Source organism: Microchirus variegatus (assembly GCF_963457635.1).
Source record: "Microchirus variegatus genome assembly, chromosome: 23".
NCBI lineage: Eukaryota > Metazoa > Chordata > Actinopteri > Pleuronectiformes > Soleidae > Microchirus > Microchirus variegatus.
The window spans coordinates 2592353-2867584 of NC_139824.1; the positions used below are offsets into that span (position 1 = coordinate 2592353).

The window sequence follows — 275232 nt, forward strand, 5'->3', positions numbered from 1 at the left end:
TTCGTCTCTCCTTAAAGAGAGACATAACAACTGCTACTTAAAAAGTTTTGGGCACATATCCAGTTAATAAGGATAGATTAATTTGATTCAATATAGAGCTGTTAATTAAAGGAAAAACATCCTTAAACAGTTTCGTGGGGATGGGCTCTAACTAATAGGTTGATGGTTTAGATGATGAAACTAATGACGTTAACTCAGGGAGATTTATAGGGAAGAAACTGTCTAACTGTACACCTGGTGCTTCTAAAGGTATTGTGCTCAAAGTTGAGTCAGTACAACTATCAGGGAGGAGAAGGGTCGTCTCTCTCCCGACCCTTCAAAAATAGCTGCGGTGAAGGAATGGCCAACCTCGACTACCCGGAAGCAATTACAACGCTTCCTCGGGTTTGCTAACTTTTACCGTCGCTTTATCAAGAACTATAGTCGCATTGCTGAACCCTTAACAAAACTCACATCTCCCAAACAGACTTTCCTCTGGTCCGAGGCACTCGAAGCAGCATTCCAACAACTAAAGGAGATGTTCACCACGGCCCCTATCCTGCTTCACCCCAACCCCGAACTACAGTTCGTCGTCGAGGTCGATGCGTCCGACACTGGAGTGGGGGCGGTTTTCTCCCAATGGGACCCCAGCGACCAGAAGCTTCCCCCCTGCGCTTTCTTCAGCCGCCGTCTCTCCCCCGCCGAGAAGTACTACGACGTGGGGAACAAGGAGCTTCTGGCCGTCGTCCTCGCTTTACAGGAATGGCAACATTGGTTGGAGGGAACCGCCCAACCCTTCATTGTGTGGACAGATCACAAGAACCCGGCGTATCTTCAGGATGCCAAAAGACTAAACTCTCGGCAAACTAGATGGGCCCTCTTCCTGGGTCGTTTCAGTTTTGCTCTGACCTTCCGTCCTGGTACCCGCAACGTCAAACCCAACGCTCTCTCTCGTCTTTACTCACCTGATCCTCCGAACCAGGAACCTGAACCCATCCTGCCTTCCTCCTGTATCCTGGGCGCAGCAGCCTGGCCCATAGAGACCAGAGTCCGCACAGCCCAGCAGACCGAACCCGATCCTGGAGGTTGTCCCCCAACCGATTGTTTGTTCCCCGAGGCCATGCGTTCGGAGGTCCTACAGTGGGGGCACTCGTCGAAACTCGCGTGTCATCCTGGAACCCCCACAAACTCATTCATCAAACAGCGGTTCTGGTGGCCCTCCATGAATCACGACTCGGCTACCTTCGTCTCTGCATGCCCCGTCTGCGCTCGGGGTAAATCATCTAACCGTCCACCTGCCGGACTCCTGAACCCCCTTTCCATCCCTCATCGCTCCTGGTCCCACATCGCTGTCAATTTCGTCACTGGTCTCCCCCCTTCCGATGGCAACACCACAGTCGCACAGGTACGCACATCCTTATTAAAAGTCTCTCAAATGTCGTAAAAATAGGCAAACTGTCACAGAATCCCGGCACCTGACTACCAACCAGGCCAACAGGTTTGTCTGTCCACCAAGGACATTCCCCTCCAGGTGGAGTCTCGGAAGCTGGCACCTCGCTACATCGGTCCCTTCCCCATCGACAAGCTCATCAACGCCACCTCTGTTCGCCTGAAACTACCTTGATCCCTAAACATCCATCCCACATTTCACATCTCTCTACTCAAGCCAGTGGTGGAGTCGGAACTGGCAGCGTCAGTCTGTTGTTTCTACTCAGCCGGTAAAGAGTTTCGAGTAGCAAGGTTGCTACTCGAAACTCTTTACCGGCTGAGTAGAAACTCTTTGACTCCAAGCTGATACTTACCCTGCACTCCTGCAGGTCACCACGTCTCCTGCCGTTCGAGATTCACGGAGCTCCAGTGGATTCCACCATCTTCCAGGATCACGTCCGCCTTCCGTCTTCTCGTCTGGTGTCTCCTCCATAGACGATTTCTCCATAGGAGAGAAACGTAACAATTGTAATTCATTATTGTACAATTAAATGTGAGTAAATCGGTTTAGAGAGGGCTTTGGGGAAAAATGTTTACGTTTTCAAAATCGATACTATAAGTTAAAAAGATCAAGGGTGTGACTAAGGCAATGAGTTGGTTTATTCACATGTTGAATAAAACCAATTGAATTAAATGCATAGCTAAGACTATCGTGGTCAACATCTACATGGATGTTGAAATCCCCTACAATTATGATTTTATCTGTCTTATCTGTACTAACTCAGATAAGAATTATCTGAATAAGGTGCAGGTGAACGATAAAATGTGACGATCATAATTGGTTTCTGTGTTTTCCAACTAAGATGAGATAGGTTAAGAATAAGGCACTCAAAAGATAAATAACCTAGTTTGGGGTTGATTCATTAATTATTGTTATTATTATTATTATTAGTCTCGTAAATGGCTGCTACTCCTCCTCCTCGCTTCTGGGAAAATGGATGGGTAATAAACTTTCACAGGTTTCCGGTGGATGTGTGTGCAAGCCGAATGGATGGTGAGGGTACGGCGGTTGGGACAACTTCACACAAGTTTGCAGCTGGCACAGCGGCACGTAGCCTATCCAACGGACAGACTGAAAGGATGAACCAGGAAATGGAGACTGCCTTGCGCTGCATTGCATCCCAGAACCCATCCACCTGGTCCAAGCAGCTTCTATGGGTAGAATATGCTCACAATACCCTCCTAAGCGCTGCTACGGGGCTTTCTCCTTTTCAGTGCTCTCGGGGGTACCAACCTCAATTGTTCCCTGAGCAGGAGTGAGAAGCAAGCGTCCCGTCTGTCCAAGCATTCTGCTGTTGTCGCCGGATGAATGTGGGGTCATTCCTCATTAGTAAAGTCATTAACCCTGCTGCTACATCCCACATTCCATGTCTCCTGACCAGCCTGGTGGGACGTCAAGAGCCGCCCCTAGAAGGGGGGTTTCTGTCACAACTTCGACTAAAATATAATATTTTCATTGTCTGTTTTATTGTGATCACTAACTCTCATATCATTCCAGACCCTGCCACTCCCTCCTCCTGCTGCTCCCAGTCACCTGACCTGCCCCACACCCCTCACTCGCCTGCTCCTCATCAGCTAACTCTGCACTCATATATACCGGCCCATTTCCCTCTGCTCTCTGCCAGATTGTCTAGTGTGCGCCCTAGTAATCCAGCATTGTATATTCTGCTCTTGAGATTGCCTGAACCTGCTTTTGACTTGTGGACCTTCCTTTTTGCCTGTCCCATTAGTTTTTTTTTCCACGCGGACTGACTTCCTGGTTTGAACTCTATCTTTTGATTAAATACTGCTTTTGCACCAGAACTGCTCTGTATCTGCGTTTTGTGTCATGCTATTGGGTTCTTGCCTGCCATTTTGTGGAAACCTGACAGTGTGTTCCAAATATCAGGGGTTTTTCTCCTGCAGGTGGCTGAGCTGTAGATCCTGAGATTTACGTTGGTAGTGACCGGGATGAACAGGATGAGAAATTAACATATTGAAGGGACAGCTCAGGTTGAATGATTTAGAAAATAAGGTGAAAGAGTCACGGTTGAGATGGTTTGGTCACGCACAGAGGAGGGACATTGAATATATTGGATGTTGAAGATGGAGCCGCCGGCACAGAGAAGGTTCATAGATATTGGTGCAACAGAAGAGGACAAAGGGGAGAGGGTCCGCTGTGGCGACGCCTAAAGGGAGAGGCCAAAAGAAGAGGAAGAAGAAGCAGGAAACTTGTTAACGTGTGATGGATATACTCTACTCTATAATGTTTGACATTTCACACAATAAATAATAATTAATAGTGAGCAGCAGATTTAAGAAATAAAGAAAAGTGTTAAAGCCACTCTTCTTCTCATCTGATTGGATTTGTGTTGGAAACCAGCGAGTTTCAATCTCGCTGTCGGTACAATCAACAGTTGCTCTACTTTTTTCCACAGCAGTAATGAACACCTCAAGATTGTGTTCTCTGGAGATGTTGAGGTGTGTGTGTGTGTTTGGGTGGTGCATCGAAGCAAACCCCATCCAGCTGCAGCCTCCTCTTCCCTCCCCATCTTTCTGTCCTTCAGTCCCTCTTCCTCTCCTTTTTCTCTGTCCTAGGTGGTGTCGCTACTGAACATGAGTAATGATGTTGTCATCTCAGTAAGTCTCCATTTATCAATGTCAGATGGGGGGGAGCAGGGGAGTGTGTGTGTGGTGATGGTGGGTGGGTGCTACAGAGTGCTGAGGACAAACAAGGCACCTACAGAGAGGGGAATGGTAAAAGATGCAGCAAGAAAGAGGAGAAGGAAAGGATGACAACAAAGGGAGATAAGGAAAGGGGTATGGCTAAGAGAGAGATTGAGGAGGAGTGAGTTTGAGAAAGATAAATTATAGCCAAAAGGTCTCAGCCCTGTGTGTGTTCTGTCCAGTGACGTGCAGTCAGGGGAGGCAATCTTGAAAAGAAGAAAGGGTTAATCCATCCATCCATCCATTATCTACCGCTTTATCTTCCACCAGAGGGTCGCGGGGGGTGCTGTGCCTATCTCAGCTGACATTGGGCAATAGGCGGGGTACACCCTGGACAGTTCGCCAGTCCATCACAGGGACACATATAGAGACAAACAACCATTCACTCACACACACTCACACCTATGGTCAATTTAGAGTGACCAATTCACCTAATCCCCATATTGCATGTTTTTGGACTGTGGGAGGAAGCCGGAGAACCCGGAGAAAACCCACGCACACACGGGGAGAACATGCAAACTCCTTGCAGAAAGACCCTTGTTCCGAAGTTGTTCCAAACGGGGCTCGACCCCAGGAACCCGGGTCTTCTTGCTGCAAAGGCAAGAGTGCTAACCACTACACCAACCGTGGGCCCGAAAGGGTTAATTATAAAATAAAATAAATATTAATATATATCAGCTGGTATAACCCCTTTTCCATCCGAATCCACAATTAAAATTGTTTTTTTCAATTAAGTATTGCAAAATTTCCGTATGTCCCATTCAAATACAGGGAGCAGACGCGTGGTGAGGCAGCACCTTGCTGTGCCTCTCAGTAGATCATGTAATCCCTCACAAACTACGTGATGCTATAAGTCTTTCGCTAAACCTCTGTATATTCGCAAATAAAATGATTTCAAAGTCTCTAATTATATGCGCTGTCTTTCCACAGTCATAATAATGTATGAAATGTATTTCTGTAACGTGTTTAGGCTCGCAGATTAATCATAAAACCTCAGTGAAAATTCACTGGGTGAGGCAAACAGTACGCCTGACTCATGGCAGAGGGCGCTTGTGAGCCCTCAGATTCTTGGGCTACCGCCGCCATGAGCCACTACAATCAACTTCTTAGCTCTTTTTTTATATTGCATTTACAATCCGCCTTATCAAAAAATGTGCAAATCAAGACTTCAAAACAGGAGGTAATAACAAAAGGAAGACCAACACTGGAGCTTAGAGGATTACTTCAGACCATGGGAAAGAACATTACCCCATCTTTTCAAACTGAGTGGTACACCCGAAAAAAAAAACTGTCTGTGTGGATGTTCTATGAGCAACGTGAACCTGTTACCTGCTCTTCTTCTGTGCAGCGACGTGCACCTGTCAACTGAGTTACAGAGATATCCTTGGATAATGATTACGTGACTTACAATATATACAGAGAATGCTAGAGTCTGTAGGGGCCCTAAGCAAAAATTCCCAGGGGGCCCTTCCAACCAGTGTTCATCACCATTATGTTATAAATAATCTGACACCAACAAAAAATGTATGAGTTCAAAATATTTTTTTTTTCGAAATGAATGAAATAACATGGAAAAACCTTGTAATTAAAAAGTATGTGAAAATATAAATGTTAAGAACAATAAAATACTGTAAGCTTTTAAAAAACTATAAAAACTTAGTAAAAAAATACATTACACTGTAAAGAACCCACATTATAAAACAATATAAATATATAGAACAATAAAATACTATAAATAACTGAACAAAAACATATATAAACTGAGTAAAAAAGATATGCATTACACTGTTAATAATCCTCTTCATTTTCCAACTTGCAGAACGATAACTTCACACAGGTTAACGTGAGGTGGGGCCCCTTTAGGGAGGTTTCCTACTGAGATGTGTGAAAGAAATTTCATTGGAGTCATCGGTGTTGGTTAAATCGTGTCTTTACTTCATGCATGAAGGAGAGAATCTGTCACCAAAGCTGGTCTAAATGTTCTCTGAAGTTGGTTCAGAGAGCTCAAACATATATACAGTCACATCAAAGCAAGTTACAACAAGACAACCCACTTTCTTTATGACCCACACATGTCATCCTGTGCCCCTCATGCCGACCCCTGCTTTTACAATCCATTGTTTGTTCACAGCTTGACTTTTGGTTAATTGTTATCTTTAACAACATCAGAAAGCCTTACACTAAACCCCCCACGGGAATAGAAAAACTATCTATTTCCCACATTCCTCTCTTTTGACACCAAGTGTCAACTCAATTTATTTGGGAAATCACATAGTTTTATCAACTAACTCTTTACTATGACTATACTCTGCAAACATGTGAGTCTAGGTTAAATTTGGATTTTCAGAATATAACAAAGGAAGAAGAAAAAAAATAACAACAATAAAAAACAAAACAAAACATAAAAGAAAAGAAAATAAAAACAAAAAAAAACAATTCTATTCATACCATTTCTTCATCTGAATCACTTTCACTATATGGGTTCCCTGGGGCCCATTCTGACATGTCATGACACAAATTTGATTCGCAGTCCTTACTTGGTTCACAAGATACTTTTACATACAATGGTGTTCTGTCACCTCCCAATACTCCCCCTATCCACCTGTATACAAAAGCTCGCATACAAGTGAGTGCACAAGTACAACAGCAAAGGGTTATACCAAACATAATTACCACAGGAATACACACATGAACAATCATTGCACCCCATGGACCAAATAGCTCAGTTAACCATTTGTTAAAACTAAAACCTGCTGATTCAGAAGGACCAAATGAGTCACGGATCTTCTCCAATGCTGTAATCACACTAGTAATATTATCTGAGTTATCAGGGATTACTGTAACACACGAGTCACCTGTTAAATTTAAAGTCAGACAAAGACCTCCAGTTTTTGCCAGAATATAATCAAGCGCCATTTCGTGTTTTAACAGAGTTAACCTATGGGATTTGTCATTTGCAGCTAAATATTGGAAACCTTTTATAGTCTCATTAGCAAAACCAGACATTGAATATGTAATATTATCAATATGATCAGCTAGAAACGTGACACCATACCAAGGCAGTAATCCGATGCCCCATTTTTCTCCCAATGAAATACGCCAATGATATGATGAAAGGGTGGAAAACTGTGCCATTTCTCTTTTATGAACGTGCATAGGGTTTGAATTTTGATTTAGAGTTATTGGGAGTATTGCTAAATTAGCAATAGTCAAATTAACAAAATAACAACACCCAGACCAATCTGGTGGTAAAAACAAAAATGCCTCATTTCCACAAAGCCAATAAAAATTTCCTATAGGAGGTATACCTTTATATGCAGGAGCATGAAGAGATTCATTAACTATCACAGTTTCTTTATTTCTAAATGTTATTTTAATGGGACCAGATTTAAATTGATGTTTCTTTTTAAAACTAATGACAGGGTTTGAACAATGTGAAACTCCCATGAACTGACCTGTACCATTTGAACATAAACAAATAGAATGTGAAAGACGTGTGCTCTTGTTAGGAATTTCAGTTGGTTCTGCATGCGTGGAATTTGAAGGGAAAGGTTGTGGAAGCATGTTATCACAAAACCAATCTACACAAGATAGATACATTTTCGCTTGATATGTCGTATGGTTATAGAGATTTTTCGTCGCTGTATACCATCCATGGTGAGAAAATTTACACACTTCCCGACTTGTATTGTCCATGTGGGGACAATCAGCATAATATTGTACTAAACTAATGACAGGATCTAAACAAGGACAGTGTTTTACCTCCAGCTGGAACAAAGAATGCCAGTTTGCTGGAGGACTCTGAACAATTAGTACTGTAGTGTTTGAGCCATACACCTTATTTTTTATCCATCCGATGAAAGAATACCAACTATTTTTTTGGTTAGAATTATCCAGTAATTCATTTGCATTGAAATTCCATGGTTTCCAATCAGTCTGTTCAAAAAGTTGTCTCTTTTTTCGGATGAGTTTCTCTATGGTCGTGAGTTTTTTATCTATGTCCTGATTTTGCATTGGTGACACACCCATGCCGCTTCTGCCCTCAGTGTCTTTGTGCTTTCTTAATGTTGACAGTCTGTCTTCATTCCTCGGAGGAGGAATAGGTGTCAAAGTATCAGTATAAATGACAGGCCCTTGGACTCCAAGGATTGTGGTAATAACCGCAATGGAGAAAACTGCAAACAAGGCTTTGCAGCATACTCCTCGGTTAATTTGTTGTTGCTCTGTTGGATGAGGCATCTCCGGGGAAGGGTTTGCAATGGGCTCCATGGATCCAGGTATCCCTCTCAGCTATTCGGACAGCAGTTGGAGTTGTCAGCAGCACCTGGAATGGTCCTAACCACCGGGGTTGATGCCAGCTCTTCCTTCTGAGATCCTTAACCACTATCCAGTCTCCAGGCCGGATGTTATGTAGTTCAGCTACTGCAGGATCAGGAAGGGCTGCTTTCACCTTCGGAAAGATAAGCTTGAGAACATGGTTAAGTGCACAACAATATCTTAACATGTCATCATCCATTCCTAACAGAGTAAGCCTGTTTTGAGGGTAAGGAGTATTTGTCATCCGCATAGGACGCCCAGTAAGAATCTCATAAGGAGATAATCCAGTTGTCTTATGTGGACGCCCTCTCATGAACATGAGAGCAAGGGGTAGAACCTCAACCCATGGCAACTGTGTTTCAGCCATTAATTTAGTTAATTTTGTCTTCAGGGTCTGATTAGCTCTTTCTACCGCACCTCCACTGGCTGGATGATAAGCACAATGTGTTTTTAAGTTTATCTGAAGGCTTTCTGATAGACTTTGAATGACACTATTCACAAAATGAGAACCATTGTCACTAGTCAATTTGGAAGGCAAACCCCAACGTGGTATTATTTCCTTTAAGAGTGATTTTGCCACGGAAACAGCCGTTGCATGCCTACATGGGAAACATTCAATCCATTTTGAAAACATGTCAACAATTACAAGGCAATACTTGTACCCCTTGCATGGAGTGAGCTCAATAAAGTCCATCATCAAATGTTCAAAAGGCCCTTCAGGTTTTGGATGTGCTGATACAGACATTTGCACACCTCTGCCAACATTATTTGTAGCACAAATCAAACATTTTTTACAAAAGTTTTCAGCAAATGTTGAAAACCCTGGCGCATACCATAGTCTATTTACAATATCTAACATCCCTCCTTTTGACGCATGGTCAGGACCATGAGTCAATTTAGCCAAAAAAGGGAATATAGATTTTGGAAGAACTGGAAGACCGTTTATGTCTACCCAGACTTCAGATGGGAGTTTTTTGCACCCTTTTTTCTTCCAGAATGCTTTCTCCCCAGCATCAGCTCCTGTTTGAAGCAAAGAGACATCATTGAGGGAAAAAAGATCATCCTGGACAGTTAGGGGCATTTGCAAAATTGGGGATGCAGGAGCAAGAGCAGCTTCTTTAGCAGCTGCATCCGCTTTTGCATTTCCCTGTGACACTGGGTCGTTAGAACCAGTGTGGGCTCTACATTTGCATACTGCTACAGAAACAGGGAGGAGTAATGCAGACAAGAGATTAATGATTAGTGGTCTGTGAGCAATAGGTTTTCCTGTTGAAGTGAAGAAACCACGGTTTTTCCACAGGGTGTGAAAGTTATGGCATACATTGAAAGCATATTGTGAATCCGTGTATACTGTAATATTCTGTCCTGCTCCTAGAATGAAAGCACGGGTTAATGCAAATAACTCTGCTGCCTGAGCAGACAGGTTATTCGGCAGTCTGGCACTTTCAATGATGACTTGTTCACTACATACAGCATAGGAAACACAAGATGAACCATCAGCTGGCTTTCTCATGGCACAACCATCTACAAAGAAAACAGAATCAGCGTTAGACAGCGGTGTATCAAACAATGCATCCCGTGGTTTTGATACAATGTCAACCACTTCTAAACAAGAATGTGGTTCTCCATCTTCAGCTGTAGGAAGCAGAGTTGCAGGGTTAAGAACAGTACATCGTTTCAAAACGACATGTGACATAGTTAGTAAGACATTCTGCCAATGCAGAAGTCGTGCTGGAGTCAAATGAGCTGTTTTAGCCTGTAGGATTAGAGAATGAACAGCATGTGGAACATGAACAGTCAAAGGACACATAGCCACAATGTCAGCTGTGGCCAAAACTGCTTCTGTAGCGGCAGCTACAGCCCTAAGACATGTTACCATTGCTCTTTCTGTAGTGGAGAGGTGCTTTGAATAGTACCCAATTGGTCGTTGTTTGTCACCATGGGACTGGGTGAGAACTGCTGCCATAAATCCATTACATTCAGAAACAAAGAGATTAAAGGATTTGGTCGGGTCTGGAAGTCCTAAACAAGGTGAGGTAGATAAAGCTTGTTTCAAGTCAGTAAAAGCTGTCTCTGCCTCAGTAGTCCAAGTCAACAAGTCAGTCATGGCCAAATGTTTTCCCCCATGTGTGATGTCATACATGGGTTGGGAGATCTCCGCAAAATTTCTAATCCATGGACGACAATAACCTGATAAGCCCAAAAAGGTCATCATCTGTTTTTTTGTTCGTGGTTTTGGAACATCCAAGATTGCTTGAATGCGTTCAGGACCCAATTTACGACCTTCCGGAGTGATTATATGGCCTAGATACCTCACTGATTGTGAGATAAGCTGCAGCTTGTCTTTTGTGTCTAGTAGAGACACTGTGTCCTGTCTACAATCCTCCTTTGTGGGTGAACACACAAGGAGGTCATCAACATACTGTACAAGTGTACTTCCACATGGTGGTTGCCAATGCGACAGGTTTTCTGCTACAGTCATTGCAAACAAAGTAGGACTAGAGGAAAAATCCTGTGGCATTCGCGTCCAAGTATATCGTTTACCATTGAAAGTAAAAGCAAACCAGAACTGTGACTCAGGGTGAACAGGGATACTGAAATATGCATTAGCCAAGTCTATTACAGAAAACCAACAAGAATCCGATGGAACCTGTGACATTAGTGTTGTAACATTTGGCACAGTTGGGGCTGGGTGTTGTACAGCATCATTAATGGCTCTTAAATCCTGAACTGGTCTCCACCCCCCATTTGGTTTTTTTACAGGCAGGATGGGGGAGTTACATGGTGAATGAGGACATTCCACAATGGCACCTTGTTTTATGAGTGACTGAATGACAGGATCTATGCCTTCGACAGATTCTGGACTTAGTGGATATTGTCTTTTGCATGGTCTGAAAACAGATTTTGGTTGAACAGTAACAGGAATTGCACCTTTTATATTTCCAAAATCAAATTTACTTTTAGCCCATAATTTGTCAGGTACTGTTGAAAGCAATGCTTCCTCTTCAGTAGTTAATGTCATCAGTGTAACCCCATGTGTGTATGTGTGAATCTTTCGATTAACTGCTACTTTAATGTTTATAGGATAAGATGTGATTTCCATTGATGGGGAGTAACAACTACCATTTGAAATGGGTTGCCAGTCTGACACCTGTAAAGCTGCCTTAACCCAAGGTCCCATTTCTGTCCATGCAACATCTGATTTTTTTGTCAGTGGAATGTGAGGGACAGACCCAGGTATTGTAAACAAGGTAAATTGAGATTCAGACAGATTTACTGATGCAGCTGCAAACTCTAAACCCACAAAGACTGTATCTATACCTATTACATCATTATCCTCTACCATATTCCAGGTATCCTCATAAGTGTAATCTTTAGTTTTTTGTGAGAAATGTGAAACACACTGCAACTGCTCAGGTATCTCTGTAATTTGTGGTATCATGGACAATAGTTTATCTATATCCCTAAAATTTAGAAGGTCCCAAGAATATTGATAATCACTTCCAGGAATACACACAGGATATAGACCAGCTGTAGCACATGTTACTTTGATTCCGGTAGAATTACAATGTACATCAATGCCTAGAACACACATCAGGTCGCGTGCTAACAAATTGACAGGATATACATCAGAGATAAGGAATTGATGTTCACCTCTGTAATCTCCAAAATTTACAGTCAGTGGCTCAGACAATGGCTCAAAACCTGGAACCCCTGAAGCTCCTATTGTCTTTAGGAATTTACTTGTTTTGGGTATCTCAGGGAGTAATTTAGATTGGATTACAGAGACCTGTGCTCCTGAGTCTACAAGGAATGTCACATTAATACCATGTACATTTAAGATCAATGTAGGGGGTGTTCTAGAGTCTCGTGTTAAGTGTACATATTGTTGATATGTGACAACTGGTTTGTCACTATCCTCAGTAGTGGCTACTCGTGTGTGTGTGTCTATGTGTTGAATGCTCTGACCTGCCTCCACTGTCTCCAGTCATGGTCGCGCTCCCTGTAGCCCCGGAAACTGCACAGAGAGACCTTTTGGTGGTGCGTGTGGCCATGATTCCTTTGGACTTTGTCCTTCTCGCTGGTTGGATTCAGTTGTAGGACAGTCATATGAAAGATGTCCATAGCCTTCACAATTGTAACACCGCACCTTGTTTTGGCCTTGGCTCTTGAATTGCTTCTGGTAGTCCTGGCGTTGACCTTGTGTGCGTCTACCTCTGTTGTGGGGTTGGCGAGGCTGCCATTTCTTTTCAGGATTCTGTGCCCCACCCTGCTGGTAATACATCAATTGAGCAATCTGAAGTTTTCTTGTCTGTTGAGAGTCAACATCTACCTTATTTCGTTCAGCGTGCAGAACGTGTATCCAGACATTCGCTATGGTCCCAGCTTCCCACCCGACACATGAGGACATGACACGATCCTTAAGGCTAGGGTGGAGGCCATTAACCAAAGCTGTCTTCAGCAAGTCACCGTATGCCTCGTTGTCTGCGTCAATGCCGGAGTGAGCTGCGAAAACAGATTCCATGCGAGTGCGGTAGTCAACTGCTAACTCACCCTCCTTTTGTTTCGTGTTGTGAATCTCAGGCCAACACACTCTTAAGGGGAAAGCAGCACGCACAGCTTCAGCCAGGTTGGCCATCATCTCATTGAATAGCCCAGTTCCAGCATTTGGGGATGTCGACCAGTTGGCCGGTCGGATGTTGGCCCATCTGAGTTTGAAACACCTACGACACATAGCTTCTACCTCCTGCAGAGTTGGATTATACATGGTTAACAGCTGGTTCATTGCTGTTACCCATTTCTCACCTCCAGTCTTTTGTGGATCTGGCAGTTCTCCTGCAATCTCCTTCAGTTCATCTGGTTGCCATGGCCTGTAAATCAACACTTCTGGATCCCAGTACTCCTGTTCTTCCTCATCCATTGGCCGTGGCTGTGGATTTGGGAACGTCAGCATAGGCATCTGGTGCATGCTTCCTTTGTTCCCGTGGCCCCGAAGCCAGTAATCGAAGGAAGCTGCTAATGGAGAGGTGACATTTCTGGGAGAAGCAGTGTTAACTGGTTTATTCTTAACCTTAGTCTGTTTGTTTTTACTCGTAGGTGTTGGAAGAGTTGACAAATCAGGGTACAGCTCTGGCTTCTCCTCCTCCTTCCATTCAGAGTCCTTTTGGGCATGTTTATCTGTAGGTGATCGTCCTGCTGTTTGTGTCTCTGAAGGGGGAGGGGGTGCAGACAGGGGTGCGACATATGGAGGAGGCAAATTCAATTCTCTAGCCCTACGTTTCTGTTTTTCCTTCTTTTTATCACCTTCTTCTTCCTTCTCCTGACTTAACATTAATCCTGCAACAGATTTTGCTTCTTTCAAAGCAGCTTCTCTTTCCCATTTCTCAAACGCTTGCCAATCTATTTTCTTCCTTACTTTCTTACCCTTCCTTTCTTCTAACAACACTCTACACCTTTTCAAACAATCAGTACTTAATGTGCCTATTATAGGAAATACTTCCTCAGTTAAGTGGTGCCAAAGTGGAACATCTTCAACAACACTTTTACCCCATTTCTCTGCCATCAATTTAGAAGGACCCATAAGAGGATCAGAGACTGACTTGAGTTTTCCCGTTTTGTTCCCCATGTTGTCTATTATTTCACTTGAACGGATGTGCTTTTCACTTTCAATGGGCTTATTTTTCACTCAAACTGTTTTCACACACCCTGATCTTTCCATACGAATATGGTTGGATCTTATCAAACATACACTAACTTTGGATAACTTTTTCAGCCAGATGGTTTGTACGACACATTCGTTCCGAGCAACGCACCCTCGTAATATCCACAGAGGATATTAAGACACTGAATAAGTTGTCACAAAGTTTATATTTATTATTACATTCACACGCCCATTTTATTATAGTGGGGAATTTTTATAATCATGCAACTACTATTGCAGTTCAAACGTTTTTCTTTTTCTTTTCTTTTTTTTTTTTTTTTCTTATTATTTTTCTTATTATTTTTATCTGGATCCCTTTTTTTTTTCTTTTTCTCAAAGCTTAAGCTAGTCTCAATACCACAAAGGAATTACATGAGACGGTCCCGATTACCACAAAGGAATTACACCAGACCAAATATTCATACCACAAAGGAATTATAGAATATATCGACATTCATACCACAAAGGAATTATAGAACATCCGGACAGCTACCACAAAGGAATTACGACTGTCCACCTAGGTTTTAACAAGATTTAAAAAACACCGTACTCACTTTTAAATAGATGGAGCGTCCGCTGGTCAGCACCCGAACCTAACTTCAGGCGGAATTCCTGTCCTCCTTGGTGGAGCGGAAATTTCCTTACCGGTATTAACCTTCAGTCAGAACTCAGGCCCTGAGCAGTAGAACGTCCATCCCATCCTCGTCGCCAAAATGTGAAAGAAATTTCATTGGAGTCATCGGTGTTGGTTAAATCGTGTCTTTACTTCATGCATGAAGGAGAGAATCTGTCACCAAAGCTGGTCTAAATGTTCTCTGAAGTTGGTTCAGAGAGCTCAAACATATATACAGTCACATCAAAGCAAGTTACAACAAGACAACCCACTTTCTTTATGACCCACACATGTCATCCTGTGCCCCTCATGCCGACCCCTGCTTTTACAATCCATTGTTTGTTCACAGCTTGACTTTTGGTTAATTGTTATCTTTAACAACATCAGAAAGCCTTACACTAAACCCCCCACGGGAATAGAAAAACTATCTATTTCCCACAGATGTCATTGCAAATCCCCCCTTGTTTTTAAAGGGGGACGGGGATGCTGCTGGGGATTTTTTCTCTCGCCTAAAAAATATAGCATTTTAAAGTAAATATACAGTAGGAGCTTAAAAACACATGGAGGTCATGTAACAACATGTGGACATGAGCTGTCTAATGCTGCTGAAATGAAGCAGAGTGAAATTATAGAGGTTTTAGTAAAGAGATAAGTCTAGGTGTTCTCTCTTTTGGCACAGTTCGGCACCATCTGTGCCATTGATATTTCTTAGGTACCAAATTATTAAAACCCATTTAATTTGGAATTCTGGTTATGGCGGCTTGCTGAGTTGACGCGTGTAAGACTGCTCTGCTACTCAACCCTTCAAATCCTTTCTAAAAGCTTAATTCTAGGCGTCATTCGGCCTCACTGCAACATCAGGACTCAAGAAAATACCGATGAGTCAAAGGAGGACAAATCGCGGCCGGACACAACAAACCGACCTGACTAATACCACAACTTCCGCTGCCGATGGCAAGCTCACCGCTAACAAAGTGACCATGGAAGCTTGCGTTAGTGCTGGCCCCGCTGCTGGCGTTAGCCCCGAGAAACTGTCACGATCCACATTCGCACCACAGACCTGTTGTTATTGTTTTGTTCGTTGCCACTCTGTGTTCTCCTCTCTCTCTCTCTCCACCCTGCAGGGGGCGTGGCTGACCTAGTTTCCCTGATGACACCAGAATGACTTCCACCTGCGCAGCTCCAGCCCAGCTGCTCCTGATCAGCGATCACGTGGGCTTATAAGGCGGAGCTTCGCGTCTTCTGGTGTCAGATCCATGTTTTCGCTCGCTTGGTAACTTCTCGTTCTTTGCTGCTAGAAATCCTGACTTTTTGTTGGTACTTACCTCACGTCCTTGTTCAGGTCACCACGTCTCCTGCCGAGAGAGGATCACAGAGTTGTCCCGCGGATTCCATTCCACCCCGGAATCGCTTCCTCCTGTTCCTCTCCACTTCCGTCATCGTCTCCACGCCAGCATCGCCTCATCGCTCTTCTCCGATCTTCGTGTGCTTCCCGACTCCACTCTTCGTCACCACGAGTGAGTCCGTTCCTTGGAGGAACAGTTACGAACTGTGTTGCCACGAAGAGTCGTTGAGGACGCCGACGTTGCGGTTGCTGGACATTCAGTCTGTTATAGTCTCTGTCCCCGTTGTCACGTTAGCTTACATAGCGCGTGTTGTTGTTTGTTATCTATATATATATATATATCTATAATTATATCTATATTTTATATCTAGATTGTTATTGTTATATATATATATATATATATTATATTCATATCACGTATACTGCTGTTCGGCTATTGTTGTCATCGTATATATACATATTTATTATTATATTAATAAATACTGTTTAATCGATACTTGGTTGTCTGCTCTGCATTCGGGTCCACGCCTAAGTCCTCGGCTTCCCCTTTAAAGGGAGAAGCGTAACAGTTGGATCTGACCAACCATGGACCCGGCAGACAGAGACCAGGTTATGCAGGCGCTCGCCGTACACGGCGAAGCTATCCGTCGGCATGAGGGATTGCTCACCGACGTAGCCTCCGCTCTCCGGGAGCTAGCTGCTAGCGTTAGGCCGCCCGGTGCCCTCCTCTCTCGCCGCCGCTCCCGTTCCAGCTCTTGTCACTTCGCCAGTAGCTCCTACCACACTAACGAGTCGCAAACCGTTTGTCCCAACACCCGAACGTTTTTCAGGGGAACTAAACAAGTGCGCTAGTTTCGTGTTCCAGTGTTCGCTAGTGTTCGACTTGCAGCCTGCTACTTACCCTACTAGCCATGCTAAAATAGCTTTCGTCGTCAACTTATTGACGGGTCGTGCTGCTCAGTGGGCCTCCACATTTTCTTCCCGTCATTTCTCCAGTCGGGGCATCATAGGGGGGTTACTTTCGGGACATTCGCGACAGAGCTAACCCGGGTATTTGACCATAACTTTCAAAACTGCGATATTGCTAATCAGCTACTGTCCCTTACCCAAGGGAGATCGTCGGCCGCTGATTTCGCAGTCAGTTTTCGCATCCTAGCTGTAGAGAGTGGTTGGGGGGATTCAGCATTACGGGCAATATGCCGACGGGAAAAGCTAGCTACACGAGATGTCGCACCCAGCCTAGATTCATTAATGGATTTAGCCATTCGATTAGACGGCAGACTCAAGGAGCGAAACCGTGACAGGCGAATGAAGCTAACCACCCGAGGTTCTTCGCTGACCCCATCACCAGCAGTCCCCTCTCTTCCTTTGAGTTCGGCTGATCTTCCTGGTCATTCGGAGCCCATGCAGCTGGGCCGCACTCGCCTTTCGACGACGGCGAGACAGCGTCGGAGACAGATGGGAGCCTGCCTATACTGTGGACAGATGGATCACCTCATCGCCGCCTGTACACTTCGCCCAAAAGCCTAGACTCACCAGCTCATGCAGGAGTGCTGGTGAGTCGGACCATCTCCAGTCCTGCACCCACCCGTGTATCATTAAAGGCCCAACTTCGCTGGGGCCAGGAGAACATTGCCACTACTTGTTTGGTGGATTCCGGAGCTGATGAAAGCTTCATAGACACTGAGTTCGCTGTACAGACCGGCATCCCGACGACACCATTGACCCAGCCTAAGACTATTTCTGACCTCAATGGCAAATTATTGGCCGAGGTAACTCACCGTACCGTTCCTCTTACTCTGACCTTGTCCGGAAACCACGTTGAAGAGGTCCAGCTCTTCCTCATCCCTGCATCCTCGGTGTCGGTGGTTCTGGGACTTCCCTGGCTGTCCCTCCACAACCCGTCGTTCGACTGGTCCTCTGGTCGTCTCTCCGGTTGGAGCGTCTCCTGTCACTCCCGATGTCTTCGTTCCGCTCAACCATCCTCGACCAGACCACCCAGGGAACCGCCTACACCCCCAGATCTCTCCAACGTTCCCGAGGTGTATCACGACCTAGCAGAGGCCTTCTCAAAGGACCGAGCCCTCTCCCTACCTCCGCACCGACCCTATGACTGCTGCATCGACCTCCTACCTGGCGCCAACCTCCCGTCAAGGAGGCTGTACAACCTCTCCCGCACCGAGCGTCAGAGTATGGAGGACTACATAAACCAGTCGCTCGCAGCAGGTCTCATCCGACCATCATCTTCTCCAGTGGGGGCAGGCTTCTTCTTCGTAGAGAAGAAGGACGGGTCCCTCCGTCCTTGTATTGACTACCGAGGATTGAATGACATCACAGTCAAGAACCGGTACGCCCTCCCTCTCCTAGATGCCGCCTTCAACCCCCTCAGCAAAGCCAAGGTGTTCTCCAAGTTGGACCTACGCAACGCCTATCACCTGGTTCGAATCAGAGAGGGGGACGAATGGAAGACGGCCTTCAACACACCCAGTGGACATTTCGAGTATTTGGTGATGCCATTTGGCCTCACCAACGCTCCTGCGGTGTTCCAACACCTCGTCAACGACATTCTGCGTGACATGCTGGATAAGTTCCTCTTCGTTTATCTGGACGATATCCTGATTTTCTCGGAGACGGAGGAGGAACACGTCCAGCATGTCCGCCTCGTTCTCCAGCGGCTGCTGGAGAACAAGCTATTCGTAAAGGCAGAAAAGTGTAGTTTCCACTCACAGTCAGTTCCCTTTTTGGGGTTCATCGTCGAACAAGGTAGTCTCGCTCCTGATCCCTCAAAAATTGCAGCAGTAAAAGACTGGCCCACACCCACATCTAGGAAACAACTACAACGTTTCCTAGGATTTGCAAATTTTTACAGACGTTTTATACGTAATTATAGCCGCATTGCTGAACCTCTAACTAACCTCTAACTTCCTCTTTGATGAGGGACAAATGATAGCATGGTTTCCCATCACTGTTCTGGAGGCAAGGAGGGGAAATTAGGGAAACATTTCTTGACAAAATTGCGAGTCTGAAAATAGCAAAACAGATGAGTAACAGGGAGGCCATAGCGAGATGACAAATTGGCAAAACTATCAAAGACACCATCTACATACAAATGGTTGAATTGTGTAATACCCTTGTCAAACCACACAGAAAATGTCGAGTCCGAGAGTGATGGAGGAAATAAATGATTGTTATTTAAAGGACCTGAGGAAGATACAGCTACAAATTTAAAATGCCGTCTAAATTGATACCAGATCTTGAGTGTGTTAAGAACCACCTGATTATCAGTATATACAGAGGGTTTTATAGGTAAAGAGGAGTAAAGTAGAGCAGGAATAGAAGATCCTCGACAGGATGATAACTCCAAATTACACCAAGAGGAGTCAGGAGATGTCAACCAGTAGCAAAGTTTATGGATGTGAGCAGCCCAATAGTAAGCTAGAAAATGAGGTAATGCAAGTCCCCCACTAAGTTTGCATCTCTGCAGTAAGGTTTTATGAATCCTAGGAGATTTCCCACCCCAAATAAAAGAACAAATTATCTTATCCAATGAGTCAAAAAAATGTTTGAGCAGAAAAAGAGGAATTGACTGGAATAAAAATAGAAATTTTGGTAAAATATTTAAGGCTAGATAAAGAGCTAGTCACGTTAATACCCAAGTATTTAAACCCTGATGAACTAAACTAAAAAGGTAAATCTGACTGTTGAAGATGACAAGCTGCAGTATTAATTACAAAACACTCACTTTTCCCTAAATTTAGTTTATAATCTGAAAAGGTGCAGAAGTTCTCCAGAATACTTAAAACAGCAGGGATAGAAAGTGTAGGATCTGTTATATACAATAACAAATCATCCGCATATAACAATCTCCTTAGTCTATTTTAATCCCAATTTGTCTATTGATATTCCCAAATGGAGATTTAAAACAAAATGGTTGGCAGATACTGGCTTTGTTACTTTCTTAGATAAACAGATTAAATATTGTTTTGAAACAAATACGATAGAAACTTCAGGGAGTATAAGGTGGGAAGGGTTCAAAGCTTTTATTAGGGGACAAATAATTAACATTACTAGCTCTAAAGCAAAGAAACCTACAAGAAGACAAAATCATTAGAAGCAGAAATAAAGAAATAAGAGGATGAATACTACCAGTTAGGTTCTCAAGATGCCCATCAAAGATTACTAATTAAGGGATTAAGGGAAAACCTAGAACTTTAAGGGTAGGACCCGAATGCAGAACAGGACACAGGTAAGTATATATATATATATATATAGATATATACATATATCTATATATATACACACGCGCTAGCAAGCGAGAATGTGAGATAGTGACAGTGAAAGAACAGACAGCAGCAGGGCCAAATCCTCGGAGACTCCTTCGTGGCAACAAAGTTCGTATGTCGTTCCCGAGGAACAGACTCACTCGAGATGTTTGGTGAGATTGGTCCGATTGTCCACGAGGGTCGAGGAGAGGCAGGGCTGCTTCGTCGGGGTGGAAGGGACGAACGCAGCAGAGAGGAACAGGAGGAAGAGATTCCAGAGGTGGTTGGAAATCCGCGGAAACTCCGTGTTCTTCTCTCGGCAGGAGACGTGGTGACCTGGAGACGGAAGTTGAGGTAAGTACGTGGCGAGTCAAAGTTTCTAATAGCGAGGTAGTGAAGCAGAAACAATAACAAACAAAAGGAAGCCATGAAATGTGGATCGTGACAATGTCTACAACAAGAACCATATCAAGCTTATTACGGCTTAAACAGACATTTTATTATCAGGGAGAAAAGCCTGGCAAAGTGCTGGTATGGCGCATCAAACAACTCCAAAATGAAAGACTTATAACCTCGTTACAAAACGATAATGACGAAGATATTGTCGATCCTATTGAAATAAACGAAAGCTTCAAAACATTTTATGAAAAGCTTTATAGCTCAGAAATAAGTCCCAATCCATCTGAAATGAATCATTTCCTGGACAACATTCACATTCCCAAGATTTCAGAAGTAATTAAAGAAGAATTGGAAAAAGATATAACTTTAGTGGAACTATCTATGGCTATTGACAGTATCAAAGGAGGGAAAATCCCTGGGCCAGATGGGATACCTATATAAAATGTTTAACTGATACCAGCATTATTAGAAGTGTTTAAGGAATCTGTTACGAATCCCGTTCAGGGGAAACAAAGATGTTTTACAGAGGACCTGAATGCAGACAGGACAAGGCAAGTGTGTAAAGAAACAGTGTTTATTTAGCCTGAGTTACAGGAAGCTAGCGAGCAAGTAAGTATTGACAACGGGAGGGAACGTGAATAGCTAGCAGGAGGGGGAAGGGAAATGTCAGCCTTTCCACAGGGGCAACAGTTCATCAGATGGGGGTTCCAAGGAACGAACTCACTCGAGATGGAGAGACGAGGAGAACAGGAATCCAGCTGAGGAGGTTGCGGGTGGAATGGCGGAGGTTTCCGCTGACGAGGAGGTGACGCCGTGAGGAGACAAGAGGAGGAAGTGATTCCGGAGGTAGGTAGAATCCACTGGTGTCTTCTCGGCCACAGGAGACGTGGTGACCTAGGTGGAACAAGTCGGGAGTATTTCTTCAAGAGTCAAGTTTCTAGCAGGAGAGCGCTCATTACTTTATCGCCAAAACCGGGCAAACCGAATAACATATGTGAAAACTTTAGACCCATTAGCCTTCTAAATGTGGATTAAACATTTTTGAGTAAAATAATAGCCAGAAGACTGGAGAAAATAATTCTGAATATTATTGACAAAGATCAAAATGGTTTTGTACAAGGCTTCCATAATGTTAGGAGAATTCTAAATATATTATTTGAAGAAAGAGGAGCAGCAGATACAGCATTACTGTCACTAGACGCTGAGAAAGCTTTTGACAGAGTGGAATGGCTCTATTTATTTGAAATCCTCACACGTTATGGCTTTGGAGAACATTTTAGTAAATGGATAAAACTACTGTACACAGAACCATATGCTGAAATCATGACTAACCGTAATATATTCAAAACTATTATGATACGAAGAGGATGTAGACAAGGGGATCCCCTATCCCCCTTGCTGTTCATTATGACTATAGAGCCATTGGCAATAGCGGTAAGAAAAACACCAAAATATAACGGGTACATCAATTGGACAACGAGAAAATCGTCTGGCTCTATTCGCGGATGACATGATAATATTTCTTAAAAAGATAGAAAAATCCATTCCTGAATTATTAGAACTCCTTGATGTATTTGGAAAAATCTCAGGATATAAATTAAACAAATCAAAATCAATACATCAATACTGTTCTTAAATCAATTGGAAAATAAAAGTCCTCCTAAAATGGCTACACAGTTTAAAACGGTGGATTGTTTTATGTATCTAGGCATTCAAATTGTCCCACAACTTAAATATATTGTAGCCAGTAATTACGAACCATTACTGCAAGAAATTTCAAAGCTGCTGGAAAGGTGGACACCCATAACAATGTCACTAATAGGAAAAATAAACGCCCTAAAAATGAATATAATGCCCAAACTATTGTATCTGTTTCAAAATCTTCCACTTCCTCCTCCAAGTAACCTGTTCACTCAACTTAAAAGATTGTTTATTCGATTCTTGTGGTTCCTGGACATGACTGTCACAACTGTACTTGCCTTATGACAGAGGGGGACTCAAATGTCCCAATCCCCTCTGGTACTATTGGGCAGCTCAATTAAGAACACTGATGTTTTACTTTACAGAAAGAGATGCCCCTCCCTGGAAGGAAATGGAGGAACTCCAGCTAAGTCTACCCCTCCCAGTATATCTATACTCAGCAAGAACAAAAATTCTTAAAAAGAATACAAAAAGCCCTATTGTAAAACATATGATTGTAGTTTGGCATCAAGTTAAAAAATATCTGAGAGAAATGACCTCTCTCTCTGTTTTCAGCCCGATATGGGGAAATGACTCCTTCCCTCCAGGTAAAACAGATGGGGGATTTAAATCTTGGGCTACTAAGGGCCTGGGGAAAATATGAATGTGAATTGTTTAGGGAGTAGTTTAATTTCCAAAATTTATGGAGGCCTAGTAGACGGAAGTACAGAAACGTCTGCAAGACGGCTGGAGGCATGGAGAGTGGATCTACAGGAGGCAATCCCAATCGAAAAGTGGCACAATCGAGAACTACTAACACGCGCCTGAAATTACTATATTTACTACAATACAACTGGTTGATGCGAACGTATATCACTCCAGAAAAACTTAACAGATATAACAGCGCTATACCTGATGTTTGTATTCAATGTGAGAAGGATAAATAAAAATTGTGTATTCAAAATATTTTACAGATTCAAATACCCTTGGTCCCACAGTTGTTTATATTGGGTCTATATCCGGATAATTTGAAGATTAAGAAATATCAACGGAAATGGAAATACTTGAGAGGGTGGGGGTGGGGGTAGACATGTTTGTTCAAGACATGTAATTGTATTCCATTGCATTTCTTTGTTATGTTGTGAAAACAATAAAAAGAATGTTGGCAAACAAAACCCATCTAATTTTATTTACATGCCACAACAGGTCTAAAAAGTACTTGTTTTGAAAAAAATCTAAAAAAAAACTATGATAACTCGCTGTAAATCGATGCTCCCTGTGTGGTGCGTAATAACAACTCTGTGACTCTGCAGCGTCTTCAGTTACTCAGTGCCATAGCTCTGGCTTACCTTGGTCAATTAGGGTGATTGACAGCTCGTTTTAAACCTCTAAACCGGTAAAATCAAATGCGTGTGAATCACTTCATTACTGAGTCAAAAGGACATAAATGCATATGACACATTTGTGCGACATTCGTCTTTCTCTAATCAGAACGATCTAATGTTGCTCTGTAATGATCAATCAGACCGGGATTTGTCCCCAAAGCATGCTGGAAAGTGTAGTTCTTCATTAGAAGCGGTTTTGTTCTGGTGGAAATAACTTGTTTTGATAAACGGCAAAGGTAAGACAACATTTCTGCTTGTATTTCTTGAAAGTCAGTTGTTGTTTTGCTCTTATTTTGGGGCTGGATCCGTGAATCTTGGTCATAGAGTGATACAAATGGTACCGCTGGAATCTGTGGGTTCTCCGCTGTCCAGCCGACACATGCTTTCTTTGTTTACATCATCACGCTGATGCTCCAGTGCCGCTTTTTAATGTGTGCGTTCCTCCTGGTTTGATCCGTATAACAATGGTTTATATGAGCTTTTAGCTGAGTTTCTGACCTTTCTGTGGGTATGCAGCATGTCTGTGTTTGTTAAAGTTAGACATGGTTTTATGACGATTTTGTCGCTGCGTCTGACACTGCCCCCGGTACAGGGGGCAACCGTGAAGAAAAGGTTAAAAGCAGGACAATAAAAGATTAGCAATATACAGCCTCCGAAATTAGATGTGGGCGCAGCTGAAAGCCTTGTGACGCTCACAAACCAAACATTTTAGCTCTATCATCTACCGTTCATGAAATATGAGTTTATATATAAGTTTAAAAGGTTGTTTTCTCTGTTTCTCAGAGGTTTTCGACAGTTAACAACAGGTTTGTGTGTGTGTAAGAGAAAGAGGAGGGGGGAGTCTCTCTCTGTATTGAATTGTTATTCTTTAAAACAAAACTTTGACAAACAACTCCTCCCACAGTTTTAACAAAACCCCCACACATCCTATATCCAAGCGTGCAGTTTCCTGGCCGTACTGCTTATTACTCGGCCTGGCGGTGGCGCCAGCGGATGCGAGGTCCCGCTCAATGCTGCTCGCAGCTTTAATTTAGCATTGTTATGCATCGTAATAATTACTTCATTCATGTTAGCTTGTTACCTGAGGCCAAAAATTAACCTAATGTTAACTGATGGTGCTTAACTGAAGTGAACACTGCAAATTCTTGCTTCTTATATCATTTGCTCGTTCCAGTCACTCCGTCTTCACTCTGATGGCTTGCGACCGAAGACATCTTAGGTTTGCCTTGAAAGGGGTGCAACTTGACGGTATCCAGTAAAACTTCAGGCTTTTATCTTGTTTGTTAAAACAATTTGTGCAACCGACAACACTACAAGACATGTTGTTGTTCACCTGCTCACAATAGCGCAGTAGAGAGAAAGAGAGAAGGTGAGGCGCGCATGACGTAGACTGCCAAGGGGTGTTTAAAGGAGTTATATTATACCCTATTTCTCCAAGTTAACCTAGTTCCCTCGTGTCCTAATGAACATGTCTGTGACATAAGGATGAAGCACCACAGCAGATCAATCACCCTGCCAAAACAGCTCTGTTCAGAACACTGGAATGTGTTTCCACATTTGGAAAAGTGATCATTTGCAGGCTCTAGTAGGCACATTGCCTTCATATATAACATGTATACACTGGACAGATAAATCCTCTGAGGCTGGAAGTTTGTGCTGCACTTTGGAGCCAAGAATAGAACTTTTCGGGGACTTCACGGACTTCCGGTTTTCTGATAATGTTGCCCTTGGCAGCACTCTCGCGTGTTTTACGGACAAAGCGGAGATACGCAATTCCAGGAATTTAGCGCATTGTGACGTCCCAGTGAGCGTGGAGGTCAACATCGTGTGTTTCATCTCCTGTACTTAGACTGAGGAGAACCACAATAACATAAGGGAGTCATCTCTTTTCACACTTTGCCGACTGATAGGACCTTCAGTGTCCCAAATATATATATATATATATATATATATATATATATATATATATATATATATGTTTAACAACTCCAGCATTGACAAATAGCACTGTTAAATGAGAATCTTTTACAGGACACAGGAAAGAAAAACACCCCAGGCATAAATACCCGAAAATATAAATAAAATATAAGATAAAATATGCATACACATACATACATATACACACACACACACACACACACACATACATACATGTTTATAGGGCTCTTGGTTGTTTACAAACATTGCGCATGCGCACGCAGCATGATTGCAGAAGGGCAGCAGCGTTTAAGTAGCAGTGTTTTCATGAAGTTAGTCGGATCATGTTCGATTTTCAGACGGCATAAAAAAAGGAGATGTTTTCCTCATACTACGCCAGATTGTATCCGGTAAAACTTCAGGCTTTTGTCTTGTTTGTTAAAACGATTAGTGCAACCGACAACACAATAAGACTTGTTGTTGTGTTGCTCACAATAGTGCTTTCTGCAACCCACATGCGCAGTAGAGAGAAGGTGCCGCGAGTGTGACGTAGGCCAAGGGGTCCCCCCCCCCCCCCCCAACTTTAGAGCCTTGCCCTCCGCAGCTGCCCCCCTAACTTTTGTGTTGTAAAAACTTTACTTGTAAAACATCTGCGACTATGTCCACAAGCTTTTTTCAAAGTAGTGAAACAAACAATAAATTGACCAAAAGTCTATAATTGTAAATCTTTGGCCCCTGACTCACTTAGCTACGGCCCTGCATCAAACATGCAGTGCACACAGTCTGGCTCACACACAGCGAGTCTGCTGCGGTGGCTCTGCATCCCTGCACAGAATGAAGCGACTGCACTGCCCCCCAACTGAAGGTGAAGTCATTTTCCCCAGGTGAAGTTTAAACACACCAATTTAACTTAAAGTTACATTTATAATGAATGTAATCTAAGGTGATTCAGCATCAGCGATAAATAGGGGTGGGCGATACTGCAAATTTTGGTATCCATCCGATACCGATCCAATACCAGTCAGTATCGGCAATACCGACACAATACCGATACTTACGACGCTCCTTTCACTGCTGCTCCGTCCTATCGTTTGGATTATTAATTTGTTGGTTATTAGTTGATAGTAATTCTTCCAGGACAGTTTATAAGTAAAATACTTTAAAACAGTGCACACAATTGTCACTTGAACACATTAAAACCAATGATCTCCCTTCAGTGCACTCAATCAATCAATCAATCAATCAATCAATCAATCAATCTTTATTTGTATAGCCCACAGTTTACAAAACACTGAAGTATCGATATTATTACGCTGGTATTGATCAATTTCAGTACCAACGTTAAATCGATATATCAATTTTTTGGGATCGATCCGCCCACCACTTGTGATAACATCGCGGCCATTAATTAAATGTGAAATTGCTCGCTTGTGATTTGTAAGAGTGTTTTGCTCTTTGATTAGTTTTGATTTTAGTAAAGACAACAACAGCTTCATACAATATATCAAAACCTGTCATGTTTTAATCCATATCATTTACACAGGGTCGCAGTTTTGCGGGCGTTTCGTCACAGTACACTACACAGTTGTAGCTTGATGGATCATATTGATTTGATATGAGCAGTCGACCTGCTATAAAAGCACTTACTGTCACCTATCACAGCAATGAGTTAAACCAGGTGACATCGGACATCCTTTACCTTTCTAAAAGTGGGAAAATAACACATACAATAGCATTAAGTAGTCTAAACAAACCTGTTTAGTGTAATCTTCTGATTTTAGATCTCTTATATGTATTAGCTACATGGCCCTACAGTGTAGTGACACAAGGATAACCAGAGCTTCTCACGTCTTGACTATTGCAGACAAGAGTAGCTGGAGAGAGCAGAACAATGAAAAGGAAAGCAAAAAGTGGGGATATCGAAAGGGTTTTTAGTAAGAAAAGTGCACAGCAGAAAGAGAAGGAGGGAAATGAAGGAGAAGGTAGTGAACTGGAGAGACCAGGAGGCTCAAAGCAGAAGAAGACCACAGAAGGAGATAAAGAAATCAGTGAAGGAGAAGAGGATGTGAGGGATGAAGAAGAGGAGGCTGCTGCTGATTCACAAAGTGAGACAGAGGCAGGGAGTGACAGGGAGGAAGAGGCTCCTCAGCCTTTTTTATTATTTTTGATTATTGCACTTTTTATTTTATATTTTAATTTTGTTATTAATACTTTTACTTTTTAAGAGATGCACTGGGTTTGTTCCTGTTGTTCATGATAAAACAAAAATAAAAATAAAGTGCGGTTTATTAAATATTCGTTCTCTCCGCTCCAAAACTATTAATTATAAATGAATGAATAAACAAACTAGGATTTTAACTTGCTCTGCTTAACAGAAACATGGCTTCAAGTTAATGATTACATATCTATAAACGAAGCAACGCCCCCTTCCCACACTAATGTCCAAACACCTAGAGCATTGGTTCTTAAAGTGCGGCCCGGGGGCCAATGGCGGCCTACAGAAACATTTCTGGCGGCTCGTGGTGAATTACGGTTGATAGTTTTAATCCAGGAGCTACTAAGCTTGTTAAATGTTTATTGGACATTACTGGATACAGACCAATAAGTGTAAACAAAAATTAAGTATTTACCTGGTTTCTATATGGTGAATTTTAGTGTATTATTGGGTTTACTTAACGCTAAACTGTAGAACTGCAATTTGGTCATTAAAATTAGTACAAATGGGATTTCTTTCTGGTTTTTTTTCCTTTGGCGGCCCTCTGTCCAATGTTGGGTTCCTAAATTGGCCCTCAGGTATCAACACTTTGAGAACCCCTGGGTTAAAGGATCGGACTTGTCTGGTTCAAGTCCTATTTAAGACAGACAGATCAAGACAGATTTCAATTTGTTAGTGTAAACGAGGAATCCTCCATATTCACTAAGGTTAACTACGGAGTTCCTCATGGTTCCGTGCTCGGCCCAATTCTTTTTACCCTGTACATGCTGCCATTAGGCAACATTATCAGGAAAGACAACATAGATTTCCATTGTCCAGGCTCCCTGCAGTCTCAGATGATGGTGCGCATGTTGACGAGGACAAGGCCTGTTTTTGAGAATGGAATAAGTAAGTGCGGGTCACTAAGGTGCTTCGGCCGCTGTCTGTGGTGCTCAAAGGCTGGTTTGCAGGATGTGCTCAGTTACTTGTAACGTTAGCCTACATGGTGACAACAGCAGTTCGAGTGGCTATGCGTGTCCAAGCGTGCGTGTGTGCGTGCAGTGCGAACGAGCTTGCGCTAATGTTTAGGTTGGGGGTGGGGGGCACAACACAAGCGCTACACAAATGAAGACGACATCTCACCCAGCCAAGATCCTGCACTCTGGTGGACACCTAACAAGCGCAGGTTCAAAAACCTGAGCCGTCTGGTGACACACCTGCACCGCGTTTTTTTCTTCTTTTTTTGTCCCTCATTTGTATTATCGCTGCTTTGATGGTCAATATTGGACATTACAGCCATGTTGTTGAGCCTAAAATGAAGTAGTACAATGTAGAATAGTTTTCGACTCCGCACTGCTGCTGTAAAAAAAGAAATTTAGAAAAAATGTAAAAAATTAAATAAAAACTCGACACGTGGACCTCGACAATCGACTCCCAAAATGTCCTGTAATTTCCATCCCTACTGTTCACGAATGTAAACAATGCCCCCATTACTGCTGGCAAAGTTCTCTGTTACAAAGAGCAGAAAAGGTAACAGAAGAACAAGGAGAAGTGCAGCCAAACTCAGTCCAACCATAGTCACAATTGTTATGAACAGGCTGTGATTGATCCGAAAAATGGGAGGAATTTACCAACAATAAAAGAAAAGTTTACAAAAAACGACGGGAGCTGCTGCTACAGGCTGACACCTGGAACGCACCAGACTGGTAACACAAACGACCCACTTTTAAAAATATTTTTACTTCTAAAACTCCAGTGCATTTTCAGAAAAGGACATTTGATACTTGAGTACAGTTAATGTCATATACTGTAAAGTGTACAGAGTGATTGATTGATTGAATCACGATGGTGAAATTGGCATCCAGATTTGAGGCATCCAGGTCAGCAGTTCAAGGGGAAACTTAAGGCTTCCCTTAGTAATTTAACTTAAAAGTAACTAATAACTCAATAACTAATAACTTAAACATTACTAATATAGTCGAACTGTCCTATGTCAGCTGAGATAGGCGGTAGATAATGGATGGATTGTAGCTGTAGAAAGATTGTAATTGTTCATCCTCTCAACATTATACACTCACTGGTAACTTCATCAGGTAAACCTGTTTAACTGCTCGTTGTTAATATATTACTTGTAATTCATGTTTTTTGTACTTCACATTTTGTAATTTCTGGAAGTTTAATTGTGGTGACTGTACGAATAAATGAATCCATTCAACGACAAGAACTTTAATTTAATATGATCAGCGAGAACATTCTGTCTTTATTGTATCTTTTTGAAAAACAAACAAACAAAACGTCTTTTGTAACTCTCTTTTGTTAACATTTCAGAATTCTGTACAGGATAAAAAGAAATAAGCACTGCTTAAGAACAGAGTTAAATCTTAAACTAGAAAAAACAATTATGAAAAAAAAAAAATCCAAAAAAAGATAGGAGGTTTACAATACAATTTAGTAGTAAGACATTGTCTGAAGTGCAATGGCATAGCTCAGATGGGTTAAAAGTGAAAACAAAAAACTTCCAAATAAAAATACTTCTCTATTTTTCCAACAAACAGTACATTTTTACAGAGTAGAGACTGTATTATCTGATGTATTTAAACTTGTAAAAACATATTTACAAATAGCCATTATCTTTTATATAGTTTTTCTCATAATCACATATATATCAGCACCAGTAAAAAAAAAATTGAACAAACAAAAATAAAACAAAGAACATCAACAACAACTTTTGTTAAAACATTGTCTACAGACTTGGTCCCGGTACATAATGATATTTGGAGGAAGCGTCCTCTCTTCCTGAAGGAGTTTCAAACCGTATCACAAACTATCACTCTGAAGTCCTTAACTCTGAAGTCCTTAACTCTGAAGTTTGTTTTCTACTTTGTTTCTTCTTGTCTGGAGTGGTTAACCTCTGGAATTCCCACTGCCTCCATTTCACTTTAACAATTCACGCTTGCTCCTCCTGCAGCGGTATCAAAGTTTTGGAGGTATGAGCCGAGGAGCTTTTTCGCTTTTTCCTGTGCAAGGAAGGCTCAAACAATCCAGACACTGACACAGGGTTTCATTTATTTTCACCACTCTCCCCTGATAGAAACGTTGGAATGCTACAACCTGTACATATGTGTGCCCTTGACCTTCCACTCCACAGTGAGTTGGAGCTGTTCCACTCCCTCTTACATGACAAAAACCAAAGTACAGAACCTCATTCACAGTGGCTACCGAACGCAGCAACACATACGGGACAAAGGTGGTCAAAGATCGTTTTTAAAGGGTTGGATTATACGCGGCGACAACCAGGAGAGCATATGCGTTGATGGTGAGGAGATAGTTTACAGAGAAGAAGGCTTTTTGGTTTGTTGATTACAGCATCATCCTCCAACCTTTCACTCCCATGAGCTAAATACAAAGTAATGCACGTAGAGACTCACTTTCATTCACCTTTTAACCAGGATTACAGTTAAAAACATTTAGAGAAGTAAGGTGTTTTCATACCAATGACTACTGTATTAAAAAAAGTTGATTTATTACTCAACCATGAGGGCAAAGGAGTGGACAGTGTAAAAAGCAAGCACTTTTAATCATGGGGAGACGCTGACTTCAGTGGAAGCACAAACTGTTTGATGCTAACTGGCTCCACTCTTCCAACTGATCAGCTGTTTCCAAGTTTGTCTACTTTATAAATCTAATTTGCAGTGGTTAATTTTCCTTGTAAAGCGCCAGAAGGTGAACACTTTTTTGTATTTCTTTACAGTAATGTTAAAGTATGCACAGTTAGATTGGAGTGAGGGTGTTTCATAGCTGCAGTATAAAAGAGAGAGAAGCCTTGATGTAAAAGCAGGGCTAAGAGTGACCGACAACCAGCTGCATCACGATGGAAGAGAAAGGCTGGGGTGTGATCGGAGGACAAACCTATGAAAAAAAAAGACACAAACTAAAAAGACGGCTAGTTTCAGCTGTTCTTTTTTACCGTTTTAATTGACAGAGACGCAGCCAGCATCAATGTTAGAGACAAAACAAACACAAAATAATGTGTGGGCTTTTTGTCACTAAAAAGATAAAAGTCACTTGTGGTGCTTGAATACATTCAGTGCTGAGCGAATCATTCTGCTTTGTGTCAGCCTGATGCATGTGATGTGGTTTGTGCCACACAGGCAGAGAGGGTTTAATGTAATATTAGCTGCGTAAGCATCTGCACATCTGCTCATCCTCCCAGACTGGTGTTTGCTTATCTATTTGTTGGTTGAGTGCTGTGTGTGTATGTGTGAGCTTTTTTGAGTCAAAATACTTCCTCTACGTGGATAGCCATCATCCACATCCACACTCAGGAAATGAAACCTCCCCACTTTAAAAAGACAAAAAAACATATGACACCCAGGTCGGTTGCCTTGCAAAAGCACTAGAGGGCAGAGTGTGCTTGTCTGGCACAATCGAGGAAAGTCATATGTTCTGTTGTGATGTTCACAATTTAAACAGAGAAGGGAGTGTTAGTAGTGAGGAACAAGTCTCCGGAGAGAGGGTGGGAAAACAGGAGGAGAAAGGGTGAGAGGATGAGATCAAGTAGATTTGTGTGTGTGTGTGTGTGTATGGGGGGCACAAATCTAAGGAAGCAAATGGGAGTGTTGAGAGTGCTTTCTACTAACTTCTCACACAGTTGAGAGATCTGAGCAGCTCTGAGCTGGGTGGCACAAACACAAACACATTTCACACTTTAAAACACTGAAACATTAGATAGAAATTATTCCACGGAGGAAAAAGGGGAAACTAAGGAAACACACCTCTTAATCTCTATACTGGTTTTTCATTAATATGCACAAGACGAGATGATCGCGACCTCAATCACACACACTCACACACACACTCGGACAAAAAATATAACACAACAACTCATTAATAACTGTGTCCATGTTTTAAAAAACAAAAACATGCCAGTCCATGTCGTGTGGTCTTCTCTGTTTTACTAAACATTAGTCCGACTCTAATGTTTAGTTCATCCAGTCAAAACTCTTCTCAGGTTTCCATCTTGGCTATTGGCTCGGGAAAAACTCCTCCATCCAACCATCACTTGAGTCCAGCTCTGCCCCCGACCCATCGCCCAATCCGAAGGGTCCACCACCTGAGGGCCCGCCCCCATATCCATAAGATGACATGTCCTGATTTGCTGTCCTCTGGTAGCCTTGCGGCTGACCTCCGACACCAACTCCTCCTGGTCCATAAGGTCCACCTCCTCCTCCCCCTGCCCCAATTCCTGGTCCCCCAGGACCTGGAACAAAACTCCCCATCCCAGTCATCCCCTGGCCCATCACCCCCTGGTTCATTCCCTGGTTTATGACCATGGGCCGGGGCTGGTTGGTCCTAGATTGAGCGCCCATGTGAGGCCCCATCATTGGGCCACCCATACCTGCAGCCGGGTTTCCCCCCCTGGGGTCCATCCCCTGGCTCATCCCCTGTCCCGGGCCCTGAAAGTGTTGCTTGGCCATACGCGGGGGTTGTCCCGGCTGTATCCCATAACTCTGAGCTGAGCCAAACCCCACCATTTCTCCTCCCCCGCCTCCTGTAGTCCTTCCAACTCCTCCTGCCATGGCCTGCAGACTCTGTCCTTGCTGCTGCGGCCAGCTGCCCGCCCCTATTCCCCCACCACCTCCCCCAGCCCCCAGCATACTTTGCAGTCTCTGTGCCTGGGCTTTGGCATTTGGAGGGCCTTTGAGGGGTTGCTGGGCCATGGAGTTCATTAACATCCCCTGTCCCCCATACCCTCCAGCACCACCACCTCCGGGGCCTCCGGGCATACCTGCTACCCCAGGACCTGCACCTGCCTGCCGTGGAGGCCCTCCGGTGGGGTTGTGCTGTGGTGGAAGACCCATGGAGGCTTGGACACTTTGGCTCTGGTGCTGCTGCTGCTGCTGGTGGATCATTTGGTTCATGGAGGGGTTGAGACCATACAAAGAACCCTGGTTCGACCCCTGGTTGCCATAGGGTATACCCATGTCAGTTTGCGGTCCTACAGAGCCCCCCTGGCCCTGAACAGAACTCATCTGGACCATCTGCTGCTGGTTCTGCTGTTGCTGTTGTAGGAGTCGGGCAGCCCGGATGTTCTGGAGAGCCTGGCTCCTGGATGCTAGATCCTGAGGAGGGCCTATGAGGAGAGATTGAGAGGAATTATACCAAGAGAACATAGACAACTAAGTTAGGTGGGAATTATAGTGATGGAGGATGAGAAGATGAGACTGAAGAGACAAGAAAGAATATATCAAACTTGGTACTCTAGGAGTTTTCTGAAGGGGGAGAAGAAGAGGAGAAAGAATAAGAAGACTCAAGTGCAGAGATCCATGTGACAGTGTGTCTCAGTTTCAGCAGTTATTCTGACAGGAGTGCACTTGCAGTATCAACAGCAAACCAACTCGTCCACTGGGTCAAAAAGAGCAACTGGCGGGAAAAAATACTGTATTAATATAAATCTACAATTATCACTATACTGCAGGAGAATGTGTGAAGCAATGTCCCTGGACTAGGATTCTGCCATAATTTACCCTGAGAACACAGCCCTCATTCCAGATACACTAAAATCACCTCTTGATATGTATCACTGCTGTATTCAGTCAGTGGTGAGACAAAGATTTAGATTCTGTGACAAAGTGTGTACTAATGTATGTAAAATGCCTCCATAAAATAAATCTTAACATGCTAAAGCCTTTTTTTTTCTATTAGTGTCTCAGCTGAGGAGGCCTGCCAACATGGAGTTGGCTCTAGGTCCTTTTAATAAACCCACTTCTGGGATCTACCCAGTAAATCCTCAGCTCACAGCTCAGACTGTAACTGAGGAGTGAGAGCATAGATGATAACATGCTACAGAATCGTACAGTAAGTAGGTAGAAGAGCTGGAGCCACACATACTCAGTGTGTGCCTGTAACAAGTGTGTGCCTGTCTTAAAAGGGAGGCGTGATACATCTGTCATATTTGTACCGATATTTCTTGCATTTCTTATTCACACAATGTCAAAGTCGGCACGGCACACACTGGTGTCACCTGCCAAGTTTGAAGCTTGTCAAGTGAACCATTCAGCAGTGATTAACATACAGACAGACATTTATTGATAAATATGAATGACAACAATGATTATGAGTAAATTGTAAGGCTGTCCAACCATCCATTTTCTTTCTAAATTGCGATTAATCGTAGAAGTGCAACAGTTCTTAGAAAATAATCACATTTCCTTTTAAAAATCACGTTAAAAATTGCATATATTTGCAATTCCCACCACTTTTAAGGTCTATATTAACAATGTAAAGCAGCTTTTATCAGTCCTGATTGGGAATCAAATTAATGCAAATAAAGTTACTCCATGAACTTGAATTTTACATTCTTATTCATTCGAACAAAAAGAAGTGCAACGACCAGTTCAGTTGTCAGCTCTGTTTCACACAGGTTGTGTATAATAATGTTGGGCAGATGAATAAACCAGGCTGTAGTGTTTACATAATATAGATAATATAATAAACAGCCTGAATTATATCTATATCTATCTATTATATGGTATTAAGTTGTAAAAGCCATCAGCTGTTTTTCACTGTAACACCGACTGATTGCCCCTCCCACTCTTTCTCTCCCTCTCTTGATGTAAGTGAGCAGCTCTGACACACTTGTGTCTTTCCAGGCTCTACTTGATTAACGTGATTAAAAAACACATTAAGTACGGCCTTTAATTATTCAAGATTTTCACATTAGTGCTGACAGCCCTAATATGTTCTAAATTACAGGTGAAGCGACCACAGTCTCTGCAGGAACTCACAGGTGAACAGTATCTAGGCCAGAGATTGGTGCTGTAGCCTCCTCTTCCTCTTCCTCTTCCCACAATCTCCCAGACAGTTTTTCTGATGACTATAAAAGGCTTCTCTTCCTCTCTCTGTGTGTGTTTTTCCTTCTACCTACCAGTCTATCTTTCTATTACTCTTGTTGCCAGACACCCCCACCCAACACTCTCACTCCCACTTCCCTTCTTGCCTCCTCTCATCCATCTCTCTGACTTCACTGGAACTCTGGGGGATCCAGGACAGACAAGTTGCCTTGGTAACAGGCAGAGCAGGTCTCTTTCTTTTTCCCTTTTTTCTCCAGGGAGACACAGAGAAAGAGAGAGACTGAAGAGCCAACTGATGTGTCTGACAGAGACAGACAGACAGAAAGGATGACTTTTGGTTTCAAGGTGATGTTCTGTCAGTGCCGCTGTTTACATACATGTTTGTGAGTCTATCTCTCTGTGAATATGGCAGAATGAACTACAACATGTGTGAAATGTTTTCTATATGTCTTTGGCACGCTACCATTGACACCATACTTAGTGCAGCCTGAGACACATATGTGCCTGAGCTGTTTTTGTCCAACAATATTGACTTACCAAAAAAATCTATTTTCTAATGTGGTCGTCAATAAAATGCTGAAAAATTTATGCCAGGTCTTGCCTCCTTTAATTAAAAATCAATTGAGGCGCTGACCATGCTTGTGCTTTTGCATACATTTTCCTTATCGTTGCACAGATGGAATTAATGCATGCGTTTGTGTCTCTCACCTTGGTATTGATTGACTTGAGGGTATGGATTTCTCTGGCCCTGGCCCATCTGTCTAGGGAGGTGCTGCTGCTGTTGGAGCTACACAGACACACACACACACACACACACACACAGGAAATAAATATAAGAAAATTATTATTTAAACATAAATATGTCCACATGTGGGTCACACGGATATCAGCGGATAAAGTGTGAAATGTAAACCCTGGACAGGTCGCCAGGCCATTGCAGGACCGACAAATAGAAAGGAACAAACGTTCACCATCACAGTGATCAATCTATGACCTATGATCAATCTGATGGTTCTCAAACTGTGGCACACAAGTTTCCTCTGGTGGTACTTAGAGGAAAATCAGAAATAGTGTTCTACTGTATATACCAGGTTACGTGATCAGAGTGGAGCTGAGGAATTCTGATCAGAGTGTGAAGAAAATGAAACAAATAATATAATAATAATACCTTATTTCTCACTCCATCTTAATCAAATTTCACCACACCAGTGTGTGAGGAAGAGGAGGATGATGAGAGAGCAAATTGTGTTTTTGAGTCTGTAGCTGACTTTGCTTTATCTATTTACACATTGTATTTTAAATTGGTGATAATGTCTGAGAGATCAATATTTTCTCAGGTGGTACTCCATTGGAACCATTTTTATATCTCTGCCAAAACCTCTGCAGGATCCGTGGAAAAAATGCGGAGAACCCAGAGAAAACCCACACACACAGGGGAGAATGTGCTCAAACTGTGATTCAAACTGGCAAGCTTCTTGCTGTGAGACAACAGAGCGAGCCACTACACCCCTGTGCGGCCATATTGAGTACAGTAATTAGATTACATTTCCAGAGCCCAACATCTTAAGGTGACACAGATGTTTATGTGGAGTAAAGAGTCATCAGGAGATCACATATTCCTCATCAGCTCTTCATTTATTACAATTCAAATTAGAAATGTCAAAGACTCCTGTTTTGTATGAAGCATTTTCTTTTCTTATTGCTTTACACTGCACAAATGCTCATGACCCCTCTACCTCCTGACCCACAGCTGCCTGGCTCAGCAGTGTTTATGCAGTGTGCAGGTGAGGACAGTGTGAGTGATAATGTAAAGTAAAACCCATCATATCTGTACACACGCTGTGGGGTTTACACAGTTTATCACTCTAAAGGTCAGTTTTCTTTCTAGTGAAGAAAGCTTTTGCTGATTTGTGCTGAATTAACTGTGAATGAAAAGATGCACTGAAGACATGACACGTGCAGCCCTGGCTCATGTTCTCGTTCAATGTTCCGATATAAAACCAAAGGCAGCCTTAATGACTGTGTTGCAGCTGCAGGAAATGGGAACATGTTTAGTCAGTCATTAATAAGCAGTGCAGGTGCAGGTCTTTGCCGCACATGAAAAGCAGTGACAGAGGACAAAGTTGTGCTTGATTAAACAGAAGCTATGATATCCATTTAACAACATACACTTAACATCAGCAGGATGTGTCCTTTCACTCACACACACACATGCACGCACGCACGCACAGACTAACATGCATGACATACATGAAAAGCAAGTAGTGAAAGAGGCTGGTAGAGAGTAATTATACATGAAACTAAACAGTAACGAAGAAGAGAGGATGGGGATGCAGAGATAAAAATACACACTTAAGTTTGGACAAACAATGTTCATACACACAAATGACAAAATAATGAGTGTCACGTGGGTCATGCACATGGGCCTTCCTGCGTTTAAACAGCCTTCCTGTGTTTTAAGACTTAGAAAAAACCTCACCTGCTCAGCCAGTAGTTGCTGCTGCTGCTGTTGCCTCTGTTCTCTAAAGAGCTGCTGCTTCTGCTGCTCCATCATGTGCATCTGCACTCTTTTCTCTTGCTCCATCGCCATCATCTGCTTCATCATGGCCGCCTGCTGCTGATTGCCAACGTAACCCGGAGGCGGCCCCGACCCCTGGTTGGGGCCCACCCCGGAGGCCACACCCCCTCCAGGGTGAGGGGGAGGGATGGCGCCAGGCGGCCGTGACATTCCCACCACACCTTGCTCCTGTAAGACAGAGAAGAAGGAGACCATTTGTCAAGTGGACTGTTGAATCATCCAGTGTTTCCTAAACTTTCTACATGTAGCTCCACATTTTAAAGACCAAAACCATAATAGAATTCTCACTAATGCCGTCAGGGAGATGCTACCTGCAACCTCTGAGCAAAACAACCTCCTACACAAAATCATTTGTTCTATCAGCTAATAAGTTTTTGGTCAGAAATTTAAATATTTTCTGGGGTTTACTGACAATATTTACTTTTTTATTTTTTGACATGATTGTTCTTGATCACTGTCACACTTTGACACTCTGCAGCTTGTGTTTGCACAACACACTGGTTGTTTACCTTTGTGGATGTATGTATTGTAAATGTGTATGTGGTCGATGGACTTTATAGAATAAAACAAACCCATAAACAATGTGAGAGTCATGATTTAATGTGTGGGTGTGGACCTCAGAGGATGACCATGGCACCTTTAAGTTTAGGAATGGCTGAACTAATACAATGAAAGTTCATAAAAACATTTGAGAATAGTAACCCTGGGCCACAAAATGGATGGATGGATGGAATAGTAACAGCTGTAAGCTAATATTATTTCCAAACTGAACCTGCCATAAATTGTTTCAACAGGAAGTAGTCTGTAGTCTGTAGTCTGTACTTCGCAAATGCATGGAACAAATCGGATAATGACACAACAAGACTGCCTATCGCATCCACTGTGCTCTTTACATCGCCATCTCATGTAGTGGAGGAGGACAAACTTGATTCAGTAAATCGATTCCACACTCATGCTTGTATCCTGGGTCAAGGACAATCTTCCAACTGTAGTTGAGGGGGAATCGACACAGTGAAATATTGTGATGGCTTGCATGGTGATATTATATCACATTAAATCAATACTTTGTGTCTCAAATTTTGAGACACAAAGTATTGATTTTTTAAAAATGTTTAAGTTGACCTTATATTTATTTTTTTTAAACTGGTGTTCCAGATAAAAGCGAGGCTTTTTGTGCATGAGCACAGCGTTTCAGTCCATTAGCCAAGTGCTCACTCTCACTAGAGCTGTTGTGAGAATATATCGCATTGTGACTTAAATAATCATTATAACATGATGTCTCATTGATGCCAATTCCCACAACTACCGAGTGATGTCTCCAGGTGTGTTTAAAGTTTGAAGTATAATACTGCAGTAAAGCATTATGTTGTACACAAGCACACAAAGACACACAGTGCAGGTATCTGTAAATGAGAGTGAAGAGCAGGATAAAGACTAGCCAGCCTCAAGATTCAGCACATCGAGTCACACTGAATCCTCCCAATAGAGCTTTGATGGCTCCTCACTGCATACATTATCTCCTCATTAGCATATAAAGAGCACTTCCTGCTCTACTCAGCCTTATGCTAATCTCTAATAGGGTGAAATGTCCAGCCCTGGCCAATGGCAGAGTAGCATTTATGAATCCATTAAGGCTCAGACAGCTGGACAAGAGTGGACACTGTTTAGGGAATGAGAGTGAAAGGGCCTGAGAGGAGAAGAACGGATGATTCACACCAGGACATTGTTGCTCATAAAATAAAAGCTACTACCACACACGACCGCACAGACACAATAACAATTTTTTTTTTTTTTTTTTTTTAACTGCAGCGAAACAACCAAACTGCACAAGCAGGATTACAAATGTGATTGGTAGAGTTGGCATTAGTCTGCAACAAACCACTGTACTCAATATGTTTTGAAAGAGCCAAAGCCTCATAATCCGTATTGAGGCTCTGCTTTTCTTAGAAAAGAGTTAGGTGGAGATAAACCTTATATATTAGAGCAAAAGAAAACCCAGTGGAGCAAAACAGAATTGGATGCTTAAGACTGGCTCAGCAGACAGCCAGACCAGACTGATTGATGTGCAAAGCTACGTGTCTCATCTCTGGCTGGCATGAAGAGGAGAGGTGCAGTGTCAGGATATGACCAACGGGTGGCAGTGGTGGTCTTTAAGCACATGTGTGAAGTACTCTGTGTGTGTGTGTGTGTGTCTCTCTCTCTCTCTCTCAATGGCTTCCTCTTAGCAGATGGCTCAATCATGACGGTTATGATCTACAATCTCTCCCGCTCACTCTCCCTCTCTTTTTCTTCCTTTCCCCCTAAACACCCCATCATCAAACTCCTTCCTTCACTTTTTCTCTGCTGGTTTTCCATCTGTAGATATTTGTTTTGGGGGGTATGTGTGTGGTTGTCCAGACACATACATAAGAGGAGGAGGAAAAGTCTTGAAGAATTAAAGATTTAGGTGAAAGTATATACAGTATGTATATACGTATATACATATATATGTATATATGGAAAAAAGAGCAGCATATAAGGGTGCAAGAGCAAGTGCATTAGCAGTTGTATCAGTATTATTTCATTAGTGCTTCACTGAAGTGTAGCTAATATACAATGAACTCAATGTCATGTAAGCTCACTGTGTAGAAAGCAGGTATCCTCTTTAGGGGGAAAACACAAATTAAATTAGAGGAAGAGGAAAAAAAAGAAAGAAGCATGTGTGTCAGAAAGTACAAAATAGTAGGTCAAAAAAGAGAGAGAACACAACAACATGAAGAGGAAACAGCCAAAAGAGGAGGTGAAAAGGGTGTGACTGGAGAGAGGAGAGGAAGTACCCTGGCAACAGTTGCTGTGGCGAGGAGCAGATGGCGCTTGGAAGAGCAGCTATGGTCACCATGCCACTCAGACCCCAGCAAAAGTTTGTAGATAAACTTACATACAATATATAAAAAGACACATATGCCTTTGTTTCTCACTGTCTGACATGAAATCAGACTAAACTGTGTCAGGTCTGTTACAATTACCCAAATTATTTCCATTTGTTAAATGCCAGAATAATGAGAAAAGGGATTTTTTTTTGACAATTTTTTATTACTTTCTTTAAAGTCAGAAGTTTACATACGCTAAGATTACTATGTCTGTAACAATTTGGGAAAGCCCAGATGATGATGTCATGTCTTTGGAAGCTTGTGATAGGTTAAATGACAACATTTGAGTTAAATAGGCACACCTGTGGATGTATTTTAAGGCACACCTGAAACACACCGCTTCTTTGTGTAACGTCAAGGAAAAGTCAAAAGAAATCAGCCAATGAAGAGAATTGTGGACTTGCACAAGCCTGGTTCATCCTTGGGTGCAATTTCCAAATGCTTGAAGGTGCCTCGTTCATCTGATCAAACAATTATACGCAAGTATAAACACCATGGGAATGTTCAGCCATCATACTACTCAGGAAGGAGATGCGTTCTGTGTCCCAGAGATGAACGTGCTTTGGTCTGAAATGTGCATATCAACCCAAGAACAAAAGCAATAGACCTTGTGAAGATGTTGACTGAAGCTAGAAAGAGTGTGTCATTATCCACAGTGAACGAGTACTGTACTGACATGGGCTGAAAGGCCACTCTCCCAGGAAGAGGCCATTACTCCAAAAGAAATATAAAAAAGCCAGATTACAGTTTGCAAATGCACAAAAGGACAAATACCTTAATTTTTGGAGACATGTCCTGGAGATGTCCTGTGGTCTGACAAAACTAAAATGGAACTGTTTGGCTATAATGACCATTGTTAGATTTGGAGGAAAAAGGGGAAGCTTGCAAGCCTGAGAACACCTCAACTGTGAAATATGAGGGTGGCAGCATCATGTATCATGTGGTGGGGTTGTTTTTCTACAGGAGGGACTGGTGCACTTCACAAAATAGATGGCATCATGAGGAAAGAACATTATATGGCAGTGGTCACTAACAGGCAGGCCGTCCTATACGGACCTGGACCTACTGTGAATAAATTATTTAAGTATTTTAAATGTTCTATTTTGACCGGCTCAGCTTCTCTAGACTTTACGGTACTGGTTGAGCGAATCAGGAAATCCACTGACCAATTACATTCGAGTTAAGCCATCCCACATGACGGCACTAAAAGCCAATCAAATCTGTGCATCCCGCTAAATGTTGTGACCCTGAATATGGACAGATGAAGGCAGTGAGGAGCGAGTGATAGATGGGGAGAAAAGTGAGTGATACAGTGAGAGAAGAGTGGGCCAGAGAAAAATAATTAGAGAGGACCTAGACCGGAAGTTCCAATTAACGCTGTTTTTTAAGTCGAAACAAACAGTTCAGCCAGAACGCTGTGTTTTATTGTAATCTCGGGCTCAGCGAGATCTCCCTTCTGGTTACATAAACAGCAGTTCTCCTGAACAGCAGATCGTCCTGCTCCGGGCACTAGTCCGGGTACATCCTGTTACATACATTGAACCGCAGAAGAAGAATAACGTCCATTGTGGTGGTGTTTCACGAGCGACAGTGTCTTCTGACTCCGGGTCAAAGTCATAAAAGGGACTGCGGCCGGGGAGTCGTGAAGAAGCTATTTTTAAACATTGTTAAAAAACGGTTTTAAATAATGAGTAGCAGTGCATCCACTGTTCCAGAGGGGGGAGCTGCACTTCTGACAGCTGGTGTGCAAATTATGTCACTTCCGGGTATTGGTCAAACATAGTTGGGAAGGCTCTACGCTGGCTGGCCAATCACAACACACGCTGTCTTCTGGGTGTGAGATTTCAGTGTGAAACACCACGGATGAGGACAGCGTCAGTAAGGAGAGATTTCTATTGGCTCGTTTACAGCAACTAGGAGGTTTTTGACCATAAAAACAATTTAACGTATGTAAGTAGACCTCCATAACTAACATTTATGTGCACAGAGGTGGAGAGTAACGAAATACATATACATATATACAAGTACATACAAGTACAATTTAAAATCAGGATTTTGTATTTTACTTGAGTACATATTGATTCAAGTATTGTACTTGATAGTTACTTTATAAATCCTATCCGTTACTGAGTAAAAAATAAAAATGCAGCACAATGAAGACCTACAGGGGGTAAATATACACCAGAACCAGACGAATGATGAAGTGATTATCACCAGCACTGGCGCGTGAACATAGAGGGCCAGCGCCAAAAGTGACGTCATATCCGGGTGCGTGAGCTCCAAAATAGTCTTGGATTTCTGACCCCTTGTCCTATTTCTACTACCCTCACACCCCACGCAAAGAACATTTATTTTACTTAGGACGCTTTCACACCAACAGCAGTTGGTGCGCACCAAACGATCCATTCGAACCAAAAACTCTAGTTCGTTTTTCGTTTTCGTTGGTGTGAAAGCATCTATCGCACTCGGGTCCGCACCAAATCAAGCAGACCGAGACCGCTAAAAAAGAGGTGGTCTCGGTTCGCTTGACTCCGCACCAAATGTCAGACTCTGGTGCGCTCCCTCTGGTGAGAACGCGAACTCGGGTCCAAACCATATTCTGCAGTAAATGCCATGGACATAGCCTACCTTGTAGGTCTTTGGAGCAATCTTCGTCACATTCATGAAAATAGCGCGTCGCCTCTGCCTGAAATGATGCGCAATACGTCTTCGCAGACTCCAGTGCATCAGCTGATTGTTCTCCAGACGCAGCCGCGACTCATTCTCAAATTGGATATTTTGCCAAAAATGGCCAATACAGAGAATATAATAAACGAAGATCAGAGCAAGTAGCAATGTGCGAACGTGTTGCTCCATAGTGAGTCAAAATTGTCGCTTTTCTACCGAAAGATATAAACACGTTGATGAAACGTCAATCGGGCCAATTTTGGTTCGTTTGCTGGTGTGAAAGCGGACCACACTGGAGTCATATGTTACATAATAACAATTGTATTGCCTGGTGCGGATCAAATAATCGAACTAGTGGTGTGAAAGCGCCCTAAAAGTACATTTCAAATGAACTACTTTTTACTTCTACTTGAGTACATTTTCAGATGACTACTTTTACTTCTACTTGAGTAATATTTCAAAAAAGTATTGGTACTTTAACTTGAGTACAATATTTTAGTACTTTTTCCATCTCTGTATGTGCAACAGGACCACTCTATTTGAGCTTTAACATGGTGCTCTCTAAGAGGAGAAAAGTGGACAGCGAACACAGCTTTCAACCCAGAATGGACAGACTCATTCATGTTCATTTTTCCCCCTGGAAGAACAAAACTGTTCTGTCTCATATTCTCAGAGATCGTGGCACTTGTCAAAAGTGGCAACGTGAAACGTCACTATGAGACCAAACACACCCGGAATAATCCGAACTTAGGTCACAAAAAATAAGCACTCTCAGAGCCCAATATGAGCAATCACGTTCACTGTCCAGTGTTAAGATGTGTTGAGATCTGCTTAAAATTAGCGGAGACTTTTAAAACGAAAAAAGTGAAACTCAAGCTGCTATAGTTTATTTCTCAAAACTTAAGTAATTATTTTATTTATTTTAAGATGATTATTAAAATATTTATTTTCACCATTTTATTTTTATATGCAGCCCTTCTTTCCTTTAAGATAGAAGAAAATGATACATATGTTCAGTGTTACATCTATATCAGGGGTCACCAACGTGGTGCCCACGGGCACCTGGTAGCCCGCAGGCAGCCAATACGGTGCCCGCGGGCTCACTTCACTTCACCTCACTTGCATGTATCCATATGATCACTCAGTAAAATATCTTTGATATTGTTTATAAAAACTGGTAATCGTTAGGAGTAAGCACTGGAATGAATGTGTATGCAGTTGAATGCAAAATATTAATCATTTAAATGGTAAACAAACAAAAAAATATTATATGGTAGCCCTCCATATTATTTTTTACCCTTAAGGTAGCTCTCTGTCTCAAAAAGGTTGGTGACCCCTGATCTATATAATTGTATAAAAGTGACTATAAATATTGTCGAAATGTTTTTGAATTGACAGTCACTTGTTGATTACATGCAGACTACTAGGCTACTTCAGTATATATCCCACTACTAAATAATAACATAAGTTAGACATTATGATGCTCTGGACCTTTGCTTAAGGAAATTTTCTCTAAGTGGACCATATGGAAATACTGAAGCAACCTCTCAAGAAATCAGCCAGGAAGTTAAAGCTTGGGCGCAAATGGGTCTTCCAAAAGAACATTGACCCGAAGCATACGACCAAACTGGTTACAAAGTGGCTTAAGGATAACAAAGTCAATGTTTTGGAGTGGCCATCACAAAGCCCTGATCTCAATCCTATTGAAAATGTATGGGCAAAGCTGAAAATGCATGTGCAAGCAAGGCGGCCTACAAACTTGGCTCAGAGACACCAGTTCTGTCAGGAGAAATGGGCCAAAATTCCTGCAAACTATTGTGACCAAATACTAATGAAATGTATGTAAACATCTGACTTTCAAGAAAGTAATAAAAAATGGTCTAAAAAATTATCTCAAGAGGCAAAGGAGAAGAGAGAGAGAGAGAGAGAGAGAGAGAGAGAGAGAGAGAGAGAGAGAGAGAGAGAGAGAGAGAGAGAGAGAGAGAGAGAGAGAGAGAGAAAGAGAGAGAGAGAGAGAGAGAGAGAGAGAGAGAGAGAGAGAGAGAGAGAGAGAGTATCAGTGGCTGTCAGCGTTATTGTGTTAGAAAGCCATGGAGAGCCCAGGTGATTACATTACATGTGAAGTGAGCGGAAATGTGCGTGTGTACTTAAGGAAGGGAGAGACTGTCCATTTCAGTCTTGGGTCTCATGGACCAGTGTGTTCATTGATGTAATTGTATAAAATTAGGAGATATATCATTATTTCTCAATCACTTTATTGGAACACATCCAGAAAATACGGGAAACATGTATCACAAAAAAGCTTCTTCAAGTTAAAGTGTCAACTTCCAACTGAATCTTGAGCTTGATGCAGTGTCTGTCTATGAGTGTGAAATGTGAAAGGTGTCTGGTTGATGCAAATGACCCGAATGCTGGCACATATACTGATCATGAAATCAGAATTTTCTTGTATTGAATTATTCATTCATTCATTCATTCATCCATTCATGTCACTTGTTTAAATTATTTAATATGTTTATTAATAAAAAACAAACACTCGACAGCCGCTTAGTTCACTAATGCCTTGGGCCAGGCCCTGTGTTTATGCAAGAAAAAGGTCCTAAAGAGGCAAACACACACATTTGTTTTTATTTTTATATGTAATATTTAGTATTCTTCCTGTTTATTCACAATAATAAATATGATTTTCAGTGCAACAGCCTTTGTCGTGACAAAAAAAATCCTATTTTTTTGAATTTTTCCTATGTTTTTGCTTGCCACTACGATGAAAAAATGTTTGTGGGTTCAATGATGATTATGGTTTGTTGTCAAAAATAAAGAGACAAAAAAAAGGCAACGTGATTTAAGAATCCTTTTAATATTATGCTGCGCTGCACTGACAGCGTTTGCCATCGTTCCTGCCATGCACTGTCAAATTTAAAACCTTGGCTCTCCCCTCACTACCTGAGGAGGGAGGAGCGCACAAATTAACAAGCACAACAAATACATTAGATATACCAACAAAAATGCTATAGGGGTGCAACGGATCACAAAACTCACTCTGGTTCGGATCGTGTCACGGTTTCTGAGTCATGGATCGGATGATTTTTCGAAAGGCAAAGATATCAAGACAAATATAACTTTGCTTTCAGTTTCTTTTGTTTAGTTTTTTTAATGTGTCCACACAATAAAATAAATATTTAAGCCAAGATGTCCATCCAATGCTTAAATAAAATCTTAAAAAATGTAAAAAAATAAGATAAAGTGCAAAATTAGATATTAATCCTGCTTCTTTAAAACATAGAGAGTAAATTAAAATAAAACTTGTGTCCACAACATCAAAAAGCAAAGCAGGTTTCTGGCATTATCTGTGGTGACTGGGATGTTGCTTTTGGGCCTCTCCAGGCAGCTTCTATGCTGCTACTGCTCCTGTCAGTACCTGCGCCGGTGTTACTCTGGTAGAGGGGGCGTGTCTGCAGCACGTCACAGCCACGTAGCTTTCCGTGGCTCTGGAGTTTCCACCTGTTTGCGGTTAGGGCAACAGAGGATGCCTCCGGTAATTCTTTTACATAAAGATCGGGGACGATCTTCATAGTGAAGCGGGTGTGGGAGGGTATTTCATACTGTGGCTCAAGCACCTTTATCATATTGTTAAAGCCTTTGTTCTCCACAACGTAGTATGGCCTCATATGTGCAGCTATAAACACCCCAATAGCGTCAGTAATGGCTTTGGCCCGGTCTGAGTCTGCGGGAAAGGGCTGCTTAAATGGCGCGGGGAGAAGTTGTTGCTGAGCGTCCTTTTTTTTGCTCCCCACCATGCTGTCACAATTGTTTTCATAGACTGTAGACGATAGAAAGAGATTAAAAATGTGGCTTTCACATGAACATATAATAACCGGTGTTTTCAACCAGTCACTGCATTTCAGACTAAAACACAGCCAATACGCGGTTCGTGTGCATGCCGAACCGTGGGGGGTGAGCCGTACGGATCACGGATCAGCTGTGATCCGTTGCACCGCTATCATCCTATATGATCAGAATGTTAAACTTTAATGCGGCTCCTACAGCCTTTAAAACCATGAAATGTTATCACTTTTTGAAACCCATTTTTATATCTTAGTGAGGACATAATAGACATTCCCGAGCCCCTTACCCTACCTTAACTATCACAACTAAGTGCCTAACCTTAACCCTTAAACCCTAAAGCCAGGTTTTAACCCTGAAAAGGCTCTTTAAAGACAAACATTTTGTCTGGTCCCCACACACACATCAACCCTACCTTACCCACAACCTCTCCCTTCTTCTATCTCTCTACCACTCACACATAGACTTACTCACTTACACAGTTTCTCCCATAAGAGGGTTATATTTAAACTGCTGGAGAGGAGACTTGCTCCCCACAGAGGTCTGTTTAATCTCTAACATCTCTCTGCTCTAAACCCTAACTGGCCTATTTCTGAATCTTCTCCATCCACTCACACACAGTCACACACACACATAGTCTAACACAAAGAAAATTCCCCTTACAGTCACAGAGACAATCGTCTGGGTTAAACAGGGTTTCTTGGGATCATCATTTAACCATTACTGAACCAAAGTGATTCTGCACTGCGTTGCGATAAAATCGATAATCGATATGCAGCAGCAGATCAATCCATCCATCATCTACCGCTTCATCCTGCACCGGAGGGTGGTGGTGTACAGCACCGGATCTGTGCCTATCTCAGCTGATGTAGGGCCATAGGCTGGGTACACCATGGACAATTCGCCAGTCCATCACAGGGCCACATATAGAGACAAACAACCATTCACTCACACTCTCACACCTACTGTCAATTTAGAGTGACCAATTCACCTAATCCCCAAATCTGCATGTTTTGGGACTGTGGGAGGAAGCCGGAGAAAACCGGAGAAAACCCATACACGGGGAGAACATGCAGCAGCAGCGGATACATTTAGGAAAAATGAATCCCTGCAGCATGGATGCTGTTCAGAGCATGGATGTATAATATGAACTGGATAGAGCACCGTCCCCTCTGCCTTGAAGACAATGTTTACATTGTGGCCACTGTGGGTACTGCAACAGAAAACCCCATGGAGCCCAAAAGCAATTTTCTCATTGACCGCAATAGTAAAAGAGACGCCTGTAAAAGTGTCCACAGGACTTACTTTCAGTTTCTGTTTCAGCTAAATAGCAGAATTCAAAACAGAAATGCTTGTTCTTTTGAACCTTTGACCACTACTGTTCCCATGAGCAATTATCAGCTTCCTGTTTTATCCCATCAGGAATGCGGCCAGTGTAACTGAAATTAAAATGTAGTGGTATGGATGTTGTGTTTGTTTCTCCTTCCTTACTTCAACATGTATCTACCCCGGCTTCAACACCTCCTGAAAACCCAAATGACCTTGATGACCGCCTGAGCTCAGGCAATCATGTGGACACATATGGATGAAAGAAAGCTCCTACATTGAAGACTGTCCCTGTGTTACATTTGAACATTTGACACCTATAGTGATGGAGGCCACACAGTGGTGCACGTGGCCAGCACTGTCCTGGTCCGGGCCTTTCTGTGTGTGGGGGGTTTCTCCAGGTTCCTTGGTGTCCTCCCACATGTCCAAAAGCATGCAGAAGTTACGTAGACACTCTAAATTGCCTGTGGGTGTGAGTGAATGGTTGTTTGTCTCCATATGTTGACCCTGCAATGATTGTGGCCCCACCATTCGCCAAAGACAAAAGATGTATGGATGAATATCTAGTAATACAAACTGTACTTTTTATGTGCCTCTTATCTCTTACACACTTCATTATGAAGGTCTTGGACAACCTGAAATTCACAGACGTCACCTGTAACCTGGCTCCTGCTGGACGATACCAGCTGTCAATCAAAGAGGGGTCCACTCATACCTGTATTTGCTGTGCTTCATCATCTCTTTTACTCTAAATAGGAAGTGAATAAGAGCTGAGACGAGATCATTAACTCCTGACGTTCTTTTTGCAACCAGCAAGGACTAATTCCTGAGCTTCACTGATCAAATTCAATGACAACGTCCATTTTGTTTTTGAGGATTTGACGAATCTCGAATGACTGATTACAAGTTTTTTGAGAGCCACTTAAGTCACAGTTCCACAAAAGTTGCCTCCTGAACAGCATTAGCATTAGTGAGGAGGATAAATGGCGACAGACGGCACAATATGACGAGCAGTGAGAGGACAGAAGATGAGAGTAAATCATCCTTATGAAAACAAGCAAATAAGCAGAGGAAGAGGAAGAAGAAGAGGAGGAGGAGGGAAGCATGAGTGGAGCAAAGGGATGAGATCACTGGTGTCCGGGGAGGGATTGTGGCGAGCACAGACAAGTGTACCACCCTGAGAGGGACCAGGTGCTACAGTAAATCACCCTGGAAACGGTAGTCATGGAGACCTTAAAGACACAAGTGCAGACACTCGCATGCCAGGGAAAGAAAGAGAGAGAAAGAGAGAGAAAAGAAGAGACGCCTGTGGCAGAGAGTTTGCAATGTAAATGTATGTATTCTAAAAGAAAGGAAAAAGGAAGGGGAGAAAAGTGAATGATGGAGAGAAAATGGAGAGAAAGAGTCAGATGTGTTTATATATAATCTAATCATGGCTGAGAATGATGAGCGTGAGTGACAACCTCAGAGTGAGTTTCTCTTCCCTCGCAGCCTCCCCATTACTCTCTCATGAGCACTTTACATCATAGCCTCCCTTTTTTACTGCCGTGTGTGTGCACGCGCACACTGAGGTGTGTATTGAGGGCAATATACAAAGCTTTCACGTAGAAGAGGAAATAAACAGAGAGAGTAAGGAAATCAAACACAGAGGAGAGAGAGTGTGTGAGGTTATCACATTCCGGTTCCTTTCAGAGAGCATTCCCAACTAGAGGCTTTGAATTATTCACAGCTGCGATCAGAGCTATTACACGGCTGTTAACAGAGGTAAAGATATGTTCTCCACATCCATCCATCCCTCCTTTCATCTCCCTCCCTCTGGTTTGGACAGTAAACCACCTCTTCTTCACTTTCCTCCTGCCTCACCTCTCACTCTGTGGTCTAGTCTTTCATTTTGTGCCTGCTCAAATTATCCCTCCATCCCTTCTTCACCTCATTCAATCTCTCTCCGCTGTTCATTCATCTCCATTTCTCTCCCCGTGTTGCTTATGACACATCCGGCCACTCCTCTGACTCATGCCTCTCTTCCTCCCTCCTTTCCCATCCACCTTCTGACTCCATCCATCTTTCCCCTTTCATTCCTTCCTTCTTTGTGCCCTTCGAGGGCTGTTCCTTCCTCATTTCTCCCCCACAGCTCCCTTTGCTCTCCACCTCCGTGCTTTCATTTGTTTTTCTACCTGATTCACATTAGTTTTTTCTGCATCCACATTCATCCATCTTTATTCTGGCTGTTGCTCATTTCACGTCTGGATCCATCTTTGCTTCAGCAGCTATTACTCTGCCTTCCCCCTCCCTTATTTCAACGTTTACCCCATACACCCCCCCCCCCATCCATTTTCTTCGACACCATCTTTACAGAATGGCCGCACAACCTCCACCTCTCTTTGTCTCCCCCTCCATCCACCTCTTTAAATCTATCTCTGCCTCTGTCATAGCCCCCTCATTATGCTTTCTCCTCCTCTGCACTCCCTCCCTCTCCTCTCCAGAGGAGCCATTAGATGCTGCTGTAGGGCTATCACTCTTTTCCTCGCTCCCTCTCTTTTTCCTTTTTCTATCTGCTGTAGTCTCAGTGCAATAGCCCCCCCCCACCCCATTCCCTCCTCAGTCTCTCCATCTTCCTGTGTTCCTTGAGGCACTCTTCAGGCACTTTCTTTCCTCTTCACATCATCTCATCTCACTACCTTCCTGCTCCATCCTCTTCTCCCTCCCGCCATCTTGATTTCTCCACCCCTTCAGCTTCCCTCCTCCATCTTTCTCTCCATCATACCATATTCAAGTAATCTAGTGTATCTGCTGGAACATGGACCAGCTGCTTCACATTAACTCCTCTATGCAAGCACCTATGCTGGGATGAATCCGGTCGAAATGATATCTAATGATTATTTTCTCATTTCAGTGTTTGGTGTTTAAAATGTCAGAAAACAGAAAAAAGTAGAGTTCTCATGCATGAAGGACAAAAGGTGACACTGCTATAGTCCATATTTGAATAGGAGACAGATCATTCATTGGGTGGCAGTTTGTACATTGGTAAAATAAAGTGTGTAATGTTAAAGAGGTTTTACTTTCTAATACAGTATGTACATTATATTGTATAATATCCAGTGGTATTATTCACTGAATATTCAAATATCCTAAACTGCAGCGGGAGAGATGGTGAAAGTGATTCAGGGCTCACAGTGTGTAGAGCTAATGGGAGTAGCTAATGAGATGCATTCAAAGACCGCAGTAAATGTCATCACTTCTGTAAACACAAATTAAGTGTATTTATTGTTGCTGACATTTTGGTGGACTTTTATTTTTAAACAAACACTGGCTGAATTTTGTCAGATTACTTGCAATACTATGTATGTCTTTTTAACCACTGCTGCAATTTTTTAGCCCTTGAGGAATACATGTCTCAACTGAACTGAACTGAAGCCTACTAACTAAATGCTTGCTGCCACTTTGTGCTAAAAGGTGCATCACAAATTAGTTTGTCATTTGAGCAGATATATTTATTTTTATAAATGCAATCACTTGTTTTGTATTTTTTTTAAGTATTACGAATAGTCATATCAGCTGATTGACTTAATACCGATGTGCCCATCCCAATAATTAACTCTTAAGTAAGTTTGTATTAGCATCCAACTACTAAAATAATAATTGTTTGGTTTTTCAACAGGTGAGTGAACAGAAGAACCAGAGATACTTCCACACACCTTCCAGTTTAGGGGTGTGAATCACAGGTTAGCTCACGATACAATACACAATACATGGTCATTTATATAATAACGCACTGCATCAACTCCAAAAAAGAAGAAGAAGAACACATTTACGTCATCCGTAATAACCTATCAGTTAGTTATAAGATGATACTCATACAAATACCACAACCACGGACATATTCAGCTGACAGTTACCACCTTATTGAAAAGTAAACGATAGCAAACGATCGCTTGTTCGCACCGGCCGGCTATTGACAAAAGATCGTAAAATAAAAATAAATGTTACGCAACAATGACGTCAGTAATCCATAATATGGGTCTAAACTAAGATAATACAATGGTTTTCATAATTTTTATATCTCTATTAACAAAGAAAATACTTCACTACTACTACATTTGTATCGCACTCGTTTTGCTGCTTTCTGCGCCATCTTTGTTCTGTCAAAACACGCAATGCATTCTGGGTAGCCCTTGCTCCCAATGGTGGTCTCGGAAAATCTCAATATTGAGGGCGATACAGCCCTTAACTCGCCCCTAAACTGAATTTTTCTGAGAATCGGGACAGCACTTGCACTAGAGGGAGCGCATTTTTGAGATTGAGGGTTAAGATTGCGGGTTAAGCAAGAAATTGGAATTCACCCTAAGTCTAAAAAGCTTAGTATTTGGGCGTATTTTCTGCAAGAAAGAAAAGTAAAGGTTGATACCATGCTCACATACTAGGGGTGGGAATCACAGGATACCTCATGATACAATACAATATCATGAGGTATTGTATCATAGTCCATGATACCAATAATTTCTTGAAACAATAATTCTGTGATAATCTTTCCATTGAACGTGGAAGGAGCATATCCTACTATAGCTTCCTCCACCATTATCCTGCTGTAAACTTCCTCTTCAGCCAGGTAACTTCTGCCCAAGTTTCCCTCATTCATTTGGGCAGCACCACCATGAGGAGACATGAAGTAGTGACATCTGACATCCGAAGAGGGCATGGAGGCCAAGTCATGATCATAGAAGCGGTGGCTACCGGCTAACTCGTGTCTTGACCCGTTTATTGATGTTTGGTTATTGATTTTAGGAATAGTCCAGGCGAACCCCAGACACTTGGTTACACCATGAACATAACATGTTACAGCAAGGAAATCTGACGCGTAAAATTGAGGGCATTACTCTAATTTTTTAAAATGTAAAGTAACGTAAATATAACACCCTCTATTTAACGAAGCTAAAATGCACTAGCTAGAACCCTGGTATAACGCACTTCTGGGCAGAATATTCTGTTTTTATGGTTTGAGTTTCAATTATCACCAGTGACTGTACTGTAGAATTGCACTGTGTGTGTTCATATTAAATAATAGAGCATTCATCCAACTACTTTAGGGTCAATCTTTAACATGAGCGTTAATTTTTTTTCAATGATGCACCAGATTAGACAGATCTAGTATTTAGTATAATTAGTTCTGTTTCATAACCAAGCGAAATTAGTATGAAAACTGTAATATCTCTGTAACAACACAACACTACTTCCTCTTTACTACGGTATATGACTATTTGAGGGATAAAACTTAATGTTCGAATCTTTAAAAATTACACTGTGTCACTGAAATTTCTCTCACTAAAATGTCCAGAACCCAAATCATGTATATTCAGGTACTAAACTAAATAATCACATAAGCTGAAACAATTAGTTACAATAAGACCTGCTTTGATTAGCTAATAAATCAAGTTTGTTGTAGAAAAACACATTTTGAACATACTGCAGCTGTCAATGAAAAAAGGAAAAGGGGAAATATCTGTTGTGTAGCTTCTTAAATGTGATTAATTACTGGTAATTCATTGATTGAAATGTATTTCCTGGACAAAGTTTAACCAATGATGTGACAAGAGGCAGCAAATGATATTACATTTTAAGAATTACATTTTTTATTATTCTCACAGCATTAAAACCACAGACTTATTAACAAAGAAACAGACATTTAACTATGAAGCTGTGGTTGTTGTTTTAGAGCATGCTGTAAGCCTTGTACAGCTGCTACAGAGCTCTGGCTGGTTTATTCCCTCTGGAGAAGGAATATAATGATGCATAAATCAAATTTTCTTATCCACTTATTGTATTAGAAGCAAACATTCACAAATCAGCCGGAGCGCACACACAAAATCTCTATCTATAGAGCACAACCTAACCTTACTTCCTTTTGTCTTACACTGTTTGCTGCCTCTCTATACATTACACCTTCAGCTATCGCCATCGCCCCCAACGCTGCCCACTTTTGTATGCCATTAATCTCTCTCCTCCTCCTTTACCTCAGCTCTCCCTCTCGAATGCAAGACAGACAGAGCAGGGGGGAGAGGAAGAGATACAGAGATGTAGAGAAAGAGAATGACCATTATCTAAGCCAGCATCTCCAATAATTCCACTGCAGCCTATTATCCACAGTAGAGCCAAATTGGCCTTTGGTAATATGATGAAATCTGCCATAAAAAGTAGAAATGGGACTTAAAAGCGCTGGAGTGTAAAAAAACCTCCATTTCTCAGCTGCTTTATCACATTATTGCATTCTACTCATATCCCCTCTGTCTGCCTCCCTCCCACATCCACTGCATTACTCTGTCATTTCTCTATTTTCCTTGTTTGTCTCTTTCTCTCTGCTTGTTTGGTGATACCCCTCCTTCTGTCTCTCTCTCTCTAAGACGTTGCAACTCAATGAAGTGTTTGTCTTGGACTCTTGGACGCGCAGCTAAAATGATAACACACATGCAGACTAGGGATGCAACGGTAGTTTTCCCACAGTTCGGTATGCATCACGGTTTTTGGGCCACGGTAATGGTACTGTTTCGATATCTTAATATAAAACTACTCAGACTAACAAAGGCAATATTGCACTGTAAAAATAATTAAAAGCACAGATGAAATCAAACCACAAACTGTATTTCAATAATAGTGCACTATCAGATCATATTAAACAGCAAACATGAAACCACACAAATTAAACGTAAAGTTTAGTGCTATCCAATACAAATAAACACAATTTTAACCCACTCACAGAAACTACAACTACAAATACACCATGCTGCTCCAAGTGAAAGAGACGAGTGATGACGTAAATGAGAAGCTTGCTCAGAGTCGCGCTGTAGCTGAATGTGGAGCCAACTTCAGCGTGATGATTGTAATGCTTTCACACCGTGGTTTGTTTGCTGACTGTCCTTTTGTAATTCTCATCGTATTTTGTGCACAATCCAAAATAATCCCAAATTTAAACGAAGACAGTGCCGCTTCAAACTCGTGAATGCATGAGCAGCCCATGGCACTGAGCAGGGGTGGACGGTGTATAGGGACGATTTGGGCGACGCCCTCCCAACTAGGAGGAGAAAGATAATTTTTTTTCCTCAGCAATTCCAAAGATCCTTAGTACTAATATTCCAGATTCAAGTCACGTTTTATGGTTCCACCTCTTCTGGGGCGATTTGATAGACGTGGAGAATCGCACGAAAATGCTCGCATTGACTCTCATGTTAAAAAAGTTTTTTCGAAAAACATACCCTCCAATGCATTTTTAATGAGGATTTATGTGTATGCACTAACATGCTTACGTCATATGTAAATTGAGCAAAGAGAGGAGGGGATAACTTCTCTTCACCTCATGTCTCTCGATAAGTTGTTTGTCTCTCTGATAGCGGTTCTCTGAGCGAAGCGAAGCGTTTTAAAAATACACGGAGGATTGTGCTCGTTTAATCGGTCCCAGCACAAACTGATAAGTACATGTAGTTTGACCAGTGCCACGGAGTTCACGCTTTCATACGTGTTAGCTGTTTATGGCTCGTAGCAGCGGACAGCAGTCATTTGAAGCTACGTTCGTTAGCTTGTTTGTTGCTAACATTGTTGATGTTTGTATCGCTCAGTGTTTAACTGCAGGTTAAACTTCATGCAAATCAGACACTCGGACTGTTTTCAGTAAGAGAGTATTGTAAGATGCATTTATCAACACATCTAAAGATCACATTCTGCACTTTCCTTTACACTTAATGAATAATTTGACTGCATTGATCTTGTCATACTGTATGTACATTAGATTCATGTAAATAATATTTGTTTATCAAGTTGCCATCTAGTGGACACAAGAAGGACTGTTAATCATCTAACAACAAATTGATACTGTCTTGCTTTATGCACTTATTAAATGGGTCACCTTAATCATTATCTAAAAAAAAAAGCACATTTTTCTTCAGGAGCCGCCACTGGCACTGAGTGCAGTGCTGCGCTCATGTCTCCGCTCCTGAGTGGATCTAATCGCACGGCTATACAAAGTTTTGATCTCGTTTTGTGACGGGCTGAAACGTACCGAAATACCGTTGTTTGCCGCTGGGTATTGAATCAAACAGGGCGTACTGAACGGTTCGGTAAAATACCGAATACCGTTGCATCCCGAATGCAGACACATAATACGTTTCTATGCACAGTTAAATCTTAGCTTGGCTACGATGTTTAACTGGACCTTTTTTCTTGTCCCAGTTAACAAGCATCTACACTTGTCAGGACAGGAGGGAGCTGGTTAATTGAAAAGGGGGGTTATTACAACAATTGTGGGGTCAATGATTGTGAGTTATCTTTTGAGTGAATGGATTATGTCATCCTCCACTACACTGGGTGGTGATATCCAATCCAATCCAATCCAATCCAATCCAATCCAATCCAATCCAATCCAATCCAATCCAGCTTTGTGCTGTTGAAATAAATAAAATAAATAAAACATACAAACAGCAACTGAAAAAGTTCTGTCCCCTCTGAGCTCCCGTTTAGATTTGGGTGACTGTAGGAGCAGCTGATCAGCTGACCTCAGAGACTGGGCAGGAGTGTAAGGCCGAAGCAGCTCAGAGAGGTAAGGCGGGGCAAGACCATTTAAGGATTTAAAAACAAATAAAATAATTTTAAAATGAACTCTAATATGACTGGCTGAATTGTCCAGGGTGTACCCCCCCATCGCCCTATGTCAGCTGAGACAAGCACAGCACCCCCTGTGACCCCCCAGTGGAGGATAAAGTGGTAGATAATGATTAAAAGAGTCAGTAAGACTTAAAAAGTCTTTCACCAGAGGCTTTTCAGCACACATGGATATTAAAATCACTAATAATAAGGACAAGATCATAGTTTGGAACGATTCCGGCCAAAAGTTCAGAGAAGTCATTTAAAAAGTCCTTACATTTATAGTCATTCTTTTAAACAGCTACTGTTCCTCCTCCTCGGCCCGACGTCTGCGGGGAATTAAAATATTCACAACCAGCCGGTAAAAGTTCTGAAAGAACGCTGGACTCATCAACATCCAGCCATCTCTCTGTCACGCAGAGTAAATCCAGATCATGGGAGATGAAGAAATGTTTGTTTGCCAGTGATCTAGCATTTACCAGGCCAGGGATTGGGACCTGTAGTGCATCGGTCCGGGTATCCCGGCACATCGGCTTCAGGTTGTGGGGATTCACCCCGTGCTGGCGGAGTCGCTGAGAGCAGGGGCGGCGGAACCCCTCATTAAAGCCAGTCGCCGGTATCAGACAGGCTGATCTGATACCGGGATCCATGTAACGCCGGGACACAACCAAACGACGAAAAGATCTACAATCAAATCCAGACACGGTAGAAGAGCACGCCAGGCAGACCTTCAGCTTTACCAGCCATTATTTTTTTCAACAATTATTTATTTTGCACAATAAATAAAATGTATAGATACATCTGCTGCAACATGAGTATGAAAAACATTATGTTTAAAAGGTTCTTCATGTTGGGTTTAATGTGCAGTGCCAGTCAGTCAGCATACGGGCCTAACATATCAGTATTAAGAGGTTCCAGAGGGGGAGCTGCGCTTCTGAGAGCTGATGTGCTAATTACTTCACTTCCAGTTACCTGGCCAACCACAAGACAGTTGGGAAAGGTCTCGTTGGCTGGCCAATCGGATATATTTAGGTCTGAAACAGCGCAGCTGATGATAGCTTCAGTAAGGAGAGATTTCGATCAGCTCGTTTGCATCAACTACGAAAGTAGTCTCAGACACGCTGCCCACGGGACGATATTGTCAGGGAAAAATATTATTCGGCCTTCTCTAAAGTTATCAGTTCCATTCCTAAGCACAAGCCTAAACAATTCAGGTAGCCTGCCACAACTATCTAATCACAGAGCAGCCTTGGTGCACTGGCTCCAGTCTGTTGTCTACAGAATTCATCTCTACATATATTCGCTGAGCCTAACCGGACTGGGGCAGATGACTGACACTAATGCGCAGTCCTCCTCAAGGGCAGCTCAATGTAACACCTTTAAATATCCTAACTCTGGGACTCACAGGCAGACTGACAGAGGATTCCCAACTGTTAACATACTTGTTTATGTTCAGCATTGTCTCAGTTCTCCTCAGATCTGAGTTTCTTCCAAATAAAGCTTTTCAACTAAACTCATCTCTGACTCAAGGATACTCCATCTTTTAGCCAGCAGGACGCCCTTAAGACGCCCTATTTTTTTCCTCCCGTTTCCCTTGGTAACCACCGAAACGATGTTGTGATGACGCACGCAAAAACTGCGGCCAGCACGTGCCTGTTCCAACAAGATGTGAGTACATGGTGGAACAGCACCTACTAAATGCTGGAAAGTCTCTTTGCGCAAAAGCGAACTTGGCTGCAAACAGCGCAGATTATGAACTCTGAAATCCTGAAATCCAATTCAGTGATTTTGACCAGTATCAAACTGATAATGATATTCAATATCGAATCGGTTCATCCCTATTTGTGTAAGTCTGGTTTTAGTTGGACTAATAAAATAATTATATTTTGTAGTGTCACTTAAACACACTAAAAAACACAGACACACAGACACGCAAAAGGAAGATAGAAAGCTACTTCCAGTCAGTAGTGTGCCACAAATAAGGACATGATAACAATTTGTAGTTATTGCTAACAGCTGCTAGTGTTGTCGAGTGAGTGACTGAGAGAGAGAGAGATTACAAGGATGGTCCATTCCCCACCCCTTCCTTTTCTTTCCTCCCATCCTCCACTGCATTGTCCCAAAGGAGGTGGAGAGGTGATGTATAGACCTTCTCCTGATTGCACGACTCAGCAGAACAGATGGACACAGAGAGAAAGACAGAGGTGTACGGTGGTCGAGTGAACAAAAAAAGACTATGTGATAGGGTGTGTGTGTGTGTGTGTGTGTGTGTGTGTGTGTAGTTGTGCAAATGCAGGTACATCAATCCGAGAGCTAATGTGCTGTTTCAACAATCTCTCACCCTGGTATCCATGAACGAACATCCTCCACGTGAACACCTTGATTCAATCTGAAGCACAGACTGACTCTAAAAAGGAATATAGCCTTGTTTTGAAGTCTCAATAATTGAGCATGATGACAGAAAAAGCTATTTTAAATGGAAAATGTAGTAGTATGGATGTAGCATAAAGCTGTGTTCCAATAACATCAGAACACACACAAAAGGGGTTTTGTGTGTGTGTGTGTGTGTGTGTGTGAGAGAGAGTGTGTGTATGTTCATATAGATGGATGGATGTATAGATGGACTAGGAAAAAACGCAGAAGAATCAAACTGTGGCTGTACTTCAACAAAGACAGACACCGACACAGATCTCACTTCTGCTATGTAAGTGGACTCGTTAGCATTTTAAGATAGCGATCTTTATGCTAAAGTATTAGCATAAACGTTAGCAGACTTCATCGTCGCAAAAACAACAAACATATGGATTATTTAGTGGCCGAAAGACAGATGATGACGTGACGCCAGCACCCCGAACCTCTTATTAACCTTCTTGTCTTACATTTGCTGTTTATCAAAACAAGTTACTTCCACTGGAACAAAACTGCTTCTAATGAAGAACTACACTTCCCTAATGAAGAACTACACTTCCCAGCATGCTTTGGGAACAAATCCTGGTCTGATTGGTCATTTACTTTGTATTTTTCAACAGTATTATTTTGTTACAGAAAAGAGAGAAATCTTTGGTTATTTATTTATTTATGTTCAAATCTGTACACAGTGTTCCAAAATATTGTTATTAAATGTTACATTAAGTTGTTATATAAGTAAATGTTGTTTAAATAAAATGTTTTTTAAATAAAAAAAAAATCGTGGAATGTATCGAATCGTGGATAAAAAAATCGTGATACGAATCGAATCGTGAGTTTGTGTATCGTTACAGCCCTAATATATAAATATATATAGTTTTTCATTTTTATGAAACAACAAAAACAGATGATGAAAATATGACTAGAAGTGTAAGGACAAGAAATGATTACAGAATAAGCCACCCCCCTTCCTATATATTTTTCAAATTCCAAATCTTAAGAGGATATTATGTCCAGTTTTTAATGTATTGTATATGTATTGTTCTGTGTAGCAGTGTAGCTCACAACAATAGTATCTGTGCTCATACAGAGAGGTGTGGTTTCACTGACAGCTTAGACCAGGAGGGAGTTGTGCTATGTAAATGTGATGATTCTGTCTCTTTGCTCTCAGAAGGTGTACATCTTTGAGGCTGAATTTCTCCCTAAAGAAGTTTGAGGAGTGCCTACATTCAAATGGCCACATCTTCTTCAAATATTATCCAATTAATTTAAATTTTATAAATCATTGGTTGTTTGGATAAGAAATTTCAGTTAAATATATCATATAGGAGACAAACACAGTGATATTTGAGAAGTTAGACAAAGTTTATATGATTTACAGAAAGTGTGCAAGAATTATTTAAACAAAATAAGGCATGTGCATAAGTTTAGGCACCACAAAAGAAACATGTTGTGCATCCTCCTTTTGCAGAAATAACAGCCTCTAAACGCTTCCTCTATCTTCCAATTAGAGTCTGGATTCTGGCGGAATGTATTTTGGACCATTCTTCTTCAAAAAACATCTCCAGTTCCGTCAGGTTTGATGGTTTCCGAGCATGGACAGTCTGCTTTAAATCACACCACACATTTTCAATAATATTCAGGTCTGTGGACTGAGATGGTCATTCCAGAACATTGTATTTGTTCCTCTGCATGAATGCCTTAGTAAATTTTGAGCAGTGTTTAGGGTCGTTGTCTTGTTGAAAGATCCAGCCCCGACACAACTTCAACTTTGTCACTGATTCCTGGACATTGTTCTCCAGAATCTGCTGATATTGAGTGGAATCCATGTGACCCTCAACTTTAACAAGATTCCCAGTCCCTGCACTGGCCACACAGCCCCACAGCATGATGGAACCACCACCAAATTTTACTGTAGGTACCAAGTGTTTTTCTTGAAATGCTGTGTTCTTTTTCCACCATGCATAACACCCTTGTTTTGCCCAAATAACTCTATTTTAGTTTCATCAGTCCACAGCACCTTATTCCAAAATGAAGCTGGTTTGTCCCAATATGCTTTAGCATACCTCAAGTGACTGTGTTTGTGGCTTTTTTCTGCATTACTCTTCCATACAGCATCTCCTTGTGTAAAGTGCGCTGAATAGTTGAACGATGCACAGTGACACCATCTGCAGCAAGATAATGTTGTAGGTCTTTGGAGCTGGTCTGTGGGTTGACTGTGACCGTTCTCACCATCCTTCACCTCTGCTTATCTGAGATTTTCTTGTTCTGCCACTTTGGGCCTTAACTAGAACTGTGCCTGTGGTCTTCCAATTCCTCACAATGTTCCTCACAGTTGAAACTGAGAGCTTAAATCTCTGAGATAGCTTTCTGTATCCTTCCCCTAAACCATGATGTTGAACAATCATTGTTTTCAGGTCATTTGAGAGTTGTTTTGAGGCTCCCATGTTGCCACTCTTCAGAGAAGATGCAAAGAGAAGAAACACTTACAATTGACCTCCTTAAATACTTTTTTTCATGATTGGATTCACCTGTGTATGGAGGTCAAAGGTCACTGAGGTTACCAAACCAATTTTGAGTTCCAATAATTAGTACTAAATGTATTGAAATCGATAAAATGACAATTTTAAAATTAAATACATTTATGCACATGCCTAATTTTGTTTAAATAATTCTTGCACACTTTCAGTAAATCATATAAACTTTATTTCACTTCTCAATTATCACTGTGTTTGTCTCCTTTATGATAGGAGATACTGACATTTCTTACCCAAACGACCAATGATTTATAAAGAAAAATCATGAAAATTTACAGGGGTGCCCAAACTTTTGCATATCACTGTATATGTGGCCCTGTGATAGACTGGCAAACTGTCCAGAGTGTGACCCTGCCGATCGCCCTATGTCAGCTGAGGTTGGCACAGTGCCCCAATGCGATCCTCAAGTGGTAGAAAATAGATGGATATACCAAACATCTCACAGTAGTTTAACTTATCTTTCACTCTGTTGCTTTTTCTTGTCAGAGTGCACCCAACAATGACATCAAATTATCACCTCTTGCTATGAAGTTGGTCATGACCATAGACTATACAGTTTCAAAATAAAATAAACTTTAACTTTGATTACTGATCAATCAGTTTTTGACAAAGGATGTTCACAGACGTCACCTGCAACCAGGCTCAATCAGCTGTCTATCGATGTAAACCATGACATATACCCTACAGTGGTCATTATGTCTTATGTCCATGCAGAATTTTGCAACGCAGTAAGAGAATGATTAGGAATGATGCAGACACAGAACTACTTATCAACAAGTGTTGGCTCTGTAAACTCTTCTGCTTCTTTTACAGTCACGTGAACGTGGCAGTGCGAGTCTCACAGTCTGTTGCCATGTATCCATCATGGTAAGGTTTTTGTTTGGAATGGTAAAGTCCTGGGTCAGGCTTGCGTTTCGACATGAGAACAGTATCTTTACTTAGTAGGCAGGGTGTGGGCTGACCCTAGCTAGCTAACCCTAACCCTGACACAACAATGGAGGACATCCAGCAGCTCTTTTTTTCCTGTTCAGTTTGTGGCTGTTCGTCTTAATGTGACGTCAAGCTTTGAGAATAATGAGAATAAACTGCGAACATTGAAATAAAATTCAGTCGCCCAATTAGCTGGAATGGACATACAGCAGCAACAAAACAGACATGTCACGTTTACGTGCATGAGACACGTGATAGCACCAAACCAGGAAGTCCAGGTAGATTAAAACCAATCCACATGACGATCGGCATACTCCAGCCCTATCATTTGGAATGAAATGTGTTTACAAATGGGCTATATCAGATCAGAATTTTCAGATTAGCATGTTTCCATGACATATTTTATCAGCTTTTATTTCAATTACTTGTGTCCATGCCAACATGGACTACTGTGGATCAGCTGACAGGGCGGTGTCAGGCTCTGGTAGAGAAGCTGCTAAGCCGGACTAAACTGGAGCACTCTCCACACAAAACTGAGCCATAAAGAGCCAATTACCTCAATGTGACCACAGGCCCTTCGGCCGCCACCTTATCATTTCTACAAAACAAGAGCAATCGAGGAGCAGTTAAGTGGGAGGGAGCGGAGTGATGGGTGGGTTGAGGAATGACACGAGGAGGGATGGAACGAAAAGCTGTAGCTGTAGCTCTCCAAAGAAGATGAAGAGAAACAGCCACAAGAGGGAAGGAAGGAGGAAGGGAGGGAGGGATGTAGGGAAGAATATGTAGAGGAAATCGTTTTTGAAAGAGCACACTGTCGATCCAAACCAAGTGGGAGAATGTGTAAACAAACACTGGATATAGGGACAAACAGGAGTAAAAGAGAGAAGAGAAGAGAGGGAGGAGAAGATAGAAGTGTACAAAATACCGGTCCGCGGGTCCTTTGGTACTGGGCCGCACAGAAAGAATAAATAACTTACATTATTTCGGTTTTATTTATTATCGGGGTCTGACCAATGTTTTATTTTGAAAAATGACCGGACTCCCACTGTTACATCCGTCTATGACTGACTCTTGACGCATCCGAGGGAGATCACAGAGATTTCTCTCAGAAAAGAAGTCACCGCTGGCAGCACATTTCAGTGACAAGGAGTGAGTCGCAAAACTCGCTTACTTGTTTGAAGTATTCAGCCTACACACCTACACAAAAATAAGTAAATGAACTAATGGCCAAGATCGCAGACCTCACTCACTCGTAGTGTGAGTGAGGTCCGCCCACCCGCACTCTCTGCGCATACTGATTTTGATGAACAACAAACAAATTCTGAGTGCTGATCAATAGTTTTGTGCAAGTAATTTAAGGTCCAGACTCTTGTCCCAAACATGACATCCTTCATTCAGTGATTGAAACAAATATCAACATTAATGAAACGTTTACATGCAGTGCGCGCCCATCGCAAAGCTGTTTTGTGTATCTTATTTTGAAGGTTTAAGCCATAGCGAGCAGAGAGCGTTAGGGGGCCGGTCCGTGAAAATATTTTCTGACATTAAACTGGTCCGTGGAGCAAAAAAGGTTTGGGGACCGCTGTACTAAATGACTGATTTCTCAGCCTCTGTCGCAGATAGGAACAATTCAAAAAGTATTTGAGAGCTTACACCTGTGACTTTCCTGGGAAATTGAGTTTATTTAGAAACACTCTTTTTTAGAGAGATTTTTTGTAGAGTGAATAAATATTTTCAGTTAAAAAACAGTAAGAAAATAAAGTAATATCAACTTGCGTCAGTGCCTTGATTTAGTCCTGATGGAGTGTGAAGAACAAGAACATCATGTAATGACTGTAACAGTCTGCTTCACATGTGACGGTGATAGTGCTTACATCGCTGTGGCATCTGCAGATAAATCCACTGTCACCCCTGGGGTCCGTTTCACAAAGCAGGTTTAGTGAAAACTCTGAGTCTGTTAACCCTGAAATGAGGGAAACTCTGAGTTTTGCGTTTCACAAAGGGAGGTAAGTCAAACCAGAGAAAGAGGAGTAACTCTAGCCTGTTTCACAGAGAGAGGTAACTTAACCTCTCGGTCAGTTACCATGGTAACATGCTCTATGAGCCCTCTGCGTCTACATTAGAAGTTATATTAGGTGGCGACTATTTTCACTACTATGTCCTTTTGACAGTGATCCCGTGGATGAAGGAGCAGCATTACTGTGCAGAGAATTAAATATTCGTCGGGAGATGATTATCAGACCGCGCATAGATGTTCTTACATTTCAAGATACTTTTCTTTTTGAGCGGAACTGTTTCACGTCACAGTCAATCATTTACATTCACAACCTAATCCGTCCTTACATTTACAACATTATCAACAGAAGTCATGCTCTGACATCATCAACATTTTTTTAACAAATGGGATTTTTTTTATACGTCAGAGATGCAGAGCAAACTAACTCAAATCAGCTGTTCTGAAACCGAAAACTCAGAGTTTCCTTTCTCAGAGTAAATCAACTCAGAGTTCAGGGTTAGACTCAGAGTTTGTTGAACCTGCTTTGTGAAACGGACCCCAGGTGTGCGGTTGAAAACACTCCATCGATTCCGGTGGTAATTTTCCGTCTTCCGTCACTTTCAAAACCTTCAAACTCATCGTCGTTATCGCCGACCTCGTCGTCTTCAAACATAATTATGTCTTAACCATAAATCACGGTCAATTGGTTCAGCGTGTTCAAAGTTATCAGCAATGATGTCATCGAAGCCTAGAAACTCCTCAAAATCACTGCCCTCAGAAATCTATTCGCTGTCAAAGTCCGCCATACTTGCTCGAAGAAATTTCAAAGCAATGTCATGAAGAACCCTTATACCCCCCGAAAATTGACGTATCTGCTTTCCCGGCGTCAATGGGTTAACTCAGCAACAACAACAACAGCAAGATAGAACTCAATAGAGAAGGTGTGGGTGGGAAACACTAAACGGGGAAGAGAGAAGACAGACGTAGAGGGGAAAAAGCCACGGTGAGACATAGACGCCTAGAAGAGACTCATCTAAGGATTCAGAGATAGACATGGACATTTAGAGTGAAAGAAGGTAAAAGAAAGTAAAATTGTGCCTGTAACTCAGAAGGTGTTGACTGTTGACAGCAGAAAACTGAGGAGAGGTGGGAAAAGAGGGAAGAGGTGATGGGAGGGCGGTGGGAATTAAGTGACAAGAAGAAAACCGTATTATTCTTTGATTCTTTATCAACAAGCTCTGCAAGTCACCAGACTTTTACCAAAGGATTCACACTACACCGATGGACCAGAAGGGAGGGAGGGAGGAGGAAGACAGGGAAGGAGGGTGAGGTGAGAGAGGGAAAAGAGAAGTGGAGGTGTAAAGGAGAAAAGGTGGATGTACAGCGAGGGATGGAAGAGGAGAGTGAAGGAAGGAGGAGGTGGCACTCCATCAAGTGTGTGTGTATGAGTGAGAGAGAAGAAAAGAGAGAGCAGAAACACCTGGGGACAAAGGTTTAGTCATGCAATGAGCAGCTTTTGGATAAACTAACAAATAAAAAATCCTAATTTAGGTTTTTATCATTGCAGATACTGCACATGTCAGTGCAGTTATTGATTATTAAGATTCGATCAGTCAAATGTGATTTTTCGCCTGCAAGTGGGTTTGCAGAAGTGATAAAATTTACCACGGTCTTTGAATGCATCTTGAAGTTGCTCCTCTGAGCGCTAGATGACGTGAATCCTGCATTACTTTCACTAGCTCTCATGTGCTGGAGACAAATAATCACGTTTAATATATATATATATACGTTTAATTTATTGATGATGATTTTCTCAAAATAAGAAAAAAATGTTTTGGAAACATTATGGACCGTAGCTTTAAAAATAAACATGAATTCTGAGAGTCATTAAAAACCTCCATCTCCTGTTGATTATTTATAGTTTCCAACCTACTTCTATGAATGAATGAATGAATGAATCTTTTAAAAGGTAGTATATGCATGACCTCATATGTGTTTATGTCACAGTGATAGATTGGAGCGAAAACACAAACACGCGTCCATAAATAATTTTCAGAGACCTTTTTTAACATTAAACATACAGTACATACAAATGCAATATTTTATAATAATTGTATTTTAATTGTCACAATTATCGTTACAAAAGTGGTAATATAACCAAATATAAGCCACACAGGCTCCCTTTTCACATCCGGAATCAGATATTATTATAACATAATAGGAAGATAGTGCATGTATCTGTCTGTCACGGCTTGGTTGAGAACCCCGGACTCCTTACCAGCTGAGCTAACAGGGATGAAATGGGCCGATTTTCTCTCCCAGTTTGTCCCTGCCGATAAATAATACATTATAAAACTGAAGCTGTGGGCAGGACTTTGGACATGTCTGAGATAAATGCTTGTTCCCGCCTGCCTCTACACTGCTGCTGTATACACAAACACTCTCTCAGTTAGGTCTCATAGTATTGCTTGAAAGAGCTTGTTTTCAGATGGAAGCTGCACACTTTTTTGAACATTGTTAAATTGACCAAACAGTTGCAGAATAATATAATCAAAAACAAATAATGATCACTAAAATTTACGCACTGCAGCTTTAACTTGATGTAATGGTGTGTTTCCACTGTCTCGCCTCGGCTCGGCAAGGCACTGTTAAGTTGCGTTTCCATGGGCATAGTACCAGGTACTTTTTTTGTGATCACAGGAAGAGACGTCCCGCAAGAGTCAAGCCGAACAATGCCGAACTGTAGATCAGTTAAAAGTACTTAAAAATTTGGGCTAATCTCCAAACACATGTCTAAAATCTCAATATTTAACATAGGAGTCTGGTGTATTTAGCGACAGCACTGCTGATCATGAGCGGCATCACAAACCCTGCCGCTCTATTTCAGTCCAGTGTCTGTGCTCTGGTCATGGAGGAAGGACTGAACAACTATTTTTAATTAACTGATTCTAATGTTTCAGTTATACTGAAAACAACTGCTTTACATGTCAGTAGTCACTCGTTTGTGTGTGTGTGACGCATGTAAAACAAAGTCAATGACTGCGGTTTCATGCAGCCATGCAGTGATGACTCCGTCCATGTTGAGTAGGTACTTTTTTTGTAGTGGAAAACCAACTTAAACCGTGCCGTGGAGAGGCGAGCCAGGATCATAGTGGAAAAGGGCTACAAGTGTGTTGTTCATGGTAATACAGGTATAAATGTGTTGGTGCTGTGTGTTGACATATACTGATTGATATCAACTCAGCTTGTTTGGTAAGTTTCTGTTACTTCAGTATTAACAAATGAAGGATAAGAAACCCTACAAAAAGTCACAAAATAACATATGAACGCAATAATGGCAGTAACAGACTTCAGTTTCCTGTTTAAAAAACAGTGAAACACACTGGTGACAAGGGATGCACCGAAAGCCCCCTTTGAGCAGTTGACTAAAGAAATCAGCTCATCTGATGACATTATTCCCTTAATTGCAGCACTAAAGTGTCTTCTACACAAAGAGGCTACTAAGAGACGGAACACAGAGTGAAAAAAATGAAAAGTGCGCTGTCTGTTGACACGTTTTACTAAGATCTACTCGGATCCCCTGTGCTTTGCTTGGAGACGGAGAAGCACACAGCACAGGAGTGGTGCACTGAAAAAAAAGGCTTGCCTGTTTGCACCAGATGAGGAGCATTCAGCCTTGTTGTCTATCTTCGATGACATTCTCCTCAATATTTTCATAGTTTCTTTATTGATTATACTTGGAAGCATGAATATTAATCTATACAATTGCAATGCCTTGACTTTAGTGAGGTAAGTACAAACAGTCCCGACCATTACACCAACAGGGACTTCAAAAGCATATACAGTATTTTTATATGGAGTTGGTCCTTTTTTCAAGATTTTGAGAAATGTTTGAGAAGTGTTTCTTTGGGAATTTGTGTCCATTCATTCTGCAGAACATTTATGAGGTCAGACACTGATGTTGGGCGAGAAGGGCTGGCTAACAATCTCAGTTCCAGTTCATCCCAAAGGTGCTCAGTGGATTTGAGGGTAGGACTCTGTGCAGGACAGTCAAGTTCTTCTCCTGTTGCCACAATGTTGGAAACATAGCATTGTCCAAAATGGCTTGGTATGCTAAATCATTTATTTTCCTTCATTGGTATAAGGGGGCCTAACCCAAATACGGATTGAAACACCTGAATTCAATACTTAACTAGTGTGGCCATTGGTTGAGCATTGGTTTTATTTCACAGTGCAACAAAAATTACACAAACATGGTGAGTGACCTTTATGGGAATTGAGCTTACAGGATCAGTTCAGAGAACACATTCAAGGAACCTCGTTCCATCTTCTCTGCAAATACTTGCACACATCATCAACTAAAGGTTCTGCTGTTGCCACCTTGTGGTAACCTTATTAAAATAAAGGTAAACCTTAATATTTGGCATGTGGTTTTTAAAAAATGCAGAACTGTAATACAAAATGTGTTCCTGGTGTTCAACCTCAGTATGAGAACAACTAGATTTACATACTGTGTTATGTATGTACTGCATTATATTCATATGTGTGTGTGTAAGTGAGGATAAATATCACATAGGAGGTAAGTGTGTTAGTGCTGATGCTCATTTGTAGTTCCTGTGTTTTATTCAGGCAGTGATGTTCGCCACACGCCAGGAACACGGCACTTGAGAAAGCATTAGTTCACTGATCTCATGCACACACACACACACACACACACACACACACACACACACTGCACAGTTAATGGTTACTGGTAGATCCAACCCTGAGTGAAGGGGCAAAATGAAAGAGAGGGGTTAAGTCACTGAGTATGGAGGGATTTAGACCTCAAACAGTGAGAGGAAAAAAAGAAAGAGAGAGAGAGAGTGGGGAGGTAAAGTGTGCAGTGAATGACTCACTGAGCATGTAAGTGTTTAACTGTGTCGTACTGGTGTTGGTAAGTGATAGAGAAATCTACAGGGACCAACAGTGAACGTAAAGCTGCCAGTGCATCAGTCAGTAACATCTCTCTTCCTCTTTATTTCACTTCATCTCTGCTTGTCTCTGCTCCTCAGGACACAGAGGAGAGAAGAGAAGAACACGCTGTGGAAGAAAAATGAAAAATTCCCCCTTTTTATTCCTCCTCTCCTCTCACTTTGCATCCTTCCTTCTATCCTGTGGCACAAAAGTATGCTTCTATAAACAGATGAGATATCCCACATTATTGACCCACTGAGTGTATTGATATGTTCTACATTACCTTGTGTCCATGTGTGTGTGTTTTTTTTGTCCTGGGACTCTAACGTTATGCCTCCACTTTCTGCTGCAGAGAAATCAATAAAAAACGCATCACTTCCACTGCGAAAAGCCAATGATGGGCTGCGTTTGTGTGTCCAAGTTTTGAACGTTTATACGGGCTTGTTAGTGGACATACTGATCACCCATTTAAAACAACGGGAATTACAGGAGGGATCACTGCTGTGCTGATAAAACATGCCCGTTTCCCCTCCCTTTCTACATACACCACCCTCACTCGTGACTTTGTCTTCCAAAGCTGGAGGTTTTCATTGGCGCTGGCTAATGACGACTGAAGTCGATTAATGCGCCAGGTTCTGCCTGAGAGACTCCCTGTGAGATTCTTATCGGCCAATAAAAAAAAATATCGCCGTTAATATTCTCAAAGTTGGGTTGGGAGCTGGGTCTATGAATACCTAGCTGCTTGCACAAAACTTTTGATCAGCACTCAGCATTTGTTTGCACATTGTGTATGTGAAATATGTTTAAACATAAATAAACTGCATTTACATGTAGTTATGTCTCGTCATATTAGTTTGTCCTGTTATTGACGTCATGCTGTCATCACCTGACAGTCTGGCTGATTGAAAGCCCCCAGATGCAGCGGATGCAACGCACCGCAGATGCGCGATGCAAATACTATGCGAATATATTCGAATATCTGTGTTTTTTTAGAGGGAATATGTAAATATAATTTTTGAGCAATTTTGACAGCCCGAGTAAGCATGACTTGGAATATCAAGAATGCATGAAGTTAAGGTCGGCACCTTCCACATCAGAAGGTAACACGGGGTATTGTTATAAAAGATGTTGATTTGCACAGTAAAAGTTCTGTATTTTGACTGTAATTGTCTTTGCATTCTGATTCCTCACTCCACTCAAACTCCAGGTGAGTCTCAAGAGAGAACTCTGGCTATTTCAGTCTCATCTGCTCTGCAAATAGGGAGACAAGGAGGAGCAGGAAAAGAGGATCAGGAGGGGAGAAGGAAGAGCGGAAACCAAAGTTCTAAATTTAGCCTGATGCGACATTCCAGAGAAGAATAATACCGCTTCCTCTTGGTGCTGCTGTTGCTGCTGGAGCAGATGTGTGGCGTATGCAGAGACGCTGAGGATTTCAGGGGTTTAACAGGCCCTCAACCATGTGCCATAAAAAAGTTTTGAGAAAAGGATTCCAATGAGGAATCCTCTTTGGTTAAAGGGAAACAATGTAGCAGTGTGAGAAACATTTGAATGCTGAAGAATGTGGGAGTCTTTGAAGCGAGAGTAGGCCTACACCGGGAAAAACTATCATGTGACTTTCTGTTCATCCTCATATCCCTGACCTTCTGCAGATGGAGGGGGGGGGGGTGAAAACATACCCCCCCCCTGTGCTGCATGATCACATGAGCACAAACACACACGAGAAATTAGTTGAGATGAATGTTGTGTGTTCCTGTATTTGTGAGGACCTTTGCTGGCATAAAAACTGACCTTGTCAAGACTAGTAGTCCTCATGGAGACAAGAGCCTCATTTCCAGTTAGGTTTAGGGCTAAGAAAAAGAATGGAAGTCAATGCAGTGTCCCAAGAAGAATAGCCATGCAAACCTGTGTGTGTGCTCCTGTTTGGTTTGGACTCATGTCTCACATGACAACACACACACACACACACGCGCGCGCAGTTGAATACGTGTTACTGTATCAACGCAGCTCATGTAGGTGTGATCAAGCGGAGCGACACTGGAATTTTGAGGAGTGATGTTGACAACAACTTAAGCTGCTAAATAATTATACGTTGGTTGATATTAAGTACAGAGTATATTTATGTGACAAATAGGGATGCACCGAATTGAAAATTGTAGGCTGAAACCAGAAAAAACGACATAAAACTGAGGGAAATGATTATGCCAATTCTGTACCATTGTTTTGTTAATCTAATTTTGTCGTTATGACTGGGACTGTGTGTACTTAGCGCACTAAAGTCAAGGCGATAGATATATATTAATATTCATGCTTCAAAGAATCATTTAAGTATCTCTGAAAATATTTAGGAGGATCTCATCAAATATATCAGACAATGAGGTTGCATGCCCACACAGCAGCGCACCACTCCTGCGCTGTGCACTTCTCCCACTCGAAGCGGGCTCTCCGTATCCAACACAGAATTGATCATATCTCTACTCACTGCTTTATCCCCACATGCAAGTAATGATCTTAATGACGAGGATCGAACAGAGCCACCACACAAGACACAACATGCATGCAGTGGAATCCCGGGGTCAGTCGAGTTCAGTGTGCAACTCAATAATTTATTTTATTTCTATGTATATTATGTATTTTACTTTTATTGACTTTACAAGGCAAACTAACTCCTAGCTTGGTCCTCACACCATATGTGAGCCTGGTTTCAACTGTCTAATTTCAAGTTGAGCCACTCCTGCATCTTGAATAACTATGTGACTACAAAGTGATAATTACTGTGAGAAAAGATGGCCGACCCAACAAAAAATTAGACCTTGGAACAGACTGGAATTATCCACTCAGAGCAATTCTATTAAAGCATTTTAACTGAGCCGGAGTGGCTGACAGAATGATAAATCAGCCTTGTGTGGTGTTAACTACTGAGCAGAGTATGAGAAGGTAGGAAGAAAAGAGAGAGTGATGGAGAGAGAGGATGATTCAAAGATCGAGTAAAGGGGAGGGCAGGTTTGTGCTGTTTCAGCAGGAACTGTTTGTGCTATTACAGACTGGGTTGAAATGACAGAGGCAGGCATTAACAATCAGGAACTCCAAAACATCCCAATCAGACCACGGCTCAGCTTGAGTGATTCCTCTGCTCTGCTTGGTGACAGTGGCACAGATAGCAGACATGATTTAGGGTTTGGTGAAGACTTGACAGGATATGCAGTGGTGACCTTTGAAGTCACAAGCAGACGTAGACAACAACCCCACCCCAATGTTCTTCCCCTCTTTTACTCTGCTTTCTCTCAGAGGTGGGGTGAAGGCCCACCCACAACTAGGTCAAACCAAGATTTACTTCCCTCAATTGGACGAGACAGCTGTCTGTCAGAGGGAGGCAAGGGAGAAAGACGGAGATGACAAGTGGAAACATGGGAGAGATGGAGGGCTGCAGTGGGCAAGGTCACGTTACTATGGAGATTTTACAGCGGTGTGACGTTGAAGGCAACTGTTGTGACTATCTGGTACGTGTGCTCATCAAGGTCTACAGTCCAGAGTGTGAAAGGCAGGGAGAAGGAAAAAGAGGGAAAGTGATAGATGGAAAATAAGACAGATATAGTCTTTGCTATGACAGTGATGGAGAGAGAGCTGAGAACGTGTGTGTTCTGCAGCCCTCCTCTGCCAAATTACAGAGTGACGTAGTGTTATCATTTCTCTGATACAAGCTCTGCCACAAGAGGAGGAGGACGAAGAAGAGAAGGAGGAGGAAGGGAGGGAGAGGACAGAAAGGGGGAGGGGTGATGAGTCTCATTGCTGGAAAAATGGCCTGATAGCCAAGAAAAAGGCAGAAAGGGAGGGAGGGAGAGCGAAATAGAGAGGGCGGGAGGGAGAGGGAGAAAAGGGTGAGCAGGGATAGAGACATAGTGCCACACAAAGGAATAGAACAGACACAAAGAAAGAGAGGCAGGCAGAGGAAAATGAGAGCAAGGGAAAAAAAGGGAAGTAGAAAGAAGTGATGGATGGATGGATGGATACATAGATAGATTTCATGAGGTGGTCTAAGTGTCTGGTGGGTCACAGAAAGGGTGTGTGTGTGTGTGTGTGTGTGTGTGTGTGTGTGTGTGTGTGTGTGTGTGTGTGTGTGTGTGTGTGCGTGTGCGTGTGTGTGTGTGTGTGTGTGTATGTGTGTATGTGTGTGTGTTCTGTTCATGCATCTACGAGCATCCACGAGCAAGCAACATTTACAAAGAGGCAGCTGTTCCATTAGCTACTGCCATTGTGTCTAATTACATCCTGGTCTCCTTAGACACACACTTGCACTCTTACACACAGACATGCACACGCACGCACGCACAGACACACACACACATAAACACACAGCATATGTGCATATAAATACACATTCGCTGCCTCTCCAGCCAACCAAGAAATCCCTAACATGCCCACTAACAGGGAAAAGAACGTGGAGCAACAGAGCCACAGTGTGTGTGTGTGTGTGTGTGTGTGTGTGTGTGTGTGTGTGTGTTAATCACAGTGTCAGGCACACTCCCTTACAACCCCACCCCCCTCAACACAAGAGCAGGAGACAGAGAAATGACACCTAAGATCCAAGTGTGTTTGCTAGCCTTTTTCTCTCTCACACACGCACACACACACACCTCCCCCTGTCTTTGAGGAGAAGAGGATCTGAGGCTTTGTGAAATACCAAACATACCAGAGAAGCCACATGAGAGAAAAAGCTTTTGAGGAGCCTCAAAAGACGCGCGCACACACACACACACACACGCACACACACACACACACACACACACACACACACACACACACACACACACACACACACACACACACACACACACACACACACACACACACACACACACACACACACACACACACAATAAAAACAAACTCAGTACACAACATCAACCTCACATGTTCACAAACACTTCCTGTCTTAATCAGCTCAGTGTTGTAGCATTTGGATAAGAGTTGATCCTAAAGCTCCTTGACAATATTGAGACAGGAGCGCTTATATTGTGTTAAAGCAGACACGGTGAACCTGCTGTCTGCACAAAACACCAGCACAAGGAAAATCTCAGCGGGAGTACAGAGCCAACCAAACACAAGCTCAGTTTTTATCAAATAGTGAAGCCAGTTTATGTCAAAACTGACTCAAAAATGGCTCTTTCTTCCACCATATGTTGAGCACATTATCTCACCCTTCACGTGCACGTAACCTTCTCTCTACTCCGCATGTGGGTTGCAGAAAGCACTATTGTGAGCAACACAACAACATGTCTTATTGTGCTGTCGGTTGCACTAATCATTTTAACAAACAAGACAAAAGCCTGAGGTTTTACCGGATACCGTCAAGTTGCAGCCCTTTCAAGGCAAACCGGAGACGTCTTTGGTTGCACAACATCAGGAGAAGCGACTGGAACAAACAAATGACAAAAGAAGCAAGAATTTGCCGTGCTCGCTTCATATCAGGTAACGTCACGTCAATTTTTGGCCACAGACAAGCTAACATGAATGAAGTAATTATTACTATGCATAACAATGTTAAAAAAACAATGTTTGAGAGCAACAAGGTAAATAAACCTAAGTTTAAGTCAAACTACCATAGCTTAGAAGCTAATGTACTCTGGTCCTGATTACATTGTAATCATGTAATAGTATGTCCTGGACATGCTTGTCATTAACATACTCAGACTCAGAGTGTCGATCAGGTACGAGTGGATATCGGGCCACTGCAGACGAGGCTACTTCGCCTCGTCATTAATCCACTCACAGGGGCCTAAAGCATATGGGTCATCAAGCTGTATCCCATTCACCAAAGTTAATTTTCAAGCATAACTTGCTCTATCACTAGGCGACAAGCTGGTGTAGTACGAGGAAAACTTTTTTTTTTAGCCTTCTGAATTTGTACATGAGAGCCGGCTAACTTCACGACAACACTGCTACTTAAACGCTGAGTGCTGCCCTTCTGCACCCGCGCTGCACGTGCATCCGCAATGTTTGTAAACAACAAAGAGCCCTATATGTAAGACAGGTATGATGTTAAGGCATGAAATGATCATGTGTGATCAGACTGCGTTTATGTTTTGGTATTTTGTGGAAGTGGGTGGTCCACTGACCCATCCACGTCCACTTCCTCATAAGGAAGACAAGTCCCCATAATGTGAATGTGTAAACAGATTTAGATCCCCACAACATTAGTAATACCTGTACACACATTCATCCTCTCTCATTCTAAGGAGGAGAAGGGGGAGGAGTTTGCCTTCTAAATGAGGGCACATTGTCCATTACAGCTTATTAGTTTCCCAACTCACTATTCATTTTCGATGTGATGCCCTGTGGCCTCTCCCTGTCATGATATCAGGAAACATTGGCAGGAAGCAGAAATCACCCACTCTGTGGACAAAGACATTATGGCTATGTCAAGCAAAGCAAACACAACATGTGAGGAGATGCCCTCCCTCCCTCCCTCCCTCCCTCACCATCTCCCACACCTAACGACAGGCATGAGCTTGGGGAAAGAGTCACACATTCACACTCACTCGCACAGTCCTCATCCCCATTTCCATCCCAACCTTGATTTATGAGCTCAAGCTGGGAGATTGCTTTCCACAGCAGAAAGAGAAATATATACCAGCCCGCCTTTTTAAAAGACATACACACATGCGCGCACACACCCACATAATGTCATAAACCAATGCCTGACGTCCATGTCAAGGTGAAATGGAGCAGTAAAACAAATAGAACTGCTAGTGGCAAACCACTCGTCCAGCAAGCAGTGACTCTAGGATAACTGTCTCTCTCTCGCTCACTCGCTCACTCACTCACTCACTCACTCACTCACCAACTGCCATTCTCCTTAGGACATTGCATTTACTTCCATTCTTTCAGCCTAAACAAAGTGTTATCCCTAAACTTAAACCACAACTCGTAAATGCCTAACCTTAATCCAACCACAATTCCAGTTCCTCTGAAATGAGGTTCTGCCTCATAAGGACCAGGTTTTGGTGGAACGCAAACTTTACAAGCAACAGTTTGCTTTACACAGCTCTACTACAAACATGGCATATCATTTATAAACGGTAAGGTTGCTTCGTCCGTTTTGAGTATGAACATATCAGAATTATTAGCATATTTCAATGTTTTAGTCTAATAATCTTTGATTGGTTTTATAACTGCAGGCGCACCTGCCCGCAAAAGCAGCAGCGTCCAGCGGTCTGTTTGTGTCTCAGCCGCGAAGCTGAGCTCCTATGTTCAGACTCGCTCTGTATTCCTCAACAGTTATTGTGCTGATATTACTAGTTGACATAGTACATTATTTTCAGATATCACGGGCTATGGTGTTGCGCAGATGAACGTAATGCAAAACGCTGTCAGAGCCGTCAGACTGTTGAACTCCAGCCGCAGCTGCGGCTCTTTTCAAATTAAAATAGCTGCACTCGCAAAGCACCCCCCCTCCCGATTAGTTGATTTTTAGTCAAAATTTCAGGGCTTTAGTTGACCAAGAGTTTCTTGACCAAGAGTTGAAAACAGCCCTAGTAACTACACTACTTTACTTGACTATAGTGACGTGCTTTTCTGCGTTACCCATGCCGTGTTTTCCTGTGTGTAAAGTCACTTAAAGTTTAAGTGATGTGTGTGCATGCGTGTTGCTTGTGTGTGTGCTTGCCTGGGCACTGTTGTCATGGAGATTGATTTGAGTGACGTAGCTGCTGGTGGTGCGAAGGAGTGAAATCGAGATGGATATGCAGACGACGGAGAACAGGCTTTTAGTCAGCAGGGCGTCCGTACTGAACTCTACTGTACTGAAAATAATAAGAAATTAGAAGCCCTACTTTTAGGCCCTATTTTTTCCTCCCATTTTCCCCAGTAACCACCAAAACGATGTTGTGATGACGCATGCAAAAACTGCAGCCAGCACGTGCCTGTCTGTACCCGCTTAGAGTCTGTCCAAGATCTGTTTGGAACACCAATAAAATGATTCCAACAAGATGTGAGCACACGGTGGAACAGCACCTATTAAATGCTGGAAAGTCTCTTTGCGCAAAAGTGACACTTGGCTGCAGCGCAGAGCAGATTATGAACTCCTCGCGACAGAACTCTCTTCTCTCTCTCTCTTTGAGAATTAACTAAAGAGATCAGCTCATCTGATGCATCTGTTATTCCCTTAATTACAGCGCTAAAGGTTTTCGACACAAAGATTGAGACCGGAGTGAAAACAATGAAAAGTGCCCTCTTGAGAATCTGTCAACACGTTTTACTAAGATCTACTCGGATCTCCTGTATTTCATCACGACGGTACTTGATCCTCGTCATAAAGATCATTATGTATGTGTCATATGGATGGGGATAAAACCGCGCAAAGAGAAATTATCCACTCTGCTTTGAATCATAGGTGGCCCACCACGGCCAAAGAGGTCTGCCCAGCGCAAAACAAGTTCAAAATTAGGGATTTAAATTTTTTTTCACAATTGTTCATCTTCAAGTTCGTAAGAAGCCACTACATGCTTCAAATCACAGTATTGTGGGTCTTAAAACCATAAACTTTTTTTTTTGTGTTTGAATTAAGGTTGTTTTATCGCTGTGAATCGATTCCTAGTTTGGGTGTGGCGATATCACATTCCAGAGCTTTTGTTGTTTTTTCGGCCAATCAGCTGACGGTCACGGAGAATACACATGGCTAATTAATATGCACAGAGCCGCGCTGGCTCTGTGCATATTAACTGTGTGTGTGTGTGTGTGTGTGTGTGTGTGTGTGTGTGTGTGTGTGTGTGTGTGTGTGTGTGTGAGAGAGAGAGAGAGAGAGCGAGAGAGAGAAAGAGTTCACCATTGAATGAAGATAGGGAATAAGACAAGTCAAGGAAAACCAGAGAATAACTGTACTTCTTAACAAAGGCACAGATGTCAACCCTGCTATGTGAGTGGACTCGTTAGCATTTTAAGCTAGTGATCTTTATGCTAACATGTTAGCAGAGTTCATCGTCACAAAAACAACAAAAAGATGGATTATTCAGTGGCCGAAAGAAAGCAGGACAGACACAGTAGTTGTCTGAGATGATGACGTGACGCCAGCACCGCTCTATCTTCTTATAGGGTGAGTTCATGAACGTCGTTAATCTACGTAACGTTAGTGTTCAGTCACATACAGGGACGTTTTTTCTTTTAATAATCCACAGTGCGTTTCAGAACGCTATGTGGCTGCATTGTTATTAAATAGCTCCAGGGCCAGCACAAACATGTGCTTGAATCATGTGTAAATGACACAGCTTTGTGTATTATTTATTATTATATTAGTATTTGTGTAAGTATTGACTGTGATTTAGCCACTACTTGAGAGTTAGCTCATTCAGTAACAGACTGATCCATCCACACTACACCACAGAGCCACTTCAATGTATTTCATTAGTGTCTGCGGTGGCAAGGCAGTTTGATTTGATATTAGAAATATGTGTCTATCTTTGATCCTTCTCTCTTAAGTATATTTTGTTTTTTATGAAACAACAAAAACAGTTGATGGAAATACAGTGGTATGCAAAAGTTTGGGCACCCCTGTAAATTTTCATGATTTTCCTTTATAAATCATTGGTTGTTTGGATAAGAAATTTCAGTTATTCAATATATCATATAGGAGACCACCAGTGATATTTGAGAAGTGAAATAAAGTTTATATGATTCACAGAAAGTCTATCAGTAGATTCTGGAGAACAATGTCCAGGAATCTAGGGCTGTAATCAACCAAAGAAACTATTGGTCGACTAAAGCCCTGAAATTTCGACTACAAATCGACTAATCGATGTTTCTGTCAACTAGTAACATCAGCACAATAACTGTTGAGGAATACAGGGCCAGACTGAACACAGGAGCTCAGCTTCACGGCTGAGACACAAATAGACCGCGGGACGCTGCTGCTGTTGTGGGCAGGTGCGTCTGCAGTTATAAAACCAATCAACGATTATTAGACTAAAACATTGAAATATGCTAATAATTCTGATATGTTCATACTCAAAACGGACGGAGCAACCTGAGCTTAGCATTTTTAAACGATATGTTATGTTTGTAGTAGGCCTGTCACGATAACAAATTTTGCTGGACGATAAATTGTCTCAGAAATTTTTGCGATAATCGATAATATTGTTGTTCTGAGATAATTATCATCTAATACAATGATAATGGTATAATAATGCAGGTACACCTATTCAAAGAGAAATAAACTTTTATTTTTTAAAGAATATTTAACACTAGAACACAATAAATTAAATTATTGCAAAAGCAATAAATAAAATGGGTTAGCTGCACTCTGCTGTGGTAGGCTATGCCAGGAGTCCCGCCTCCCCACACACGATGCGACTGACAAGTGACTGACATGAGGGTTCACTCATCGTTACTCTGGCTTTACACGGCAACGCTCCAGGGTGAAACTGACAAAATATTTTATCAGATGTGCCTTTCGTTTAGACGGCGACGGCGTTTTTGGGGCTTAAAAACGCAAAAAAATGAACCCACCCTCCAGAGTGGAAATCTTAAAAACGCTCCGCTGTCGCGTTCCCGTCTAAAGGGTTGAAAACGCAAAAGTGTTTTCTGAGCTGCTCAAGCTGCCACGACGCTGGCTATCCTCCTGTACGCTGACGTCAGATCCATGTGCAGTACAGACAAACAACAACAAACATGTGGATTAGAATCCATCAGTCGCTCATCCAAGTTGCCTTAGCTGCTCTGATACATATCGAGGAGTCATTTCAGAAATTACGCAGAGTCAATGTTTTGATTTTCGACTGTGGGCTACTCAGCGCTACTAGAGAGAAGTAGAAGGAAGTTTCAGCGCATGCGCGCGCTCCTGGTGTTATTGTATGGCAGTGCTTCACAGCGCCACCTAGCCACCTGGCATGCATACTACATCAAATTTCACACACTTTAGGACCCGAGAGAGAGAGGGAGAGATAGAGAGACAGGGAAAACAAAAAAGCATGCAAATGGCATTTATCGCGGCCAGAAAAATTATCGCGATAATTTTAATTATCGTGCGATTAATTGATTTATTGAATATCGCGACAGGCCTAGTTTGTACTAGAGCTGTGAAAAGCAAACTGTTGCTTCCAAAGTTTGCATTCCACTTTTTTACTGTCATCTACTTTTGAAAAATGCTGCCACACTGCTGATGTGTTTGGCATGGATGCGACAGGAGGACTGACTGTAGCCTCAAATGAAAAGCTCAAAATTCACGTCTAATTAACGGCAACACTAATCTGTGTCGCTCATGAGCCACAGAGTGACAACAACCCACTGGGCTGGACTAAACCAAAATAGTGGAAAACAAGGGGGGTGTTCTCTGAAGACAGGCTGTTACCTGTGAAACATGGGTGCCCTAAAACACCCCCATTAGCACTTGGTACTTTCCTCCTAATGAAATTCACCATAAAAAATAATAATAATAATAAGAAAAATTAGTTGACCGATCACAATTTTGGTCGAGCCAGAGCGTGTCGACCAATTAGTTGACCAGTCGACTTTGACTTTACAGCCCTACAGGAATCAGTGACAAAGTTGAAGTTGTGCCAGGCTGTATCCTTCAACAAGACAATGACCCTAAACGCTGCTCAAAATCTACTAAGGCACGATATTATGTCCAGTTTTTTTTTATATATTGTATATGTATTGTTCTGTGTAGCAGTGTAGCTCACAACAATAGCATCTGTGCTCATACAGAGAGGTGTGGTTTCACTTACAGCTTAGACCAGGAGGGGGTTGTTCTTTGTAAATGTGAACTGTTGTTAATAAAGATTGGATTTTTTTTTTGAGTACTTGCGGTCTAGCCTCACCCAGATCCTAACTCATGCACACTATCACTATCACTAAACAGCAAACATTCAACCACACAAATTAAATATAAATAAACTTTAGCGCTATCCAATAAAAAAGAGACTGTATCCAACAAACTACAAATACACCATGCTGCTCAAAGTGAAAGAGAGAGGTGATGACGACGTAAATGAGAGGCTTGCACTGGGTGGCGCTGTAGAGCACGTGTCTGTTGAATAATAACTTCACTGCGCACCAACAGATCCTTGCACACCGTGGTTTTTCATTTATTTTCTCATTCTCATCGTAGTCAACGCTGAATCCTAAATGATCTCACACAGCAGACTTAAACGAAGATGGTGCTTCAAACTTCCTTTTTTCAGAGTCTTGTTCACTCACCATTGTTACGCATAGTGCTGATTGGCTCTGAAGGCGGGATGAGCAGAGCTGCACTCTCTGCTCCAGAGTGATCTAATCACGCAGCATTGTGTATTTTAATACATTTTGACGGGCTGAAACGTACCGAAATACCTTTGTTTGTCGTTCCGTATTGAACCGAACAGGGTGTACCGAACGGTTTGGTAAAATGCTGAATACGGTAGCATCCCTATATATGTATATATATATATATATATATATATATATATTAAAATCTCGCTGCAGCCAGGAGAGAGCCAGGTTGGGCTTGGATGCTGGACTCTAAATAACTGTATCATCAGCATAAAAATGAAACTAAATTGTTGCTTAGCAAACATTTGATCTGTTGTTGTAGGTGTTTGGCTGCCTATGTTTAATCAACATTTCTGTTTGTTTGCCAAAGTATGTAGAACATTGTTTACTTATCATATTTAACTGGAATATATGATTACTTTTGTCTGCTCAACAACACAACTGACCTCTCTTTATTTAAAGATCTGGTGTGAATACCTTTTATTCAGTTATTGTTTATCTCAGAGATAAAAATGTATCCAAACGTACTTCTCTTTCTTGGATTTTCTCCAGGAAATGTGTCTGAAGGTGGCGCTATTGTCTGCTCAGTTATCCCATGCATAAAGCTGTTTTTGATGAAATGGTATGAAGTTAGTGAATACTGTGTTAAATCAGTGAGAACAGTGGGAAGCAGAAAAACATGTATTTATTTATCCACAAATGTTGCATATCATTACTTCAACCAACTACGCATCTGAAATCATGTGCACGTCGCAGCAAAAAGAAGAAAAACAGCACATAAAATGACTTACGTGAGCAGAGCTCTGTCCTGCAGAGCCCAAATAATTAATCAAACTGTATAAACTGTGTGGGTGCGTATGAATGAGCAGGAGCCACAGAGCCACAAGGAGTGTGGGAATAAAGATGGAGGGGAAAAAAGGAACGAGATGGAGAGAGGTAGCTTTGCCCAAACCATCAATCACCTCCTTGGGGTTCAAGTTTATTTGGCTTCATTTTTCGTTAAAACACACAGAACACGGGAGAGTAGGCAGGGGATGGAGAGCAGAAATGGAGGAAGACAGAGGGCGGAAGCAGCATGGGGGGAAGAGGAGAGAAGAGAAGGTGGGCTTAAATTATGGTGGGAGGAAGTACATGGGAGTGAGAGGATGGAAGGGAAGGGAGAAAATGAGCTGTGAGGACACAAAAAAGAGGCACATAATGGCTTGAAAATGCCTAGAAACAGCTGCTCATTTCCAACACCACAAAATAAATCTTGAGAAAGAGACATGATTATCAAAAGTGTGGGCACGTGTGATTGACAGCTGGTATTGTCCCATCGGTGCCGAGTTGCCGGTTAACTTCACGGCGCAAAACGTCAACATGGTTCTGACCAAAACCCAATTCTGGAGACTTCAAAATGAACTTTCAGGGAGTTCTAATGGGTGATCTCATGCTCCATTGGCATTTGCTTGAGACATGTTTAGACTCTATTGAGAGACCTCTGTCTCCATGTGGTCAACCACTTTTTTGAGCTCTACTTCTATACACTATATGGAGTTGGTCACCCTTTTGCAGCTATAACAGCATCCACACTTCTTGAAATGACTTTCCTCAAGATTTTGAAGTGTTTCTTTGGGAATTTGTGTCCATTCATTCTAAAGAGCATTTATGACGTCAGGCACTGATGTTGGACAAGATGACCTGGCACACAATCTGTTCTAGTTCATCACAAAGGTGCTCCATGGGGTTGAGGTAAGGGTTCTGTGCGGGCCAGTCAAGTTCTTCCACATCAAACTCAAAGTCAAACCTTTATATTTCTTGCTTTGTGTACTGGGACACAGTCATGTTGGAATAGAAAAGGGTCTTCCTCAATATGTCTTGGTATGATGAAGCGTTAAGATTGTCCTTCATTGGAGATAAGGGGTCTAAAGCCCAAAGCCTGACTGAAACACCTGAATTCACAACTGTGGCCAAACACTTTTGTCACCTGTTGCTCTCAAGCATGACAAGGTCTTTTTATTTTAGCATTTCAACTTCTGCCTTTTAAAAGCACATGAACACGTCTTCCCCATGTTTTCATCATCCAGCCCTGCTTTTTCTAATGCACTGCCCTGTGAACAAATGACTCATAGTTCCTGTGCCACTCACTAAACTCATTCATTCCTTCTGCTTGATCTTTTTTTCCCCTACAAACTAAGGTTTCTTCTTCTCTAAACCACATGGAGATGCTGATGCAATTGGCATCGGCCATAGAAAAAAAACCAAATTGGTCGATGTCTAGCAAAATGCCTTCTTTCAACTCATCAGTGTTTTCCAGCTGAACTTTTATGTCACAGAGAAAAAAAAACTTTAGCTGGCAGCTAGTTGGTACTAGCTACCATGTCGAGCACCATTTCATGTTTTTCTACGATCCATTAAAGTCAAATTATGTAATTCTTTAAGCTGATGGACGATAAATTCAGTCTCCTTTTGACGTCATGTAAACAAACTGAGTGATAGACGCGAGGGGAGGGCTGACATGCAAATGTGAGTGTACAACTGCCGGAGTGTATCATGGAAGAGTGGTGAGTGGTGTTAATAGTTAATGTGTATGTGCTGGTTAGCATCTGACCGAGCAGATGGGGAGGATGGGGTGCATTTTGGGGACAAGGGCAGGGTCACATCTGCGTCTTCCCCTTGTGGTCATCTTTGCGCATGCATATTATGTATGTGTGCGACACTTGGCATCATGGCCACATTTATAGCCAACAACCCAAACAAGGTGATTAGCAAGAAGGGGGGACAAACACAGTAATACTGGAAATTAATGGACGGACCTCATACTCTAATAGCCAACTGTTTCCTATCTCTCTCTCTGTCTATTTTGTATTAACAAATACAATTCGTGCAACATTGATAGAGGGCTGTCATACAATCTGTAGCTCAACCTTATCTCAAATTTATCACCAAACCAAGTAAAACCTGCTTGGACAGAGAGAGAGAGTGAGAAAGGCTGTAGTGTGTCCATGCACACCTCACTCACTCACTCACTCACTCACTCACTAACTAACTAGCACTGCCTACTAGGGGTGGGGTAAAAAATAGATTCACATAGGAATCTATTCATCAACGATTCTGAATCGATTCATAAACTTCAAAAATCGATTACATTTTTTTTTTTTTACTTTCTATCTTGAAAAAACACTCAAAACACCAGTTTGTGTTATTTGTGTACAGTTTATTTTTTGTAACTTCTGGGAGAAAAAGGCAGCTAGTCTAAGCTTTTACTTTAAGTTATGTTTTTGTTTGTTTTGAATGAATAAATGTTAAGTTTTGTCTTAAGTTTGCCTTTGTGTGATCACATTGTCACATTATCTCATACAAATCTCATAACTAATTTTTTTGATGCCAATATTTGCCTCAACACACTATGCATTGTATCAATTTTTGAATCGAGAATCGTATGAATCGAATCGTGACCCTAAGAATCGGAATCGAATCGTGAGCCACCCAAAGATTCACATTCCTACTGCCTACCCTAGTCTTGGAACTGCCATTGGTCTGCAAGGTGCTGTGGGTAATGGTTGCCATGGAAACCGGCAGGCGAGTAAGGCAGCCAAATTTTAAGCTAGCATGAGGGGCGTGTGTGTCTGCAGATTGTTTGTGAGTGTGTTTATAAGGGGTAGAGCAACCAACCATGCTTTTATGTTTCTGTGTGTGTGTGTGTGTGGGTGTGTGTGTGCGTGCGTGAGGTGCTGGCGGGGTGACAGCAGTCTGTTTAGTATGCAGCCTTCTGACTGCATCTCCCTTCCACTCTCCCTTTGGTCCACAGACACAGCATAAGAATGATCTCTCTCTCTATCTCTCACACACAGGGGCTGCTCTCCTGTGCCTACAGAGTCACTGTGTCATGAATGGTTACCAGTGATGTCCGCAGGACTGCAATGTAGATAAAGTTGAAATTAGAGCAGGGGTATGCAATTATTTTCACCAAGGGGCCACATGAGAAACATGAAGTATTGTTAATTGTATCTCTTTAAAAAAAAAAACACCTGTAAATTGTATTACTTTGGTGTAAATTGGGCAGCATACAAACACAGGGGTCGTACTTATGTTCCCCTGTTTTATTTTATTATTTTTCAACAACAATAACTCAGAAAAGTGCACTCTTGCTACACAAGTTAGTTTATAAACTTGTTCAATCTTTTCACGGCATTCGGTGTACAGTGAAACGAACCAAACCTTTGGTTCATGTATTCCCCTCCTCTCCTGAGGTGGCATTGCATCAAGAAGTAGACGTCAAGACCAACAATGGCCAAGAAAACTCGCTCATCTATTGGTTAATGCTGTCTAGCAGTTACAATATATTTTTGTGTGACCATATTTCTATCACAGATTTTACCTCGTTGTCACTCCATGTCTGACCATGAGCCATTTCTCCCGGCTATCCTTCTACATGAACCTATGTTTTGGTTGTGTTTACCCACAATGCTCAGTGTTGTACCCACAATGCCCTGTGTTGTAGTCTGTTTTTCTGCATTTGGTTCACTTGAAGCGAAAGAGACCTATGTTTTTAGGCAGACCAGAGGTCTCTTCTTTGGTGGTAGTTCAGTTGCGCATTCACACCTCTCCAAATCTCAGATAAGCAGAGGTGAAGGATGGTGAGAACAATCACAGTCAACCCACAGACCAGCTCCAAAGACCTACAACATCATCTTGCTGCAGATGGTGTCACTGTGCATCGTTCTATTCAGCACACTTTACACAAGGAGATGCTGTATGGAAGAGTAATGCAGAAAAATACTTTTCTCTGCACCCGCCACAAACAGAGTCGCTTGAGGTATGCTAAAGCACATTTGGAATGAGGTACTGTGGACTGATGAAACTAAAATAGGGTTATTTGGGCAAAACAAGGGGTGTTATGCATGGTGGAAAAAGAACATAGCATTCCAAGAAAAACACTTGCTACCTACAGTAAAATTTGGTGGCGGTTCCATCACGCTGTGGGGCTGTGGTGTGATTTAAAGTGGGATGTCCATGCTCAGAAACCATCAAACCTGACTGAACTAGAGTTGTTTTGTAAAGAAGAATGGTCCAAAATACCTTCCACCAGAATCCAGACTCTAATTGGAAGCTATAGGAAGTGTTTAGAGCGGTGACGTGCAGTGCCTACCCTAGGTGAAATTTTGTTAAAATTAGTTCAAGTTTAAATGTACGTCAAAAAGCACATCGCTACGCTGCCTATTGACGTTACTGTACTATGTTTGTGCTGCATTTACGTTCGCATTGCTTTCGTGAATTGTCAACACACCGTCACGTGTGCAGCAATTTAGCGGGAGGTGTAATGATGGCTCTACAAGAGAGGCTTAAACATTTCTTAAGGCTGGCACTTGATGAAAAACGGAAGCTTTTATCAGAGGGAGACCCACGACTGAGCTACAGGACCTTCTCCAAAGGAAGGGACAGGAAATTTTTTTTTTTTTCAAAGGGAGTGGTATAAGAAAAAGGACAGAGCAACTGTAAACTCTGTAGACTGTAAACTGAAGGTCAAGACTTTTCTAACTGTCTTTTTTTGCTCTAAAAAGCACAATCAATTATTTATTTTCTATTTTCTTTATGCAAACTGGATTATTTTTGTATTGATTATTGCAGCCTCGTATGTGAACAAAATGTGTTTATATGTATGTTTATAATTTTTTACATGGGTTAAAACACTCACGTTTAAGTCCCTTCAGCATAAAAATGTGCCCATAAAAGTTCCTGCTATAAAAATAGTATAAATAATTATTATAAATAAATTATAAATAAATATTTATATTATATTTAACCCTTAAAAGCCACACTTTTAAAAACTTTGTGCCAAATTCATTCAGACTTTTAAAATATCAACCATTATTTTAGTATTTGAGAATAATTTATTATGAGTGTTTGCAATATGTGTAAAGTAGATGCAGTGTTCACTTTGAGTGTTATACTTTGTCATGTGTTGTTTTTTATTGTACCTGTGCAGGCATTATTATTATCATGTACAATCGAGTCCAAGACAAATCTTCCCACGGGGACAATAAAAGCATATTATTGTATTGTATTGTATTATTAGTAACACCAGACGATAAAAAAATGTCCACAAATACAAACTGAACGACTGATTTACTATGAAACAAATATGACAAACCTGCAATTAACTATAACAATTAGAAGTCATCTTGTAATCTTGTAATTGGAATTGTTGAGGTTACTTGAACATTATTACACACTAAGAAATCAAAGTACGAGACTGTACCTAAAAAAAATGACAACATCAGAGCTGACATGCTAACACAACCACAAAAAACACACAAAAAAGCAAATCAGACTGAAAATGATGTCTCATCATCTGTTTCAATATTAATATCTATCACTTCCTGTACACTTTTCAAAATAAAAGCACTCCTGTCACCTGATTTGCAAATAGATACACACAGCTGCGTGTTACTCCTGCTAAAACGAGCTAAAACACGACCATTTATATAAACGGAGCTAGAATTTCTGCTACAATTAATTTGGAGTGGTGTTAGTTAATTTCAGTTTAGTGTCTTGTCTTCTGTTATACTTTCAGAGAGCACACACTCAGAAATGCTTCTCAAAACTAAAGATGGCCACATCATGAACCTGGAAACAGAGCTGTTGTGGAGTTATCCATTCCTGAAACATATTCAGAACCAACAGATATGCTGTAAAGTCCTGGCATTCAGTTGAGGACAGAGGAGCATTTAGAGGATTTTTAAAGTATATTATTTATGTAATTTCTGTAAAAACAGCAGCAGCTCTACAGATACAGACTCCCTGTTCCTTGTTTATTAAGCTTAAACATGAGGTTCATAGGCAATTAATGTTAATCTCTCTCTCTCTCTCCCTTGATGGGTGTGGAATGAGGCATCAGCTGAGTAAATGTGTTTTTTGTTTATATGTGTGCATGTGTGAGGGAGCTGATGTCATGACTCATGGGGTTGTTAGCACCAGGGTTGGCTACTCTGTGCCCTGCAGTAGGTGTGCGACATTGTGACAGGGCAGTACAGGGCAGTACAGTACAGGGCAGTGCAGCAACGCGCACATGCTTTTCACTTTTCACATACACATGGAAACATACAGACATACAGCATGTCAGGCATTGTCTGATAGCTGAGGGTATCTATTTGTTCTGCTCAGGGACATGAGCCGTGATCTCACAATTATTCTGTGTCTCACACGCACGCCCGCACGCACGCACGCACACACGCACACGCACACACACACACACACACACACACACACACACACACACACACACACACACACACACACACACACACACACACACACACACACACACACACACACACACACACACACACACACACACACACACAGCCCCACATCATCCGTCAAACACAGACACTTCAACATCTTCCACAGACTCATGCACATGCTTCTGCTCCCCCACTTGCTGGTTCCACTGAGACATCCACCACACTGGTGACGGTATCCGCGACAACAGGCATAAATTAGCGTCATGGTGATATGCAAAGCTCAGGAGCAACAATTAAAGCTTGACTAACGAGCTTCTGAGGAGAGAGGGCTGAAGTTTCCCCTGAGCAGCTGCTAACTGGATTAGCCTACACACAGTCTGAGAGAAACAGAGAGAGGGGAGAAGGGAGAGAAGTAGTGAGAGAGCGATGATCAAGCACCGCCTGTTAGATTTACAACACACAGACAGACAGAGACAAGCAGACAGACAGACAGGCAGAGCTGAAGCTACACACTATCACTTCACCCAAACACTAATAGCATTACTGAGCTAGTCTCAAGGGACATTAGCCCAGGATCCCGCCATCTTTAAGGACAAATAATAATCCAAACAAATGGAATGACATAATATACATAAATGTTAAGGTCATAACCGATACGACACCTATTTCTGCTCTTTGATAATCACCTTCAGATACAGGGAGCTCAAAGAGCCCAGCTAAGTCTCTGCAATCTCAGCGACCAATTACCCTAAGAAAACACAAAGTGTGAAATAATGAAAGGTGTTCTGTAAATACCGCACTTCTTCTAACCACACGGCTAACAGTGTTTCAAGGGCAGAAAATATGGTTAAATATCATCGAATCCATGACATCTCTGTGTGTTCGCTGCAGTGACAGGACACATAAACAAAAGCAGTGATAGTGATGATGAAGGTGTTGCCAGCTGTTACTCCTATGCTTGTGTCGCTGTGCTGACACTTTTAAAAAGGCCTAATTAATAATGGTGATAAAACAGTGCTTTAGTAAAGAAGCAGCATGGGTGATTGTTGTTCATCATGTCTGGACCAAGTGACTAAAGATTGTTTTAAATGTCACTCAGTTTAGCAGCTTGCAATCAAATCAAGTCATGATTAAAGCTGCAGTGTGTAACTTTGAGCAGTTTTTTCTTATTTTTCTATTATTCTGGTTCTCATGAACTGAACTAATGTTTTTTTTATCAGTAAAATTATTTTATCTAGGTTTGCACTCTTGTCTGTGCAGCACATGAATGCTGCCAGACAACATGAGCTCTTAACACTTCTATCCAATCCAATCCAATGCAACTTTATTTATAAAGCACTTAAAAAAACAGCTGAAACAAAGTGCTGTACATCAGCACTATATTGACTTATTTCACAATGGTTTTAATGTAAAATACATTTGTTTATATATAAAATGGCCATTATACCATTCTAAAACTACCTAACTCGACTCTTGGTTTGGTATCAGGCGCGTTGTTTTCTGCTCACTGACTCATCTTCTACCACTTTATCCTCCACATGACATGTACATCCTGGAGACATATAGAGACAACCATTCTCTCTCACACCCCTACGGGCGATGGTAGCTCAGTATTAGGGGGAGTTGTCTTTCAACTTGAAGGTTGTGGGTTTGGTTCCCAGCTCTGGCATGCCGATATGTCCTTGGGCAAGACAATTAATTCGTCGGCAGACACCAGAAACAGGAAGGTCTGCACTGTGTTGACAGACTACGGGGTATTTTTGCAGACAGCAGCCATGTTTGCTCACTGTAATGCTCTTGCTGATTTTGTGGTGGGTTTGATTCCCTATTATTCCTAATGGAAAGCAAAACATTTTTTTGGGGGGGATGAGTGGGTGGAGTCCTCCGTTTGTGTCACCATTAGATGTCACGATTTCTTACACACCTGGAGCTTTTAAAAAAATCACAAATGTGCGAAATCCCCCATGACTACTACCACACACACACACACAGGTCATCTAAATGTTTTTTTTTTAGACTCACATCGTAAAAAGTAAAACTTATTTTTCCCAGTCTGTAATACAGTCATTCTGTTAAATGTTTGACTCCAGATGACCACAATCAATCACACTGACATGACAACATCATCAGACATGTTCAACGAGACACTGTACAAATGTGTTTCTAAGAACTGCATTATGGTTAAATTCATTGGCGTAGCCACGGGTGTACCAGGGTGTGCCGGTGCCACCCACTGAGGCAGCTGGCACACCCAAAAGAAATTGCCGTCAGAAGACACCTGCACCTGGCAACCTACAAGTTGCTCTGTGGAGCGTCTGTTTTCAGTTGTAAACAGGATTAAATCTACCAGCAGAGCTACAATGCTCACAGCGAGACTGAAGAGCGTTTGAAAAAGACCTTGCGGAGAAACTCAGATGAAATAAAAAATGCGCTTAAGGCCAAGCCGTGTCACCCTTTAAATTGAGTGTGCACAGGTAAGCAGCAATGTCGTTGTGTCCTTTACTCTGCTGCAAGCCCAATATTTGTGTTCAGATGTTTAAATAGTTTTGTTGATCATGCGTAATGTGGATATGTTATGGCTCTATGAGAGTGCATGAGTATGCGCATAAGTGTGTTATATTTCACTATGGACTTCATCTCATTGGACACGCAATGTCTGTGTGTATGTTTTTGCTGTGTTTTTTTTTGAGAACACAAAGTGTGCTTTTTCTATTACTTTGTTCTTGATTTATTTGAGAGGATGTCACGTGTGAATGTTTAGACTTGCTGTGAACTACTGTTGACTATTACTGATAGAACGCACAACGGGTGGATATGTTTTGTGTTATTGACAGGAGGTGTGTTTTCACAGGACATTAGTTGGTTTGTCTGTCTGTCTGTCTGTTAGCAAGATAACTCGAAAAGTCGCGGACAGATTTGACTGAAATTTTCAGACGATCTCACTGGTTACAACTCTTATTGTCTGACCCAGGCGCTGGCAGGGTGTATTTTGTAGGCAATGAGCTGCCTTGGCGGAGGTCTATGCTCTCTGAGTCCTTCTAGTTGAAGTTGTATTTGAGAGAGATACATTGCTCAGCGTAAATGAGTACACCCCCTTCGAAAAGTACCATTTTAAACAATATCTCAATGCACAGAAAAACTATTTCCAAAATGTTGACAAGACTAAGTTTTATATAACATCTGTTTAGTCCATAACATGAAAGTAAGGTTAATAATATAACTTACAGAACAAAATGTTCAGTTTTACTCAAATACAGGTGATGCAAAAATTAGTACACCCCACTGAAAGTCTCTGGAGCAAGGCTAAACTTTAGACTACAAATGTCTAATTTAACAATAATGAACCACAGGTTAGTCTAATTATTCATTACAGAGGATGACTATAAAAGGGTGTAGAAGACCCCTTCCCATTTTCCCATTTCATGTTGTTAGCAATGGCACCACATGGAAGAGAAATGTCTCAAGACCTGAGAAAGAAAATAATTTCTTTACAACACAAAGGTGAAGGCTACAAGTCAATCAGAATACTGTAGCAAAAGTGGTCCGAAAACGTAAAAATGAGGGGACTGCAACCATCTCACAGAGACGTCCATGCTGTCCACGAAAGTTAAGACCTCGACAAGAGCATCTTCTGATGAGAAAGAAAATTTAAAGAGAATCGACATGCAAGTTCAAGGCAGTTATCCAAGGAAGTAGAAAGCCAAACTGGGGTGACTATTTCCCGTGACACAATACGGCCTACACTGCAGAGGGATGGCATGCATGGGTGCTGTCCCAGACAGAAGCCTCTCCTAAAGCGCCAGGCACAAAAAAAGCCCGCCTAGAGTTTGCCAGGGCCCTTTCTGTGAAAGATGAAGACTACTGGGACTCATGGCATCATGAATTCACAGATGTATTGTTCTATACTGAAAGAAAAGATGCTACCATCACTCCATGCCCTTGGTCGTTGAGTGATTCAGTGGCCAAGTATGTCTCCTGATCTGAACCAAATTGAACACCATTGGGAATTCTGAAGTTGGGGATCGCTCTCCATCCAGCATCCATTCTCGAAAAGAGATCATTCTTGAAGAATGAATTTGTTCATTCCATGCCTAGAAGACTTGGTGCTGTCATTAAAAATCATGGAGGCCATAAACTTATACATATTCAACATTTTGGAATTTGTTTTTGTGTTCATTGAGATACTGTTTAAAATGGTACTTTTCAAAAGGGGTGTACTCATTTACGCTGAGCACTGTACATTCTTTTAAATGTTTGTGGAGTTGTAACACTCTGTTGAAAATAAATTTGGCTCACCCAGTATTTGCTGGTGCACACCCAATGTCTTTTTTCTGGCTACGCCAGTGGTTAAATTCATCTACATCCCATAAATATTAATGTGAAGATCATCTGAGCCCATTTACACTCTAATAAATGATCACGATGACCTTAAATATATAAACAGTGTCCATTGATTGCTTTTCTATGTTTTACAGATTTGCTGTTAGTTGAGACCCATGTGACGACACACTAAAATAAACCTACTTACTAATTAGAGTACAGAGTATCATATATTTCAGATCCATTATGCATTACTCTTTTATTTGCATCTAAAAATGAACGTCGGGGGACTTTCTCTTTAATATGCTGCATTCTCACTCTACAATAAATATTTCTTTTTCCAAGATTTGACTTTCTTCACATCCCTCTCTTCTCTTCTCAGTCTCCAGTTCTCATCTGCTCACTCAAATAAATCCAGCCTCCTCGTCCTCCCACCGCCCCCTAAATCTATGAAACACACACAAACACACATGTGCAAGAACTCACACTCATGCACACAAACACACAGCCCTCCAGGCAGGAGCCACAACGGCCCCATATTAATAAATCTGCTCCTTTATTGGTGCTGAGGGTCTCTGGCAGAGCAAGAGAGCGAGAGAGAGAGAGGTGGAGGGAGGAGAGGGGGAGGAAGGAGGAGGAGCAGAACAGGAGATGCAGAGATCACCAGAAGGGAGGAGGACAGGGAGGAGGAGGTGGCCGACTGTAGTCATATCACAAGGGAGGCAGAGTGAGAGAGAGAGAGACGGAAAGATAAAGAGAGAAGGAGACAACATTGACATGTACGTCATCAACACACAAACACACTCTTTATTGACGACAGCACAATGGCACTGAAATAATAAGTGGCGCAAGACAAGAGGCACACAACTTGTGTGTTTGCATGTGTGTGGTTATTTATTGTGGTACTGTCCACCCACACCTCCTTAACGTCCTCTGTGCAGTGGATTATTAAGGACACCTGACACCTGGCTGAGCCACTGGAGTGTTCAAAGTGGGCTGCACTGGTCTGTGGGCTCGGAAAACAAACTGCCTGGGGTGGGCTTTTGGTAATGACAACAGCTAGCTTGGCTTAGTGGTCCAATCTCAGCCATCAGTCAGCTGTGACAGATTGGGGATATGAGCAAAGGAGCCATTTAGCTTTGGTGTTTGGTGTGGTGTGTGAGTGTGTGCCTTGAGGAAAAGGAGGAGGAGTGAGGGCTATCAGTGCTGCTAGTGTTGCAGAGGCATCAATACATTCTCGACAGGCCATTTTTCTTTGCGTACTCCAAGCCCTGGTTTGTTGCTGGCAACTACCACCATTTTACACCTTCCCTGGCTACACCTTTGGAAGATTTTATCAAACCACAATCCACATTCTGTAATTTCTCCCAGACATGTTTGAATGAACTTTGCTTCTATTATTATTTCTTAAACCACTGCCGGTGGGCATTCTGTGTGTAAAAATGGAGCTTAAGTTATCTGTAAATCTTAAAGAAAACCCCCAGTGTTTCATAGCTCCTCAAGGATCGAAGAGGTATAACTGCAGGGCGTTTTGTTCTCCTCCCAAGGTTATGAGGTTGAGTGTTCAATAACAGCACCTCACTTTGAACATGATGCTCATCTCTACAGTACCTGCTCTCGTGTTTTCATGTGAAGACTGATCCTTGAATTACTCAACATGAAGGAAACCTTTCTTTAGGGCCAATGCAGAGCCAACTGTTTTCACACTAAAACTGCACCAGTTCAACAAAACTTAGCATAGCCCAAGTTAACGTCAAGTTATTCCCTTACCTGTCCATGAGGCTGCATGGCGCTGTAGGGCATGTTCTGGTTCAGCACCTTCTGCTTCATCAGTAACATCCTCTTTTGCTCCTCGCTCAGGTGGGCCGTCTGTCCGGGGATTGGGCCCTGGGTTTGGCCTGGTCCCGCCCCCTGGCCCGCGCCTCCTCCACCACCCATGTAAGGAGGCATCATGGGGTTCTTAACCTGATTGTTTCCTGCCATGGGCGGAGTCATCCTCTGGCCTATGTGATCCACCCCGCTGCCGCTGAAGTGACTGAGTGGTTTGGTGTTGTTGTAGGACAACATGGCTGCCGTTTGCTGCTGTTGTTTGGACAGCGTGCTCTGGTTGATGCTGTTTGGCTGCTGCTGTCCCATCATGCCCATGTGGTTGTGAGGGAGGTAGTTGCTCATGGGGGCTTTGGGTCCATTGTTTGGGGCCATCCCAGCCACTATAGGACCCTGTGGTGTGTTAAAGGCTTGCGGTGGGTACATCATAGGGCTGTTGGGTTTATCTTGGTTAAAGGGACCAGAGTTATATGGACTGGTTGGAGCGCCTGCAGGAGACCAGTTAGCCGCTTGTTGCTGCTGCTGCTGTTTCTGCTGCAGCAGTTTAGCACGTTGCTGAGCCATTGCTTTCAGCTGCTCTGCTGGAGAAAGTTCTGGCGTCACTGGCCCTACAGGCTGACCTCCAGGGGCAACCCCCGCTGCTCCTTGACCCGTTCCTGACTGACTGACCCCTGGACCTGGGTTCATCATGTATCCATTCCCAGGCCTGGAGACAGTTTGTGTTTGGGCCTGGGTTGGGGTCTGAGGGGAACGAGCCACACAGTTGTGCAAGGGTGAACCTGATGCCATGGCAACGGCTGGAGACTGCTGCAAAGGTTGCTGTGGAGGTGTTCCATTGGCAGTGGTGGCAAACTGAGGACCTGAGGAAGAAGGTCGAACCTGAGAAGAGAAGTCCAAATACAAAAGTCCCATGACAATTATGTTAGGACTATCAACCTATAGTTTAAGGTCCAATGTATAACATTTAGGGGGGGTTTATTAGCAGAAACACAACATTTTATCCATAAGTATGTTTGTTAAAGTGTATGTTAAAGCTATACTTACCTTTCTTGCATTTTTACACTTTTCTTTGTAATCTCAAATTGCTCCTAATAAGCGTATGGCACTCTAAAACGTAAGATAAACCCACCAGGTTTTGAAACTCATCATTATTTAATTCTCATATTATTATGATAAAAGTATGACCAATTAAATTATTCGAACCAAATAAAATAATTGGCCGAGCTTCCTGTCTGTCATCTGTCGCGCACCTCGCCGATCACTGTCAAAGCTTGCGAGTCACGTGCATCTCTGACAGAGCAGAAATCTGCCAACTTTTTGTGGTGTTTGGAGACTCTCACTTGAAAGCATGTATCACTCTGCAGTTACTGAGCTCAACAAGCAGCGTTAGTTGCCGGGATCACGTCCCAAAGCACAGTAACCTCTGCAGTCCCAGCCTATAGTCAGAGCAGAGCGAATGTCCTTCGCACTCTGTGTCCAGGCTGCTAATGAATCACGCATGCGCATAGCTACTGCCGTTCCGCCCTGGAGGGTGGGACTTTGAGGGAGGCGGAGTTGTTCATGTTCAAATTTTTACTAAGTGCTGTGAGACATGCAAGAAAGGTAGTATAGCTTTAACTTTGAAATAATAAAAAAAATGTGTGATTTCATTGCCGTATGATGCATTTCCACTAGCTTGCCTTGCCTTGCCTCGGCACGGCACAGTTAAGTTGAGTTTCCACTAGCATAGTACCTGGTACCAGGTACTTTTTTTTAGTATCTATTCTGACAAGGTTCCAAGTGGTGTATGGAATGAAATATGTGCCACCAGAAACAGAATTTGAATCGTTTATATTTGAATTTGAATCGCTAAACTTGAATAATTGCATTAAAAAACTGAATTTGAATCACATAATTTGAATTTGTATTGTTTAATTTGAATTATTGCATGGAAAAACTGAATCTGAATAGTATCATTTGAAATTGAATTATTTAAATTCAACACTCCATATGTTTTTGCATTCAGTTCTCACGATTCAAATTCAGTTCTCAAAATTCAGATTCAGTTCTCAAAATTCAGATTCAAATTACTGCGACATACATCCGGTTAGTTCAAGGATGAAGGAAGAGCAATCGAGCGCAGATACAGGATCTGCCGGCTTGGCGTTGTTAACAGCTGCCACGAACGGCTTCCTTAACCACTGGCTGCAGCTCTATCCTACCGGTAATTTGCGTTAGTTTGTTTACTTGACTGGGTTTGTTTATGTGCTACTGGTTAGCAGATGAGAGGCTGACAAACTCTCATCTCATCTCTCATTGCTAAGTTAACGTTAGCCTACATTTACGCTACCTTAGCTGAAGCAGCCGGATAGATCTGAGTTTGTCAGCCTCTCATCTGCTAACCAATAGCACATAAACAAACCCAGTCAAGTAAACAAACTAACGTAAAGTGAAACTTACCGGTAGGATAGAGCTACAGCCAGTGGTTCATGAAGCCGTTCGTGGCAGCTCTTGTAGTTTGAAATCAAGACGAACACATTATTAATTAATTCATCTGTTAACCTTTCCTGCTTTATCTCCTGATGGCACACACATGACAGGCTGTTTTTGCTGAAGAGAATTGGGCTTTATTAGCTGATTGCACAGTAACATTCAACACGCTCACTATCTGCTCCGGTCACCGTCACTATTCATTCACCGGCACACATGTAAACAAAAACCCGACTTCCGCTCACGGGCTAGCGCCACGCCTCGGCTGCGCGCACGCACTCACTGACTCACTCGCCTTGTCCCAAAGCTGTCTGGTTACACATTAGAGTTAAGGCTCATCCCACAACATATCTCTTCTATTGGAACAGCAGCGGAACTTCAGTGTTGTACTGTTTGAATGGCGGGTGGCAGTGTTAAGCTTCATTAAGGGTCGCGGGGGTGCTGTGCCAATCTCAGCTGACATTCAAAGTTAAAATAAATAAAACATTCATACTACAGAGACTTTCAAACTATCAGGTCAAAACGTTTACATTAGAAAAGAAAGTAACGCGTCAACAACAAATCTATCGATCACACCAAATATCTAATGACGGAGCCGTCTGAGCCAGAGGATCGTTTCAACAGGGCAGGCCCAGATAAGGCTGCTCTGTGCCGGGCACTGCACGCACCGAGTGTCCACTGAGGCGGAGCCGATCACAAAGTCGCTGCCAAACTATAAATAGATCACATCTTAATACACAAACCACATTTTTGAATTCCAAATCAAATCAAATTATATTAAAACCGCGTTCTGGGACACAGAAAAATATTTATTTCAGGTTTGTTTTCTCTGCTGCTGTGTTCTGGCGAAATCCAAAGCGATTATCCTGTATCTGTGCTCGATTGCTCTTCCTTCATCCTTGAACTAACCGGATGTATGTCGCAGTAATTTGAATCTGAATTGTGAGAACTAAATTTGAATCGTGAGAACTGAATGCAAAGACACATGGAGTGTTGAATTTGAATAATTCAATTTCAAATGATACTATTCAGATTCTGTTTTTTAATGCAATTATTCAAGTTTAGCGATTCAAATTCAAATATAAACGATTCAAATTCAGTTTCTGGTGGCACATATTTCATTCCATAGCGGTGCCCTCACAGGAAGAGACGTCACAAGAATTAAGCCGAACATTGCAGAACTGTAGATCAGTTAAGACTTAAAGGACTCATATACCCTATTTCTAGAAGTTAACCTAGTTCCATGCTTTGGTCAAAATAAATAATAATAATAATGAAGCACGATAGCAGTTCAATCACCCTGCCTAGACAGTCCTGTTCAGAACGGTCGTTTTTGAGTGCCTGTCTCTTTAAATGCAAATGAGACACAGGAAACTATGTCAGCGTCACTGAGGCTCTGGTAGCTAACAGCAGTTAGCATTTGGAAAAGCGACCCTTTGCTGTCTCTAGTCGGCACATTGCCGTCATATATAAAATGTATCCACTGGACAAATCCTCTGAGGCTGGAAGTTTGTGTAGAACTTTTGGACTTTGAACTTTTGGCTTCACTGTGCAGCCAAGAATAGAACACCTTGTGGACTTCCGTTCTTCCTGCCCTCGCCTGCACTCAACATCGCATGTTTTATTTCCTGTACTTAGACTGAGGCAGACTACAAAAACATGACTGAGTCATCTTTTTCACACTTACTACTCATAGGGCCTCCAGAGTCCCAAATATCAGTATCAAAATAATTAAAATGTTGATTTTGCATAATATGTCCCCTTTAACAATCCTAAAAATGTGGGTTAATCTCCAACAATTACAAGGAAAATGTTTAAAATCTCAATATTTAACAGTGGAGTCTGGTCTATTTAGCGACAACACTGCTGACCACGAGTGTTGAGCGGCATCACAAACCCTGCCGCTGTATTTCATGGCAGTTTCATGTAGCTGTGCAGTGATGACTCTGCCCACGTTGAGTAGGTACAATTTTTGTAGTGGAAAACCAACCCGAACCATGCCGTGTCGTGGCCAAACGAGTCCAGGTGAGCTGGGACCATGGTGGAAAAGGGCCATTAGAATAAGCCTTTTTATAGGCTTTCGTGGGAAGGGCCTTTCTTAAGAAGGAGGCCGCCATCTTACCCCGGGTTTCCACTGGGAGCATTACAGCAGCGGAACGTCAGCGGCGCGGTTTTGCTTCGTCCTCTACCCGGCGTCAATCCCCACCAGGCGCGTTACGGCAACGTATGGTGCCTTGGGAGCCAGCGGTATTCACGGAAGATCACACTATGATCCTGAATGGACGCGAGATCCCGTGATAGACTGTGTGTATGAATGAAACAACAACACAGCTTCTTTCATTCTCCGACATGGAAGAACTGTTGATCTGGTGTCATAAACGATTTTATGTTTCCCCACTTCAACTATCAGTCTTACATTATGACTCTCCGAGACGCGCTGATTAATTGACGGTTGACCTGGTAGCACCAGTTACGATGTAATGTTGATGTGAAGATGCGATAGGCTATATGACCTGCGTATTGTGTTTTATTTTGAAAGTGGGGTGGAAGTGTTTTACTCTGATTCTGTGTCGGACTTGCTGACTGGTGAGCTCTGCTCTGTTGAGCTTAACACGACTCGGCAGCAGCAACGGCAAAAAATAGAACTGCTATCTATCGATAGCGCTGCGGTGCGGCGAGCCGCTTCTGGGACGCTGCTGAGACGTTCCGCTGCTGTAACGCTTCCGGAGGAAATCCACCTTTATGCTACCATGTTCCTACAGAAACCCAAAGAGAGCTTTTTGCACTTAAGAAGAACAACAACATCCTTTTTGTCATTAATCTGTTGATTATTTTCTCATTTAATCAAGTACTTGTTGTTTCTGACAAAATGTTAGAAAATGTGGAAAAATGCTTTTTTGCCAAATATGTCGTTTCCCACACCTCAAAAAGATGATGTCCTCTAATGTCTTATTTTGTTAACAAATCAGAATAAATCAGATTTAATGATTTCTTTGTTATATGGAGCAAAGTAACCACAAAATGTTCACATTTAAGAAGCTGAAAACTCCTTAATTAGCAAAAAAGCATCCAAACCAATCAAATCCATGATCAAAATAGTGGATAATTGATTAATAATTGATAAATGGGTTAATCGTTGCAGACCTAAACAAAAAAACAAACAAATAAAAAAACAGAAGAAAGAAGAAGAAAGGGGAATTTCTTGTCAACACCTAGAATCCTTCCTGAGTAAAGTTGGTTTATGAACTGTTGCCGTTTCAACATGTTGACACAGAGATACTATGTCAAAACTAAACACACTGTAGCTCCAGCTTCAAAGGACAACTCAGAAACATTATATGTGAGTGATCTTAGAGCAGGAATAAGTGTGAGCAAAGATACAGAATCTCATGTTGACCTAATTATCACTGACCTGTGGTGAGCCTATGGGAACCTGTGGACCTCCCTGTGGCGGCTGAGGAGGAGGAGGAGGCAAGGCTGCTGTTGGCGCCGTTCCACCTCCAGGTGTCGTCATATTCCCAGCTGCTTCCTGCGGACCTGGTGTCTGATTGTTGGCCGGTCTGCCAAACTCTGCTTCCTTCTTGTCCTCAAAGTCCTCGTTGAAGAGGTCGTGCATGTCATCCTCTGGCACAGTGTTGGCGAGCTCATCGATCAGCTCCTGCCACTCCTGGTCATTAAGGTTGATGTCAGAGAACAGTTTGTTTTGATTGGACAGGGACTGGGGATCGGAGGACTCCATTCCGCCTCCATCATCCAGTGGCTCCTGTTTTAGGTCTTTGAGGAGGCCGAAGCTGTCCTCCAGGTCCAAAGAGCCGTTGAGTTTCATATCTGGCAGGTGGCTGCCACCGTTCTTCCCCAGCTCATCTGACGCCCGACCCATGTGGTTGCCGTTACTGTTTGTAGTGTTATTTCCAGTGGAAGTGTTGGGTCCGCCAAGTAAAGGCTTAATGTCCATTTGATGATGCAGAGGAGAGATGGGTGGTACACTGTTACTTGTGTTATTAGGGAGACCTGTTAGCGAATCCAAACCACCAGCACCCTCCTTCCGTACCCGTTTGGTGGTCGGTGAGTAGCTGCCTCCATCGCAGATGCCGTTCTGATCTCCATTGAGGGGTGATCGTGCGCTGTCAAGTTTCCTCTTTACCGTCTCCTGAAGCTGGAACAAATAAGGAAAAAAAGATTAAATCTAGAGGGGCACCATAGACAGGAAAAGATACCAGTATTAAGACATTTTTATGGTCTGGACTTTTTCTTCGTTTTATGTGGTCTTCAAATAAGAAAGGCAGAGTGATTTTGAAAATGAAAATCATTCATTCATAAAATAGATCATTTGTATTTAATGTTATTGGTTCAAAGAATGTCAGGCTCAGGCTGAATGGTGGGCCCCCACACATTTTCACATTACCAAATCTGGCACTCTTTGCAAACAGTTTGGACACCCCTGGTTTAGGGGAAGGATACAGAAAGCTATGTCAGAGATTAAAGCTCTCAGTTTCAACTGTGAGGAACTTGTGAGGAATGTGAAGACCACAGGCACAGTTCTAGTTAAGGCCTGAAGTGGCAGACCAAGAAAAATCTCAGATAAGCAGAGGTGAAGGATGGTGAGTACAGTCACAGTCAACCCACAGACCAGCTCCAAAGACCTACAACATCATCTTGCTGCAGATGGTGTCACTGTGCATCGTTCAACTATTCAGTGCACTTTACACAAGGAGATGCTGTATGGAAGAGTAATGCAGAAAAAGCCTTTTCTCTGCACCCGCCACATAGTCACTTAAGGTATGCTAAAGCACATTTATTCATTTTGGAATAAGGTGCTGTGGACTGATGAAACTAAAGCGGGCTGTCCATGCTCAGAAACCATCAAACCCGACTGAACTGGAGATGTTTTGTAAAGAAGAATGGTCCAAAATACCTTCAGCCAGAATCCGAACTCTAATTGGAAGCTATAGGAAGCGTTTAGAGGCTGTTATGTCTGCAAAAGGAGGATGCACAACATTTTTCTTTTGTGGTGCCTAAACCTATGCACTTGCCTAATTTTGATTAAATAATTCTTGCACACTTTCTGTCAATCATATAAACTTTATTTCACTGTGTTTCTCGCCTATATGATATATTTAACTGATATTTCTTATCCAAACGACCAATGATTTATAAAGGAAATTCATGAACATTTATAGGGGTGCCCAAACTTTTGCACACCACTGTAATGATTACCCCACTGAGCTCCTACACAGAGACTGCACACATGTGTATGTGTGCAGGAGTAACAAGAGACATTGAAGCAGCACAGCGAGTTCAGCCGTCCCAGTGAGATGGACTCCTGGTTTAGGAAGTATGAAAATGTAAAAAGAGCAATTCATACTATCTCTTCTCCTTCATCTAACTCACTCTTAGCCTTAGCCTAGCTGCCTCCATCCTGGCACAGACTGCATAACAACAGGGTGCTAATGAATGCTGGCTGGCAGTAAATTACTATGGGTGGGAGAGGAGAGGAGTTATGGAGGGACAGCAAACAGAATCTGAGAGGTAAGGCAAACAATGGGAGGGAACAAACCAAGACCACAGTAATGTACAATTCTCTATATCTAACATCACAAAAACATGTCTTATTCAACAGAACCATAATTATACTTCTATCATGATAAAGTATGAAGTGTGTAGAGCAGGGGTCTCAAACTCAAATGACCCAGAATATGCCATCATGATATTGCAACAACAGTATTAGTGACACTATTTCACAGCCATTTTTATTGCTTTTATTTATTTTATTGTCTTTATATGTATGAATTTTATATATATATATATATATATATATATATATATATATATATATATATATATATACATATACAGTATATATACATATATTTATATACGTATACAGTTTATTTTATTTATATATATATAATTTCATTTTCATCATAAATATTTGTATATATTATATAAAACATTTATGATGCAAAATGAAAACAAACAGTAATGACTCATGACTTCTTTGAATTGATTTGAGGGTGGCCCCCAAATTTGAGACTGCTGGTCATATAGATATTTGTTAGGGCTGGACAATAATGGCAAACATAATAATCATGATTATTTTGATTGATATTGAAATAATTATTAATAAATAAAATTATTAATTGATTTCAAAACTTGAGTATTTATTGAAGCACCAAAACTCAACATGCAAAAAACACTAATAACACAAGCCTGGGTAGCACTGGACACCCTGTAGAAGATTCTCTGAAGATTCACGAGTGAGTGACGGCGTCTGCGAACGACTTCACAAGTGATTCACAGAACGTGGCAGTTCCACTCCCGGCCGCCACGCTCGCTGCTGAACTCAACTGAACTAAGAAAGGAACAAATCAGTTCATGAAGTGATCCCAGTCAGTTCGTTCACTCAAAAGATCAGTTTAAAATCACTTTTGGGTGCAGATTGTTATAAAAGATCGTTTTTGCGAGAAGCCACGGGTATGAGGTTAACAACGTTAACATTAATTACCTCTCATGGCGTCCAATGTTGGGAGTAACGGCGTTATTTTTTCAGTAACGGAGTAATCTAATTAATTACTTTCCCTATCGTTGCAACCACTGTGCGAGATACAGGGGGGTCTGGGGGGGTTAGACCCCCCTGATTAACACTCGAGACCCCCTGAAAGCCTCAAATGCAACATTTGAGCGGGGTCTAAACTAGGGCTGGACGATAAATTTAATTTTATTCATGATTTTGATTTTGGCTTCTCACGATCATAAAAAGATTAGAATCGAAGAAAAACGATTAATGCGCCGCACGGCGTGGCGTGTATGTAAATTCCTATGCTACAAAAACACCTTGAATGCACCAGTGTTACGTGCAGATGCAGCTAGCGAGTGACGTGTGTGGATCAATAATATGAGGAGTGAACGATTGATAACATGGCAGAAAGGCTACAAAGGTAGGAAAATATCAGTTAACTGGAAACATTTCGGCTTCAATTTGACGGACGTCGAGCAAAAGTAAATTGTTTGCAAAGTTTCTTGCGCCGTTGTGTCTGCTCCTCAAGGCAACACGACCAACTTATCCAGTCGCTTAAAGTTCAGTCATAAAGTGGTCTATGACCAGGCGATAAAGCTCGTCAGTCAGCGCCAACACAGTCCTCTATTAAGGACACTCTTTACAATGCCGTCCCATATCCCACCACGTCCACAGACATCAAGGGATAACGGAGGCTATTAGTGTGTTTTGCATGTTGTAAATTTTTGCAAATTGTGCAGCAGTGCAAGTAGATTGGTTATTGTTTGTTTTTATTGTTACTTGAGTTACTATAATTTGAATGAATGAAGCACAGCGGTGCTTTCTGACAGTCACACATCAGCTGCAGTGAGAGAGCAGAGGTGGAGATGATTAATGACAACACCATTGCAAATGTGATGATGATTGGCTGGGTGGATGGTTGCCCTGCTCGCGCTGTCTCACTGTACACTTTAAGACCAGTCAGGGAAACATAGCGTTTTCAAAGTACCGACACTACTTCTTGCTTACTGAGGTCAAGAATGTGTATGTAACAACCACCCCAAGCCCAGATGCAGTTAGCCTGAGCTCCAGCGGCTTGTGTTTCGGCCGAGCTGAACATGCTGATTGTAAGGTATGTTGTTGAAAACATGCTACCCCTGTCCACTGTGGAGTCATTCAGAGTAGTGGTGGGCGGATCGATCCAAAAACATCCAAAACAGCTGTGGTGGCACTGACTGACGAGCTTTATCGCCTGGTCATAGACGACTTCATGGCTGAACTTTAAGTGATTATGTTGGTGGTGTTGCCTTGAGGAGCAGACACGACACAGCGGGAAACATTGCCATTAGGCAACATCATTAGGAAACACAAAATTATAATATATATTATATATAATTATAATATTTTTATGATCGCGAGAAGCCAAAATCAAAATCATGATAAAAATTCAATTCAAGTCCAGCCATAATGAATGTGTGTGTGTATCTGCTGTTTTAAATCAGTAGCTGCTCCAGTCTGCAGCTTTTTTCTCTCCCTCTTGCACCGCTCTTCGCCACACTTGCATTCAACTTTGATATCAAGTGGGGGACCACACAATATCTTCCCCATGTGTCTGAGACTACTGATGTAGAGTAAGAAGTAACACAGTTAGTTAGTGGCGAATCATAGACTAAAATGTGGATGTGGTCTTCTGGTGTTTTTGATGAGAACTCCATGATAAAGTGCTGTATATGTATGTGAAAACATCATGACAGTCAAAATGGAAGTTAACATTTCTGTGGGTGACATCACTTGCAGTTGCCACTTGGAGGAATTGGCTTAGTTTTAATAGGAATAATTAAAGTGTGATGGGGAAAAAAAAAAACATTCTGTGCATTTTAATCATCGCTCAATCTCAATTTTACTCTCAACTCCTGTTAATTTCAATCCCAAATTAATTATGTGGAGAAAAAGCAAATGCTGTTGAGATGACAGATGGGAAGAAGGAACCTCATAAATGATAAAAAGGTTTCCAAGGTATAGAATGTCCTTCCACAAATCTATTAGGCTCACCTCAAAAAAAAATAGGGATATACATTCACTTTATTAAAAATATATGAGGAATATTATGTGTGTATTCATGTGAGGACAATTTAATAATATAGTACACACAGTATATGAAGATGCATTTAGTAAATGTAAAAAGAAAAAAAATATACTATTTTGAAAAATAATTATTGTTTCAGTGATTCTTACCCTGAAGTGTCAAGTGTGCTATTTATGCTCAAAAGCACAGAATTTATCCAAAAACCTACTTTGTTAGGAGCAGTTTAAGTTGCATACAGACTACACATCTACATTTCAAACAGCTCTGCATGTGAAAAATATTCAACTATTGGCACTAGTTATAGACTGCGTGTGTGTGTGTGTGTGTGTGTGTGTGTGTGTGTGTGTAAACACACGCTTGGCTCTTTGTTATTCATATGGAACAATAGACAAAATATATTCACACTGTATTCTGACCCTGAGATTTTTTTGATTTTTTACTTTCTTGGTTTAGTGGTTTTGTGTGTGTAGTGAGGAGAGGGGATGTCATTCAGGTTGACTTTTCCCTCTGTGCTTCACTATGATTGACACCCAGACTAATTACTAAATATTATTTATAATGGCTGCCAAAAATACAGTCTACGTATATATGTGTGTGTGTTGAACTCTAATGCTGGTGTAGCAATTACAAGAACAACTGTGAAAAACACAGGAAAAACACCCATCTCCACTGTCACGACACAGCTTCATCAAGTGCAATAAGCAATTCTCCTGCAATCAATGGGTTTCAATAATTCAGGTGTACTGTATGCAGGCTTCTCTCTCTCTCTCTCTCTCTCTCTCTCTCTCTCTCTCTCTCTCTCTCTCTCTCTCTCTCTCTCTCTCTCTCTCTCTCTCTCTCTCTCTCTCTCTCTCTCTCTCTCTCTCTCTCTCTCTCTCTCTCTCTCTCTCTCTCTCTCTCTGTGTGTGTGTATCTGTATTGTCTTTTCTGGCATTTACTGACCTTGTCAGGACCAGTAGTCCATATAGACATATGGAGAACAAAACCTGGTCCTGAAGAGGCAGAAACTCATTTCTCAGGAACTGGTTTAAGGCTATGATTTGAGTTGTGGTTAAGTTTAGGGTTCGGAATACAGCCTCAGGGGGACACAAGCCAGTGTCTTTTTGAGCTGGTCCAAAGCCCCTTTTACACGGCATCCGGTGTAAAACTTGTGCCAAAACCAAAATATGTGAATCGAACCTACGACTTTCCTACCGGATCGGTCGAGGCCCGGGTTAACAACGACCACCATTGGTGACGATAACCTACAGGGTAACAGTGGGAATTGGGCTACTGTTGGTCAAAGTCGAAGGAGGAGAGGAGGAAGGCGTGTTCAGAAGCAGAGAGAGAAGAGGAAAGGCAAGAGGCTGGGACTGAGAGTAGGAACTTTGAATAGTGGGACGATGGCAGGAAAAGCTAGAGAGTTGGTTGACATGATGCAGAGACGAAAGGTGGATATACTGTGTGTCCAGGAAACGGTGGAAAGGTAGCAAAGCAAGAAGCTATTGGGTTTTAAGTTGTATTACTATGGTATTGATAGGAAGAGAAATGGAGTAGGGGTTATCCAAAAGGAGGAGTTTGTTAGGCATGTCCTGGAGGTGAAAAGAGTATCAGATAGACTGATGAGTCTGAAGCTAGAAATTGAAGGTGTGATGCTAAATGTTGTTAGTGGCTATGCCCCACAGGTGGGATGTGAGTTGGAGGAGAAGGAAACATTCTGGCATGAGGTAGATGAAGTGATGCAGAATATCCCCAGAGGTGAGAGAGTGGTAATTGGTGCAGACTTCAATGGACATGTTAGTGCAGAAATAGAGGTGATGAAGAAGTGATGGGCAGGTTTGGTATCCAGGACAGGAACACAGAGGGACAGATGGTGGTAGACTTTGCAGGATGGAAGGATGGAAATGGCTGTAGTGAACACTTTTTTCCAGACGAGGCAGGAGCAACGTAACTTATAAGAGTGGAGGTAGGAGCACACAGGTAGACTACATCTTGTATAGATGATAATAATGTGAAGGAGATCAGTGCAAATTAGTGGTGGATGAGAGTGTATCCAGACAGCATAGGATAGTGGTTTGTAGGATGATTCTGGTGACAAGGAAGGTGTAGAGAACAAAAGCAGAGCAGAGGACAAAGTGGTGGAAGCTGAAAAGAGTGTTGTATGGTTTTCAGGGAGGAGCTGAGAAAGACTCTGGGTGATCAGGGAGAGCTTCTAGATGACTGGTCAACTACAGCTTATCCAAAGAGACAGACAGGTAGGAGAGCACTTGGTGTGTCGTCTGGAAAGAAAGTAGATAAGGAGACTTGGTGGTGGAATGGGGAAGTGCAGGAGTAAATAAAGAGAGAGAGGTTAGCAAAGAAAAAGTGGGACACTGAGGAGACTGAAGAGAGCAGACAGGAGTGCAGGGAGATGCAGCACAAGGTAAAGGTAGAGGTGGCAAAGGCCAAACAAAGGGTGTATGATGACTTGTATTCTAGGTTGGAAAGTAAGGAGGGAGAGAATGATTTATACAGGTTGGCAAAACAGAGAGACAGAAATGGGAAAGACGTCCAGCAGGTTTGGGTGATTAAGGACATAGAGGGACATGTGTTGACAGGTGACACAGAAGTAATGGGAAGATGGAAAGAGTACTTTGAAGAGCTAATGAATGAGGAAAATGAAAGAGAGCAAAGGGTAGAAGAGGTGACTATTGTGGACCATGAAGTAGCAGAGATTAGTAAAGGTGAAATGAGGAGGGCATTGAAGAGGATGAAAAATGGAAAGACAGTTGGTCCTGATGCTATACCTGTGGAAGTATGGAAGTGTCTCGGAGAGGCAGCAGTCAAGTTTCTGGTTAGATTATTCAACAGGATCTTAAAGTGAGAGGATGCTTGAGGAATGGAGAAGAAGTGTGATGGTGCCCATTTTTAAGAATAAGGGAGATGCTCAGAATTGCAGTAACTATAGGCATAAAGTTGATGAGCCGAACAATGAAGTTATGGGAAAGAGTAGTGAAAACTAGACTGAGAGCAGAAGTCTGAAGCAACAGTGTGGTTCCATAATAATGCTGGTAGAGAAATACTGGTCAGAGGGAGCTGCATTGTGGATTTGTAGAGCTAGAAAAAGTATCAGCAGGTTGCAGAGAGAGGAAATAATATTTCAAAACTCTGTCCTGCTCTCTTTCGGCCACTGAATAATCCATCTTTTTGTTGTTTTTGTGACGATGAAGTAACACGTTAGCATAAAGATCACTAGCTTTAACAGTTTAATTTCGCACTGCACACAATCAATAACTGCTGGAAAGTTCCACACACTCTCTCTTCCTCCCTCCCTCTCTCTGTGCGTGCATATTAATTAGCCATGTGTATTCTCCGTGATCGTCAGCTGATTGGCCGAAAAAACAACAAAAGCTCTGGAATGTGAGATCACCACACCCAAACTAGGAGTGATTCACAGCGATAAAACAACGTTAATTCAAACACAAAGATTATGGTTTTAAGACCCACAATACTGTGATTTAAAGCATGTAGTGGCTTCTTACAAACTTCAAGTTGAACGATTTTGAGAATCCCTCATTTAGAAAAAAAAAACTTTTTTCATGTTTTACTCGTTTTGCGCTGGGCCGACTTGCGCCCTCTTTGTCCGTGGCGGGTCACATATGGTACTGTATGAGGAAGTCTGGAGCATGGATGTATTATATGAACTGGATAGAGCACCTCCACTTTGCTTCCGTTCATTCCTATGAAGCTGCTCACCCAGCGCATATGCCAAAAAAGTTTTTGACTTCCGTGTTTATTTCCGGGTTATGGGGCCCATAGAGCATGCGCAGTTGTGTCACTACCATAATGTCTCTTGGCTATGTGAACGAGCCACCCGCGTTGTCGACTTCCTCGGCACGTACATGAACAGCGAAAGGCAGAGTACGCTAATGACGTGAGCTAGTGGACTTCATGAATACCGACGTCACGTTAACTTCGGCTTTAAACAATGGATTTGTAAATAAATGCAAAATTAAGTGAAGTGACCGCAGGTCTCAGTGCATCACACGGTCACAGCTCCACAGTCCACACCGTCATCAGTGTCACTGTGATAAAGTGCAGCATGTCAGTCTCGTCTCCTCAATGAATCCACACAGCAGCTCGTTAATACATCGATAATACGTTTGAAAATAAATGCTAATGAGCGACGAATAAATAACTAAAACCTGCTTTGTCATAATATTTTAAAAATTTAAACGAAATCCCCTCATTGTCTTCATTTATTCACATTTCTCATAAAGTTTTCATGTCGTACGGTTCACTGACAGCAGCGCTGTTCCCGAGACGCCACATGACCGCGCTTTGCTGTGCTCGTACACAGCTGTGACGTCACTCTGAGAAATAAGATTTGTCTGGGCTTTTTATGGCCTTTAGGAATGTTTTTCAAACATGAAACTCCATGAATTAAAAATATAGAATATAAAGATTTATAAAAGCCTGTGTCCATGTCTCGAGGTGTCCTGTGGACACTTTTACACGCATCTCTTTTACTATTGCGGTCAATGGGAAAATTGCTTTTTGGGCCCAATGGGATTTTTTTGTTGCAGTACCCACAGTGGCCACCATGCAAAAAATTGTCTTCAAGGCAGAGGGGGCGGAGCTCTATCCAGTTCATATTATACATCCATGGTCTGGAGTGGCAGAGAAGTATGTTAGACTAGTGCAGGACATGTAAATGTGACACAGTGGTGAGGTGTGTTGTGGGTGTGATAGGGAAGTTCAAAGTGGAGGTGGAACTACATCAGGGATCAGGTCTGAGCCCCTTCTTGTTTGCACTGGTGATGGACAGGCTGACAGATGAGGTTAGACAGGAAAATCCATGGACTATGACGTTTGCAGATGACATTGTGATCTGTAGTGAGAGGAGAGACCAGGTGGAGGAAAAGCTCAAGAGGTGGAGATATGCTATAGAAAGGAGAGGAATGAAGGTTAGTCGCAGCAAGACAAAATACGTGTGTGAATGAGAGGAACCCAAGTGGTAAAATAGTATTAACCAGAATGAAAGCAAAGGTAAATAAGCGATGCTGTATGGTCTAGAGCAGACCTGGGCATTCTATGGCCCGCAGGCCACATACAGCACTTTGGGTATCCCTGTATGACCCACGGTATGTCAGATGATGCATTACAACTGTGTTGCTTTTATTTTGAAAAGCCTGAAGTATGGACGCACGAGGGTCATGTTTGAATATATTCATGACACCACAGTAATATAGTATAATAGTATTCATTATATAGTGTAGTAATATGATATTTTCAATAGAATTGAATTGATTAAAAACTGCATTTTCCTTTTTTTTAACGAAGAGATAAAATTAATATTGAGCAGAATTAATTCAGCCCATTGGTCCGGCCCCTCTTGGTATAGAGACAGTGGCACGGAGGAAAAGACAGGAAGCAGAGCTGGAGGTAGCAGAGATGAAGATGTTGAGGTTCTCTTTGCGAGTGACGAGGATGGATAGAATCAGGAATGAGTTGATCACAGGAACAGCACATGTTTTGGAGTCAGGGGCCTCATGTATAAAAGTGGGTGCAGCTTTCATACTGAAAGAGGGCGTACTCACAAAATTTGAAAGGTACGTACGCAAAGAAATTTTCAGATTTATAAAACCATGCATACGCCGAGTCCGGCGCACATTCTCTTTATACATCCCATCAAACATGGAACTGAGCGCAGGTGAATGAGAACACACCACGCCCTCGTTCCACCCACACATTAATATACAAATGACTCTAAAACGCACTCTCTGACGCCTCCTTCCTGAAGAACAATGACAAATGCGGCAGCAAAGGAGGAAAATAAAATAAAAAGATGGAAAGTGTGCGATCAACGCATCAATTTATATAATGTATAAATATGAAAAAAATATATTATTTTGTTTTTTTTGTTTTGTTTTGTTAAAAAAAACTGGCAGTGTCACGCGTCACCATCCAGTTACGCACACACGCATTGCGCACAGAATAAGCAGATAGAGCTCATTGAGTTACTGTATAATGATTCATTACTGTCACTGATTGTGTTGTGGACGCTGGGGAGGGAGGAAGAGGGAGGTGTTGATGTCTCAGGTGTGCCGGAGTCTCCAGCGGCTGACGAGCGCACCTGCATCTGCTGTCTCTCAAACGTACGATGGTGTATCATTGTTGTTTGTCACAGAATAATTCATGTTTGTCACTGTAGACACATTAATAATATTATTTTGAAACACTGTGATAAGTTTAAGAGCTTAATATTGCAGCGTCTCCATCTGACAAGAGTTTGTGGAGCGCTCCGCAAATTCTCACGGCAGCTCGAGACTTTGTGCTGCGGTCCGCAAAGTTCCACGCCAAGTACATTTTTATAAATGCCATCGTGTGCGGGAAAGCAAGCGTATGCCGTCTTTTTGTGCATACGCACATGAGGCCCCTGGTCAGAGAGGCCAGAATGCGATGGTTTGGTCATGTAAGAGGAGGAATAGTGAATATAGAAGGATGCTGGAGGGAGCAGCCGAAAGGAAAAAAAGAAGAAAAGAAGAAGTTAAGTTTAGGGTTCGGCATTAACTGGTTATGGTAAAGGTTATGGACGCTTTGTTTGGGCTGTAAAATAAACGTAAGTTCATGCAGTATCCTAAGAAGAATTGATGTGTGTGTGTGTGTGTGTGTGTGTGTGTGTGTGTGTGTTTGTCTTTATTACATTGTGGGGACATCAACCTGACAGCACAGTCACAGTGTGGGGACCAAAAACATTGTGGGGACCAAATTGCTGGTCCCCACCATGATAAGCTTAAATTCAGTGAAAAAATGGTTAAAAAAATGCCCTGTGACGTTTTCAGGGTAAACCCCACAATGGACGAAAACCAACCCAGTGTGCTTAGGTGTGCTTAGCAGGAGTAACTCAGTACCGGCTCCTAGTGGTAGGGGCTTGTTATGCACGAACACACACTTTTCACACACTCGGCTCAAATGCGCATGTGCAAGCAGCTGACTTTGCTGGAGGCTAACTGTTTGATTAGCTGGTGACAATAAGCTAATTTAAAGGTAAGCTAATTGAATGAAATAATTTAGACAGGCTTATTAGTATCAACACTGAATAATGACTCAACGTTGGTTTATCTTAAATGTTGTAACTATATCTTTAATATTCACACAGTGATTTTTAAGATCCTAAACTATTGAATGGTTGCCAGTAATACATTATTAACTATTTTTTTCCTGTTTGGATGTGTATACTGGAGATGCTAATGCTAAGCTAATAATGAAGCCATGTTTATGGTAGCCATATTGCTTAGCTGCTAAGATGCTAAGACAAACTAGTGATTAATCATCTTAACATTAATAATAATTATAATGTAACTGAGTAAATGGTATCTTTTTTAAGAACATGTATCAATCAAAAACAATCGTATATTTTTTAAATCTCATTTTTAAATAACCACGTTAGTGTGAAGCATTGGGTCGCCTGGATCAATGTACAGGGACACGCGAGGCGGGCGGACACGGAACTCGATAGTACGACAGTGTGACCACTCTTACAGGAGGTGCTGACTACACTAAACAAGCGCTCCCTGACAGAGACGACGTGGGGACCTAACATGATCGGTGTCGGCAGACGTCAGTGAGCTTGGTGAACCTGAACAGGTAAGTTAATTAAAAAATACATGTGAATTATACTTTATTCTACTATCAATGTGATTTAACACAATGCTTATGTATGCACGTAAAAAGTGGCGAAGCAACAGGTTTTGTGCCGAAGCTAAATGCTAACATTAATCTGGTTGCCTGAGTAGGCATGCTAACATGCTCCTGTGGAGGATAAATCTCGCGTTCAGCATTTTGCTAAGTGTGTTTGAAGTGCATGGTGAAAGTTTCTGGACATTTTAATGACAGGAGATCTCTCCTTTTTGCGTGGTTTATTGCCAAATTATAATTATTATATGTCAAATACGTTCGCGAGCTTACTGCAGCATGTGGAAACTTCCGGTTTTCAAAATAAAAGGGGGTTTTAAATGTGTAAAAAGTTTAATTAAAAAAATTAGTGTTAAGATTTGTTTTGTATTTTTAAATAATAATAATAAATAAATGAAGAGGCGTGTCTCATTAAACAAGCGTGATCCTGCACTGATTTTGAGCCAGCAGGTAAAATAACCTGGAACGATTGGCTATAAAGCTCATATTTTAATGTCCCAGAGTGATGGGTGTATGCTGCTTCTTTCTTAAAAAAAAAATCTTATTAAACGTTTGTATTGTGTTGTTTTTATTTAATTGTTTTGTTAATTTCTAATAAATTATAATGTCAATGTTACCTCATGACACAGCAGCAGCACCCACTGCAAAGAAAACAGCGCGATCAATGGGTAAATGTATTATGTATATCGGTTCGGACGGTCAATTCATGCTGGTGTTTCAGATCAGGTTGTAATTTTCAGGCCTGTTGAGAATTCTAACAGGAGGTGCAATTTAAATAAGCACCTTGCAACAGCCAGTTCACTGTTTCTCAGCTGACTTGCAAGTAAACTGTTTGCCAGTCAGTAAGTAGTTGCAGCAGTGCTGTCGTCTTTTTCCTTTTTAACTTTGTTGATAGGGAATGGGCTATTTTTCTGAGCCATCCTTAATATTTATAGAATTAGTTGCTTTATGGTTGCTCAAATGTCCTAAACTGTAACTAGCAGCAGCAGCAACTGGTTACCCTGCAATGGCCTGAATGTGGGTGTCTACATATAAATATTTTTTAGAAAGTAGAAGCTTTATGGGGCTATCTGGTGTTATTAAAACATTACTGTATTTGATTATAGGATTATCAATGGCTGCCATGAGACGCAGGAATCCCCCTAAAACCGATGCAATAGTACATGCAGCAAAGGCCCTGGACAAGACAACAGAGTTGGAAGTGAAATATATCAACTCGTTTAAAGGTATGGTGTGTGATATTTTGTAATTCTGTCAGAGCTTACCTCTACTCTAAATAAGCCAATACATTTGGTTCTCTTGGCCTCGTGGCATGACTGAATATTTGCCACTGCCTTGTGCCACATAATGTTGTGTTTCAGGAGCGTGCCCAAGCCAACACTAGCAAATTATTACTATTATTATTATTGTTGTTGTTGTTATTATTAAATGCAGTATAATAAAACAGGGGTCCGTTTCACAAAGCAGGTTCAACAAACTCTCAGTCTAACCCTGAACTCTGAGTTGATCTACTCTGAGATAGAAAACTCTGAGTTTTTGGTTTCAGAACAGCTGATTAGAGTTAGTTTGTTCAACTCGGAGTAGTTTCACCTCGAGTTAAGCGCGTAAACCACAAGTATAAAAAAGACAGAATGAATGGAGCCCCGTTTCGACGAGTCACCATGACAACGGGGAAGCGGAGGGTGACGTTCTTCATTACACTGGAGTTGGAAATGTTAATGCACTCATACGGTGCGTTTGAGAAACTTTTTAGAAGGAAGTGTAACACAGCAGCAAAAGAGAGGGAGACGGCGTCGGAGAGAACACAAGTTTAAATGTCGTCCTTTGCACAATCACAATAATATTACAGCGGGAAACTGCTTGAGTTGTAGACGAGTAATTTATTTCATTTAGGTGTAATCCCGCGGGGGAGAAGCGCAGTTGGCAGCAGCTTAAAATGAAACATAAAAACATTGTTCAAACAGGTAAGACCTCGGTATAATCTCATGGGATTAACCTCATTTTGATCATGTTTTACATAAAGTAAATATGAAGTGGCTGTTTGATTGTACAGTTGTTTTATCCCCAACATAATGATGTTTTCACACATAAATGACTTCTCATTCTTTATATCACGTTCAAGTGCTCTGCATCTATGACGTTGTATAAAAGAAAAATGTGTAAATTTGTAAGTAAAAAAAATAAATAATTTAAACCGCAGCTCAACACACAATATCTGCTGTGATGTGAGAGCGTGACTCCGGTTGTTAATGTTAAAATATAAGGACTGATTAGGTTGTGAAACGGTACCGCTCAAAAAGAAAAGTGTCTGAAAATGTAAGAACATCTATGCGCGGTCTGATAATCATCTCCTGACGAATTTTGAATTCTCTGAACAGTAATGCTGCACCTTCATCCACGGGATAACTGTCAAAAGGACATGGTTGTGAAAATAGTCTCCACCTAATATAACTTCTAATGTAGACGCAGAACAGACGCAGAACTATACTACGCCAAAACTCTGCTGACTGAATGAATGAGGAAATCAAATACCGTGTGTGTCTGAAAGAGGGCGGAGACAGAGAGAAACTCAAGGTTTGCGGAGAAAAACCTGGTCCCGACCAGGTTAGTTTCATAGAGCATGTTACCATGGTAACTGACCGAGAGCTTAAGTTATCTCTCTCTGTGAAACAGGCTAGAGTTACTCCTCTTTCTCTGGTTTGACTTACCTCCTTTGTGAAACGGAAAACTCGGAGTCTGTTAACCCTGAAATGAGGGAAACTCTGGTTTTTCGGTTTCAAAAAGCCAGTTCAGCTTAACTCTGAGTCAGTTACCCTGGCAACATACGCCGTGAACCTAACCTGCTCGCTGGCAGGTTTTTCTCCGCAAACGTTGAGTTTCTCTCTGTCTCCGCCCTCTTTCAGACACACACGGTATTTGACTTCCTCATTCATTAGTTTTGGCGTAGTATAGTTCTGCGTCTACATTAGAAGTTATATTAGGTGGAGACTATTTTCCACAACCATGTCCTTTTGACAGTGATCCCGTGGATGAAGGTGCAGCATTAATGTGCAGAGAATTAAATATTCCTCGGGAGATGATTATCAGACCGCGCATAGATTTCCAGACACTTATCTTTTTGAGCGGAACTGTTTCACGTCACAGTTCATCATTTACATTCACGACCTAATCCTTCCTTACATTTACAACATTAACAACCGGAGTCACGCTCTCACATCCCATCAGAAACTGTATGTTGCGCTGCGTTTTTTTTATTTTTATTTATTTTTATTTTATTTTTACAAATGGGAGTTTTTCATAGAACATCGGAGATGCAGAGCACTTGAACATGATATAAATGAGTCATTTATGTGTGTGAAACATCATTATGTTGGGGATAAAACAACTGTACAGTCAAACAGCCACTTAATATTTACTTATAAACACAATGTAAAACATGATCAAAATGAGGTTAATCCCATGAGATTATACTGAGGTCTTACCTGTTTGAACAATGTTTTTATGTTTCATCTTAAACTGCTGCCAAGTGCACTTCTCCCCCGCGGGATTACACCTAAATAAATAAATTAATAGTCTACAACTCAAGCAGTTTCCCCCACGTAATATTATTGTGATTGTGCAAAGGACGACATTTAAACCACACCGTCTCCCTCTCTTTTGCTGCTGTTACACTTCCTTCAAAAAAGTTTCTCAAACTCACCGTATGAGCGCATTAATATTTCCAACTCAAGTGGGTGAATAACGTCACCCTCCGATTCCCGGTTGTCATGGTGACTCGTTGAAACGGGGCTCCATTCATGCTGTCTTTTTATACTTGTGGTGCACGTGCTTAACTCGAGGTGAAACTACTCCGAGTTGAACAAACTAACTCAAATCAGCTGTTCTGAAACCAAAAACTCAGAGTTTCCTTTCTCAGAGTAGATCAACTCAGAGTTCAGGGTTAGACTCAGAGTTTGTTGAACCTGCTTTGTGAAACAGGCCCCAGGTCTGCAATGAATCCTCCCTTCATGGGCATCATAATGTTTAGTTTTTGCTGAATTTGTTTGAGAGAGCTGTTGATTTATTTTAATTTTTATTTTGAAGGCAGTAATTTGTGGAGCTGTTGCACTATACTGGGTTATACTGAGAGCTGTTACTAATATTTTGACCACCCCATTTACAGGAAGACACATTAAAAAAGTAAAGCATTCAACAGCATAATGGTATCTATATGTTTGCACTAGGTCGGGGAGTGTTTGCCAAAGCGCATTTCCAAAAAGGAGACTTTGTGGTGGAGTACAGAGGAGAATTAATAAATTCTGAAGAATCTCAAAGAAGGAGGAGGGTATATCATGGTCAATGTGCTGTCTTCATGTTTGATTTCTACTGGCAAGAAAGAACATGGTGGTAAGGCTAAGACTGAATTTTTAGCTTTTTGTAAAATCTCAAAAGAATGTGTGATATTAAGTCATCAGTCACTGAGTTAGCAACTGTAACCGTCAGAAATGTAGCCTGTTTTGCATAATCAGGTAATAAAAAGAATTTGTAAAAAACCTACAATTCCAAGTTGTGTTGCTCAAAGAAAGATTAGATAGTCTTATCTTAAGTTTATCTTTTAAGGAGTGATGTTAAAAATTGAGAAATACAATCAATGTTGTCACTTTCTGAATCCTAATCAGTGATTTCCTTCTTTTTTTTTTGAAGTATTGATGCAGCTCTAGAAGATGGCAGTCTCGGAAGACTAGTCAATGATGACCACAACCATCCAAACTGCAAGATGAGGAAGATTATATCAGAGGGCAAGCCGCACCTCTGTTTGTTTGCTCTGAGGGACATTAATGCTGGAGAAGAAATAACATATGACTATGGAGGAACTGATTGGCCTTGGAGGAAACAGGTTTGTCAAACTAAGTTGCTGACTATCAGAGTGTAAAATGTGCAGTTGAAGAAAGACTGTGCACATTGGCTTAAATATGATGGTGAAATTTTGTCTTTTCTCAGAGCAAACACAATATTGGTATTTGGCCAGTGATTATTTGTAGTTTTAATGCGTTCAGGCTAGCTTTGCATAGGGATGTTTCACAGGTTGCAGGGCCCAAGTGATCACAACAGGCTCTGCTGGGTAGAAGCGCTGGAGGGGAATGGACTGTTATATTGGAGCGTTTATATCGGAGATTTTAGAGGCAGTCCGATATAATCCGAAACTCGGTTTTTGGCTGATATCGGACCGATATCCATTTCTGATTGGTATATCCCTAGCTTTGCACTCTGTTGTAAACACATAATCCTGTACACTTTTTTGATTATACATTGGTTATATATATTATACTACTGGTTATTAATGTCACCGCAGAACAACTACTCAGGTCTGGTCTCATGTCTTTGTGGGGTCCGCGGTAACTGAAAGATATAGTACATATTAAATTACATTTATTTTGTCTTTCCTGTCCATAAACCTAAAGAAACACCATGTATGACACATGCCATTCAACAAGAGCTTAGTTGGTTTCCAACCAGTCATGCCGGCTGGTCGTCACAGGTCAATTTCCTCCTGCTAGACTTCGTCTTTACTTGTTCAACTGTAACAGTTACATTACTAGTGCTACAGCAGACTACATATTTATGACAGATATCAGAGCCAACTTGAACCAATCAAAAGTCACAGTGATTTTGAGTCAGATAAAGGAAACTTTTCAATAACACCTACTCGCTCACTTCTATTTGTCTTTTTAATCTGCTTATAGTTGTTGAACTGAAATAATATCACTGCAGAACAGCTACTCAGTAATGATGTTTGTCTCATTCTTCAGGTCAGAGAACAATCTGCCGTCCCTGAGTTTTCTGAGGCTGAGACCTCCAGAACCACAGAGCAGGAACCTCAGATAGCTTCATTCCTCCACAACCAGGTACACCTTTTTGTTAGCATTTCTTTGCATGACTGGTTCATATTTTAGCCTTTCCTGTTTGATTACTTGTTGTAGTATTAATACTTGAAAGTACAAGTTGGTCTTGTTTAAATCGACATTACTTTAAAGTCATGACATATCCTGCCGAGCACATTCTGGTTTTTGTGGTATAATGGGGTCCAGACAGGGTGCTTTTAGATGACCAGACTCTAGCTGAAACACTCGAACTCTTACACACACCTGTCTGGTCTCATGTCTTTGTGGGGTCCGCGGTAACTGAAAGATATAATACACATTAAATTACATTTATATTGTCTTTCCTGTCCGTAAACCTAAAGAAACACCATGTATGACACATGCCATTCAACAAGAGCTTAGTTGGTTTCCAACCAGTCATGCCAGCTGGTCGTCACAGGTCAATTTCCTCCTGCTAGACTTCATCTTTACTTGTTCAACTGTAACAGTTACATTACTAGTGCTACAGCAGACTACATATTTATGACAGATATCAGAGCCAACTTGAACCAATCAAAAGTCACAATGATTTTGAGTCAGATAAAGGAAACGTTTCAATAACACCTCCTCACTCACTTCTATTTGTCTTTTTAATCTGCTTATAGTTGTTGTTGAACTGAAATAATGTCACTGCAGAACAGCTACTCAGTAATGATGTTTGTCTCATTCTTCAGGTCAGAGAACAATCTGTCGTCACAGAGTTTTCTGAGACTGAGACCTCCAGAACCACAGAGCAGGAACCTCAGATAGCTTCATTCCTCCACAACCAGGTACACCTTTTTGTTAGAATTTCTTTGCATGACTGGTTCATATTTCAGCCTTACCTGTTTGATTACTTGTTGTAGTATTAATACTTGAAAGTACAAGTTGGTCTTGTTTAAATCGACATTTCTCTAAAGTCATGACATATCCTGCCGAGCACATTCTGGTTTTTGTGGTATAATGGGGACCAGACAGGGTGCTTTTAGATGACCAGACTCTAGCTGAAACACTCGAACTCTTACACACACCTGTCTGGTCTCATGTCTTTGTGGGGTCCACTGTAACTGAAAGATATAATACACATTAAATTACATTTATGTTGTCTTTCCTGTCCATAAACTTAAAGAAATATGTTGGTAATGATTGTGCATGGAAACACAGGGTATTAACAGGTTTTGACGAATAAAAACTTTGTGTATTAGACTTCTACAAAGCTAGGAAGGGCAATGACCAAATGAGTTTCATACATGTAACACAAACAACATGGCTTATGACTGTTTTTAGCTTACAATCTACTACTGGTTATTAATGTCACTGCAGAACAGCTACTCAGTAATGATGTTTGTCTCATTCTTCAGGTCAGAGAACAATCTGCTGTCACTGAGTTTTCTGAGGCTGAGACCTCCAGAACCACAGAGCAGGAACCTCAGATAGCTTCATTCCTCCACAACCAGGTACACCTTTTTGTTAGAATTTCTTTGCATGACTGGTTCATATTTTAGCCTTTCCTGTTTGATTACTTGTTGTAGTATTAATACTTAATATACATGTTGGTCTTGTTTTGATCAACATTACTCTAAAGTCATGACATAACATGCCAAGCACATTCTGGTTTTTGTGGTATAATGGGGTCCAGACAGTGTGCTTTTAGATGACCAGACTCTAGCTGAAACACTCGAACTCTTACACACACCTGTCTGGTCTCATGTCTTTGAGGGGTCCACGGTAACTGAAAGATATAGTACACATTAAATTACATTTATGTTGTCTTTCCTGTCCATAAACCTAAAGAAACACCATGTATGACACATGCCATTCAAAGAGAGCTTAGTTGGTTTCCAACCAGTCATACCAGCTGGTCGTCACAGGTCAATTTCCTCCTGCTAGACTTCGTCTTTACTTGTTCAACTGTAACAGTTACATTACTAGTGCTACAACAGACTACATATTTATGACAGATATCAGAGCCAACTTGAACCAATCAAAAGTCACAGTGATTTTGAGTCAGATAAAGGAAACGTTTCAATAACACCTCCTCACTCACTTCTATTTGTCTTTTTAATCTGCTTATAGTTGTTGTTGAACTGAAATAATGTCACTGCAGAACAGCTACTCAGTAATGATGTTGGTCTCATTCTTCAGGTCAGAGAACAATCTGCTGTCACTGAGTTTTCTGAGGCTGAGACCTCCAGAACCACAGAGCAGGAACCTCAGATAGCTTCATTCCTCCACAACCAGGTACACCTTTTTGTTAGAATTTCTTTGCATGACTGGTTCATATTTTAGCCTTTCCTGTTTGATTACTTGTTGTAGTATTAATACTTAATATACATGTTGGTCTTGTTTTGATCAACATTACTCTAAAGTCATGACATAACATGCCAAGCACATTCTGGTTTTTGTGGTATAATGGGGTCCAGACAGGGTGCTTTTAGATGACCAGACTCTAGCTGAAACACTCGAACTCTTACACACACCTGTCTGGTCTCATGTCTTTGTGGGGTCCACGGTAACTGAAAGATATAATTCACATTAAATTACATTTATGTTGTCTTTCCTGTCCATAAACCTAAAGAAACACCATGTATGACACATGCCATTCAAAGAGAGCTTAGTTGGTTTCCAACCAGTCATACCAGCTGGTCGTCACAGGTCAATTTCCTCCTGCTAGACTTCGTCTTTACTTGTTCAACTGTAACAGTTACATTACTAGTGCTACAACAGACTACATATTTATGACAGATATCAGAGCCAACTTGAACCAATCAAAAGTCACAGTGATTTTGAGTCAGATAAAGGAAACTTTCAATAACACCTCCTCACTCACTTCTATTTGTCTTTTTAATCTGCTTATAGTTGTTGTTGAACTGAAATAATGTCACTGCAGAACAGCTACTCAGTAATGATGTTGGTCTCATTCTTCAGGTCAGAGAACAATCTGCTGTCACTGAGTTTTCTGAGACTGAGACCTCCAGAACCACAGAGCAGGAACCTCAGATAGCTTCATTCCTCCACAACCAGGTACACCTTTTTGTTAGAATTTCTTTGCATGACTGGTTCATATTTTAGCCTTTCCTGTTTGATTACTTGTTGTAGTATTAATACTTAATATACATGTTGGTCTTGTTTTGATCAACATTACTCTAAAGTCCTGACATAACATGCCAAGCACATTCTGGTTTTTGTGGTATAATGGGGTCCAGACAGGGTGCTTTTAGATGACCAGACTCTAGCTGAAACTCTCGAACTCTTACACACACCTGTCTGGTCTCATGTCTTTGTGGGGTCCACGGTAACTGAAAGATATAATACACATTAAATTACATTTATATTGTCTTTCCTGTCCATAAACCTAAAGAAATACATTGGTAATGATTGTGCATGGAAACACAGGGTATTAACAGGTTTTGACGAATAAAAACTTTGTGTAATAGACTTCTACAAAGCTAGGAAGGGCAATGACCAAATGAGTTTCATACATGTAACACAAACAACATGGCTTATGACTGTTTTTAGCTTATAATCTACTACTGTTTATTAATGTCACTGCAGAACAGCTACTCAGTAATGATGTTTGTCTCATTCTTCAGGTCAGAGAACAATCTGCTGTCACTGAGTTTTCTGAGGCTGAGACCTCCAGAACCACAGAGCAGGAACCTCAGATAGCTTCATTCCTCCACAACCAGGTACACCTTTTTGTTAGAATTTCTTTGCATGACTGGTTCATATTTTAGCCTTTCCTGTTTGATTACTTGTTATAGTATTAATACTTAATATACATGTTGGTCTTGTTTTGATCAACATTACTCTAAAGTCATGACATAACATGCCAAGCACATTCTGGTTTTTGTGGTATAATGGGGTCCAGACAGGGTGCTTTTAGATGACCAGACTCTAGCTGAAACACTCGAACTCTTACACACACCTGTCTGGTCTCATGTCTTTGTGGGGTCCACGGTAACTGAAAGATATAGTACACATTAAATTACATTTATGTTGTCTCTCCTGTCCATAAACCTAAAGAAACACCATGTATGACACATGCCATTCAACAAGAGCTTAGTTGGTTTCCAACCAGTCATACCAGCTGGTCGTCACAGGTCAATTTCCTCCTGCTAGACTTCGTCTTTACTTGTTCAACTGTAACAGTTACATTACTAGTGCTACAGCAGACTACATATTTATGACAGATATCAGAGCCAACTTGAACCAATCAAAAGTCACAGTGATTTTGAGTCAGATAAAAGAAACTTTTCAATAACACCTACTCGCTCACTTCTATTTGTCTTTTTAATCTGCTTATAGTTGTTGAACTGAAATAATGTCACTGCAGAACAGCTACTCAGTAATGATGTTGGTCTCATTCTTCAGGTCAGAGAACAATCTGCTGTCACTGAGTTTTCTGAGACTGAGACCTCCAGAACCACAGAGCAGGAACCTCAGATAGCTTCATTCCTCCACAACCAGGTACACCTTTTTGTTAGAATTTCTTTGCATGACTGGTTCATATTTCAGCCTTTCCTGTTTGATTACTTGTTGTAGTATTAATACTTGAAAGTACAAGTTGGTCTTGTTTAAATCGACATTTCTCTAAAGTCATGACATATCCTGCCGAGCACATTCTGGTTTTTGTGGTATAATGGGGTCCAGACAGGGTGCTTTTAGATGACCAGACTCTAGCTGAAACACTCGAACTCTTACACACACCTGTCTGGTCTCATGTCTTTGTGGGGTCCACGGTAACTGAAAGATATAATACACATTAAATTACATTTATGTTGTCTTTCCTGTCCATAAACGTAAAGAAATACATTGGTAATGATTGTGCATGGAAACACAGGGTATTAACAGGTTTTGACGAATAAAAACTTTGTGTATTAGACTTCTACAAAGCTAGGAAGGGCAATGACCAAATGAGTTTCATACATGTAACACAAACAACATGGCTTATGACTGTTTTTAGCTTATAATCTACTACTGGTTATTAATGTCACTGCAGAACAGCTACTCAGTAATGATGTTGGTCTCATTCTTCAGGTCAGAGAACAATCTGCTGTCACTGAGTTTTCTGAGGCTGAGACCTCCAGAACCACAGAGCAGGAACCTCAGATAGCTTCATTCCTCCACAACCAGGTACACCTTTTTGTTAGAATTTCTTTGCATGACTGGTTCATATTTTAGCCTTTCCTGTTTGATTACTTGTTGTAGTATTAATACTTAATATACATGTTGGTCTTGTTTTGATCAACATTACTCTAAAGTCATGACATAACATGCCAAGCACATTCTGGTTTTTGTGGTATAATGGGGTCCAGACAGTGTGCTTTTAGATGACCAGACTCTAGCTGAAACACTCGAACTCTTACACACACCTGTCTGGTCTCATGTCTTTGTGGGGTCCACGGTAACTGAAAGATATAATACACATTAAATTACATTTATGTTGTCTTTCCTGTCCATAAACGTAAAGAAATACATTGGTAATGATTGTGCATGGAAACACAGGGTATTAACAGGTTTTGACGAATAAAAACTTTGTGTATTAGACTTCTACAAAGCTAGGAAGGGCAATGACCAAATGAGTTTCATACATGTAACACAAACAACATGGCTTATGACTGTTTTTAGCTTATAATCTACTACTGGTTATTAATGTCACTGCAGAACAGCTACTCAGTAATGATGTTGGTCTCATTCTTCAGGTCAGAGAACAATCTGCTGTCACTGAGTTTTCTGAGGCTGAGACCTCCAGAACCACAGAGCAGGAACCTCAGATAGCTTCATTCCTCCACAACCAGGTACACCTTTTTGTTAGAATTTCTTTGCATGACTGGTTCATATTTTAGCCTTTCCTGTTTGATTACTTGTTGTAGTATTAATACTTAATATACATGTTGGTCTTGTTTTGATCAACATTACTCTAAAGTCATGACATAACATGCCAAGCACATTCTGGTTTTTGTGGTATAATGGGGTCCAGACAGTGTGCTTTTAGATGACCAGACTCTAGCTGAAACACTCGAACTCTTACACACACCTGTCTGGTCTCATGTCTTTGTGGGGTCCACGGTAACTGAAAGATATAGTACACATTAAATTACATTTATGTTGTCTTTCCTGTCCATAAACGTAAAGAAACACCATGTATGACACATGCCATTCAAAGAGAGCTTAGTTGGTTTCCAACCAGTCATACCAGCTGGTCGTCACAGGTCAATTTCCTCCTGCTAGACTTCGTCTTTACTTGTTCAACTGTAACAGTTACATTACTAGTGCTACAGCAGACTACATATTTATGACAGGTATCAGAGCCAAAATAATTTTTTTGAACAACTGAGGTTACTTTAATCTTTCTCTAATAATTACATTTATTAATCACGAAATACATTAATCTCACAATATTTGACCATTTAAATATGACAAATCATGTTTGAATTATTTTCTCATATGGATAATTGAAGTAATGACTGCTAAAATGTGAGTTTGCAGTTTCCTGTAAATAGTACTTTCAATTTGCATCAAAAGTGATGTCCTGGCTACAAATTGAAGTGATTTTAATGACCCTTACTGAATTTTTTACTTTAAACTTTCCCTCGATTCCAGTGTTGTTTGAATTCATGTTTCTGTGCACATGTACATTTCTTTTCATGTCTTATCATATGTATATTATTTGTTCAAAATGTTTTTTAATTTTTTTGTAGGTCACAGATGAACCAGAACCCCATCCATCAAAGAAAAAAGTTAAATTGAATCATCTCTCAGTAAACTACACAGATTGTGATGAATCTCATCGTTCCAGCTGTCAGGTATTGTGATAAAGCATTTTCATGTATTGTGTTAATCATCATTTTTTCATTTTCATTCATTGGTCCAAATAAAAATGACATACATTTGTTTTGGACACTCTAGACTTCATATCCAGCTCCTGACTCTGAACTAAGCCTCTCTGAACAGGACCAAGATCCTGTCCCAAGGCTGAGGAGGACCAAAAGCATACAGGTAAGCAACACACACAATACAGATCAAAGATGCATGTGTGTGCTTAACATTGCGTTGCAGATATTAAAGTGTGCAAAGCAAATGTTTAATTAGGATAAATTTACATTTTCTTTTTTAAAGATGAACAACCGGATTTATTTCGATTCAGATGAGCTTTTTGACCCCACCTCATGTGACAGTGAAGAGGAATATATTCCTGACACTAGCGCGGATTGTTCTGATGGTACAGACACAAGCGAAGTCATTGAGCCAGGTGACCAGAAAATGAGCATGCTCGAAGACCTTGACCTAAAGCTGATGAATGATGTCAGAGATGACTTCTCTAAGCAGGTGCTGAACAGAGGACGCTCACTGACAAGAAAAGGGAGCATCTCTGGGATGAAACGTATAAAGCGACCTTTAAGAAATGTATCCTGTCCTAGAGCACAAACCAGTAGCAGTCACACCTCCATACAGAGTGGAAGGGGAGACGCTGGAGCCCTGTTCGAAAACTCGACACCAGACCATGAGCAAAATATTCCTGACAGTGCCTCTTCCCCAATTGACAGTGCAGCTGGTGGTCCACTTATCATTGCTGCTGTCTGTAAAAAGGACAATGGGTCAAGAATGTTCAACAAAAAGCAATATTGTTTGTACTGTAAGATGGGAGTTGTAAAAATGGCAAGGCATTTGGAGCGTGCTCATGACAACAAGCTAGAGGTTGCACAGGCTTTGTCCTTCCAAAAAGGCTCCAAAGAAAGACGAATGCATTTCGAACATTTGAGAAATAGGGGCAACTTTGCGCACAATGTTGATGTATTAAATGCTGGTGTTGGAGATCTTGTTCCTCGCAAGCAACCAAATCAGGATTCTCAATCACAGAATTTCCTGCATTGTGTATATTGTCAAGGCTATTTCACAAAGAAAATTCTTTGGCGGCACATGTCAATCTGCAAGTTCAAGCCTGGTGGTCCACAAAAACCTGGCAAAACCCGTGTCCAGGCCCTCTGTGCATTTGCTGCACCTCCACCACCTGGTGTCAAAGAAGAACTTTGGAAGCTGTTAAGCAACATGATTCAAGATGAAACTTCTTCTGCAGTGAAATCAGATGCTTGTGTCATGGAGTATGCTGAGCATCTGTATAACCGACTGGGATATGATGTTGGAAAGCATGAATACATTCGGCAGAAACTAAGAGAGCTGGGAAGGCTTCTGATATGCTCAAGGAAAATGACTCCTTTGAAGACCATTGAAGAACACATCAAACCTGCAAATTTCATGCATGTTGTGCAAGCAGTGAAACAGGTAGCAGGCTATGACAGTGAAACCAATGGATACAAGTGCCCAAGTCTTGCTCTCAAACTTGGGCATAGCTTGACGAAGATTTCAATGCTTGTTGAAAGCCGTGCAAATGTACAGAACGACTACAGTGCAGCAAAAGATGCTCGTGTATTCCGCAGTGTATATGAAAGCAGATGGAATGAGCTGATATCCGCTGCATCACTGAGAACACTTCAGGAAAGTAAGTGGAATTCCCCCCTGTTGCTTCCATTCACAAAAGATGTCCAGACTCTCCATTCGTATCTAGATGTGCAACAACAACATATTCACAGCAAGTTGTCCACAGAGACATCCGCCCTGACATGGGGACAGCTTGCAAAGATCGCTTTGACACAAGTCATTTTGTTCAACCGACGAAGAGCAGGGGAGGTGTCAAAAATGCCCCTCTCTGCATATTTGTCTCAAAATCCATCAGACCCTAATGAAGACGTGAATGTTTCCCTCTCAGACCTTGAAAAGAAACTCTGTCAACACTTCAGGAGGATAGAGATAAGAGGAAAAAGGGGAAGAAAAGTTCCTGTGCTTTTGACCCCAGCAATGCAACAAGCATTGGATCTGCTGGTTAGCAAACGGCAGGAATGTTGTGTTCCTCAGGAGAACATATACTTATTTGCAAGACCGTATGCTTTTTCCTGCTACCGTGGGTCTGATTGCCTTCGACACTTCGCCAAGGTCTGTGGTGCAAAAAGTCCTGAAAGTCTCACCTCTACAAAACTCCGCAAACAAACTGGAACTCTGTCTCAAGTTCTCAACCTCAGTAATACAGAGCTGGATCAGTTGGCTGATTTTCTTGGCCATGATATAAGAGTGCATCGGCAGTTCTACAGACTTCCTGAGGGCACCCTCCAACTTGCTAAAATAAGCAAAGTTCTCATGGCTCTGGACCAAGGACGCCTGGCAGAATTCAAGGGCAAGACCCTGGATGACATCATCATTGATCCTGAGGGTACTAGTTATTTATCTTTCATCACAGGTTCATAAAAAAATTGTTTATATTAATTAAACATCATCTCCAATATCTAAAATGTTTTTCACTAGGGAATAATTGGAACATGCCAGAATTAAATGAATTGCAGTCTTTGAATTGCACTAATGGTCATTCTCTTACCTTCCAATCCGTCACTATCTCACAGAGAACGTGCACATGGACAGTGATGCTGAGGTGGTGTACGAGTCAGACTCACAAGGTAACTGTTTTCATATCATGTTAAATGTAATTATGCTTATGTATTCAAATATGTCCATTTACTGTAGGGATGTATCAATCAAGTTTTGTTGCTCTGATCTTGATGAGAGTCCTTTAATATTATCTGTTATCTGTTGATACAAAGTAAAGTTTGATTCTTATATTTACCTAAATGTTGACGGAGTTATTTGATTCAAATACTGGAGGTCCTGGATTACATTCTGTTGGAGCTCTTGGAACTACAGAAACACTGTGATTGTACAGCAGTGTTACAAAATGGAGGTTTTTACCTTACAATCGGCTTGTACGGCTTTGGCTTAGTACAGACAGCAGAGAGCAACAAACACATTGAATTTAGGCATGTTATCGAGTTATTCAAGCGATTACCATTAATTAGTGACTGCTGATATGACTTGCCACCGGAGATGTTTGCCGTTTCAACCAGTGGAAGTGCAGTCAGCACCAGCTAAACATAAGAAACTACTAGCTTATTGTTAATAACACTGCTCTGAAAATGATACTTGCTGCTGGATAAAATTTGTCCAAAGTTACAGTATAAAACATAGAATACATTAAACAGAGGTTCAGATTTGATTAAGTCCATGTCAGTTCACCAAATCTGCTCTGGATCTGTTCTGGTACCAGAGAATACTTCATAATATATATTTTTTTGATCACTAGGAGGTATATGTTTTTGCCGGCGTTTGTTTGTCGGTCTGTCTGTTAGCAAGATAACTGGAAAAGTCGAGGACGGATTTGGCTGAAATTTTCAGGAAATGTCCGTAGTGGGACCAGGAACAATAAAATGTTGGGCGTGATCCGTAGACGCTGCCTTGGCGGAGATCTGCGCTCTCCGAGTGCTTCTAATTTGTAATTTTTCTCCTATTTTTCAGAGAGTGAGGTCACATCCACTCAGAGAGAAGAGGACAAGACCACAGAGAAAGAGACTAAAAAGAACAAGACCACAACACGAGCTGTGAGTCATAGGGATGCAGCACCACAGCAGAGCACCATGACACCTCTGCAAGCCCCTCACCGCCAGTCATCGACAAGAGAAAAAGGTACACTTTCAAGCTCAAACTTTGTTACTGTATGTGTCGATGCATTTTCTGGTGCTGCACTGTGACAATGTGTTACACTGAGCTCAACAATTTGGGAAGATAAAACGTTTTCATTTTCATTTGAAAACCTACTACTGTATTGTTATTGTGAAGACATACACACTATGTCCCACAAGTGTTATAACTCGTTGTGCATAATGTTAATACCTTTTTTATATTACATGTTGCATCTTAAGAAATCTTTCCAACTCTGAGTTTTAATTTGACATCCTCTTATTTCCCCCCTTGCACCATTAATGGTTTCCAGTCTATTCTGAAAAGGAATTTCGGATGTTTAATTTTGAAATATTTGAGATTGTACTCCAAAACTTCTTCCACCACATCCAGTACAATGCAGTTTAATGTTAACTATACCAGACTGTTAGACTGATATAGACTGTTAGACAACTTAATGTGAAGTATCTTTGCTTCTATTCTTTATACCAGGTATTGTTGATTTTATTGTAGCCCACCACTGAGTCAGCACATGATTGTAACGGATATTATATAGGTTTATGATCTACATTACTTGTTTTGCAGAAGAAAAGCAGCAATATTGATGGTAATTTACATAATCTGACTTTAATTGCGACCTTGAGTGTCTTGAAAGGCGCCTTAAATATAATGCATTATTATTATTATTATTATTATTATTATTAATAATAAATTGTCTCACACACACTCAAAATTCCAATATTTAATATAAGTGACACTTCACATGCGTTGGCTGCATGTTTGTGTTAATATAACAATATTATCTCGAGAAGCTGTCTTTTCCATTTGGCGAGAGCTTTGAGGCAAGTAATGTGACTGAGACGAAAATGAGTTATCACCATGACCAAGTCCTTTGGCACATGCTGTGTCTAGCAGGTGTGTCTGGAAATGCCCACACAGTCCATGCACACATGATCTAGAACTTGTACTGTCAAAACAGAGTCTGTAGAGTTGATTTACATATTCCGTTACTTATGTTTATGTCATGTAACACTTTACATGGTCCTGCTCCTTAGGAGTCTCTTTGTGACCTGATAGGCCATTCAGTTTCTCTGGTCTCAAAGTGCATTCAATTGCACTATTTGTAGCATATATTAGAGCCTTGTTCCTAAAATAATCTTTCCATAGCATTTCCATTGAGAAACACAGAAATATTTATTTGTGTTAATTGTTTGACAGGTCGCCAGCCTGTCAAGAGAAGAATGTGGGAGAAAGAGGAGATCCTTGCGGTTGAGAAGCACATGATGTCCTTCATCACTTCATGTCGTGTTCCAGGGAAAAGCGACTGTGATAAGTGCATTCAACTGGAAAAAGCAGCACTCAAAAACAGAAATTGGTTGGGCATAAAATTCTATATTAAGAATCGAATCGCAGCTCTCAAGAGCAAAGTTTAAAGTGGTTAGTTAATATATGTTGACAACTGTTGCATTTGTTGTCACAATCCCCAAGACCTTACTCAATCTAACCGGTCAGTTATGCTTCAGATATTTTTAGTTGACAATGTGACACAAAAATGTTTGAAAATTGCATGTTTTCAGAGTCCAATGTGACCTTTATGTTGCATTTTTTTTGTCCAACCAACAGCACCAAAAACAGAATTGTTGCATTTGAAAGGATGCCAGTGACTTTTTGGCATTTATGGTTGTTACTTTTCCTGATACATTACTTGAAGTAATGTACAAAAATATTTTTGGTTAATTTATAGTTCACTTAAAAGTTTTGAACTTAATCAAGTGGCCCAAGTCTCTCATTTGGAGCAACTTTTGTTCAATTAAACCAAAGAAATAAAAAAAAATACAGCATTGTACAGCTACAGCCTTGCATTTCTATTTTAAACAGTCAATATATTCAGTGATGTGACCTTGACAGTCAAAGGTTTTAGGTGGTACCCCGAAGTAAGTTTAACCTGAGAGTGTGTTAATTGGTACCCCAAAGTAAGTTTAACCTGAGAGTGTGTTAACTGGTACCCCGAAGTAAGTTTAACCTGAGAGTGTGTTAAGTGGTACCCCGAAGTAAGTTTAACCTGAGAGTGTGTTAACTGGTACCCCGAAGTAAGTTTAACCTGAGAGTGTGTTAAGTGGTACCCCAAAGTAAGTTTAACCTGAGAGTGTGTTAACTGGTACCCCGAAGTAAGTTTAACCTGAGAGTGTGTTAACTGGTACCCCGAAGTAAGTTTAACCTGAGAGTGTGTTAACTGGTACCCCGAAGTAAGTTTAACCTGAGAGTGTGTTAAGTGGTACCCCAAAGTAAGTTTAACCTGAGAGTGTGTTAATTGGTACCCCAAAGTAAGTTTAACCTGAGAGTGTGTTAACTGGTACCCCGAAGTAAGTTTAACCTGAGAGTGTGTTAAGTGGTACCCCGAAGTAAGTTTAACCTGAGAGTGTGTTAACTGGTACCCCGAAGTAAGTTTAACCTGAGAGTGTGTTAAGTGGTACCCCGAAGTAAGTTTAACCTGAGAGTGTGTTAACTGGTACCCCGAAGTAAGTTTAACCTGAGAGTGTGTTAAGTGGTACCCCAAAGTAAGTTTAACCTGAGAGTGTGTTAACTGGTACCCCGAAGTAAGTTTAACCTGAGAGTGTGTTAACTGGTACCCCGAAGTAAGTTTAACCTGAGAGTGTGTTAACTGGTACCCCGAAGTAAGTTTAACCTGAGAGTGTGTTAAGTGGTACCCCAAAGTAAGTTTAACCTGAGAGTGTGTTAAGTGGTACCCCAAAGTAAGTTTAACCTGAGAGTGTGTTAACTGGTACCCCAAAGTAAGTTTAACCTGAGAGTGTGTTAAGTGGTACCCCGAAGTAAGTTTAACCTGATAGTGTGTTAAGGGGTACCCTAAAGTAAGTTTAACCTGAGAGTGTGTTAAGTGGTACTCTAAAGTAAGTTTAACCTGAGAGTGTGTTAATGGTACCCCAAATTAAGTTTAACCTGAGAGTGTGTTAACTGGTACCCCGAAGTAAGTTTAACCTGAGAGTGTGTTAACTGGTACCCCGAAGTAAGTTTAACCTGAGAGTGTGTTAAGTGGTACCCTAAAGTAAGTTTAACCTGAGAGTGTGTTAAGTGGTACTCTAAAGTAAGTTTAACCTGAGAGTGTGTTAACTGGTACCCGGGAAGGTGGAAAAACCAGACAGTGTGTATGCGTGGACCTCACATATTACTAAAAACCTGACAAGTCCCCAGAAAGCCGTTTGTAGTCTGGTCTGGGAACTCTTCTTTGTCTAATTGATAATTTGAAGTGACATCTGTGTTTCTGTCCATTTATAGATGATGCCTGATTTTTTTCAGTGCTGTACTACCACCAGAAAAGGTGGTTCCCAGAATACATGGTCTGGTCTTGTGTCCCCACAATGCAACAAAGACAAGGATGTGTGTGTGTGTGTGTGTGTGTGTGTGTGTGTGTGTGTGTGTGTGTGTGTTTGTGTGTGTTAAAGGCTTTCCCTAAATACCAGTGACTCATGTTGATAATAACAGACTCGGCTTTCAAAGCCCACCTATAAAAACTCACATAATTATCCAGGTGGTGTGAACCGTATAAAACCCTCCCACACTGTGTGTGTGTGTGTGTGTGTGTGTGTGTGTGTGTGTGTGTGTGTGTGTGTGTGTGTGTGTGTGCGCAAACAGAGGTCGTACACACACACCCACCTATAAAAAATGAGTACCAGTTTAACCTTCTTGATGGAATGCTGAAAACACTGAGACAACAATATGAAACAATATGTTCACACTGGAGAAAAATAGATGGCCTGTGGTTCTGCCTGCTCACTCTGTAGCCCGAGGGGACAAGAGCGAATGAATGACAACACAGTGGGCCGTGAACGAAATACTTCTTGTTAACGACAGTTAATTAATCATTTGTTACTTTTAGCACAATTGCCGACATAATTACATCCCTGAATTACAGTAACATACCTGTCAACAGAACCTGACACTATTTACACGTGTGAGGGAAAGAATCAGAGACAGACAGTCGGAGACAAAGAGTTGTGAGGTGCTTTAATCAGGCTGCAGTGTGGAGGGGGAAAAAAGCATGGGGCAGAGAAATGATGAGAGGATATAAAAGAGCAATGACAGGGAGTGAGAGAAAAAGGGAGATAAAGAGAGGTGCCTGATTCACCTCCTGCATCTCTTTTTGGTGTTTTCTTTGACATAAACACCTGCTGAATGTCGGCTCACCAGACACACACGCAGGATTCAAAGTCAGGACACTTACATAATGCATTTTCCTAGCCCCTAAAACAGGTCTCAACCCCCCAACAGCCCTTTAAACACACGAGGACCAGACAAACTGTCCTCACACAGAGCATTAACCAGAAACACAATTCAAATCTTAGTGCTGCACAACATCAGGTTGTCTACCTGAAAAGGTCCTACAAATAACAAATACAAGCACAAGCACACACACACGACAAAGGTAAGAGAAAGACAAAAACGCGTTGGGAGGAAGAAAGGATTTATTTGTCAGACTGATGGCCTCTTTTTTTCCTTTAAGTGAAGGAGCTACAGAACATGAAGATGAAGAGGAGAGACGGTGAAGGAGAGTGGAGGTGGAGTGGAGGAGGGAGGAAAGGGAGGAGGAGATAGGTGGCTTGATGGAAAGCGCGGCAGATGACAGCGGGGAGCAACGATGAGAGGGTGATCAAGGAGGGAGGGAGGAAGAGAGGGAGGGAGACGGCACCACAAAGGTGCTGTTGTTATAGCAACCTGCTGCTCTGGTGCTGCATTTCGCTTTTTCTTCTTGCTCCTCCTCTCCTCTCACTCAATTACTCACTCACTCACTCTCCAACACCCTGCCTCCTCTCTTCTCCTCTGCTCACAACAATGGGAACAGTATGTCTATAGGAACACAGTAATGTATAACATATACATTGGATGAACTGATACAATAGAAATCACTGGAATCACATATCGGATGAATAAAAATGTAAAATCCAATACAATACAAAAATCTTGAAAAAGTGGTATTGTGAAATCCCTAATATAAAGTACTTTAGTTCAGTTATTCTTGGAATTTTTACTTGAATGCTTAAGTTTAAAGAAAACGAAAGAGTTGCTTTCTTGCAACAAAATAATGACTTATTATACTTATTATCAATATTGACAAAATATTGAGATATTATTTTTTGCCTAAATCACTCACCCTTATGTAACTCTCAGATTTGTCTTGAAAAAAAAGAAAGCAAGTATTTCAACATAAAATCATAAAATCGTATCATTAGCGTTCTGCTCCAGGTTTTATGCAAGAGGTTTTATGTTGTTTTAAAAAAAAAAAACACATACTGTACTTTATTCATAATTATTCCATAGATTGACCCCTTTTATGTAAAGCACATTTACTTTTTAAATGAGTTATTTCATTTATACTTCAACCTTTGCAGTGTTGTTTTACAGACAGATTTAGAATATGTGGTATAATTCTTTTATGTCGTTTAGACATTATTTTGCCAATTTTATATTCAATTAAATAATTCATTTACACTGTCCGTAGGTTAAAAAAAGAAAAGAATATTAGATGGGTCGCTATTATTATTGCTCTTATTGCATTTTTTTGTTTTTAAATGTGTGATTTCCAGCATCGTTTATAATCTGGATGTGTTTCTATCAACCTCAGACTTTTGCATGCTACTGTATTTTCCTGTATTATATCAAATATTTACAGTGTAGTACTTCAATACAGTGAAGTAGTGAAACTAATCAGCACTTAAAGAGAAGAGTCAGCAACATGTTTCATTCATGCTATGCAAACATCAGCTCACATTTCCTTTCCTACACTGGGTCCTATTGCCTCTCTGGCTCTCACATCATCTTCTCACTCTCTTCCCAGGGCGTGTGTGCATCGGCTCAGCGGCCCAGAGTGCTCAGCTGCAGACACAGCACACAGGTGATGATTGGCCCAGTGGCTTGTCTGTCTAAAAAATACCTAGCCCAATGGTCCTATGAGAGGCTACAGAGGTCCAGAAAACCGATCCACGCATGTTCTAGACCCCCCCACGTCCAATCACCTTTAATGATGAGAGAGAGAGCGAGAGAAAAAACAACAACACACCAGGGGCCCGTTTCATAAAAGTAGGATTCAGATATCCAGGATGATTGACTGAGCCTGGTTCAACAAATCCAAAACAAGGGTGTCCAGGCTCAGTTGGTTACACAAAGACCAAGCCAGGATGATCGGACACAGATTCATCGAGCCAGGTGAAACCAATCCTGGATAGGTGCGTGTACACAGCTTCCTCAAATAGACCTCGCTGTCGATCGCAGATTCTCAGATTCACCATGACAACTGCTGAGTTCTTTTCCTCCTCTGAGGCTGAAATCCTCATGGATGCGTACGAGGAAGTGAAAGACCAAATCAAAAAGAAATGAAACACGGCCACGATAATAAACCAACAACAAAAAGTGATCGCCTGAATGCGTAAGTAGTGCGGAAATTTGTTAATCCTCCATGGAAACCATCACATTTACGATCCAAAAAGTTTTTTAACATCTCCGAAAACGTAGTTGTACTCTGATAATGAGTTGAAATTGTGAGTGAAAATGTGTAAATGTCACTTCCCTTAGATTGTAAAATACACTTTATGTGTGTGAGTGCGAGCGTGTGTGTGTGTGTAGATTAAAGATGACTGGACCAAAGCAGAGGGCTTCAGATGATAATGTTACTAATAAAACTCAATATTTTCTCAGATGATATAAAAAGTTTGAGAACCACTGCAAATACGTAACAGATGACTTACACCTGATATAAATTAAAAAAAATAGTTGTCCACGTCAATTTGAAAACATCCATCGCAATATATTGTTGAGTTAATTGTAATTCACTTTATGAAATCTCCCGACTTTTGGTGTTATTGGAGACTTTTGTGGTGGAAACTCTCATGTGAAAGCACGTACATCTCAACAAGCAGCGGGTGCTGCCCGAGCCCGATTTAAACCCAACAATTTTTTAATACGTGGGCCGTAAATGTAGTCGTACGTCCACCCACAGCAGGAGCTTGTTGTACCTGCTGCCACAGTCTAATTTACAACAATAACAGAGCCGCTCTGCATATGTTGCTAATGACGATACGCTTCCTGGTTTTTAAATGATGGGTTCACGGCCGCAGGTATTTACACCTTCACACAATACGACGTGCTATAACATACCACGCGAACACGTCGAGGGAGAAAAAACACAAATGCTCGATCAAGGGCTCAGGAAGTGAGTCAGAGCGGTGTAAATGTTTCTTTTACTCAGTCTCACACAAAATAAATCACTGCATTTGATACATCAGGCATAAAACACACACACACACACACATACATGGTCAATTATGCAAATTAGGCGATGGTGTCTTCTAGCGTCTTGGAACTTATCGTTCATTTATCGTTATTCGAGGTGAGCTGCTCAATATGGTGATATTGATGTGAGGCCATATCGCTCAGCCCTAGACCATACACAGAGAATGTGTTCAGGAGAATCTGCTTCATATCATATCATCAATCTTATGGGCTTTTTATCCACACAGAATGTGTTTTGAAAGCATTGAAATACTATTTTTGGAAAACAGAGTGGGAAAATCTCAAAACACCAACCTGGTGTTTTCATGTTTACAAACAATTCGCTACTTTGGGAAAACAATAATGTCATAGCATCGACTTCATTGCCTCCTTCTCCATTGTTGGTGTATTCTGGAGCCATGTTACAGTGCTACATACAGTCCCTTTGGAGACTTTTCTTGAAACAATGCAGTGTTCACAGTAAACCTTTTAAGAACAAAAAAGAAAAGGATCATATTTGGAAAGTTCTGTTTCTGTGTGGATTAGGCCTGAGTCTGAACAGGAAACAAAGATTTCAGTTTTGAATGAACTGCTATGCAAAAACACTGACTTTAAGGTTTGACTAAGCCAACAGTTTGTGGCCTGTGCAGAATTCTACTTTCACACCATCAAATTATTGTTGTAAGACTGCAGGAGTTTCTTTGACCTTTTCAGACACGCACATTTACGTTTTCCTTACCAGATTCTGAACACTGAGCAACAGAGGCCACAAAAAGAAACGTCTGTGGGAGTGAAGGACAGAAAACTCCAAGTGACAAGAGTAAGGTACAAACAAAAGAACCATTTGGCCCGTGGCCCAGAGAAGGGTGTGTGTAAGAGAGAGAGAGAAAGCGCCTGCCAGTCTGCCTCCTGTACACCAGGGATCTATACACCGCTGATGTGAATACACACACTTTTAATCTGCCAAACCATAAATGATTTTAACTTTTACCCTTTTTCACTTGTGCGAGTGAATCCAGTTTGGTGTTAAAGGCTGATATTGTTAAGCCTCGTTTTATCCTTCAGCCAAAATAAAAACTTCATGATACCATTATTCCACTTGCTCTGTCCTGGGTTATCAAGTGTTTTCTGTGGTGTTTATACATGCTGCTGAAGATTTGAAAAACAATATAACAACAAGAAGATAAAATATATAAGACATGAATCCTGAATAAAAAAATAAATATCCCTCAAGACGAAATACGTAAAGTATGAATAATAAATATAAATGCATGAGAAAGAACATGTTTTAATTTTAAGACAAAGCAAAATAACCCATAACACAAATCTGGATTAATTTTGAAGCCTTAAAATTCAAGTTTTAGCCAGTGCCACATTGACATTTTGCAAGCAGAAGTTGATGGATGTCAACAACAACCAGGCTCTTATTGTATAATAACATGTCAGTCACATTGGTGTCCAGTTAAATGAATTAGGTAAACTTTGGTGGAAGTTACCCTGGACAAAGAAGGAGTTCACAGCAGGATAATGGTGGTGAAAACTACATTAAGAAAAGCTCCATTCATGTTCAATGCATAGACTTTATGCAATTTGCATGGGAGAAATCATGCACTTTTCACTGACATTTTGTTTTCTTCAGATAGACAGATATTGTGATGTATCGCACCATGATTGCCTTGCAATATATTGATTATACCAGAACGGTGTATCGTGATATTATTGGTATCATGGACCATGTATCATTCATTATATCGTGAGGTACACAGTCATTCCTCCTCCCATCTGCCAATCACACTGGTTTCCACTCTACTTTATCGTCTATTTTCCTGTAAATTGGAACATCATTTACAAAACTCACATCACGTTCTATTGATGAAAACCTGAAACTAGTGATTGAGACATTAACTCCTCTGGAAAAGGTTTACTGATGATATAAATCTAGTGAGAAGTAGACTCATCATTATAATGGATGGTGGCTGTTTCATTTATCATACATCCTGACTGACTTCACCAAGGAAACTCCAGAGCCTGGTCCCATAAGAAGGGTAGATTCAGCCTGGATTTCAGGCCCAAAAAGTAATGAAACTTTAAAATGATGAAATAATACTATATTTGGATCATGCAGTATAGCCTACAAGATCGTAAGGTTTTAGGCTATAACGCTGGTGATAAGGCTACAGTGATTAGGTAGAATATAACATATTCAGCCTTTCGGTATAGGCTTTCGGAGTTTGGCCTCATAAAATAATCCCCCAAACAGCTGTCAATATTGACCACAAATAATTAATTTAATTCTGTCAATAATTAATGTGTAGATATGGGGTGGGGGGTCATGTTTGAGTCTTTAGTAAATCATCTGATCCTCAGCTACCAGCTACAAACACAACATACACAACAGACGGAGAAAAGTTAAAGAAACACAATTTACAAAATGGACATAATTTGCCACTGAAAAATAACTAAAATGAGTGATTACTGTTTCCCATCGACTACCATCCAAACAGAGATAGTTTTAGGGGTGGCTAGGCCTGCGACAAGTAATCGAATATTAATTGATTATTTTACACCATTTCAATTCAGTTTTTTTCAAGAATTAAAACAAGTTCTCTGATTTTCCAGCATCTTAAATGTTTCTTCACTCCATAAAACAAAGAAACCATTAATTTTGGTTTGTGGACAAAACAAGACATTTGAGAACATCATCTTTTCGAGGTGTGGGAAACACTAATCAACATTTTTCAACATACATTTTATGGACCAACAACAACTAATAGACAACTTAGAAAAGGAAGACTATGAAAAGTAGAAGCACAGTTCAGCCTCAACTTGGCTAACAACGTTGTTTCATGCTTCAATAAAAAAATAAAAAAATAATTTTACTCTAAACTATTTCATTCATGGGAAAAGCAGCCACTACGTTCAGCCTACTGCAGTAATCTGTGTTTGACCTCCAGGGTTTATGTTCATGCTGAGGATGAAAAAAAAAGCTGTGCAAGTTCTGATTAAACTTTCTTGGCACAGCAGAGACATGAAAACTCTTCTTACACTAATCACCATGGGACACTGAAGAAAATGTTACAACACACCATTTAAAGAAGTCTGCACAAGGCTACATTTCCTTGACTCCAAACCAAGCCGGTGCCAGAAAATTATAAACTGAGTTCAGGAAGTCCCGTCAAGTGTTCGGCTGATTTAAGTAGGAAAACACAAACATCAGATTGGGAGCCCATATACACAGCCAATCAATATTAAATGACTCAGATTGGGAGGAGCCAAGATAAATCTTGAGGACAGTTTTGCTGGTGTCTGCTGGTCAGTCTGGACAGTTGCCAGTCATTGTCTGGAAAGTATCTATCTGTGCCACGCTGCATGTGAAAGTGCACATAAAAAGATTAGCAAAACAGGAGACGCAGAAAGTGTGAAGTGGGGTTGGGGGGCTTCATGGCCAGATGGTCACCAGGAGGGGTTTTGACAGCTGTGTGTGTGTGTGTGTTTGTACAGAGAGAAAGACAGATTGTGTCCAACACCTGTCCTCAACAACAAAAGAGAAACACGGGCAACATCAAATACAGAGCGAGAAACAGAGAGAATATGAGAGGAGGACAGGATGAAAGAGAGGGAGCAAGAGAGAGGCGAGTGGAGACAGGTGGAAGATTTGTGGGAGGATTCTTTTTTTAATTTAGATGTTTTATTTCCTCATAAAGATTAGCATAAGGACGGTATCTGTAGCCAAAAACAATGTGTGTCAAATGTTATGTCTGGTATGAGTGAGAGAGAAGCTGTACAGTGCATGTACATCTGTGTGGATTTCAAAGGAGCTCTTCTGATTGGCTCGGTCCAGCAATGTGCCACACAACGCGCTCGTACCATTGGCTGCTACGAAACTGCCTCTGCTCGAGTCTGTTGTGAGGGCAGACTGATGCGCGCGCACGCACGCACACAGATTTATGGATGCTCTTGTCACAGGAATGGCAGTTTTTTTTCTCGATTTCACCAGTTTTTCCTTTCTGCATTGTTCTCTCTGAGTCGAGGGCGGGGGGAGAGCTACAGTCGTGAAGGAGGGCGGCTGCTATGGTAACAGATCACTGGCAGCTCGTAGAGGGGCCCTGATGGCTACTTGGCAGCAGCGCCAGGATCTGACTGGCTGCACACACCCATCAGTGTGAATAAGTGTGTGTTAAGTGTGTGTGTGTTGATCAGAAGACATGCTAAAAGGGGAGTAGTGTGTGTGTGTGTGTGTTGTGCTCCAGATTAGAGTTGCACGATACCCGCGGTAACCACGGTGCCAAATCGTAACGGTTCCTACGATACTAGAAATTCTACACGACGGTAATACCGTGGATTACGACATACCGGTGCCAGTTTCCGCGACATAAAGGCCGCGTCTAACAAACCCACAGTGCAACTCCTGTAACCGTACTCCACAGCTGCTGAATGATTGGCTGTTTGCCTGTTACTGGTGACGTCTGGGGATATGATGTTTCCGGACGCTGGGGCCGCCCATTTGTTAGCTGATTGGCTGTTTGTGTGTTTCTGCTGGCAAGAACAAACTCCATGAAGACAGCTCCGCTTCGGTAGAAATATGCTTCAAAACAAACCATAAGCTAAAGTTCTGTCCAGACGCGCGCACAGTTTACAGTCACAAACACGAGACAACACACTCACCATGGCAGAAGCACTGGCCCCCGAGTGGCGAGTCTGCCACGGCGGTGGCGGCGTCAGTGGCTCCACTAACTTTGCTCTAAAAACCAAACTCCAAAAGTCACATTTGGAACTATTTTGGCTTTAAACAAGGCACAGACAGTAAAGAAATAGACGATGTCCGTCCACTGTGCAGGTGCTGCCACCAAGCTATAGGAGCTTAAGGAGGGAACACCTCCAGCCTCATAAAACACCTGCAGTGTCTCACTCAGATTTATGTCGAATACCAGGTTAGTATGCACTGTTTATTTTCTCATTGGCTAATATTAGACTATGTATTGCTCCTTGTACAGGCTGAGGAATGAAGAGTTTAAGGATGTCAAAGAATAAAGCACATAAAAATATAGTTTTCACAGGGAATCAGTTTGTGTTTATTGTATTTTGTCTTCTATGGTATATTATGTTGGAGAAGAAGCATTATTGTCATATTGTTTAAAGATAATGGATTTGTTATCCTAAGCTGATTATTTATATTAGTTAAACATAAATTAATATGCAAAGGAAACAGAATGATTATTTATTTTCAACCATATAGACTCCAACTTCATTTATTCGTTTTTTTTATTGCTAATATGCTTTTGTTCATGTACTCTTGACCCAGTTATGAACTAAAACTACTCGGGTCTAGTGGACTAAAAACTTCTGACCAATTCTGATTGGTCAGAATGCCGTCACAGGAAGAGGCATGACGTCCAACACAAGAAATCAAGCCGAACAATGCCAAACTTCAGATAAGTTATGCATTATTATTATAATGCATAATAATAATAATATAATGCATTATTATTATTATTATTATAATAAGTTAAAAAGACGTAACAATACTAAAAACATGGGTTAATCTCCAACAATTACCAGGGAAATGTCTAAAATCTCAATATTTAACATAGCAGTCTGGTGTATTTAACTACAGCACTGCTGATCTCAATGCTGTAGAGCTGTCCCAAATTATAATTTTTATTGTCGACTAATCTAACGACTAATTGTACGATTAATCTAACGATAATTTTTTCAGTTACTGGTTATTTCACATTACAGTTACTATCAATGTAACTTTTCACACAATATGGATATCAAACATTTGTTGTTAAAATATCAACATTTATTTAACATTTCTTTTAACATGGCACTTTGCTTGCAATTACAGACTCAAAGTAAAACACTTCCCCCCCTTTCAAAATAAAACACAATACGCAGGTCATATATCCTGTCACAACTTCACATCAACATTACGTCGTGACCGGTGCTGCCAGGTAAACAGTCAATTAATCAGAGCGTCATAGAGTCATAATGTACGACGAGAGACTGATTGTTGAAGTGGAGAAACATAAAATCATTTATGACACCAGATCAACAGTTCTTCCACTTCGGAGAATGAAAAGAAGCTGTGTTGTTTCCTTTATACCTATTCCTTTATTAGTCTATCGCGGGAACTCGCGTCCGTTCGAGATTATCGCGTGATCTTCCGTGAATACCGCTGGCTCCCAAGGCCGATAGGGGGCACCTGACACTCAGAGCATAAATGCATCAGTGAGCAGCTGCATCCCCGTCTCCCTTAAACAACAATGGTTGATTTTCAATGACATCTCAGTAGGAAACCTCCCTACCACCTAGGAAATTTTATCTTTTGACAGCCCTAGTATATATATATATACATATATATAAAATATACACATATATATATATACATACACATATATTATGGTGCATCAAAAACACAATTCTCATGTACCCTAATTGTATTCTCAATGTTTGTTGGGACCCCAGGAAGAAGAGCTGATGCAGATGGGGATCTTAATAAACAAACAAACTAATAACCAAATAAAGTAGCCTCTTCTCCTCAGTCAGGATAAACCGCCCGTCGACACTTCAGCCAGATTTGGCCAGAATAAAATATGTTCCAGTTGACTCTCCCTCACCATCTACTGTTTCTCTTATTTTCCTGTGTGCATAACTGGGTCATGCCGTCATAGAGTGCTGTTGTCTTTCCTCTGTGTTGCTCTTTGAATGTGTGTGCTTGTGTTTACACAGCCTCAACACACACATTTACACTCAATCTGGGGCCCATTTCAGAAAGCAGGTTTAGTGAAAACTCCGAGTAAGAGCGCTTTCACACCAACAGCAGTGCACCAAAATGATCCATTCGAACCAAAAACTCTAGTTTGTCTCGTTTTCGTTGGTGTGAAAGCATCAATGGCACCAATCAAGCGGACCGAGACCGCTAAAAATAGGTGGTCCGCTTGACTCCGCACCAAATGTCAGACTCTGGTGCGGTCCCTCTGGTGAGAACGCAAACTCGGGTCCAAACCATATTCTGCAGTAAATGCCATGGACATAGCCTACCTTGTAGGTCTTTGGAGCAATATTCGTCTCATAGTTAGCACGACCACATTCATGAAAATAGCGCGTCTCCTCTGCCTGAAATGACGCGCTATACGTCTTCGCCGACTCCAGCGCTTCAGCTGATTGTTCTCCAGACGCAGCCGCGACTCATTCTCAAATTGGATATTTTGCCATAAATGGCCAATACAGAGAATATAATAAACGAAGATCAGAACAAGTAGCAATGTGCGAACGTGTTGCTCCATAGTGAGTCAAAATTGGCGCTTTTCTACCGAAAGATATAAACACATTGATGAAACGTCAATCGGGCCAATTTTGGTTTGTTTGCTGGTGTGAAAGCGGACCACACTGGAGTCATATGTTACATAATAACAATTGTATTGCCTGGTGCGGATCAAATAATTGAACTAGTGGTGTGAAAGCGCCCTTTGTTAAACCTGATATGAGGGAAACTCTGGTTTTTCTGTTTCAAAAAGCCAGTTCAGTTGAAGTTTACTTTTTATATACTATATTTTATATACTTAAGAATAGTATAGTGAAGTGTGCTTGGTTTATACTGAAAAGTATATTAATACTAAGACTTACACTTATACTTTAATACTAAAGCTTATAATTGTACTTTAGTATACTTTTTACTTCTATCTGCCACAAACTACTAATACTTAGTATATTTTTAGTATATATTCAAGTACAGAATAAGGTCAAGACATTGACTCGTGCTTACATTTAATTTAGCAGAATAAAAATGCTTTAGCTCTGAGGTATTACCCCCTTATAAATTTAACATGTTCAAGATCATATAGTGCTGGAGTGCAAGTAACTGAAAAAGAAGTCATAAAAGTAGCGTTTTTCTTAGTTATTTACTTTTGGTTCCAAAAATGTGCACTTTTATTTGACCTTTTTCACACATTTTTAAAAGCAAGTGAACACTTTTCCTTTAGTATTTTGACAAAAGAGGACTTGATCTTGGAGAGACTATTATGTTTACTAGTGCTGTCAAACGATTTCATCGCGATTAATCACATTAATGTCATAGTTAACTCGCGATTAATCGCACATTTTTTATCTATTCTAAATGTCCCTTGATGTCTTTTTGTACCATTATTTTTCCTCATTTTAATACTCTTATCAACATAGAAAAGTGGATTGACTTGCTTTGTGTAAATTTGCATATTTTGGCATAAACTGCTAAACAATGAATAAAAATCTATCTAAATCGCAATACAAGTTACTGCAATTTTAAGACGCAATATTTGTTCAAGCCAAAACATAATTTTAGTTGAATTATTATGACACATCATTATTCTACAGACTGAACCACCCTGGCAGACAAACTAATCTATGATGTTACTGGCTAAACCTGGTGTGTGTGTGTGTGTGTGTGATGTCAGAGAGGTGCGTACTGCGTAAGTGAAGCAGGGTGTAATGTGTAATGTTCTATATGTTTACATTAGCGAGCCGCAGGTGAATATCTCTGTCACTCTGCATATTTTGAATTATTCCTCTTATTGTGAGAGCAGCACAATAATAACAGAGTCTGTGTATCAGCCCACAGTTCTGTGAATAAAGAGCCGTTCTTCAACGCAGGCGAAGTCCCGTGGTTTAATGTGTTGTTGCTGTAACGAGCTAATTCGAGCTGAAGGAGCTAGTGGAGAAGCGAACAGCGCTCGCCATCCACTCAATATGCAACGTTTAGGCCGACTACTCTTTGGCCGGCTCCTGCAGCGTCTGTTGTTTTGTTTCTGGTCTAGGTAGATCCGGTGTGATTTTCATAATATGTTGTAGCAAATGAGTAATCGATTAATTACTGCTGTCATTTTTGCATCTTTATTTTGTGGTTGTTGCTAGAATGGAACCAACTTGTCTTAACTCAAGGAAGATAAATGGTTTTTCCACTGTGCTCCAAGTGTGTGTTTTCACCACTCTGCCTCCCACTATGCGGGAGCCAGCAGATAGAAAGACTAATCTGTCACGACCTCTCCATCTATGTACAGCAGCTTCTCTTTCATCCACTGATCCCGTCTCATGGCAGAGTGATCTTCATTTAAGGCAAAAACAACGTGTGCTCCATTTTTCTGTTTCCCTGCGTTTGCTTCCGGTTACACACGTGTGGTCACTCTCACTTCCCTCATGTCAGCTGTTCTTTTTCTTTAATTCACCATTAACCCTTTCTAAAACTCAATTTCTGTTTCATTCCTTCTTTCTTAACCTCCAACATGCATCCTTCCTCTCATCTGTGCAGAGCGGGCAGACCCATCATTATCCCAGCATGAAAGTATTGATCCACTGACCCAGTGTGTATGTGTTATTTTAAGATGCTTAGACATAAAATCAGTGTGTTTAATGATAGTTATACTTTACACATATTCATTCATCACCCCCCCCCCCACACCCACACCCACACCCACACCCACACACACACACTAACCCAAGGTGTGTGTGTGTGTGTGTGTGTGTGTGTGTGTGTGTGTGTGTGTGTGTGTGTGTGTGTGTGTGTGTGTGTGTGTGTGTGTAAACTGCTGCCCATCAGCAAAAGAGAAGTGAGGCTGCAGGCTTTGTCTCACTTTGGACAAAATGACTTCTGCATTTCCCCAAAACCTGCAATTTCACATTCCTATCAACATATGCTAACCTCAGACACACATACACACAGACACAATTCATCATATGATATAGTACAGGATACAGGTGTCCCACCCCCACCCCATCCTTCCACAAAGCAAAATCGTATTCTCTCTCTCACACACACAGACCTGTATAAAAGCTGTATACAATAATGTGGGTTACACATACTTTTAGTGCAACAGAATGTACTGATTGTCGACGAGTCATTTATTTTTGTCACCAATCTAATCAGATAATAACAACTATGTCTCTACATAGAGAAGGGACCATCACTTACTACTAGGTCCGACATGACAATCAAGCCGAACAGTGCCGAACTGTAGATCAGTTAAAAAGACAAGAACCCTAAAAACTTGGGTTAATCTCCAACAACTACCAGGGAAATGCCGAAAATCCCCATATTTAACAGAGGTGTCACTGCACTTAGCGACAGCACTGCTGATCGCAACCGGCAACCAGCATCTCAAACTCTGCCACTGTATTTCAGTCCAGTGATTGTGTCAGCAGAGTCTGTGCTCCATGGAGGAAGGGTTACTCATCTCATAATTTCAACTTTTTATACTTCTTTTTTTTCTGGCAGAAACCGGCTTCCATATGTTTGTGCCATTTATTTCTAAAAATATTTATTATACAGTTGGAGAATTGTGTCTTTGAAATGACTCAGCACAAATGTGTTGTAGTTCATGAATGGTCGAAAATAACTTTATTGATAGATCCTTAAAGTTTCGAGGAGCATACCAATTAAAGCTGCAACTTATAACTATTTTCTTGATTAATCAAGTACTTGTTTGGTCCATAAAACGTTGAAAATTTTAAGTTGATAATGTGTTGAAATATGTTGATTGGATTTTCCCAAACCTGGAAATAATGTTTTCAAATGTCTTGTTTTGTGGACAAACCACACTTTTCCCAGTTTGAATGATTGTCTTTGTTATATTAAACAAAGGAAACTCTTCACATTTAAAAAACTTAAACCGATTGATTATCAAAATAGGTGATGATTAATTTAGAGATTGGCAAATAATAAAATTATTATTGCAGCCCTATTACTATTGCCATCAACAATTTACCTGAACTTGAAGTGGGATACTAATTTTACAACCGAAAGGTAGTTTATTATAATTATGTTGTATACATTTATTTGAATTCATTCTTTATATTAAGCTCATTAATCTCCTTTTTTCTATGTTTGAATGTGGAATTTAGGCTAAAGGGGAAGTTACAGCTCAACAAAAACATGCATTGAATTCACATTATGTTGACACTGAATTGCATGAAATGTACATGATTCTGCTGCACACAGAAACATGTGGCATTGATCATTTGTAGTCTTGAACACCATATGTAAGGATTCACAACCATCTTCTTCTTGGGCTGCCCTGATTTTTCCAGCCTGCTGCTGCGGCTGCTCTTCACATGTGCTGCCCCCCATGGTGAAGAGGAAAATGTATTAATTTTTTTGCAGTTTAGAGCATGGCTGTAAAAGCAGCAACTGAACTCAGTGCTGTTTCTTTACACCATGCACATTAGAACAAAGAGACCGTTACACTGCTCAGACTATGAGCCCTGAGGTCCTGCAGCAGCAGCAGCAGAGGAGGGTCAGGTGCCAAGTACAACGCGGCAGGAAGGGTTTTTGTACGACCAAGCTTGTGTGGAGCAGGCAGGCAGGCAGGCAGGCAGGCAGACAGACAGAGACAGACAGACAGACAGACAGACAGACAGACAGACAGACAGACAGACAGACAGACAGCAGTGTGTGATCACATAAAGGAGTCACTGGAGACACTGTGTGCTTCTATAAAGACAAGAGGAGGCAGGTTGAGGCGACAGTGACTGCAGCAAAGCTGCGATGGTTCGTTATTGTCCAAGACGAGGACAGCTTTTATCTGCTCTCCAGGCTTACAAAGAGGAGTGCGGGTGGGGGTAAAGAGAGAGTGTACACAGACTGCCTGCAGCTCACTTTCAACATCTCAATGACTGCATACACTCGCCTCTCTCTCTCTGTTTTTCACCCTGTTCTCCTCGTCCTCCACTCCCTCCCTATTTGTAGTTCTGCCTTTTTCCTCCTTCTACTCTGCTCTCTCCCCTCATGCCCCCAGGCCATAAACATCCGCATGTCACACACATGCTATGAACTCTCTCTCTCACACACACACACACACACACACTGAGGCACACCAGCAGTAGGCTTTGTTCCAGAGCACTGGCTCTGGGGTCCTGAGGAACCGTTCATGCACAAGATAAGTGTGCATGTGACTGTATATGCGTGTGTGAGTACAGACACACACGCACACGCACACGCACGCACACACACACACTTTTAACCGCCGCCACCCTCCCACCCAGACTGTCACTTCTTAACACTATCACTTATTCATGTGAGGAAACATTAGAACAGAACTATCCCTCTCTGTATCCGCCTCTCCAGCTCACTGGTGTGTGTGTGTCGGGGGGGTGAGTGTATAATTACACAGACGCTAAAGGTTATGTTGTTGTGTTATGTGTGTGTGCGTGTGAGATGTGAATGTAGGTTTACATGTCACTCTTTACTAACGTTTACTCAAAAAAGGTCCTAGAGAGGTAACAAATACAAACACACACATCTCTTTTACCTTTTTTTTCTGGCATAAACACTGACCTCGTCTACCTTGACCAGTAGTCCTCATGGAGACCACCAAACCTATTCATGATGAGGCAGAAGCTTATTTCTGAGAAACTGGTTAAGTTTAGGGCTAAGATTTGAATTGTGGTTTCGGTTAAGCGTACGGATAATGCTTTGTTTAGACTGTCTAAATGAATGAAAATCAGTGCAGTGTCCTAAAAAAACAGCTGTGCAAACACATGTGTGTCTGTGATCTACAGAGACAGCAGAGAAAGAAAGCAACACAGGAAGTCATTAATTATTTTTGCTCCTATTAGTTGGAACACATCAAGTCGATACCCCCGAAGACGTGTCATGAACGCCTCTTATTGTTCTCTAGCTTGACATAAGGCGTTCTTTTCCCACTCCCCCTTCATCATCTGTCCTTCTTTCCCTGTCACATGTATCTTTCCTCTCCTCCATTCTCTGCCTCTCGCTTTCTGTCCACCCTGGCTGTGACATGCACATCTCTCCTCCTACCTCCCACCTTTTCTCAGCGTATCTCCTTCTCTCTCTCCTCCAGCACCACATTACCTCTGTCTCAACCTTTTCACTCTTTATTTCCAACCACTTCTCTTCTCCCTCACATGACCAATTTCCCTTCCTCCTATCTTGTTTCCATCGCTCACAATTTTTTCTTGCCTCATTTTTCCCACTATCCTACCTTGAGCTCTTCATCGGAGCTAGCTTTCCCTCCCCTCCCTCCATTTCTATCTCTGTTGACGTTTCTTCCGTTCAGATGCAGCTCATTCATCTCTGTTGAACTGTCGCACTGTTTTTCTTGTGTGTGTGTGTGTGTGTGTGCTGTTGGGAGATCATCTGGAAACACAACAGCTTCTGCCTTGGCTCAGATGCCGTTGTGGCTTTTATCCCCGACTCGCAGCAACTAAAGCCTGCCCACAGCACACCAAGGCAGCCAATGAGGGCATGACATGTTACTTCCTTATTTCAAACACAATGTGGTTTAAAGAGGCATCAGTCAGTTAAACACAAAGAAAAGAAAACAGTCAAACAGAGAAAGGGACAAAAGGAAGAGGAATTCCTAGTGAATCTACACAGTTACAATTAAAGCAGAAAAATGATCGACAGTGATGGTGTGAATTTAGGCTGCAGCGATTAATCGTTTAGTAATAGATTACTAAAGTATCATCAACTATTTTGATAATTAAACTCAATCAGTTTGAGTTACACATAACAAAGAAATGGACAAAACAAGACATTAGAGCAGGGGTCTCATACTCAAACAACGTGGGGGGCAATGAGTGTCCAGTCTGGTCATGAGGCAGACTATGTGGAAAATTAGCAATATTCATGATGATATTTCAAATTAAAAGTGTTTGTGATGATATGGAACATTGTATAGTTCACAATTAAAAACATGCATGATGCAAATTGAAATAAAACATTTATGCATGTGGCCCACGGGCAACTTTGTGACCTTTGCATTATAGGATGTCATCATTTTGAAATCTGTGAATGGATTTACAGAGATCAACCCCACCTGGATTTGCAGCCCAGCTCATGAATAAACAGGTCACCACAGGAAAATTACTGAAAAGTTTAAAAATGATGACTTTATGTTTCAGTCATTCATTCATTCACTCATTTCGACAATTATTTTTTTTCAGGGTCATAATTACCATGACTGGTGGCAAAAATAAAATAAAACACTATGCCACAGGTTACACGACCTCAACTGTAGTCAAACATACAATAATCTTTAATGCCTCATTCCTGCTCAACACATGTATTTCTATCGGATGGTATTTCTATATACGTTTGTATATTCACAATGTTTACAGTATATATGGTACACATTTTTGAGTTTTGTGTATATTATCTTTACCAGTCTTTTTACAGTGTTTCTTTGCCTTGTCTATTTTTGTTATTATTTATCTGCCCTTTCATTTACCGACGCTTGGAACCCTGCTCAAGAATCCCCATGTGCCCAAACCATCTTTGCACAAAAGGAAAATAAACTTCTTGAATCAAGTCTTCAAGGGTTTTGAAGGTCATGTGTGGTGTGAAGTACAATGCCATACTATGCATGCGTTTGTTGTTATTTCTTGGATCCCGAATCATAATTTAGCTGGCATCGTGTTGACATTTTTGAAACCCATTTTGGCCGATTGTATCCGCGATCTCATTCTTTCAGTCACTACCCACAACTTGTGACCATAGTTGAGGAAAGGAGCACAGATCGAACCGGTAAATTGAGAGCTTCGCCTTTCGGATCAGCACCTTCTTCACCAAGAGAGACCGATACAGAGCCTGCATTACTGCAGACGCAGCACCAATCCGTCTGTCGATCTCTCGCTCCATTTTTCTGTTACTCGTGAACAAGACCCAGAGATACTTAAACTCCTCCACTTGAGGCAGGATCTCACCCCCAACCCAAAGAGAGCACTCCATTTTTTTTCAATTCAGAACCATGGTCTCGGTTTTGGAGGGCTGGGAGTATCGGCACCTCCAATTCTCATCCCAGCTGCTTCACGCCCAGCTGCGAACCACTCCAGTGAGAGCTGAAGATCACGGCTCAATGAAGCAAACAGGAATACATCATCCGCAGAAAAAGCAAAGACCCAATCCCGAGCTCACCAAACCGGACTCCCTCAATGCCCTGGTTGCGTCTAGAAATTCTGTCCATAAAGGTTATGAACAGAATCGATGACAAAAGACAACCTTGGCGGAGTCCAACTCCCACAGGAAACGGATCCGACTTACTGCCGGCAATGCGGACCAAGCTCTGACACCTGTCGTACAGGGACCAAATTGCCCTTACCAAGGGTTCCGGAAACCCCATACTCCCAGAGCACACCCCACGAGAGTCCCCAAGGGACAGGATCGAACGCCTTCTCAAAATCCACAAAGCACATGTAGACTTGTTGGATGAGCTCCCACGCACCCTCCAGGACCCTGCTGAGAGTGTAGAGCTGAACCACCGTTTCACGACCAGGACGGAAACCACACTGTTCCTGCTGAATTCGAGGTTCGACTATGTGACAGACTCTCCTCAACAGGAATTTCCTGGAGACTTACACTAACCATAACCATAATTACTGCTGGCCTAAACCTAACCCTGACCCTAACCTTACCCTCACCCTACCCTACCCTCAACCTAACCTTAAAACATATCTTCACTTTAAAATGTAGTCATTTACATTATGGGGACTTGCTCTTTGCCCCCAGAAGGAAGACAAGTTCCCATAATGTGACACACACACACATATTTGTTCAGTACTTACGGCATGACCGGAGCACATCTGACACAGTCACTGGATTGAAATACAATGGCAGGGTTTGTGATACCGGTCGTGATCAGCAGTGCTTTCGCTAAATATACCAGACTCTATAAATAATGTAAAGTATAGGTGTCGTGCTGTTAAAAGGAACCCCGGCTATGAAGACTTGTAGGCCCTAATAAGCCACAATTGTTCTCTTGTGCATATTTCGACATACATGCTTTCCGTGCGCAATGCACTCTGGGGGGCGATGACGTATAATGGTAGATTAGCTATTGACCTAGTATTTGTTTATGTGCGCAAAGTTAAAGTAATTATAAAGTAAAATGCCACATTCTGCTGCTTTTGGATGCAATTTCCAGTCAAATGGCAACAAGGGGATTGATGTGTTTACACTGCTTTCCTACTGACAAGAAGAGGAGAAAGGAGTGGGAAGATGCCTGTGGACGGACTCAACTTCCCAAAGATCCGCAGCTGTGTTCTCAACATGATGCATTTGAGGCTTTTAGTCGACCACAACTGCTGAAAGAGCTAACCGGAGCAGCTGGGTATAAATGAAGACTAAAACCAAATGTTTTTTCCAGAATACCCCCCGCCCTTAAAAAGTGCCATAGACAAGAGACGCTGGATGCTCTCCTGAGCAGACAACCCGCTCCTGTAACGTTAGGCGAACAATCGGACACGCCACTGGTCACGGAGGAAGCTGATAATTCACCTCAGTTAAGAAATCAGTACTGTAAGTGTAACATTACAGTGTTCTCCAATCTGTTACTGAATGAGCTGATGATGTGCTAACTCTCAGCTAGTTCAAATAGCATTCAAATGGCCATATCTTCTTCAAATATTAACATTGTTGGAAAATCTGTAAATAACTTGAAATGTCCCTCGGTAGACTTGTGACTGGTTTTGCCATCACATCCAATCTTTGGATGTGATGTGATCAATCTGTGTTGAGAGAAATGATCCAGTCCAATGCAGTAGAGGGAGTACAGCACAGCGCAGGGGCGGTGCGCGGAAAAATAGGGCCGTCTGCACCAGATGAGGGGGCACTAATGCTTTTATTTATGTTGATTTATTTTACTTTTAAATATGACCAGCATTGCATGGCTTGTTTTAAGATTCACTGGACGATTACTTAATTCGGATTTAACTGAAGGGAAAACAATTGATATTACTTATTTTAATTGTGTTAATTAAGTGTGTCTTTTTGTAAGACGCTATAGTTGGTGTTTAAGTATAGTTAAAAATAACACATAATAGTCATAATTTAAACTTTCCTGTCAACCTTTAACTTTTTTTTTTTACAAAAACAGTGGGCTGCCCGAGAGCCCCTACCACTGGGCTTTGCAGGTTTTCTGGGGGAAACCCTGAACATGATTTAATAACATTTTGTAATGTAGAGTTATAAAGTAGCATGCCATGGCCAATGGCCGTGCTGACGTGTGACGTGTTGACATGTTTGTAACTTTCATGTGGGTAACTTGACGTAACTTTTTACTTTTAATGGCCGGACCCAATAATGTCACTAACAACAAACAGATATGTTAATGCTGTATTGTCCTAACATTAACATAGTACTAGAATGTGTCAAACTCGCTATCGTTAAGCAAACTGTAAATTAACATTAGCGACAAATGTTAACACTGGTGGGACAGGCGGCATTACAGTCACTAAAGTAACAGTGTCGTTAATTAAATATACACGCATACACATGTATATCAATAGAAAACCAATTAAATTGTATTAATAATTGCTAAAAAGAAAAAATGGCTTACTTCAAAAATGTTCAGATAGCGAGTTTGAGGTGAAGAAGTCGAGTGGTACTTTTCCGTCAATCAGAGCGCCACTGACTCAGGAGACTGGAAGCTGGCGTCAACGAAGCATCACGTCATTTGCTCTCTCTCTTTCTTAACGTTACTCGCTTATTGTTCCACGCTCGCTCTGTGTTGGCCAAGCCTATGTACATCAAGCAATGCAGGGCATGAAACAGTAGGTGGCATCATAACTAAGAACTAAGAACAATATATCAACTTAACTTAACTCTTTCAATGCACTTTCAATGACCCATGTCTATTTTAAAAAAACTTTAAAGGGCCTTGAAAACATTAACTTTTTACTTTTTTTTCAAACTCACAAACTTTCAAGGATTTCAAGAACCTGTCAGTTTAAAATAATTGTTTTTGGAGGGAAGATGAGTAGGAAGACTGTTGCTAGCCGCCAGTAAACAGGAAACTGCCAAAATAGTTACAAGCTGAAAAGGGGTGCATCGCAACTTAGATTAGCAGAGGCAGACACACTTCATTCAATACATCAATTACCCACTGGTGCTTGTATACTGGCATCACTATACATGGACATGTACTGACTGGCACAAACACTCACATCAATACAGGAAGATCTTTGACCTTGAAATCTGTTCAGAGTCAACAATCCTAATGCACAAATGAGACACTAATCATCTGTGTGTGCACACAGACACGCTAAAGCATGCAAACTGAAATCACAACCATTTACACATGATTTCTCCAAACACGTGTGTACACACACAGCTTTCCATTGTCCGTCAGACAAAGATGGGAATGAATCCCTCTGCAAGTGTCGTTGGGGGAGACCCGACTGTGCACCCACCCCCTAAACCCCCGCCTCAGTGAAAGAGATGTTAACCCACCCCCACGCTTGATGGCCTGTACTGAAGAGTAACAAACAGGCTCACAGACAAAAGTGGGTGGTGGGGTAAAGGGGTCTTTCTATGGTAACAAGGGCATTATAAGCCAATTAGGAGTGCCACCTGAGTGACTGACAGGGTGGAGAGCACAACACGACTGACTGTCTGATATGGAAAAGGTGTGTGTGTGTGTGTGTGTGTGTGTGTCTCCGTATCAAATTGCATTCCCCTCTTTTTTTGGGCAAAAGGGCTCAAAACAGAGAACACACACACACACATCCACAAGATCCCCTCCCTGGAGGTCACCCTCCTACACACGAAGGCATTCAAAATATCTCTTTGTCTCATCCCTCTATCATGCCAGCGAAATAAGAAGGAAAAAGAAAAGGGACGAAAGGCTTGAGGAGGACAGAATAAGAGAGAGGGGGGAAAAAGGGAGCATAGAAGGAGAAGAACAAGAGCAGCGAAAGGGAAAGGATTTGCAGGAAAGCAAGGAGGAAAGAGGGAAAACATGGAGTAGGAGGAAGAGCAATGGGAGGAGGAGTGTAGCAGAATATGGGGGGGGGGGCAGGCTAGCAAAGAGATGGAGGCTAAGAGAGAGAGCAAGAGACAGTCAGGCTCCAGCGCTGCCCTGAACTCGTTTGATCCAGTTCGTCTCGCCAGGCGTTCCTCGAGATACATTCCTGTGGCTGGCCGGGCGCAGAGCACACAAGAGCGAGAGAGAGAGAGAGAGAGAGAGATGGTAGGTAATTTGCAAGGAGAGAAGACAAAATCAAAAGACAAGGAACGCAAGGGATCCACTGACCCAGACAAGAAATTAATTCAAGAGAGCAGCAAAAGTTCCACAAGACCGCCCCTTTTTCTCTTTCATGTTTTTGTCTTCTCACTGTCAGAAACCTGAGTCCTGTCCTCACAGAGTCAAACGTTTTTTTTTAAAGATAGAATCCTGGATGAGCTGTAGAGAAGTTACTGAAATGATTTTACCAGATTAAAAAAATAAAAATAAATATCACGAGCAGAAGTGAGTGTACCAGTGTGAGAAAACCAAACTTGAGGGTTGACCCTTTGGAAAACAATCTCTGGAAAATCACAGAGGAAAGATTTATAAATTCTGATCATGTGGCCAAGAGAAGAATAAAGATCAGTCTGCTTTCTTTTTTTCTTGCGCCATATTCCAACTATAAGACACCTTTGTAGTAAGTTGTGAGATGTGTGAAACTGAAACATTGTTTTTCTGTATTGTATTGTTTTTGCTTTGTTGTTGAAAATGAAAGACACATCTCCACCTCTCAGGGCTGTTGCTTCCCACCTGTTGGAGGAGCTACAGTTTCAGGGTTTCTAATTCAAGGGAAAATGAAAAAGTGCATAGGCTGTGATGATGATGTTCATATAGGAACTATACAACATGACCTATACAACTAATACATGCCCTCATTGTCAAGTCATTTTGCCCATATCGATATATTCAATTTATTGAAATATATTTATTTCGATATACACACACATACACAGCTCCGCACACACCAGGTTTAGCCTGTATTACAACATAACCGTTTAGGGCTTCCGTACTCCCGTTCTTGGCGAGTATGAACTCCAGTAGTACTTCTCAAGTATGCAAGTACTTGGGTATTGAGAAAGGGTCATTGATGTTTAGTGGTTGTAAATAAAGTTTAGTTTAATTTGAGTATCTAAACCAACGTAGAGGTGAATAGCGCGACCCAGTGTATAGGAATGTGTTCACAAGCTTTGCCTTGATTTGATGTGCAGGATGACCAATCAGGTCATTCTGATTTTGATGGGCGAGTTTGATAGATAAAATAAATTAATGATGCACTGCAACACAGGACCATGAAATAATTAATTAAATAGTGAAATAATTATATATGTTTTTTACATAAAATTAATTAACACACTTGAACACCTAAAGGGCACCAGCCAAAAAGTCTAGACTGGCAAGGAAGTGTAGGGTCTGTGCACGCAGGGGCCAGCGCAGTGAAACAAAAATGTGGTGCAAGTGCTGTTGTGTCCACTTGCACGCAGGAGAATGTTTTCACACAAAGCAGAACTACTCTGCTGAGTATTGAACACACACAGACACACACAGACACACACAGTGTTTGTAAAAAATTGTTCATATAAATTATTTATAAATAAATGATTGTTTTGCCATCAAAAGCCCTTTATGGGTGTTGTATTTGTTGTTTTATAGAAGAAAAACACTGCTCAGATGTTTGAGGTGTCACTAGAGCAAAAAATATTAGCCCCAAAGTCACGGATCTGCTTGAAATGCTTCTTTTCACAAAAAGCTTGTTTTCTCCATTTTTTGGTCAAAAACTGTGTTTTTGGTAGAATCAGCCTATTTTCTAATGCAGATTACTGAAGAACGGAAAAGGGTAGAAACAAACTTTTTTTCCAGATTAAAGAAGAGAGTCTATTCTTTTTTTTGGTAGGTTCACCGTTTACATAGTCATAGCACACAATATTCTGTGGGTCTCAAAATATGGGTCAAAATCCTTTAAAACGGCTGGTATGGCTGGACAGTATGGGACTACGTGGTCTGAAAATGGCTGGCAGTGAATGAGTTCATTTTGGTTTCGGCCAACAATTTCGGTGCATCCCTAGTTTGATTTCTCTTGCCAATAAATATGTTTCTTGTTCATATGTTCCCTCAGCTGCTTCCCAAAGTAAATGTTTTATGTAAAACAGAGTTCTGTATTATTCTTCATCTGTGAACTTGCCCAATTTGAGTTACTTGCCCATTTTTTAGTTACTTGCCCATTACTTGACGTTTCAGTCCACTAGATGGTGCCAAGTGCTCACTCTCACTAGAGCTGACGTGTGAGGATATCGCGATATGTGATTTAGCAAATACTAAGTATGTAGGCAAAGCTTTCACCATGTTGGTCGCAGTTTAATGACAGACGTTCCTGTGTTTTGTGGCAGTTTCACGCAACTGTGCTGTGACGACCCCGTCCATGTTGAGGACATACGATGAAGTAATGGAAAACGACGTGACTGATACCCAAACCAAGTAGAGTAGAGCTGAGTGGTGGTTATGTGCGGCTGCATGCAGCTTCTCTCTTTCCTATACCTCTCCCTCCTGTTTCTTCCTCTCCACTCATCTGTGTCTGATTTCAGCAATTACCTTCCTGCGCTGTGAGTGGAGAGGGAGGAAGCGTCATCGTGGGGAGGGAGGTTTAAAAGGAGGAGGAAAGAAAGAGCGGAAGCAAGAAATGGCAGCCGGCCGGAGGACTTTCCCCATCCGTCTTTTCGCCACAGACGACTTAGCTATTTTCCATTATGAGACTGATTTTTCTCTTAAAGGTGAAGTAAGTAGTTTATAGTGCCATCTAGAGGAGAGGCTGAAATTTACAACAAAGAACTGCTCCTCTGCTCACCCCCTCCCTTCCCTGAGCGCTACGGTATCCGCAGCTGGTCAAATGTCGTCCTCGTCGTCTTTCTCCGTGTCAGCAGATGAGGTTCGTGAGGCGAGGGAGAGGGCGAGCTACCGCGGCCGTAGCAGACGAAGCGGAGAGAGTGGAGGCGGGACTTCAGCTACAAGTAAAGAGACGCTTGATTTGTTCTCTCGCGTTTGTCCTTACAGGCTCCGGTAGAAACATGGCGTCTCGCTGCTAACAGTGGCTATGCAACCGCGGCCCGCGACCATGTTATTTTACATGACTTTTTGAAACACTACGAAAATGAAACAAAAACTATTATACAGCGACTAGACAATGCAGGAGCACATAATATGTATAAAAAAGTGGATGTTGGGTTATATAAACCCATAAATACTACACAGTGTCCCTTTAAGTTTAATTTTTGTCTCAGTTGGGTGGAGAATGCCGGGAGTCCAGTTTTCGGGTTTAGTTGATCCATGTTGTTTTGAGGACGTGCTGGGTCCTACGGCCCATTGCGTGGCTGGCCTTTGTTTATTTTTGCCGGGATCTCCAACCCTTTCTTTTTTTGTCTGAAATGACGTTTTGTTAAATAAAATCAATAATTTGGCAACTGTTGCGGTGTCCTCTTATGTTCGGTCTCCTATTTCGAGCCATACTTCTATTTCTAAGGGAGGACGTAACAGTGGTGTTAAAACTGTAAAATGGAAAAGCGCCATATCGCAGATGTAAAGGGCAAAGTTGTGGCGAGTTCCTCGTGTTTCCTTTACAACCATCAGCCATAGCTGCTGGTTGATGCAAACCAAAGTTTTTTTGCCTTCTGAAGAATGAATGAATGAATTAATTAATAAATGAATGAATGAGAAACCCACTGTTACATAACAGGCAGAGGTGTGTGTGTATGTGCGTGCGTGCGTGTGACAGAGACAGACAAGCTCCTACAGTTGTGTAGGAACCCAGACTTTTGTGCATGTACTCGCACACGTACTGTGCATGCAGGTGAATGCTCAATTTAAGTGTACCATATCCCAAAATGTGTGTGTGTGCAATTGTGTCCATGGACCAGTGTCTTTAGTAGACTTGTAGTAATCCTTTTAGCGTATGCTGCATGAAGCTCAGAGCACATTATATAACTCCTCTAATCCAGCAGCACATCAAGACAAACAGCAGAAGACCACAACTCATGCTCCATCACACACACACACACACACACACACACACACACACACACACACACACACACACACACACACACACACACACACACACACACACACACACACACACACACACACACACACACACACACACACACACACACACACACACACACACACACACACACAGTTTCTCATTGTGTGTCCCTGCAGCCCTCTTCACATTCTCAGCATCTCCTCGATAACCTGAACATCCAACCAAAAACGAGGGAAAAAAGAAAAAAAATCTCTCCCTCTCACTCTCTCCATTCTGTTGCCAGGGCAACAGTGGCCATCTTGCTGTGCCCCTTCGGTCTTGGGTATACATCACAGGCCGGTCATAAATGTGGAATGACAGTCAGAGAGGGAAAGCAGAGAAAGAGGGAGATGGAAAAAGGAGAGAGACAGTGAAACAGAAGGATGGAGGAGAAAAAACACATTGTCTCTTCTTTAAATGACAAAATGTGAAGCAGGACAGGCCATTCTGTTTCTTATATCAAGCACCATTCTGATATGAATCATACTAAGCTACACCGATGCAAAATCAGGGACACAATAATTACAATTAACAAATTATTCAAACTCACCAGCCATCTTTTAGCATCCTAAAACCCAATCAAGTGACCATGATGTGTCATCAAAGACTATGGAAAATTATTAAAATACTGGCTTTGGCGCAGCTAGTACATGCATGAAATGCAAAAAAAAATGTACCGTACAGTACCAAACCAAACTGTTCCACTCGATGGAAACATGGCATATGTGGATGTGTATGTGTATGAACACAGTTTAAGTGGGGTCATGTTCTCCCCGTGTGTGTGGGTTTTCTCCGGGTTCTCCGGGTTCTCCGGCTTCCTCTCACAGTCCAAAAACATAAAATATGGGGATTAGGTAAATTGGACACCCGAACGAATGAACTAACTGTCAGCTGAGATTGGTACAGCACCCCCTGCGGTCCTCTGCCATATCTTAAGTTGTTTCAAGATATTGTTGTCATGATTTATGCTCTTTGGTAAGATTTCAAATAATACGAGCCAGAGTTTATGCTCCGTGTCTACAAACACATGGATGCCAGAGCTCACTTCTCACTGGTTTTGACCACATACAGTGGTTCAGAGAAGATAGTGCTGCGGTTAGTGCTCTAAAAGCAAATTTGGTGCTCTGAGAGACTGAGAGAAAATGACTCCAACTTGAAAGGGTAAAAGAAAAATGTTACTACAAGTTTTCTACAGTGCAAAATTTGTCGGAGATCACTGTGCCAGAATAAATTGAAATCAAGAAGTAAACAGAAGTACAAGGATCAGTGTGACAGCATGTTTGAAATAAATAGATGTTCAAATCAGTACTTGAATTCTGTAGGGTTTTCTTTTAAAAAAATAAAAAATATGAGAGTCGGAAAACTGGTTTTATACTATGGTTGATCAGCATTTGACTGTGTCTATGGTCCAACCAAGGTGACACATGTTTTCCCAAAAATGATTTTGTTGTGTAGTTCCTTACATCCCTATCACAAATACACTCCTCTGTACCAACAATCATCACTATGCATCACCATTAACTGACACTGGGGCACTGACACCAGTTAAAAAAAATATCACATGATCCAAGCTCCTGGAAGACAATAAAGCCAGCAAGTCCAGTCAAGAAACTGGCAAAATCTATAACACTTTGGAAAATGGAAAATGGAAAATAACTGCAAATAAAGTATATTCTGTCCACAGCATTCTCTTCTATCACAATTGAAACCGTAAATAGTGTCTGGCAATTATCAGTGATGCTTTGAAACTACAAAATTGGTATTAGGATAATTTTTGTTCGCGTAGTGGTGGATAGGAACTTATTCACAGTTCACAAATGTATGATCTACAATGGCTTCTGAAATATTCCACAAATCACTGGATTCTCAACTCTGGCGGTTTTGAAGCAGCTGGCACATTCATACCAAAAATAATTTGGTTCAGAACCCAAAAAGCTGGTTCCAAATGAGAACCAAAAATGTTTCCTGGTAAATCATTACATCATCAGTAGGGCTGCAACTGACAATTCTTTTTGTTGTCGACTAATCTCTTCATTATTTTTTCAATAAGCCGACTAATCACGATTATCTTCTTTAGCACCTATTTTAGACTTCTGTTTAACATGCATACAGTGGACTCACATGTGTGCTTTAATAACACAACATTCATCACAGGTAAAAACCTGAAACGAATGATCACAGATTTCTTACAGCTTAATATCAAATGAATATGCTCCAAATCACACAGTTGATAGTGAAAGTGGTTTACAATTCATTAAACGCTAGAATTGACAGGGGCTGAAGAAGTATGTCAAATCAGCATCGCCTGTAATTCACTGATTATTGCTGTAAAGTACGCATTAACGTAAGTGAACTAGCATTTGCTAAGCTAGCTTCGTCCATGATTTTCCGACTCATAGACACAAATGTATTATGTACTTGCATCATAGGCGGGTGGTTAATCAATAAATCAATAAAAGCATATGATTTAAAAATATTGCGCTTCACAGAGATTGCATTTAACGTGTTTCGCTGGTTTATTATCAGTGAAATGTTCCCAAACTTTGGAAACTTTGAGTCGGAGTTTTTCGAGACTCTTCGACTGTTTCCACCATAATTTGTGCATTCTTCTTCTCTGCTTTGGGATGTAAACAGCGAGCAATACTGCCCCCAGCACTTCCTGTTGCTAGTTCTGGATAGTATGAATGTGTTTGTTTACGCTGCAGTTACAGATGAGCATGAAGCGGCTGGTGTGTGATTTACAACAACAATAACACCACACGGCGACGTTAAAATTTTATCGTCGACAATTTTTTCTAGTCGTTGCAGCCCTAATCATATAACCCTAACCCTAACCCAGTGTAAGCTGTGGACGACAGGAAGAAGGAAGGATGGTATACTGTACCAGTAAACAACACAAGAAATTAATGCAGTCTGAAAAAAACATGTTGGTGGAAAATTGGGCGCATTTGGTGTGAACACAGGAAGGTTTGTTGACAGCACCAAGATTCCGAATGGAACTAGAATCTGAATGGTAACAAGCAGTATACAAGTCTAGTAAGCACCATCACAAAAATATAGATATTTGTCTGACCTACACATTTATCACTCTAACCGGCAACATGGACACAGAAAACCACACAATGACTAATGTTTGTGCTGCGACTTGGACCCGAATACAAACGCAATATGGTCATTTCACACAGAAAACAAGAGTTATATGTTGTACTGTTTGCTGCACTGAAATAAAATCAATAATGTTGATGCAGTCTCTTAAAGGAGACATATTATACCCTATTTCTACAAGTTAACCTAGTTCCCTGGTGTCCTAATAAACATATCTGCGACATGCTTTGGTCAAAATAAGGATGAAGCACCATAGCAGTTCAATCATCCTGCCAAAACGGTCGGTTTTGAGTGTCTGTCTTTTTTAATTGCAAATGAGACACAGGAAACTTTGTCAGCATCAGTGAGGCTCCAGCAGCTAACAGCAGTTAGCATTTGGGGAAGCGATCATTTGCTGACTCTCGCCGGCAAATTTCCGTCATATATATAACATGTATCCACTGGACACATAAATCCTCTCAGGCTGGAAGTTTGTGTAGAACTCTGTGCTGCACTGTGCATCCAATAATAGAAGATAGTAGATAATAGAAGACTTTGCGCACTTTCCGCTCTTCCGGATACCATTGCCCTCGCCTGCACTCTTGTGGTTTTTAAGCAATTCCGGGAATGTCTCATTGTGATGTAGTTATGAATGCAGAAATCAACATTGCATGTTTTATCTCCTGTACTTGGACTGAAGCGGACCACAAAAACATGAGTGAGCCATCTTTTTTCACACTTTGCCTACTCATAGAGCCTCCAGAGTCCCAAATATAATAATCCATCTAAAACTTAAATGCCAACATTCGGTTGCAGCCATTGTGTCAGCAAACATCTACAAATTCAGTGCAATAAATCAGTGTAAGAGCCACAATGGAGGCTGGTGTGACCTTACACAACCGAGTAGACAGATTGAGACAAAAAATAAAATCAAGTATGCAGGACATTTAAATATAAGACAAAAACAGCAGAAAAAGCGATCAAAAAAGTGGGAAAGAAGAATTTGATTAAATTCAATTAAAAAAACTGTATTTGGCAGGCATAGTTAAAACATACAAACAAAACAAGAAATAGAGGACAGAAAAGTAACTGAGATCATGTAAAATAAAGTAGTAGACACTGAGCCGACTGGTCGTCCACACAAGCAGTGATCCAGAACTGCACTAACCCTGTGCTTCAAAAAGAGAAAAATGATTAGGCAGAAAAACAAAATGAAACCAAAATGGAAAAGCAAAATACAAGAAATTAACATTTAAAAGAAAAAGAGCAGGCCCAACGAGAGAAATAGTGAATAATGAGTGTTATACTGTGGTCCTTCACAGGGCTGGGCTAGGTGTTAAGTTACTGTACACACACAAATACAAATGATGAGTCACTTTCTAAGACACACAGACAAACACACAAACAGACACAGGTACACAGACATACACATGTTAACAATAATCACATTACACTCACATTCACAGAAAGTTCATGGCTGTCTCTGGAACAAAACAGACGTCCCCTTTACAGTCCTGACAAGGCCAGAAATCAGAGGTACCTCAGGGCAAAATGCCCTTGAAATACTGAAATTGCCCTTGAAATTGGTATGACAGCAGCTTTTTTTTTTTTGCAAATCCTGAGTCGAAAACACCCAGCTATTAGCCTCTTACTCCAATGCATGCCCACTGCATTGTTTGCCAGGGCACCAAGCTAACTGGTTAGCCTGTTTACAGAACTTTATATCGATGGAAGCAAATGTCATATTCCAAATTAAAATGCATTAACAGAAATGCTTTTTCATTTTCAAAATGTAGCTGCATTTTTGACCCATAAATAAAATGAATAATCAATATTAATATATTAAACTGCATTTTCATTTTCTTATTCAAGACTGCTCATTCTGTGACTTAATTAAAATGAAAAGGAAAATGACATTTAAGATTTAATTTTCAAAACATCTTCCAGCAAAAAGGGAAAACAAAGTCCGATTTGAAATGTCACATTTGAAAATTAAAATGCATTAACAGAAATGCTTTTTCATTTTCAAAATGTAGCTGCATTTTTGACACATAAATAAAAATAAAAATAAAAAAAATAAAAATTTACAACGTCGAGACTGCTTATTCTGTGCCTTAATTAAAACACAAAGCAAACAGAGAAAAAAAGGCAGTCTGTCTGCAACAGATGAGGGCGCACTACCACTTGTTTTATTTATTTTACTTTAAAATGTGACCAACATTACATGGCTTGTTTTAAGATTCACTGGCTGATTACTTTATTAGGATTTAAATTTTAAGAGTGTCTTTTTGTGTTTAAGTATTGTTAAAAGGAACCCCGGCTATGAAGACTTGTAGGCCCTAATAAGATAAAATTAATTGTTCTCTTGTACTAAAATATGTTGTTAGAATGGTTGAATAGCTATTGTTTGTTTACGTGCACACAGTTAAAGTAATTATAAAGTAAAATGCCACATTGTGCTGCTTTTGGATGCAATTTCCAGTCAAAGGCAACAAGGGGATTGATGTGATTTACACTGCTTTCCTACTGACAAGATGAGGAGAAAGGAGTGGGAAGAGGCCCGAAGAAGGACACAACTTCCTAAAGATCAGCGGCTGTGTTCTCAACCACCACAACTGCTGAAAGAGCTCACCGGAGCGACTGGGTATAAATGAAGACTAAAACTAAATGCCTTTCCAACAATTTTCCCACATAAGGAGCATAAACACCCTCGGGAGCGCCGCAGACAAGAGACGCTGGATGCTCTCCTGAGCAGACAACCCGCTGCTGTATCATTAGGAGAACCATTGGACACGTCACTTGTCTTAGCGGAAGCTGATAATTCACCCCTTCAGTCAGTTAAGCAATCAGTGAGTGTAACGTTACAGTGTTCTCCAGTCTGATACAGAATGAGCTGATGATGTGTCAACTCTCAGCTAGTTGCTAAATAATTAGCATCACAGTCAATACTTCATACACAAAGCTGTGTCAGCATGATTCAAGCCCTGAAGCTAGTGAATAACAATGCAGCCACAGTGGATTATTAAAATACAAAATGTGTTTTAACCACTTCTTCCCTGACCCTCTTTTTGGAGTCCCTGCTCAAAAATGACATGCCCAGACTAAATAGAGTGAACTTCTGCAGTTACCAGCTCTATGTGGATTATCTTGGTATCAAAATAAAGATAACACTTGTGAGATTCCACCAGAGGTTTCACTGTAGATGCCACTGTGTCAGAGTAAATGCACTTGGAACACAGCATAACTGAAGGATTTTTTTCTCTCGCCTAAAAAAATATTGCATTTTAAAGCAAATATCACCTTTAAAATATGCTGTAGGAGCTTGTCGCTCTGTAATGATCAATCAGACCAGGATTTGTTCCCAAAGCATGCTGGGATGTGTAGTTCTTCATTAGAAGTGGTTTTGTTCCAGTGGAAATAACTTGTTTTGATAAACAGCAAAGGTAAGACAACATTTCTGCTTGTATTTCTTGAAAGTCAGTTGTTGCTTTGCTCTTATTTTGGGGCTTGGTCGTAGAGTGATACAAATGGTACCGCTGGAATCTATGGGTTCTCCGCTGTCCAGCCGACACGTGTTTTTTTTGTTAACATAATCACGCTGACGCTCCGGTGCCGCTTTTCAATGTTTTCGCTGTAACAGGTTTTTTCGCTACTGCTGGTTTGATCCGTCGGTGTTTTAACTGTGTTTCGGGAACGGTCCCGGGGGCAACCGTGAAGAAGAGGTTAATCCCTGTATGGGAATGAACACTAACGTTACGTAGCTTAACGACGTTAATGAAAACTCACCCCATAAGAAGACAGAAGGTTAATAAGAGCTTTGAGTGGTGGCGTAACGACGTAATCATCTCAGACAACTTCTGTGTGTGTTCCTCAATGTGCCCAGTTATTGTAATGTCCTTTCGGCCGCTACATAAATCAATCAAAGTTTGTTGTTTTTGCGACGATGAAGTCTGCTAACGTTTATGCTAATACGTTAGCATAAAGATCGCTATCTTAAAATGCTAACGAGGCTATGTGAACGAGCTGTCCGCGTTATCGACTTGCTCGGCGCATACATGAACAGCGAAAGGCATGATGGGAGTACGCTAATGACGTGCGCTAGAGGATTTCATGAATACCGACGTCAAGTTAACTTCAACTTTAAACCATGGGTTTGTAAATAAATGCAAAACCAACGATAGTGAAGTGAATATAGTAACCAAAAAGTATAATGACGTAATTAAAGATTAAAATGATCAATAAAAATGGTTTATTTAATTAACTGTGGCTATTAGTTTATATGTCTTACAGGAATCATGTTGTTTTTGCCTGATTTCCCTTATTTAATTGTATAATTTTTATTAGGAACATACACCCCCCCACCTAGTTCACCATCTGCTGTGAGCATGATGTCGCCCTCGTCCCCCCTCTTGGAGTTCACTGACCAAATGAACAAGCTGGTCATCGCTGGGACAAGATTTACCCCCCGGCCTACTGCAACTATCCTATGCAACTAACGCTCTCGGCAACGCTCTCGGTAATATTATATTGGCCGTTGTGACGTCATTACTTGGCGTGGCCGCCATGTTGGAGGCTTCCTTTACTGCTACTCTGACCACTGCGCACTGTTTATAGACATATTCCCTCTCAGTCGTGTGTCTTAATTTGGCGTTAATCTGTGTTGTGGGGGTGTAACAGCACAACACATAATCGCCATGGGGAAAAGATCGAACATTTATTAACTTTTCACCGCTTTCCTGCTTGGAGGCGCAACCACGGAGACCAAGTATCCGAGTCGTCGGCTCACTTGGATCACGGCTTTAAGATGCCCAAGCATCACTTCCACAGTATCCCGATGTCGATGAGAGTGTGTAACTGATGACTGTGAGATTCTGGACAAACTGTTACCTGGGGATTTGGTGTTGGCCGATCGCGGCTTTGACATACAGGACAGTGTGGGACTTATTGGGGCTGAGGTAAAGATCTCTGCCTTCACAACACTGTCAGCTGAATGCAATTAGATGTCGAGAGCACAAGAAAATTGCCCATCTCCGAATTCATGTGGAAAGGGTGATTGGAACCGTACGCAAAACAAGTACACATGGGGCCTGATTTACTAAGATTCCAAATAGGGAGCGCTAAATTGCTTGCGCGAGCAGAAAGACTGCGCCCGCTACTGGATTACGTTTTGCGGGTGAACTACTAAGATTGCGGCCGCAATTGACTACAGGCGCAGAAGTGGTTAAGACCGCCCTATTTAAATGAGGATTTTGCGCGAGTCAAGAGTTGTCCACATGGAGAAAGAGCAGACTCAACGGAAGCGCTGAATTAAATTTGAAGCCACTGAACAGAAAGTGACGTTCTGCGATGAGCAGATAACTGGGATCGAGGCATATATGACATATTGTTCCCCGGGTCCATAGGACCTTTTTATATTATATTATTATTATTATTATCCTGCGTCGGTATTTTGGACAGCTCCATCATTACCTGACGTATCAAACAAGGAAATTATGGACAATGGATGTTGCCGTAAAAAAAAAAAAGGTGCTGCGCTCTCCTCCTGACTCACCTGCAGCTCACTGACAGCTGCCAGGGAGCGAGTTCTGCTGTTTCTATGGATCTAATGGATGAGTGACTTTCTTATCAATAAGTAAATCAATAAATAAAGCGGATCATCACAACGGCTTTTTAGTCCCAGTCCGTCCCTGGTTTCATCTGTGTTCATTCAGTCAGGCTGAGTTTCCATTACGCGTGCCAACAGCCTTTGATCTGACGTCAGAGGCGACGGGACAATCGATATAGATGATATATCTATAGCTGATTCAGATAGTTACATTAAATAGTGATTGTTGTGATTATTTATTGCATTTAAATGTGCCTGGAACTGGAAGGGTAAGAGTTAGGGTAACCTGCCTGTGAGGTTTTGGTGACGTGTGCGCACTGTGCCACCTGCGCTTCGCCGTGCACCGAGAGTAGACCAGGTTAGAGCTGGACCCGTTAAGGTAAAGCGGGGTTCCCCGTTCTCCGGTCTTAACCGGGGAACATAGGTACGAGCCCTCCTTGAACCACAAACTGCAGACCAAGGTAAGCCCATACCAGTATAAACACGCATTTATCCTATGGATATCTATATTTAATTTATTCAGATATACCAAATAAGAAATGAATGTGCGTCATCTGTGAACGCCTAGTTGAACATGCTCTGGAAAAGCGTAATTTCCTGATTTACAAATATATATAACTATAAATAACCGCAGCTATGTGTGCGCACCGCTGTGCCAGTTAAGACCTGCCTTTCAAACGTGCTAAATATAGACGCAAAAATAAACACCGCAATCAGTTTCAGGTTTGATAAATCACTTTGCGCGTGCTAAAATAACATATTTACATTTTCTCCTCCCATCACACGCAAAATAGCGTGTAAACGCCCCATATTGCATATGCATTAAGGCAAGAACGCTAAATCGGTTGCGGGTGCTATTTTGCCCGTCTGAGGGATGCGCTCCTCGTTGCGCCTTGTTAGTAGATCAGCATCAACGCTAATCTGCGTGTGCAATCCAGTTTGCACACGTTTTTGCACGCGCAAAGCTTTAGTAAATCAGGCCCTTAGTCAGTACGTATGAAGACATCACATTCCTTGATAAGATTGTATTTGTATGCTGTGCTCTGACAAACATGAGCCCTAGTGTTAAGGCGGATTTCCACTGGACGCGTTACAGTCGCGGCACGTCAGCGGTGTGGTTCTGCTTTGACCTCTGCCCAGCGGCAATCCCCACCAGGCGTGTTACAGCAGCTGCCTTGGGAGCCAGCAGTATTCACGGAAGATCACGCGATAATCTCGAACGGACGCACGGAACACAGCTTCTTTCATTCTCCGAAGTGGAAGAACTGTTGATCTGGTGTCATAAATGATTTTATGTTTCTCCACTACAACAATCAGTCTCTCGTCGTACATTATGACTCTCAGAGACGTTCTGATTAATTGACTGTTGACCTGGTCGCACCGATCACGACATAATGTTGATGTGAAGTTGTGACAGGCTATATGACCTGCGTATTGTGTTTTATTTTGAAAGGGGGTGGGAGTGTTTTACTTTGAGTCTGTGTCGGACTTCCTGTCTGGTGCGATCTGCTCTGTTGAAATTTACGCGGTTCAGTAGCAGCAATAGCAAAAATAGAACTGCTACCTATCGAAAGCGCTTCGGTGCGACGAGCCGCTTCTGGGACGCTGCCGAGACGTTCCGCAGCGCGCCCAGTGGAAATGCTCTCATTGATTAGAATGTAAGCGATTTGCAACGGCGACCGCACCGCTGACATGCAGCGCCTGTAACGCGTCCAGTGGAAATCCGTCTTTATGCTGAAATAAATGTGATTTAAATACAGCCTTAAGTGTCTGTTGCATCCTGTGAGCTTCCCACTCAAAGTTCGTACTGGAAGGACGGTTATGGAGTTGTTTGCGTAAATGGTCAGTTTATTGTGGGCAATAACGAAAACTAATGAACACTGCTCTCTCTCTCTCTCTCTGTCTCTCTCACCACACATCCATACCCACAATATTATAAATTATTTCAATACTATAAATAAATAGGTGTCTATACAATATATATGTATTGTGTATATATATATGTAGAATTTGTGGGACTGTTACAGTGGAGATTTGACAGCCAACTCTTGAGGGCTGCGGTGTGGAGGCATCTTGTGTGTCGTGGCAGCAAACAAACAGGGAGTGCCGATTTTGTCCACATACCGGTCCCTGGCTTCCCTATTTAACGTATCCCGGTAAATTCCTTCTTCGGGATTTTGCTAAGAAATTAAATTGCCAAGAAACAGGGTAACGTCAAATATAACATCTATTCCATGTCAGCTGCAGACAGTCCACACGTGTATGGATGCTGCTTATAACATCAAATCTAGCAGTATTAAATGTCAGGTCATTAGCAGGCAAATCATTTTGAATTAATGATTACATTGTACAGCACCACCTATATTTTATGTTCCTAACTGAAACTTGGTTAGGCCAAGGAAATAGTGCAGCAGTTATTATCGAATCAACGCCTCCTAACTTCAGCTTTATTAGTGAAGCGAGAGTGAATAAGAAGGGAGCTTTCCAATGCAAGAAAATGCTGTATGGAGATTTCAACTCCTTTGAATATGTTGCTGTTCAGTCGAGAAACTCCTGTCGTGCAATATTTCTAACCATTTACAGGCCCCCAAAATATAATGTACTATTTTTTGATGAGTTTTCCAAACTACTGTCTATTATAAAGTTAAATTGTTCCACTGATATTAATATACGTGCAAATTGTGATCCACACGTATGCGTGTTTTGAGATTCACAAATAAAAAAATCTGATTTGTAACTTGTATATTGATTTTTCCAAATAAAGATGTCATTTATAAATTACGTGGCATTTGTAAAACTGAAACTTGCATTTGTGAATTGTGATTTCGCATTTGTGGATTTCCAGAACACGCATTCCTCGCTTTCCACAGTTACGGATTTTTGGGACATTCTTTGCATGAAAGTCGCACAGATCCACACGAATGTGCAGATTGTGATCCACATGTATTTCTTGATTTGTATGTGTGTTTTGAGATCCACAAATAAAAAAATCTGATTTGTAACTTATACGTATATTTATTTTTACAAATAAAGATGTAAATAATGTGACATTTGTAAGACTGAAAATTGCATTTGTGAATTTTGATTTTGCATTTGTGGATCGTAGAAATAAAACAGTCGTTTTCTTAACCACAAAGTGGAGCCTCTGAGTTTCGGCGCGACAAAATGGATGCAACAGACACTTAAAGGGACAATGTGTAGTATTTATGGGTTTATATAACCCAAAATCCACTTTTTTATACATATTATGTGCTCCTGCATTGTCTAGTCGCTGTATAATAGTTTTTGTTTCATTTTCGTAGTGTTTCATAAAGTCATGTAAAATAACATGGTCGCGGGCCGCGGTTGCATAGCCACTGTTAGCAGCGAGACGCCATGTTTCTACCGGAGCCTGTAAGGACAAACGCGAGGGAACAAATCAGTCAGTCGCTTTACTTGTAGCGGAAGTCCCGCCTCCACTCTCTCCGCTTCGTCTGCTACGGCCGCGGTAGCTCGCCCTCTCCCTCACCTCACGAACCTCATCTGCTGACACGGAGAAAGACGACGAGGACGACATTTGACCTGCTGAGGATACCGTAGCGCTCAGGGAAGGGAGGGGGTGAGCAGAGGAGCAGTTCTTTGTTGTAAATTTCAGCCTCTCCTCTAGATGGCACTATAAACTACTTACTTCACCTTTAAGGCTGTATTTAATGCACATGTATTTCAGCATAAAGACGGATTTCCACTGGACACGTTACAGCTAGGGCTACAACTAACGATTATTTTAATAATCAATTGATCGGTCGATTCTTTTTTACTTTTCCAAATGCTAACTGCTGTTAGCTGACGAAGCCTCAGCTACGCTGAAATAAATTCCTGCGTCTCATTTGCATTTAAACTAGGTTAACTTGGAGAAAATGTTTTCAGTTGTAAAACAAAGTCTACACTTCTCAGTTTCAGTTTTTATTAAGCATTTACAAATGTTAATTAGTAATAAATAAAGATCATTTAGGACCAGGTCAACAACAACAAGACCTCTCTTTTCCACAACCAACGCTTCTTCTTTTTTGTCTGCCCCTGTATCTTGTCACATACAAGTGTTTACACAATCAGCTGTGGACTGTGAGCTAACCGGCCAAAACTTAGCCAGACGCTAGCCACAGACAGCAGGCTAACGACAAGCAAACACTTTTCGAGGAGTTGCGAGTCAGAGGTTGACCCCGTTCGACTAGAACACTAGATGTCACTCTCCGTGATGCAACAAAAGTAGTATTAGCACTGCTAGTAGTGCTGCGCGGTATGACCAAAAATATATATCACGGTATTTTTCTAAATTCTAACGGTTTCACAGTATATGACGGTATTTTTTTTTCATGCATAATCAGGTGTTCACAGCATTTTCTACTGGCTAAGAACATAGTTACTGTAATAGATTAGCTTAGGATGGTCTATTTTACTGTCATGAATACTGTAGAATAACAATAAGGAGGAAGGAATCAGACTGCAAAGACAATTGCAGTCAAAATACAGAACATTTACTGTGCAAATTCGAATATATTCTCATGCATTTAGTGGACATTTAAAATGGGACAATAATAATAATACATAATATAATAAGTACATGTGCATTTATTAAAAGTATTTTTTACATGTTAATTACAAACATAAATAATAATAATTTCCATTTCAATAGGGTTCACATTTGTATGGACATATAAAACCTGACATAACAATAAATCAATTAATACAGGAATAAATGCATAAATAAATAAATACAGCAATAAATAAATAAATGCATAAATAAATAAATGCTTTACATTTATTTCTACATTTCTGTTCACCTACATGTATTTATTTCTACATTTCTGTTCACCTACATTTATTTATTTATTTCTGTGTCCATATGTTAATTAGGTAGGAGGTCCTAACCTCAGTCAATAGCATGATTGCAATCCCCACAGTGAAACATGGTGGTGACAGCATCATGCTGTGGGGATGTTTTTCAGCGCAGACCATCCAACTTTAAGGAACTGGAGCAGTTTTGCAAGGAGGAAGGTGCAAAAATCCCAGTGGAAAGATGTGGCAAGCTCATAGAGACTTATCCAAAGTGACCTGGAGCTGTGATTGCCGCAAAAGGTGATTCTACCAAGTTTTGACTTTCGGGTAGTGAATAGTTATGCACAATGACTTTAGCTGTTATTGTGTCCTATTTGTTGTTTGCTTCACAATAAAACAAATTAAAAATCTTCAAAGTTGTGGGCATGTTCTGTAAATTAAATGATGCAAATCCTCAAACAATCCATGTTAATTCCAGGTTGTGAGGCAGCAAAACACAAAAATGCCAAGGGGGCACTGTAACATGAGTCACTTCAACTCTGTCTGAATGGAAACATTGTTAACTCCTCAAATATTCTACTCTGACATCATAACATTAATGATTTTGCAAACATGTGTTATAATGCAAGTTTTTCGACGCAGTCGTGTTGTCCTGGTGGGTCTGCTAACCCTCCCCCACTTAGCTGGTAAACACATTAGCTGCTACTTTAGCTGCTGGACTACTGGAGTATTAGGAGTGTTTGTTCTCCTCTGTGCTCATGTGTTCCACTGAGACTGTCGTTCAGAGTTTTTATATATTCCTATTGTGTCTTACAGCTGTGAGAGAGTTCACTGTCAAAGAGACAAATGTCTTCATGTCACAGCACCAACACTGTCCAGCACTGGTGCTTCAAATGGGACAGACAGGTAAGCTACTCAAGTTTTGCAGTTATGTTTTATAAGAGAAGTCAATTGTTCACAGGGTTTTATATGAAAGTTAAGTCCCTCTGTATTTTGTCTTTGCATTTTATGTCACTTTTTTTTTTTATTCACAAGTATTTTATTTTTGCAGCTTATATGACATGGGCGTTGCAAAGCTGTACCTGGGGGGAAATATGTTTACTGACCCTGTAAACAATGTGAAGCTTTTCATTTGTTACAGTTTGGTCTTATTTTACAGCTATAGTTCTCTGAATACTGTATGTCCAACATAAATGTTTGAACAGATGAAGGTTTACCTCACTTTCAAACCCAGATGATGAGAAGGATCTTCCACCAATCACAATGCAAGTTATGTTATCAGTCAGACTCTTTACAGTCACAGTCTTATTCTACTCTAATACTCTTCAGGTGAATCATGGCTATTTTACATAGCTGTACCAAACTTTAAATGTACAATATATTTTCTTATGTTCTTTTTTTACATTCAGAACTACAGTGGCCGACGGGGGGGCAAACGCACTGCAAACCCCAAAACACCAACAAATAAGAAAACACCGGCAAGTAACAAAACTCCAGCAAATAAAAAAACACCAGCATCATACTGTAAATGACAGTGTAATCTACAACATGTTATCTCATCATAACAGTTGTTATTGTTGCTGAGTAACTTCAGCTAAATGATTATATGAAAACCAGGAGGGAGAATTATGACTAAAATATATGCACAGAACAAATATTTTGCCGGTGTTTTATATATGTGTTATATAAATACATATTGCATTACTGTTGTTACTGAACAGACCATGTAAGAAAATCAGACAACATTATCAGTACAAACTTTAGTTACTTGTCCTCAGCGTGAGGAGCTTCTCTTCTCTTTGCTCTCCTCCCTCGTCCGCTTCACTTTCTACGACCGTGAACACACTCGCTCTCTCTCTCTCTGTCTCTCGTTCAGACTGATCACGTACAGTAAAATGCATTTGCCGCTACATTTTTACGATTACGTTGATAACAACTAGGCCGCGGATAACGTACAAATGCGAACAGGTTATGAAAAATATAACAATAAGTTTCAATAACGCAATATCGCTTAGAGATGCATTATTTTATCGGCAATCGTTTGCTTTTGTCTGGCTCTCCAATTTGCCCAATCATGCTATTGACTGAGGTTGGGACCTCCTACCTCATTAACATATGGACACAGAAATAAATAAATAAATGTAGGTGAACAGAAATGTAGAAATAAATGTAAAGCATTTATTTAATTATTTATGCATTTATTTATTTATGTATGCATTTATTTATTCCTGTATTTATTTATTTATTTATTATTACGCCAGGTTTCGTCTCCATACATTCGTGCTCGTACCCTAATTACATTTATCAACAATCTGTATGTAGGTAGCGGTCATGAGGCTTCAGCACTCCAGGAGATACATGATGTGACCTAAAAGTAGTTTTGTGAGAAAAAAGCCTGTATATATATATTGGTATCTGCATCGGTTGATATCGATATTGGAAATTAAGTGTTGGAGAATACCGAATATTGATCAAAAAAGTAAATATTGGACATCCCTACTTCCAATACATTGATTATTGACCCTATTCTTTGACCCTAACCCACTGAAATGTTGCATTGTGATACTATTGTTATTCCCCACCCTGACTTTTATTCAAGCACATTCGTAACTGTATACCGCTACTTTTAGTGTGAATACACATAACTATTCGTGTTTGAATGATGGAGTGGAAAGGGACTACTCTTCTCTAAAAAAGTAATGTCAGAGAAAATGTAATTAAATGTAATTTTACTTGAAAGGTCTTAAAAAGTCTTACATTTGATTTGGACATCTGTCCTGGAAATGATGCAAAATGCCCTTGAAACATATTTCACAAGGGCAAAAAAATATGTTTTTAAAAAGCTAATTTCCCAGCATGCACTCTGACCTTTCCCCTATGGCCAACAGCAAAGACTTTTTTGAAGAATAATGAAGTACAGTTTTTTTTTTTTTTTTTTTAAATATTTTCATTTTCCTTTGCTGCCTCCATGTGTGTGCTCTTTGTAATGTTTTCTCAGAATTGTTGTCATCTTTACAGAGTACTAATTACAGGCTTAAACATGCAGTTATGTGCGCATGTGAGTACACACACTCACTCACACCCTCCCCACTCACTCAGCGAGTGAGCATAATTAGACTTGAGGGGTAGCCATGAATGAGTAGGGAGAAAAGAAGGGTGGAGGAGAGGAGATTAAAGAGACATGAAAAAGTTTGTGTTAAGAGTTAGGGATCAGGAAGTAACTTCACAGCGAGTTCACTTCAGACCAGGGTTTCCACACTCGATGTTAACAACCATTCATTCGCTAGCTTGAAGCAGCTGTCATTTATTGCTCTACATCACCAAGATGTCACTTGCAGGGATGTGAACACGCAATGTGAATAAGCAATGTATTGCCTTTATTGTTGCCAAAGATTTGTTATCCTCATGTGCCAGAAACCTTTTGATGAAAGTAATCACTGCACACTGACATGATCCATTTTATTGTTGGTTATTCTTCTCTTGTTTAAGACACAACAGCAGATTCCTCAATCGTAAAGATGCAACAGACCACTCTTCTGTCGCCAGTGGCTCATGTTTGGTCAATCAGTGCATTTACATTCACGTTAAAATAGGGCTGGGGGATATGGTCTCAAATCAATATCACCATATTTTGAGCAGTTCACCTCGATACCATGATAGATAACCATCACTAGTCACTAAATGACGTCCGCATAATTTGCATAATTTACCATTTGCCTAATATGACCACATGTGAGCCGTGACCAGTACAGATATCAGTACTGACACATATCAGACACATATATGTACAGTATATATATATTAGAGATGGGCCCGTTCCAATCCAGTATCGCTTTCAGGTTCCAATACACAGAAAATCGGGAAATTTCCGATCCAACTGTAGAGATTTCCGATCCTTCTGTGCTTTAATGTTGTCTGTACAGGTGATTCCCTGACTGCTCTGCTAAGTGGCTGCAAAAAGTGGAATGGATTTCCTGAATGGAGGTGTGTCTCAATGAGACGTGGAGTAATGATGCACAAATCCGTTCAGGAAATCCATTCCACAGTTTACAGCCAGCGAGCATTATTGACCAGGAGCTAAAAGGTGCCATATGTAAGTATCTGGCCAAAAACGGTTACTACATTCAAATTCAAAATACCAAGGTCTTTTAGGTTTCGTTTTCTGACGTAACTGGCAACCCAGTGGTTGCTCGACAGCTGAGACTCTAACAACTGCAATGATTGGTAGACAGCGGTAGGTGGCGCCACAAACCAAAACATGATTTGCAGTCTGCAAAATAATTTTTTTAATGCAAATATTTTGGCTGTACTGTTGTTGTCGGTGAGTTCAGTTTGTTATATGAACATTATTCCTGAGTCTCTGTGACATATTAAGAGGGTTGTATGGCCAGTTGCTTAAGATTTATTACATAATGCACCTTAAACAAGGAAAATCAGCTCCGCAACCTCCTCCCAGCCATCACCGTTTTAAAACGCCTGCTCGCTGAGGAGAACAGTACTAATAGCGGCATAAAAACAGTGGAAATCACACTCCTCCAGGCCAGGGTTAGGCTTAGGCCTGCTTTTGGTCGCTGTCATGTGAATTTGGCGAGCAAAAAAAATCGTCACCGGCCAAAATGTATGGTGGAAAAAATGCCAAATAATGAAATCAATGACTAAGGGGCTGTACAGTAACTGCAGAGGGATACATGCTTTCACGTGATATCTCCAATAACACCAGCAAAAGTCGCTAGATTTGTTGCAAGTCACTTTTGACAAAAATGTCACGAGGAGGAGTTGGAAAGTCGCCAGATTAAGTGACAAAGTTGCCAAGTTGGCAACACTGCCTCACCGTCTCTTTTCCTTCTTGTTACAGACTGAAGGCGTGACTACACACATACACAGCCGAGCGTCTTAAAGGGACATAGTGGTAGCCTGCCTATTACACAAACAGCCAAGAAAGACAAAAACAACTTTTATTTTCTTTAAAAAAAAACTGAATATACCGATATGGGCAAAATGATGTCGGTTATCGAAATAAGTTATTATTATTATTATTATTATTATTATTATTATTATTATTATTATTATTAATAATAATAATAATAATAACAATAATGAAATAATAGTAATAATTATTATTTTTATTATTTTTTTTAATAATAAAACCTGAGCCGTCTGGCGACACATGCCAGCCGGGAGAGTTATCTCTGTCGCAGGATTATTTAATTTGTTTTGCCCCTTGTTTTTATTATTGCTGCTTTGATGGTCAATATTGGACATGCCAGCCATGTTTTTGAGCCTAAAATTAAGTAGTACAGTGTGGAACATTTTCCACCCCCAAGGACAAAAAAAAGGAAATATACGGCACACCTACCATGACGCGGCGATGCACCTACCATGATGCGATATCATTGTATAATATTGTATATATTGTTTTGTTTGTTTTTTTAAATGCAAATGCTCTTTCACTATTCACAGAGACTTTCATCTTGGCAGAGATGGCCTCAGTGCCACAATTTCCATCTTGAAGTGAAAGTGGTCGTCAAAGAAACACTGCTAGAGATGTCTTTTCAGTGTTTAATGAAATATACTGTTTAGTTTTAGAATCAATCCGTCAATTATTTTCTCGATTAATCTAATATTATTTTTTCCATAAAATATAGTTAAAATGTTGATCAGTGTTTATCAAACCTGGAACCTATTTTTAATGATTTTTTGTCAATTGAGGCAAAGAAACCAGACAATATTCAAATTTAAGAAGCTAAAAAAATCACAAAGCTTGTATTGATTGTTAAAAAAACAAACAAAAAATCTCTCGAAACTCAATTAATTCATAGTTGCAGCCCTACTGGTTACCTAAATTGTTCACAAATATTACATGATAACAAAAAAAATCCTAAAAAGTGATTTATAATATATAGTGCTGGGAACTATACGGGGTTAATGCATGACGGGTTTCCATGGCAACTGACCAGAAAAAGACGCACATGACGTCATGTTTATGCAACTCCCGATTGCTAAAATGAGTCTCTAAAGTAACGCTAAACTTTAAAAACAGAGGCACACATATGCAGTACACAGGTACGCTGGTTATCCACTGTAGGAGTGCTAAACGACACAAGGAGCTAACGGAGCTAACTGTTAAACAGTGCATGGACTCCGGTGCCGCGGTACGGAAAACTAATTTTAACAATCAGAAGGCACGTTGTTGTTAAACCTTTTTTTTTTTATTGTTTCAGTTCTCATTCCGAAACCTTCCATGTTATGAAACTTCTAAAATGTTTTATTTAAATTATGCAACTTGAAAACTTTATTATTATTTCATTGTATTATTCTGTTTAAAACTCTCAATTATCAATATCCTACTCTCTTTGACCCTGTTCATGTATCTCTATTTTTAGCTCCTCTTTCAGATTATAGGATTATTTATAGACAACCCCCCCCCCCCCCCCCCCCTCCACGCATGTTGTCCAATAAGAGGACTCGCTGCAGGAGAATAGCAGTGTCACACGGATTCACACACCTCCCACTTGGCATTGAGCTGGATCTCCCCCATGGAGTTCATCCAACCCTCCCCCTCTCGTCTCTTTGGCTTTCTCCTCCCATTCCTATGTTCTCCTCCTCCTCTCTGCCTCTATTCCCCTCCCTCAACTTCCCCCTCTATCTATACAGGGTGCCTGCCCACAGCTTCAGTGGAAACTTTACACACAGGAAGAGACACATGTCAACCCCCCACCGCCTGTATGTGAGTGTGAGTGTGCGCATTAAACTGCATTGTATTTACAAAATGAGACGGTAAAAACACCCTGAGCATTATCATAAGATATACAACTCTCCAGGCCTCAAACTGCATGACATTCATTAATAAAACAACATGTTTCCCTGACATTCTGAGGAAAATGCAGAGGGAAAAACATGCGATTGACAGACAGTCATTTTCTTTCCCTCTTCTTCTTCATGGCTTTTCCCCACCACCAGGACATTACATAATTCTCCAAACACTTCCTCTCTATGTCAAGCTCTCCCTGGCGTTTTATCTCGCACGCACGCACGCACACACACATACACACACACGACATATCCAAGCAGACAGCCAGCCTATTCAGGCCCATCTGCATCACAGTCGCTATGACAACGGTGGGAGAACAATCCCCACAAAAAAACGCCACTCAGGAGAAGGGGGGACAGAGGAAGAGAGGAACAGACTGACAGATAGACAAAGAGAGAGACACCGTGGGCTAATAGTGGAATGGTGTTCATGCAGCTTTCTTTTACCTGCACTCATCAGGGAAGAGAAACTCACAAACAGGAGAATCACATTTGATTCTGAAGAACATTATGTTTTCTTTGAGTCTTTTATGTCATTTTTTTCAGTGAAAGTCATTGATACGAGTATGTGACCAGAGAAGTATCTTTTTTCGAATTTATCTAAATGTTAATGGATTTGTAACATTCTAGATTTTTATACTTACAACTGGATCAATTTGCTGATGGAGGCTGGAAGTCGACTGATTTGAGTTTTTGTCAGCTGATGGCCACTAATTGATGCTGATTTTTAGGCCCATACTGTATATTCAGCCGCTCAGTCTAAGAAAACATAATTGTTTCATTATAACAAAACAAAAACTGGTAACCAGGTTGTGAACCACTTTACAATATCGGTATTGGCAGCTATTGGCTTTTAAAACAGTCAATATGAATAATAACTACACCAACTACACCATTAGGTAGGGCTGGGCGATAAAAAAAAAATTTGACAAAAAAATTGACACGTGGCCCACGACAATCTACTCTCAAAATGTCGTGAAATTCCCATCCCATACCTTCGTCTTTCCTCACCGTCTCTTTCACTTCTTGTTACAGAGGGCGTGGAGTCACGTGCCTACACACACTGTACACAACTGAGTGTCTTAAAGGGACATGAACATACCGGTAGTCTGCCTACCGACACACAGCCAAAAACAGCTTATTTTTCTTTTTTTTAATAATCAAATATATCGACGTTGATTATCGTCGTAAATTTCCATAACAATAAATTTTCGATATATAGCCCAGCCCTACCATTAGGCTAAATAGGCTGCTACCTCCTTGACTCCTATGCTGGCACCCTCTACAACTATTATTTTGTATACATTTATTTAAAAACAGTAACGGGATGGGAAGAAATGAGGAAAAGAGGAACTAAAGAAATGAGGAAGAGAAGGAAGTAAGGAAAGGAAGTGAAGAGTGAAATAAATAAGGTGACATAGCAACATTTATCGTTTCTGACAACAAAAATGTGTAATTTCTAATCATTGGCCAAATAAGAAATAATCCACCAATACAGATATAACAGACAAATTGATAGATCCGTCTCCCTCCACGGTGCATTCAAGTTACCCAATTTTAACACAAAATAAGTCATTTGAATACTTAACACAAAATGACAAAGAGTTGGACCTGGATCAGTGAATAATATTACTAGATAACCATATACATACGTTTCAAAACTGAAAACGTGGTTTAAGGGTTGAGTTATTCTTTAACTAGATTACTGCTACATTTGTGTTTTTTTTTGTTTCGCACCATGAGTTCAAGTGTTAATGCAGTTAATCACCGTCTGAGTAATTTCAAAATCCAGTCATTACTACTACATTGGGTTTTCATTATAGGCAGAAAAAAACGATACCGGTACGAACAGATATTAGATTATTAGGCTAATATCGGGCCAATATTATTGGCAATATAATCGCAGTACAGTACAGTGTTTTTACAGCATGCACACTTCCTCAGAAACGTATTTGCACCTGCACAATGGGCTCACCAGCATCATCTTTTCCCTTCCAGGGTTTCCAGTGCAGCCCCCCAATGCCGTCATTCTTACAACATGCCATTAACTTAATGTAAACACACCTGCATCACAAGGGTAAAGGAGGTTTAAAGTGATGCTGTTACAAACAGCAGCTAAAAAAGCTACCTGAGCTAATATAAGCTGTGGTAACACCTGAACAGTGATGTATAACTCGGGTACCGCGTCCAAAGGAACAAGAGTCAGAACCAGAGGTCAATTTGAACAAATTATTAGTCTCTTCTCTGTCCTGGCTATGGATTACAAGTAAAATTTGGACAACAATGGCTGCCAAAATGTGATTTGAGGCAAGGTTTTATGAGCTGTTGACTATGTACAACTAGAGATAAAAGTTTTTATCTATGGCCAATGGCTGAAAATTGATGCCAATTTCTGAAGTGTAATCAAGTGTATGAGAACAAAGCTGCATAATACTTGGCCAATTAATACATAATAATAAGCCAATACTGGGCCTACCTATTAATCAGTGTACCTTTAATCAAAGAATGAGTGCAGGCATGTACTGTAGCTATAGCTGCATTGCATACCATGCTGAATTGTTCCACTCTGTGTAAACACACCATTTGTGGAATTTACTGGTGTGCCATACATATGTTGCACGGTATTCTGCTATTTATGTAGGTGATGTAGCTGCCCAAATAGCTATGTATTTGGCATATTTGGCACACACTCCATGTGTGGACCATTCCAAACCACACTCTGGATAGCTGAACTGCACTATACTACTTAGTTTAATTGAGGCTAATCACAAGTTAGCATGGTGCAGTTGATATATTTTCATACCAAGTTGTTACCATTAGTCACCATTAAAGCTCAGAACAAGAGGCAAATCCTCCTTTTCATCAGTTATTATCCAGAGAGTACAGACGATGGACAATTTACAATTATGACTACAATGTCTAAAACAACGAGGCCTATTTAGTCTGAGGTGCTGAACAGAAACCTGTCATCGAAGATAAAGGGTCAGGTTGCAGGGCCCGACTCCAGCACTAATGAAGACATACAGTACTGTGCAAAAGTTTCGAGCACCACCAGCTCTGATGTTTTATCTGTCTGTCAAATTCTGTTATCATTGAAATTTGGACCGAGGGGATGCGATTTACAGCTGGTCTTGGTCAGGACACAAAGTCCAGGACTTACCCAGCCTGCCAGTGGCTTACCCGGCCTGGCGGTGGCGCCAGCGGATGCAAGGTCCCGCACACCGCTGCTCGCAGATTTCATTTTGTTTAATTTTTTCAAACAACAAAAAACGGCATACATATTTTCTGGATGTGTTCCAGTAAGTGAAACAGAAATAATTATCCTCTAGTGTCGTTATAGCATTGCTAAAACAACAAATCTAATGGTGGCCCAAGACTTCTGCACAACACTGTATCTGTCTACACTCTCAAAGGAGCTTACCTGTCTACTTTTGTGTTTTCCCTGTGTTTCCCGTTTACTTAACACACTGAAGTGGAAAAGCAAAAGGTGTGAAAATTACACTGTTAATGTTCCAAAAATATTTGTGTATGTGCACAATAAAGATTAGGAGTCTTCAGCTTCTCTGGGGTCATCCGTGGGCTGGCAGTTAGGATCCCCTATGGACTCTCTTTGTGCAGCCATTTAGTATCTATTTAAAAAAAACTCAATGGCTCCTTAAGTATCAACAAGACAGAATAAAACAGGAATTACCTGACTTAATGTTTTCATTAACAGTAAAAAGTGACAATTACAAAGCCTTAAAATACAATAATCACTACTCTTGTCTGTCTGCAGTGGAAGTGCCAAACATCTTTTCGAACATTTATCACTAAAGAGCTTCAGCGGTAGAGTGTCCCAACATGACACGCCCTGTATTTTTTTTTTCTGAGCTCAACCTGAATTTGATATAGCTGAACAAAAGTCATCATTAGAGCTTACTTTTTCTGAGCTGTAATCACTGATAACTGTTTACATAATCCAACAACCATTATTGAATGTGGTTGTAAATAGTAAACCCCACTTCTATTTTCAATAAAGTAATTTAAAACATATATTGTTTGAATTGACCCCATTTTACGTGTTTCACTAAAATAATAATTTCTGGATTTTTGGCCGATCCTGACATAACCTGACCGGTAGCCATGCTGTATACAGCTGAACTTTAAGCTGGTAACTCCACAAAGCTTGATTAACGTAAAAATAATAATAATTCACCCCTCCGACCAGCCAACGAGTTGATTTTTCTCTGCAGACTCGTCTGGCAAGGACAACGTTTTTGGCCAACTACACAAACTCCTAAAAAAAGGGAACCAATCACAGAGGATTTGGTTTTTTTTTACCCCTGTTACACTAGAAGCAGGCTTAACCTGAATCAGCTTTTTTTTTACATGTTAACTTGTTCTTCAGAGATCCCTCATGAAAAAGTTGTCAGACACCATTACTAGAGAGCCAAAGTGGACAGGTAGATCTACTGAGCTGAAGAGGGTGGGTGAAACTTTGAGGAAGCACTATTCCCAATCCACACACGTCACTTAAAAACACAATAATATCTTAAATCCACTACAGTCCAGCATTGACTCTTTTAGCAAGAATGTACTTCAGCAACAGTCAGTGCCATCTGTTTACATTCTGCACATTCCACTGACAACGTTCTACTTGATAAGATCCCTAGTAGTTCAACAATCAAGTCAATGTCAGTCAAGGAGAGAGCACGGATGGACAATTCATCGTTTTCAAATTGATAATGCAATCTGAAGCAATGCAATGAGCAAATACCAAAGGCTGCAATTTGGGATATAAATGTAATTTAAATGTAAAATGTACTTTATTTATACAGCCCTTTACAACAATCCTTTCGGTGATCCAAAGTGCTTTACAAGAAAAAATAAATAAAGAGGAAACACATAAAAGTAATTAAAAACAATAAAAACAATAAAATAGTGCAAAATAAAATAAGATAGAATCAGATAAAAGATAAGAAGACAAAAGATAAAAAGTGTCACCATACTACTTGGTATTAAAAGCCATCCTAAATAAATAGGTTTTTAGCCTTGATTTGAAGAGGCCCAGGTCAGAGATAAGACGCATCTCAACAGGGAGTTTATTCCAGAGCCTGGGAGCAGCAACAGCAAAGGCTCGATCACCCCAGTGTTTATATTTTGACCTGGGCACTTCCAGCAACATTTGGTTGTTTGACCTCAGAGCTCTACCCGGATCACGAACAGTTAAAAGCTCAGATAAATAAGATGGGGCAAGATCATGAAGAGCTTAAAGGCAAACATTAAAAGTTTAAAATCGATTCTAAAAGAGACTGGAAGCCAATGGAGAGAGTGTAGAACAGGGGTGATGTGCTCTCTTCTATTAGAGTTGGTTAAAAGACGGGCAGCAGCGTTTTGAACAAGTTGAAGGCGACTGAGAGAAGTCTGGGAAATGCCAACATACAGTGCATTGCAGTAGTCTAATCTGGAACTGATTAGCGCATGTATGGCTTTCTCAAGGTCGTGACGGCTTAAAAACGTTTTAACTATATACAAATATACATTAGTGCGGTAAGAGTTTGGAGGGAGTGGTTGATATTTTGATGGTGTCTCATGTGGTCGATTACATTTTAGTACACAAGGAACTGAAGCTTGACTTAAAGATGCTGTACATAAGAAAATATCGTGTTTTCATAAAGTCATAAAATGATATGGCATCAGAGGTTAAACAAAATGTTGAATTCACAATGGTACAGCCTGTTTTAGGAATATGAACAAAATGTGCGATCTAATACACTGGATGCATGGCAGCAGCCAATAACATTGACAGCTAAATATACCCAAATATCAACCTAACTTCTTTCTTGCAATTTGTCTATTTAGAGCAATGTTCACAAACTTTCAATCAAATCAAATCAAATTGACACCCTATGTAGAAGAAACTCAGATATAAAAATGCAGGCAGATGGCCAATTCTTGATAAAGTGTGGGAGCCAGTCTTAAAATACCTGAAGGACTTGAGAGAGGTTAATGTTACAGTAAGAACCATTTCTCGGGGTGATTCTGTGATTTCCTGTCATATACTGTCCATTCCATCTGATGTTTACTATTTGCTGACGATTTTGTTCTATGTTTTTGTTTGATATGTTTTATCACTTTTTTCAGTACAGTGCCCAGGCTGTGTGGAATTCCATCATTTCCAGATTATCATTTCCAATCCACTTAAGATCGATGTTGCTGCTGTGTTTGTTTGTTTTACTTGTTTTGTGTAAAACTATGATTGCTTTCTATGGAACATGTACTTCCCTCAATGTATACTTAGCAATAAAAAGAATATACAAAAACAAAACAATAATCAAATCAAATGTACAAACAATCATAAACGTTATATACAATGTTTTGATTTGTCTTTCTTCCTGAAGCGAACCAGGAAGTGAAAATACATTGAACAGCCACCAGGGGGCCACTCTGTGGGTTGCAAAAGAGGTCAGCTTGATTGGAAAAGACGTTTCACACTTGATTTACATCATCTGTAAACTTTTCCCAAGGAGTTAATGGTCTCAATCTTGGTGCAGCTGTGTGGGATGATGATGGCATGATTCAACCTCCCTGTTTGCTCTGACTGTTCTGGTACATGCAGATACATTTGATTAATGTATTTAGTGCTTTTATTAATCTAAGACACTGTCACCCATCCAAAGATTAAGAGCCACTGACAAGCAAGCAAAAGGCTAAGGAGGCTTTATTTTCCAAGTAGCTTTTACAACATTGGTGGATTGCGTGAGCATTGGTCTTAATTGGAGATTTTGTTTATTATATTGTTGCAAATTTTTTATTTTGTACAGTGCAGTGACCACAAATATAATTTTAATTTTTAAATTAAAGAAAATAAAAATAACCCTTAATCAAATATGGTAAATAATACTTTTTAATGACTTTTAATAGATTTAAAATAACTACAGCATATGTTTTAATAAAGTCACATCCAGCAACACTGGCATATTTCCTCATCTGTGATCGTTGTTGCTGCTATTCTTAGGAACCATTTAGGAAGTGATCTGCAAAAAAAAAAAAGTATAGCTGGAGTATTTGGCTCGACCAAACAACTCAGCTCATCACGCACAAAGCACAAGAACAATTGAATGGAATCAAGGACAAAGCAGTGAAAACAGGAAGTCCCACGGATGTCCCATGAGGAAGTTTCACAACTTGATGGATATTTTTTTAAGATTTAAGATTACTGACGAAGCCTCACTTTTACTGAAAACAACTCTGTTCCACATCTGAGCCTGACAGATTTATTAGATGGCTGATAAAAAAGTGGTCCGGATTTGTAGCAAATGTGCCCCTGTCAAAACCATGATGTTGTCATATTGTCATAATTTATAAGCTATTTAAACACATTAAATACTGTACCCAAACAACACCAGGAAAAGATAAATGTTCACTGTCCTCTAGTTGGAGATGGTTTATTTCAACAACTGCATTGAAAATCATGTGGACCTGTTATTTACATGACATTTAAGTAGTCTGATTAATTGTTTGGGTCAATTCCACAATTTTCTTTTTTGTGCGCGTTTTTAATTATCCGTTTTATGTATTTAATATTTATATATACACTGCATACTATATTTGTATTGAAAATACCGTATATCAGGGGTTCTCAACGTGCGGCCCGCGGGCCAATGGCGGCCCGCAGAAACATTCTGGCGGCCCGCAATCAATTACAGTTGATAGTTTAAATCCAGGAGCTACTGAGCTTGTTAAATGTTTATTGGACATTACTGGATATAGACCAATAAGTGTAAACTGTAGAACTGCAATCTGGTCATTAAAATGATTACAAATTGTATTTCTTTCCCTTTTTTTCCTTTTGGCAGCCCTCAGTCCAATGTTGGGTTCCTAAATTGGCCCTCAGTAGGGCTGTAATTCGATTCGTATCACGATTTTTGACCCACGATTCAATACATTCCACGATTTTTTTTTAATTTAAAAAACATTTTATTTAACCAACATTTGCTTATATAACAACTTAATGTAACATTTAATAACAATATTTTGGAACACTGTGAACAGATTTGAACATAAATAAATAAATAAATAAATAACCAAAGATTTCTCTCTTTTCTGTAACAAAATAATATTGTTGAAAAATACAAAGTAAATGACCAATCAGACCAGGATTTGTTCCCAAAGCATGCTGGGAAGTGTAGTTCTTCATTAGAAGCAGTTTTGTTCCAGTGGAAGTAACTTGTTTTGATAAACAGCAAAGGTAAGACAACATTTCCGCTTGTATTTCTTGAAAGTCAGTTGTTATTTTGCTCTTATTTTGGGGCTGGATCCGTGAATCTTGTTCATAGAGTGATAAAAATCATCGGTGTTTTAACTGTGTTTGGTGAACATAAGAATGGTTTATATGAGCGTTTAGCTGAGTTTCTGACCTTTCTGTGGGTATGCAGCATGTCTGTGTTTGTTAAAGTTAGACATGGTTTTATGACGCTTTTGTCGCTGCGTCTGACGCTGTCGTTACAGCCCTAGCCCTCAGGTATCAAAACTGTGAGAACTCTTGCCGTATATGATTGTAATGCATTGCCAGAGGTTGGAGTGAATCATTTTTTTGTATCATTTGTTATCCTTAAACATGTGTTTATGCTTTAACAGATGGAGGAGAAAAAGAATTGGCTAAAAATATACAAGCCAAAAAAAAAAATGTGGTGATTTCTAAAACTCAACATAAGTATCGGCCATCAAAAACCCACATTGGTCGACTTCTATTCTTATGTCTTATCAAAATGCCTATGCATCCCCAAGGAAACCACAATGGGGCGTGATTTGAAGGCAGCTTCACAATAACCACAAATTAATAATTAATCCATAAACTGGCACTGACCATTATTTCATCCAGATGTGTTTGCATCTCACATTTCAACTCATCAGACAATCTCTGTCTTATTCGGAGCTCCCACTGCACTGCCAGACTTCCTGCCTTCAATCACGTGTAGCAAAGTAGCATTGCAACAATGTCGCTAACTGTCCGACCACACGGTTAATATCCTCCCTCACTGAGTCCTTGCTCCATCTTTTCCTCCCTTTTGCCCTCTGCAGTATTATCAGATAATGTGTCCCCGCACCCCGCCCCACCCTCCCACTGCACTGCAGCCACTGTGGCACAATTACCCCGGCTGCTGCACTAATGGCTATTGATGCAGCTGAGGGCCCCGCACACACACTTGCACACAAACATTCATAAAAAATTCATGACGCTGGCTCAATAGGAAGGTGTGGGGGGTCTGGACAGCCAGAGACAGAACAAATGGTCATTTAACAAAGGAGGCAAGACGCAGATGATACAAGTCTCCACATTGTCACGCAATATGATCCAGACAAACACTAATATACATATAAAAACTTACAGATTTCTGCAGCATATTAACAATTATTAATCCAATAATCCATAATTTTACACGTTATCTGTAGCTGAGCAGATACACAGTATATATTCTTGAGTCCAGTAAAGGCCGGCGTAAACGTGCGTGTGTCCTGTGTGCTGCAGGATTCTGTGTGGTGGGTAATTCCCTCTTAGCACAGGATTTCTCTCCGTCACTGGCCTACGCCGAGAGAGCTTTACAGTGCTAAGCCTGCTAGCCGAGACTGAACCATGGATCACCGGAGACAAGGAGCAAAGAGGTGGAAAGAACAGCCACGGATGGGTCTGAATCACCAAAAGGAAAGAAGGGAAGGCAGATTACAAGGAAGAAAAATTAAAGGTCAAATGGAGGTGGGAATGGAAGGGTGAGGTGGAGAGAGAGAAGATGAAGGACAAAGGGGAAAAAAGAGAAAAGGATCCTGGCTAGGACAAAGTAGACACCCCTGTGTGATGGGTGGACAGAAATGAAGAGATAAAAGTAGGAAGGAGGGAGGAGAGACAAACTGTAATTTTGAGATAGTAAAATGAAAGGGGGACAATTTTCATTTGACGGTGATCTATAACTCAGGCTGCACAATTATGATTGAAATTGCGATTGTACCAACTGCAATTATTTGATGAAGATAACGATTGTGACAACACAGCACTATGATACAAATTCTGAAGGAATTCATTAGCGCAAAAAAATTGTGCTCCTGATGTCAAAACATCATGATTTAGAGTTTTAATGAGAACAATATGTGACAACACTCTTACAAAATGTATATACTTACTGTAAGTAAGTTGTTTATGAGACCTTTTTCCTTCATTATCTGTACTCAGTTTGTGACACCATAATCAATGACAATTTTCATTATTGAGTCATCCGATTCTCCGTTTACTCTGATCAAAGTTTAGTAAAGAGGAACTGCTTTGTGTACAGAGCAGACAACATGGCTTCACTGAGAAGCTGCAGGGAGGGAATACTTTGTGTGAATGCATAAATCACGAACCACAGGGAAATACTCATGTGAACAAAACAGACTGATTATTGAATTTGAATAATATTTTGTGCATCGCAAAGTTGTCAAGACTTTAGATAAATAAAGAAACAAAAAGACACAAAAACTTCAGTATTGAAACATGAACATCACCCTTGTGACATAGCTTCTGCGAGTATAAACATCTTGGAGAGAAAGCTTCCATGTCTCCATAGCTTTGAGTTTTACTTAAAGCCATTTTTATCTGCAACTGCAAGGAAATATCTAAGCATTTCTCAAGTGCACAGCAGTTTGTTATTTCATTAAATAAAACGGTTCCCTCACTTATTCAAGGGTCCATGTTGAATGTGTGTGTGTGTGTGTGTGTGTGTGTGTGTGTGTGTGTGTGTGTGTGTGTGTGTGTGTGTGTGTGTGTGTGTGTTGCTGTAAAACATGTGAACAAGCGTGGGTGGAAGGGAATGTGGTCACAGCCACCCCAAATCTAAAACATCCAGAGTGTGTGTGTGTGTATGTATATGTGTGTGTGTGTGTGTGTGTGTTTGTAATCCTAGGGAAAAAGTGAAAACAAGCAAAAAAAGTGACAATAAGTTGCGTAAAGTGCACAAGCGAGCAGAGCAAGATTATCTGAAGGGGTAAAAAAATACAGTCAGAGTCAGTGGAATGCATGTGTAATGAACACAGCTGTGACATCATGGGTGTTTGTCGACGTCATCCTCCGTGTGCTAACGTGAGCCTATGGGTGACTGTCAGCTCCATGCCAGCTCTGCAGTTTAAATATAGCACTTGGGCAGCTGACATTAACAATGCTACATATCCAGCCAGCGAGTGCCTTCCACACTACATTAGTGCCGTACTAATGTTGAAACCAGAGAAGTGGTGAACAGAGCAAAGGAGGGAAAGGGGAAGGAGAGAGGAAGGAGGGAAGGCCTCAGATTCATGTAAACTCAGCCGCCCACACTCCAGCCTCTGCTGCCAAGAGTTGAGCAGGACAAGTGTGTGTGTGTGTGTGTGTGTGTGTGTGAGGGAGAGAGAGAGAGAGAGACATTCCTCAGTGAGGTAGATGCCAAAGAGCAAGCAGAGCTGAAGACAGACTGTCCTGAGCAACTGTGTTTTAGAGGAACTAACGAGCCCCCACACTGTGCACCTCGGCCTCGCAGCTGTAAACTTGTTAGCAATGAGGTAATCAGATCTGACGGGAAGTTATGTCAAAAAAGAACAACCAAAAGAAGAAAGATACGGGACATTATTCTGCTTTTAAGCAACATTATGGCACGTTTGTTTGTAGACACGTGCTACTATTGCCAATGTGCTTCCATCAGGATTTAAAAGAAACTCGCTTCCACAAATACATAACCTGACTCTTTATCTTGAATGTATTTTATTATTAAAAGTCTGTTTGTAAGTAAATGTTGTTATATGCCTATTCAGCAGGCCTCTCTTGTGGGTCTCAATGAGATTATATGTATAAATAAAGGTTAAATAACAAGGTGGCTACTGAATGCCAGTGTGATCGTTTTTGACAATATTTTCATTTGAGCTTGTGATTAACACTCAAATGATTGTCTGAAGAGTAGTGTTTTGTTATCAAAGAAAAAGACGCACACTGTTTTTAAAGTATACTTCTTCACTTGAATATACAAACATATAAAACTTCAAAACAGTCAAACATTTCTCACAAAAATTGTACATTACCATTTCCAAAAATCCAAAATTCAGTTTTGATGTTTGGTTTTACGTTTGTGTCGCTTGGTAAACAACTCACGAGCCAGACACCAAAGTCCATAGAGAAAATCTGTGATTTTTAACATCACAGCACAAAGGAGTTGTTGATCCACTGCTGCCTCCACCATTCATTTCAAATGTTTTTTTGTTTTTTTTTGCTTCCCTGTTTGTGAACCTTTTTTTGGATGCAGGGAAGTGACACAAACTAACCAAAAGATGCAGCAGTTGACCAGCGGCAACTGTGTCCTTGTAAGCTAAAACTGTGTATTTTCTAATGGACTTTGGTGCAATCAAAGGAACAATTTACACAACTCCAGTTTCCAGTTAGAAAAGGCGTATTAACAAAAAGATAAAGTGGCAAATATAGCCTTAAGATATAATACACATTAGCAGGTAGGGATGCACCGATTGCCATTTTTGGGGCCGATTCCGATTTCCGATTTTTCAAGAAGTTTGACCTGCCGATACCGATTTTAGCCGATTCCGATTTCAATTTTTTAAACCACTTTTCAGCATACAGAAAGGTATATATTTTTGCATCTTTTCTCTTTAATAGAACATTTTAACATAGAAATACAATCAGTTCACATCCAATATCCAACTAAAAATACAAAACGAATCACTATAAAATAGAAGTATATATAAAAATACACATTTGAACATGCTACCATGGAACATAATAACTTAGAACCCTTTGAACAGATTACCACTATAAAATAGAACTAAATAATGCTGTGGAATATTCACACACATCTTAAAAGTGCAGTGTTATGGAACCATGTTGTTCACATCCAATATCCAACTAAAAATACAAAAACGAATCACTAGCTGTATGTGTAGTTTATTTAAGTTTAAACATATTTCACAACATAGTACCTACACACAACAATAAGTAAATGAGCTCTCTCTCTCTCTCTCTCTCTCGCTCGCTCTCTCTCTCTCTCTCTCTGTGTGTGTGTGTGTGTCTCTCTCTCTCTCCCGCCCCGTGCCTCGCTCTCTGCGCACACAGGTTTAAATGACAAACAAACAAAATTGCTGAGTGCTGATCAAAAATTTTGAGCAAGTGATTTAAGATCCTGACTCTTGTCCCAAATATTACAGGCTTCGTTCAGTGATTAAAACAAATATATAAACATTAATGAAACGTTTACATGCAGAGCGCTCACTCGCTAAGCAGACAACAGCGGCGCAGCACCGCCACAGTGCTGCGGGTGCGCGGATGTTGTGTAATCAAATACACCGGTACGGCCGTATATTAAAAATTCATATCATAACGGAATAAAAACGGTATTCTGTGTGAACCGGTATACCCCCAGCACTACATTCTACTACATGTGCGTGTAGCCGCGTGCACATGTGTTGCTGATGCTGCGCGATGCGAGTGCATTTGATCGGCTTATTAAAATCGGAATATTCTGACTGATCGGCCGGTCACCGATTTCGGCCGATCACGTGAAAATCGGCCAATTCCGATCATTGGCCGATTAATCGGTGCATCCCTATTAGCAGGCATTATTCTGGTTTGATTTGCCTTTTGTTAAGTTGTTAAAAATCTGTTTTCTTTGCTGGTGGCGTGTACAGTGATGTCAGAGTCGATTATATGTCAGCACCTCATAAAGCAAACAATACGATAATTTGTCTCCTGACATTGTTACTGCTCCTCAACTGTCCCAGATAATGATTTCATAAAAACTTAACAGTGAAACATATTTACATTAGTACTGAACACACCGTCTGTATGCAACACTGACACTGACTGCTGGAGCTGAGACATATGAGACAGAATGGGCTCTGAAGACAAAGTGAGGTTTTGTTTTGAGAAAACTATTAATAAAAAGCCATAGACAAGCTTGACGCCTGCCACTGAAAACATCTTCGGACAATCACAGGACATCGGTGGCCAAATAGCATGATTTCAAACAAAGCTCTGTACAAGCTGTGCAATACCTGCCCACTGTCAACAAGACTAAGACAAGCCAGGTGGTCCATGTTTGGTCACATACTAAGAATGACAACTGACACACCTGTACAACAGGCAATGGACTTCGCCTTGACAGGGTCCAATAAGTACAAGTGCAGGAAAGAAAGGCACTGCAAGAATCTGCTGGGCATTCTGAGGGCAGACCTTAAAGAAAGAGGACTGGGACCTTTACGGTCAGAAAGGAACCTATGGAAGCTAAGGATGCTGGCAAATGCACACATAGACACATATAAACATACACCCGCAGGCGGTTCCTGACCGTCTGCTCTGAAATCCGCTTGTTGTACAGACCAACAGTCTCGCCGGCAGTTCTGGTCGCAGGGCGGAACCGATCACGGAGGTGCTGCAGCCACATGTACCTGTCCTGAGTGGGCGTGGTAACACGTGGCCGGCAGGCATGTGCACGGTTCGCCGTCGTTCCAATCTCTCGGAAACGAGTCCACATACGGCTGATAGTGGAATGATGCACATTCAGTTGTGTTGCCACAGCTGTAACGCTCAACCCACCACTGAGCATACCAATGGCAAGCTCCCTCATGATTTCTGACATCTGTGGCATATTGACAAGTGACAAAAGTCCACATTTTGGTGTGCCCTTTTATTGACGAGACCATAAGGAGTGTCTGTGTACTGGTCACGCATATTGACCACCACTCCATATGTATATATTAGGGCTGTCAAACGATTGAGATATTTAATCACGATTAATCGCAATTAATCACACATTTTTATCTATTCTAAATGTCCCTTGATTTCTTTTTGTACCATTATTTTTCCTCCATTAATACTCTTATCGACATAGAAAAGTGGATTGGCTTGCTTTGTGTAAATGTTATTTGCATATTTTGGCATATACTGTAGTGTAAGGCTGAACAATTAATTGAAATTAATGTAAATTGCAATACAGCTTACTGCAATTTCAAGAAAAAATATAATATAATATTTGTTCAAGCCAAAATATAATTTTAGATGAATTATTATTACACATCTTATTCTACAGACTGGACCATACTGGCAGACAAGCTAATCTATGTTACAGACTAAACCTGGTGTGTGAAATTTGCGTGTGTGTGAGGAGCTGTGTATGTGTGTGTTCTGTAGGAGGTACGAGAAATTTGCGTCATGTGATGTCAGTGAAGCAGGAAGTAATGTGTTCCGTGTGTTTACATTAGCGAGCCGCAGGTGAATATCTCTGTCACTCTGCATATTTTTAGTTATTCCTCTCATTGTGGTAGCCGCCCAATAATAAGAGAGTCTGTGTATCACCCCGCAGTTCTGTGAATTAAGAGCAGTTCTTCAATGCAGACGAAGTCCCGTGGTTTAATGTGTTGTTGCCGTAACGAGCTAATCCGAACTGAAGGAGCTAGTGGAGAAGCGCACAGTGCTCGCCATCCACTCAAAACGGAACGCTTACTCTTACGCGAGCCGACTACTCTTTGACCAGCTTGCGCAGCATGTCTGTTGTTTTGTTTCCGGTCTAGCTAGTGTTGTAGTTGTTCTAACGTTACTAGTTGCTGCAACAGCATGTGAAAAAAACTACAAAGTTTGCTCAGCAAATTGGTTCGCGTTAACGCCTTAATTAACACGTTTAACTGACAGCACTGGTATATATACATATATACTAGGGGTGGGAATCTCTTGGCACCTCACGATTCGATTCGATTACGATTCAGAGGTCAACGATTTGATTCTAAACCGATTATCGATGCATCTCGATGCAACAATTTTTTACTTTAATACTTTGCTACTCATTTAAAAGTAAGATAAAGCAACATAAATATAAATGTGGTAGTGCGCCCTCATCTGCCTCATCTGGTGCAGACAGCCCTTTTATTTCTGCGCACCGCCCCTGCGCTGTTCTCTTCTCCCTCTCCTGCGCCGTTCGTCGCTCCTGCGTCTCCAAGCACTCATTTGATTTTGATTTGATCTAAAGCAGACTGGATCGTTTCTCTACGTGTTTTATCCCCACATAAGAATAATGATCTTTATGACGAGGATGGAGTACAGTTGTGATGAAGTGCAGGTGATCTGAGTGAAACGTGGTGACAGACTCTGAAGAGCAGAGCGCACTTTTCATCGTTTTCACTCCGTGGTCTTAATCTTTGTGAAAGAAGACGCTTTAAAGCTGTAATTAAAGGAATAACCGATGCATCAGATGAGCTGATCTCTTTAGTTAACTGCTCAAAGAAAGAGAATGTTCTCTGGTGTGAAGTGAATGTCGCGGGGAGTTCATAATCTGCGCCGTATGCAGCCAAGTTTTGCTTTTGCGCAGAGACTTTCCAGTGTTTAACAGGTGCTGTTCCACAGTTTACTCACTGTGTTTCGGCCGCCGAATTATCGGTGCATCCCTAAATATAACATCTTTATTGACAAGCACAATGTAACCGTAATAATGACACACTTGATAGTGTGACTTGGGTTTCAATCGGCACCTGGACAAGCGTGCGCTGCGCCCATAACATGGGGGCGCATGCGCTCTTGTTCCCCGGTATAGAAAAATCTGTGGTGTATATCTATTTAAAATAAATAAATGAGCAACGCTAAGCCTGGCGGGGGGGGGGGGCAAATATATAATACACTGGGGGAAACACTGTGTGTGTGTGTATATATATATATATACATACACATAAATAGATAGATATGTTTTTCTCATTTCACTTCACCGACTTAGACTACTGTGTTCTGATCCATCACAAAAAATTCTGATTAAAATAATCATTGAACTATATAAATATGATTATGTTTACTTTCTGTGGTGAAGTAGGTAAACTACATTACATACATATACACTACATATTACGATTTCACAGCGTAACCATGTTTATTTGACCTGTTCATGCTCGTCTTTCAGCCTGAGAAACATCACTCGCCTGTGTCTATGGTGAAGGGTCTTCATATGTAATATTATATTAATTAATAAAAAGATGATAAAAAAAAAAGGCTCCACCCAAACTAAACTCAATTAAAACAAATACAAGAGTCATATCCTCTTTCGACCGCACACTATGTAGGCTCCAGCCCTTGAAATGATGCACATCAACGGAGTGTGGATGTTAATCTCCAAACACAACTCGAGGCTGGCGTTTAGAGAATTTTCCACTCTGGGAGGCATTTTCAAAAAAATACCATTTCAGGTACTAAAACACCATCTCCGTGTGGACAGCCCCTTGATCATTGATTTAATTATTTGGCTTTTTTCTTTTTTTTTTCACCGGACATTTTGGCCATTTACAATTTTTTTGCCGGCCAAATACATGTGACAACAGCCAAAAGTCGGCATATATCGGCTAACATAAACCCTTGCTTGGAGGAGTGTGATTTTCATTTATTTTATGCCGTTATTTATTTCAGTACTGTTCTCCTCAGCGAGCAGGCATTTTAAAATGGTGACGGTTGGAATTACGTCGGCTGCAGAGGAGGTTGTGAAGCTGATTTTCTTGGTTAACTCCTGGTCAATAATGCTCACCTGCTAGACGACTGTAAACTGTGGAATAAATTAAAGGATCAGATCAGAATCTCTACAATTGGATCAGAAACGTCCGTAGATTATGTGTGTATCGGAACCCGATACCGATACTGGATCAGATCGGCCCCATCCCTACCCAGAAGACATGTGGTGAGTCTTGTGGCACGATGCATTTGTGGCCATCAAAAACTGTTTCACCACCAGTCCATGTCATAAACGAGCAAACACCTGCTCCCTTTCTGCTGATAAATGTCAAACTGGAAACATGAATTGTTTAAGACGTCACAGAGTGATGATGATGATGTAAGTATAGGATTACAGAAGCATAATTTTCCTGTTTCTCTCTGATTGGTGTTCCCTTCTCGAGACTAGGGACTCTGATGCAGAAGAGCAGCAGGGAAAATACAAATAGAACGGAAATGGAAATGGATTTCGCTCACTGATTACACTGATCCAACACCAGATGGAAATACAGTCAGTCCATAAATATTGGGACAGCTACACAATTCTCTTCTTTTTGGTTCTATACACCACTAAAATGGATTTGAAATGAAACGAACAAGATGTGCTTTAACTGCACACTTTCAGCGTGTGTGAACAAACCTATTCACACTAAAACATACATTCATACACTGGAAACCCTCAAAAATCAAATCAAATCAAATCTGAACACTGTCGTACATATCCTGTATGTGGGGCTGTAATACTGCCACAGAGATACAAAAAATGAAGATGATGTGGATCATACACATAAAGTGTTAGGGTTAGGTTATGGTTATGGTTATTACACAGTTAAAACACCAATGGATCAAACAGCAGGAGCGTTACAGTGCACACATTGAAAAGCGGCACCGGAGCGTCAGCGTGATTATGTAAACAAACACACGTGTCGACTGGACATCGGAGAATCCACAGATTCCAGCTGTACGATTTTAATCACTCTACGACCCAGATTCATGGATCCAGCCCCAAAATAAGAGACTTTCAAGAAATACAAGCAAAAATGTTGTCTTACCTTTGCTGTTTATCAAAACAAGCTATTTCCACCGGAAACAAAACCACACTAATGAAGAACTACACTTTCCAGCATGCTTTGGGAACAAATCCTGGTCTGATTGATCATTACAGAGCGCCATTTGATCGCTCTGATTAGAGAAGCTAATGAAGTGATTCATACGCATTTGGAGACCGGGGTCTGATTCTGCCGGTTTAGAGGTTCAAAACGAGCTGTCAATCACCCAAATTGACCAAGGTAAGCCAGAGCTATGGCGCTGCGTATCTGAAGACCCTGCAGAGTCACAGAGTTGTTATTGTGCACAGCACAGGGAGCATCCATTTACAGCCTGATCATACTTTTTTTTTTCCAAAACAAGTTCTTTTTAGACCAAAAGTGACATGTAAATGAATGAAATTAATAATTTGGTGCCTAAGAAATCTCAAATGGCACAGATGGTGCCAAAAGAGAACGCCGAGAAATCTCTTTGCTAAAACCTCTGTTATTTCACTCTGCTTCATTTCAGTAGCATCAGACTTTGCACAGCTCATGTCCACATGTTGTTACATGGCCTCCATGTATTTTTAAGCTCCTACTGCATATTTTAAAGGTGATATTTGCTTTAAAATGCAATATTTTTTTAGGCTAGAGAAAAAAATCCTTAATTTATGCTGTGTTCCATGTACATTTACTCTGACACAGTGGCATCTACAGTGAAACTTACACCTCTGGTGTGGAAAACAGAGAAGAAAGCTTTAAGCATTAAGAATTAACTCCCAACACAAGAAGAGGAGATGGTAAACACTGGAGCAAGAGCTGAGCGAGGTGGAGCTAAGACATCATTGTTTTCTATTACAAAACGTAAGGGTGGCATTTTGAGGTATTTTCACTTCAGGACCCATTTACAAAAGTAGCGTTTAAAAGTGGAGCCAGCAGTAAATACAGTTTTGTTTTAGGGTCTCTAAAATCCAGGGTTGTGTACGACTTCAAATGCATGCATTCATGCATCTGTAGACAAAAATGTAGTAATAGTAGTATGGATGGATGCAGCCTAAATAGGGCCCAATGAAATCCGTTTTATTTTTCCCAAATTCCTTTTAACTTAGTTTTTTTTCCATTTTAATTTCTTGGAATTCTGTTTTTTGCCTTTTACACTTACTTTACCAGCATAGTGTGTGCGCATTTTGTGCCAGTGAAAAAATGGTCCATTAACAAAAATCTAACTTTCTTCTTGAATCCGCTGACTGTAAGTGCGGGTTGGCCTGGCCAGCATTAGCAGTAGCACGGTGGTTTTCTTTGTTTTTCACATGGCTTTTGTACGACAAGTGGTCATCACGTGTATTTTTACGTTTTCAGTATGTCGGCAGAATTTCCACAAAAAGCACATCACCCGACACAGAAGTAATTTGGGAACTGTTCAGCTCTGTATTTTGGATTAAGAGATGAGTTTCATAGTTTTTCGCAGACTGAAGCCCAATTTATACTTCTGCGTAAAGTGCTCTGCGTAGGCTACGTAGAGACTCTGCGTCGACGCAGAGACTGTCGAAGAGCCTCTGCGTCGTCTCCGTCTGCACGAAATATTTTTTAAGTGTCCGTCACTCCGTCAAGGGACTACGGAGACGGCAAAAGCTGCGATTGGTCCTCAGGACAGGCTGAGCTAAGCTGCTCTGTGCCGGCTCTCAGTGCGCTCCGGGCGTCCTGACAGAGGCGGAGCTGATCCCCGCCGATAACGCCGCTGCCGAACTATAAATACGTCATATCTTAACACACACAGTACATGTTTAGACCCTAAATGGCCAATTTCTCGCCTCAAATTATCTTAAAACTGCGTTCCGTCACACAGAAAAGTGAGAAACGGCCACTGTTTCAACAACAACAGTCTTTCTCTCTCTTTCTTTCACGGACGCCATTGCTCACTGTAGCCAGAAGCACAACAATTTTGCGCAGCGACCCCTACTGATCGGGCGGGAAATTGCAGCGAGTGTCCGTCACCACGACGCAGAAGTATAAATGCTCGAGGCGTCTCCGTGGTGACGCAGACGGATAACGCATACGCAGTCGGAGAAGTATAATGTGGCCTTGAGTCCGTGTTTCAGGAGGCTGCTTCGACATGTTATTTACCTTAGTTCGGGATGGGGCGGGCAGGTTTTCCCCCAGAAAGACCTGAACTAAGCCCAATGGTAGGGCCTCTCGGGCAGCCCACAGAGGGCCCACTGTGTTTTTGTAAAAAATAAAAATGACACACTCTTGAAACAAAAATAAATAATATCAATTGTTTTCACTTAAATCCTAATTAAGTAATCGGCCATGGCTGGGTTGTGTGATTTGAGTTTCCGTTTTTGAGTTAATGTTTTTTCGTGTTTGCTGCTTTTGTGTTTGCGTTGTGTTTCCGGTTTGTGTTAATGTTTTTGTGTTTTTGATTTGCGTTTTTTGATTTGCGTTTTGTGATTTGTGTTTGTGATTTGGGGGATGCTCGCCAATTACATGAGAACGCAGCATTTTTTCCCCACAGTTTAGAAAAATCTGTGGTGTTTAAAAAAAACCTATGTAAAATAAATAAATAAACAACGCTTAGCCTGGCGGGGAGCAAGTAGGCTTATAATGCACTGCGGGAAACCCTGGGGGGGTGAGTGTTTGTGAGGTGGGTGGTGCCACGAATTTCCTCAGACAAACGTTTCTTCTCCTCACGATGACAGCATTTCAGTCACATGATATCAATTTCCGCGATATTCCGCAATTTAACATTCAATCCCGTTTTTATTGGCCAATTACGCAATTCCGTTAACGTGGAAATCATGGGGCCCTACCTAAAGGTGAGTTGAGGGAGTGTCAGGTTTCTGTGTGTATGTGTGTGTGAGTGAACAGGGAGCTAACAACACTCCTCCAGCAGATGTCAAGAAAGTATAATTACCGTCTTTCACAATGTGCCTGTAAGTCAGACCCCGTCTGTTTGTTTGCGCCATTATGGCATGTGTTTTTACCGTCAGTACAATGTGGGGCATTCTGTCAATAATTTATCTAAAGTACGAACCGTTTATTCTATTATTATTTTTTTTCCATAGAAATGAGCTGATAACTATCAGTGTTGGTGCAACATGATACCTGTCTGGAGGCAGAAAACAGACAAGGCCGCCCAGTGTTTAGCTACAAACCCTGCCATTATCACACAATTACAAGTTTGTAAGTGTCTATTCTATAAAAGTACACATTGGCATGAAAAGTTCAACTTCATCTTCTGTCCTAGAGAAAGTCCACATATACAGTACAGCAGAGGTCAATAACAGCAGAGTCTGGTCCTATACGGACCTGAACCAACAGTGAATAAATTATTTCAGTATTTTAAATGTTGATAGGGTGCTTCTATTTTGACCAGCACAGCTTCTCTAGACTTTACGGTACTGGTTGAGCGAATCAGGAAATCCACTGACCAATTACATTCGAGCTGAGCCATCCCACGTGAAGGTAGGGATGGGGCCGATCCGATCCAGTATCAGTATAGGGTTCCGATACAGACGTAATTGACGGATCGGAAATTTCCGATACAACTGTAGAAATGTCCAATCCGTCTGTGCTTTAATGTCTGCTGAAATGTCTCCACAAGTGATTCCCTGACTGCTGTGATAGCTGGCTGCAACATGTGGACTGGATTTCCTGAACTGAGAATTTTCTCAACTCAATGAGATGCGGAGTAATGATGCACAACTGTGTCTTATATAAGCCTTATATAAAATCAACAATAATGATAATAATATTAAAGAAAACGGAGCATTCATGTCGGAATTGTATCGGTATCGACAGATATCCAAATTCAGGTATAGGATCGGAAGTGAAAAAAAATGGATCGGTGCATCCCTTCGTGACGGCACTTAAAATCCAATCAAATCTGTGCATCCGGCTAAATGTTGCGACCCTGAATACAGACAGATGAAGGCAGTGAGGAGCGAGTGACAGACTGGGAGACTAGTGAGCGATACATCGAGAAAAGACAGAGAGAAAATAGCGATACAGTCGAGAAGAGGGGGCCAGAGAAAAATATTTAACATGGTGCTCTCTAAGAGGAGAAAAGTGGACAGCGAACACAGCTTTCAACCCAGAATGGACAGACTCATTCATGTTCATTTTTCCCCCTGGAAGAACAAAACAGTTCTGTCTCATATTCTCAGAGATCGTGGCACTTGTCAAAAGTGGCAACGTGAAATGTCACTATGAGACCAAACACACCCAGAATAATCCGAACTTAGGTCACAAAAAATAAGCACTCTCAGAGCCCAATATGAGCAATCTACTCAGTCACTGTTCAGTGTTAAGATGTGTTGAGATCTGCTTAAAATTAGCGGAGACTGTTAAAACGCAAAAAGTGAAACTCAATGCTGCTATAGTTTATTTCTCAAAACTTAAATAATTATTTTATTTATTTTAAGATGATTATTATAATATTTATGTTCACCATTGTATTTGTATATGCAGCCCTTCTTTCCTTTAATAGAGAAGAAAATGATACATATGATCAGTGTTACATCTATATAATTGTATAAAAGTGACAATAAATATTTCCGAAATGTTTTGAATTGTTCTTTCTATATTTGATCTGACAGTCAGTTGTTGATTACATGCAGACTACTAGGCTACTTCAGTTTATATCCCACTACTAAATAATAACGTAAGTTAGACATTATGATGCTCTGGACCTTTGCTGAAGGAAATTTTCTCTAAGTGGACCTATTAGAATTTTAGTTGAATATCCCTGCAGTACAGTATGTGTTAGACACACAAAGAAAAAACTTTTTTATTCTACTCTTGGGGACACTGCAGTTATTGCCATTCCCATTCACTCACACAAGGCATCTTTCTACCACACATCTTTCATACCTGTTCACACGCTGCCAAGACAGTCGTCAGGATCAAATGGGGTAAAGAATCTTGCCCAAGAATACATTGGCATGTAGACGGGAATGACTTTCTCACCCACTAAGCCACTGACACCCCCAATGCTGTGTGTGATTACTATGGGATCTTACATCCCAGGTCGCCTTTGCCTCAGTGTCAGAGGCAAAACAATTATTTTGAATATATGTGTCAGTTTTAATGGAAAACACAAAAAATTGTAAAGGTGACCACAAACTTTTGAACGGTAGTGTATGTCTTAATATATATAATATTAACATATATATATAATATATTTGACATATGCTAACTGAAAATCACAAAGGTCTATGTTATGTCCCTCCCACTTCACCCTCATTCCATGGGGTGAAGTAATAAAGGTTACAACCCCTGTGCTTCAGCTTAGCACCTTTCAGGGGTTTGGTCAGATTTGGTTAATTTTCTCTTGTGCTCAGTCGGGTTTGGACAGAAAAATGCAGCCCTACCCAAACTCTAGCATGCAACCCCAGTTTGGAAATTGTCAAACCTGACTGGCCTATCTAGAAACAGAAACAACGTTTACAACCACAAAATCTTGTCCCTCACCTACACCTTCTGCACACAGAATCAGTTTTCATTAATTATCTTTTACCAGAACCTACTGCTTTTGATGCTTTGCAGATATGTGATAGTCCTCAAGTCATGAGAATAGCATGGAGTACTGTATTGGCTCCCACTGCTTCCTGTATAATCAGCCTATACAACACAAGCACACACTTTCCATAATTACAGGCTGCCCCTGCCCCGACGTGGGTGTGTCTGAAAACTATAAGAACAAGGCTCAGTGACACATGATGATACGAAATACTTAACTTAGGGGTTTCCCTGGGGTTTTTTTTTAGACCAAGGTGGCAAAGGCTGGAGAATCAGGGTGAAGTGCACGGTATGCAAAGAGTGTGATGACACCTTTTATATAAACCATTAACATATTATATATTTTGGATCCAAGAAATCAACCTAAGAACATATTGTACAATGTTTGTACAAGCAGTTTTTCGATTAAAAACACCTAACCAAACCCTTCCAGTCAAGCATGTCTGGTGGAGGTCCATCCACTACATATTAATAATATATTTGACATGTAATACCTTGACGTGCAGCACACGTCAAGGTATTATTATTATTATTATTATTATTAGGCTATACCTCAATATCTTCACTAACTTAGGAACACTTGTAACTCATTCTCCACTCAATCAGTTTCATCTAGTTGGGTGGAAAAGGTTGGAGCAAAAAATAAATAAATTAAGTGAATTTTTACCAATTCATCAATATTTCACTCACTTATACAGGGTTGTAGAGTTAAATACTGATGTTGTTAAACTAATGTGGTTAAATTAAGAATCTCTTACCTTTACAGGGACTAAAGCAAAATATATTTGGCTCTTATCTCTATCCAGACGATACTAACTATTTCATAGTATTTTCTCTTTATAGTCTATTCTATAAAAAATCTACTTATATTATATATTTCTTCTACTTATACATTTATCAGTCCGTCCGTCGTCATGATGTCACTAGTATCGGTCAATCCGATTGGTCAAGCCTGCTCCGGTGAATGGAGCCGAAATGAAGTTCAGATAAACATATTAACACATAAGTAAAACTTCAACATAACTCACAGCTCTATGGGCGCACACTGCAGAGATCATTTAGCCGATGTTTGCTCTGAGCCAAACGGTATGTCTGTGGTGCGTTCAAGGACCTCAGCAGGGTGGGAATTCACATGTGCGGCAATTAGAAACAACAAAAGAAACATGCACAGATATTTTGTAAAATGTCTATCTATCTTTCGAGCCAGTTTGCCCAGTTCCACCAGTGAAAACAGCTGAAGTTGGAGCTTCAGTTTTCATTCACTAACTTAATCAACTCAGGACGGGTTTGTCTCATCGCCATCTCGTGAGTGCGTCGTTATTATTGTCACCAAAATGATTGTGGCGACGGAGAAGTTTAATGCCTGTACCTTTATCTTGTTGGAAGAAATAATGTTGGGGGTTATTGGATGTAGTAACGATCTGTTTGGCACACTGGAAGGTGTCGCACAGCATGCGCACATATGCGATACAAATGCTCTAGACATATGACGTGAGGTTAAAGAGGCATGAAAATCCTCAAATTTCTATTGTGTCAAGATCGTTGGTAATAATTTTCTGCCCTTTTTCAACCAAGGCGGTGGCCAAAATCACCCATGTGGTCTACCTTTGCCTTATATAGGCAGGAAAACCGTGGAACTATTTAGCAGGCTGAACCATGGAAATACACATCTGTCAATCTGCCAGTGCTGCATTGATAATGAATTGCCACGTGGTCAAATGTTCTAACTGGACTTGGCATTTAAGCCCAGTTTACAACGAGGTAGGCCATGGTTATCAATTATAAATAAAACTTGCAAATATCAGCCCCATAAATCTACCCAACAAATGATATGGAACATTTTTGGCAATCATCATTTCGGGCATTCAAAACCATACCATGGCAAGCTGAACATCTCTGGTAACACTTTGTGGAAACACACTTTTCAGGCATTTCACAAAATACAACGTTTACAATGATGACATGGAAATCAAGCCAGTATACAGCTCATAAATGTAACAGGCAACTAGTCATTTGTGTCATTTAACCTTAAAATGTGAAGTATTCGCATACAACTTACATCAGCATATTTGTGGCTGTACTAATCCTCTAGGTGTATCCTCTAACTGTACTGAAGCACACCTTCTCCACACATTGTAAGTCAAACAACAGTCTGCAACTAAACCCCCACAGATTAGGGCCTGTAGGGTATGTGTGTATGCATGCATGTATGCATGTGACATGTGCAGTCACTTGCGTACTTGGCTTTCCTCGAATGCCAGCTTTTATAGTGACTACATACAGCAATCTAGCTGCAGCTCTTCTGAAGAAAAAAATGGGAGAGGGATGGGATGGCAGGTTTCTCTCTCATTCCCCTTCATCTCCTTTTGAAAATGTGCTTAATGCCCAGAACTTACAATGAAGCATAAAGAGTACAAACACCCAGATTTTTGGAATGTTGCTGTTGAATGTTGTGTTTTGCATATAATGTGTCACCATCATTGACTGGGAGAGGAGCAGGAAGGAATACCACTGTGTCTTCAAGATGCAGTCTCCATTGTTAGAGCATGTGTTGCCAACCAAGGGTAAAGAGTAGCTTGGTTTAATGTCCACAAGGGCCACTGGGAGGTCCAGCACTATAAAAATCACTGCTTCACTCCTGGGCTGTCGCTGGTCAGGCTTGAGTGGCTCTTAAATAAAGACTGAGGCTGCCTCTAAAATTAAAGTCATTGTGATTCTGCATTTCAAAGAAGGGGGGACTTGGCTCTTTGCAGCAACAAAAGGATAACAGTGTTGACATTCCCTGTCATGTATACTTTGGTCTTACAAGAAAAATGGAGTTTGCCCACATGAGATGTGGTGTGAACAAGGGTCACTGCATGTGTTCATTTATGCAAAGCAAACATTCTTTAAAAAAATCAAATCTAATAATTGAATGATCTTGCCTGCAGACCTGCTCATCAGTGAGGACTACAAAACCAGCTCTTCACAGCACAACTCAACAATCATGATACCACTGGTCCCAACCAAAAGGAAATAAATGAAGCATTCCTATATAATCAGCTGTGAGTTTGTAGAGACTCACCTGCTGTGTTTGAATTTCCCAAAGAATCAAAGCTTTTATTTCCTATAAAGGCATGTTTTGTGGCAACAGCAGCATGGCAATTTTGCGATGCTATCATGTGACCAGCACAATGGTTTGCATTACAATGTGTGGCTGATAATAAAAGAAGCTTTAAAGGTTACTACACAGAATAAAAAAATGGGGCAATGCGAGTGCGTTTGTCTGAGGTAGTTTACAGGTTTGTTCACAGGTTACTTCCAGTGAGGAGGTGACTGTGATTAGGTGTTTGCAACACTGTTTGTACTGGCTGTTGATTTTGAGAGTATGTTACAAAGGTTAGGGATCAGACAGGGCATACGCTGCTGCAATTGCTGAAAGCAATGTTGCAATGCTAACGCTCGCCTGTTTTGCAGAATGATTTGTGCCCGGACACAAATAACGAGAAAAAATAAGTTGGCTTCATGCAAAGAAAAAGAGAGGAGGGGGAAAAAAAGGCAACCATTCCCCAGACATTGGTTAGACAAGTGTGTCCTGAAAAATAACAACTTTACAATTGAACTCACAAACTTTCAGCTTTGCTTTGAGCACGATGCAGTGCTGCTGTCAGAGAAAAGATGAAGGATCAGCTGTCATTTTCAAAAGAACTTGCAGTCCATACAGCCTTTTTTTCCTCCACAAGAGTGACCTGGACTTTTTTGTAAACAAAAGCACCAGTTGGCACTCAGCTCAGGAAAAGTGAAGTGAACGTACTCTCAACAAGTTCTCACAGTGATGAACAAGCACCAGTAAAAGAAGTTATACTATGACTACTGTAGGTAATTGGCAGTAGTTGTATGTTAGTGGGAGTAGTTATTGTATTGGCGGGTACTGGTGGCACTAGATGTAGTAGTAACTGTGGTAGTTATGTGTTGGTGGTAGTTGTAGTTTAATGAATACTAGTAGCTATGATAATATTGGTAGTAAGAGTCATTTGTATATGTAGCAGTAGTAGTTTTACTGTGGTCATGGTTCATGGTTGGTAATAACAGTGGTAGTCATGGTGTTTTAGTAGTTTTATTTGTGTCAGTAATAGTTTTCCTTTTAGTACTAGTAGAAGTGAGGCTTTCAGGATTATATGGGTCCAGTATTTTGTGTAGCAGGGTTCAGACTCGGATGGACAGGACATAGAAAGAGAGACTGTGCAGTGAACTGTGTGCCGTGTTAATGTGTGAGTGGGCCGGGTGTCTCGTGGAAGTCGTGACCGGGGAGCTCGATCTTACCGCTATTAACGTGTTATTCCTCTGTTCCGTGGAGGAGGCAGAGTCCGGGTCCGGCTGCTTGCTCTGTGGCTGCTTGCTGCTGCCACCGCCACCGGCGGACTTCTTGGCCCTCTGCTCCAGACTCCGTTGGTACAGATTCACCGTCTCCCTCCGCTCTATCTCCAGCTGCTCGGCGTGGGCTTGCTGATACCTGTTCTCGCAGTTGACGTGGTGTCTCCGGCAGCCCTCGATCCGCTGCCTCAGCCTCTCCACCACGGTGCTGTGTTTAGGTATGCCCACCGACCCGGCGGGCACCACGCTCCCGGCGGCCGGGTTCATGCTGTTGTTGATACAGATACTGCCGTTGGCTCCAGCAGCGGGGGAGGCGAAATCCCCCATCACTGAGCCGAGTGGCTGCTATTTTGGAAGAACTTTTCTCCCCGTCAAGCTCGCCACTTCCACCGCCACCTCCTCCAAACACCTCCACCGCCAATACCTATCGGTAAAGGATCCCGGACAGCCGGGCATAGGACGGAAGCCACAGCCGCTGAAGAGAACAACAAGCGGGCAGGTTTAAAGGGCTGAGAGCCTTAAAGCGGTCATGGTTCAGTTCTTTCTTCCCTCCTCGTGTTCTCTTTCCAAACAAACCGCTCCCGACAACACAACCAACAGTTAGCCCGAGTAAGAGCCGGGTAGACCCCGCACTGAATTCAACAATGAAACCGCTGCGAACAACAACAAGTCAGCGGAGGAAACACAATAATACCGCGGAGCAGCAGTTACACAGGCACGGAGAAGAGTCCCGCGGAGGAGCAGCGGCAGTGACAACAGTCCATTCGCCGTTTTACGATGTTGTCCTTTAAGAAAAAGTTTTGCTGCTTGAACCGAACGGGTTCCGGAGTTTCCCAGTGAAGTCGCATCTCATATGGCCCTGGTTTGAAATAAATCCCGGTGAAGATGTTTCAGTTCGGGGTGGAAAGCGCGCACAAGCGCCCTCGGTAGTCCGGTTGAGAGGAGTAGCGTACACGAAAAACGCGGATATGGGAAGCAGTGGCGGAAGTGTGTAGTCAGTGGCTGCCGACTGCCACCATCACAATGATAAGGTCCGCTGCTCCACCATGCCAGCGGAGTGATATCAGTACAGGAGGTGAGTAAAAACCAGCCACAGGCTGTGAGGAGCCCGCTGAAGGACGGTCGCAAAACCCGGCATGGAGTCTAGAGTGTGTCCGGGAAAGAACCGGACTCGACCCACCTTTATGCCTCGTTCAAACCGCCAGAAAAAGTAGTTTTCTTTACAAACAGATTGTTGTTCTTTTTTAAAGTTTGGACAAAACAAATTAAAAGCTTCTTCCCCCTGTTTGTTCAAATGTATTTTTGTCAGCATTGGTGCACCCTGTAAACAGTAGTTTTTGTAAAAACAACAACAACAAAAAAAGTTAAGAAAATAATATTTTTTTAAAATCTGTAAGGACAGATCAGCTGAAAGAAATCTTCATGGACTATTTTTGGAAATTATCTCCAATAGAAGGATTTGCTGCTAAACTCTTTAAAGTAACATGGAACAACAATTCTGGGGAGCCATGATTCACATATTTCAAAGTATGCTTTTCTTTCCCAGAATCCAAAGTTAAACATAAGACACATCCTATCCCGCTAAGCTTCATATAAGTGCTTAGGCTTCACTTACTATTATATCAGTTTCTTGTGTACACAGCTGTTTATGGAAAATTGATTGGTAAAAGTATTTTTTTTTTTTCTCAATTTTGTTTTGAGAAAATACAATTCAAGTTTTAACAGAAAAAAGGCCCAGGATACACCCCAGCAGTCGGGCAACAACAAAACAACCACAAGAGATTGTTTTGTTGGAGATAGTTTGAGTCTGCTTACTTCCAATGCTGTGTTTTGCGGAAAACTTTTTAAGAAGATAAAAGTCCATCCATCCATTATCTACCGCTTTATCCTCCATCGGAGGGTTGTGGGGGGTGCTGTGCCCACTGGCGTAGCCAGAAAAAAGACATTTGGTGTTCACCAGCAAATACTGGGTGTGCCAAATGTATTTTCAACAGAGGGTTACACCTCCACAAACATTCAAAAGAATGTATCTCTCTCGAATACAACATTAATAACACAAAACATATCTGCACGTTGTGTGCGTTCTATCAGTGATAGTCAACAGTAGTGTACAGCAGGTCTAAACATGCTCTTAAATAAATCAACAAAGTAATAGAAAAAGCACACTTTGTGTTAAAAAAAAAAACACACCGCAAAAACATACACACATATATTGCGTGCCCAATGAGATGAACATATTGAAATATAACACAGTCATGCACTCTCATAGATCCACAACATATCCACATTACGCATGATCATCAAAACTATTTAAGCATCTGAACACAACTATGGGGCTTAGCAGCAGAGCAAAGGACACAACAATATTTCTGCTAACCTGTGCACACTCAATTTAAAGGGCAAGACGACGTGGCTTGGCCTTGAACGCATTTATTATTCAGTCCAGTTTCTCCACAAGCTCGTTAGCTGCATCATTCCTTGGTGGGTGTAGCCTCACGCACCTGTGTTAGAGAGGCCGTGGGACAGCTTGTTGATGGAGAGGGAGAAACATCAGTCGTCAAACTTGTGTCCTGCTGGAAGTCAAGTCGAGGTTTTTGAAATAATTTATCAGGGAACTCTGTTTCATCATTTTCATTAACAGCAGTTAGCGCTCCTGCAATGCTTGCTGGGCAAGGGATCACAGTAGAGCTGACACGATTAATCGATTAATCGATTATTAATCGATTACTAAATTGATCGCCAACTATTTTGATAATCGATTAATCGGTTTGAAGCTTTTTTCATGATTAAAACAAGATTTCTGATTGTTTCAGCTTCTTAAATGTGAATATTTTCTTAGTCTTTGCTCCACATAATAAAGAAATCATTAAAACTGAATCATTTTGGTTTGTGGACAAAACAAGACATTCAAGAACATCGTCATTTCCAGGTTTGACAAACACTGATCAATGTTTTATTTTAACATTTTCTGACATTTTATGGACCAACCGATTCATCGAGAAAATAATCGACAGATTAATCGATTACGAAAATAATCTTCAGTTGCAGCTCTAGATCACAGTCAGGTCAGTAGGTTGTCAGGTGCAGGTGTCGCAATGCATTGTCTGACTGCATTTTTTTTTTCAGTGTGCAAGCTGCATCTGTGGGTGGCACCGGCACACCCGTGGCTACGACATTGGCTGTGCCAATCTCAGCTGGCATAGGGAGTTAGGTGGGGTACACCCTGGACAGTTCACCAGTCCATCACGGGGCCACATATAGAGACAAACAACCATTCAATCAATATATCCTACGGTAAATTTACAGTGACCAATTTACCTAATCCCCATATTGCATGTTTTTGGACTATGGGAGGAAGCCGAAAACCCGGAGAAAACCTACGCACACACGGGGAGAACATGCAAACTCTTTGCAGAAAGACCCTTGTTCCAACCGGGGCTCAAACCCAGGTCTTCCTGCTGCAAAGGCAAGAGCGCTAACCACGACGCCAACCGTGTGGCCCAAGATAAAAGTCAAATACTAGTGCTGTCAAACGATTAAAATATTTACAGTAATTGCGAGTAATCGCATTAATGTCATAGTTAACTCGCAATCAATCGCACATTTTTATCTATTCTAAATGTCCCTTGATTTCTTTTTGTACCATTATTTTCCCTCATTTTAATACTCTTATCAACATAGAAAAGTGGATCAGCCAGCTCGAAATTTATCTAAATCACAATACAGCTTAACTGCAATTTCATGACGCAATATTTGCTCAAGCCAAAATCAAATTTTAGATTAATTATTATTGCACATCATCATTCTACAGACTGAACCACCCTGTCAGATGAACTGTTTGTGTGTGTGTGTGTGTGTGCGTGTGTGTGCGTGCGTGCGTGTGTGTGCGTGTGTGCGTGTGTGCGTGTGTGTGTGTGTGCGTGTGTGTGTGTGCGTGTGTGTGTGTGTGTGTGTGTGTGTGTGTGCGTGCGTGTGCGTGCGTGCGTGTGTGTGTGTGTGTGTGTGTGTGTGTGTGTGAGTTATTCCTCTTATTGTGAGAGCCGCACAATAATAACAGAAGCCGTGTATCACCCACAGTGTTGTGAATAAAGAGCCATTCTTCGGTTTTTATTGGAGGAATGCGAAAGGAATGCTGCCTAGCTATGGCCTGGAAAGGCAAACTTCTTGTCTATTGGATGAATGCAAAAGGGAAGCTGCTCAGGTATAAATGTGGAGTGCTCACTTTGCTTGGGGTCTTTCTCCAGCAAGGATCACTCCTGTGAAGATTGACCTTTTCCTTGCAACGAAAATAAAACCTTGTCGGCCGGCAGAAGTTCTCTATTTCATTCTTCACCAGCAGCAAAATTTCCACAACACTCCAATGTCACAAGTTCGAATCCCACCTCACCCATACGTAACATCCTGAATTTCGTTCATAATACTTTGCTACAATGTGTGTTTATACTTGCAGCACAAATTATGAGGAAAACTTTAATGATGATACCGATATAATAGATCTTCATTTACTGCAACTTTATTGTAACAATACTGCCTTTACATGCTGTTTTTGGGACAGATTAAATGGAACCTTATAATAACAACAAGGATAGACTTATTTCTGTAGTATATTTCATGAATAAAGTAACACAATGTTAAGTCGTTAATCAAGAAAAAAGGCTGACATAGTTCACTATACAAATGAAATACTAGTTTTCAAATATTATTATTTTTTTTTATTTAACCTTTATTTAACCAGATAAAAGACCCATTGAGATCAAGATCTCTTTCGCAAAAGGGTGACCTGGCCAAGAAAGGCAGAAGCACACATCAAAAGTTAAATAAGAAGCAGGAAATGCAACATTTACAAAACAAACATTAAAATATAAAAGTGCAACAAGATAAACATAAAGTGCAGGAGTTGTGATCGCAGTAACAATTTAAGAACATAGACACTGTTCAAAGGATTTCTGTTCTCTGTCTTTTAAGATGGAGCAGAAAGCTCCTAATGAAATAAAAGCTGGCATTTTAAGTTCAGTTTGTAGAGTATTCCAAGCAGCAGGGGCAAAGAAACTGAAAGCTTTTTTCCCATTTCGGTCCGAACACGTGGAGCAGACAAGTGCAAAATGTCATTTGAACGCAAGGCGTAGTGGCTTCTGGTTCTCTGAAGAAAAGTGCTTAAATAAGCAGGAACCAAGCCAAGAAGAGCCTTATAGACCAGAGTCATCCAGTGTGTTTGTACAGGTAAAACACTTTTGCAGGGCAGTAGATAAACTTCCCTGGCACATCAGGGAAACAGGCATGAATAAGAGGGCTGTACAGAACCTGCACAAATGACCTGTTGGCAGCTGCACTGCTGACTTCATATAACAAACTGAACTCACCAACAACAACAGTACAGACAAAATATTTGCATTAAAAAAAATATTTTGCGTACTGCAAATCATGTTTAGGTTTTGAAATTATGTTTTGGCATGTGGCGCCACCAACCACGGGTTGCCAGTTACGTCTGTGCTACAATGGCGGAGAAAACTAAACCTAAAAGACCTCGGTATTTTGAATTTGAGTGTAGTAACTGTTTTTGGCCACATTCTTACATATGAAGCCTTTATCAGCATTGGTTTTATCAAAATATTTTTTGTATCAATAAGTATCTGTAATGGTTAATACACCAGTATGATCTAGAAAAAAACCTTATTGTTTCTTGATTAAGATGTGAAATTATAGTTATTTACTTGCATTTCTGAACAGAATTTTTTTTACTGGTAATGAATATTATGTTATGTACTTTCTGACTTTTCACAGAAGCCCAGTGAGCCGACTCCAATGTGGGTTAAAAAAAGGTGAATTAACTTATTGTTATTTATTTGCCAAATAAATAACAATAACATTTTTAGTTTTTGCACTGTATATATATATATATATAATACTGTAACACCTAAATGTCTAAAAACTGAATATTTAACAGAGGAGTGTGGTGTGTTAAGGGACAGCACCACTGATCTCACAAACTGCATAAAACCTGGACTGGCGAGCTGTCCAGGTTGTAACCCGCCTATCGTCCTATGTCAGCTGAGATTGGTACCAGCGCCCCCGCGACCCTCATGTGGAGGATGAGAGTGGCAGAAGTTGGATGGATATTTGTATTAGCATATAATAGCTTTGAAAGAAAAAGTGCCATGTGAAGACATAGTTTTGTTAGGCTCCTCACGGTACTTTCAAATTCATATTTAATCCATGTATTATTCGTTCATTCGTTTTTCAAAATAAAACCAGAAAAATATTTTACAATATTCATTGCAGAAATTAAAAATGGAAAAAACGGATAACGGGCGTTTCACGTTTAATCCAATTTTGACAAGTGCAAGTTGTGTGACCCGGAAGTGACCTGAATCCGTGAATCATACGTTAATTCGTTTTTCAAAATAAAACCAGAAATAAAAAAACGAAAAAACTACTTTTTTCTTTGTTTACAAAATCAAAATGAAAAAAACTGCTCTTTTTTCCAATTTCCGATTTTGTGCTGAAATGAAAAATGAAAAAAAACGGATAACGAACTCACGGACACTTTTGATTTCTTCCCATGGAGCTGACATTAAAACTATTTTGATGAGTAAATTTCTGTCAGTCAGCACTGCGTTCAAGCCAGTCGTCCCTCGATTTCAAGTGCGCCTTTATTGACAACTTTGTGTCAAATACGTTTGCAAGCTCACTGCAGGGTGTGGAAACTAAAAAGTGTATTTTAAAAATATGTGTGTTAAGATTTGTTTTGTATTTTTAAAAGAAATAAATAAAGAGGTGTGTCTCATTAAACAAGTCTATGCCTGCACTGATTTAATTTTGAGCCAGCTATTGAGCTTTAATGCTCATATTTACTGTATTTTTAAAATGTTTAAAAAGTAAGAAAAGCATGTGATAAATGTGATAAAGCGAGGTGTGTCTCATACAGCAAGTATAGCTCTACTTTCATAGACAGGAATAGGAAACTCATGAGTTAATATTGTCAGTATGATTTATTAGAAATCATACTGACAATATTAAAAATCGGTGTAGGACAGTAGAGCTACACTTGCTGTATGAGACACACACCTCTTTCTAACACATTCTTTTCTTAATTTTTATGAATTTTTAATACACAAAATACAGTAAAAAATTAGCATTTTAGCTCAATAGCTTCTATGTTATTTCAGCTGCTGGCCCCAAATCAGTGCTGGATCACACTTGCTTAATGAGAAACACCTCCTTATTTATTAGGGTGCCGCTGGAAACTGATTTCACTGTGGTTGTTGTCGCATATGTATGAGGAAGCGTGTAGCTTAAACCTCTTATCCATTTTGGTGGCAGGAATTTTAGATGTCAGCCTGCGTATGTGAAGGTCATCTTCAGTAGCTCCTTGACCAATACAGCCCATGTATAATATGAAGTGGATAGAGCTCTGCCCCCTCTGCCTTGAAGACTTCGAGCTGTGTGGATTCATTGAGGAGAGGAGACTGACATGCACTTTATCACTGTGTTCAGTCCCGGACATCGAGACACTGATGACGGTGTGGACTGTGGAGCTGTGACCGTGTGATGCACTGAGATCTGCGATCACTTCACCACTGATTCCCAAGGAGAATAGTGTCTTATCGTCACTATCGGTTCACAAAGTTACTGTTAAACACACGAATTAGAGTATAAACAGGTTCAGTGAATGAATCAGAAGTTATAAAACTACTTTAACATGTTGTTATGGTTCCTAATAATAATTATACAATTATATGAGGGAAATCATCAAAACTTGCAGTGCTCTATCCAGTTCATATAATACATCCATGGAACAGCCCCATGTTCAACAGTGACCCTGAACCGGAAGTACTACAACACTGCTAATATTTTTGTGGTTTTTGATATGCGTTTCCGTTGTGTTGTCCGCTTTAGCGTTTGCGTTGTGTTCCCGAGACGCCACATGACCGTGCTTGGCTGTGCTCGTACACAGCTGTGACGTCACTCTGAGAAATAAGATTTGTCTGGGCTTTTTATGACCTTTAGGAATGTTTTTCACAACATGAAACTACATGAATTAAAAATATAGAATATAAAGATCTATAAAACCCTGTCTCGAGGTGTCCTGTGGACACTTTTACACACGTCTCTTTTACTATTGTGGTCATTGGGAAAATTGCTTTTTGGGCTCCGATTTTTTGCAGCGCGGACGACACATCTACCCTTTAAATATCTATGGTGCTGAGGTGTTATGCGTGATGCCGCCAGACTGCCGACGACTGATTGACCAGATTGCCGTCACAGGAAAAACAAGTCTTACACAACTGACTGTAGATCAGTTAAAACTAACGTAACAATCCCAAAAACGTGGGTTGATCTCCAACAATTACCGGAGGAAATGTCTAAAATCTCAATAAGGAGCGTGGTGTGTTTAGGGACCAGTGGCGGCTCCTGGAAAAAATTTCAGGGGGGGGCAATTTTTTCTGATAACAATAAGCTGACCCATTCAAAAGGTGCATAAAGCAAGACAGTATCAATTTGTTAGGTGATTAACAGTCCTCCTTGATAAACAAATATTATTTACATGAATCTAATGTATGATATAAAATAGCTAAACGACACAAGATGTGTCCAGCAACCACATAAAGACAGGGGCAGCATATTAAGTCAAGTATTTATTAACTGAACAAGGATCAAGAACTTTCACAACCTTTACCAGATACATACAACAAACGTGACAAGATAGTGCAGTCAAATTATTCATTAAGTGTAAAGGAAAGTGCAGAATTTGATCTTTAGATGTGTTGATAAATGCATTTTACAATATTCTCTTACACAAAACAGTCTGATTGTCTGATTTGCGTGAAGTTTAACCTGCAGTTAAACCCTGAGCGATACAAACATCAACAATGTTAGCAAACAAGCTAACGAACGTAGCTTCAAATGACTGCTGTCCGCTGCTACAAGCCATAAACAGCTAACGCGTATGAAAGCGTGAACTCTGTGGCACTGGTCAAACTATGTGTACTTATCAGTTTGTGCTGGGACCGATTAAACAAGCACAATCCTCCTTGTATTTTTGAAACGGTGCACGTTAGTGCATGCACATAAATCCTCATTAAAAATGCATTGGAGGGTATGTTTTTCGAAAAAAACTTTTTAACATGAGAGTCAATGGGAGAATTTTTGGGCGATTCTCCACGTCAGTCAAATTGCCCCAGAAGAGGCGGAACCATAAAACGTGACTTGAATCTGATGAATCTGTTTGGACAATGACAGATAATATGTCTGGAACACTGATAATAACTACCTTAGCTGGCAGAGACGGCTGAAAGGAATATTAGTACTAAGAATCTTTGGAATTGCTGAGGAAAAAAATTTATCTTTCTCCTCCTAGTTGGGAGGGCGTCGCCCAAATGGTCTCTATACACCGTCCGCCCCTGATAGGGACAGCACCACTGATTGTGACCGGCTGCACAGACGCTGCAGCTATGTGTGTTTGTGTCACACAGAGTCTGTGCTCCAGAGAACTCCGACACAAGGATCGAGCCAAACAATAATGCTGAACTGTTGATCAGTTAAAACTACTTTAACAATCCTAAAAACATGAGTTAATCTCCAACAATTAGCAGGGAAATGTCTGACATCTCAATATTTAACAGAGACGTCTGGTCTGCGATGGTCCTCCACTCATTTGTGTGGCTGTGTGTAGAAGAGCCAGAAGAAGGGGCGTGGCCAGTGACATCACTATCCTGCACCGCTCCGTATTGCGAACTCATTTGAATTATGAAACACTTTTTGCGGTGAACATGAAAACGAAAAAGCATTTCTCTGTTTGCTTTGTCTTTTAATTAAGGCACAGAATAAGCAGTTTTTAAGTTGAAAATGAAAATATAGTTTGGAATACTGATTATTACAGCTGCTGTTTTTTATACAACCATCCCGCGGATAACCACAGTCCCGCCCCCAGGGCAGAACAGCAAAGGACCACCAAGGGGGTTCCTGCAGCAGAAGGCACCGGCACTAGATGGCCAGGGACTGCACATTCCCAGCCCCTCCAGAAGCCAGACACCTCAAGCACCGCATGCCCCCCTGACTCGGGGCCCGCCACCAGAAGCCAGAGCACCCACAGACCACAGCCCTCAAGGAGAGAGCAAGTACCCAAACCCAAGAGCCCTGTGGCACCCAGGATGCCACATGCTGCCCGCACAATGGGAAGGGTGGCAAGATGAGAGAGCCAACTCACACACACTCAAATCATAAACACCCATTCACAACACAATGTAATATTGCCTTTGCTAGTCTGAGCAGTTTTATATTATACCGATACCGTGGCCCCAAAACCGCGATGCATACCGAACCATGGAGCATACCGTTGCATCCCTAATACACACACACACACTCTCATGCACACACACACACACACACACCACCTCTCACACGAGCCACACACACACACACGCTCATACACACACACGCTCATACACATACACACACACACACACACACACAGTTTGAGAATGTTTTTAGAAGAAAGTGTAACAGCAGCAAAAGAGAGGGAGACGGCGTGGGAGAACATTGCTGCTCAGGTCAATGCGTAAGTTTAAATGTCGTCCTTTGTAATCACAATTATATTACAGGGGAAACTGCTTGAGTGGTAGACTACTCATTTATTTAATTTCAATTTAGGTGTAATCCCACGGGGGAGAAGCGCACTTGGCAGCAGCTTAAGATGAAATATACAAACATTGTTCAAACAGGTAAAACCTCGGTATAATCTCATGGGATTACCTCATTTTGATCATGTTTTACATTGTAAAGTAAATATGAAGTGGCTGTTTGACTGTACAGTTGTTTTATCTCCAACATAATGATGTTTTCACACACATAAATGACTTCTCATCTATATCATGTTCTGTTAAATAATTAACCCTATTTAAACTAACACAGATTTCTACTCAGCCAACAGAAAGAAAGCCGATGCCCGTAAAACGGGTGGTGACCCAGCACCGTCACCTCTAACAGAGGCAGAGGAACTGGCCCTAAACCAGAGTGTAGGAAGGCCAGTGGCTGAGGGAATCCCTGGAGGGAGCTCATCCTCTGAGCTCACACCTCAAGACACAAGTGCTTTTATAAAATGTAATATGCCTAGACCTATATATTTTAAAGCCTATTCATAAAAATAGGTATTTCGTTACTTTAAAAAAAAAAAAAACTTTTGAACCAACAGATTCTGATGGTGCTATCTGCCTTTTGGATCCCCCTCACGCCACAACAGACCTTGTGACTGTAAGTAGGCAATACTCTTATACCATTTTGTCAAATGGTAGTTTAAAGTAAAGTAAATTATACTGAAACGTATCACCCATCTAGGGTGACCAGTATGAGGAAACTCTATCTGCTGCCTTTACAGAGGGGGATCCAGAAAGGCCTAGAGGTAACATATTGATATGTTATTGATAGTTCTCTTCCCATTTACATTTCTAGAAGTATTTTATAGATCGATCCCTCTGTGATCCACTCTTTAACATGTTCGGTTGATTGTAAGGCAGCTGATAGTTATGTTAATCGGCACAGATAGCCATGGGAAGGTGCTAATGGTGCTTTTGCTATGCTAACAGCCTACTGACTTTGAGTTTAGCTACTTTAGTGTTGGCATAGTCACTTGGTGTTATATGCAATTTATTGAAATGCTGATGACTTTATTTTTGTTTCCAAAGGAGGATATTGTTTTCTTAAATTGTTGTTTAATACATATGCTACAAAAATAGATGAGAGATGTAAGATTATTTGATAGATGTTTATTTTGTGATTGTGGTAATTACTAGGGCTGCAACTAACGATTATTTTAATAATCGATTAATCGGTCGATTCTTTTTTTGATTAATCAATGAATCGGTTTTTAAAAAAAGAAACATTTGTAATTGCCACATCTTTATTCAAAAACGGAACATTTCAAATTCACAGTGCAGACTTAAGTGTAAAAACAACTGGTTATTGCTCCAATGTCTCTGAGCTATCAAAAGTAATATTAAATGATAAAAAAAATCCAAACTTACTGGAATAACACAAAAAAACATACAATGTATGATATACATACATTTACAGACGAGGTGGTGTGCCTCGTGATTTTTTCAATGAAAAAAATGTACCTTGGCTCAAAAAAGATTGAAAAACACTGCATTAGAAGGAGGGAGACAAGTGAATTATACAGTATTGTGCAAATGCTTACCACACTGCAGTCTGTTGCTCAGGTTAGACTCACGATAAATCCTTGAGTCATGAACAGACCCGGGCCACTTGGCCTCCACGTGGGAAATGATGTGTGCAGCATCACATACGATCTTGACGGTGCAGAGAATGACAGACGTTGAACTATGATGCAGTCTTTAACATTTTGAAACAGTAGTTAATCCACATGTACCTGCACATTTATGCTGTGAATGGACTTTGGATGTTTGTGCCATCTATGCAGCCAATCACACTGGGGAATCCTGAAAGAAATTAAAATCAGTAATCCCAGTCTGAGGTTGCAGAACAATGTCATCAACAGAAAATTATTTAATATTCATTTAATGGATCTACATCATTCACCTGTAATCCTGTGGAACTCCTTCATGGCTCTGACAGGTTTATGTCCAGAAAAAATTACAAAGACAGGTAGTAGTCTTTTCAGGGCGAGGCACACTTTTCTCACCGCTCTGCACACAGTTGCCTTATTCAAGTGCTCTGCATCTCCGACATTGTATAAAAAACTCCCATTTAAAAAAAACACAGCACACAATGTCTGCTGGGATGTCAGAGCATGACTTCGGTTGATAATATTGAAAATGTGAGGACGGATTAGGTTGTGTAATTAATTGATTGACTGTGACATGAAACGGTACCTCTCAAAAAGAAAAGTGTCTGGAAATGCAAGCGGTCTGATAATCATCTCCCGACGAATATTTAATTCTCTGCGCAGTAATGCTGCACCTTCATCCACGGGATCACTCTCAAAAAGACATGGTAGTGAAAATAGTCACCACCTAATATAACATCTTTTTTGTTTGAATTTTGCATGGTAATTAGGGGGCTGTTCAAGAAAGCGTTAACCAAATTTCTCTAGATACCTACAGGTGCGGAGTTATGTTAAATCACACTTTTCTTTAACAACCCTTCAGAGTACATGGATAGATGAATGTTTGAACAATATCCAGTTGACAAAGGTCTGGTGTCTGTGTTATATGATAATATCCAGATGGTTGCCGCCATATCACTTAACCGATTATCAAGGCTGCGGGAAGAAGAATTAAAAACCACCATATCAGATGTAAACTGGCGGGCAGCAATTACATTGATACACTCTTCATTAATATGTATTTTATGGGTTGCTGCAGTTAAAGGTTATGCACAGGTTACATCTGCAAGTAAGCTAGCCAAACTCTACCTGGGTTTAGAGCAAGGCCAGGAACCAGCTAGCTTCAGCCACATGTTTTTGTTAAGCCTGAAACTGACTCTTTTTGGACAGGTTATTTGGTGCATTTTCATATGTAATAAAGCTATTCGTCCTAATCTATTTACTGCATTATTTGGGGTCGTCCCTCAGTAGACACCAATAACAAGGCACCAGGCCGAGGCTGTAGCATTCTCCACCCAACTGGCTCGACGCCTGATACTTCTTAGTTGGCTATTTGGTAGCAGATCGTGACCATGTTATTATAAATGGCATATTCTAACGCTACAAAAAGAATAATAATAATAATGAATCATATTTGGAGGCGCCTTTCATGACACTCAAGGTCACCTTACAACAACAAAATAATAATAACAATAATACCAACGGGTAGAGAGTTGGAGAGTTAGAGGGAGTAGGCCTGTTTAAAAATGTGGGTTTTCAGATGAGATTTGAAGATGGGGAATGAGACAATTTTCCTGATGCCGGGGGGAGGGAGTTCCAGAGGCGGGGGGCAGAGCGGCTGAAGGCCCCGGCCTCCATGGTGGTGAGACTGGCAGGAGGCGCAAGAGGCTGATAGATGAGCCAGATCTGAATGTCAGGGAAGGGGTGTTGATATGGAGGAGGTCAGAGAGGTATGGGGGAGAGAGGTTATGGATGGCCTTGAAGGTGTGAAGCAGAATTTTGAAATCGGAATTCAACCGAAAGCCAGTGAAGCTGTTTCTGAACAGGTGTGATGTGATCGATAGATGGGATCCTGGAGATGATGCGGACAACAGAGTTCTGAACCAATTGGAGTTTATAGATGGACTTGTGGGGAAGACCAATGAGAAGGGACTTACAATATTCAAGGCGGGATGTGATCAGGGAGTGGACCAGGATAGCAGTGGAGTTGGGAGTAAGGGATGGGCGGAGACGGTTGATACTGCGGAGATGGTAATAGGCAGACCGAGTGGTGTTATCGATGTGGGTTAGGAATGAGACAGAGGACAACACCCAGACTCTTAACCTGTAGGTAGGGAAAACAGAGGAGTTATCGATGGGGATGGTGAAACTTGGAGTGTTGGTGAGAGTGGATTTGGAACCTATGAGGATAACCTCGGTTTTGTCACTGTTGAGTTTCAGGAAATTGGAAGAGAACCAGGTTTTGATTTCTTTTAGACAGTTACAGAGGGAGGAGGGCAGGAAGGTGGAGGTGGGTTTGGAAGAAAAGTAGAGCTGGGTGTCGTCCGCACAATGAAAATAATGGAAGTGGATATTGAATTTATGGAAGATCTAACCAAGGGGAGTGTTACGTTTTCTTTTAAGGGAAGCCAATGCCTCCACTCTTGGAGAGCCAAGACGACTGCCAGGAGCTCCTTATTGCCAACATCGTAGTTCTTCTCGGCTGGAGAAGGCGCAGGGATGGAGCTTCTGGTCGTCAAAGTTCCACTGACAGAGGACCGCCCCGACCCCGGTGTCCGACGTGTCGACCTCCACGACGAACTGGAGTTCTGGATCAGGGTGAGAGAGGATAGGTGCAGAGGTGAACATCTCTTTTAGCCGCAGGAAGGCAGCTTCGGACTCACTTGACCAGAGGAAAACCTGTTTAGGAGAGGTGAGTTTAGTGAGGGGTTCAGCAATGCGACTGTAATTTTTAATAAAGCGTCTGTAGAAATTTGCAAAACCCAGGAAGCGTTGGAGCTGCTTCCGGGTGGTGGGTGTAGGCCAGTCTTTTACAGCGGAAATCTTGCTGGGATCGGGGGATTGACTGCCTTGCTCTACAATGAATCCCAGTACAGGACGGACTGGGTGTTGATAGAGCATTTTGCTGCTTTCACGAATAACTTGTTCTCCAAGAGTCGTTGTAGCACCAGGCGGACATGCTGGACATGTAGAGACACAGTAGATGTGGACCTCCCGCTGACTGGCTGCATTATCCATGGGTGGACTCACGTAGCAGCGAGGCAGTCTGATGTTGTCCAGACATTGTAGCTCCTTTTCCCAGTCCTCCCACGCTGTAGGCAATTCACCGGGCAGCAGAGGATCGTCCCACTCCCGCGTCCCATAACTGCTGAACAATCACTTTGGCCCATGTAGTATAGGGTATAAGAAACCCTATGGGGTCATATTGGCTGGCCAATACCTTATAGATGTTCCTCATGGTGGGCGGTAGGTACTCCATCAGACGTGACTTATACCGCAGAGTATCAGAGTGGCATAACCAACACAGCCCCAGGGCAGGTTCTTGTGGGTCCATGCCTGTGTGGTTCAGCAAATGTTCGCTACTCTCTGACCTGATCTCCTTGGGCAGGTTGCCGATGACATTTGGCATGCTGCTGGCCCACTGTCGCAGTTCGAAGACTCCCTCCATTAGCAGCCCCCTCAGCTTGTCTGCTACATCTTTGGTCATATCTGGAGTAGGGAAGCTCTGTAGCCAGTTGTCCACATAGAAGTGGTTCTCAATGGACTCACGAACTGCATCCCCTGGGTGGGTGTGATTGTATACATGCCTCTGTAGTGCGTATATGGCGCAGCATGGGGAACAAGTAGTCCCGAAGGGAAGGACCTGCCACTCGTACACACTAGGTGGGGAGTCTCTCTGTAGGTCACGCCAGAGAAAGCACAGCAGAGGGCGGTCTTCAGGCAGCAACCTCACCTGGTGGAACATTCCCTTGATGTCACTACTGACAGCAATGTTCCCTGAACCGCAGCAGTACACCCAAGAGATCTCTCCTGGGTGTCCAGTTGCCAGAGCTTCTCCACCTGCTTAAAGAGTTCAGCTGCAGGGGGGGTAGTAGACACAAATAGACACTGCTGTGGGCGGTTGCACCGTTGGAGGGTCTTGACAGGCCCTTGCAGTGTCCAACCAAGCCTGGTCTTCACCGCCACTGGGCCCCCAGGCGGGCCGAGACGGACAGCTTCAATCGGCGTCACCATGTGCGGACAGTTGGAACCTATTAAGAGGAGTGGGTGAACGTCAGTGAATGGTTGCAGCGGGAGCATCTTGAGGTGCTTATATCTGCGCTGAAGTCCCTCCACTGGGTAAGAGTGTTCGGCCAGACCTAATGCGCCTGCAGTGAAGGCTCTCTCAATCATGAATGTCTTTGTTGGCTGACCAGTTGGAGAGATCTTGAATGTCACTGATGAGCCATGTAGTGTTCTCGCATCTTGCCGAACTATTCTCAGGGTGAGCCTCTCTGGAGTTTCCTGAAGCTTCAGCCTCTGGACAGCCTCTTGGAGGAGGATTGTCCTCTCTGAACCATCATCTAAGATTGCGTATGTCTCCAGGGTGTGGTCGCCGTTACGCAGTAGGACCTTACTGACCTTCAACAGGACCTGATTGCAGCCGGCACGCCGATCCAGGTATAAGACATCTGTCGCTTACTTCAGCTCTGCACCGGTGCCGTTCTCTGCAATGAGCTCATTCTTGCCTGGCCGGAGATTCACCGCGTGCAAGGCCTCGAGGTGCTTACCTTTGCACGTCTTGCATAGGACTCTCAACCTACACTGCGCAGCCTGATGGCACCGTCCACAGTGCCAGCAGCGATTATTGGACTCCACCCAGGTCGTCTTCTGCTCCTTGGTTAGTTGCTGGAAGTTCAAGCACTGGTCCAGGAAGTGCTGCGCATTGCTACAGTAGGGGCGGTAGGCTTTGGGCTTATCCATGGTCTCTTGGTGATCGGGAACCTCAGCTTGGCCTGCTTGGGGGGTCGTATCATGGGCAGTACCATGTAGCACGTTCATGTTTTTCCTAGTGGCTCTCTTATCCTTGTCGCACTCCTTCCTTGTCCAACTTCTCCCTCTCTGGACATCCTCTATCTTTTTGAACCGGTCTCTGTCCTCCTGGATTTCCAGCTCATAGTCAAGCCACTCTGCGAATCCATCAGTGACGGGATCCCCGCCTTCCAAGAGTGAAGGTGATGCCGAAAGGTGGCACGGAGATCCTGGGGGAGTTTCCTCATCAATCTGGCCACGCGTGACCCACACTTTAACTCGATTCGTCCATCTTTACCTAGCTGCTTCAACATCCCGACGAGAGCTCGGACTCTCAAAGCAAACCTCCTGAATGCAATCCGCTGTAGAGACAGCTGGTGGGGCTGACCGTACTGTTTAGTCAAGGAAGCCATAGTGTCAGAGTAGGGGAACAAGGAGTTGCTATAGGAATCAGCTATCAGGAGAGCCTCTTCAAACTTGAGGTGATCACAGAGCACTTGGTACTTGAACATCTCAGTTGCATCAGCGGGAAGGATATTGTCAAGGGCAAGCTTCAGTCTGGATTACTCTCTGGGGTCACCACGTGTAAACTTAGGGATAGACGGCGTAGGTCCCCGATAGGTCCTCTCGTTGCTGTTTGACAGTGGCGCTGATGAGGTTAACCTTTGGGGGGGTCGTGGAGGTGCAACTGACCGCAGTACACCATCATATTCTGGCTCTGACATCATGGACGGGGCTGGTGACAGTCGAGCTTCCAGCTGTTGTAGACATTCTCTAAGGTTCTCTACAATATCAGCAGGTCTCACAAAAGGTATAGGCTGGACTCTTGGTGGCTCATAATTATCATGTGGGAAGGCTACTGGTGGGGGAGGCAGCAGCCAATCATCGTCTGCTAAATACCTTCCCTGTGGTTTGGGCTGGTGATGCAGCTCCGTTAATGGAGGCGGCGGTGTGGCCTGCAAGGGGGGTGGTGGCATGGACCTGCTGTCCTGGTCTCCTGGTTGTGGATGACACATTCTAGGTGGTGGGTGCAGCATTGGGGGTTGTGACGGTGGGGGCCTGGTGCCCGCTTCTCTGATAGTGTGGTGGTTCTCTTGTGGAGGATCCAGCTGTACAGGCTGTAGCCCAGGAGGTGCTGCATGGCTGGGATCCATCTAACACCTCATATCCCTCACCATCAGCTGCAACCGCCTATTATCCTCTTGTATCTGCTGCAACACATCCATCATTGCAGGTGGGCCCTCATATGGCCATGGTGTACTCACATATGCCGGTGCTGCGGCTCCAATATGACTGGGAGAGGTCTCTATGAACTCAGCAGGATAATGAGAGTGCTGTAGTGAGCGCTTGGTGAGGGGTGTCATCTCGGCATATTCCTTTCTATCCATGCTCCAGCCAGTCTCCTCCATCGCAGCTGAGGTGGCCTGGTGGGTAGCTCCCAGCTCGTGGCAGGGTGTACCCTTCATAATCGTCCATCCATCTGGGTGGGCGTGCCTGTCGCCGTGGACGTTTCCCAGGATGCACACTGAACCATAAATGGTGGATCAACCTTAATGACTGAACTTCATCCACCTGTTATATGCACATCTCAGTCTCTTCCTCTCTCTCACATGATCAACGGCACTCTGCCTGTTTAGCGCAGCAGTGCTTCATTCACCCGCTGTACATGCGTCTCAGCGTCGCCAGTCTCTTCTTCCGATCTCGTGATCGGCGGCACATTGCCTGTTTGAACGCGGCAGCGCCCCTAGTGGCTGAATCCCCTCAAATCACCTACTTCAGTTCAGGCAGTCTTCAGAACAAGGGGGCATGGAAAACCGGAGGAGATGGAATGCAGGGGGGTTTGAGTGGTCAGTTACTGGTGGATCTGACACGATCTCACTCTCACATCACCCTCATTATTATATTTATTATTATTTTGGTTTGTGCTGTGCTGCTGCTCTGTGTCTCTCCCTCTCTCTCTGCAGGAGGCGTGGCTGACCTACTTTCTCAGGACGCTGGTGATCGATTGCACCTGCGCGGCTCCGCCCCACCTGCTCCTGATGAGCAATCAGGAGGAGTCTTAACCTCTTCTTCCCTGACCCTCCTTTTGGAGTCCCTGCTCGAAAATGACATGCCCAAACTAAATAGAGTAAACCTATGCAGTTACAAGCTCTATGTGGATTATCTTGGCATCAAAATAAAGATAACACTTGTGAGATTCCACCAGAGGTGTAAGTTTCACTGTAGATGTCACTGTGTCAGAGTAAATGTACATGGAACACAGCATAAATGAAGGATTTTTTCTCTCGCCTAAAAAAATATTGCATTTTAAAGCAAATATCACCTTTAAAATATGCAGTAGGAGCTTAAAAACACATGGAGGTCATGTAACAACATGTGGACATGAGCTGTGCAAAGTCTGATGCTGCTGAAAAAAAGCAGAGTGAAATTACAGCGGTTTTAGTAAAGAGATGTCTGGGCGTTCTCACTTTTGGCTCAGCTTGGCACCATCTGTGCCATTTGAGATTTCTTAGGTACCAAATTATTAAAAACCAATTAAATTTTATTTATATGTCACTACAGGTCTAAAAAGAACTTGTTTTGAAAAAAAAAAAAAAAGTGTAATAACTCGCCTAAAATCGATGCTGCCTGTGCGGTGCGTAATAATAACTCTGTGGCTCTGAAGTGTCTTCAGTTACGCAGCGCCATAGCTCTGGCTTACCTTGGTCAATTTCGGTGATTGACAGCTCGTTTTAAACGTCTAAACTGGTAGAATCAGACCCCGGTCTCCAAATGCGTGTGAATCATTTCATTAGCGAGTCAAAAGGACGTAAATGCATATGACGCATTTGGGCGGACATTCGCCCTTCTCTAATCAGAACGATCTAATGTCGCTCTGTAATGATCAATCACACCGGGAATTGTCCCCAAAGCATGCTGGAAAGTGTAGGTCTTCATTAGAAGGGGTTTTGTTCCGGTGGAAATAATTTGTTTTGATAAACAGCAAAGGGAAGACAATATTTCTGGTTGTAGTTCTTGAAAGTCAGTTGTTGTTTTGCTCTTATTTTGGGGCTGGATCCGTGAATCTTGGTCGTAGAGTGATAAAAATTGTACCGCTGGAATCTGTAGATTCTCCGCTGTCTGCTGATGGTTTTTTTCCGCTCCTGCTGTTTGATCAATTGGTGTTTTAACTGTGTTTCGTGAACATAAGAATGATTTATATAAGCTTCTAGCTGAGTTTCTGACCTTTCTGTGGGTATGCAGCATGTCTGTGTTTGTTAAAGTTAGATATGGTTTTATGATGCTTTTGTCGCTGCGTCTGACGCTGCCCCCGATCCCGGGGGCAACCGTGAAGAAGAGGTTAAGTCGGTGTCGCCCGTTCACCAGCGCCAGATCGTTGTCTACTACCAGTTGGTCACCACGTCTCCTGCTCCCGAGAGACAGGGAAGCTCGCCAGCATTCTTCTCTGCCTGGGACCTCCGTCACTTACCTTCTCCTTCGTCTTCGTCTCTTCGTCTCACGAGGAACACCGGTCGTCTCCTGTCGCTTACTCCACTCCTGGGTCCTCACCTGCTCCATATCTGCTCCGAGTGAGTCTGTTCCAAAACGGAACACATGCTACAAACTTTTGGCTCATGCCGAGAAGCTACTGTCCTCCCACTGGTTGTTAGCATGTTTCACTTACTATTTACTGTTGTAAATAAATACTGTTTAAGTTTTACACTCCTTTGTCGTTGTCTGCATTTCTGGGTCCAAGGTTTAGTTGTGTTTCCACTACAGAGAACGTACCTTCTCAACGTGGGTGTTACGATATTCCCAGTCTTTTACAGCAGAGATCTTTGTGGGATCAGGGGACAGCTTGCCTTGTTCTACGATGAAGCCCAGGAAGGGCACGGATTGAACATGGAAAGAGCATTTCTCAGCTTTAACAAAAAGTCTGTTCTCCAGCAGGCGTTGGAGGACCAGGCGGACATGCTGGACATGTTCCTCTTCCTCTTCTTGTCCAGCATGTCACGGAGAATGTCGTTGACCAGGTGTTGGAAGACGGCTGGGGCATTGGTGAGGCCAAAAGGCATTACCAGGTATTCAAAGTGTCCCAAAGGTGTGTTGAAGGCCGTCTTCCATTCATCGCCCTCCCTGATTCGGACGAGATGATACGCGTTGCGTAAGTCCAGCTTGGAGAAGAATCGTGCTCGGCTCAGGGGACAGAAGGCAGCGTTGAGAAGAGGAAGGGCGTACCGGTTCTTGATGGTGATGTCGTTCAAACCTCGGTAGTCGATGCAGGGTCTAAGGGATCCGTCCTTCTTCTGGATGAAGAAGAACCCTGCACCGACGGGAGAAGAGGAGGGACGAATCAACCCAGCCACCAGAGACTGGTTGACGTAATCCTCCATACTTCTCCTGCTCAGATACGTCGTTCTGAGCAGGAGAGATTGTATAGACGCCTGGATGGTAGGGAGGACCCGGGAAGCAGGTCGATGGCGCAGTCGTAGGGGCGATGAGGTGGCAAGGAGAGGGCCCGGTCTTTGGAAAAAACCTCCGCCAGATCATGGTTAGTCTCAGGAACGGCAGAGAGATTAGGTGGTTCAGGGACTGGAGCAGGCTTGGCAGGAGGCCCAGGCTGGGAGGACCGGAGACAGCAGGAATGGCAATGGATACTCCAACTGGAGAGTTGACCGGTGGACCAATTGAAGGAGGGGTTGTGGGTAGCCAGCCAAGGAAGACCCAGGACGATCGCCGCTGAAGAGGAGGGAATCAGGTATAGCTGGAGCTCCTCATGGTGGTTGCCGGATAAGGTGATGGAAAGAGGAGCCGTGTGGTGTGTAAGCTCAGCCAGGGGTCGACCGTCTAGGTCACAAATAGTCTTTGGCTTGGGAAGAGGAATACACAGGATCCCAGCCTGTTTGACCACTTGTGAGTCGATAAAATTCTCGTCGGCCCCAGAGTCAATGAGACAAGTGAGGGGAATAGTTGTCTGTCCCCACCGTACTTAGCCCACCAGAGTCACTCGAGTGGGAGCTGAGCAGGAAACAGCTCTGCTCACCAGCACTCCTGCGTGTGCTGATGAGCTTAGTCTTTTGGGCGGCTGGGGCAGGCAGAGATGACATGACCGGACTGTCCACAGTAGATGCACGCCCCGGACTTGAGTCTCCGTAGCCTCTCGGAGAGAGTGAGTTGGGTCCGCGCCAGCTGCATGGGTTCTGTGACAGGAATGTGAGTGTTGTGGGGTGAGTGTGTGGAATGTGAGTTATAGGTTGATTGACTGAAACCCGGAAGTACAGGTAATGATCGTCGCTTATCGCGTCGTCTCTCCCGTAATCTATTGTCCAATTTAATCGCTATCTCAATGGCCTCATCGAAGTCAGTAACCTCATCATGCGTAGCTAATTCGTCTCGTAAGTCATCATTAAGACTTCGGGAAAAAAAACCCCGAAGGGCTGTGCTATTCCACCCGCTTTCAGCGGCTAGAATACGGAAACTTACGGAGAAATCAGCGGCAGATGAGTTACCTTGTTTAAGGCTTAGCGATCGTTTGGCGATGTCGTTACTCTGTAGGGATGATCGAACACTCACTAGCAAAGGCTAAATATGAAGCAGGGCTAGCGTGTGGGTTGCTAAACCTAGCGGTTGCCCATTGCGCGGCCCTGCCTGAGAGAAGATTGACAAGGAAAGCGATCTTAACTTGGTCAGTGGGATATGTAGCTGGTTGTAAATTGAACACTAGAGAACATTGAAACAAAAAACTGAAGCAGCGGTTTAACTCCCCAGAGTAACGTTATGGAATGGGTACAAAAGGTTCCCGAGCAGAGGCCCCGGAAGGCAGATTAGCCGGTGTAGCACTAGCGAGAACTGAACTGGGTGGAGGTGAAGGAAGCAGCAGACTGAGATTAGCAGTTAGCTCTCTTAATGACGCGGCCATCTCAGAGAGTAGTGTGTCATGTCTCCCGATAATTACGCCATGAGCTGCTAACGCTCAGCCTACTGCCTCGATGTCTGACGAGTCCTTTTATGGTCAGAGTGTAATGTTACGATATTCCCTTAAAGAGGAGTCGTTCTGTTGTGGCATTTGTTCACACACAGAAGAGAAGATCGCCAGAAAAGGCTACAGGCGGCAAGAAGAAATACTGTGGAGGAGTACAGAAAAGTTTGGGAAGTCATACAACATGAAACTGAAGATGAGATGTTACGAGACGACGAGTGAGGGTAAGCTAAATATAGTTGCTATCGCTAACTAGCTCATACACAGTACTGTGCAGAAGTTTCTGGCACCACCAGCTCTGTTGTTTTTTTAACTCATGCAACATGTGTATGTAATACTCGAGCATGTCTTGAATAAACCTGGCGTAATAGACATTTTTTTACATCATATATTTCTTTAAATGAAAGAGTAGGACAAACACAGGATTTACCAGAAACATCAATTAAGATTCCACTCCAGTATTAACAGAGCTGTGTTATTGTCAGGGTAGATCACACTGAATACTTTTTTTTTTTTTTTGAACAACAAAAACTGCATACATATATTCTGAATGTGTTCCAGTAAAATGAAATAGAAATAATGATCCTCTATTGTCATTATAGCATTGCTTAAGCAACAAATCTAATGGTGGCCTAAGGTTTCTACAGTACTGTACAAGTGTACAGTGTAGTAATGACCGAAAGCAATCTCTATTTTTGGTATTCTGGTATTAACGTAAGCATGCTGCCTGTGTGTTTCAGATGGTTCTGTCACTCCTGAAAAGGAATGACTGTGATGTCCAGCTGGTGAAATCCATGGTGGTGACCTGCTGTGCTCTGCATAACCTGTGTGAAAATCATGGTGAGACCTATGACACTGAATGAGATGCACACACAGCAGCTACAGTGGTTGAACCTGTGGTGGCAGCGGCACAGGGTGTAGAGGAGAGCAGAGATGCATGTGAGGGCCTGATGTGTCACTTGTTGTGAATTTGTAAAATGCTTTATTATTGTACTGTTTTTCACTGAATTATGAATAAAAGTTTGTACTTTCTGCAGAGATGTCTCCTTTTGTCTGTATACGTTTTGTTTGTAAAGGCTGCCACAATTAACAGAAAGAAAAAGAAAAGAAATACGCATGACGTAATCACATAAGTCACATTGTTGTTTATTCAAACAAAAAAACACAGCAAACCAAAGTTTAAGTGCAACACAACAAATCAAATAAACTACATAGGTAGTGGAGTCCTAGGAGAGGAGGGAGGAAATAGGTCACATGCTCCTGCCACCTATTGCCTGGACAAGCTGCCCAATCACTCAAAGGAATGCGTGGTTGAACGCAGCACTCTCGTGGTGTGGCGGTCACGTTGTGTCCGGTTCCACTCCTGCTACTGAACATCATCCACCTGAAGCTCTGCTAGGACAGCTGTGTGCTTCTTTTTCTCTTCCCTCCATAACAGAATAGAGAAGTAGAAATGGGGTTATTAATCAAACCATTAAGGAAATACACAAATGCTGTAAATCATGTTTATTATTTCTTACCAGTTGCACACAGCTGTGGTCTGTGGCGAAGTCGGTGCCACCGACGACGAAGCAGCTGATGGCTCTGCTGATGGTGGATGAACACTCCTCACATATGGAGCGGGATTCTTGAACAAAAGAAGTGTACACATGTAATTACACGCATAACAATATATATATTCAGCCACAGACTGAAACACCTAAATGAAGGAGCTTTATCACAGGTCATTCCTCCCTGCAGCTGTTAGCTCTCAGTAGACAACATAACCAGGCTCCTCATCCCATGTGCAATATACTGTCTTTTTACAAAAGTGCAATATAAACATACAATATCCCATGCTCATTCTCTGTCTATAATGTAAATATCCAACCCATACTGTATATTCTGGAAATTGTCTATTCTGTACAATACACATTCTACTCTACTTAACTTTTTTATATAGTCTTCTAGTTAATACATGGTTATTATTTTTTCTCCTGATCTTTACTGTCTTGCTGCTGTCATTGTGGGACGAATAAACGACTATCTTATCTGTTTTAACACGTAAAAACATCACGTTACACGGTAGTAAGTCTAATTCATGACTTGTACAAATCTGGTTTCTTTTACAGGTTTACCTTAAGTTTTGTTGTTGATTGAGCACCTAATAGCGACATTGCTAACTAGCTAGCCAACAACGTTATCTCATGTAAACAGACGGACAGAGGTTGCAGGCACACATGATGTTACTTTTAAAATGTCTTGTTTAAGTGAGTTTATTCTCAGCAGTGGTTAAACGTTGCTCTCAGGCTGAAAAAAACACTGTGTGGAGTTTTTGGAGTTGCTGTGGAAGCCGTGAGTGATCGGCTCCCAGTAAGGTCTGCTCGTTACGGGCGGCTCCGTCCGGCTCAATCTGTATGTTGTCGTCTCCGACTAAACACAGGACAGTCTGGACCTCGTTGTTGGACCATGGAATGTTCTGACGCAGAGTCGCCATGTCGAAGTATTTGCGCGCTGCTCTTTTTTGAAAAATTGTGGATTTGATTCCTGCATCCTGTGTCACGCTCATGACGCACCCAGTGACGACACTTCTGGCCAATCAGTGGCCGGCAGTTTTGACCAATCAGCGCAATCCAGGTTCTACGCTAGTGGAAACACTCGTTAAAGAGTACCGTGTAGCGCAGTGCCGGTGAGAGTCGGGCCGGTGGTAAATCGCCATAAGAGAGTTAGGGAGACTAATCCACCTAGCCAAGTCTGCTTTAACTTTATTTAATGTTTTTGAGTAGTTTTGCGTTACAATAGGGTTCAAGGACGGAAAAAATGTGTATTCCGGTACAAATCTTGGACAACTGGGATGCCAGCTGGAAATTGCAACACTTTGGCCGAATCAATAAGGGGAATTAACACAGATTTGGTCCAGTTGATCCTAAAACCTGAGAGACAGCTAAATTCTTCACAAATGGACAGTAAGTGTGGTATAGATTGTAGTGGCTTCTCCATAAAGACCAACACATCATCAGCATACAGTGACACGTGGTGATTTGAATCACAAACTTGAAATAGGATGCACATTGGGGGACTGATGAATCATGTGAGCAAGTGGCTCAAGAGAATGTGCAAAAAGTGCCAGTGACAGGGGATACTCATGTCTAGAAGTAGCAGACTCAGCATGTCCCAGAATTCCACATATACCTCTGGAGGTATTCCATCAAACCCTGGAGATGTGTTTCTTTGCATGTCAAGAGCTGCTGCCTTAAGTTCTTCCAGTGATATGGGTGAGTCCAGATGCGTATCAGAATCAGAATCAGAATACTTTATTAATCCCTGGGGGGAAATTGTTTGTAGAGTCAGCCATTGCCAATTGTGGTAGATCTAGTTGGCCAAGCTAGTTCTGACACTTATCTCTATACAACTGTATCTCTGATTGGTATAAATTATTTGTAAATAAATTGTTGTGATAAGTAACTACAGGTTGCTGTAGTCGACGGAGTGACTTCACTAGAGATATGTGAGGACATTGGTGTATGTGCCTGTTTTATGCTAAGTTAGCAGAAGCAACAAAAGTCAGTGAATAAACGAGTTCTTAATCAACACGACAGTTGATTCCTCCTTCTTTTTACATCGACACATGACATGGTGTCAGAAGTGCCCGACTTCACGCTCACAAAGTAAGGAATGGCGAAGCTCGGACCTCCGGAATGTTTTGACTTCACTCGCCCGGCAGAGTGGCCAATGTGGCGCCGGCACTTCGACCGCTTTCGAGTGGCGTCGAAGTTGGACAGAGATAGCGGGGATGTCCAAGTAAACACAGTTCTCTCCGCCATGGGGAGAGAGGCGGAGGGGATTTACGATTCTTTTGTGTACAATGACGCCGAGGAGGACGATGATGACGACGCCGGCGAGGCGGAAAGAGGCAGACCGGAGTTGGACTACGAAACGGTGTTAGTCAAATTCTCTGACCATTTTGTGCCCAAGAGAAATGTGATCCATGAAAGAGCATGTTTTCACAAGAGAGCGCAAAAGCCCGTTGAGCCGGTCAAGGCTTTTGTGAGGCGTTTATACGAACTAGCACAGTACTGTGAGTTTGGGCAGACTAAAGATGAGTAACAGAATTATTATTGGTATATCTGAGAACGATGTATCACAGAAGTTACATCTAGAGCCAAAACTCTCCCTTGAAAGGGATATCCAAATAGCGTCCCAGAACGTGAGCCTGCGCTTGGAGTGTGCAGTGGATGCCATGAAACAGGGGAGAAGGCAGTTGTATGGCAGAAGGAGCAGCAATGAGGGACAATGGCAGAGAAAACAGAAACACGGTGAGTCAAAACATCATCCTACCTGTTCCCGCTGTAACAGACAACATGGTAAAATACATCCCTGCCCAGCAAAGAATAAAAAGTGCAGAAGGTGCAATAAAATAGGACATTTTGAGGCAGCTTGTCAGACAAGGATGCTGAAGGAGGTAGCTGCAATGCCTAACAGCACCTGATGCAGTTGAGATGTTTTTCCCTGGAGAAGTTAGTGAAGCAGTGTCGGACATAATGGATCAACCGGATTCAGAAAAGGAATGGCTTGTAAACTTACCTATCAATGGCAGCACAGTGGAATTTAAAATAGACACTGGGGCAGACATTACTGTGATGTCACAGGCTGCCACAGCGCTCACAGCTGGTCTCTGCAAGGAAAGCCCCGGTGGCGAAGTTTAGAGCATTGGCAAGTTTCTGGCAACAAGTAAGTACAAGGCGGAGAAATATAGATTTTTGGGTCGCTGTAATAAAAGGGCCATACTCTCACAACTCTCACAAGTTTAAAGGGGGATGAGAAAACTTAAAAATTACCAGCTGAAGGCAAAGATAGATCCAAATGTCACCCCCGTTATTCAACCAGTGCGCATAATTCCATTCAATAGGAGGCATTGCGTCATTGAGAAGCTTCAAGAGCTAGTGGACTTGGACGTCATCGAGTGAGTAAAAGAGCCAGCTCATCGAAATAAAAACGTTAAAAAAAAAACTCGATTTTTGAAGTTGAAGAATCGTGGATGATTAGAATCGCGATTCCTGGTGAACTTGAACCCCTTACCCTAACTCCTCACCAAAATGTGTTACTCTGGCTGGTCAAATCCTGTGGGTGCAGCAGTCTCTCTCCACCTCCTTCCTGGTCGACTCCGAAGCCGACGAAAAACTTCATCTACGGGGAGGTTCGCCGACGAGGCCGGCATTCCCATCATCCAACTCCCCTAAACCAAGATCGTCTCCGACCTGGGCGCCAAGATCTTGGCAGAAGTAACACACCGGACTGAACCTATTACCCTCATCATCTCTGACAACCACCAAGAAGTAGCTCAACTATTCCTGATTCCCTCGTCCTCGGCTCCGGTGGTTCTGGGTCTCCCTTGGCTGGCTCTTCATAACCCGCAATTCGACTGGACCAATGGGCAACTCACCGGATGGAGCATTCACTGCCACTCCCTGTGTCTTCAGTCATCTTGTCCCTCACCTGTTTCCCTGCCAGAGACTGTTTCCGAGCCTCCAAATCTCTCCGATGTCCCCAGCGAGTACCACAACCTCACTGAGGTGTTTTCTAAACACCTCGCCCACTCATTACCACCTCATCGTCCCTACGACTGTGGTATTGATTTACTTCCTGGAGCCACACTTCCTTCCAAAAAACTCTATAACCTCTCCCACACCGAACGAAGAAGCATGGAGGAGTACATCAATCAGTCCCTGGCCGCTGGCCTCATCCGCCCATCCTAATCTCCAGTCGGTGCAGGGTTCTTCTTCGTGCAAAAGAAGGACGGATCCCTGAGACCCTGCATCGACTACCGGGCCCTAAACGAAATAACTGTCAGGAATCGTTACGCCCTCCCTCTGCTCAATGCTGCCTTCAGTCCACTCAGCAAGGCCAGAGTGTTTTCTCAACTCGACCTCCGTAATGCTTACCACCTGGTTTGGATCAGAGAGGGAGATCCCTAGTCCTGCAACGCCTGCTGGAGAACAGGCTCTACTTAAAATCAGAGAAGTGCTCATTCCACGCCAAGTCTGTTCCGTTCCTGGGGTTCAGCGTGGAACAAGGGAAACTATCTCCCGATCCTTCAAAGATCTCTGCAGTCAAGGACTGGCCAACTCCCACCAGCCGCAAGCAGTTACAACGGTTCCTGGACTTTGCAAATTTCTACAGACGTTTCATAAGGAACTACAGCAGAGTTGCGGAGCCCCTCACCAGACTAACTTCTCCCCTCAAGCCCTTTTCCTGGTCTGATGAGACTGAAGCTGCCCAGTTAAAAGAACTCTTCACAACTGCACCCATCCTGTCTCACCCTGACCAGACCGCCAGACAGCCAGACCGCCTCCGATACAGGGGCTGGGGGCGGTCCTCTCCCATCACAGTTCCAGCGACCAGAAACTCCATCCCTGCGCCTTCTTCAGCCATCACCTCTACCTTGCTGAAAGAAATTACGACGTGGGAAATCGTGAGCTGTTGGCTGTCGTCCTGGCTCTACAGCAGGCATGTCCAAAGTCCGGCCCGGGGGCCAATCACGGCCCACGGTAAGATTTCATACGGCCCACAACTTCGGTCTTATAATATATTATTTAAGGCCCGCTAGCACTATCTAACAGAATAAATAAATCACAAAACTTTAAAATGTAATTTCTCCTTTCACCACATGGTGGCAGCACCACTAATTAATGCTATCTGGCTCTGCATCCTTGTGGCAAACCCTTCTCCGGTCATTACTGCCATGGCGACTGCAAAGAAAAAGAGGAAAGTTGATAGTGAGGGGCGCCGCTTTTTCCTTTCAGGAAAGGTGGGAATTACAGTACTTCTTCACTGAAGATCGAGGAAATTGTGTTTGTCTTATTTGTCAAGAGACTGTTGCCTTGTTTAAAGATTTTAACATAAAGAGACACTACCAAACTAAACATGCTAACACATACGACAAGCTAACAGGGAGTGACCGCGCTGAAAAAGTGAAACAACTGCAAGCTACCCTGGCATCACAACAGCGATTTTTCATGCGGGCCTGTGAGTCAAAGGAAACTACCACCAAAGCAAGCTAGGAAGTGGCCATGTTAATAGCTAAACATGGCAAACCTTTCACTGAAGGTACATTTATCAAAGACTGTGTCCTGAAAATGGTGGTGGAGAACGTTTGCCCCGAAAAGAAGGAAGAATTTATGAATGTTTGCCTGGCACGTAACACCATGGCACGGAGAGTCGAGGACATATCATCAGATATTCAGAGACAACTGGGGGACAGGGGAGTGGCTTTTGATTATTTCTCATTAGCCTGTGATGAAAGCACCGATGTATCTGACACTGCACAGCTCTTGATTTTTTTAAGAGGAGTTGATGACAACATGACCGTAACAGAAGAGCTGCTTGACCTCCAAAGCCTCAAAGGCCAAACCAGAGGAACAGATTTTTTCGTTTCTGTTTGTGAAGCTGTTGATGATCTGAAACTACCATGGAGTAAAGTTTCTGGGATCATTACCGATGGTGCGCCTGCCATGGCTGGTGAGCGAAGTAGATTGTCCACACTGATCTGCAATAAAGTCAGCGAAGAAGGAGGTAACGCTATTAAACTTCACTGTATAATTCACCAGCAGGCTCTCTGCGCCAAACATCTCAAATTTGATCATGTTATGAAACCAGTGGTAAAGGCAATCAATTCTATTCGCTCTAAAGCTCTACACCACTTGCTTGACATTCAGGCTGAATATGGAGACATAATATATCACAACGATGTGAGGTGGCTAAGTCGGGGGTCCGCAATGCAGCGATTTTTCTCTCTCAGAGAGGAAATTGGATGTTTTTTATGTGAAAAGAGGCAACCGATGGGAGAACTGTCCGATCCTGTATGGCTGGCAGATTTGGCTTTTTTGGTTGACATAACGAAGCATCTGAATGCGCTGAATGTTAATCTGCAAGGACAAGATGCAGTGGTGAGCCAGCTGGACAATTGTCCCAAACAGAGCCCTGCACTGCGCACTTCCCAGCTTTGAAAGAGGTCATCGACAGTTTCCCACAGGACAACATCGGTGTGTAAATGATGAGTTATGCAACAGCTATCGCATCTCTTTCTATGGAATTTAACAAACACTTTTGGGATTTTGCTACTATTGAAAAGGACATGTTGCTTTTCTCTTCTCCCTTCTCTGTGGACCCTGACGATGCTCCTCCACAGCTGCAGCTGGAGCTCATTGAGCTGCAGTGTGATGATGAGCAGCGCGGTAAACACCAGCAGCTTACTCTTGTTGACTTTTACAGGCAGCTGGATAAAGGCAGGTTTCCAGAAATGCGAACATTTGCTAAGAAAATGCTTAGCTTATTCGGCTCCACATATCTGTATCTGTGAGCAGACATTCTCTGTCATGAACTTAAACAAGAACCGACTGAGGTCAAGACTAAGTGACCCCCACTTGCGTGACATTTTACGCATTTCAACGACTTCCCTCAAACCAGACCTGGCCTCTTTACTGAAATCCAGATCTCAGTATCACCCTTCTCATTAGCGACAGCAAGTTATTGGTTTCTTGATCAATCTGAAATTGAATGTTTTGAATCTGTCACTATTAACAGTGAAAAGCCAAAAGCAAACTTATGCACTTGGACTTATGGCACTTTTTTTTATTTTATTAAACATCTTGAATAAGATTTGGTTATAACTGTTGATGTTGTGTACCTGTAGATGTGTACTCTCTGAAAGATTTTGTAAAAGACAAGAGCAAAAATTTGTTTGTCGTTTTCTGTTATTCGTTTTTGTAAATAAATACTCTTTGTTTTGAAATATACTTACGTCTCCGTCTGCTTCCGGGTCCAAACTATAACGAATCCTGACATAACGATCTGACCAAACATGGACCCGGCGGACGTTGACGCCCTCATACTAGCTATTTCCGCGCAGGGCGCTCTAATCGGCCGACATAGTCAGATTCTGTCTGAAATCACTAACTCGCTCCGGGAGCTAGCTGCTAACACCGCTAGGCCGGCTAATCCTCCCGTAGCCGCTTCCGCTAATCCGGAGCGGGACGCGGTCCCTGGTAGCATCAGATTAGCCACTTCCGCTAACTCGCCATGGGAGCCGTTTGTTCCCACTCTCGTATTCAGGAGAGAAGTCGGGAAAGAGCGGCGAACGTTCGTCACGTAGCCACGTAGTTCACCTGAACCGATGCAGCTGGGTCGGACTCGGCTCACCTCCGCTGAACGGACGGTGAGGCTTCGGAGTGGAGCTTGCTTGTACTGTGGGGGACTGGACCAACAGCGGAACACCTGTCCAGTCCGCCCAAAAGACTGAGTGGTGCTGTTTCCTGCTCGGCCCACAAATGGGTGGTTCTGCCCAGTCAACTTCGGTGGGCACAACAGTCGATTGCCCTCTCCTGTCTGGTCGATTCTGGGGCCGACGATTGCTTCATCGACCTACAGACTGCAACCCAAGCCGGGATCCCCACAGTACCTCTCGAGGAACCGAAGGAGATCCACGACCTCGACGGCAGAATCCTGGCCACCGTTACTCACCTGGCCACCTACGCGACACGATGTCCGATGTCCGATGTCCTACGCGACATGCTGGACAAGTTCCTGTTCGTTTACCTGGACGATATTCTCATCTTCTCCGAGACCGGGGAGGAACACGTCCAGCATGTCCGTATGGTGCTGCAAAGACTGCTGGAGAACAAACTGTATGCCAAGGCCGAAAAGTGCACCTTCCACGCTTCTTCCGTCCCGTTTCTGGGGTTCATCGTGGACCAGGGGAAGCTGTCGCCGGATCCGGCAAAGATCAGCGCAGTCAAGGACTGGCCCACCCCCTCCACTCGAAAGCAGTTGCAACGGTTCCTGGGGTTCGCCAATTTCTATATGCGGTTCATCAGGGACTATAGCAAGGTGGCGGGACCTCTGACGCGACTGACTTCTCCACAACAGCCCTTCTCCTGGTCCGACGACGCCGACGCCGCCTTCAAACACCTTAAGGTACTTTTCACCTCTGCACGTATTCTCTCCCACCCTGATCCCTCCCTACAGTTCATCGTGGAGGTCGACGCCTCCGACGCGGGAGTGGGTGCGGTGCTGTCCCAACGATCGTCTGCCGACCAGAAGCTGCATCCCTGCGCCTTTTTTAGTCGCCACCTTTCTCCAGCGGAGGCTTACTATGACGTGGGGAACAGGGAACTGCTGGCTGTCATCTTGGCGTTGCAAGAGTGGAGACACTGGCTTGAAGGTGCGTCACTTCCTTTTATAGTATGGACTGATCATAAAAATCTCTCTTATCTACGGGACGCAAAGAGACTCAATTCCAGGCAAGCACGTTGGGCCCTCTTCCTGGGTCGCTTCGCCTTCACCCTCACCTTCAGACCAGGCTCCCGTAATGTTAAACCTGATGCCCTATCTAGACAGTTCTCACCTGATCCACCTTCCTCATCTCCTGACCCGATCGTGACTCCATCCTGCATCGTGGGGGCTGCTTCCTGGCGTGTGGAGGAGACTGTTCGTCGGGCCTAGTTGGAGGAACCGGATCCTGGGAACGGTCCACCCAATCGTCTCTTCGTGCCCGGTGCGGCACGTTCGGAGGTTCTGCAGTGGGCGCACGGGTCGAGGCTTACCTGTCATCCCGGCAACAATCGTACCCTCCGGATCCTTCGCCAACGGTTTTGGTGGCCTTCCATGCCAGAGGACACGTCAGCGTTCATCCAGGCCTGTCCCATCTGCGCTCGGGGTAAGACCTCCAACCGTCCTCCAGCTGGCCTTCTGACGCCTCTCGTCATTCCTCACCGCCCTTGGTCTCACATTGCGGTGGACTTTGTGACCGGTCTTCCACCTTCACGCCTGAACACCACGGTTCTGACGGTGGTTGACCGGTTCTCCAAGTCGGTCCACTATATCCCTCTACCCAAGCTACCTACTGCCACCGAGACTGGGGATCTGCTGGTTGACCACGTTTTCCGGCTCCATGGGTTCCCCCAGGACATCGTCTCGGACAGGGGGCCTCAATTCACCTCCCAAGTCTGGAGGGCGTTCTGCTCGGCTCTGGGCGCTTCCGTCAGTCTGACCTCCGGATATCATCCCCAATCCAACGGTCAGACTGAGAGAGCCAACCAGAGCATGGAGAGCGCTCTCCGCTGCGTGGCAGCACTTCACCCTGCTTCCTGGAGCTCCATGCTCTCCTGGGTGGAGTATGCTCACAATTCCCTCATCTCCGCATCGACTGGCATCTCACCGTTCATGGCTGCTCTGGGATACCAACCGCCCATCTTCGACTTCCAGGAGGAGGAGATCATGGTTCCTTCGGTCCAGGCCAACCTACGGCGGTGCCATGCGGTGTGGAGACAGGTGCGGTCCTCCCTACAACGATCTTCCTTACAGAGCCAGAGGCAGGCCAACCGTCATCGCACCACAGCGCCAGATTACCAACCCGGCCAGAAGGTCTGGCTTTCCTCCAAAGATCTCCCCCTGCAGGTCGAATCCCGGAAGTTGGCTCCACGATACATCGGTCCCTTCGCCATCGATCGGATGATCAACCGGTCCGCCGTCCGCCTGAAGCTCCCGAGGTCGCTAAAAATCCATCCCTCCTTCCACGTCTCGTTGCTGAAACCTGTGGTGGAATCGGACCTGGAAAAAAAAAAAAAGCGCCTGGCGTCACACAGGCAGAGCGTCTGTGACACGGCGGGGGAACGGGCCAACCCCGCTGGAGGAAAAACTGGCGGGGATCATCATGGAGTGGTGACGGAGGTGGAGGGGGACACCGATGCTGGCCCACAAGAAGCTGTCACGAAGCGGAGGTTATGTTAGTTTAGTTGGTGTTTTTAGTTGGGTTTGTTACTTCCTGTTTTATTTTGGTGATGGGTTTCCCCTGTCTGTGTTCACTGTCTCTGTCTTCACCGTGCCCCCGTGATTAGTAACCACTTGCACCTGGTGATTGCACCTGTCCCTTTAATAGTGTCACTCTCCCCTTGTCAGTTGTCAGTGTGTCACCTATGTGTATTCAGAGAAGACCAAGTATAGATTTGAATCTCATTGTTCCCATGTTCATGGTATTTTCGCGGCAAGGCTGTCGATTTGATTTTCTCGTTTTTGTCACGCAGCCCGGCTGTCGTTTTGCTTTATTGTTTTTCTCACAGCAAGGCTGTCGTTTTCGTTTTCTGTTTTTTTCTCACAGCAAGGCTGTCGTTTTTGTTTTAGGTTTTTTTGCAGTAAGTCTGCAGATTTATTTTCTTGTTTTCGCAGAAAGTCTGTAGATTTATTTTCTGTGTTTTTGAGCGTATGCTCCCTCCCTGAGTTTTTGTTTGGACCTATGGTCCCCATTCTTTTTGCAAATAAAATCGCTGATTTTGAAACCGACTTCTGTTTCTCGTGCATTTGAGTCCACGATCCTGTCTCAGGTCCTGACAGACGCAGAAGACCAAGGTGTAATTTGTATTCCCATATTTCAAATGAGTGTAGAACCAAATGCATCAAAGTTGTGTTCACCCATTTATGTACAGCAACGATTAAGACTCCGTTCACAAAACAAGTGACTTTATTAAAAAAAAAATTGTAGTTGCTGCGGGTCCAAGCGAGGTCAGTGGTGCTGCAGCTGAGCCATGTGCGCCCAGCGTCTCCACTGCACCTCGCGCATCCCAGCCCTCCAGCAGCCGTGTCCTCACAGATGCAGTTCTGCAGACGCAGAGAGACACAATCACTGCGATCAACGAAGTTGCTGGAGAACTGCGGGAGATAAAGCATGTCCTGTCAGAGCTCAACACCACCATGAAGGAGTTCAATAAATGATTTTTTTGAATTTGTTTCCATACCCGTCTTTTCATAAGCGGCGCATCACATCCAAACGCTGGCGCACGGCAGCAGCGTTTGGCTCAAATGCCTGGGGATAGGGGTCAGGGTCGGGGCCAAGATGATCAGTGTCGGGGGGCAGGGCCACATCCTTCAGTTTTGCCACGTTATGCAGCACAGCACACGCTCTGATAATACTGCAGACCTTCTCTGGCTTGTAGGATAATGTTCCCCCTGTGCTGTCGAGACACCGCCACCTGCCCTTCAGGAGCCCGATGGTGCGCTCTACAATACTGCGCGCCTGACTGTGGTGCAGATTATAGGTCCTCTCCTCTGCACTCTGTGGGTTAGGAAAAGGGGTGAGCAGCCACCGCTTGAGGGGGTATCCACTGTTAAACACTGGTACAGAATTGCAAGTCTCAGGATTTCCACATTAATTATCCTTACCTAGAAGCCACCCATCACGTACAGCGCCGGCCTCCAGTGCTGTGTCTCAGTATAAATGAATCATGGGTTGACCCAGGCCACCGAGCCACTACATTTGTGAGCAACATGTCTGCATCACACACGATTTGGACATTGAGGGAATGAAAATGCTTACGATTAATGAAAGCAAATTCATTCTCACTCGGTGCTCTTATAGCAACAGGAGTGCAGTCAATGGCACCGATTACATTTGGGAAACCGGACATTGCTGCAAATTGCGCTTTTTTATTTGCCTGTTCATCCACCGTATAAGAAAACTTTATGTACTGATTCGACAAACCAATTATACCTCCTAACACATCTGGCATAACACGGCTGAAGGTTGCAGCCATTGTGCGCCATGACGCATTGTGAGTACCTGCCTTTATATGCCCATCTATTAGGTATCTGCTACACGTGTGAGAATTACCCTGATTGACTAACAGTTCTTCAGCAAAATAAGATAATTATAGTCTTCATTTGTATGGCAACAAAACACAGTTACAAAGTGTTTTATGCGTTATGCATTGAAAACAGAGATGAAACGAAATGGGCTATATGATATAGGATGTTAATATATTGAACTGCATTCATATCAGTGTAAACATAATTTGCCCTACTGTTGTGTTACTATTGTCCTAAATCATATGTTTCCCGTGTGCACTCCAGGGAGTATGTTTGTTTGTTCATTGTAGAAATTTTTTTTTTTTTTATCCATTTCTTGCAAATAAACTGTTCATATATGAGAGGTAATATAACTATTTATTTTACACGATCAGTTTCACACATTTCTCCCGTTTCTTTCTTCTGCCATCAGTGGCGCAGTTTCTCCTTGCCCAGGTGTGTGCGTACGCATGGGTCAGAGTTGGCGTGGAGGACTGCACATTTTCCCGTCAAGTTCTCTTTTTATAAATCCCACGGTTTGCGTAGAGAGTGGCGTACGCAACGTTTATAAATGAGGCCCCAGATCAGACCAGGTTTGTGGTGGTATGGGATAATGTCAGTTTCCATCGGGCTACTCTGGTCCAGGCCTGGTTCACCAACCACAATCAATTTGCTGTGGTATACTTGCCCCCTTACTCACCATTTTTAAACCCTATAGAGGAATTGTTTTCAGCTTGGAGATGGCGTGTATATGACTGTCAACCACATGCCCTCATGCCTCTTCAGCAGGCAATGGAACAGGCCTGTGGTGACATTCAGGTGACAACAATCCATGGATGGTTTTGACATGGAGTGGATATTTTCCCCAGTGCCTAGTGGGAGAAGACATTGCTTGGGATGTCGATGAGGTCCTGTTGCCACACCCCAACAGACGGCGGGATCCATGAGCCCACGTATGGACAATTGCCATGATTTTCTGTATTTACAGTATTGTTTTTTTCTTTTTTTTTTGGTTTACTTTAATTCATGTTACTGCAATGTACAATATTGAGTAGGCCTATTTGCTTTTTTGGTTGTTTGAAAATGTGCCTCCTGAAAATGTCCCTTCCGAATAAACAGTGAAAATCAAAGACTGAAGTGTTGATGATGCAAGTACGTGTCATTTTGTCATCAGAGTAACATTTTGACAAAGGATTGTTAGGTTTTGATAGTAGAGTTTCAATTTGACACAGATGTGAATGGTATACAGTGGTATGCAAAAGTTTGGGCAGAAATAAACACAATTACTGGGTTAACCTGAGTGTTACGTTCCCAATGATGCCGATCAGAATCAGACCCATTAAAAATTGTGAATGCTGAGTAAACACAATAGTGTTAGGCCTAGCCATTGTAATCTGTTGCGGCCTACTGGGAAGTCATAAAGCCTAAACTCAGGCCTGGTGAAAAGTTTAGGGTCATAAAGCCCAGAAACCACATGGTGAAGACAAAGGAAGAATCCACCCACCAGAAAATAGAAAAAAAAAAGTTGTCATCCTACTCTGTACTTTTTTCTTCTGTCTCAGGCACACCACACCCACATGACTTATTGCAACTGAATTTTGCAAGTTGCCTTAGTCAGGGAAAAGATATTAGATTTAAGCATTCATACATGTAATAATATAAATTAAGAGTCACAGTTATTACCACACATCCTTTAGCCCTTAATAACTCCCTGCGAGTTATTCCCCGTTATACCTGCAGAAGTGGAAGACGTGATTTGTACATGTTCCTAACCACCGTCGACGAGCTGTCCCTGTCGTGAGTCGTTGACGCATCATACAGCTACACGAGCCGCACAGCAAAGCGCCCGCTCGATTTTCCTGATACCGGCATCGACCAAAGGACGGATCAAACCGCACGAAGCGGCAGAAGACGACTCACAGTAAGCGGCAATTGTGTCTGGGCAAATAGCTTATTCAGAGTTTACTATAGACACAGGTATCGCACACCCGATAGTTTCACTGTGTTTATTATTGTTTATGTGTGTTTTTCTTTTCTTTCCACACCACTGTGTGCATGTTTCACACACAGCTGTTATTGGCCTGAGAGAGGATCAGTAAGATAAACTAGACTGTATAGTTATCTATACCGCTGATGTTAAACCAGGGCGCCGTCCGCACAGCTGTTTGATTGTTTATTTGTTCTCTGTGTCTTTCGTTCCACACGAAGCGGCAGCGCGATCATAATAGAAGACTTCACCCAACCTGTAAAACTATAGATTAACTGGACAAACTCCAGCTAAGCTGTGTGGATAAGCTTCTATTCTTCCCGCGTGTCTCCCCTCTACTGCTGTGGATTGTCCCTGTGTATTACGATCCTGTGTCCTCAACACAGCTCGTGATCACGTATTGAGAGGAAAACTTCCATGATCTGTTAAAACCGCAGTTTATGTCGGTCATCGCCCGGCTAAACTGTGTGATTTACAGAAGTTTTCTGATTAGACACGCTCCCCTTTCTACCTCACTTCCTTTTAAATTTTCCGCATCACCTCTGATTCCATTTCCTCTTTCAACTCTCCTCTTTTACTCAGCGCCTCTGCTGATGAAAGACGGAAGAGCTGAGTGACGAAATCTGACCATCTCGCGTTGCCTCACGGTAACAGCGAGTGATGCCATTTTACGTGACTTAGCGGCCATTTTAGTAACCCGGAAGTGGGAGGAGCGTCACTGTGACAACCGTCACCTAAGAGATCCCTCCTTCTTGTTTACCTTTTGGCTTTGTTTGTTTACTTCTGGGTCCCACGCTGTCACCAGCTGCCAAAGAGTGACATGCCCCCCTTTTCCTTTACACACACACACACGCACGCACACACCCCCCCACACACACACACACACACACACACGTACACGCACACACACACACACACACACACACACACACACACACACACACACACACACACTTCTGCACTCATATCCATGCCCCTTTCCTGCACATTTGATCAGTTTTATCAGTAGGTATTTTAGATTAGAGGATTGATGTTTGCGAACTGTCCAGGGTGTACCCCGCCTATCGCCCAATGTCAGCTGAGATAGGCACAGCACCCCCGCAACCCTCTTATGGAGGATAAAGCGGTAGATAATGGATGGATGGATGTATGGATTGATGTTTGTTTTGTTGTTATTAATCAATTTTAATGCTTTAATAAATTTTAACCTTTATTTTAAAGTACTGTTTCTGTCTTTTGTGTTTGCTTGTTTGTGACGAGTGTGATTGAAAGAAGCCAGTGTACGACCTCACACCTTCCCTTCTTAAATGTAATCCTAATTAATATTAATATACTTATTATTAATTAGTGATAACTGATAGTCGAGAGACACTTTAAGGTGGTTAAGTAACAGTCCTTCTGTCATTCTCCTCACTTTGAGAGGAGTGGTGCCCCGTTTTGATATTCTTAAGAAAATTAGAAATATAATTAATTAATAACATTAATTAATCATTCAAACTCTAATTTCTCACCAATTACAACGTTGAATCACAACAACAACACTGGTGAAAATTAACTGGATTTTTAACAATTGAAAATTGGGGCATAAGTTCCATCTCAGACCAATCAACCAGATTCAGAACAAACACACATTAATAAGTGAAATGTATTAAACCTAATTTGAGGATTTCCTCCCACACTGACACCACATCTCTCCGCCAACACATTGTTTTGTTTTTCCACATGGCCTGTCCCATCGTCCTCTCAGCTTACCACATCCACTTCCACAGCTTTTACATTCAGATGACACTGCTCACCCTCTGATGACCCAACACATGCTCGGAGATACCTAGGGGTAGAAAGGGGGCTCTCCAACCCTTTGGGCTCTTCTGGAGACTCCAAACAGAAGGAGAAAGAAAGTGAGACAGAGGACCCTTCTCTCTCTGGCTTTCCCTCAGTAAAGGTTGCTGGGCTGTTGCACTACGAGACCGTCCGTCTCTAAATATTTAATGTACACAGCACTGCCTCCAAGAGTGAGATAAAGAGAGAATCAGGGTGGCTGATGTATTGACGAGCCACAGGCAGGGCAGAGGATTGAACAGAAAGGAAAAGTGGTGAAAAATGGAGGAATAAAGGGGGAGGGAGGACAGAATGATATAGGAGAGACAACCTTGCTCAAGGACACACGGATTGAGGAAATAAGAATTACTTGTTGGCCGTCCATACCATGACTTACAAATCTGAAATGCTCAAGACAAGAAATAATTTTATGAGGTTCCAAATAAGAGAAGATGGTTTGAAGGTGGAGAACATTCTTGGTTTTCAGGTTCTGCCTTTGTTTTTATGGGTTTTCTCTGGTTTGTCCAGCTTCCTCCCACAGTCCAAAGACATTCAGATTGAAGTCAGGTTAATAAGAGACTAAAAAGCTACATCTGCGATACTCTAATTTCATGTTGAACCTCATTAATTTTAAATTTGAAAACTGCTTCTGCCTGGACAGGCAGAAAAACAGACTTTTGAGAACAATGATGCAGTTACCAGCATTCACCCCCTGATTGGTGCTTAACCAATGACTCACTCACTCACTCACTCACTCACTCACTCACTCACTCAAGCAGAACAGTTTGGTTTGGAACAGTACAGGATGTATACTTTTGCGTCCCTATTAAGAATAGTAACAAAATAACCAGCCCCAATTGTTTTTTTGGCACCCTTCTCTTCGGGTACCAGAATGAAAAGGTATGATATGGTCAGGGTGGAGCTAGTCTGGCACCAAATAAAATTAATGTTCTCAGTCGAAACACAAGCTGACACAGGTCTGTACCATTCCAAACCATACCGTACCACAGCTTTAGAAAGGCCCTTTGTCGAACCGGGATTAAAAATTGACATATTTTTCCCATTTCTTCCTGAAGCCAACCAGGAAATAAGATTATATTGAATATGGCGACTCCAGTGGTTGCATGGAGCACCGCCCCTTTGCTTACGCTCATTCCTATGAAGCTGCTCACCCAGCGCATATGCCAAAAATGTTTTGGACTTCTGCGTTTATTTACGGGTTATGGGGCCCATAGAGCATGCGCAGTAGAGTCACTACCACAATGGAAGTCCATGGGAAAATTAGCTTCCACTTCCCTCGTGATTTCTAACATCAGTAAACATTTTCCTAAGCAGTTAATGGTCTCAATGTAAGACTGAGTCTAAGTCTGAACCTGTCAGGACAACAACAGGAAACAAACAATCACAGACTGCAAATAGAAGCATGTTGGTAAACAACACATCGCAATAAGAAGTAAATTCAAGAGCAAATGTGATAATTAGAGAGCAGCAGTGGGCCAAGGTTTTCTAAAATGGAAAAACATCACATGGGAATTATTTTACTGTTGTACACCATTTGTTGATTCAACATTTTTTCCCTGTGGGGGATGGAACGCATAATGTTTAAATAATAAAAACGGATTACTTAATGGTACAGTGGGCATGAATTGTTTTTTGCATTATTGATTAATATGATTCCATAATAATCTTTTCAGCATGATGTACAGTGGTATGCTAAAGTTTGGGCACCCCTGTAAATGTTCATGATTTTCCTTTATAAATCATTGGTTTGAATGAGAAATGTCAGTTAAATATATCATATAGGAGACAAACACAGTGATATTTGAGAAGTGAAATAAAGTTTATATGATTTAAAGAATGTGTGCAAGAATTATTACAAATTACAAAATTAGGCATGTGCATACATTTAGGCACCTTTGTCATTTTATTGATTTCAATACCTTCAGCACTAATTATCCATCCATCCATCCATTTTCCACCGCTTATCCGGGGCCGGGTCGCAGGGGCAGCAGACTGAGAAGGGACGCCCAGACCTCCCTCTCGCAGGACACTTCCTCCAGCTCTTCCGGGGGGACCCCAAGGCGTTCCCAGGCCAGCCGGGTGACGTAGTCACTCCAGCGTGTCCTGGGTCTTCCTCTGGGTCTCCTCCCGGTGGGACATGCCCGGAACACCTCCCGAGGGAGGCGTCCAGGGGGCATCCGATACAGATGCCCGAGCCACCTCAGCTGGCTCCTCTCGATGTGGAGGAGCAGCGGCTCTACTCCGAGCTCCTCCCGTGTGACAGAGCTCCTCACCCTATCTCTAAGGGAGCGCTCCGCCACCCTGCGGAGAAAACTAATTTCATCCGCTTGTATCCGGGATCTTGTTCTTTCGGTCATAACCCAAAGTTCATGACCATAGGTGAGGGTAGGAACGTAGATTGACCGGTAAATTGAGAGCTTTGCCTTTCGGCTCAGCTCCTTCTTCACCACAACGGACCGATACAACGACCGCATTACTGCGGCTGCTGCACCGATCCGCCTGTCAATCTCACGCTCCATCCTTCCCTCACTCGTGAACAAGACCCCAAGATACTTAAACTCCTCCACCTGAGGCAGGATCTCTCCACTGACCCGGAGGGAACAAGCCACCTTTTTCCGGTCGAGAACCATGGCCTCGGACTTAGAGGTGCTGATTCTCATCCCTGCCGCTTCACACTCGGTTGCAAACTGCCCCAGCGCATTCTGGAGTTCCTGGTTCGTAGGAGACATCAAGACCACATCATCTGCAAAGAGCAGAGATGGAATCCAGCCGCTCCCGAACTGGACCCCTTCCGGCCCCCGGCTGTGCCTAGAAATTCTGTCCATAAAAATAATGAACAGAACCGGTGACAAAGGGCAGCCCTGCCGGAGTCCGACATGCACTGGGAACAAGTCTGACTTACTGCCGGCAATGCGAACCAAGCTCCTGCTCCGGTCGTACAGGGACCGCACGGCCCTTAACAAAGGGCCCCCGACCCCATACTCCCGGAGCACCCCCCACAGAATGCCACGAGGAACACGGTCGAAAGCCTTCTCCAAGTCCACAAAACACATGTGGACTGGTTGAGCAAACTCCCATGAACCCTCGAGCACCCTGCGAAGGGTATAGAGCTGGTCCAGTGTTCCACGGCCAGGACGAAAGCCGCATTGTTCCTCTTGAATCCGAGGTTCGACTATCGGCCGAACTCTCCTCTCCAGTACCCTGGAATAGACTTTCCCCGGGAGGCTGAGGAGTGTGATCCCCCGATAGTTGGAACACACCCTCCGATCCCCCTTTTTAAAAAGAGGGACCACCTCTTATTGGAACTCAAAATTGGTTTGGTAACCTCAGTGACCCTTGACCTTCATACACAGGTGAATCCAATCATGAGAAAGGGTATTTAAGGAGGCCTCATGTACAAAGGTCGTGTAGGCACAAAAACGTGGCGTACGTCCTTTTCCACGCTCACGTTCAGATAAATGAAATGTGAAATGACCGTGGAAATGTGGCACCGAGACAAGACACAGAGGGGAATATACACCGTAAAAAGTTTGACTATTAGTTACTCAAAATAATTAAGGCAACAAAGTGACACACAACATTATTAAGTAGATTTAAAGTTCTTCAACTTAATTATTTGACCAAATTAAAACAAACTAAATTAGAACATCCTAGTTGAAAAATGTGTTCAAATGGGTTGAATTTAGTAATATTATGCTAAAAGATGAGTTATAAAGCAAAAGAAAATTAAGTAAATCAAACACAATTTCTCAAGAATAAGCTATTTATATTTATGGAGTAACTGAGGAAATGTAATTTCTTTTTAATTATATATTTGGAAGAAATTGATTTTAATTTATTTATTTATTAAATCAATTTCAGAGTACACTTATTAATATGTACTTAATATTTGGTAGAAATGTATTTCAATTTACTAATTGTTGAATAAAAATTTAGCTCGTTCTATGGATAATCTAAATAAAACATTTTGGAATCAATTAGTAACATTAATAGAAACAATCAATTTCAATCTTTTCCTAATTGTTTTAACCTAGAATAATTGATCAAACATATGCTTCATTAGGTATCACAATGCTTTAAACCTATTCATTACATTTGATTGTCACTTTGTTGCCATACATTTTCTAAGCACAATCTGCACAATACTTTGGCTTTTTTGTAGTAAACTTTACTTAATACCACAACAAAATATCACAGAGCATTGAAGGACAGTACATAAACATTTATTGGTTCAACTTTGTGTACTCTTTCAAGAGCTGATCAGTAGACTCCCCAAGATAAACCATCAAACAATAAATGACGGCCTCTCTGCTCATATCAATGGTGGGACTGCTGGGAACCTAAAATGAAAAACAAAAAAAGACATTGGATACTCTTGCAATGTGATTATTGAGCATGCACAGAAGTATTAGAGCGCATATATTTTACAACTCCTATAAAAACTAATGCTAGCAAATGTTGAAGTAATTTGACCACAAAATGTCTAAACCTTGAGTAGGATGGACTGTAACTTCAAACCCATACTTCCACCCTTGGAGTGAAAGATTTTCATCAGTCTGGGTGTGTATTCATCAGGCTTGAACATGAACTTTGATTCAAGGCTGACCACTGTGATCCTAAGAAACTCATCCTGAAGCTGAGACACAAACAAGACATCAGTTTTTAACCCTCAAGTATTTGAAGTGTAAATTTTGTTCTTACATTTTATAAACAACAGGACACCCAAAATCTTATCATTATTTGCATGATTAGGTGTGAGGGATTGGACATTGAAGCAACCTTGGTGACATGTGCCGTGGTAGCTTGTTTAGAACTACGTTAGCTTTATATTCATATTGCACTGAAACACTGTCATACAACATAAAGTCATTGAGATATCCATATTGAAGTCCTTGTCTCATGTTAATTCAAAGTTAAGGCAGGCTAACTTCAGGTAAAGATAGTCATTTTGTGACTAAACAGGGAATTAAAGTTGTAGGTTGTTATTTAGTAACTCGCCTAAAACATATTCAAATTCTAAAAGCACTTGGTCCCAAATCAGGAAAGCAGGTCTTACCTTTAGAAAAAGTAGCCGAGTCTTCAGCGTGTGGCAAATGTAGAGTGATAACTGACATGAAGGTCACTCCGTGAAGAAGAAATACGTTTAAAGTGACTTAAACCAAAGACCTCCCCTTAATTAAAAATAATCATTGTTTTGCATTTTTCATGTTGCCATCCAAAAATAATTACATTTAACATGATTTTTCAAAGTTGGTTTTACACACAGAAACACACACTCAGTCGCTGTGAAATGTTACTAATAATTTCTTAATATTTGTTCAATTTAACAAACCATAAATCGAAACAGCCCCCAGTTTATTTTATTATGTATATTTGACTTGAATTTATTTGGTGAACATTAATTAAGCCCAGTCTCAGTTTTTACAGTGTAAGCAGGGCTTGATTGGGAAGTGATTGCATGCAGGTGTGGGAGACACAGTCAGACGCACACAGACACGAGGAAGACAGGAACCTGAAACAGAGACCGGGTGAGTGATCACAAAATAAAACAGGAAGACAAGACATGCAACGTGAAGGGAAAGAAAAAAAACAAGACACTGACATGACAAATCATGACCTGGCCTCTCTCATTAAGAAATTGCATTTTCTTTTCTTTCAAAATATGTTAATTTTGTACGTACCATGTCCATGCAACTGAGATGTGTGAGGACACACACTCAATGTTTATAGTTGACTGAACCCTGTGCACATTCACATGCACCACAATACATGTGCAGGCCAATAAATGTTTTCACAAACACACACATGCTAATACAACTACACACACACAACCATATTTATATAAACATGAGGCACTACTTTCACACAAGGCTGATTCATCGATGGACCAGTGGAGTTGACAAGATTGTGTGTCTATGTCACTGTAGTTGTGTGGAAGTACACACACACATGCGCGCGCACACACACATAAAGGCATTGTGGTTCAAAAGAAAAGGATAAAGTTGAGTTTGTGATAAATTAACTGTTTTAATATACAACGTCTGTGTAAACCTAAGAGTTTCTGTCTGTCAAAACAACAAGGAGTCAAGAATACACTCACAAACACTGACGCATGGCAATGACGGCTGACTAAAATAAGATTGTTTTGACTTAGTGACACCATCAGGACATTCTGTGTTCACATAGGTCAGCTGGAGGAACGCAACCACTGACTAATGTCATTTACTCTACCACACACAGACTTACCAAACACTGACTAAATATCCCCTAATCACTGTTATTTAGCACTGTCTTGCTATGTCATGCTGACCCGTTACAAAGAGAACAATTACATATGACTGCTATGTCTATGTCTATGTCTATGCAAAAACAAAACAACACACAGACTCTGTTGCAGCACTGAGGCAAAACAATACATTTATCAAATGCTGTATCGAATGTTTAAAGCTGCAGTGTGTTAGATGAGTGTGTTGGATGTAAACAAATGTAATGAATCTCAAGGCTTTAAAACGGGAGTTCTGGCTTCTCCCATTCATTTGTCATGGAGTCTCCAGCGCCACCTACCGTGTTCTCATATGAGTTAAAAAAGACATTAACCTGAGATTATACTGGGGAATTTTGCAATGTGATTATTGAGCATATTTTTTATTGTCAATACAATACACAGAACAGTTTAGTACCTGCTCTGGCAAGGTTCCAAGCACACTGAGGAGGTACTATGCGTGACGTCGCCAGACTGCCGGCTACTGATTGGCCAGAGCGCCGTCTCAGTTAACAATCCTAAAGATGTGGGTTAATCTCCAACAACTACCAGGGAAATGTCTAAAATCTCAATATTTAACAGAGGAGTGGACGAGCTGCATAAACCCTGCCACTGTATGTGACTGTACTTCCGACACAAGGATGAAGCCGAACTGTAGATCCATTAAATCCTAACCACCCGAGGGGAAAATATCCAGCTGCAGGGACCTGACATGTTCTGAAAAGGGCAGCCAAGTCTTTGAAAATGTTCCTCGTTCCATGTTTTATTTTCTCTCATTTCATGAAGTAGAGGACATCTTTTATCCACTGTGTGCAAAATCTTCCAATGCGTAAGGACCTTGCTAATAGTGTAAGAAAGGCAACGAAATCAACGAAATGGCAGCAGGTGGTCAGATGGCAGGACACCAAACAAGCCGATTAAGGATGAGGGTGAATATGAATATGGATGTTCAGAACACAGACAGGGCAGGACAAGTCCAAAGCATGTGGGTCAGATCCGCTGGTAGGTGACATTTATCGCAATTTGGATCAATGTCAGGGAAGATGCGAGCCAGTTTACTTTTGGACCAGTGGACAGTGAACTATTTTACGTACATTGGTGTAGTCTGGTGTCCTGTAGTGGGTATACTGTCAGCATGGCTTGCCAGACCAACAGCACATATTCCAGTACTTTTGGGCCAAAATCTTCAGACAGTTCTTGACCACAATATTATTGGAATAAAGTGATAAACATCAAGGAGAGGCACAAAAGAGACACAAGAGGAGGAGACACGAGGCCTCTTCTATCTGCAACCATTGCGGGATTTGGTTGCCAATATGGTACCAGTGTTACATGGCTCGGGCATTTGAAACCCAATAATAAAATAAAAAGTTTGGTAATGTAACCCACCCATTTCCTTTTTTGTAAGAGCTTTTCCTGATCCTAGGTGTCTTTTTGTTCCAACTGGTATACATTGAAAGAGATATAAAAACGTTCATTTTTATACAGTTTATCCTGCCAGCAAGGGACAGGGCAATAGAGACCAATGTTGGAGATTTTCAGTCAGCTTTACCAGCAAAGGAGAAAAGTTACATTTAAATTAATCTGAATATGTCTTAGTCACACAGACACCCAAATATTTAAAGCTTTCTGCAGATAAGGATAGGCTGAGGTAGCAGCATTAATGGACAACAGCTCGCTCTAATCTAAGTTTAACTTGTAACCCAAAATCTGCCCAAATGTGAACACACCTTAAGAACCTTTAAAATTGCCTTTCACTTCAAATAACAATTAACTTAAACCTTGAAATCAATGTGCTCAACATGGCTTTACTCAAATGCAATAGCACCCTCTAGTGGGTGAAAAAGGTATCATTACACAAAGCAGATAAAGTCCGTGAAAAGTACATAAACACACATTTAACTTAACAAACTCGATACCAACCTTGTTCCCCTTTCAACCTCGGCTGCTACAGGAATTAATCTGTCTGGGCCGGAGATGAACAATAACAGGTCATCAACATAAATGGCCAGTTTGTGCTCAATGCTTCCTCTTGAGATGTCCACCACCTGACTGGACCTAAGGCTCGATAGCAATGGCAAACAACAGAGGGGACAACCCTGTCTGGTGCCACGCCAGAGGGGGAAGTAGTCAGAAAAGTAATTATTTGTCCGAACACAAGCTAGAGCAGTGTTTTTCAACCTTTTTTAAGCCAAGTTATATTTTTTTCATTGAAAAAATCACACCACCAAACAAAAATATTTAAAAAATTATACTCTGTAGCCTATATTAACAATTTAGTAATTCTTATCAAAGTGTCTTGAATATTTATATCCATATCATTTGCAGATAATTAATTATTTGTTTTCAAAAAATGTTTTTAGACCAATTAGGTGAAATTGGATAATTTCCCACGGCACACCTGACGATCTCTCACGGCACACTGGTTGAAAAACACTGAGCTAGAGGGTCGTATATAGACGCGTAATCCACAAAATAAATCTATTGCTGAATCCCAATTTTTTAATGCAAAAAACAAATAAGGCCATTCCACACGGTCAGAGGACAAAGTTGAAAATAAATCAAATACACGCCTAACATTATGGAAAGAGTGTCTATCCTTTACAAACCCTGTCTGATCTGTGGAAATAATCGATAGCAGAACTACATCTAAGTATTTTGCCAGCATATTAGTCAATACCTTGACGCAGAACAAAGCAAAGAAAAAAACAACAGGTCGTTAATTACCACAATGAAGGAGATCTTTATTTATCTCTTATACCTTTTTAGGTATAAGAGAAATAATAGCCTGGTGTAGGGGGGGAGCATCCCACATTGTAATGATTCATGAACATATGCAACATAAGTGTGCATAATTTATCAGTTCAATCAGCAAACATTTTCAAAAACCCAGCAGCAAAGCTGCCTTGACCCGGGCTCTTACCATTCTGCATTGATCATTACAGTGGCCGACAGGGGCAAACGCACTGCAAACCCCAAAACACCAGCAAATAAGAAAACGCCAGCAAGTAACAAAACACCAGCAAGTAACAAAACACCAGCAAATAACAAAATGCCAGCAAGTAACAAAACACCAGCTAATGGAAAAGTTTAAATAAAGTTTATTTAAAAAAAAGTTTTGGCCCAACACTGCGAGTTAACAGGTTGGTCGAAGACCTGCACGACAGCGCCCCCACAGACCCGGAGCACTTCCGTTTTGTTACTTGCTGGCGTTTTGTTACTTGCTGGTATATGCTGGAAGGGATGTTTAAGTTCTTAAAGAAGTCTTGGTAACACTTTCTATGAATACCACATCTATAGTGCATTATGAGCGCATACATAGTGAATTATACTGCTCATCATAATCGATCATAATGCATTATGACTACACTCATAAACACACATAATGCTTTATGATGCCCTATATCAACTGTTATGAACAAAGCTTAACATCATATCTAGTCAAGTCATGAGTCACGGCATCGCCACAAATGCAGTACACTACGGTAAGCTACATTAAATCAGCTAACATCAATGTTTACGTTAGCGTGTGCAGTTGTTGCGGTCCGTGTGGAACAACATGCCCGAATAGAGGAATTAAACGAAAACTCGAAGCAGAGTTTTTACCTCAAGGAATTTTTGTAATCGAGTTACCTGTATTACTTGAGTAATCGTTGCAGCCCTACTCTACATGCATATTTTGAAGACAAAATGTAGATTTTTAACTGTTCGCACTAAAATGTCAAGATTTGGGCCAGAATCAATCAACAACACTACTAAATACCCAGACATATTGGTTTCCAGCTTAAAACAGTGGGGTTTTGGGGTTTAGTTTCTTTTTAACATATAAGGTATTGTTAATTTTGTAGGATTTTTTTGCATATCATTGTGTGTTGGCCCGGCTAGCTTGTTCGGCTGTTTCAGTTGTCTGGCACGACTTTTAACTGATTATGTGTTTGTAGTTTTGTAGTTTTGTAAGGTGACCTTGAGTGTCCAGAAAGGCACCAACAAATAAAATCTATTAATATTTATTATCTACTGGTGAGACTTGCTATACAGAGGAAATAGCATTGTGTGCTGCAATGGCAAGACTTTATGCAGGAAAGTATGTGTTATTACGAAAAGAGATTCATATTTATCGTTAGTAACAGTGGCTGAAAGTTTTTTTTTTCAGGTGCAGTTTCCATGGGCCATGTTTGCACTTCAGAACTAACCCAAGTGTTAAAGTTAAAGCGGAACTAGACCGGCAGTTCCTATTATCGCTGTTTTTTTTGGTGTGTATCTGCGTCATTACCTTGTTTATGAAGCCTGACGGTTCGAAACAAACAGTTCAGCCATTGCTGAGAACGTTGTGTTTTATTGTAATCTCGGGGCTCAACGAGATCTCTGAAAATGCCGTTATAGTTACGTAAACAGCGGTTCTCCTGAACAACCGATCATCCTGCTCCGGGCACTAGTCCGGGCACATCCGGTTGCGTACATTGAACCACAGAAGAAGAATAACGTCCGTTGTGGAGGTGTTTCACGAGCAACAGTGTCTTCTGACTCTGGGTCTGACTCCGGTTTAAAGTCATAAAGGGACTGCGGCGGGGAGTCGTGAAGAAGCTATTTTTAAACACTGTTAAAACAATGTTTTGATAATGAGTAGCAATGCATCCACCGCTCCAGAGAGGGAGCTGCGCTTCTGAGAGCTGACGTGATAGATTACGTCACTTCCAGATACCTGGCCAATCACAACGCAGGGGGGAAGGCTCTACGCTGGCTGGCCAATCACAACACACTCTGTCTTCTCGGGCGAGATTTATGGCTGAAATAGCGTGACTGACAAGCGCTTCGAAAAGGACAGATCGGCTCGTTTACATCAACCAGGAGGATTTTGACCATAAAAACAACTTAATATATGTAAGTAGACCTCCATAACTCACATATGTGCAACAGGACCACTCTATGTGACCTTTAAAGAAAATAAACTTGAGAAAATGGATTTTGTCTTTTTATTACTTTGAGTGTATTATTCATGTTTTATAACTTAATGTTATATTCCTAAAGCAGACAAATTTTAATGTCATTGTCTATATTTTGCTATCTGACATAATGATTATGATGCAGCATATATTCTTTTAAATGCATGCACATGTGTTACACATTATTTCACAACAACAATGACACATTACGATGAGGTATGCTACATTATAGATGGATCCATATGAACATCACTTTACTTAAAGCATACATTGATAACTTATGGTTAACTTTTGTGTATTATAGCATCCTATGAGTCCTTATAACAGTTGATTGTTGAGGAGTATGTATAGAGGGGTATAAGTAGTCATAATGTATAATAAGCCCCATCAGTCAGCCTGCAGTCTATAACCAGTCAAGAGCACTCATAAGGATTGGATTGGATTTATAAGTCATTATAAGCACAATTTATAGTTATTCATAACTGTTGATATAGTGCATCATAAAGCATTGTGTGTTTATAAGTGCAGTCATTATATTGATCATATTGATTATGATGAGCATTATAATTCACTATGATTGCGCTCATAATGCACTATAGATGTGGTATTCATAGAAAGTGTTACCGAAGTCTTCATACTGTGTCTGGCCAGATGTGCTCTCTGAACGAAGAGTAGAAGTCCCTGAACTGATCCTTGATAGATTTGGGATTTATTGTAATACCATCAGTAGTGTTAAGCTGAGTAATATGTTGTGGTGAGACAGATTGTCGTATTTGGTGAGCAAGTATTTTACTTGGTTTATCACCAAATTCATAATACGACTACTGATGGTTCTTAATAAAATCAGGGTTAGTCAGCAGAAAAGAATTGAAGCGCCATGGGGATCATTTTATGGTTTCAAGTTTTTATGAAGATTTAAGAACAGTCAATAAATAAACATAATAGTGCTACATAGTAGCACTGTGCTAGTAGTTGCACTGCTAGCGTTGGTAGCTGATGCAGCAGTTGTCACTTTTCCATGAGTCAAATACGGTACATTCTTGAGCTTTTAAATAATGACCAGGTGCTTCATCAGGTTTGAGGTGTTTCCCCAGCTCTCCTTGCATTCCGAGTCACAAATATTATATCGAGCGATGTCTGCGTCTAACTTTTGACCGCTTTCGGCTCGCCCTTATTGCTGTCGTGCTCTCGTAGTCTCGCGATGCGTACCTCTCACATTCTCGCACTCTCCCAGACATTTATCAAAAGTGAACCAATACTGGGTAGTACCGATGGTACAAAAAGTACCGGCCTACTGTACCCAACCCTAACTATGACGCTTTCATGGTCAGATATAAAAATAGGGCAGTAAGAGCACAAGCTTACAGAGGACAGTATTCTGTTGTCAGTAAGAAAAAAAATACATTTGGGAGAAAGAATTGTGAACAGGGGACAAAAAGATAATTGCTGAGCATGGGTTGAAAAAATGCCAGACATCAGATATTGCTAATTGTTCCATAAACATTTGAATGATGACAAAGTACTGGGTCTATTTGAAGAATGGTTAAGTGAAGGATTCAGACAGCAATTAAAATTACCCAGAAGAATAAGCTGGCAAGAATTTACATTTTATACAACATATACATCTGCCAATGCCAAATTATTGCCGCTAACTGAACCTGTAATAATAATGAAACGTCCATTAGGGTCTGATACGACAGTGGACACGTGTGATTATTACGTGATTATTTGGTGAGTCGACCAAGGATGGAGTTTTCTGGAGTCAGAGATGAGTTAAGTTGAAAAGCTTTATTGGAAGCAACTCAGATCTGAGGAGAACTGAGACAATGCTGAACATAAAACAAGTATGTTAACAGTTGGGCATCCTCTGTCAGTCTGCCTGTGAGTCCCAGAGTTAGGATATTTAAAGGTGTTACATGGAGCTGACCTTGGGGAGGACTGCGCATTAGCGTTGTCAGTCATCTGCCCCAGTCAGGTTAGGCTCTGCCAAAATATGAAGAGAAAAATTCTGTAGACAACAGACTGGAGCCAGTGCTACACCAAGGCTGTTGTGATTAGATAGTTGCTGCATGCACCATCCTGAATCGTCCCACCCAACCTCTGCAAAGTTTAAGGTTCACTGGCTTGAGGTGAATTTCCTGCAGGAAAACAATTTTAGTGTTTAAAAATTTCAATTGATGTATCACTTTGTTGAGTTTTGCAGGTTAATTCAGGTTGAGTCTGTTAACCCTGAAATGAGGGAAACTCTGAGTTTTCTGTTTCACAAAGGGAGGTAAGTCAAACCAGAGAAAGAGGAGTAACTCTAGCCTGTTTCACAGAGAGAGGTAACTTAAGCTCTCGGTCAGTTACCATGGTAACATACGCTATGAACCTAACCTGGTCGGGACCAACAAACCTTGAGTTTCTCTCTGTCTCCGCCCTCTTTTCCGTTTCCAGACACTTCTCTTCTTTTTGAGAGGTACTGTTTCACGTCAACAGTCCATCATTTACATTCACGACCTAATCCGTCCTTATATTTCCAAAATTACCAACAGAAGTCACGCTCTCACATCCCAGCAGAAACTGTGTGTTGCGCTGCGGTTTTTTACAAATGGGAGTATTTTATAGATCGTCGGAGATGCAGGGCACTTGAACATGATATAAAGAATGAGAAGTCATTTATGTGTGAAAACATTATTTTTCATTATGTTGGGGATAAAACAACTGTACAGTCAAACAGCCACTTCATATGTACTTTACAATGTAAAACATGATCATAATGACGTCCCCCCTTGAGATTATACCGAGGTTTTACCTGTTTGAACAATGTTTTTATGTTTCATATTAAACTGCTGCCAAGTGCGCTTCTCCCCCGCGGGATTACACCTAAATTAAATAAATAGGCTACCACTCACTAACCCCCTTATGAGAAGAATTAAAATGAAGGCGAGCGCGTCATCCGGATTGGCGTTACCGGGGCCCCACCCTGGAGCCAGGCCCGGGAGTGGGGCTCGCAGGCGAGCGCCTGGTGGCCGGGTCTTTGCCCGAGGGACCCGGCCGGGATCAGCCCGAAAGAGCGACGTGGGCGCCTTTTCAAGTGGGCCCACCACCTGCATGAAGGGCCATAAGGGGCCGGTGCAATGCGATTTGGGTGGCAGTCGTGGGCGCGGGCCCCGACGTCCCAATCGCGGGACAACAACCCTAGCTATGGGGACATGGAATGTCACCTCGTTGGGGGGGAAAGAGCCTGAGCTTGTGCGGGAGGTGGAGCGGTACCGACTAGAAATAGTCAGACTCACCTCCACGCACAGTCTGGGCTCTGGATCAGATGACACAAACCGGCGTGTGGATTGTGTTGGTCGCGGTGGTGACCAACACAATCCAAACGCCGGTTTGTGGTGCTCCGTGCCAGACAAACAGTCCCAAATCCGAGAGCACGGACCTCCAAAACCGAGGGAACACTTCAAAACACAACTCGAAAGTTCAAAATAAAAGAAGAAGTAGCCAATTCTGCATCTGTTTTGAAATTCCTCTCAGCTTTCAACTCTCTCCTTCGTTCAAAAGCATGTCCTATAGACCCTCGCTTTGCCGCAAACTTTATCTTGGCGTTTTTGACATTCATACCGAGGTCTTTTAGGTTTCGTTTTCTCTGCCATTGTAGCTCAGACGTACCTGGCAACCAGTGTTTGCTCGGTAGCTGAGACTGCAATGATTGGTAGACTGCAGCAGGGGTGCCTCATTCCAAAACATAAACAAACTTTGCGGTGCGCAAAATATTTTTTTTAATGCAAATATTTTTGTTGTTTTGTTGGTGAGTTCAGTTTGTTATATGAACATTATTCCTGGTCCTCTGTGACATATAAGGAGGATTTTATGGCCAATTGCTTTAGATTTAGTACATAATGCACCTTTAAGTCAAACTACCGTAGCTTAGATGCTAATGTACTCCGGTTGTTTTGCTAGTTGTGTAGAACTTTCCAGCAGGTATGGAGCATGTATATTTTCCTGTTTTTCATCAGTAACTGATCATCAGAAGCTGCATCCTTTGTCGGTTTACAACCCAATAAATTGTGTGTAGAATAAAACCTCTTAAAGACACTCACGTTGTCCGCTGTACTTGTTCTGGTCGCCCTTCTCAGGGTAGTTTAGTGAGCTGTAGGAAGCAGCCGGAAAAAATCTGGACAAGTTGTGTTGCTAATACTGTAACAGTTCACTTTCATAAGCATCCAGAGTCATGTAGGACTTGGAATAAAGACTTGGAGTGTCGATCATGTACGATATCGGGCCACTGCAGACGGGGCCACTTCGCCTCGTCATTAATCCACTCACCGGCGCCTAAAGCATATGTGTCATCGAGCTGTATCCCATTCACCAAAGTGAATTTCCAAGCATAACTTGCTTTATCACTAGGCGACAAGCTGGTGTAGTATGAGGAAAACATCTCCTTTTCTCCCTCCTCTCCTCCTTTTTTACCTGAGGTGTCATCTTTTGAATATCTGGCCTTCAAATCAAAACCCCCCTCCAAGATAAATGCAGTACTGATCTACTGGCCACCCAAACCTCACCCATCCTTCATCGCAGAGATCCATGACCTCCTCACCTCCTTCTGCTTTCTGTCCTCCAATAACATCATATTAGGCGATATGAATATTCACATTGATAATCCATCCTCCCCATTGGCAGCGCCACCATAAACCACCTCCTCAATCCCAAAAACCAAACCCATACAGAACCCACAAAAGAACACTGCAACAGGTTTCTTGTATTTTTCAAAGAGAAGATAAATTCCATCCGGTCTCAGCTTTCTGGCTCCCCAGACCTCCCCCATGGATCCCCTCCCTACAGCACACATCAAATCTAACCTGTCTGCCATAAACCCTCTCATCACACCAATAATAAACCACTTGTTAAACTCTGGCCATGTCCCACCCACACTCAAAACTGCATTTATGAAACCCAATCTCGACCCAGAATGCCTCTCCAACTACCGGCCCATCTCTCATCTTACATTTCTGTCCAAGGTGTTGAAAAGCTAGCTGTTGCTGCACAGCTACTGGAACATCTTCAACTTCATTCACTGTTTGAAACTTTCCAATCCGGTTTCCGCACTGCCCATAGTACAGAGACAGCACTGTTGAGGGTAACCAACGAACTTCTAATCTCTGCCGATTCTGGTTCTCCCTCCCTGCTCATCCTCCTCGACCTTTCAGTCGACCATCATATCCTCCTAAACCGCCTCATACCGACATTGGTCTCCGTCACTCCACACTGGATTGGTTCACCTCATACTTTGCTGACAGGACAGAGTATGTCAGCCTGGGATCTGCCAAGTCCCAATCATCCCCCGTCACCTGTGGTGTCCCCCAAGGATCTATCCTAGGACCCCTGCTCTTCATACTTTACATGCTGCCACTGGGTCATGTCATCAGCCGGCAAGGCATCTCTTTTCACTGCTATGCTGATGACACTCAGTTATACCTTCGCACCGACCCCAACCTATGCTCTACCCCGGCCTCGCCATCATCATCCGCTTCATCTTCACCTCCATCTCTAGCCCTCTCCATGCCCCAATCTGGGGGAGATTAGGGCATGGATGAGTCACAACTTCCTCCAGCTAAACAGCTCACACACTCGGTTTTAGCAAGTCCAGGCGAGTGCAAAGCTTGCAGTGTAAAAACAGCATTGCTGGCGTCTCCTGAGTGGTTGATGTGACGTGTTCCTGTATTGAAGCAGGACGGCATCAAGTCTCGCTTTTGAACATTTGCAGTTCCCTTTAGAGAGATGACTTGAGATAATGCTTGAAGGTCTGTACGAATTGCTCAGCGAGGCCGTTAGTTGCCGGGTGGAAAGAAGCTGAGCGCACATGCGATTCATGCCATTAGATGTCAAAAGCTGGCAAACTCCTACGACGTGAACCATTACAAATTACTTCGGGCCACTTGGAGTGGGCATCAACCACAACAAGGAACATGTGTCCTTCGAACTAGCCAGCAAAATCAATATGGATTCGCTGCCATGGGGCTGCAGGCCAGGGCCATGGGTGCAGAGGTGGAAGATTAGGTGTTTTGCACTTCTGTTCAATCTGAGCATCAAGACCCGGCTACCACACGTAGCTCCGAGCCAAGGCCTTCATTTTGACCACTCCGAGGTGTCCTGTGGGCAATTCTTCCAGCACCTGCTGACGCAATTTAAGTGGAACAATCACTCTATATCCCCACATTACACAGCCTTGTAGCAAGGTCAATTCATACCTCCATACTAGATATGGCGAGAGACTATTGTCCGACTCAATGATGGTGGGAAAACAGCTGGTGGATTCCATCTCCATGACCTGAGACAGTGTAATGTCTGATCTGGTTTCTCGCCTCACATCAGCACAGCGCATTCCAGGTGATTAATGGGGAATGTGTCAATTGCCCCCTGTTTGTCCTTATGGTGCTCTGGAAGTGGCAGACGGGACAAACCGTCAGCGTTTCCATGGTCAGTGGCATGCCGATACTTGATGGTATAATTGTGCGCTGCGAAGAAGAGTGCCCATCGCTGCAGTCCCGCTGCAGCCATTGAAGGAGTCGCCTTACTAGGGCTCAGTATAGTTGTTAGTGGACGGTGATCAGTTAACAAAGTGAAGTGACGACCAAACAAATAGGAGTGAAAACGCTTCACTCCAAAAATGATTCCCAGTGCTTCTCGCTCGATTTGAGCATAATTTTGCTCTGCTTTGCTCAATGTTCTTGAGGCGAAGGCTACGGGTTTCTCTTCGCCGCTCTGCAATTTATGGGAAAGAACAGCTCCCACCCCACAGGGCGAAGCATTGCAATCAAGAATCACTGGAAGCGTTGGATCATAATGTGTTAAAACACTTTTGCTTGCAAGTTGTTCTTTTGCTTCCTAAAATGCTGTGCTCCATTCTTTTGACTACTCCCACTTCACTTCTTTATGCAGCAAAGCATTCAACGGGTGGAGAAGGGTCGACAGGTTTGGAACAAAGCGTGCATAGTAGTTGATGAGTCCCAAGAAAGAGCGCAACTGACTTGTGTTGGTTGGCTCAGGAGCATCCAGTATGTCACAGATTTTATCAGGTGACTTGTGAAGTCCTTTTGTGTCAATTACGTGCCCAAGATACTCCAGAGAACTCACATTTCTCCTTTTGAACTCTCAGTCCAAATTTTTCCAATCGATCGAGCACAGCCTTCAAGTTTTTCAAATGATGAGCGTCATCGTTCCATCCAGTTTGCTGAAATTCTGTCCTCCAGACAAAGACGCAAACAGATCTTTAATACGGGGTATAGGATAATGTTCAATGTATAGGGTCGGATTGACTGTAACTTTAAAATCCCCACAGATCCTAATGCCACCATTTTTCTTAATGACGGGGGCCATTGGGGTTGCCCATTCACTGAATTGAACCGGTGAGATCACTCCCTGCTGGAGCAATCTATCAATTTCAGCTTCCACTCCCGGTCTCAATGCATATGGGACTACACGTGCATGGCAGAACTGGCCTGGGTGTTGGCCTGGTTTCAGCGTCAGGGAAGTTTCAAACCCCTTCAGTGTTCCTAGGGTTTCACTGAAAACTTGGGCATGACAGTTCAGAACATTTTCAAGTGTCTCACGGCCCTTGTCCCCAGTTCTCATTGTCTTCATTTCACGCCAGTCCAGCTTAATGCTCCTTAGCCATTCACGGCCAAAGAGTGGGGGTGACTTCCCTTTTGCAACGTACAAAGGAGATCTGGTCTTCTGTCTATTCATCTTCACCCATACTTTCACCATGCCCTCTGGTAACAGTACTTCCCCTGTGTAAGTTTTCAACACAATATAAGTCTTCTGTAGATGTACATGTGCACATTTAGTTTTGTATGTCTCCATCGAGATCAGGGAAACGGCTGTCCCGGTGTCCAGTTCCATGTCTATGAGCCGACCTTCAATCTTAGGTTTGATCATCATCAACGACGACGCTGCATTCAGCCCTCACTGGCTCTGTGTCCTTCACCACTGCTGACACCATATGCAGTGTAAATTCAGAGTCTGAATCTGATGCAGTATCACTTTCGCTGTGAATGGTATTAGCTCCTACTTTATGAATTTTTCTCCTTTTTGCTTTTTCAAACTGCTTCCATGATTTCCTTCTTGTGTCATGTTTTTCTTGGATGTGCTTATAGTCATCCCTCTTATTTCGCGAGCCTTTTTTTCTGCAAAAAGAAAGCCTTTGTGGCCTTTCTTTTTGCAGTTGTGGCAATGCTGCTCTCTGTAGTAACAATCTTTTTCATTATGATTTGTCTTGCCACAACGAAAACATTTGTCTCCCCCTTGTGGTGAAGAGAACGACACAGCGTGCACTTTCAGAGAAGTTTTCAAATGCTGAGATTCTCTACCAACAGTTTCCATTGACATTGAAATGTCCACAGCACGCTGAAAAGTTAATGTGTCTTCTGTTAATAGTTTCCTCTGGGTATTTTTATTTCTTAGGCCGCAGACGAACATATCACGCAAGGCATCATGCAAATGAATCCCAAAATCACAGTGTTCGGATAGCTTCTTTAAAACGGCCACAAACTGTGCAACACTCTCTCCCCCTTCCTGATTGCGTTTGTGGAAACGGAATCTCTCCGCAATTATAATGGGCTTCGGAGAGAAGTGATCAGATAGAGTTTTCACGAGGTCCACGTAAGGTTTACTTCCTGGTTTATCTGGAGCTAGCAAACTACGCATCAGTCCATATGTCGTATAGTAGTGTCGTCCCAACCCCCGCTCCGTATACCCCATAGTAATGTCCGTTTACCCGTTGTTACTGCGTTTCACAGTAGGTCCTCACGGCAGACTCTCTACAATGCTGCCCCATATCCCACCACGACATCAGGAGATAACGGAGGCTGTGACATTTATGGTAGTGAAGGACATGTAAGCGTCAGTACCGTAAGCAACCCAGGATTCAACACACTTGTTCAGATTTTGGACAAGCGCCACGTGTTGCCGTCACGTAACGTTTCAGCAGAGTTGCTGTTTTGTTCTTTGAAAAAGAAGAGTATTTTGTTTTGATTTTGTGTTGTTAGTGTATTTTGCATGTTGTAAATGTTTGCAAGGTGTGCAGCAGTGCAAGTAGATTGGTTATTTATTTTTATTTATTGTAACAGTACACGTATATAAATTACATTTTGCAACTTTGTTCCATTCCTTCTTTTCCAAGGTAGTTTGACTATTGTTAAAATGTTACATATCAAACACATTTACCTTCTGAACAAAATCAAATTCACTCTCAGCACACTTTATTGACATGTTTACATTATGTGACAGAAATAAAAAATTTAATTAATGATTTACATTTGTTATGATTTACAACGAAGGACCCGAAAGCAGACGGAGACGGAAGTATGTGTAAAAAATAATAACATTTATTTACAAGAAGGTAACATAAAGCGACTTCGCTAAAATAGGAAGTGAAGGGGGGAGAACGAGGGAGTAATGCCGATGCAGCTGTGTCAGGTTTTGGCGTGGATTGGAGATCAGGCTGTGTTCCTACACGGAACAAACTCACTGATTGGAGATGAGTCAGCAGGAGAAGTTCCCAGAAGTTCCCAGGAGAATAGGGAAGACTGACGACGACCAGTGGCTCTCGTAGGTGCAGGAGATGTGGTGACCTGGAGCGAAGAGAGACGAGTGAGAATCCAAGAGAGCAAACAAGTTTAAGCGACAGCAAGCTAGAGTGCGACTTTACCAACTGAGGTGGAAAAACGATCTGACGCCGGTGAACGGGGACGGCTCCGCTTATAAGTCTTCCTGATTGCCGATCAGCAGCAGGTGAGGCGGAGCCGCGCAGGTGTAGACGATCACCGGCGTCTTCAGAGAAAGTAGGTCAGCCACGCCCCCTGCAACAACAAACTAAACATAATAAAAGTGCTGAAGGTGCAGGTGAGATCGTGACATTACATTATTTATCTGCATAACTGGCTTACTTTGGTGTGGCTGTATCTCCATACGTAATAACAAAAATGATTCATTTAATTGATATTGAAATCACGATTAATAGACACAGCATTGTAAAGAGTGTCATTATGATTCAATAAATTGGTCGTGTTTCGACGAAACTTTGCAAACAATTTACTTTTGCTCGATGTCCGTCACATTGAAGCCTAAATGTTTGCAGTTAACTGATATTTTCCGACCTTTGTTACCTTTCTGCAGTGCTTTCAAACGCGTGCTGTTCATATCATTGATCCACACATCGTCACTCGCTAACTGCAGCTGCACGTAACTGGTGCGTTCAAGGTGTTTTTCCAGGATAGCATTTCTAGCTCTTTCCCCTCTGAGCTTCCATTTAGACCTCGGTACCTGTGACAGTGACCTGCAGGGGGTGGGAGTCATTCTACAACAGCGATGTCATCCTCCTCTCTCCCACCACCTGTACTGAGTCCAGAGGTCAGCCCAGCACAGAGCTGACCTTCCTAATCAGTTTGTCCAGTCTCTTCCTGTCAGCAGTGGAGATGCTGCTGCTCCAGCAGACCACTCCACAGAAGATGGCTGATGCCACCACAGAGTCAAAGAAGGAAAGGTCAAAGAAGGTCCTCAGGAGTGCTCCTGCACACCTAAGGACCTTAGTATGCTTAGCAGATGGAGTCTGCTCTGGCCTTTCTTGTAAAGAAGGGTAAGTATACATTTTCAGGAATGATTTGTGTATGTTGTTTTCCACTTGATGCCATGCAAATAAAGGTTGTGTGAATGTATATATAATGTATATACATTATGTATAAATAGATATAAAATTAATTAATATAATATCAATGTTGGATAAACACTTCATAGTGTTTCCGACAACAAAGCAGTTAAAAGGTCCAAATGCTTTTTTTCTGTATGAAAACTGACAAAAACGATGTTTTTTCCCCTGTCTGTTGTCACAGTTATTTGCACCATGATGGTCAACAGAGCTCGTCTTCATTCAGGCAACTGCAGACAATTCTATTTGACACTGTTTGAACTGTGAACATTTTGGAGCCTCTGTGTCCTGCAGTGTTCAGCTGTGACCACCAGAGAGCAGGCTGCTCCGACAGATCTGAAGAAAGCAGATTCTCATTCATTTATGTCATGACAGATCAAGTTTGAAGATTGGGCACAGATATTCTAATTAATCTAACTCATGCATGCCCAAAGTCCGGTCCAGGGGCCAATTGCGGCCCATTTTAAAATTTTCACCGGCCCGCAGCCTCTGTTATAGAATCAGTGATATGTGGCCCGCCAGCACTGTTGAGTATTAAATGCATGTGTACAAAAAACAACTATTTTTTATTTCACCAGAAGATGGCAGTAGCCCTGTGGCCGCACCCTTGGCCTTTTGTGATCATTTCAACCCAGCCCATTTCTGACGTGGGGACAGTACATAAAAAAAAGGAGAGTGCTTCTATAATGGGTAGCCATTTGAAATGTTACTCTATGTGTATCTAACAGGTATTATTTTGTTGAATGTTGGACTGAAGCAAAATGTAAAACTCAGTGTGCTGACAAATAGTACAGCAAAATTGTAAACAATAAGAAAAAAAACTGTTTGTTTCAGTTTTAAGAGTAATAAAGTAATTATGCATCTGATTTCAACTCCTCTCCTTATAGTACACGTTTTCTTGGTTGTAATACATGAATGAACAAATACAGTTGTTTTGAAATATAAATAAACGTGAACCTGGAGAAACAGTTAGTTTCAGACAAATGCCATAACAGTGTCAGTAGAAGAGGAACATGTGTAAGATCCCTTACATTCACTACACAATATCCATTGTAAAGCAATCGCCAGACAGGACATTGTCAAACCCATGGCGAAACTCAGGGAATGACCTGTAGGTGCATGGTAACTCAAGACGTGCTCCACATGTATGTGCTACAGGCCTGCGACTTAAACCACACAATGTATTAAAAATGACTTTGATTGTGTCTGTGCACAGCACAGTGGACCCTGTGCAGAAGCGTAAGAAGGTCTCCAGTTTTCTTTGGTCAATGCTTCTCACATACTGTAGCAGGTGGTTAAGAGCTGTCTGCTCTTTTGGGTTTATGCTTTCAGTTGATGACTTTATCATTTGGGCCACTTTCTTGTTAGATGGCCGTTTAGATTCGTAAAGATCCACTATGCTTTCTTTGGTTATGAGCGTTGACACAGCATTGTGAATACTCGAGTGGAAACAATCAATTATGAATTTTGGCTCTTGAAGAAGAGCTTTGTGTGCCACTGTTAAAATGGCAGCCCACATATTGACTTTAGAGGGCAGGCAGTGTGAGCCCATTCTAGAGAAGACGTCGAGTAAGTCCTCTTGGTCCAGGTGTCCTTTCAACCACACTCTTCCAAGAGCTTGCCATGCCTTCTCAGAATAGTCCGGTCGTAGTCTGGGTACTCGTTCATCTACACTGTTGCAGGAAATCTTCCCAGAACGCAGAGTATACCTTTCTTGATACACCATCACTGTCCTCAGCTTTCTTATTTGTAAACTCCATTTTTAGATTAGCATTCATTAGTTTTGGTTCCATGAAGATATTAAGGACATCATCAACTGTGTTTACTCGTCTTACTTTCACAAGAAGGAGTTCTTTATCAAATGAGGCTGGAGATGCTGGAAGACTGCTTGATGATACAGGTCCGTCATTCAGTGTAGAGTGCTGCAAGATTATTTAAAAAGGTAATTAGGTGTGATTATTGATCGATTAATCAATTGGTGAACAGAAAATGAATCAATGACTTTGACAATCAATATATCAATTAGCCTGCAGAAATGAATTGTGCTGTAGTGTGAGAGAACTTGGGATGACAATTTGTCACTGTTGTTGTTCATTTTATAGACAGAATAACAAATAGGGAAAACTCTTACGAATGTAACTACGGTTCTATGAATCCTGGATGACCCCCAGAGTGTCCAGTCACAATAATGGCAGTTGTGTATTTTGCAGCACAGTTAGAAATAACTCAGTTCGACACTATACCTGCATACTGTTGAGGTCATATGGATTCCAGGGTAGGGTGGAGTCTTCATTATCACCATCATCACCAGAAACGGGTCCAAAGTGTAACTTCAGAGTCCTCAATAGATGCTTTGATGGCAAGGGCAAGAGGGGAATCTGACTCGTCACTTAACAACAGGTCTGCATCTTGATTTGACACAGGCATTAAATAGCCATCTTCAGATTCATGCCTGCTTGTCGACTGCCGAATATGACTGCCAACATCATTGGAAGATGTCGGATGCAGGACCTCTGTGTTGCTCATCTCAGGAGTTGCTGGTCTTGATTGACTGATGTTTCTTCTTTTTTTTTTTTTTCTCCATGTCCCTTTAGAGGCTCTGTAGCTAAGCAATATCTCCTGCGATTTAAGCTTAACATGTGTTAACTGTTCTTT

General features: G+C 41.8%; 1 protein-coding gene across 1 annotated transcript; it reads right to left on the reverse strand.

Moving 5' to 3' along the window:
- Window positions 1–33010: 33010 nt before the first annotated feature.
- On the reverse strand, window positions 33011–210542 carry maml3 (mastermind-like transcriptional coactivator 3; the record flags this gene model as incomplete). Its single annotated transcript, XM_083909129.1, has 6 exons — window positions 33011–34119; window positions 36548–36626; window positions 38319–38585; window positions 96169–97104; window positions 102107–102850; window positions 210165–210542. 6 exons carry the CDS (start codon window positions 210540–210542, stop codon window positions 33011–33013), a joined length of 3513 nt encoding a protein of 1170 aa, XP_083765255.1.
- Window positions 210543–275232: the final 64690 nt, after the last annotated feature.